The 219,195-nt window shown below is 42.2% G+C and overlaps 2 protein-coding genes and 1 long non-coding RNA gene across 13 annotated transcripts; 1 reads left to right on the top strand and 2 right to left on the bottom strand.

Annotated features, from left to right (window-relative positions):
• Positions 1-45,647: 45,647 nt before the first annotated feature.
• Positions 45,648-194,836, top strand: DNAH14 (dynein axonemal heavy chain 14). 11 transcript variants are annotated; one of them, XM_081186336.1, is made up of 87 exons: positions 45,648-45,722; positions 47,577-47,741; positions 50,412-50,518; positions 52,725-52,921; positions 53,405-53,539; positions 55,068-55,201; positions 56,098-56,262; positions 57,938-58,050; positions 59,091-59,153; positions 60,132-60,270; positions 61,255-61,386; positions 67,859-68,115; positions 68,542-68,707; positions 70,115-70,403; positions 72,686-72,734; positions 73,350-73,447; positions 73,977-74,140; positions 76,797-77,144; positions 78,932-79,273; positions 79,729-80,122; positions 81,459-81,649; positions 82,560-82,805; positions 86,045-86,166; positions 88,227-88,398; positions 92,504-92,608; positions 92,709-92,827; positions 93,838-93,912; positions 96,402-96,489; positions 97,323-97,573; positions 98,031-98,259; positions 99,501-99,554; positions 100,386-100,531; positions 101,826-101,894; positions 103,103-103,289; positions 104,518-104,597; positions 108,078-108,252; positions 108,803-108,892; positions 110,338-110,472; positions 112,646-112,858; positions 113,393-113,462; positions 115,763-115,980; positions 117,038-117,290; positions 117,790-117,898; positions 119,056-119,285; positions 123,012-123,128; positions 123,929-124,078; positions 125,067-125,199; positions 126,534-126,595; positions 129,848-130,026; positions 131,831-131,959; positions 133,064-133,204; positions 133,797-133,964; positions 134,813-134,983; positions 137,933-138,100; positions 139,458-139,547; positions 140,330-140,527; positions 142,276-142,437; positions 145,177-145,365; positions 146,006-146,184; positions 146,875-146,983; positions 149,763-149,888; positions 151,013-151,107; positions 151,664-151,823; positions 154,358-154,489; positions 155,565-155,660; positions 159,839-159,979; positions 160,597-160,812; positions 161,261-161,488; positions 163,603-163,724; positions 164,106-164,350; positions 165,096-165,535; positions 165,628-165,823; positions 167,450-167,659; positions 168,723-168,820; positions 170,550-170,709; positions 172,115-172,325; positions 174,001-174,103; positions 174,476-174,703; positions 183,279-183,476; positions 185,751-185,950; positions 186,361-186,536; positions 187,358-187,554; positions 188,703-188,815; positions 190,044-190,177; positions 191,630-191,787; positions 193,748-193,894; positions 194,514-194,836. In XM_081186336.1, exons 2-87 carry the CDS (start codon positions 47,598-47,600, stop codon positions 194,724-194,726), a joined length of 14,151 nt encoding a protein of 4,716 aa, XP_081042462.1. In that variant the 5' UTR covers positions 45,648-45,722; positions 47,577-47,597; the 3' UTR covers positions 194,727-194,836. The 11 variants fall into 11 exon arrangements, 9 of the variants coding, with proteins under 9 accessions (XP_081042462.1, XP_081042465.1, XP_081042466.1 ...); XM_081186339.1 differs by having other exon boundaries at positions 45,691-45,874; positions 47,577-47,726; XM_081186340.1 differs by having other exon boundaries at positions 45,691-45,874; positions 81,537-81,649.
• On the bottom strand, positions 98,008-101,249 carry LOC308582930. Its single transcript, XR_014005943.1, has 2 exons — positions 100,846-101,249; positions 98,008-98,218 (listed from the first exon to the last, which is right to left on the bottom strand). It is a non-coding gene; the product is annotated as an uncharacterized lncRNA (long non-coding RNA).
• A 725-nt stretch (positions 194,837-195,561) lies between the features above and the next one.
• Positions 195,562-218,539, bottom strand: LBR (lamin B receptor). Its single transcript, XM_081186426.1, has 14 exons — positions 216,587-218,539; positions 211,187-211,359; positions 209,253-209,450; positions 208,619-208,702; positions 207,946-208,126; positions 206,895-207,091; positions 204,807-204,861; positions 202,448-202,642; positions 201,813-201,916; positions 201,241-201,366; positions 199,990-200,158; positions 198,650-198,730; positions 198,415-198,537; positions 195,562-197,806 (listed from the first exon to the last, which is right to left on the bottom strand). The coding sequence occupies exons 2-14, from the start codon at positions 211,349-211,351 to the stop codon at positions 197,646-197,648; spliced, it is 1,839 nt and encodes a 612-aa protein (XP_081042552.1). The 5' UTR covers positions 211,352-211,359; positions 216,587-218,539; the 3' UTR covers positions 195,562-197,645.
• Between the last annotated feature and the right edge of the window lie 656 nt (positions 218,540-219,195).

The raw sequence follows: 219,195 nt of genomic DNA, 5'->3' as shown, positions 1-219,195 counted from the left end.
GAGTGTAGACTTCATGCTATTGTCTTTAAAGTTGTAATCCCTAACACTTTACTAGGGACTAAATCCCACTGAACTCAGTGGAACTTACTTCTAATATGGTTAAGGGTGCTCTGTATGGAATCGATTTTCATTTTGTACTTATATTAAAAAATATACAATTAAGGTGGGTCAGAAAAAAGGGGCACCTTCTTCAGTCTTCTGCCTTGCACTGTTGCTGTGGCCAGTATGCCAAGCTAAAAATCTCAACAGAATGCTGCTGCCTGCCCTGAAAGGAAGGAGAGACTGCAGTAAATAACCTGGTGGTGGAAGTCTCTCTTTTGCCATGATTTCAGTGAAGAGGAGATAGACTAACAGCACAGTCCTATACATGTTTATTCAGAAGTATGCCCTAATGAGTTCAGTTGGTCTTACTCAGGTAAGTGGGTATATGGTTGCAGCCTAAGGGTTTCAGTTGAGTGTTTATTGTGGGATCAATACTTCTCATGCATGCAGGTTTTATGCAGCATCCATAGTGTTAGTATCAAAAATCGCCCCCTGTCCTGTTTAATGTAGATTTCTGGGAGAAATTTGATTAAATGACCCATTTGTGGTATCTTAAAGGTCTGTTTGCAATATTAAGCCTCTACCTAGAACCACCATAAATCTGCAATACTGTGCACGCTTACTTGGGAGCGAATGTCACACCCCCAAAATAAACATGCATAGGATTATCCTGACAGCTAAATGTGAATGGTGAGCCAACTCAGGTAAAAATTGTAAAGCCGTCCCATTGACCTCAATGAGGTTGTAGCAATAGAAACTTAGCTCATTCAGAATATTTTGCTTTGGTTAAAGATAAAAAGCAATCGTTTGAATCCCAGTACATATTATTGGCTTGAAAATCTGGAACGTTGTGCAGCCACCATATGTCTCTCTCCCCCCCCCCCCTTTAGGTCCTTCCACATGGCAAGTCTGCTGTATGCAACCATCACCCAGTTGACTAAAATTTCATCTTTCTGTCGTAAATCATTGCAAAGTTGAGTTAACAGTATGGCAACAATTGCCTTGGTAAGGTAGCTGCTCGAATAAGTTTTTTAAACAAGGCAATAATCAGAATCTTCTTTTGGGGGCTGTTTGAAGTAAAATAATAACAACATTTTCTTAAAATACATTTTATTATTGTGAATGATACACATATTCTGAATGGGTAGCTCTTTCTGTGAATGGCTGGATCAATAGCTGAATCAATAGCTGAATAGTGCCTCACAAAATGCCACACACACTTACCTTCAAATAAACCCCACAGAATTGAACAGGACTTACTTCTGAGTAGATATGCATAAAATTGCACTGTTGGGCTGCAGTTCTGTACCCATGTCCCTGGAAGTAAACGCTGTTGAACTCAGTGGGCCTTACTTCTGAGCAGATGCATATAGGATTGCACTGTTAGTGTATCCATCTTGTTTGGAGGGAAGGTGGGGAACAGATTATGCCTGGCTGAAAATAAGGGTGGGACCCAGGTGTGATTTCTAGCCTGGGTCATGCACTTCCTATTTTTATGTTAATAAAAATGAATAAATGATTGTGAGCTGCTTCTAATCTGCATTCTCTTGCAAGTGCAAGTCCACTGAGGTGCTACACTGAGCAAATTTCCAAAGAGCTTGGATTAATGACCGTGTACTCACATTATGAGTGAAATAGCAAACCGCCTTGGCCTTGCATCAGCTTCCATACATTTCTTTAGTTGCAAGGCTGGAAGCAGCCCCTCCAATGGAATGCTGTTCCCCATTCTTCTAGCCTTACTCTGTACTTCATTTAGTCACAGTAATTGCACTGATCATGAATAAAATGTCATTGTTCTGACTGGTTTGATTCCCAATACATCAAATTGATGCAGGAAATAGAATCCTTTCCCTGCTAACAATTAGCTGCGTTTACTGTAAAACTTTTTGAGTGGCTTCCTGCTGCACAATGGGTAATAGACAAATGTGAAAAGTATGTCAGAAGGAGGCATTTCCTTAGCTCTCTGTAGTCTCTCTACTCACCTCTTGCATGCTGAGTAGAGAGAGGAGCTACAAAAAAATCAACAGCAATAGGTATGTGCATCTGCCCAGGCAAACACCTGACTAGCAGGATATGTTCGTACGTGTACTGAAATTTGCACAACGAACAGTATATAGAACCTGGACTGCCTCCACAATTTTCTTTTTCTGGATTTTGGGTTAAAAAGTGAGATTTTGGCTTGCCTCAGACCTTGCGTGTTTCCAGCAAACACTGTCATTTAAGAAGATGCATGTGTACACTGTCATTTGAGGCAATTGCAGATTCGTGGGTTTTGCTGTGCAAGTACACTTTATACAACAGATCTTGATATTATTGTGCTACAATTAATAGCTACAAAAAACTATTTTCCTCCATCCTATGCTGCGTGAACAGTTTCACCAAATCAATATTGTAGTCCCATTCTCTTCCTAAACACATCTGGGTCTGCTCTGTGAATTCTTGATCAGATAGATAGATAGATAGATAGATAGATAGATAGATAGATAGATAGAGACTTCACTAAGGCTGAAGTCATTTTGCCTGGGGTTGTTGAGTTGGCATCCATCTGTCTTGAGAAACAATGGAGTACACCTCCGGGATTGAAGTCCAACTGCTGGAGAATCACAGTGCCTGCTGTGGCTGCAAAGGCTCTTAACTGCTGCCTCCCTCATGGTTTTTACTGTATTAGCAGCACCAAAGTGACCTTTCTAGGGCACATTGCTGGGCAGTGCATATAGGGGTCCTGGGCTGGCCAGATGACAAGACTCCTCTCTCTTGGCCTCACCATCTGCCCCCTCATTTCCCTCTACAGCACATGCAGAAACCTCCTTCTTGACCCCTGTACCCACTATTAGCCTTGCTTGCTCAATCCACTGGTGTCTGACTCTGCATGCAGGTGAAGTCCCTAACTTGCCAAGGTTTGACACCCACTGGTTACCCTTGTCTGTTTTAGCCATCCAGTTGAAACCATTCCCCAGTGTGTGGCTGCTGCATGCTGAAAGCTTCCAAGAGCCACAGGTGAGAGCTAAGTGCAGGGTGGGGACCAAAGGTGAACAAACTACCCCTCTCCTAACATCCCATGCACCCCCATAGAATTCAATAGGACTTACAGTATATCTGAGTAGACATGGTTAGAATTGCAGGCTAAGATTGCAAGTCTCTGCAAATTCACCTGGGAGTAATCCCCATTGAAAACTGGGATTTACTTCAAAGCTGCTGCTGCTGTGCTGTCCAGAGCCAAGTCATGGTTTGATGTGGCATTTTGTTAATCCCTGGTCTCATGGTTTTTCTCCCCCAGATGAACCACAAGCCACAAAGCTTAGCCACAACTTGTAGTTTGTCAGGACCAAATTAATGTCACTGGATCTGGATTGTAACCACCACCACCCTTTTCTTTTTACAGGTCTTAAGTGTAAAACATGGATCCTGTTAAGTGCCAAGTTACAGGAATTCAAGTTGCATGACTTTTCTGAGTTCTTTCAGCTACTATCAGCATCCTTCTGAATCAGGCCTGTCTTTTATAGTTTCTTCAATATGAGAACAAGCCTTGGCAATTTCTTATGAAAGAAGGGTGTCTGTTTTTCAACAGCTAGCATAATTGATCACAATAGTGTGGGTTAATTGGAGAAAACTGAAAGCAAGTGTGAAGTCAATAAAAAACAATCTCAGATTATTTGAACTAGAAATCAACTTAAAATATTCATATAATAAAAATGTTTATAGGCCAACTGTAAACTGTGAATCAGGAGCGGCAGAGTTTTCCACAGAATCATGGGTGGTGATACCTCGCCGCAAGAGTGATGTCTGGGTGGGGCGCGTTTGTTGACCAAAGCCCCAAATCCCACTCGGCATGCCCAAATCCTTGGGCACAATTAAAGTTGCATTTTGGATTCTGCTCTGTCAACATAAATAGCAGGAAAATGGATTGTGTGACACCCTTCCTGCGCAAAAGAAAATAAAGATTTTCTCTCACCAAACTGTTAGTATTACACAATTTGCTTCAGTGTATAGGATTTATAGGACTGCTGCGATGATCAAATAGCTAACATCTTGTTTTCATAATGTTTTATTTCCAGAGTCAGTACAATTATCTTGCTAGCTAAACACATTTATTTGAGTAAGGACATAGTTATGGCTTCTTAGATGCCAAGGAACATCTTGTCGCATTTAATCTTGAGCAGATTAACACCAACTTTGTCATCTTCAGTCCTCGGCTCATTTAAGACGGAGGCTCTTCACCTCTTAAGTCCACGTAAGGATATTAAATATTTCTTGCTCATATCAATGCTCATAAAAAGGGCAACCTTCACCCGCCTATTAGTTTGGTTTTATTGTATTAATGCAGCAACAAGAAGTTTGATTTTGTTCATTCGGTAAGCAGTCACACTAAATTGTGTTTGGGAAGAATACCCTCAGCTGTTCAGGGTACAGTACACCTAAATGTGATGCAGGAAATCAAGGATTACGATCACTCATAATAACTCTTTTCAGTTATCTATAGCAACTCTGAATCAGATTGGGACTGTAGAAGCCATGGTGGGTGGGTGTTCACCCTTTCCCCAGAACCATTTGTTGGACTAATTGATTGGACTTATCTCTTGCCTTTCTGCCAAGGTGCTCAAAGCAGCTGATGATTGTAAAATACTAAAAAAGAAATGTGACAATATATAGAACAGCAAAGTTCTTCTGGGAGCTGAATACATAAGTGGCCTGGGTGTCATCAGCATTTTGCTGGCATTGTCCTACAAATCTCCTAATGCCCACTCCCTTTTCCAGATCTTATTGTATAGCGTTACATTTGCACCAGTGTTAATGCTAGCAGAGCATCGAAAGGCAAACCCCTCTCCTACCTAGCAGGGAGAGATCATCCTCTGCCCAAACCCTCAAAGCAACTGCCTGGTGGGCTGAGAGGAATGTGATTTCCATGGGGAGTAACATGCATAGGGATGGCTCCTCCATGCTCCCCCATTGCAACCAGACTCCTTTCAGTCTGCCAAATAGCTGTGGCTGACATGAGGAGGGCAAACAGGGCAGGGGCACATACTGCATGCACTCTCTCTCTCTCTCTCACCTCCCTTCTTGTGTTTGAATTTCTCCATCCCCCTTTCAGATCAAGTCAAGGCATAGCGATACATATGCACCGTTGTTAATGCTAACTTGGCCAACTTCAAACCCTGGTTGGTAACTGGTTTAAAGCTAACCAGTGTTACAGAACTATCCTGACCATGGCTACTCAGAAGTAAGTTATATTTAACTCAATGGGGCTTGCTCCCAGGTAAGCATGAATAGGACTGCACCCTTAGCGTTCCTGTTGGCTGAGATGTAATGCAGCACCATGGTTAATTCCAAAGGGGAAGGGAAGGGGATCTCTCAGCAGGAGATAGGGAAGGAAGGAAAGGAAAGGAGATTACAAGCCTGTGGTCTGCTCTTGATTATGCTCTTGATTATGGCGAGGAGACTGGGAATGTTACACCTACAGGAAGTCTTTGTTATGAAACTTAGCCCTTTCTGTAGTGTTTCTGGAATATGTAACAGCATATAGATTTCACTTTATACCTTGATCAAGTTACTTCAGCCTTGTGTGTCCCTGTGTTTCCCATTTGTAATAAGCTGAGATAATAACATTGCACCCACAGGTGTAAAAGCATTATGAAATTAACTTAAAGATGTCATAAAACTTAAGAGCTATGTTAATATTCCATTTCAAAAACGTTGTCTAGCTTCAGAATAATAGTGTGTGTTTTTTTAAGGTTAGTGTGTCGCATGTCACCATGAAAGTTTCCTTAGCAGCATAAGTCTTTAAAATTGTAATATAGAATTATCTAGGCTTTAAGGAGCTGGGAGTTCTTATTAGCGTGGAAGGCAGGCCTTCTTTCAGGTTCACTTCAGGTCTGCAGCATTTTGAATGAAAGAAAAGGTGTTTTATTAGCAATCAAAGCAATTCATAGTTCCAGAGCATCTGATGTGCACCGGTGTGCTGTGTAGGAGTATTTTAGTTCTGACTGTGTGGTAATTATCCAAAGTGAGCCTGAGCTGACAGGCAGCATTCAGAACTATCTAGTTTTATTGAAATTCATAATGTGAGAAGGGGGCAGAATCCAGTTAGGTAGGCAGACAGTGTGGCTTGCACTGAGGTTGATACAATGGCATCCTTTGCTTTGAAACTGGAGCAAAACTATCCTGCTATGCTGGCTATGAGAGGCAATTTCATTAGAAAAGTTCTGTCAAAATGTAGATGTGTAGGCATGTCTCTGTTTCTACAGTGGCTAAAATGCTTCTGGAATGCCCTATGACAGAGGCAGCCAACATGGAGCCCCAAAGATGCTTTGAACTACAACTCCCATCCTTCCTCACCATTCACCATGCTAGCTGGGGCTGATGGGAGCTGCAGTCTAACAATGTCTGGAGGGCACCACGTTGGCTGCCCCTGCCCTATAAACTTACTGTGCCAATCTCTACACTTAGTAATGCCATGACCCTAACTTTAAGCAGTGACCTAGCCTCTGACATGGGGGGAAGGGAAGCAGCTGTGTCAGGGTGCCAACTGTGGAGGTACTAGGCTAGGGCACTTTACGGTTTTTGGCTCTTCGGCAAGGGGTGGGTGAGGGTGGTAGTCAGAGCCAAGGAGTACATAAGTGGAGATTTGGCACAACTGAAAATAGTGTGCGCTTCCATTCAAGGAGTGAAGGGGATCTGCTCAACCTGGCATGTCTCCATGCCAAGGCAAAAGTGTAGCAGGTTGTTATCTGAGAAATGTTGTTTGCAGATGACACTTACTTGACATCGTTCAGCCCGGACACTGAGATCCAGCGCCGAGGGCCTTCTGGCGGTTCCCTCATTGCGAGAAGTGAGGTTACAGGGAACCAGACAGAGGGCCTTCTCGGTAGTGGCACCCGCCCTGTGGAACGCCCTCCCTTCAGATGTGAAGGAAATAAGCAGCTATCCTATTTTTAAAAGACATCTGAAGGCAGCCCTGTTTAGGGAAGTTTTTAATATTTAATGCTGTATTGCTTTTAACACTCGATTGGGAGCCGCCCAGAGTGGCTGGGGAAACTCAGCCTGATGGGCGGGGTATAAATAAATTATTATTATTATTATTATTATTATTATTATTATTATTATTATTATTATTATTACTACTACTACTACTACTACTACTACTACTACTACTACTACTTGACAGCACAATCTGAGGAAGCTCTACAGAGTATCATCAACCGTTTTGCCCAAGCCTGCAGGGACTTGTTTGGAGGTTCTAGCAGGGAGCACAGCTATGGTATAGTCTTGACCGAATAATGGTACACTCCTTCTATCTGGGATGGCCATCCTCTTCCACCAAGTGCGCAGCTTTGGGAGCAATGAGGGAGGGAGGGGACACCCGCCTAGCCAGCCAGATCAGCCAAGTCAACCCTGGCGATCAATGGGGTGACATGTCACAGCTAGATCCCCCTCACATTTTAATGAAATATTGGATCCTGAGTTAGATAGAAATACACCGATAAGGAAGAAAACATCTTTAGTCAGGCAAACGCTTAGACAATATATGCAATAATTTAATCTGATAGAACCATGGCCAACCAAAAGAGATTATATATTTCTGTCAGCCCTACACCATAATTTCTTTAGATTGGATTATTTCTTAACCTCATCCTCACTGTACCATCAAATTCAAGATGGTAGTATTGACATCAGTTATGTATCTGATCATAATGCAGTTATCCTGAAATGTGAATTTCATAAATTGACAAAAGTAGGGAAAAATTGGTACTTCAATGTCTCCCTACTTAATGATAAGGAATTTACACAACAAATGTGGGCAGAGGCTGTACAATACTTTGAACTGGATCCTGAGATAGCATCTGCACGTATATTTGAATGAGGAAGCATACAAACATATACAGATTTATTGGTACCAAAACTTCATCAGTTGTATGATGAGATACCTGATAAAGCCATCTTATCAACAATATTTAACCAAGCTTATATCACAGTTATTCCCAAATCAAATAAGGATCACACAAAATGTGTGAATATATCTTTGATGTTGATACAAAAAAATTACTAGCAAATAGAATCCAGCAGGTAATTGCGGCGGTAATCGAGAGGGATCAGACTGGCTTTATAAAAACAAGACAGGCTGCAGATAACATTAGATTAGGATTAGGATTAGACATTAGACATTAGATCAGTCCCGCTAGCGGGACGCGGGTGGCACTGTGGGTAAAACCTCGCGCCTAGGGCTTGCCGATCGCATGGTTGGCGGTTCGAATCCCCGCGGCGGGGTGAGCTCCCGTCTTTCGGTCCCAGCTCCTGCCCACCTAGCAGTTCGAAAGCACCCCTAAGTGCAAGTAGATAAATAGGGACCACTTTATAGCGGGAAGGTAAACGGCGTTTCCGTGTGCTGCGCTGGTGCTGGCTCGCCAGAGCAGCTTCGTCACGCTGGCCACGTGACCCGGAAGTGTCTCCGGACAGCGCTGGCCCCCAGCCTCTTAAGTGAGATGAGCGCACAACCCTAGAGTCAGACACGACTGGCCCGTACGGGCAGGGGTACCTTTACCTATTAGATTAGTAGTAGATTTGGTTGATTTAAATAAAAATAAAGATCAGTTTGTAGATCCTATATAGATCTCTACAGCCATAGCAGGTGCTGTAACTCTCCAGCTGTTTGACTTTACCCCCGATGCTGCAATCTTCCGTTGTCTCTTGAGACACATAGATGTGAACAAATGAATAAATAAATACTACACGCACTTCAAAACCAATAGTGCAGCTCTGCCATAGCAGCCCCCAAACAAGTTAAAAATGCTTTATTTAAAATATCTGTAAAAACCACCCAGTTCCCAAGCCATTATGCCACATCTGTTTCTGATGACTGATGCTGTAACCGTAGCAACAGCAGCAGCACCATCACTCCATGCTAGACATTGTGGAACTAGACATTGTAGTAAATGCATGGCTGTCACTGAGAATAGTGCTGCCTATTTCGTTCCCTTCACCCACTCTATACTGTCTAGTTCAGGGCTGCCAACATGGTACCCTCCAAGTTTTGTTGTCCCTGACCATTGACAATACTGACTGGGGCTGATGGGTGCTGTAGTCCATCAACATCCGGACTACAGTGCCCTGATGTCATGTGCATTTCTTCACTTCTGTCATTCACTGCCTCTGGCAGGGGGCATAGCGAATACACAGTATCATGATATCAGGTTCTAGGTGGTGAAATCAGCTGCTGTTTTTGGTAGCAGCCAACTGTGTATTATAATGTAAAGCCTAGTCTCATCACAAGCTGATTCCTGACTAGATCCCAACATGATAATTCATAACTGTACTGTCAAAGCAATTCCCCATCCTTGACAGCACAGGAGCTGATGGGAAGAAATTCTTAGTTTATGCAGAATGAGGGTAATTCTCTGATTTAAGCTGCGCCGGTTAATATGCTTGCAAATCTATTTCTGGATGAATCTTTGCATAGCTAATTTAGCACTTGAAAAGCAATATCATATCTGAAGTACCAAAAAAGCAATCTCTGCTTACAAAGTAACCAAGACAATTGAATTCAGACCAACGGAAGCAGCTTCCAACAGTGCACTCATTTCCATTTGAATGCTCATTCGAGAACTTTTACATTCCAGGTTCAATGGCAACGTTAATTGAAGCTAGCCAATCATATGGTCAGTGTTAGAAAGATTAGACTCTATACTAGTGATTTTAAAATGTTCTTGAGATGATGACAAATAGTGCTCATTATAGGTATCATTTATGTTGAAGGATTTCCCCCCTGATTTTCTAATCAGGGAGGCTGGCAAGATAATAGTACAGTACAAAATCTATAAAAGAAAACATCCAGGCATCCTAACCACACTTATCCCAAGAGGGCAGGGACTTCCAGGTAAGCCCATCTGCCAGCAGGATGTGTACGTCAACCCTGGTGCCCGGCAGGCCACATGGGCCCCAACAGCTGCCTGGGTATGCCAGGTGCTGACACTGGCCCTGGATAAAATCAAAAGGCTTGTTTGCAATCCACCCTCGGCGCTCACGACTCAGTGCCTAAACAAGAGGAAGAACAAGCTACTAGTAGGTTCTCTGAGTGGAGAAGACAGATAATACTATTGGATGACAAAACAAAGGTGGAACTGCACAAAACCTGCTTTGCCTCTGTCTTCACCCAAACGGAAAGTAGTACCTAACCTGCTGATAACAGAGGATGATGCAAGAGGAAGCTGCAGCTCAAGATAGGAAAACAGGTAGTAAGGGAACATCTAGCTACTTTAAATTACAGTGGTACCTCAGGTTTGTCGAATTGTTTCTTTAAATGTAAAGGTTCATCATTGTTCCACCCGATGTGTATGTCTTTAAGGGGCCAGAGCAAAATAACGAGACCCAGCTTTGCAGCTGTGAAACATAGCAGGTGCTGCTGAGTTGTGTTGATTAAGCTGTGTCAGCAATTGGGTGTAGTATATAAGGAGCAGCACCTAGCTCTCCCATTACCCTGGGGGATGGGTTGGTGGTTGGGTCTGGTTTGTTGTTGATGTATTTAGTGTATAAGGAGTTTTTGTTTTTGTTATTAAAACCTTGTTTAAGTTATTTTTTAGTCCCTTTTTAATGCATGGTCTCCCCAGCAAGCTCTCTGCAGCACTACTATACTGCAAATAGCTAACAAGGCTACATATGCTTCAGGTTACATACGCTTCAGGTTACAGACTCCGCTAACCCAGAAATAGTGCTTCAGGTTAAGAACTTTGCTTCAGGATGAGAACAAAAATCGGGCTCCCGCGGCACGGCAGCAGTGGGAGGCCCCATTAGCTAAAGTGGTGCTTCAGGTTAAGAACAGTTTCAGGTTAAGTACGGACCTCTGGAACGAATTAAGTACTTAACCTGAGATACCACTGTAATTCAAATCTCCAGGGCCTGATGAGCTGCACCCAATGATGCTGAAGGAGCTTGCAGATGTAACCTCAGAGCTTCTATCTATAATCTTTCAGAATTCTTGGAGAACAGGAAAGCAGACTGCAGACGGGCAAATGTTGTCCCCATCTTCAAAAAGGGAGAAAAAGACATCCCAGGTAACTACCAACCAGTGAGCTTTACATCAATACCAGGAAAGGTCCTGGAACAGATAATAAAATGGTTGGTCTGTGAGTACTTAGAAAAGGATGCTGTGATTACTAAGACTCAGCATGGGTTTCTAAAAACAAGTCAAGCTAGATGAATCTCATTTTTTAAAATAGAATTACAGGCTTGTTGGATCAGGGGAATGCTGTGGATGTAATTTATCTTGATTTCAGTAAGGCTTTTGACAAAGTCCCCCATGTTCTTCATGTGGTGTTAGGTGGATTTCTAGCTGGTTGACTGAACTCCAAGAGTGCTCACTATTGGTTCCTTATCATCCTGGGGAATAGTGACACGTGGTGTGCCACAAGGTTCTGTACTGGACCCGTTATTGTTCAGCATCTTTATAAACAACTTGGATAAAGGAATTGAGGAGCTTCTCATCAGATTTTCAGATGACACCAAACTGGGAAGGGTAGCTAATGCCACAGAAGACAGAACTGGGATTCAAGAGGACCATAACAGACTGAAGAACTGGGCCGAAACTAACAAAATTTATTTCAATGGGGACAAATGTAAGGTTCTACACTTAAGCACGGGGAAACAGTTGCACAAATGTAAGATACCACTCTATTCTGCCTTGATCAGACTTCTGTCTCCAGTTCTGAGAGACACATTTTAAGAAGGATATTGACAAGCTGGAATGTGTGCAGAGGAGGGCAACCAAGATGATCAACAATCTGGAAACCAAGTCTTATGAGGAATAGTTGAGGGAGTTGGGTATGTTTAGCCTGGATAGGAGATGGAAAGGAGATATGATGGTCATCTTCAAAAATATTAAGGGCTGTCAAAGGGAAGATGGAGCAAGCTTGTTTCCCCCTGTTCTGGAGGGTAGGATCCAAACCCATGGCTTCCAGTTACAAGAAAAGAGATTCTAAACCTCAGGAAGAACTTTCTGATAGTAAGAGCTGTTTCACAGTGGAACAGATTCCTTCAGAAGCTTGTGGACTCTCCTTCCTTATAGATTTTTAAACAGAGGTTGGATGGCCACCTGTCATGGATGCTTTAGTTGAGATTTTTGTATTGCAGGGGATTGGACTAGATGACCCTTGGGGTCTCTTCCAACTCTATGATTCTGTGATTCTATGAAATCTCTGTCTATACCCTTTCGATGGAAAGTTTATTCCAAAAGAGATAAACAGAACAGGATGTTTTCTAAACATGGAATCCTTCCAAATTATTTAGGAGGTACTTGATTTGTTAATCAGTCCAAACAGAAAACAAATAAATAAAGTATAATGGTGCCCTTTTCACTCATCCCTCATAGAGCAATTTTACAGATTTCTAGACCTATTGCCTACTGTTTCTAATGGAATTTTAATGGCTCTTACTTCCGAGAGATTTGTTTTTGAACAGTGGGAGAGTGTAAAGATTTGGACTCTCCAATCCATTTATGAGGTCAGGTATAATAACATCGCATTTGAAGCTCGGTGTGAAAGAAACCACAGGATATTCCTAAGCAGCACTAGAAGCAGCAGGGAAACAAAGCCATTCCCCCAATTGCATTGGTCTTCTCATCAATTAACTCATTACTGGAGTCAAGCTACCAACCAGATGCAGCAAAGAAACAGAAATCATGGAGCAGAAGTGAAGAAAATGTTTCGCAACCATTTTTGAAGTGCAGAAGATCATCTATATGATTAAATCCTGTTTCTTTTTACCGCACAGACGTTATGAAACAAATCTTTGGGAAATGTCACATTTAAGCACGTAAACATTAGATAGAAGTGTATCATGTTATGATAGCCTGGAGAGTCATAATGGTCGTGCACTGCATACTCACAACAGAAATAGATATATGTATGAAATGTCATTTTACATTCACCTCTTCTTGTACTAGATGATGAACGCTGCTTTTTGAATTAGCATTAGATCATACTATGGCAGTGCAGCCAGTTACAAGATTTGCTAAACTACCCAGCTGTTTATTCCTTTAATATTTATTCAGATGTGTTTATATAACAATTGAACAATCTATCTTATGATATTGTTTATATATTCAGATGCTCTATTTGCATTTGATAAAGCATTTAATGAGATTTTGCCTCTCTCCCCATCATGACACTCTGTATAGTTTTCTTTTATAAATGACACAATCACTTCACTTGTCTCTGGATGCCTCCTTTGTTATTGCCTCTGCTCTGAAAATATCTGCAGTCTTCTCTGCATTGTATTGAAGATGGCACCTTTTTATCTCAGTCATGGCTCTGCCTCTTCCCACTCATCTGAAGGACCTGCACTCCTTGTGGGAAGAACAGTCATATGCCTTCAATCTTGCACCCCTTCTGTTTCATTCCCTATCTCTGTTTCCTGTACTGAAACTGAGAGACAAACAGTGACAAGAATTATTTCATTGTCAACATCCTAAATGGTCCCCAAGTGCCTCAAATCCATGTGTGTGTGTGTGTAGATTAGATATGTGGTGTTTATGTTTGTGTACATGTGTGTGCATGGGGGGAGGAAGAGACAGAACTGGGGCCCCCTGGGTGCCTATAGGTGGCCTCAGTGGGCTCCTGGGGCAAAGCCTATGATCATGGTCTGCCTGTCCTTGTGGCCAGTCTCTGAAGACTGGCATGGGGCAAGAGTATGGCAGTGTGCTCAGTCCACAGGTTCCCTATCCATCCTCCCTTGACTGCAGCCATCCTTGCTGTGGACAGCACTTGGTTGACAGGCCTGGGAATTTTACTCACAGCCTTAACTGGCTCATAGGCTGTGAGATATATATTTTTTTGCCTTCCCCGTGGCAAGGCTGTTTATTGGCTTTCTCACCCTGTCACAACTTTTCCACTAGTGAACCTGGGTAGGATCCATTGCTTATGAGGGGATCCCCATAAGCAATGGGGGAAAGCTTCTGCCCCAGTGGAGGGGAGGGACATAAGTTGGCAACTATGCACCCATGCTGTTTGTGGGCCCACATGCCTGGCGGCCCTGGCCTGCACCAAAATGGAGCCTAGCGGCTTGCCGACTCCCTTGGTTATCCCAGCAGGCAAGCTGGGGAGTGACGCCAGCTAGCAGGCAAGCTGCCCAACAGACAGATCCCTGTCTTATGCTGCAACAAACTGGAGATGTGTTGTTTCCAATAAAGTTATATCCATATTTAACCCACATTCTTTTCTCTGGCTTGTTATTGCTTTCAGGCTATGCCCTCCACAGGCCTGGCGTACAGTAAGAAGTATTTCTGTTGTGTGTAGCCTCTGTGTTTAGCCACAACTAACAGTCAACCTAGACATTACAAAACACGCACACATCACAATAAGCATATGGCAGCTGAAAACAGCAGCAGCCACATGTTTATTATGCCATCTGCAACTCTAGAATTTCAGCTAAAGAACAGACTTCGAATACTCAGTACATAATTTTTTTAATGCTAACTGGCTTTTTGAAGTTAACTGCTGCAACAAAACAAAACAAAATCTGTAGACAAACCCTGAACAGTAAGGCAAAAGGTAAAGGACCCCTGGATGGTGAATGTCATGGGCCAAAAGTTGACTTCACCTGCTGAGCAGCAGCCTGAAGGAGGTGTTCAGCCTTCTTGCTCCTGATGAGAACCAGCTGGCTCCAACTTTCTTAAGCAGCAGTTCCAGCCTCAGTCAGTTGGTGGAAACAACACTCGTTGTTCCTGGCCAGACCTTGCTGCTTCTTGTTTCTTGTGATCTTGGACCCTCAGCTTTCCTGACCCCCGGATCGTCTGACTATGTGAACTGAGATACTCCTGACCTTAGGACTAGACTGAACATTGTATATGGACTCTGCCTTGGCTGGTTGGCTGGCTTCTCCCTTCTCTGAGCTCTGCTGTGGCTGGCAGCACAAGACTACAACAGTGAAGTCCAGTCAAAGGTGACTATGGGGTACTGCATTCATCATCTCACTTTTCAGGCTGAGGGAGATGGTATTTGTCCGCAAACAACTTATCTGGGTCATGTGGCCAGCATGACTGAACCGCTACTGGCACACGAGGACTGTGACGAGTGCCAGAGCGCATGGAAATGCCATTTACCTCCCCGCCGCAGCAGTACCTATTTATCTACTTGCACTGGCATGCTTTCGAACTGCTAGGTTGGCAGAAGCTGGGACAGAGCAACGGGAGCTCACCCCATTGCGTAGATTCAAACCAGCGACATTCCAATCAGTAAGCCCAAGAGGCTCAAGGCTCAATGGTTTAGACCACAGCACCACCCGCGTCTCTACCATGAACAGTATAAAAAGCAAAGTTAATAGCTTACCATAATACTTCACCACTTGATGAAGGGTGAGCTATATATGCATACATTAGGATAGTCCATTGCTGACTGAAAGAAGAAGGATGAGTTTGGTGGATAAATACAGTTCCTAATATGCAGAGCTGAAGTATGGAGAAATAATCTGGTCTACAGGTACATGCGTAAGCAAGCTAGCCCCCTGGCTGGCTGGGTTAAGTGTACCTACGCAGTGGTTTATTTCTGTCCCTAAAATGGAAGCTCACAGAGGATGTAAATCGTTGAAAGATAATTGAGGAGATTTAAAAAAACTAAAAAAAAACTATGAACCAATAGATAAAAAGGGCACCAAGCTAACCTTTTCCCACCCCGTATATATTTTGAATCATCACAAAATGTTGGTACCTAATCTGTTTCACCACGATTTCCTCTCCATTCTTCATAGCTGCTGAAAATACCAAAGTAGAGGATGTGCTTGGTTTAGAAGTCGATTAATAGTACACCCTCATCTGCAGCCAGGGAGAGAAAATTAGAGGCAGCTGCTGTACAACTGCCAAGCACAAGAAAAAGACAGACAATACGAAATCAAAAGTGCATTTGAGCTGACAGCTTTCCGCTTAACATTCATTTCATCACAGACCATCCCATTCTGTAACTTACCACAGAGCTCCAAAAGACAAAAATTAGGACTAAGTAAGCGATAGTGTGCCCCCCCCAAAAAATACCACTCACCTGGTTTTTCATGGTGTTCAACTAGGCTGCCAAATCATTTGTTCTTGCCTTACATTTACATTATTTTCTATCAAGAAGCAAAAAGCCATAATGGCTGCTTATTGGGAGGAAAAAAACACCTATTCTTCAATAGAGTGTCCCTTCATTTTGTACAGGTACAGCTACATTGCACTATTTCAATGGAATTGCTATGGAGTTTGTTTCCAGGAAGGTGTCTTTGAAAATGATTGCCATTAAGGAGGATGAAATGGTGATCAAGCTTATTGTCCGTTTAGCAATTTATTCACATGAAAAGCCATAACAAACACTGCAATTTCGTTTTTAACCTTGAAAGAGATTTGAACTAAAATGGTTACTCACATGGATCGTCCCAATACTGCTGGCATAGCACAGGTACCATAGATATGTTATCCGAAGATAATCCTAAAAATAAGGTAACCTAAAGAAGGACAAAGGGACGCGTGAGGTGCTGTGGGTTAAAGCCTCAGTGCCTAGGACTTGCTGATCGTCAGGTCGGCGGTTCGAATCCCCGCGGCGGGGTGCGCTCCCGTCGTTCAGTCCCAGCGCCTGCCAACCTAGCAGTTCGAAAGCACCCCCGGGTGCAAGTAGATAAATAGGGACCGCTTACTAGTGGGAAGGTAAACGGCGTTTCCGGGTGCTGCGCTGGCTCGCCAGATGCAGCTTCATCACGCTGGCCACATGACCCGGAAGTGTCTGCGGACAGCGCTGGCTCCCAGCCTCTTGAGCGAGATGAGCGCACAACCCTAGAGTCTGGCAAGACTGGCCTGTACGGGCAGGGGTACCTTTACCTTTACCTTAAAGAAGGACACAGGAAGAAATCCCCCCTCGTGCCCCCTCCCAGCAGAAGCCTACAGCCGCCAAAGCTTCTCTATATGAGAGGCTACCTGAGAAGTGGGAAATTGGCTCTCATCAGTTTCAGATTCAAAGATAAGAATCTTCATTGAAGAAGTTTTCCACCTCCTCCTTCCCCAGCAGCCCCACTCATCCCTCCATTGTTCTGAAGGACTCTCACCCCTCTTCTTCCCCCATGCAGCTGGCCTCTGCACGCCCGCTATGGAAGACCCACCGCTGCAAAGCTGCATCTCTATTCAGTACATTGAAGTGCATGACTTCTATGGGGTATAGAAATAGTACCAAATCTAATTTCTTCTTTAAAGGTAATTTTCCACCTATGTACTCTCTTTGCAACAATGCTCAATGTTCAATTTTCACTTCCTGAGTGCATCATTTCAGACATTTTTCTCAAATTACATTTAACTTCCCTTCCTTTTCAAATAATCTCTTCCTTGAGCTTTCTTTATTTGTATCTTGCTTTAACTTAACGTTGACTTTCTTCTCACAATGGCACAAAAATATCATACTACCTGCATTCAGCCTGCTTCGGAACTTCCTATAATAATCAGAAGGACCAAGCAGAAATTATCAGCCATCATAATGATTATCACTTGGGTTGCTTTTGACCAGGAAACTCACACACAATAAAAGGCTCCTATTGTTATTGTTAGGATACATTATGACTAATGGATAAAGTCTGTTCCATTTTGCACAGATCTCTTGGTAAACAATCCTTTCAAAAGAGGGACAGAACAACATCGTCTTTTGTTAAATTATCTGCAATGAGCTTTTATTTTCGAAACAAGTTTCTCTAGAACCACTTTTTGGGATAAAAAAAAGGTGCAATAGATCTAGGCTGGAACTATACACATAAAAGTGATTCAGTTAAACGTGTTGTAAACTTCATACAGGGAAATCCCATTGGCGAGAGATGGGACTCCACAGTGCCATCTGGTGTCACAGTGTTATAACACATGTAAAGTGCTATTTCTTTACGAACGTAGCTGAGTCCCTAGACCAGAGGCTTTCAACTTTTTTGAGTCCACTGTTCCCTTGACCAACTACATTCTTTCTGCGGCACCCTGTGGGGCTCAGGAGCCTAGTTATGTCACCCCTTGCCTGCAGAGCCGGCAGCCCCTCGCCCCTTTTCAAATAGCCTCCCTTGTGGAGTGTTCTCTCAGTTTCTTCTCTCTCCTTGGAAGTCCTCCAGGCAGCCACTGCTGCCGCCCTTGGTCTCTGAGCTGCCCCCCTCGCCCCAAAGAGAGGTGCCTCCTCACACTGCCCCACAGGGGCCTGGGAAGCACCCCCTGGCCAGCCCCAGAAGCACCATTCGCCTAGGGAGCCTGTAGCCAGGGCAGCTGCAAGAAACAGTCGTGCAAGCCTTTAGGAGGCAGAGACACGAGAGGGCATCAGAGGAGGGAGGGAAGGAAAGAGGGACAGAGGCCAGTGTTGCCTGCAACATCCCTGAACATCATTCAAGGCACCCCAGGGTGCCAAGGCACACTGGTTGAAAACCACTGCCCTAGACTGTCTGTGGACTACACAGGAAAAAGAACAGTAATCAATATCCATTGGTTCAAGAATAACATGTGGTATGAATGCAGCCTCAGACACTTGGCCCATCTTGTTCAGTATTGACTGGTTCTCTCCCAGCCCTTCCTGGAGATGCCAAGGATTGAACCCAAGACCTTCAGCATGCAGAAGTTGACGCTGCAATCCTCCCCCCCCCCCTATTTTTTGACTGCATTTGTTTATTATTACGGAAGGCAGCATACATGTGCTTCCCAGGCAGACATCCACCCAGGCACTGGAAAGACTCCGACCTTCAACAAGGTGATGGCATCATATGCCTTAAGATCATTCCTTGGGTTTTGTTTTCACTGCTGCATGTTGCAATACTTCAACTGGTTGAGAGTCAGCATAGCATAGCATAGCGTATGCTTGTCTAGAGTGCTGGGTGTTTTTGTTTTTAATAAGAGGATAAAGGTAAAGGACCCCTGACCATTAGGGGGTGACTGACTCTGGGGTTGCGGCGCTCATCTCTCTTTATTGGCCGAGGGAGCCAGCGTACAGCTTCTGGGTCATGTGGCCAGCATGACTAAGCTGCTTCTGGTGAACCAGAGCAGCGCACGGAAACGCCGTTTACCTTCCCACTGGAGCGGTACCTATTTATCTACTTACACTGGTGTGCTTTTGAACTGCTAGGTTGGCAGGAGCAGGGACTGAGCAACAGGAGCTCACCCCGTCACAGGGATTTGAACCGCCGACCTTCTGATCAGCAAGTCCTAGGCTCTGTGGTTTAACCCACCACCCGTGTCCCAGAATAAGAGGATATGTAAGCAGTAAAGGAACCTTGCCCCTGTCCATTCAGGTATCTCCAGTGGTGTCCAAACTTTTTTCAAAGAGGGCCAGATTTGATGAAGTGAAGGGCCGACCGAAGTTGTTAACCTTTTCTTAGGATTCAAGTTGTTGAGCTTTTTTATTATTTTGTTGAGGGTTTTTTTTAGGATTTTACCCCAGGAAATAAACTGCTGGATTAGGCCCCCAAAATTGACTTTGGACATGCCTGCTTTAGGCAGGAGAGAAACGTCAATTGATACCCTGTTATCAGAGACTTATAATAAAGATTCTGCACTTCAGAACTGCAATACAGTTAAGGAAATATGCATTCATTATAATTTACAGGGGAGGCACACACTTTTATTTGTTTGACATTCCTGCATTGCAGGGCGTCTGACCCTCAGGGCCCCTTCCAATTCTATGATTCTATGAATCCTACTCATTAGCACAATCAGGGCTGTAAAATAATTTACATGCTGTATGCCTATATTACACAGGGAATGGAAGACATAAATATATTCCAAATAAATCTTGATAGTTCCATTAATTTTGTAACGGCATTAGCCCGTCTCATCCTAGCAGAACTGAATACGATTTCAGCGAAATTATGCTGGAATCTCATCTGAATAAAATATATCAGGATTTATTGGTATTCTCTGTGTAACTACAAGTCAATTCACGCAGCAGTCTTGATACACTGGTGTTTTATTGGTGTTTGCCATGGTAAACATATTAAGAGCCTATTGTTTTACTTAGACTGTCAGAGACAGTATGGATCTGTAGACCATATGCTGGGAATTCCTAAGTGACAAGAGCACTATGGCATTCAGGTCCTGCTTTCATGCTTCCCAGTGGTATCCAGTTGGCTACTGTAAGAACAGAAGGCTGGACTACATGGGCCTTTGGCCTGATCCAGTTGGCCTCTTTTTATGTTCTTGCTGCTAAATATCCAATGGACAAGCACTAAGTCACCTTGGCCAATCACACTGCAATGGCAGACATCCACTAACTGCCCCTGGCTGCCTGCAGATTTGCATCTTTCCTTAAGATTTTACATTAATATTGCACCAAGCACGGGCGTACCTGGGTCGCCACAGAACATTGTAAAGTTTATTCCAACAAAGGGGGAAATTAACAATTTGTCAGAAGTGGCACCAAAAATGAAGCATTTGCTCTATGTCAGGAACTGGTGTATTTCAAAATAAATACAGGCAGAACACTTTGGGAGCAATCAGACTCCTAAGACAGAGGTGGGGGCAAAACAAACTAAGGTGGAGGCTAGCCAGGTTTAAAAACCTGAGAAGCAGACCAGAGTGGAACCCACATACCCAAGCAGCTTGCCTGCAATTGGCCAATTGGCAGGCAGCCCTTAATCTACTTCCCAGGCCAGAGTGGAGCCCAAACTAGGAACACAGCAGCCTGGGGAAATCCTCTGACTGAGAGTCCTTTGCCAGATCATGGTGGGAAGAAGCACTGTCACACAATGTCACCCAACCATTTAAGGTAAATTTTCTTCTCTTTGAGGCTCCCTAAGAACAGGACATTTTGGCTGTCTACACACCACACATTTAAACCACTCCCCACCCCCCAAAAGAGTTCTGGGAACTGTAGTTTTGTAAGACAGATGTGAATAGTAGCACTCTGAGGATTAAACTGCAGTTCCCATGATTCTGAGGGATATGGGTGCTTTAAATGTGCTCCAGATGTATGGTGTGTATGTAGGCTTCATCTTTAGCTAGCTTAACAGTTCACTGACTCCAACGTCCCTATGACCAATTTTAAACTATTGTCTTTCCGCCTGCCTCCTAAATTCTGACGTACTACATTCCAAAGGCAGGAGAGATTCTAAGCTATTAGGGACCATCGTACGCCTTCTCGTAAGCCCCTGATCATCCATCAGATTAGTCACTACTGTTACCATAGCAATAGGCCCCATCACAGTAATCAACACAAGTGAACTCATAACAATATCAATGTGCAGTGGCAAAACAACAGCAAATGATAGAAGGAAGACCTTGCAGATCACAAAAGACTTGTTTTTTGTGTTGTTGTTTTTTAAAAAAACATTTACAGGAGCTTCTAGTCACACCTCAATCAATCATCCTTTTAGGATCAGTGCTGGCCTACCACTAGGCAGTGTGAGATAATCACATCAGATGGTGAATGATGGGGGTGGGGGCATCCTTATACACAATTCTTCTTAGTCCCTGTGCCATTTCCCTTTGTCAGCACAATGTGGGCCACTGGCCTATCATACATCTCCCAGCCAACTGCCCTCAGGTGCACTGGGAGACACTGCCCAATTGCCAGTGTTGAACTGTTGCTCAGCTGGCAGTCCAGTCATCATCTGTACTTGGAATGGGTGTGTGTGTCAGTTTGCCCTTAGCCTCGGGGGGGGGGGGGATACCTTAGGATTAAAGAGGGACCTGCTTTGTATAATGTATTAGGTGTATTCCATTTGGTTTAAGAAATCCAAATTCCATTTCTCTTCCTATCTCCGCTCTGCACGTGTCTTAGCTCATACCCCAGGGATGTCCATTTTAGAAAGAAGAGCTTATTTCACAAACAAATATGAAGAACAATTCATAGGGTTGGAGACACTCCTTCAGGAATACAGGGTCAAAACAGTTTAGGGCTTTGAAGGTCAGCACCAACACTTTGAATTGTGCTCAGAAATGTACTGGGAGCCAATGTAGATTTTTTAGGACCAGTGCTATGTCTAACAGCCACATTCTGTATTAATTGTAGTTTCTGAGTCACCTTCAAAGTGCATTGCAGTAGTCCAAGCAGGAGATAACTGGAACATGTACCACCCTGGCAACACAGTGGGCAGACAGGCAGGGTCTCAGCTGGCATACCAGATGGAGTTGAGAGACAGCCACCCTAGACACAGAGTTGACCTGTGCCTTCATGGACAGCTGTGAGTCCAAAATCACTCTCAGGTTGCATACCTGGTCTTTTAGGGGCACAATTACCCCATTCCAGAGCAGGGAGTCCCCCACACCTGCCCTCTTCCTGTCCCCCAGAAACAGTACTTCTGCCTTCCTTGGCAGTAAAAACACAACAATAATAAATTTTAAAATGAATGTTTGGTGGTTAGTCTTTCATGACATTTTGAATTGGCTGCTGAATAGAGCTCCAGCACTACCGTGATCAATTATAATTGAGGTATAAGGCATTTCAAAACACACACACACACACACAATGCCATGTTTTATATACTTTAAACATTCAACATGACCCACCGAAGACAAAACATTTGACTGCATAATAAATTGATTGCATAATAACATTTGATCTTCCATTATGGAAATTATTTTTCAGATTCTACCACTGGTCAAATACTGCAATATTATCTACTTTCGAATTCATTGTCACTCTACAGTTATTAAACATGGTTGCCATGGCGTTATTTTATACAACACTGTAAAATGCTAAACCATAGACAATAGTGCAAAAGACATTGCACTTACTGAATACTAATACAGAGGATATAGTATTTCACATTCCTAGTGCAATTACTAAAATTTCAGTAGGAGGAATGGAAGGAACACATTCAGTCTGCATTCTATGCAACCTACACTTTCTTGGAAATATGTTCCAATGAAGCAAATGGGTGTTTCTTCTGAGAAGGCATACATAAAATTGGGCTGCAAACAACACCATGAGTTCAACAGTTTGATTACCATAATTAAATGAAAAATTAAGCCACATTCCAACCCCAAGCCCCCAGAAGAGGGCTTTCTTTTGTTTGTATAAATTAGGAAATGCTCAACTGAAATAACAGTGTTAGAAAGTATGGCCTTTGTTTTTCCAAATGCAGCTGTATGATTTTTCAGAAATGCAAAATATACAGAGAAAATAAGCCACGTTTCTGTAAATAGCTCCTGGCTCCAGCTGCTTTAAATTGATTCAATCTGTCTATGTTACATTTCTCATAAATGTGTGTCAACATTTTCCAGCCCTCCATGCAACAACAGTTTAGACCGTTGGTGTCTTATGATGAAATAAAACCCTAAATGACTTGGGTCCCAAATATTGGAAAGAACGCCTCATCGCATACCAGCCTGCTCATTTGTTAACAGTCTGCAAGAGAAAACCCTATTAGTGCCAAGTGGTGTTTGCCATGCAAAGACTTGGTTTAGGGTTTTCTCAGCAGTACTACCAAAAGCATTGGTCACTGTCCATAGGTATTTATGGATATATGATGGAGTGAGAAAACTGATGAGCTGCAGATATAAGCAAATTAAAACATTATGAAGCTTTATGATGTCCTTAAGGAGATTATAACCCACAATCCCATGGTTCTAGACTTATTATAAACTTGGATGAAACCACTGCCATGACAAACAGAGATGGGATAATTGTACTTAATACAATAAGGACTCGTTTGCTGTTTCATTGTTTGCTGCCCTGGGCTCCTTCAATAGGAAGAGGGGGACAGAAATTTATTAAATAATACAAATCCATGAGTGATGAAGCTATACAACAATCATCCCAGCAGGATGTAAATCACCTTATGGCTCCCAAACGTTCTGTAATTGAAACAGAAAGAAGTCATTAAATAAAATGAACGGAAAGGCAACGGATCCTAATAATACCATTCCAGCTGAAATCCATAAGGCTGAAGGCAAATATCTTGTTCACTGGCTTGGAAAACTTTCTCAGCACACATGGCATAAAAGGAAGATGCCCCAAGTGCATTAAAAATGCCTCTGTTGTTCATCTGTGCCAAAGGAAGGAAGCATTCTGGTCTGTGGTAATGACAGAAGGCTTTTGGGATTAGCTGCAGCTGGAATGATCCATCTTAGCATCATGCATAACCACTTCTTGACAAATTTTGCTAAGATGCTCTTACCTGGTAGTCGACATGGTTTAGAAAGAACTGCATCTTTGCAGCAAGTCCGCAAACACAGAAAACAATACAGTGGTGCCTCGCAAGACGAAATTAATTCGTTCCGCGAGTTTTTTCGCCTAGCGAATTTTTCGTCTTGCGAATCACGAATTCCCATAGGAATGCATTGAAAATCAATTAATGCGTTCCTATGGTCAAAAAAAGTCCAAACAAAGCCAAATTTGGTACAACAAGAGTTTATTAAGTGCTCTTTAAAGTCACAAATACTGTAAAGAGCATTTCAAAAATTGAAGGAACAATAATTTAAGTTTCTAAACATGACAGAAAAACATTTAAAAATCAACAAAGTGTACAGTACATTTTCTAAGACTCTGGGGGACAACTCGAAGAAGGTTCCTCTTCCACTCTTTGCTTCTTGCTGAAGAACCTGTGCATGGTCTGCTGCTTCATCCGCCTTTTCAGCACCTCCCTGAAAGGCGACATGACCCTCGTATCAAAAGTGTTCACAAGGTCATGTGCCACGTGCTTGTCAGGGTGGTGCCGCTGTGCAAAAGCCTGCACATCCTTCCACTTCTGGCAAATGTCCCTCAGTTCTTTGGAGGACAGCCGTTCCTCAGTTGCTTCCTCCTCTTCCAGCGAGGCCTGCTCCTGCGCAGCCTCTGCCTGCAGTTCGACCAGCTCCTGGGTGGTCAGCTCGTGGTCGTGCTCCTCCACCAGCTCGCTGATGTCCTCCTCTGTGACCTCCAGGCCCATGGTCCTCCCCAAGGCAACAATGTCCTGCACCACTGTTGACTCTGGTGCATCAGAGTCACTTGGTGCCACACAGTCCGGCCACAGGCTGCGCCAAGCGCAATTCAAATTTCTCTGGCTGATCCCGTTCCAGGCCGTGGTGATCATCTTCAAGCAGGTGACGATGTCGAAGTGGTCCTTCCAGAATTCCCGCAGGGTGATGGTGGTGCAATCAGCCACGTCGAAGCATCGCCTGAAAAGCTCCTTGGTGTAGAGTTTTTTGAAATTGGCGATGAGCTGCTGATCCATCGGCTGGAGCAGTGGCGTGGTGTTAGGCGGCAGGAACATGATGCTGATGAAGCTGAACTCCTCCAACAAGTCCTCCTCAAGGCCTTTAGGATGAGCAGGAGCATTGTCCATCAGAAGCAAAGCCTTCAGCGGCAGGTCGTTGTCCAGCAGGTACTGTTTGACAGCAGGGCCAAAAGCAAGATTGACCCAGTCCACAAACAGCACACGTGTGACCCAAGCCCTACTGTTGGATCGCCACATGACACTCAGCTGCTCCTTGTCGACCTTGTGTTTCTTGAAGGCCCGTGGGTTCTCCGAGTGGTACACCAGCAGGGGCTTGATCTTCAGGTCGCCGCTTGCGTTGGCACAGAAGAGCAGGGTCAGACGGTCCTTCATGGGCTTGTGGCCAGGCAACTTGGCCTCCTCCTGTGTGATGAAAGTCCTTTTGGGCATCCTCTTCCAAAACAGCCCGGTTTCGTCGCAGTTGAAGACCTGCTGTGGAACGTAGCCCCCCGTCTTCACAACCTCCAGGAACTCCGCTGCAAAGTCTTCAGCCGCAAAAACATCAGAACTGGCAGCCTCTCCATGCCAGAAAAAAACACACAAGCTTCCAGATTCTTGCAAACCCCTCCCCAACTGTTCCCCCAGCCACCCAGCACACAGAAATTAAAATCCAGAATTTTTTTAAAAAAACAGCAGAGTGGCCCAATGGTCACAGAAAATCATAAAAATGCAGAAAAAAACGCACAAGCTTCCAGATTCTTGCAAACTCCTCCCCAACTGTTACCCCAGCCACCCACCACACAGAAATTCAAATCCAGATTTTTTTAAAAAAAAAAACAGCAGAGTGCCCCAATGGTCACAAAAAATCATAATGCAGAAAAACACACACACAAGCTTCCAGATTCTTGCAAACCCCTCCCCAACACCAAGTCCTTGAATTCCAAACACCTCAACCCAAAATCCAAAACCCCCCAAAAAAGTTTTAAAAGCTTAACTTACCAAATGGCTGCAAAAGAAGTTTTGGAAAAGCTTCAAAAATCACCAAAGTCTTTAAAAATCTCAAAAAGGCTACTATGTACACTGCGTTCTATGAGTTGCTACTCGAAGTCAAGTCGCAACTGTATTAACAGTGTTAAGAAAAAGGAAACAAACTTGCAAGACGTTTTCGTCTTGCGAAGCAAGCCCATAGGGAAATTTGTCTTGCGAAGCAACTCAAAAACGGAAAACTCTTTCGTCTAGCGAGTTTTTTGTCTTGCGAGGCATTCGTCTTGCGGGGCACCACTGTACATTAATGGCCTAGTTCACACACAACACTAAATTATAGATTATAAATAGGATGCGGATGGCACTGTGGTCTAAACCACTGAGCCTCTTGGGCTTGCCGATCAGAAGGTTGGCGGTTCGAATCCCCATGATGGGGTGAGCTCCTGTTGCTCTGTCCCAGCTCCTGCCAACCTGGCAGTTCAAAATTACACCAGTGCAAGTAGATAAATAGGTACCGCTGGGGTGGGAATTTAAACAGTGTTTCCGTGCGCTCTGGTTTCCATCACAGTGTTCCGTTGCTCCAGAAGCAGTTTAGTCATGCTGGCCACATGACCCAGAAAGCTGTCTGTGGACAAACGCTGGCTCCCTCGGCCTGAAAGCGAGATGAGCGCCACAACCCCATAGTCACCTTTGACTGGACTTAACCGTCCAGGGGTCCATTACCTTTTTACCTTAAATTATAATTTATTAAAAAGTGGCTTAGTGTTATGCTGAACCCACCAAATAAATAAACATGAGGCTTGTGGGGGATAGTGATTCAAGAGAATGCCTTCTTCTACACCTAAAGGTGGGGTCAGATGGGGCAGCCACACCAATACACTGCTTCAAGCTTTGGGCAGAGGAAAGCTCACCTTTAACTGGGCTAGGGGAGGCAGATGAGGTTGCACAGTGACTCCTACCTTATCTAGCTCCCACACAGCTCATAATTTTCACTGCTGATCTTCTGATAATAATGTTAATACAGTAATAGCCTGATTTACCTCCATGTTTGTGACTCACCTCCTTATTCTGGGCAAGGGCACAGGAGACCATTTCAGGGAAGGCAAAAGCAGTTTCTATAAAGACACTTAAATGAACAAATAATCACAATTCATTTCATCTTCTTTATATATATTGCTGTAAGCTTTTTAAAATAATCCCATGATAAATCTTTTAACAGGAAGCTCAGCCTGAGGAACAAGCAATTATTCAATGCATGAATTCAAAACAACGTGTCAAATAGAAGCAGGCTCAGCTTTTCGCATTGTATCAGTTCCTAATCAGTGCTGTTCCATCACACAGAACAAAAGATTATAATAATGTAGGATTTAAGACGATGGCCTTTACTAATAGATTGCAGCGCTGAAATCAGCTTCTATACTACCCAGTGAATTTTTATGGCTCAGCAGAGATTTGAATTTGAATCTCCCAGGATCTAACATTCTGTCTGCTTGGCCTTACTGTGAATAATTTAATTGATATTACTGATTGGTTTCATGTCTTACATGAGATTTAAATTGATTTAATATCAACAAGTTGTACAGCTATAGTTTGCAATGTAGGGACTCAGCTGCTAATAAAACATTTAAAGTGTGTTTTAAGTGCAATATATGATGTAACACTAGGTGGTGATGGCGAGCCTTATGGAAAATTCAATGTATTTTTAAAAAAACGCTTTAAAAAATAAAATTTTCAGAGGATTTTTAATATGTGTGTAGACTCCACCTAGATTGGAAGGATAGCTTTAGGTGAAGGGAACATCAGACAATTGATACAGTTGAACCTAGAATCCCACAGATCATCAGATGTCAAAGAGATAAACAACTACCTGATGTTTAGAAGACATCTGAAGGCAGCCCTGTTTAGGGAAGTTTTAATGACTGATGTTTTAATGTATTTTTAATCTCTGTTGCAAGCCGCCCCAGAGTGGCTGGGGAAACCCAGCCAGATGGGCAGGGTACAAATAAAAAAATATTATTATTATTAGGTACTAGTTCACTGTTCACTGCTGGCTGGAAGGAACTGCGGGCAGTGTGGTGCGATTTTTCTCTCCCATTAACAATTTCTTCTTACTAATGAAGTCCAGTAAACAGATTATTTTTCTAATCTTAAATATTCAACTATCTGCATTTCTGCAGCAATCTGCAAAGTTTTTTTAAAATAAATCCTCATTAAAATTCATCGGCATTTCAGCGCAACTTTCTCCTAATATGTGCATTTTTGCATGCCGATTTGACCAATATCCATATTTTTGCATGCAATTTCGCAATATAATACAATTTGGTACGTTATTTTCACTAATAAATGCATGTTGTGCACATGGGTCGGTTGGAGAACTGCTTCGCAAAATCTGCAGAGGTCTGGCTTTGGAAGGGTAATTGTGTTTCAGTTTATGAATTGGTTTGAAACGTGCAAATTAGGTGGCTTCTCATCAAAATGCAAACAAAGTGAAATTTCTCCCCCATACCTGCCTGTTAATCAAACTCAACTTGTGAAGTCAGAGGAATGTTACGCAAGCTGCATCTTAAATATAAGCACCATTAATCTTTCTTCCTGATTAAGTTAAGGTCAGCTGTAGCTGCTTCTTTTCCTTTGCTACTGCTGTTCCCCATCAGTCCCACAGGAATGTTGAAATGGTCGATTCTGTAGAGCTGGCACACGTCAGTATTTGCTGCTATATCTTTAATGAAACTCCAAAGCTAAAATAATGCCTTGAGATGGCAAGGTCATCAGTAGCCCTGTCAGTTTATTTTAGAAGAGTTTTACTTCATTGGCTGGCACTTTGAGGCAAATGTCAAGTCTAATAAGGTAGAATATTTTAAACTCAGAAATATGTGGTGTTTATTTGAACCTTGCATCAGTTCACTATATGGCACAGCTGTTTCAAATGGCTGTCACTGTATTCAGTGTTTTCTTTACTGAATGTAAAAAACGTAAGCCCCTTTCCTGAGTTTTCAGCAAAATAAACAATATACAATTATTGTGATGCAGATGCTAGGAAAAAGTGGGATAGACAGTCAACGCTGCTGATTTCATCATTGTGAAAACATTAGCTTTTCATAGTACAGTGGTACCTCTGGTTATGAACTTAATTCATTTCGGAGGTCCGTTCTTAACCTGAAACCGTTCCTAACCTGAGGTACCATTTTAGCTAATGGGGCCTCCCGATTTCTGTTCTCATCCTGAGGTAAAGTTCTTAACCAGAGGTGCTACTTCCAGGTTAGTGGAATCTGCAACCTAAAGCATTTGTAACCTGAGGTGTTTGTAACCCGAGGTACCAGTGTATTTGTACATTATCATGGAACATGAGACAAAAGAGGCAATATATATTTTCTCAGCTAGCTGAACCTTCACAGGCATTTTACATATTGGAGAGGATTTGTATCTATATCCATAGTCCTTTTAGAGCAATCATAATTTTAATTTAATCACTATGAACCCTAGCTGTTCATTACTATTCTGAATTTGCTATGCTTTCTTTGGGCCTCTTTTAATCCTTTCTGTATTACTGATCAAATGAGGTGTTTTATTTCAGTTTCTAGTAAAACCCCTTCAGGAGAAAATTAACACGGACCATATATTGCTTTAAGATGAACCATATTTCAAGAGACTCAACACACTGATAAGTACCACATTAATGGTGTAATCCAGTGCATGTCTACTTGGAAGCAAATCCCACTGAGTTCCTTCCAGGTGTGTAGAGCCTGCACTCCTAGGCATACTTTCTGAAAGTAAGGCTTATTGAACACAAGAAAACTGAGCATATGTATACAGGATTGGACTGTGTGACTATGTCATATCATACTAGCTGTTTCTCCCATAAATGTTCCAGGACATATTGGAACCAGTTGATGCAATATGCAGTATGCTGTCCCTAACTGTAATTTCAGTTCTGGATGTTATCCTGGAATAGCAGCCTTTCTGAAAAGGAAAAAAAGAGCATTAATTCCCCATAATGTCCTTTGCAAATTTAGACACACACTTGGAGAAATATTAATACCCTTCAAGCTTGTCATTTGATAAAATGAACTACTTCCCCAGGAGTACATTCCAGCCTGACATTCAAACAAAACTAGAATGATTACTTTTGAGCAAATTTGCTTGGGGTAGATGCTGCAGCCTGCTGCTGCAAATGGATATTTACTTGTGAGCCTGTTTGCTGACTGAAATGACAGCCTGGAATAGATATTCACAAGTACATTGTCCCTCGTTGCTGCCATTTGCACATATGTACTGCAAATGAGTGAAGAGCAATGTAGAACAGAATAAGAAGCAAGAGACACACAAATACCCATCAAAACATTAAAAAAATTAACTGCCACAGAAGGGCTTTTGTGCAGGCGTGCCTTTGTAATGCAAAATCCATTTTGAAATGGGAAACCTAACTATTATTACTCCCATCCATCGGTATAAAAAAGAACCTTTATGCTGGCACTGGGCCTAGTTAGTGCCGACATTATACTGCAATCCAGCGAGCAGCACAGATGTTGCACAGTTGACAACCACTGATATTAATCTTACCTGAAAGTTGATATCTCCCAAATAGCTCTGTATTTTTATACCTGCAAGTCTTCCGCTCCCAGAATTCAAGACACACTGCAAATGAAAAATGAGTCACCTGACATCATGCTGACATCAGGAGATTGACATATTGGTGACCACCTGTGAAAATGACATGCTGAGGGAGCTCATTGTCTGACCCACTGGCCAGATCATAAGTTCCACCACGCCTGTTCTAAAAAAAACACTTGGGATTGGCCATGTTCGTGCAGTGCTGCAGAACATGACATCCAAGTGTTCTCAAGGAACAGTGACACTAGGGTGGACTTAAACCTTGACACAATCTCATCATGGAAATCAAACACCGACTGTAATGGGAGTGGCTAGGTCTAAGCCTATGTGAAAATAACAGCTTGTCTTCTCCCTGTACAAATGCAGCCATATACTTCCAGATGTTCAAGGGCTGATTGTAGCTGTTCATTTGAAAGAGACAAACACTTTTGCATACTGGTAGGCATTTACCTCTTTACTTATTGCAGCCCATATTCTACCAGAACTCTGGTACGTAAATCAGGTATTAAGGCCCTGCCCTCATGGGTTGCTATCTCATTTGCTTGTGGTATTGCACTGACAGTGATACAAGGATGCAATGGACAGATATGCTAGACTCCATCAGCTCCAGCACCCCAAATGATGTCTGGAAAAGCAATCAATTCTTCAGAATTTCCCATGTTATCTTCAAAAGAGGTTTCTAAAAGTATGCATGGAGTCCATTTATAGCCTGCCTTTTTTCCATTATTGAACTCAAGGTGGCATTCAAAGGGTCTCCATTCAAAACACTGACTAGACTCAGCACAAAGCTGATATATCAGGTACCTTCAGGCTAGACCTTGCCACACACACAGAGTGCATTTAAAGGACATGCCTTCCCCAAAGAATCTCCAGAGTCCTAATATGCAGAGCTGTAATTTCCAGCTGTTATGTACTGAGTTGAATAGGATCCAAAATGCAGCAGTCTGATTCGTCCTAGAACAATAGGATCCAAAATGCTGCAGTCTGATTGGTCCTAGAACAATAGGATTCAGAATACAGCAGTCTGGTTGGTCCTAGAACAATGCAGCAGTATGATTGGTCTGCAGGAGCCACCCAATCCAGCTCCAGATAGAAGTGAATCCACAACCTGATTGGCCTACAGGAGAATTCCAGAATTAGCCAATCACATGCAGCCCATTGTGTAAATAATGTATATAAAGCAGATACTTTGAGGGGACTTTCATTTCTCCTCACCACTATGAGCTGAATAAAGAGCATGAAATTCACTCTTGACTCTGAGTATATTTCACCAGCACCCTTAACAAACTAATTCCTGGGGTTCTTTGGGGGAAGTTGTGGGTTTTAAATGAAAGGTGTGTAGACAGCTAGTCAGTGACAGTGAATGTTTGTCATTTTCAGCAGAAGTGGGTTTAAATCACTAACGTATACAGACCACATTCATTTTCTTTAACAACATACACCTTTAATACATCTTAGTAAATAAATACTTCTCAACAAAGCTGTAATTACACATTCACCAGAAATGCAACTATATGCTGAAATTAGAAAATACTGAAAGCATGCTTCTGTTTTGCTTGTTTTTTAAACCAACAAAATATGTAAAATATCCTTAAAAAGTAATATCTGTGTCACTGTGACATTTGGTAGTTAAGAAATTTTTGGAGCATGGATTACTTCTGCAGCACCAGGGAAACGTAAGGCGTCTCTGCTGTGGTTGCTATACCAGTATTACCCTTCCTGGAAGTTTGTGCAACGCCACAACGTGAGCTTTTTCCACACGGGTAGCCATATTAGTAAGCAAAACTACGGTAACAAAGAGTCAGCCTAGCACATGGCTTTTCACATTGCCTTGGCAGAACAGGAAAAAGCAGGGGCAGGCAACCTAACGCCCGTGGGCCGGATGCGGCCTAATAACCCTCTTAATCTGGCCCACAGACGGTCCGGGAGTCAGCGTGTTTTTACATGAGTAGAATGTGTGCTTTTATTTAAAATACATCTCTGGGTTATTTGTGGGGCCTGCCTGGTGTTTTTACATGAGTAGAATGTGTGCTTTTATTTAAAATGTTTCTCTGGGTTATTTTTGGGGCATAGGAATTCGTTCATTCCCCCCCACCCCAATGTAGTCAGGCCCACCACAAGGTCTGAGGGACGGTGGTCCAGCCCACAGCTGAAAAAGGTTGCTGACCCCTGGGAAAGAGCAATGATACTAGTATAACACAAGGAGGACCAAGATCTGGTGGAACGCTCTGCCACAAGAGACTAGGGCCCTGAGGGACTGAACATCTTTCCGCAGGGCCTGCAAAACAGAGCTGTTCCACCAAGCCTTTGCCAGGGCACAGCCTGACTCCCTCCTTTGGTAATCTTCACAGATCTCTAGCCCAATGATTGCCATTAATTTGATCTGAATTAATTTTATAATTAAATGATTTTAGAGTGTTGTATTATTTAATTGTTGTTAGCCGCCCTGAGCCTGGCTTCGGCTGGGGAGGGCGGGATATAAATAATTCATTATTATTATTATTATTATTATTATTATTATTATTATTATTATTATTATTATATTCTTTCAGACCGAGACATACCTAGGCTCCCTTGTGCCCTTGGCAAAGAGCTGTATTGGCAAAGAGCTGTATTGGCAAAGAGCTGTATTGGCACTCCCAAGCCCCCATCGCTTGAAGAGCAGTGGGAGAGCCACCTAGAGAGTGCACAGATGGGCTCCTAGCCACTCCTAGCTAATAATAATAATAATAATAATAATAATAATAATAATAATAATAATAATTTTTATTTAAACCCCGCCCTCCCCAGCCAAGGCCGGGCTCAGGGCGGCCAACAACCAATAATAAAAACAAGTTGATTGAAATACAACTTAAAAAACAAGGGGGACTTCAATTACCCGGATATTTGTTGGACGTCAAACTCAGCCAAGAGCATAAGGTCAAACAGATTCCTCACTGGCCTTGCAGACAACTTCATTGTCCAGAAAGTGGGAGAAGCAACAAGAGGAACAGCCATTTTAGATCTGGTCCTAACCAATGTTGATGACCTGGTTAGTGGGGTAGAAGTGGAAGGATCATTAGGCGCGAGTGATCATGCTCTTCTGAAGTTTACTATACAGCGGAAAGGAGCAGCCAAGCATACTAGGACTCAATTTCTTGACTTTAAGAAAGCCGACTTCATAAAACTTAGGGAAGTGCTGGGTGAGATCCCATGGACAGCAATACTAAAAGGAAAGGGAGTTCATGATGGCTGGGAGTTTGTTAAGAGGGAGATAGTAAAAGCACAACGTCAGGCAATACCAATGAGACGGAAACATGGAAGGTGCCTAAAGAAGCCAGGGTGGCTATCTAAAGAACTTTTAACTGAATTAAGATTAAAAAAGGAGGTGTACAAAAAATGGAAAAGGGGGGAAACCACCAAAGAGGAATTCAAACAAATAGCCAGCACGTGTAGACACAAAGTCAGAAAAGCTAAAGCACAGAAAGAACTCAGGCTTGCTAGAGAGGTTAAAAGCAACAAAAAAGGCTTTTATGGGTATGTTCGTAGCAAAAGGAAGAACAAAGAAACAGTGGGGTCACTCAGAGGAGAAGATGGTGAAATGCAAACAGGGGACACAGAAAGGGCTGAACTCCTCAATGCCTTCTTTGCCTCAGTCTTCTCCGATAAAGAAAACAATGCCCGACCTGAAGAATTTGGAGCAAATGATTCAGCAAAGGAAACACAGCCCAGAATAACTAAGGAGACAGTACAAGAATATTTGGCTAGTTTAGATGTATTCAAGTCTCCAGGGCCAGATGAACTGCATCCAAGAGTATTAAAAGAACTGGCAGATGTGATCTCAGAACCACTGGCAGTCATCTTCGAGAAATCCTGGAGAACAGGCGAAGTCCCGGCAGACTGGAGGAGGGCAAATGTTGTCCCTATTTTCAAAAAGGGGGAAAGAGAGGACCCAAATAATTACCGCCCAGTCAGTCTGACATCAATAGCAGGGAAGATTCTGGAGCAGATCATTAAGCAAACAGTCTGTGAGCACCTAGAAAGGAATGCTGTGATCACCAATAGTCAGCATGGATTTCTGAAAAATAAGTCATGTCAGACTAACCTGATCTCATTTTTTGACAGAATTACAAGCCTGGTAGATGAAGGGAACTCAGTGGATATAGCCTACCTTGATTTCAGTAAGGCATTTGACAAGGTGCCCCATGATATTCTTGTAAAGAAGCTGGTAAAATGCGGTCTTGACTCTGCTACCACTCAGTGGATTTGTAACTGGCTGAATGACCGAACCCAAAGGGTGCTCATCAATGGTTCCTCTTCATCCTGGAGAAGAGTGACTAGTGGGGTGCCACAGGGTTCTGTCTTGGGCCCGGTCTTATTTAACATCTTTATCAACGACTTGGATGATGGACTCAAGGGCATCCTGATCAAATTTGCAGATGACACCAAACTGGGAGGGGTGGCTAACACCCCAGAGGACAGGATCACACTTCAAAACGACCTTGACAGATTAGAGAACTGGGCAAAAACAAACAAAATGAATTTTAACAGGGAGAAATGTAAAGTATTGCACTTGGGCAAAAAAAATGAGAGGCACAAATACAAGATGGGTGACACCTGGCTTGAGAGCAGTACATGTGAAAAGGATCTAGGAGTCTTGGTTGACCACAAACTTGACATGAGCCAACAGTGTGACGCGGCAGCTAAAAAAGCCAATGCAATTCTGGGCTGCATCAATAGGAGTATAGCATCTAGATCAAGGGAAGTAATAGTGCCACTGTATTCTGCTCTGGTCAGACCACACCTGGAGTACTGTGTCCAGTTCTGGGCACCACAATTCAAGAAGGACACTGACAAACTGGAACGTGTCCAGAGGAGGGCAACCAAAATGGTCAAAGGCCTGGAAACGATGCCTTATGAGGAACGGCTAAGGGAGCTGGGCATGTTTAGCCTGGAGAAGAGGAGGTTAAGGGGTGATATGATAGCCATGTTCAAATATATAAAAGGATGTCACATAGAGGAGGGAGAAAGGTTGTTTTCTGCTGCTCCAGAGAAGCGAACACGGAGCAATGGATCCAAACTACAAGAAAGAAGATTCCACCTAAACATTAGGAAGAACTTCCTGACAGTAAGAGCTGTTCGACAGTGGAATTTGCTGCCAAGGACTGTGGTGGAGTCTCCTACTTTGGAGGTCTTTAAGCAGAGGCTTGACAACCATATGTCAGGAGTGCTCTGATGGTGTTTCCTGCTTGGCAGGGGGTTGGACTCGATGGCCCTTGTGGTCTCTTCCAACTCTATGATTCTATGATTCTATTCTATGATTCTATAAAAAAAAAAAAGATTAAAATACAACATTAAAACAATTAAAACATTAAAATGCATCCTCATCACAGGAGGAGAAAGGAAAAAATAAAGAGGGGGAGGGAATCAAATTGATTCTAAGCCAAAGGCCAGGCAGAACAACTCTGTTTTACGGGCCCTGCGGAAAGAAATCAGATCCCACAGGGCCCTGGTCTCATGAGACAGAGCGTTCCACCAGGCCGGAGCCAGTGCTGAAAAGGCCCTGGCTCTGGTTGAGGCTAATCTAACTTCCTTAGGGCCAGGGACATCTAGGGTGTTGCTATTTATGGACCTTAAGGTCCTCCCTGGGGCATACCGGGGTAGGCGGTCCTGTAGGTATGAGGGTCCTAGGCCGTGAAGGGCTTTAAAGGTCAAAACCAGCTAGACTGAAGAGGCACCATTTTTGTGTCCTCCCCCCAACTTGGGCTTACGCCCTTGGCAGGAGCCAACCTGGCCAACAACTGCTTCCAAGGGGGTGGAAACGGAACATAAATGAAAGTGTTTGAAATTTCTCAAGAGAGGGAGGCACAATTGGTTCTATGTGCCTTATGTTGTGCAAGCTCAGCTGATGTGACACCGAGAAAAGGGAGGGTGGGAATCTTGGTTTGAATCACATTATTCTAGCTTGTAGTAAAGCTGGCTCCAAACAGCCTACTTTTCACTCGTTCCATTATAAATGCATGGCTGGGGCTTCATTTCTGATAATAATAATATAAAGGTCCCCAACTTGTATTTGAATGGGACTGTTCTAACCCAAGACACCTTTGATTCAAGCAATGCAGGCTTGGAAAAAAGTTTTCTATTCAGCAATCTATTGTAACATGAGTGGAAAAACCAGCCGGCAGAGGAGGGAGCATCTACATTTAGCAAGTGGTTTGCACACATGCTCCTGGCTGGTGGGGAGAGAGGTGGTGAAGTCTTGCTGAAAGAGTTTTAATGCAGTTCAGAAAGCCACGGATATAACAAAACTTTTGACAGCCGCTATTTTATGAGAAACTGCACCTGCCAAAGTGTCTTTTTGTGATTATTTTCCAGAAGAAGTAAACATCAGCTCCCAAAATGTTATAGTCGCTGCGTCCTCCTTTAAATCTCTGCATCCATGCCTTTTTAATCTTAATTGCATGAAGTTTGACAATTTGTTTATTTCTAATCAGGCAGTTAACAAGCCTTGTGGTCAGGTCTACATTTGTAAAGAACAACTTACTGTGCTCTAAGAGTTCAACTGTAAAATCCAGAGCTTTAAATTATGTACGTTTGACATTCTTGCTTCTTAGGTATTCATTATCTTGTCCGTTTCTCTCCAGCCCTTTTTAATTTTGAAAGTAGACACCATTGAGACATTTTTTGTCATTGCAGTTTCCTAGCAACACTAAGCTACCTGTTGTCATCTTGAAAGCAGGGAGGGGGTGTCTGCTGTACTGAAACGCTTTCATGTATCATTTCCCTTCAAATGGATACATTTGTGGCTAATTATGTACTTTTGTTTGATTCCTGTAGTTTATGTAACAAGAAACTGGAGAAATAGTTTCATTTAATTGAGTATAAGGAACACAGCTTCTTTATTTGTCGTTATTATTTAACACAGCACTTTTAAATTAAATGAAGACCTGTTAATGAGTGACTGGGGATATTTTATCCATGTTGGCATCTTCATCTGACATGACAGTGACTATTTCCTCTCCTGTCCAGTCCGTTACTGACACAAGACCTCGAGGAGCACATCCATTGCCACATTTGCATAAAAGGGGAAGACAGGGGCTGTTGAAAGTGACCATTCACTGCCCAATATGGCTGAAACACGTTTACTCAGAAGTAAGTTGGATTGCATGATTGGAGACAGTATATCGGGCACAGAGTCAACTGTTGTATTCCAATCCTGCCTTGCAGATTCAAGTTTCCCCTCTTGGGGGGCACCTTCGACTATGACCCTAAACCAGGTAAGTCAGGAGTTAATCCAGGAAGTTCAACAGGCTTTGCTTCTCACCTTTGGAGACTAGGATGCTATGCACGCTTCTGTGGGAGGAAGGAAGCCCCTGCGGCCACGCCTTCAATAAACCCCTTTGGGCTACCAAAAAGACACACCTGGGTGCAACGCCTGCAGGGAGGCGTCAAGGCCCTCTTTCATTGACTATATGCACAACATCCCCTCAAAGTGCCGCCCGCCCCAGTCCTGGCACTCAGAGCTCTTGCAGGGGTCACCTGCCACTTTATTGACGTCCCCTGAAAAACTTAGGCGTCCCCTTTCTGTCTGCTGCGGGAGGGAGCTTCTCTCAGGACACCCAGGCATCCAATTTGGGTTAACCCGGTTCAGATGGACCTAATTGGGGCCAATCCGGTTCAGCCCTTTGTATTCTTCAGGGAGGATAGCTACAGACTCAACCGGTCCTCGGTTTGAGAAGGGGCTGCTGCTGGGGCTTCTAGGTTGCTGAGTCCACCGCGAGGATCCACAGTAAGTGTTGATTTTTTCTCCCTGTGCTCTGCAATGGAAATGTTATAGCTCTGTTTGCTGAACAGTTTCACATTTTATTCTTGAAAATTGTGAGTTCCTCTAATCTCCATCCCTGTCAAACTATGGGGGGTGCTAATGAATGTGGCTTGGATCTGAAATTGGAGTCCATCTGAGTTAGCTGTTTATCTAACCTCTTCCGCAGGTGAAGAGGTTTGCTGGGTGTGGAGTGAGTTTTCATGCTCTGGTTTACAGCCCGTTACCTTTGAATTCAGACTTACTTTCCCCCATGGGCTCTGTGGGGGTGCCCAGGGGGGAGGGGAGAAACGGGGAGCTGCCACTGAGACTGGGGTGTTCTGGTTCATGAAGGCGGTTGTTTGTGAATAAGGGAGTGGGGGTGTCTTAGGGAAAGTGGGGCAGGATGGCTAGGTGGCGTGGTCCATTGTGGTCTAGTTGACCCCATCACTCCCCCTGGTGTGAGTGACAAGGAGGGCAGTGCGTGAATGTGGGTACAGGAGGAGAGGCTGAGGCACTGGAGCTGTGAGGGGGATCCAGGTTTTACCCCCATGAGAAAAGAGATGTGGCTTGGGGGAAAGATAGGGGCCCTATATTGGCCTGATGACCCCCGGATTGAGGATCTGTTTGTGGAGAGGGCTCCCGGAAGGGGTCCCAAGAATGAAAGAGGGCAGAGGAAATGGATGAAAGTGCCAGAACAACTTGAGGCGATACAGAAACGCTTAGACTAGCTCAAACTCACAAAAAAATGTGCTAGTTAAAAAAAAGGGAAGCTCCACAGAGAAACACACACATTGGGAACCTCACATGGTATAATTTAGTTCAGATGCCTCGGACACTACCATTTAAGCAGTCTGCAAATTGTCTAATTAAATGATACCATGTGTTGATTATAGATCCCAGAGAATATGGGAAGTAAGGGTTTGTCCATCTGTTTTCATAGAAGCTATAGATAGCTGTGAGGCTCCCAATATGCCTGTTTGTCCGTGGATCTTCCCATTTTTCATTAAACTAGCTCAAACTTAGTGCACAAATTTTCAAAAACTTTAAATGTTGAGGTGACCTGAATACACCTTTGGTCACTCTTTCCTGTTCTTTGTCGTCCTTTGCAGCACTGCCATTCTGTGGCCCGCAGGAAGCAGCAGAGGGTCTTGCACCACTTTCCACCTGCACACCTTCACTTGACGGATCAAACATGGTGTAGTGGCAGAATCGTAGCCCTCAGCTGACTCTCCGTTATCGCGAACGCAAAAAACCCCTCCGAAACTTGAACAAGAGGCAGCCTGCACGCTTCCTTCACGCGTCTGGATGCGACCCTCTTGCAGATTCAGGTGTTTTGCTAGGGTCACCCACTTCTCATAGGTGGGATGCAACAAAAGTTGTGATGATTGCTATGAGGTAGGCAAAAGCCAAATGGCCAGTGCCAGTTTGCCAGATGGAAAAAATCCTACCAGGCCCCTCAACAGTGATCAACCGAGGTCCATAGCAAGGCCAATGCTGAAACCTGAAAAGAGGGAGGGAGGGCGGGAGATCCAGAAAGGCAAGCCAGAGGAAGCTCCTTGGCTCGCTCCAGAGTTTAAATAGCTCCAGCCCCGCCCCCCAGCCAGCCGGATTGGCCGGCCGGGCCAATGACGTGGCTGGGACCTCCTGATGACACAGGACGTTCCCCACGTCCCAACACCAGCGGGAGGCCATGGAGTCCGACCGCAACCCTGCCCCACGTGGATTTGGGGTGAAAGCTCCATTGAACTCAGTAGGACTTCCCTTTAATTATGCAAAGGATTGGGCTCCATGACTAAAAATTCAGATTACTTTACTAGCTAGTGAGCCTATTGAATAAACTGATCAGAAATATGCTATTACTGTCAGATCCACTCTGTTATATATTGCTTTGGGTTCTATGCTGAGTACGTGACAGCAGAAAGTGAGAATCTGGCCAGAGAAATCTTATTACGAATAATCCTTTGAAGAGAAGACTGTGCTGTGCTATTTTTATGGTATTAATATGTTAATGACTTCAAGGCTTTGCTTGTATATTAAGAGGGAAAATCTGAATACATATTTGTAATGCAGTGCCGTAAGCTAGTGGCAGAATAATAATGTACAGATATAGCATTACAGTTAAATACTGATATCTTAATGTTCATTATTTTTCATTTTAAAAGTAGCCAATTTATCTTTTGTTTTGCATATAAAAATGTTTTTTCATAATAGAATTGTGGGTTTCACATACCTTTGTATGTTGGTGAGGCATTTTTTATACGCTCTCCCAATGAAAATGATTTACCAGTATTCTAGGCCTTCAGTTTAAGACCTTGTTGAATACATACCCAGCTAATGAGATACATGAGTGTAAGCAAGGCTTTGGGCATATACCATTGGCAGAATAAGGAACCACAGATGTAAATCAGTTGCTCATTCCAATGCACATCTAAATATATGGATTCTGTTGGGTCACAATGCACCATATTTCAATATTATGTGTATTCAAATGTGCATCCTGATTCACATTCTGTCTTTTTAAAAGTCCAACAATATCTAGATCAAGGCATGCCATTTAATCATATCTGTAGTCTTAATGGTGAACTTTTAACCTTGCATGTAGCAATTCTGTTTGAGCTATAAATTAGTAAGACATCCTATTTGGACTGATTTTCAGTGGCCATGGGCCAATTTTAGCTCAAAAGATGTGAAAAGGAATTCACATTTTGTACTATTAAAATTTGTCACTTCAGCCAATTTGAAAACTAGCAGTGCAACTCCAGCTTTTTATTCCCTTTTTAGTCATAATAATTGGACCCCTGATAATTCAGGACTTTAACCTTGTATTGGGCCATTCTGAGTTAAACTGTTTATATCTTCAGTGGAATACTATATTCATCCATGGGAGAACCTGACTCACAGCTTTGTACATTAAATATGACCTTTCTCTTGCTACTGGTGGCTAAAGAAGCCACCTTTGTGAATAAAATGTCTTAAAGCTTCCATTTATGAGGAAAATGTTCGCATTTATTCAGCTGAAGTTACTGTTCTCCAGTCCTCAAGAGGATTAACTAAATTGGTAACAATACACTAACTCCTTCCTCTTCTTTCTGGTTTGATGAAGTTATCACATATCACCTGGGTCTGAATGTGCAGCACATGATTTCTCTGTGGGATTTTAGCTGATTGAGTGTGATGATATGTATCTGTACATTCCAGTTTCTTGTCTTTCTGCTGATAACCCGATAACCTGCTTAGCAGATACTGTTCTAGATTATTATTAAAAGTTAGAATGTCACACTGCCATTCTGAATTAGTTTCTTTTTATAAAGCATAATAATGTGCACTTCTGTTATACTTTCCATGTATTCCACAAGTACATTCTATTGAAAAGATGTTTACAACATGATCCAGCAGACACTAAGGACATTTAAGTCTTATTGAGTTCATTGAGAAGGGATGTGCATATAACTTTCACATTAAAATACATGTAAATTAAAAATACTTAGCTTTGACTAGATTATGCCCATAATCTTTTTAAAAAGCAGCTGACAGATATAATCTGTAGAAAGGTTTATCCTTTTTAAATTACATTAACTTAAAGCAGTCCTTTATATGAAAGTTATTTGTAACAAACTTTTGCCTCAACGCCTTGAGATGATCGCAGATTAAAAACTGAATAGGCAGACTGATAATTGCAGTTTTTGCTGCAAAAGACTAACATGACTACTCCACTGGAATTAACTCTGTCTGTATTTTAAGGGAGATATTAAAAAGCGTTCACTCTCTTGACCGTATAAAGATGGCTCCTATTTGCTTTAACGGCAGTTTTGTAAATAAATCTGTGCAACAGTGAGAAGCAGATGAGCCCATCAGTATGTAGTTTAGGTTTTTGTCATGGTATATTAAATATGTGAGCATAGTTCCTTAGTGTGACATTTGTTCCTGATTCATCCAGTCAGGCTTGATTAAAATAAATGCCTCTGCAAATTTCATATTTGGACTTAAGCATTTCAGATTAACAAATCAAAGATTTGTCACTATTTAAATCTTTGGGATGCCCACATGAGGATAAACCAAGCATGGATTAACCAGATCTGAGCTGACTTTTTACATACTGTTTCAGATTTTCAACAGTCTGGGAGTTTAGATAAGATGACCTTAAAATATACAATATTAGGTTACTTTAATTATGGACACATTTTACAGTTTATAAGTCACTAGTATGTAAGTACTATCTATATATTAAGGAGTTAAGAGAAAATTCACACATGGTTAGTCATTTAAGGCACACAATCCTTCCTTGCTCATGTCTGTAGCATCCCTTTGTAGAGGTCTGGATTGTTTCCCATCTTCCAATCTACCACCTTCTTTGTATACTGCAAGCCACAAAGATCTAGAGAGAGATCTGGAGAGAGAAACGAGAAGTGTGAACATTTCCTGGAACTGTCCTTTGCCTGCTTCCATTCACACCAATAAAGTTGTGGTCTTTCAACCCGTGAATGAGTCAACTGAACTTATTTTCATTGCTGTGAGGGGATGCGGAGAACACATTCTGCAATTGCTACACAATTAATATTGTGTTTATTATATTGGCATGGGTGAAATAGGATGTTTGGTTTTTTCCCCACCTCTTCAGTCAGTCATGGGATAAATAATAATAATCTATTCTATTCCTGATCTTTAGGAGAGAGTTCCCATGCTGACATAGTCAAAACAGCAGCCCCCATATGCAAGAAGGTCTTGGCAGATTTGGGGAATCTCAAGGAATCTCAGGGAATCTCAAGGTAGTGAGAGCTGGACCATAAAGAAGGCTGATGGCCAAAGAATTTATGCTTTTGAATTATGGTGCTGGAGGAGACTTTTGAGAATCCCATGGACTGCAAGAAGATCAAACCTATACATTCTTATGGAAATTAGCCCTGAGTGCTCACTGGAAGGACAGATCCTGAAGCTGAGGCTCCAATACTTTGGCCCCATCATGAGAAGGCTCCCTGGAAAAGACCCTGATGCTGGGAAAGACTGAGGGCACAAGGAGAAGGGGACGGCAGAGGACGAGACGGTTGGACAGTGTTCTCGAAGCTACCAACATGAGTCTAACCAAACTGCGGGAGGCAGTGGAAGACAGGAGTGCCTGGCGTGCTCTGATCCATGGGGTCATGAAGAGTCGGACACGACTAAACGACTAAACAACAGCAAGGTTTGCAGCAGTACAGAATATATTTAGAAAGGGGGAGGGAAATCGTAAAGAAAGGAGAAACCTGACAAACAGCATGGATATTGAGAGTGCACAGTGGAAGCAGAATGTTGACTGAACTTTGGGTGGTATTGGGTACCAGTGATTCCAGACACATGTACCCAGGCGAACCCAAAAGTTTCTAGCAGAGTTCCTGCTTTTTCTCAGTTATTTTAAAAATGTTTTAAATTCTGTAAGGACTCTTAAATTCCAAAGTAAGTACACTTCATTGTCCATATTGCAAGGTTCACATATTGCAGGTATTTCACATGAAGTACTTCAGGTCAGGTGCTAAGTGGTTTATAACCCTCCAACGTTGTTCAGCAGTGTTAGACTCCAACTGAACATTTGGCTGAAGCTGATACCAGACTGTACAACAACCCTGCAATGTTGTCCGTTGCTTTAACACCCACATTGCAGGCTGGGCTGAGTGCAGCACACTACAACTCTGCAATGTGGCACACTGTTAATATTGCAGGTCAGAGATAAGGCTGAAGCTGGTTTGGATTTCCAGTCAAAAATACCCCAAACCTCTCAGATACCAACAAAGGTTAATTTACTTAAATCTCCCATTCAGACCTCCTCAGCAGGCCAAAAAAAACCCTAGCTGCACGGAGAAGTCTCATGTTCCAAAGCCATGCATGAAGACTGGCTGCACTTTTAAATGCTCAAAAAGTGAATTCAAACCATATAATCAGAAAGCCCTTATACAAAGTATGGGCAAATTATCGATGGCTACTGGAACCAAAGATACCCTGGTGTGTGTCTCCACTAGAGGTATTAGTGGTAAAAAGAATAAATATGGAAAAGAAATGGCCAACATACCAACCATTATGAACAAAAGAGCAGGGAGTTGTAAAACTAAAACCATACGAAGAGATTAAGGACTATTGCAATAGTTGGTTACAATATTATCAAATAGTGCACCTGTTTAACCAAGATAAAAAAACAGGTTTTGAACAGAAAACTTCTAAACTGCAAAGTGAACTACTGCAGTCAAATAAAAAAATTATATTGAAAATGCACCACCTACTCCTTGAATGGGAAAAGTAATAAAAGAAACAACGATAAAGTGGTCACAAGATCTGGGCAAGCCAATACATTTGGATAGGTGGGGGAAATTATGGAGTGTTGAATAATGTATATGGTTTGATAATTTGTTATGTAGAAATTGAGCAATAAAAATATATTTTTTTAAAAAAAATAAAATTTTAGTGGGACAGTCCAAAAAAGAAAAGAATGTGATATAAATGTAAATTGGCTGATGATTGTGCTTGTAACTTGAAATATTTTGAATGATTGTGGTTGTAAATTTAAGTATTTTTTTTTAAAAAAAAGTGAATTCAGAGCTGTAATATTTTGATATTTTAATGTAAAAATGTGAAGCAACAATGCAGTTAGATTCAAAGACCGAAGTCCCTGTTCCAACACTTGTTTTCAGTCTGGTCTGCCAGTCATAGGTTACCAGGGCTGGTTCACCCATGAGGCAAGGTGAGGCACCTGCCTTAGCCGGCGGGATGCATAAGGGCAGCAGATCCCAATGTCGATCTTTATTCCTGATCAAAATAAAAAAATTCCTTCCAGTAGCACCTTAAAGACCAACTAAGTTAGTTCTTGGTATGAGCTTTCGTGTGCATGCACACTTCTTCAGATACACAATGTGTATCTGAAGAAGTGTGCATGCACACGAAAGCTCATACCAAGAACTAACTTAGTTGGTCTTTAAGGTGCTACTGGAAGGAATTTTTTTATTTTGACTATGGCAGACCAACACGGCTATCTATCTACTACTTTATTCCTGATGTTGATCTTCACTCTCCCCTCCTTCCCTGGCTCTTGGAACTGACGTCCAGGAGCCGCAGTGGATTCCACTCGCGCCCTTGTAGGGCGGCCAATCACAGGCGGAGAAGGGGGCGGGGCCTATTTCACCGTTGGAATAACGGTCACTTCCTTCAGCCTCGGTGGGGCGGGTTTTGCCATCTGGTCCCTCTGAGAGCAGGGGTGAGCCTTTCTGTCCACTGGCCTGGTCACTAGAAAGAGACTCAATATTAACGCAGCCATTCTTAAGGAAGGAGCAGCCGCGAAGAGCATCTGTTGTTTCCATACCGGAGAAACACACGACCCCTTCCTTCTCTCCCCACCATCCTTCGTAGGTCGGTGAGAGGAGAGGGACTGGGAGACTTTCCTCAGGTTATGTGGGGTGAGAGAAGGGCGAAGCATTAAGGAAAATATTTACAGGCTTCTCCCCTTCTCCTTTAAGGGAGGCATGTGATCCTTGATAAAGTTAATTTTTTGAAGAATATATCGGGGCAGGACAGCCCCCTAACTCCACATCTACTTCCTGCCTTCGCCACAGTAGCAAGGCTATTGCCCTTCTGCTCTGGGCGCAGCAAAAAAACCAAAACCATCTTGGAAGGGATTTTTTCCTTAGTTTTTCCTTTTTGCCTGTTTGTTCTTGGTTCCTTCTTCCCGCTCCCTTCCTTTATCTCCGCCAGGTTTTCACTTTCTCCTGGTTCCGTAGACCTCTTTATTCCTCCCGCCCTGCCGCTTCATTTCTATGCCTATTTTTCCAGGACTACAAGCTTTTTGGAGGCCTTTGGTCTTCTCTAGCCTCGGGAAGGGCTCAAACATACAGTACCAACATTTGCTTCTGCAGTTCAAAAGCCAAGGTTAAAAGCTGTAAGGGGGAGCTTTTTAATACAGCAGGGAGATGGGAGGTATTTGAAAACAGATTATCCTTCTTTGAATTTCTGCCTGTTTTGCAGGTCTTTTAAATTCAAAAACAAATGGGAAACCTGACAGGAAAGAGGTTGCCTGCCTAATGTGACTCAATGAGAAAACCAAATGTTGTAAAGTTTTGGATGTGTTTTATGTATTTTTAAATAGATTTGCATGTAGGTTCGCTTGCACCATGGGTTGAAGTCCCCCCCCCCCCAATAATTTTGTACAGGTATTGTATAGAGATAGGTCAATTAGGTTAGAGGTGTATGGAGCGTTAGCCTTTTAAAGGCAGGCTGAGATGTAAATAGCCTGAGTCAAAACAATAGCTTTTATCATATGTCATAGATACTCTGCAAGCTCAGTGTAAGTTTTCAGTTATGGCCATTTGAAAAATATTTTTGTTTTAAGGTATCTCATAGTTTCACAGCTGTGTAAATTACCAGCATAAATGACTTGTAAGAACATAAGTGCCAACTCCGAGGGGCCAAGGTCCCTTAGGACCCCCCCCCACAAGTTGTTAGGCATTGCTGTGGGCATAGCCAAGGGTTGGGGTAGAGAGGTGCCCCCAACTCAAGTAAATAAATAAAAGTACTTAACTAACTGAGAAGAGAAGACTCCCTGGAAAAGACAGTAATGTTGGGAAAGATGGAGGGCACAAGGAGAAGGGGACGACAGAGGACGAGATGGTTGGACAGTGTTCTCGAAGCTACCAGCATGAGTTTGACCAAACTGCGGGAGGCAGTGGAAGACAGGAGTGCCTGGCGTGCTGTGGTCCATGGGGTCATGAAGAGTCGGACACGACTAAACAACAACAACACTTAACTGACACCCACCCCCCAATAAATCGTGGGTATGCCCATGGGCATTGCCATTCAAATGGTGTGCATGCACTGCGTTTTATGATTGATTATGCAGAACCCCCCCCCCCAATTTTATTCAAGCTGGCACCCTTGGTCATTGTCATTCTTATATAAGATACATATTTTAATAAAAATTATGACAAGCAAAACCTCAGGGTTTTTTTTTAAAGTTGCCACTATAAATGGGGAGTATAATTTCTTCTGGCAATAAAGAAAAATATTGAAAACAGGTTTCCACATTTCAAAAATAATATGATAACTCTCTTGGCAATAGGACCAAAGATACCAATCCAAGATGGATAAAAAGAAAAGAGGACGTCAAAAATCACTGGTATCTCGTCTCCAGCTTACACCAGAGAATACTAAAGTACCACATATGGTTGAAGGAAAGTTTATTAAGCCCAAACAAGCTTCTATGGAAGATGTGAGACCGCTGGCAGTGAGATTCTATCATTTTTTAATTTGTACACTGAGTAGCAGTTGCTTGTTAATTTCTAGTGTTTTGTAGTATGTTCTTTTAGTGGCTTATCTGGAAACAAGCAGTAGCAATGCATTTAAAATTAAGGTGTTTTAATTGTAAGTAAAGCAAAGCTAGTTCCCTTGCCAAATGTAAGATGTTAAGTTACTGATGAGACATAAACTGGAGTTTACCCTACACAAGCTGAAATGGATTCATGTGTTTGGACTATCTAGTGGAATGGTATCTAATGACTTGTGATGAATTGTATTATTCATATTCCAGCTATAGTCTTTCCTGGAGAAGATGAGCTGCAATGTCTTCTATATGGACTGCACTCAGAGATGGTCTGGAAGATTAAATTGGTCTAAAATATGGCAGACTGACTTTTGTCTGGTGCTCACAGGTTGGAGCATATAACTCCAATCTCACTGAGGCTTCACTAGCTTTCTTTTTGTTTTCCAACACAATTCATAGTGCCGGTTCTAGCTTTTCCCATATAGCCATAAGTACGGTAGTTAAGGAGCAGGTAACCTTCAGGACCTAAGATCAAACTCAGAGGCCTTTGTCTCATTGCCTTTTCATGATACGGTATTCAGATCATGAGCATGAGAGTCAGATGTTTCTGTGGAGGTTCTATGGTTCTGGAATATTCTTCCAGCTGAAAACTATCAGAATCTCTCTGTTTCATCAAAAATCATGTTTCAATGTACCTTTAATATGAAAACATTTTGTTCAGCTCTGCTTCACTTGCTGTTATACCGTATTTACGCAAATCTAATGCACCATCGAATCTACTGCGCGCCTCAAATTTCAAAACCTTGAAACCAAAAAGGTATTTGCTAGTGAATGTAAATATGCCATCAAATCTAATTCACACCCTAATTTTCATGACGTAATTTGGCCAAAATAGGTGTGCATTACATCCAAGTAAATAGAGTAAGACTTGGGGTGAGCATAGTATTCCTGTGTTCTTACCTGTCCTCCTCAAAAAATTATCTGTGCAGTACGTCTGAGAGACTTGATTTCAGCACTGATATAAAGATGCGTGCTTTCCCTTTATACTATCTTGAGCAGGGATGTAGTTTGTTTTTTTTTAAAATGTGCTCTTGAATGAGAATGAGTATCCTAGTGCAGGTGGCATAACTGTAGTGAATGGTTGACTATACAGTGGTACCTCGGGTTACATAAGCTTCAGGTTACATACGCTTCAGGTTACAGACTCCGCTGACCCAGAAATAGTACCTCGGGTTAAGAACTTTGCTTCAGGATGAGAACAGAAATCGTGCTCCGGCAGCAGCGGGAGGCCCCATTAGCTAAAGTGGTGCTTCAGGTTAAGAAGAGTTTCAGGTTAAGAACAGACTTCTGGAACGAATTAAGTACTTAACCCGAGGTACCACTGTAATGCCAAAGTGCATAATCAGTGGCGCCATCTATAGGGGCTACAGCACCTACAATATTTTGTGCTGTGAAAAAAAACTGGGCCCTGAGGAAGTGCCGTCCCAGCTTTTCTTACGGTGCACATGCATGCATGCTGCGTTGCGAAGTTATGGCATACAGTGCAGCACGTTGTGCACCCACAGTCAGGGATCTAAGTTGGCGCCCTTGTGCTTAATGTTGGCTACATTGCCTTTCATTCCAGTTCTGACACAGTAATGTTGTCACTGGTTTTTCTTATCCAGTTGTTTCCAGCTGGGATCCCTCATTCTTTTTAAAAATATTTTTTATTAAATGTTTAACAACAAGCATCACTTTTCCAAAATAAGAGCTATAAAACAGCAACTTAAATTTCCATAATAGTAACCACACAATAACTGATTTGGTGTGATGTCAATAAAATATACAAGATCATAAAAGATTGCGACAAACTAAGCAAAAGACAATATATATTAAATCATGATACATATAAAAAATGAAACACACCCAAGATAATAGTGCAAAATCTTAAAATATATACTGCTTTGAGATGGATTGAAGTGATATAAATAAACTTTTATTCAAAATATTCATATGGAGACAGCACCACCTAGTGATATAAGAGATGTTATAAAAAATAGATTATATGTATATATATATATTTTTTAAAAATCCCCTTTTCCCACAGGGGAGCCTAGTTCACTAAAGAAGGTGGGGGGAGGGTAGGAAAGTTATGTCAACCATACAGTACAAACAGCTGTTGCCAGAAGATTGCCATATTCGGTTGTACTCATAAAATCTATACGGTCTACCCAAGTTGCAGTAAAATGGTCTTCTTAAATTTGTCCTTGTGCAAGTCTATGGTTGCCATACATCTGGGAAATCCCGGACATGTCCTGTAGGGGGGGGCAACATGCCCATCTGGGGAGATTTTTACATTTCAATGAAAATGTCCGGGTTTTAGGGGGTGGGGTTAAATTTATTTATTGCCTCAGGTGGCTCTGCATGCCGTGGCTGCTGCCAGCCTGAGCCGGGGAAAGAGGTGCACGGGTTTGGCAGCTCTGTGCACCTGCACACCTCTTTCCCTGGCTCAGGCTGGCAGCAGCTCAGGCTGTCCTCTTTTTTGCTCTTCAAGAAATGGCAACACTATGCAAGTCTCAATCTATTCACCATTTTTTCCAGTAATGCAATCTGCCATACCTCTTTATACCAGTTTGTAACATTCACTCCTTCCAGGTTTCATCTGCGATTCCATCTGAGCTTCGCACAGCTGTTTACAGAGCAGAGGGCTCAAAAAAACACAAAGTCAAAGCAGAAGAAGGCAAAATGGGTTTTGCATATGTGTACGTATACTTTCTATTGTCTACGTTCTGCTTAGGATTTAGCTTGTTGTTCTTTTCCTCTTTTTAACTGTTCCTCCTCTTTTTTTATTTGATAGTGTGTCTCTGTAAAGCACAAGCAGGGGCTTATCTACACAGAAGGAATTTAGTAGTAAGCTGGCCATCCATCACCTTGTAGTGTCTCTTAGTCTCTTAGATTTATATCAGATACCATTACAGTATCTGGATTCAAGAGTCTTTCAGACTCTTAGCTCTGGTCAGCACTGTTTCTTAAAACATAGATGTAGCAGACTATTCATTTATTTCAGTGATCAATGAAAATATTACTTAAGGGAAACAGATCTGTTTATCTAAATAATATATGCATTCATATAAGCTTCAAAAGACACAAACACTGGATGGAGCTATCTTGGGAAATGCATGTTTCCAAACCTGCATTTTTCGTGATAACAGGAATGTGAGGATGATGGCATTACTTACAGGAGAAAATTGTTGGGAGGATTGGAGGCTGAACTGCTTCCTGGGCTTGCTATTCCCTCAAAATGCTTCTCCATCCAGCTATTCTCCCCCCCCCCCCCCAGCTGAGATGGTTTTGGAGTGTGGCTGGGAGAAAAATAATTAAAAATGGATGGGGAAGAGACATTGGCAAGGGAGATTAGAAGGGAGGGGGGAGATTAAGCACACTTTCAGTTTCCACTGTAAGTGTCTTCTTGTTCCCCACATAAGCGTTATGAGAAAACATGAGATTGGCAGCATTCAGTTTCTTCATACAGTGGTACTTCGCAAGACGAATGCCTCGCAAGACGGAAAACCCGCAAGACGAAAGGGTTTTCTGTTTTGGAGGCGCTTCGCAAGACAAATTTCCCTATGGGCTTGCTTCGCAAGACGAAAGCCCATAGGGAAATCTCCGGGGACCTCTTTTAAATGCTGGTGGTGGGGAGCAAAGCCTTTCCCCCCCTCCGGCCTTCAGAAGAGGTCCAGGAAGGCCGGCGGGGGCCGAAAGGCTTTGCTCCCCACCGCCAGCATTTTAAAAGCAGTCCGGGATAGCAGGGAAGCGCTTCCCGCTATCGCGGACGGCTTTTGAAGGCAGGCGGGGGGGAGCAAAGACTTTCGCCCTCCGCCCGCCTTCAGAAGAGGTCCAGGACCTCTTCTGAAGGCGGACGGGGGGCGAAAGTCTTTGCTCCCCCCTGCCTGCCTTCCCGGGAGAGCGGAGAAAGGCAGCGCGTTTCTCCGCTGTCTCGGACGGCTTTGGAAGGCAGGCGGTGGGGAGCAAAGACTTTTGCCCCCCGCCCGCCTTCAGAAGAGGTCCAGGACCTCTTCTGAAGGCGGGCGGGGGGCAAAAGTCTTTGTCCCCCCTGCCTGCCTTCCCAGGGGCTTTTACATCGCCCCGGACAGCGGAGAAGTCCTCCGCTGTCCCGGGCGATTTTAAAATGCCGCCCGCCAGCATTTTAAGATCGCCCCGGACAGCGGAGAAGTCCTCCGCTGTCCTGGGGTTTTTTAAAATGCTGGGGGTGGGAAGAAAAGCCCTTGTCCCCCCCCCCCAGCCTTCAGAAGAGGTCGGGGGACAGACTGTCCCCGGACCTGGTCTGAAGGCGGTTTCCGTAGGAACGCATTAATTGATTTTCAATGCATTCCTATGGGAAACCGTGCATCGCAAGACGAAAAACTCGCAAGAAGAAAAAACTTGCGGAACGAATTAATTTCGTCTTGCGAGGCACCACTGTAGTTCATAGTTCTTCATAGTTCATCATAATAAATTGCTTCACCCCTCCACTGCTGCTGGAACATAAGCCATGGTTTGCCTGAGTGGTTATCCAGACTTGTGGTTTGTCTCTCTCCAAACGAACCCAAGAGCTGTAACCAAGATTTATTCTTCCCACTTGTGATTTGTTTGTGGGAACCAAACCACAAGTTTAGGTTTGACTGTAATGCTAAGTCAATTCTAGGTAGTACAGCAGCAGGAGGAGGTGAGGAATGAAGTAGCTGCGATTCTCACTTAGTGTACCAGGATGTCGTTCATTTGCAAAGTGACATGAGAAACAGGCCAATGTTTCAGCTGAAAATTCATTTTATTTAAAAGCAGCTCCTTAATTAATGTGATGTTTTAATACACTGCTTCCACACAAGCACTGCATATTCTGGGGCATGTAAAAGTTGTTTCCATGTATCATGTAGAATAGTTTTCAGATTTTTCTTTTTGTGTTTTTAGTTTCTCAAAAATACATGAGGAAAAGATAAAACCAATTGTTGGTCAATGTACTGAACTGACTGAAAGGGATCAGCATCAGAGCATGGAATACTCTGAACTGGGAGATATGAATGATGAGAGACTTTCTTTAGTTCCTCTTCAGGAAGAATCCAGCTGTACTAGTGATGTATCAACTGATGTTTTCATTGAAAGTAAAGGTATAATGGAGAAACTAAGACTGTTATTAAATAGCTAAGCTAGTAAAAGAATTCTGAAATGGTTAAGAATTGCAATTTCCCCCTTCTCCAATTTCTTATGCACATCTTGCAAGTGTGCAGAGATTATATAAGGAAAATCAGATTTTTCACTTGAAAATGTATGTTATTGTGTGACATGTTATGTATACACACACACACATACATGCACACACAAATTGCAACTGAGATGTAATTTGAGACACATTTGGGGAAGGAAGGACTAAATTTGGGGAAGGAAGGACTAAATTCAGCTCGTTTTACTGCAGTTACCAAGTTATTTTCTCTTGACAGAGATGGATGCCATTCACTCATGAGCAACAGAGAATATTATGAAGAACAAAGAATATTAAGCAGAAACTGGCAATAAGTTTCAGTAATCATATATCCTGGGCTTCTAATTAATACAGTGGTTATGTAATTAATTATATTGGTTATCTGTTCCAGGTGAAAATGAAAAGTCTGAAATTCTTCCTGTTTCTACCCGTTTAAGTTGCCATAAAAGAACATGCATGAAATTTCAAGCTGGTTACGATCACAAAACTATAAGAGAGAAAAAACCTCCCTGTTACGATAAAACTGGTGTGTATATTGAAAGCCAAATGCTGTTGCCACATGCACTCTTGAAGTCAGTACTTCTGCATTTGTTTTATCCATGGGTGATTTTTGTCTGTGACGTAGCCAATGAAAAAAAAATTACCCCAGACAAAATAATGCATTTAAGCAAAGTAATTTATGTATAATACAGTATAATTCACTGAAAAGACATCTAAATGTGACACATGCACTTTTAATCTCTCATAGTGACCCACTTTAGAATGAATAAAGCACATCTAAAATCATCATAATTGAAAGTGTAATAAAACAGTTAATGCTGCAGTGGAGAATAATCCTAAACTCAGAACAGTTTTGTAAGGCATCTAAACAAAACCTTCAAAAGCTTGGAAGAGAGAGGAAAAAAATCACCAAAGAAGATGTCTCATCAGCATTTTGGTCATCTGTGTCTCCAGGGGGAGGGAATTCCTGCTTCAACCACTGTTTGGCAGGGAAGAAATGCAGGGGATTTTGAGAGGGTTGGCAAGAAGATTTGGGTCTGAGGAAAGATGTCAAGGAAGGAAGAGTTACTTTTCTGAGCCCTGGAGTGGTTCAGAAAAATCTGGGTTCTTCTGTTTCCTCCCCAGAAGAACTCAGATAATTTTCAAGCTAATTGAATGCAAATTAGGGTGAGTTCACCTGTCTATAAATATAATGATTTCTGCTTTGATTTAAGCCAGCATCCACATTAAAAAGGACTAGCATGTTTCAAACTCGGAATGTCTGTTTTGCAGAAGCGACTTGCCTCAAACCAGAAATTACTGTTTATGTAATAGAAGCACCCCATGACACCCCATGCCAAACAAGACACACCTCTTAATGGACTTAAATTAGTCATACACATTGATTTCAGTAGGTCTACAGTGTGATTAAGTTAGATCAGGGGTTGTCAACCTGGTCCCTACCCCCACTAGTGGGCGTTTCAGGATTCTAGGTGGGCGGTGGTAGGGGGTTCTACGGCACAAGCTGAATCCTCCTTCCATCAAGCACTGGTGGGAGGTAAGGAAATTTTACCATCAAGAAAGATCCATTAGTGGGTGGTAGGTAAAAAAGATTGACTACCCCTGAGTTAGATGTATCCTTTGTGTGCATACTGTAAATAACTTACACAGACTGCCAAAGTTTAATACGTAGTCATAGTTCTATCTCTTTATAATGTCATAATTTTAGAATGGCATGTGGATTTTTACACATACAAAGACTTAATCTTTGTATTTTTAATCTTTTGTTGGAAGCCGCCCAGAGTGGCTGGGGAAACCTGGCCAGATGTGCAGGGTTATATGATGATGATGATGATGTTATTACTGCTTTAACCAAAATTACAGGGTTTTTTGGAACATTTATAATGTTTATACACAAAATAATACTCACTACATTCTTTTCTCTTCCAGAACCAATTATTGACAATGTAGTATCTCATATTTTGAGATTGCTTTAACCAAAATTACAGGGTTTTTTGGAACATTTATAATGTTTATACACAAAATAATACTCACTACATTCTTTTCTCTTCCAGAACCAATTATTGACGATGTAGTATCTCATATTTTGAGACTGAGAGATAGACTTGGGTGGGAGACATCATTACCACGACGTGGATTTGTAGCTAAACCGGCAAATTTAGCTAATTTTCAGAAGATCACGTTGCCGGTATTTACCTTTTCAGTTCAAGTCGGTTTGTTTAATTTATGTATTTAGGATTCAGTTTGGAACCTGTTGAAGGTAATGAAAATTTGTCTTTGATTTTGATGGTTCTGTATTGTGGTTGTGCGACAAAATCCTAGCAAAAAAAACAGAGAAGTGATCCCTTGGGTTCTGGTTTTCATTAGATAGGCCGGCATGGAAGAAAGGTAACTCTAGCTAGTATTTGGTAGATGGATAACTTTTACATATTATGTCTTTCGCTTTCTATTGCACCGTAACTTAAGGACTTGGGTGGTATAATTAAATATTTTAAATCTTCCTTCTGCATTTACTTCTTAAATGTTCTGCAGTATTGACTACAGTATTGACTTATGATTATAGATAGATAGATAGACAGACAGACAGATAGATAGATGAATAGATAAATCCATATGCTATCTTATTAAATAAAAGATTTCCTGTTTAGAACTACGATTTTTGTTCTTGCACAACACCAGCTCTACTTCCTAGGCTATTGTTTCTGGCAGTCTGATTTGGACTAACAGCACTCAAAATGAGAACTATCCACCTTAATGTTTGTATTGTGAATTGCTGGTGCTTCATAATTAATAATTATTAAGATTCTTAAGAGTTTTCTGTTTATTTCCAAAGCCCAAAGTTTGTGAATTCACACATTGTCCAGCTACATTGATTTTAATAAGACTTATGTGTCTTTACAATCTCAGCTTAATCAGTGTTTCTCAAATTTGGGTCCTAACTGCTGTTAGATTCCCATCAGCTCTAACTAGCTGGGCCCAGTGGTCTGGGATGATAGGAGTTGCAGTCCAACAACAGCTGGGGAGCCAAGTTTCAGAAACACTTGTTAAGTTCTTCATTAATTCATTCTGATTTTCTGTTATCAGAAAGGTGCATTACAGAAAGATGATGGAGAGTTTGTATATTGTCTCATAAGAAGTAGAAATGACCCTAAAGCAGACTATGATCCATATGACCTCCAAGTAGTCTCTCCAAGTATGGCCAAACAAAGTAAAGAATATTGGACTGTTACAGCTTCATATGTATCCAAGGTAAGCAACAGGGAAAAGCCTGCATAAAAATGGCTTTTCAGTTCTCTGCCTTGTTTACTGGGCTCTAAGAAATGCTGTCACAGACTTCACAGGCCTTGTGAGATCTCCCAAGATCTCTGACAGTTCTGCAAGATCTTGTGCCAGTTCTGAAAGGTAAGGTTGCTCATGCAGAGGCAGTTCCAGGAGGTTGTTTTGACATTGTGTGACTTACGGGCTATTCTCCCCATACCGAACATAACCCCGCACAAGAAGCGATCCCACTGTATATCAATGAGAAATCCTCTCCACTTCCCAGTGGGGAGGAGTTGCTGTTGGCCACGTGGCCACCCACTCCCCACCGGGGACAGGGGACTTTGTCCCCCGTTGCCTGGGGGATCCCGGCCACATCAGAGCCCGGCCAGCCAATCTGCTGGCCGGGGGGGGCGTGGCCAGAGCCGTTTAAACGAAGGAGCGAGCCAGAGGACTTCTTCTTTGGCTCGCTTCCTCAATCACCTTCCCTCCCTCCCTATTTTGCAGGTTAGGCAATGGCCTTGCTATGGACTTTGGTTGGTCGCCTTGGTTGTCCGAGGGGCTTGGTAGGAATTTTTCCACTTGGCAAATTGGCACTGGCCACTTGGTTTTCACCTACCTCGTAGCAATCGTCACAACTTTGTTAGGGTTGCGGTTAGGCATTGTTTGACCTTGTGTTGGGGGAGGGAGGTGTGGCCATCACCTGCCCCTCCATGCTTAAGGGTATTCTGTTAAAGGAATTCGGGGGTGTAGATCTAGTCTGAAGCCCGGCTGGGGGCTAGGGCCTTGGCACGACCCCGACGGGAACACCAGGGGGAGCTTGAGTTGGTTCGCATCGACAGGGCTCCCCCTACCGGTGGCTTACCCTTACTGGACTTCCTGCACAATGGGCAGGAGTCAGATAAGTCAGGTCCAATCAAGGCCTAAGCCAATACCGCTCACATTCTGTTATTTCAATAAAGTTGTGGCCAGAATTTTGCCCAATAACATAAATCTAATATCTGTGTCCTTGTGTGAGTTATTTCCAACGAGGGGGTGGCTGCGGGGTCTCAACACACAATTCCTGATTCCCTGTTTTCTAACAATAGCAACGATTAAAAGGCATCCTCTCACTATCCTAAATTAGGTTTCTGACACAAAGAAAGCTTGGGAGGAAACCTGGAGTAGACTTTTCTCCTGAGTTGAGTATGTTTTCAGAGGCACCTTGTCCTTAATTCTTGGTGTATGTTGGCTCACCTGGGCCACAGTAAAAAAAAAAAAGGAAATTCCATAAATTTAAAATCAGACAATCTGCTGTTCTACACAAAGTGTGCCTTCCAAAGCAAAGGGTCTAACTGGAATTGCTTGTGTACTGGTGGCTGGATCTCCAAACTGAGTCGAGTGACATAATTGTGAGATTATCTAAAATCAAAGGTTTCTGAATTCTAGAATCAATGGTCAGGTTTTCAGGCAAAATGATAGAATTCCTCTGTGTGACATTCTTATTTTTTTCATTAAGTAGATGTAAAAAAACATAAATAGTGGTAAGTAATGTGTTTATAGGGTGCTGGTTAATTATAAAAGAACACATCTATAGAGGTAAGAAGGGAGAAACTTCACAGTTTAAAATAAGCGGAAACAGTTAAATCTTTGAACTCCTGAAAGTAGTTTTGCTTCATTTTTCTAGTTTACTTCAGTGTGTGGAAAAGAAGAAATGGAAATAATACCAGTAATCGAGTGGTTGTGTGAAAGACAAATTTATTATGCATTACGAAGTATCGATATATGTTTTAATTTCAGGTAAGAGAGACTGTATTATATTTTCAGTACATTATAGGCTGAATCCTGGAGTGCTGTTCCTCTTACAGAAGGGCTTTTTCTGTTACAACACAATATCTTTGCATGAGAAGGGAGAATAGGAATTGAATGTTGTTCTTCAGTTTGCACAAATCTCTTGCACAAGGTTACAGTCTTTTCCACAAGTTCTCAAGATGTGTGCCTGCAAAAGGTGTTGACTACGCACATTGCACATCAGAGGAATCCTTGGGCCTGGGCAGACATTGCCAAGGTTACAGGGAGGGGGCAGGCTGTGCACAGAGGGAATATACACAATCTTCCATGCGGACATTTCCCTATGCCAATTTACAAGGTCCATTCACAGTAAGTAACCAATGTTAGTACAGTATTTGCTCATATTCATTCTTCCCATTGTTTCTACTATTCCTCTCTAGCAGGGACGCGGACTTATAAAAAATATTGGGGGGGGGGCCCGGGAAAGCTCATGAATAATAAATAAGCTCATGAATATGCAAATAAAGTGGTGCCGCCTCCTCGTGAGCGAATAGGGGAGAGCGTGCTGCGCCTATTAATCAGCTCCAAAGGAAATTGGGTGGAGCTTTTGCTCGGGAGGGAGGGCAGGAGGCATGCAGCCCGACCCTGTGCATTTTGGGCTGGGGGAGGGGCGGCGATGGCGCTCTGCTGGAGGGGCGCCAGAGATTATTGGGGGGAGGAGCACCCCCAAACGAATTTTTGAGGGGGCTCGGGCCCCCTCAAGCCCCATGGAGTCGGCGCCTATGCTCTCTAGTATCTACTGTCTCTCTCACTGCAGAATTTGCAAGTTCCTTGGGAGAGATACCAGGGTTGTTTTTGGGGGGGGGTTCTTTTGCGTATGCTATTAAGTTCACAATGCTTCTGCTACTGGAGTTGAGACCTTTGAGTAGGGTCTGATATTAAATATTTACATATTTCCTTTTTGTGACAAAATTGAAGTAAACATGTGGCTCTATTATCTTTTTGTTGTGCAATCTTCCAGATCTCTTTCTCTACTTTTTTCTTTCTAGAAAGAGGAAATACTTTATCACCTGGAAAAGCAATGCTAAGAGATCAAAAATAGAGAACAGCAAGTAAGTGTGAACAAAATATATTAGTGTAGACAGTTTGTGAAACTAAGGCAGCCCTGTTTAGGGAAGTTTTTAATGTTTGATGTTTTATCGCTTATTATTATTATTATTATTATTATTATTATTATTATTAATTGATATTCTCTTGGGAGCTGCCCAGAGTGGCTGGGGAAACTCAGCCAAATAGGCGGAGTAGAAATAAATTATTATTATTATTATTATTATTATTATTATTATTATTATTATTATTATTACCTATCATTTCTGAAATATAGTTAGCAAATAAGCTGTGCAGTGATTTTCATTTTCTATTACTATATTAGGTAAGTCAGAAGTTCGGATTTTTACAAAGTGTGTAGTGGCCCATTATGGTTTACAGTGGTGGGATAGGAACAGACAAGTGTACATTACACCCCTGATGGATGTAGTTAGATGGATTTTCTTAGTGTGCCCTTGGAATAATGGGTTGTGAATCACAAACAGATGCATCTGATTGTGGCTGTGGCCACTGAAGCAGAGTCAGATTAAACTGTATGGCCCTGAATTCTATCCCCAGTAGGGCCGTGGCTGCCAATGACTGCAGCCATTTTTCGGAGTTCCTCAGAACCTTCTTTATGTGATTTTAAATACAGAAACTTTTTATTAACTGGTGTCATTCCCCAGCCATAAAGAAATAATGAAGAAATGGAGGAAAATAGGTAAAGGATTAAAAGTAACATTGAGAAAATGAACAGGGTCTACCTTCATAGGATGACATATATAGTCAGAGCTATAAATTCCAAATTGGAGGGGAAAGGGGGACACTATAAAGGTTATTTTAGTGTGTGTGTGTGTGTGTGTACACACACATTCATTCATCCACTGCACACACACAATTTTGGAGAATTTCCATGGCATCCCTGTTATGTCACTTAACATTTATTACTGTGAACTGAGAATCTGTATGGGTTTTATACTTAGAACTGGTTTTCTTTTTGGCAGAATGCTGTTGTATAAACGTTTGTTTCTGGCTGATGAGATATTACAAAAATGCTTGCTTTATATTCAAGCATTGTGTGAGGACGTGAGTAACACTGAGAAGCACAAATTGTCAGAAGATAAAACTATCAGTTTCATAAAGGTGAGAAGAAAAATATTTTCAGTGGATAGAAAAAGTGTAGGAAAAATATTTCCACAACTTTAAATATAATTACTTATACAGAAATATTTACTGTTGGAAGCCAGTGAAAATCTGGAAGCCAATTAAAATGTAATATAATAAAATGAATGCATTAATGTATGGTTTCCATTTCTCAAGATTTCATCTGATAAATGATGAGGGCATTATGACCTATCAGTGTGAGAAACAAGAGAATCAGATCAAATGTATTAGTTTGGTTCTGGTTTATGTTCAGTTTTAACTAAAGTTCTGGTTTAGGTCTGGTTCAGGTTCAAGGTCATTAAGTCTGGGATTTGGCTTGTAACAATTGAATCAATTGCATCAGATCAGTTTCACAGTATGTTGCATATATGATAAAGTGATTAATATCATGCTGATCTATGTAATTCCTAATACATTATTTTAAAATATAATATTTATCTATTTATTGAAAGATTTAAATGTGTTTTCTTTTTACGATAAAGACTCCATACTTGCTTCCCTGCTTCCCAGTGATAGTTTGGTGATTCACAGACATGTAATATTAAGCCAATTTTGCAGACAGCAGCTTTCGTTAATCACCACTTAATTACATCTGTTGACAGCGCCTCGACAGATGCAAATAACCAGCCACGACACTCCCCTGGAAGTCTGATAATTGATTCAATTCTCATACCCTGTATATTTATTGCTATGTTTTGTGGTCCATTATTGTGGGAAGTTAAGCAGAGAACTGCTGGTTTAAAAGAAGGAATGCTATCAAAGTTGATTGCTGTGTTTACATAAAGATGAACAGAATTTCACAGATTTTTAACTTTTCTCTTTTTGCATTTTAGTGCTGATGCTATGTCATTTCTTGCTTTTGCCCTTAAGGATTAATGAGGTGGTTCAATGGACACAGGATCTTGCATTAGATTTAGGGCATTTTTGGGTTATTCTATATATATTCCCCCCTTTTATTCTTAGATAGACATATCCCACACATACACTTTGGATGAATTTTGTGAGGAACAATACAAACAAAGTCAACAGGCACTCACTCAGCTACAAGATTTTAAAGATAAAGTAATCAAAGTAATCCGGACCTCTTTCTTAAAGGCAAGTTCTCTTTTTTGTACTTTAATTCTGAATATTTTAATTCTTGTATATCACTTCAACTATATTTATTTTTCCCCCTCTAATAGCAAGAAAGAGGGCATGCTTTTGGAGTTTCTTTGTATTTTTCAAGTCTTAATGTGTGTTTTATTCATTTTTTTAAGTGAAATGGAATTCTTAGATGGAGAAAGGCTGTAGTTTAGTGGCAAAGTACATGATGTGATTTTAAAAGGTCCCCAGATTCAATACCAGGCATCGCTAGATAGAGAGCTGCTGCCAGCCAGTGTAGATAATACTGAGTAAATGTATCAATGGTAAGGTATTAAACTCCTCTTTATGGAAGGGAGTCGCCTCAGACTCCTTAAAAGAAATAGAAGCATGACTACTGAAAAAAATCATTCTTAATCCAGAAGACTTGAACAATTAAAGGCTAGTGGGAAATGGGCAAGGTGCTCAAGTTATCATCGGCATTCTTGGAGAATGCTGATTTTCTTATTTCAGTTGGTGCTGAGCTCTGATCTTTTAATCTTTTTAAACATGTTAATATTATTTGACTATCTGTTCATTTTAGTCCCCGTTTCATTCTGTTGTTGAATACTTTAGCTTGCATGGTGAGTTTTTGAAATTCGTGAGTGAGCTAAATGGTTCTTAAAGCAGTGTTATGTACTGAAGTTCTCACCCTGGGCCAGCAGGGGGATACTGTAGATAGTTATGCAAATGAAGGATCGAAAAGTGACGTTCAGTGATTGGATAGTTTTGTATGCAAATGAAGGATCAAAAAGTGACGTTCAGTGATTGGATAGTTTTAGAAAATAGCAACAGTTACAATTGTTCTGTAGCTCTATATAAGCAGGCTGACTGAGCTCCTCAGTTAGTTCTGTTCCAGCTTACAAAATAAAGAGCTGCTTTGGAGAACTCGCTGTGTCGTCTGCTATGTCAACCCACAACTTAACACTGGCGACGAGGATGGGATCGATGGACATCAGAGCACAGTCAGATGCGGCCATCCTCTGAACTGAGCTGAATCACTGAGCTGAATCACAGAGCGAAATCACTGAGCGAAATCACTGGACAGAACCAATTCAGAGCTGACTGTTCTGGCTAGAGCACTGTGTTCCATCCATCGCCCTTCACGCTGTGATCAGAATCATGGCTTCACTTGTGCCTCTACCGCCGTTTGCGCCAGCCTCTGAATCATGGGACTCCTACCTCGCTCGGTTTGACTGCTACCAACGAGCTGACAGCAGTATCAAAGGAACGGAAGCGGGGCCTATTCCTCAGCCTCTGTGGGCCTGAGGTGTTTGAGACGGCCCGAGCATTGGTTGCGCCTGAAGCAGTCCAGGCAACACCATGGGACACGATCCAAGAGAAGCTCCGCAACCACTACGCACCAAAGCCGTCCAAGATTGCTGCCCACCATGCGTCTTACCACCGGAACCAGGCAGAGGGGGAGTCAATCAACAACTACACCACTGCCCTCAGACAGGCTGCAATGCACTGCGAGTTCCAAGACTTAGACGATGCCCTGATGGATCGAATCGTCTGCGGGGTCTGGGACATCCATCTGCAATGGCGTCTCCTCGCCAAGCCAGACCTTACGCTACAGAAAGCCATTGAGGAGGCTGTGGCCTCAGAAGCTGCTGAACGCTCCGCCCAGGAGATCCGCAAGTCCAGCAGTCCACATCTTGCTAGGAAGCCAGTTCCAGTGCATCACGAATAGGCCAGCAGTGAGGAGGCATCCTCCAGTGAAGACGATGACGTGCACCAGACAAAGCGGGAGCGCAGGAAGTTCCAATAGAAGTCCAAGGGCCAACCGGAATGTGCCGGCTGCGGAGGCAACCATTCCCGTGCCAAGTGTCGATTCAGAGACGCCATCTGTCGGAAGTGTTCCAGAAGGGGCCACATCGCTAAGGTCTGCCGATCGGCTCCGTCTGACACCCCCCCTTCACCGACTCGCAAGTCCAAGTCTTCACTCCAGTCTGCCAAGGAAAGCTGTTTCGCTCTCACCAACTGCCGCTGCCCGTCTGGAACCACGATTGGCCAAACCGACTCGCCTACGCGACGCAAGCTGAACGTCACGGTGCTCATTGAAGGAGCTCCATGTGACATGGAGATCGACACCGGGTCTGCCCCGTCCATCGTGTCTTGGAGCACTATCAAAAGACTGGTACCCAGAGTGTCCGAAAGGCAATTTGACTCTCACCGCGTACACCTGAGAGACTACCAGGGAAACGACATTCCTGTGGTAGGCGTTGGCCGGTTCCGGATCGCCTTCAAGGATTTTTCGGTCCTGCTTTGGCTGGTGGTGGTCAAAGGTTAGCGGCAAGCCTCCTAGGGCTAGACTGGTTTGATGCCCTCGGCCTGGAAGTCACCAGCATCAACTGCATTTCTAACGCAGAGACTGAGGGTCTGGTCAAAGACTTTGCTGAGGTTTTTGACGGCACTTTGGGGCAATATACAGGTACGCCCCTCCTTTAGCCTTGATCCACAAGTCGCCCCCATCAAGCTAAAGCCACGCCGGGTTCCCTTTGCTCTCAAGGCTAAGGTAGATGAACAACTGGACAAGCTGATCGCCCAAGGAGTTTTGGAGCCGGTTGACCACGGCAAGTGGGAAACCCCCATAGTCATGCCTGTCAAGCCAGACGGGTCGGTGAGAATCTGTGCTGACTACAAGTGCACGATCAACAAGGCGCTTATCCGGTTCTTGTTGTCCAACACCTGCTGCATTCCCTGGGTGACGGTAAGGTCTTCGCTAAGCTGGACCTTGCCCAAGCCTATCAACAACTGCTTGTCGATGATGCCACTGCTGAAGCCCAGACGATCGTCGCCCACCGAGGGGCATTCCGTTGCCGCCGGTTGCAGTTCGGGGTGAGTGTGGCTCCTGGCATCTTCCAAAGCCTTATGGAGCGGCTCCTGCAAGGGCTTCCGGGTGTGGTACCATGTTTTGATGACGTCTTGGTGTCTGCAGACTCACACCAGCAGCTGTTCGAGCGCCTCCGCGCCGTGCTGACCAGATTCCAAGAGGCTGGGCTCAAGGTAAAGAGGGAGAAGTGCCAGATCGCCGTTCCACAGGTAGAGTTCCTGGGCTATCTTATCGACGCCTCCGGCCTTCACCTGACCACATCCAAGATCCGCGCTATCCAGCAGGCCCCCATCCCAAAGAACAAGACGGAGTTGCAGGCGTTCCTGGGGCTGCTGAACTTTTATAACATGTTCCTGCCCCACAAAGCCACGGTGGCTGAGCCTCTTCACCGACTCCTCAGCACAAAGACGCCTTGGTCCTGAGGTCATCGGGAGACGGTGTTCTTCAACGTGGTCAAGGCTCTCCTTTCATTGGACTGTGTGTTGATACAGTACAGTGAATCCAGGCCACTGTTCCTTGCCTGCGACGCCTCACCTTTTGGCATCGGTGCTGTCCTTAGTCACCGTTTTCCAGACGGAAGAGAAGCACCGCTCGCCTACTTTTCCAGGACGCTATCTCTGATGGAACGGAATTACAGCCAGCTCGACAAGGAGGCACTGGCACTTGTGGCTGGAGTGAAGAGGTTCCATGAATACCTCTATGGCAGGACTTTTGACCTCATCACTGACCACAAGCCGCTCCTGGGCCTCCTCGCCGGTGATTGTCCAACTCCACCGGTCCTCTTGCCGCACATGCTGCGATAGACTGTTTTCCTGGCTGCCTACCACTACCGGCTCGTCCATCGCCCGGGGAAATCGATGGGCCATCCCGACGCCCTCAGCCGTTGCCCTCTTCCAGCGTTTGTGGAAGACCCGGCTCCAGCTTCATCGCTCCTCCAAGATTGAGGATCTTCCGGCAGTGCCTGTATCGGCTGCCACTGTGGCCTCTGCATCTGCCCAGGATCGCACCATCAGCCGTGTGCTCAACTGGGTGTGGAGGGGGGGTGGCCACAAGGGCCTTTTGCATCGGAGTTCCAGCCCTTCGCAACCAGACAACATGAACTCTCGGCTCATCACGGCTGTCTGCTGTGGGGAGACCGCGTTGTGATTCCCCAAAGACTCCGTCAACGCGTCCTGAAGGCTCTGCACGTTGGCCACCCGGGAATTGTCAAAATGAAGGCGTTGGCTCGGTGTTACGTCTGGTGGCCTAACATGGACGATGCCATCACTGCCTGGGTGTCCGCCTGTCAAGCGTGCCAAGAATCGAGGCCTGCACCACCGGCAGCTAAGGGACACACCTGGGAGACGCCAAAGACACCCTGGTCGAGGGTGCACATCTATCTGGCCGACCCCTTTCACGGCCAGACCTTTATAGTAGTGGTGGACGCCTATTCCAAATGGCTGGAGGTGGCCCTGATGCCCTCCACCACTACTGAGGCCATCATCCGGGTGCTGCGAGGCCTGTTTGCGACACATGGGTGTCCTGATGTCCTTGTCTCCGACAACGGACCGCAGTTCACGTCAGGCACTTTTGAGTGGTATCTTTTGGGACTGGGCATCCGCCATGCCCTAACAGCACCCTTTCATCCATCCAGCAACGGGCAAGCGGAGAAAATGGTGCGCTCGGCAAAAGAGGCACTGGTGTGCCTGGACCGGGGAGACTGGCATGAGCGGGTCGCCGAATACTTGTTTGTGCAACACATTACCCCTCATGCGGCCACAGGGCGGAGTCCTGCTGAACTGCTTATGGGCCGCCGCCTTAGGTCACCGCTCGATCGGCTGCACCCGGACTTTGACGTGGCCGAACCCCCAGGCTGTGCCAACACGCCACGGTCATTTGTTCCAGGAAACCAGGTCTTTGCCCGGAACTATGTGGGGGACATTCCTTGGGTACCAGCCACAGTAGTGGGAGTCACTGGACCTCGCTCGTACCAGGTGGCACTCGAAGACGGATGCTTGTGGCACCGGCACATAGACCAGCTTAGGCGCAGGGTTGGGGACTTGGACACTATCGTGGTGCCCCCAACTGCGCTCGTGGCTCCAGAAGAGACACTTACAGATGGCGAGGCTCCACCTACACCTCCCTCGCAAACTGCCAGCGTGGAGCCGAACCAAGCCGCTTCAGAGGGTCTGCCAGACTTACCACAGGCTCAGACCACTCCACTTGCGGAGGCTCCACCCACAGCAGCGGATCCAGGGGATGTGGTTTCAACACCACCTAGGGTCGCACCACAGCCTCAGCAAGAATTGTGTGGCCCCCCGGACATGGCTACCAGTCCCCGGCGGTCTGGCAGAGTTTCCAAGCGCCCAACCTATTTAAAGGACTATGTTGTTGGACATGTATCACTGTTGGTCTAAGTATGGGAAATGTAACCGATATGCTTTTGTGCCTAATTGAACCATTACGTGTAGTGCTGTATATAAGGAAACCATTACGATTTTAACTAACGCCTTATCTCGGTGGGGAGGGGTGTTATGTACTGAAGTTCTCACCCTGGGCCAGCAGGGGGATACTGTAGATAGTTATGCAAATGAAGGATCGAAAAGTGACGTTCAGTGATTGGATAGTTTTGTATGCAAATGAAGGATCAAAAAGTGACGTTCAGTGATTGGATAGTTTTAGAAAATGGCAACAGTTACAATTGTTCTGTAGCTCTATATAAGCAGGCTGACTGAGCTCCTCAGTTAGTTCTGTTCCAGCTTACAAAATAAAGAGCTGCTTTGGAGAACTCGCTGTGTCGTCTGCTATGTCAACCCACAACTTAACAAGCAGCATCTTATTTTATTATGAACTCTGTGTATTTTGATTGTAAACTGATGTTTTAATTGGTTTTGTTTTAATTTATGCCACATAGAAGCTTCTGTATGAAGCGACCAATCTAACAATTGCACATAATGAGAAGACCAGAAGTTCACCAGATAAAAACTGTTTTTTGTTACTAGAGAAAATTCTTTCATTGGAAGCAATCCTAAATTACTAGTAGCTTAGAACAGTGTTTCCCAACCACTGTTCCGCGGCACACTAGTGTGCCGCGAGATGTTGCCTGGTGTGCCGCGAGATGTTGTCTGGAGGGAGGCGGGCGAGTCGGGCGGCGAGAGGCGGGGCGTCGGCGGCGAGGAGAGGCCGCCCAGCGCGGGGCTCTCGCCGTCTGCCTGCCTGGCTGCCTGCGAGCTCGGCGGGCAGCGCCTCCGTCCGCAGCGCCCGCCTCGCGGCTCTCATTCCCTGCCCCTGCCAAAGCTCACCCAGCCAAGCCGCGCTCTCCTTCCTGCCTCGCTTTGCTGCCTCCTCCCCCCCCCACCCCCAAAGCTTGGAGGTTCCCCGGCAAGGGGGAGGGAAAAAAATTGAAACTTACACTTTCGTGCGTCCCTCCCGGCGTGACGCTGCGCGCTGACGTCACGGGGCTGTAATGGTGGTGTGCCTCGAGATTTTTTTCATCAAACAAGTGTGCCTTTGCCCAAAAAAGGTTGGGAAACACTGGCTTAGAACAAGTATTGCAAATATTTTATCTTATAAAAAGGTTATTCAGTATATAGTAATTATTTTTTCCAAATTATTTTTTCCAAAATGTTATAGATAGCTGAAATGAAGGGAGCAGAAAAGCTTTTTCTGCATTTGCCAGATGATGCCAGAAAAAAGCCAAAACACTTTGAGATAGCTGGATGGCGGCACATAATGGAAGACTTTTCTAGGTTTCTTCAGCTTGTTGACCGAATGTTTCAAGAACTGCTTCGAAAATTGGTTCACAATGCTTTAAACCTTCTTTTGGAGATATTTGAAGGCTCTCATAATAAGACAGTTTCAAAACTGAAGACAAATGGGGACCTTATATGGTATTTTCACCTGTTTATGATGAAAACACTTGTCCAAAATGTTTTGCTTTATTGTATTGTTCATAAGATTCCTTTGTCATTTTCTTTTATTATTAAGCATAGGTACCTGTTTTGAAAGATTATGAAAAAGAATTTCTTGGAGCAAATGCTTGTTGTTGAATATGAGTAAAGAGCCAAGTATAATATTAATTCTCATAATTGTTATAATTAACACCAATTATATAGTTAACAAATAGTTAAATAATCTTTCTGATATATTTAATATGTAGTTTAATGTTTTAAGGTAGTTACCAGTATCATTCTGTATCTACTACCCTGAGCTCTTTGGGAAAAGGCAGGATAAAAGTGTGTGCAATTACTTAGTAGAAATAGTTTGTCCTATATCTGTTCAAAAATAATTTAGGTTTTTTCCCCCCATATACACAGGGCATATAAAAAAACAATTGAGAGAGCAAATAGCTTATCGAATACTGAGAATAGACATCAACAGATGTTTCAAGCCAATTATTTTGAGATATCACAGGCATCATCACGCCATTCAGAAAAGCCTGAGCCACAAGTAGAAATCATTACTGTTAATGATATAGGCAAGGTAAATTGTTTTCAATGAAAATCTCTTAATCTAACCCTTATGAAGGACTGAATGTAGCTACAAGATAATGCATGATTGCATTCTGCTAGATTTTTTATTCATTTATATCTCACTTTGTTTGATTGTTAATTCATTCATGCCCCACTTTTCAAAATAAAATCATCCTAATATAGCTTATTTCAATAGAAATTAAAGCAAACTTAATACATGAGTTTTAGGTTCACGTTTCTCATAGTCTCTCCATGCCTCATGACACGCTATTTGGAAGCTATAGGCAGTTTCTTCCTCGGGTTTTTTTAATGCTTAAGGTATAATAAAATTAAGATTTTTTTTCATGTTATATTTCATTAATTTCTAATCACAAGGGTCTCTTTTGAAACAGAATCACAGTGGTAAGAAATTAAGAAGCTTGTCCTAAATCTCCATGCTTCTTGAGGGACAATGTGCAAAAATAGGTTTCATTTAGACTTATTCCTTTTCATTTAATTTCAGAATGTTAATAACAACAAGAACAATAATAATAATATAGAATGGATTTTTGTTGTTGTTATTAAGTTATGAATCACCTTTTACATGTCTCAAAGTGATTTACAAACATATCATGAAAACTTTATAAAACAGTATGAAAACAACTGGTTAGGTTAAAGAACAATATCAAATGAGCAAATGAGCAGAGATCCTTTCATCCAGCTGAAAAAACCATGTCAAAATAAAAAATGTTTTCCATTGTTTCTGGGAAATACATATCTTGGGTACCCGTCATAATGAAACATAGATGCCACACTGAAAACTCCGTTACGGATTGTTAATGTGGAGCAGGCTGGTGATATTTTTGGGACTTTAGGAAGAAGCTCCTGCAGAATGCAGCGACCTATTGGATAAGGTGGTCTCTCAAGTAACTGGGTCTTTCGGTATATAGGGCTTTAGAAATTGGTCCCCAAAAGTATTTTCTGTGAACCCCTGAGACCTCCAGGTATTGTGTAAATTCAAATAATAATAATAATAATAATAATAATAATAATAATAATAATAATAATAATAATTTGAAGTTGGCCTGAGAGAAGATCCTACAAAGTGTTGTGTCCTAGTAGTAGTTTGACCCCACGAGCAACCTAGCTGCCAGGTTCTGCACTAACTCTAGTCTCTGGACCTACCTCAACAGTAACCCCTCATATTCAAGCAAGAATAAACAGATTTATAATATATTAATGCTGTGGATTATTCAGTTTTGTTCCTTATTAATATATTATTTTTCTGAATATTATTATTTCTATCTTATAATTAAATACTTTTTAAATAATATTTTTCACATAATTTTTCATACTGTGCAGATTTCCCATTTGCATTTAAATGATTAAAAACTTAATAAAAATGTAAGCCATTTTTGTTTTTCTTATACAAATTTAGATACTGGAAGATGTGAAAAGGCAACTGAGAGGAGAGGAAGAATATGTGCCAATATTTAAAATAAATATAGAGCTTAGAATTCCTTATGAAAAGGAACTTTGTCGAAAATACATCCAGGAGGATGATGATGATTATCTCTCAGAAACCTCATTAGTACCTTTCAATGAAACATTGGAAGATGAAGATTTGAAACAATTATCTCCAAGTGACAGACAAAGCAAACATGAGGGATCGGAAAATTCTGTGCTACTACAGTCAAATGCATCCAGCGATGAAAAAACCATTTTGAGTAAGAGTAACCTGAGTTCTTTGAGATTACAGTTTTGAGTCTTTGATTCTGCATGAGCACAGATGCGCAACTCAGAGTCACATTAGATATACCATCTCTCCAAGATCTAACTGTTGGGCCAGTGGACTTAGCCATGCTTCCTCTTGTCCCACTGCTTTCCCCATGGGGAAAAGCACTCTTTAGTGCTTTTTGAGTTTTATCCAGATTGACGTTTGCTCCAATTTAGTACCGAAGAGAAATGATCAGGGCAAGGAAAACAACTGCTTGGACCTGTGCTCTCTAGACATGGGACAAGCAGAAATGTGGACGGGCCCAGTGACAAGTGACATTAGCTCTGCAGCTATCACACCATGTTTATGTAGGAGATGGATAGAGGATTAAATCTGTAGATTACAATTTAAACCTCCTATCCCACATGTGTGAGAAATACAGGTTGTAAGGCTATGAAGTCTTTAGCAGAGTAAAACAAATAGGCCTGTTATGTTGCAATCCTCTGCAGCTTTCTAGGAAGAGGCACATGGAGAAATTTCCAGGTACGTTTCTGCGGGGAGAGGCAGGTATTGCAGTCCTGAGCTGCATAAAACTTTATGGGTCAAAAGCAGCACTTTGAATTGAGCCCAGAAATTAATTGGAAGCCACTGCAGTTGTGCCAGAATTGACATTATTATCTGCTCAGATTGTCTTGCCCCAATCAGAAATCTGATTATTGGATTCTGCGCTAGCTGCAGTTTCTCAACCATCTTCAAATTTGTACCTGCCACATTCCGTAAGGTATGGTTGTGTTAACATTTTCCTTTATGTTGGTATCAGCAACTTTTGGATTCTCCACACTTTAGTGGCTATATGAACTTCACTATTATTATTTAGATCTGAACAATGACTTCAGGTTGGGTAAAAGGCATGGGAGGGTGGGATATTTAGTTTGTATTTTTTCTTTTTTTTTAGATGTAACACAAAGTACTTTTTCATATAAAACTCAATAACTAAATAAAAAAATAAAGAAAGCAGTGCATAGCACATTGCACTATTCTAACCCAGGTGTTATGAGAACGTTGACAACAGAAGTTAGGCTACCCCTGTCCAGATAGGGTTGCAGTTGGGTCACCAGCCAAAGTGGATGCAAGGCGCACTGTACCGCTGAGGCCACTTATGCCTCAAGAAAAAGTAACAAACCCAGAAGTACCTCCAAGCTGTGCACTTGCTCCTTCAGGACAGACTGAATCCTGCCTGTCCAATGTAGGAAGCTACCCACTAACAGCTGCTCATTATCTGGATTATGTTTCAGTTTATTGGCTTTCACCTGATCCATTACAGGAGCCAGGCACTGGCACAGCATATCCACTGCTACTCTTGCCATTGTAAAGGAGAAATAGAGCTGTGGATCACCCCAGTCAGCAGTTTCATGCAGATCTTAAATAGCATAGGGGATATAAATAACCTCAGTGGCTATCCATGGGGCCAAACATCCCCCTAGCACCTTCTGCTGGAAATAGCCATCCAAGTATTATAAATTATTATGAAGTAGTACTGGAACCATCTCAAAGTGGAACTGCTCACCCCCAACGTGGACAGCTATCCCAGAAACAAGGATGCCAAGTTGAATAAAATATTGGGGGACGGGCAGAGGTAAGTCCCACACTGCATAATCAATCACATGATGTGGCACGCACACACCGTTGGAATGGCAATGCCTATCAACTTTGGGGAGGTCTGGTCCCCTCAAATATATTAATAGGATGGGGCCGAAGGGACCTCGGCTCCTAGGAGTTGACTCCTATGCCCAGAAATATACAAAAGCGTTCAAAAGAACCAAGAGGGCTATTGCTATTTGGGTGGGATTCTGTTTCATACTGGCAAAATATGGTTGACCAGACTTTTTGCAATAAGAAAGGTGATGGGGAAATGTACTGGAAATTGTTGGACAGTGCTTGTTTTGACATGTCTCACTTCCCTGAAAACCAAATAAATGTTCATTAGATAGCTAACACCATCTAATTTCCCTGCAAACAAATCAAGATCAGTGCTCAATGAGCAGGTCACCTGGAAGCACCTGTGGGCACACTCCCCCATCTCTCCTAACAAAGGAGGATGGACCAAGCCGGTTTTTATTGCAAAGCTGTTATTAAACTCCAATTTAAATGGATCCAAATAACATGTTTTGAAATTATTGTTTTAAGAATTCAGTAGAAAACGTTTCCTTTTAGGAAAGTGATGCCATTCAAAGATTGATATTTTCAATGGCTTAATTTTTTTTAAAGTGTTTGCTTTTCTTTTTGGATTAGGTAGAACACATTCTTCTAAATCCAATGTGGAATCACTGAAATATAAAAGGTATGTCTAATCATAGGAGCCTTGTTTTACAGATCATATACTGTGCTGACTCTGCAGAAGGGATACATATTTATTTCAGTAGTTTTACAATTTGAGATGGTTGCTGGTGACCTGAATGGGTTGGGGTAATGTCTCTCATCACATGATGGATGCAGGAGAGCAAAGAACTCTGGGAGGCAGGCATAGTCCCCTCAGTTTTTTCTCTCGTATTGTTTTTGTCCTGGCTCTCCCTAACCTCTTATTTCAGTTAAGTTTTCCTATTTTCAGGTATTCTTTGCTTACTTATTTTTCTGATGCTTGAATGCTATTAACCCACCTGATCAGAACTCCATAAAATCCTTTCGGAATATTGGAGAAGGGCTCTTCTTGAACAATATGGGATGGGGTACGGGGAATGCTGTGAGGAAAGGAGAAAACAGAGAGCTTTTTTCTTTGTGAACTTCCTTAATGTTATTTGTATTAGAATCCAATACTAATATTAGGTGAGTCTTTCTCTTGCACACACACACCCTGATAGCCCTACACTTTAGATTTGAAGCTCTTTGCTGTTCTATATTTTATATTTAACATTTTCTGAAGACCTTTTGCCAATAAATTCATTGTTTTCTTATCTAGCTCTCCAGCATTCGCTACAGATTTTTATCTAGCTCCTAATAGAAGAGAGTTTTCAATGCAGTTCCAAGGAATTGTGGATGCACTAGAAAACATTATTGGTAAGTAATCTCACTCAAACAATGTGCAGTGCTAGGTGTAATTTTTAATATTTAATTAACATATAGTTTGAACTGATGAAGCAGAGAAAAGGAATAAATTGCCAGTTCTCACAGTGAAGGAATGTAGGAAGTGGGGTCCCCCAAATATCTCTATTGGGACCGGTGCTTTTTTTAGCTTGTTCATAAGTTACTGGAGATAAGAGTGAGTAGTGAGGTTTAGTTTCCTGATGACACCACATTGTTGAGGATGGTAAAGACAAAAAGCAATTGCAAGAAGCCGCAAAAGGATGTCTTCAAACTTGGTGAAATTAAAATTTTATTTTTTATTTAAAATAGTTATATAGTTATTGAAATAATCTGAATTGATATTTCTGTTACTGTTGCAAAGTGTTTCTGTCGCTTGCCCAAGTTTCAAATATAGGTTAATCCATGGGGGTGGGGTTGTTGATTTATATTTATTAAGAATTCATACTCCATGCCCAGGGCTAGTTTCTGAGTTTATAAATACTATTGTATTATCTCTTATTAGATCAAGTTCTGCCATTTTCTCAAGATGCCCAGCTGTCGATCTTCACAACTCAATCTTTACATAAAATAATGCAACCTTCTATGGATCCTGAACCAGGACAGCATTTATCAACATGGCCAAACTGTGATCTCATTCTAGGAACAGATCCAGATTATCAAAGCAAAGTACGTTTTTACGTTCCAGGGGATAGTGTGTAAAGACAAAATCACATATAATCAGAACAAACCTGGAACTACCCCTGTGTGACCATCCCTGCTTTTCAGAAGCTGGTGTGCCAAGCAGGGCTTGCTCCCCATGGAAGGCAGAGAGCATTTAAGCTCTCAGCTTTGCTTACCGGGCTCTGGGAAGGTTGCATAGGATCCTCCCAGAGCCTGTGTGAAGCCTTCCTAGAGCCTGGTAAAGAAAGTGGAGCACTTAAAAGCTCTTTGGAGACCCTCCCCCGACCCCAGGAGCCGCCTGGGTGAAATGAATGATGCATGAAAACTTGTTGTGGGGTTAAAATTGGTGTTTATCCCTCCCATTCCCCAGCCGGGGATCTGAGGCACATCAAGGTTAACAGATCTGTCTGGGGAGTGGGCTGGCTCTCGAAGACGTATGTTTAAGCAGAGAGCCTGCCCCTATTTCGCTCTAACATGGGAGTGCACTGACAACCTTTCAGCATATGGCCAGTGACTCCCTTCAACACAGTCCCTTTAACAGGGAAGCCTGGGATTGCCGCCGCAGGGGGGCATGTGTCACCATCCCCATTTAGGGAAGATAACAGGGGTCAGCAAACTTTTTCAGCAGGGGGCCGGTCCACTGTCCCTCAGACCTTGTGGGGGGCCGGACTATATATTTTTTTTGGGGGGGAATGAACTAATTCCTATGCCCCACAAATAACCTAGAGATGCATTTTAAATAAAAGCACACATTCTACTCATGTAAAAACACCAGGCAGGCCCTACAAATAACCCAGAGATGCATTTTAAATAAAAGGACACATTCTACTCATGTAAAAACATGCTGATTCCCGTACCGTCCGCAGGCCGGATTTAGAATGTGATTGGGCCGGATTCAGCCCCCGGGCCTTAGTTTGCCTACCCATGGGCTAAAGGATTCCGCCCAAGGCATAAAACTGTAGGCTCCGCCCCCTTAGATATGCAAAGAGCAGACCGGAGTGAAGACTACCCCTTCTTGGTCCGTTCTCCTGGCTCCTCCGCCCGTTCATTCTGAACTGAAGTTCGGCTGGCACCTCAAGGGCTGTAATGTGGGGAGATGAACCAGGAGCATTCTGCCAGGAGGATTGGAGGTGCTGTGCGCGGCCATGCAGAGGGCATGCTACGGTTGGTGGGGAGACCAGTCATTTTGTACGAGGCAAACTAGTTGCGGGCGCAGTAAACCGGAGGCCATTCTTGCTGTGTAAACAGCAAGAATGACATGAGAACATCTTGGGATTGAAATGTCCACAACTTTATTGATCACAGATGTGTTTAGAGTAGCAAGTTTTTGTTATACAGTGGTACCTTGGGTTAAGTACTTAATTCGTTCCGGAGGTCTGTTCTTAACCTGAAACTGTTCTTAACCTGAAGCACCACTTTAGCTAATGGGGCCTCCTGCTGCTGCTGCACCGCCGGAGCACGATTTCTGTTCTCATCCTGAAGCACAGTTCTTAACCTGAAGCAGTATTTCTGGGTTAGCGGAGTCTGTAACCTGAAGCGTATGTAACCCAAGGTACTACTGTAGCATATAAGAAAAATGAAAAGAGCAGGTTTTGACATGGAGAAATTTTCTCCAGCTTTGTTAAAGGACTAATGTCCAAACACCAGAGTGCTTTATTAAATAGTGGGGTGAGAAAGAGGTTGCTGGAGACAATGAGAAAAGGGATAATGTGTAATTTCTTTAGTTGTTCTTGAAACTGATTTATGTAACATGCAGAGGGTGCTTTTTAATCTCATAGTGCATATTCCTGCAACCTTAATCCTGCCTCCTGGATACTGCAAGCAGTTAGGAGCTCAAGAAGGGCAAATGTGTCCTATTCTTACCCTTCTCCTACAAACTCATACTCATACTCAGTTGCTATTATTAACTCAGTTACCTTATGTAACTCATGGAGGTCAGATCTGTTTAACCTGTTTGGGGCATTGCTTTCTTTTTCTCTTAATCTAAAAATGAATATTTTCCTGTACACCTGGCAGAATTCCCCCAGTACCCAGAAACTACATCGTATTGCTAGCTCCATTTTCCTGCTTCAATTATAGACATGATATGGCATTAGAAGAATTAATATGATATTGCCACAAATCCAGCCCACATATGTCTTATTCTGACAGCTGACAAATATATTGGTATTTGGTGAATATAAAGCCAATTTGCAACTAGTAATGCAAATAAATACGCACAAAAATTCAAATGGGGGTTGATTTTCTACTCGTCACTCAGAGGACCTGGTTTCCAAAATGTTCCAGTAGCAATAGATGATCCATTTTATTGGATTATGTGTGCACTAGCTAAAATACAGTTAAATACAGATTTGCAACCATGCTGTTTCAGTTATGTATTACTAGCTGGCTGTGTTTAAATGATTTAGCACTGAGTATGAGCAGTGAGCCCAAGGAAGGCATTGGGCTCACATACTCTCTCTTTTCCTCAAACAGCAAGGAGGAGGACTTGACCAGAGTTTAGCTTGTTTTAAGGAATCTCAAAATAGCATTACATTTGAATTAGCTACCTGGGCTTTCTTGATCATTACAGTATTGTTTCTGCATCACTAAAACATTTTGGCTTAGAATAATGTGCCTTTGACTTCTAAGTTTATCATCTGTTTCCTGTTTTACTCTGCAGATTCTGACCCTTCTGTCTCTTCAAAGTTGTTCACTGGGCCGAGTAGAATCTTACAGCAGAAACTTTTTAAATTACTGCAATATGGTTGATAAAGCAAAAAATACAACTGACACTATATTTTCACTAAATAGAGAAATGTCTACAGCAGAGTTCAGAAACATTCTGGAAAACTATACTGTTGATATAAAGGAGATTGTATGTATGGTTACTGAAAAGAACATCTGTATGTTTAAGGTCCAGAGTTTCAACTTTCAAAAGGATTGCCTCCCATTTTTTGAAGCTCTCATTAGTATAATTCTTAGCTGCTTTTATGAAGTAATGGATGCAAAGAATGTACATCTTGTAGAAGTAAGTATTTCAGTTTTTCATTCAATAAACTTTTAGGATAAAGGCCTTATATGAAAAAAAAATCCACTGCCACCAGTGCAAAACAAAATTTTGCAAAATAGCTATGCCAGTCATAGAAAAGACTGAAAAATATTTGGAAAGGTAGGATATAAGTGTGTGTGTGTGTGTATAGAAGAGATGCCCAGCCAGAATGTCTTCTGTATAGCCTCCTTCTGCCCCAGTACCATCACAGATGCAAGCAAATCTCACGGGGAACCACTACCTTCTCACCTTGGGAGAGCTACCTGGCTTCAGTCTCTTTGCTAGTGCAGGTGTTGGGGGAGATTGGATTGGAGATGAAGCTACTCTAATATTACCTAGTTAGAAGATACTATTCATTATTTGTTATTGCCCCTTATACGCTAACCCAAGGAATCACTTTCTAAAACCCTTGTATGTTCAAGGAAGCAGTCTTTCCCCGATAGAGCGGGTTTAGTGGTTACTGAATGACTCCAATGCATTCTTTTAGAAAGTACCCCTTTCTGCACTGGCAGCAGGCAATATGAGGAAGATGGAATTGGACAAAATAGCCATGAACTGTAAGGGGAATTCAGAGGTCTAAATCTGAAGTACACTTTGTGTAGTAGTGGAGGCTCCCTGGTGGTAGTCTCACCAGAAATTGAGGATTCTGATTGTTTTAGTAGATGCCTTGATTTATATTTAGTATTTGAAATTGCTTGTGTTTCTGTGCTTTTGTCATGGCCTTCAGCTAGCACAATAAACTTACTGAACTCAGTATTACCTAGCAGGTTGGTGAGATTCAGCAACTTGTTGCAGCAGGCTAAAGTGGAAAGGTGAGCATAAAAAGGAAAGTATTGAACAGCTAGTCAGAAGTCTAGTAACAATATAGAGCTAGTGCACAAAGTACTACTGCTCAGTATGCTGAGAAGACAATTATGTCATAGTCAGATCCATTACTTTTGAGAGCTCAATTCCCTGTCCTTTATGCCCCAATTGAGACTGTCAACTTCTTAGATAGATCTATACTTAAACACTCATATGAATGAATGAATGAATATTCTGCAGCCTATTGGCTTCCAGAACCATTTGAGACAGAACACCTTAATGATTAGTTGTATTTTAACATTTTAATTTAATTTATTTAATGTTGCTTATGTTCTAGCAGTGTACATTGCCTTGATTTTTCATGATATAATGAAAAATGCTTCAATAGATAAATATAAATGCTTCAATAGATAAATATACTGTCTACTACCAGGAAAGTATCTTTGGATTTGCTTGTTGCAAATCTCTTTCCTTTCTTGAAGCACTCACCCCCTACTCACAAACCCCTGGGTCCTGCCCCATAGTGAGAACCACTGTTCTGGAGAATATTTTTTTATATTGGTGGGGGGTATATATATTGTTACATGCCACGCCAATCTCTGTCAAGTGGTAGCAATATTCAAGGGGGTACAGACACTCACCCAGGGTCATTTTTCTGTTGTGAATTCAGGGCATGGAGAAGGCTGTAGCGTTTTAAGATATAGGGCTTATTTTACACCTATATACACCTGGATCTACATGGAGAGGAAGAGAGTCCACACCATTACATCTCCAGAGTGTCTCTCCTTGTTTCTCTCATACCTTCAGCCAGCTTGAGTGCAGAGTAGCCAGCCATGCTTCCCAATCTCTGGGTTGCAGCTTCTCCAGTCAGCAGCCAAGATGGTTTTGCCCACTTCCTCCTTTTTCTTCCCAGCAGTCTAACAATATATTCAAATGTTTTATTAATATGTCATTGCATTTAGGTCATCAGGACAGCAGTTGCAAAGCTGAGCAAAGAACTACTGACGGTGGATGGATTCATTGAACATTTGCTATATCTCCAACAAATTTCTGAAGAACTACCAAAAATAAAGGTTCAGTATAACAGTCTTTCTGAGCTCTACTTCATTGCAAAAGACTATGATATCTTTCTTCCACTTCAGCAACTTGCTCTCTATCAGACTGTTGTGCGAACACTCCAGAATCTTCAGTCAACTATCCTTATTTGTGAAAAAATGAAGGATGATTATGTTATAAAGTTCAATGAAGGATTGGCAGAATATATTGACAATCTTCAGGCTGAACTGAGGGAATACAAAAACAAAGTAAGTTACTAGTGAAATATCATTTTTACCTTGTTTATAGTTGCAGAGGAATGAGACCAAAGCATAGGAGCACTTAATTTCCCTGTTAGCTTTGACTGCATTTTTGTTTTTGGAGGTAAAATGAGAAACTAATTAAATTAGGTCGTGCCCGATGTAAAATATATTAAGTTAAACAGAGACGTGATGGAGAAGAATCTTTGGAAGTGGACCTGCCTCTAGCAAATAGTAATATGGAAGCTGTGTGATGGACAGCTGCTTTAATTATACCTCAAAATTTTCAAAGTTCTCCCAAACCAGACTTAGAAACAAGCTTCAGCAGCTCATTAGAATCCAACTCAAAACCAAGGTGAACCCCCAATTTGGCTAAGATTTTTATCCAAGATGTATGAAAATTCCTGGCTGCCCCCTCTCCACTGCATTCTTGGGATTGCTTTATCATTTATTTTGTGTTTTAGGTACGAAATCCTGTCCTTCTCCTCAGTGAAACCTTGCCTAAGATGGCTAATGAGATTATTGAAAGCCTAATAGAAGAAGCAGCTGATATTAGTGAGAAAATAATGAACTATGCAAATTACCAGACTGTTTTTGACAGTTCAGTTAGTGAGATGAAATCTACATCCTTGGAAAAGATGTCACATGGAGCTCAGTCTGGAGACTGTCAGAGGGCAACTGTTGAGCTCTCTGAAATTGAAAGTGATCTAGTATTGCGTAAATTGTTGTGGGATTCAAGGCAGGAATGGGCTAGGCTTTTTTTTAACTGGAAACATACAATTTTTTGGAACCTTGACGTGGATTTAATTCAAAGAGATGTTAACAGATTCATGCAGATTGTACAGATTCTGGAAAAAGGTAAGAAAAAAAATATAATTGCAGTAGTTATGAATTAATTGAAATAAAAATGGTTTCTTTAGATATTAAAAACTGGGTTTTGAAATGGAATAATGACAACTTTGGCTTTAGTTCCACTATGGAGGTTTATCAACAAAAGGCTAAATTGCCCAGTGTTTTCACTGTGTTAGATTATTTTAACACAAGAGATAGATAATTATGGCATAGCAGTGTTCTGAACAAAGAGAACAAATCATATTGTGCTTGCTCAAATGTCTCCCTTGGTCAGTTCATTGTGCCAAACTTTGAGCTTTCTAAAAGAACGATTATTTGTGAGAGAGAAAAACTGTATGTACTTCTTGATTGTCGTGACTATGTCAAATATTAGTAATATGATGATGATAATAATAATAATAATAATAATACCTTTATTGTCATTGTACAACCTGTGTACAATGAAATTAAATGAGCCTCCCCCCCCCAACACTCAGTCTCATTACACTCTGCTTGCTAATCGAACAACACACCACCTTGCAAGTCAATGGCGCTATGTTATTTTCCGTTCAACAGCCTAACAGCCTACAAAGAGAAGCTATTTTTTAGCCTGTTGGTACGGCTGATTATACTTCTATATCTCCTGCCCAAGGGTAGAAGATTAAAGAGGTGATGGCCGGGGTGTGAGTCATCCCTGAGAATTTTTCTCACTCTCCTAAGGCAATTCAGAATATGGATGCCACCAGGGGCACCCACTTGCCCCCCACATTGAGAGTTCATGGTCATGTGATGTGTCATGTGATGCGCCATGTGACACCACCCAGTGTGTGCCATTTCTGTGCTTGCTCGTCCCAGACCCCACCTGGCTCCTGGGCTGCAGCTGGAACGAGCGAAGCAAAGATTGCCTGCACTCATCCCAGCCGCCACCTGGTTCCTGGGATCCCAGGTTGCCAGGCTGCAAATGGGACGAGTGGAGCAGAAATCTCCTGTGCTCGTCCCAGCTGCTGCCTCGCTCCTGGGCTGCTGGATGGAAGTTGGGGCTGATGCTGGGGTGCGTGGAGGGTGCCTTGGGTGGTGGGGGATAGCAGCCCCCTCAATATTGGGGGGGGGTGCCACCCCCTGCTGAAAAATATTGGGGGAGCTGAAGCCCCCTCTGCCCCCTAAACCCAGCACTGCTGGATGCCACATTCCTTGTAAATAGAAAATAATTCAGAATGTTATTTGGGAAAATAAAATAGCTTTAATATGAAGGCACCCATGAAAAAAGACCAGAAAAAGCTCACAAAAGAAATGAATATTTTTTGAAATAAACTTCTTTATGAAAAGTGTTTTGATGTGTCCATAATATTTTCATATTTTGAAGGCTTGCCAGAAAATACTATTTTACCAGCTATGAAGAAATCATTGTATGAGTTCAAGGAATTTTTGCCTATCATTATAGCTTTACGGAATCCCTGTCTTCAGCTGCGGCATTGGGAAACAATACAGAATATTGTTAAGCAGACAATTAATGGGGATAAAAGACTGACCCTGGATAAGATTCTGGAATTCAATGTAATTGCGTGATTTATAAGTACCATTTATTATGCTGTAGAATACCCCCCCCCCATCCTCTAGGTTTTGTAGTCTCTTGGGCATTTTTTCAAGTTTTACAGTTAATAGATTTATCTATTTCATTTTAAAGTAGCTAGAGAACTAGCATATTTGTCTTGCCCATATTTGTTGGGATCAGTTCAGTTGGTCTCTTCTTAGATATATGGTTCAGGTCACTGGATATATGAAATGGAGCCAAAAAGCTTTGAGAAACTGCATGTTCCTGAGGCTTCTAATTAAGCCTCTTTACGTGGTGATTGCATGCCCAGCCGCAGAGTCCCCGCCCCCCAGGGATCCTGGCTAACAAGGGGGTGTGAATAAATGGACACCACAACTGTCTGGAATTAAAAAAGCCACAACTTGGTTGATTTCAGAAGTAGCCATTGTCATAATTAGATACAAGATGAGGCCATGCTGGATTTTCAGCCTTTGGTCAGGTGCCAGACTTTTCTGTGCAAAAGTCAGAATTTTGTGTTGGTTGTACATTTTGAATAATTTCTCTTTTTACTTTGCGCACGTAGCAAGTGTGATTCCATCATTTGAATGATAGTAGCATGGCAGGGGGCATAACTGTGAAGCCACAGGAATCAAACTACCATTACATTCTATCTAGAGCCCAGGAATTCCTGTTCTCCTTCTTTTGGTGAACTGTGTATAATGTACCATAGGGGTATACGAATAAATTTTATCAGGAGAAATCATGGAGGTGGCAATAATAAGGATATTGCATTAGCCTCAAGTCAAACAGGGAATCTTGAAAATTACTTTCTTTGTGAATACATTTTCTGAATATAACAGCTATTCATTTAACAATATTTATCTCTTTCTGTCTACCAGCAGACAAAAATGTTTCTAATTTTTAAACTTTTAGATGTTTCAGTATAGAAAAGAAATAAATGAGGTATCTGTAACAGCGTCCAATGAAGCAACTCTTGAAGCGATGCTGAAAAGGATAATTGACATTTGGTACAAAACTGAATTTCATTTATCTCAATATCACACTGAAACATCAACTACTTTGATTATTTCATCAGCTGAAGATATAATTGCTTTGTTAGAAGATTCTCAAGTGACAATTTCAACAATTAAAGGTTCTTGTTTCATTGGACCAATTAAGGTAAATCTTACTCGAGATGTTTGAATAGAGTTTGTATTCAGTTATTCAGTCATACGTAGTTACTTTCCATTTTGGAAATCCAACATCTCCCAAAATGATTATTTAAAACAGTAATGTTTGAACTTCCCAGATGGCTCTAACACTAGACCTATTTCACATTTTTAAATTATGTATTTTTTTTTATCTATATAAAATTTGTTCAACTATATTTTTCTCCTCCTTTATCATTTACATTTCTTTTGCATTCTGTCTCCAAAAAATGGTCATGACACTGCATGTGTGGCCCGCTTTACATATAATTAAAAAAATTCCTTCCAGTAGCACCTTAAAGACTAACTAAGTTAGTTCTTGGTATGAGCTTTTGTGTGCATGCACACTTCTTCAGATACACTGAAACAGAAGTTGCCAGATCCTTCTATATAGTGAGAAGGTGGGGAGGGGTATTACTCAGAAGGGTGGTGGGAATGGGAGATTGGCAGATAGCTGAGATGAGCCTGTTGACGACTCTTAACGACTGTAATAGGTCTTACAGGAAAGGGCAAGGGGTGAGAAGGTGAGAAATGGCTTAGTCATGTATAATGGGATAAGAATCCAATGTCTTTGTTCAAACCAGGTCTCTCCATGGTTTTAAGTTTGGTAATGAGTTGCAATTCAGCAGCTTCTCTTTCCAGTCTATTTCTGAAATTCCTTTGTAGTAAAACAGCTACTTTGAGATCTTGTATAGAATGTCCTGGGAAATTGAAGTGTTCTACTGGTTTCTCTGTTTTGTGATTCTTGATGTCAGATTTATGTCCGTTTATTCTTTGGCGTAAGGTTTGGCCTGTTTGTCCAATATATAGAACTGAAGGACACTGTTGGCATTTGATGGCATACACAATGTTAGACGATGAGCAATTGAATAGTCCCGAGATGGTATGTGTGATGTTGTTGGGGCCAGTAATGGTGTTGTCCGGGTGTATGTGGCAGCAAAGTTGGCAACTGGGTTTATTGCAGGCTCTGGTGCCAGTGTCCGTGTTAAGTCTGGTTATAGTATTATTGTGGGTTAGGAGTTGTTTAAGATTGGGTGGCTGTCTGTAGGCAATGAAAGGTCTTCCTCCCAGAGCTTGAGAAAGAGAACTGTCATTGTCCAACACGGCTACCTATCTGTATCTGTTACATATAATTGTTACTCACCTGTGAGTTGCAGTACACCAGTTGAAGACCAATGCTTTAAATAATTACAATTCTTAATTAATTAATTAAAAAAATTATACTGCTTGTCATGTAAGCATCTTCCGGAGGTGTACAAGAGTAAAAAATACAAAACAAATACAAAATATACAATAATATTAAACTCAGAAGGCAATCTGTAGTCAGATCAATTTAAAACCACAAAGGTAGGCATCATGAACCAGCAAAATCCAGAAATAAAAGAAACTTTCAACATGTGTTGGAACTGTAACAGTGTTGACTAATGCCTTATTTCTGAGTGGAAGGCTTTTCTGGATTTTACGTACTACTGCATAAAAGGCTGTCTTCCTCATTTTTGACAGACCTGCAGCTTGTGGCACAGCCAGGAGGGTCTCTGAAAACCATAGCAATGTGTACTCAGGTCTATATGGAAGAAGGCATGGTTTCAGGTAACCTGGTCCTGAGCTGTTTAGGCAGAGCTTTTTTTCAGGGGGAACTCCCCAGAACTCAGTTCTGGCACCTTTCTAGTGTATTCTGGAACCTCTTAGGTGGGTGCCATTGCCATTCTAAGAGAAAGAGGGAGGCATTCATGTTGAGTTCTGGCACCTCTTTTTCTAGAAAAACAGCACTGTGTTTAAGGACTTGTACATTAATATCTCACTTGCTGGATCATCACCTTGTCATGGTGAGTGGGCTTGCACATTCCTATAACCCTTGTGAGCGAAGCCATCTGGAATCTCGTACTCCCAGCAGGGTCACCCAAGGTGTTAGGTCAAAGGGAAGGAGCTAGACAAAGACAAAGACTTCTCCTACCTAGGCAGTTATCTTTCCACAAGGGTCAACATTGATGCTGAAATCTAGCATCGCCTGAGCTCTGCGAGTGGCTTTCTCCCGATTGATGTGCAGAGTGTTTGAGGACTGGGACATTTGCGGGGAAACCAAAATGCTTGTTTACAAAGCTATTGTACTACCAACCTTACTGTATGCTTGTGAAACATGGACCACTTACAAACGCCATCTCCAACTTCTCGAAAGATTCCATCAACGACGTCTCCGAAAAATCTTACACATCACTTGGGAAGACAGATGAACTAATATCAGTGTACTGGATGAAGCAAAGATCACCAGTGCTGAACCAATGATTCTTCAACATCAACTTCGTTGGACTGGTCATGTTGTGCGGATGCCTGATTATCATCTTCCAAAGCAACTACTCTATTCTGAACTTAAAAATGGAAAGCGTAATGCTGGTGGTCAACAAAAGAGGTTTAAAGACTTGTCTAAAGGCAAATCTAAAAAAATGGGAACTGGGACAACTGGGAAACACTTGCCTGTGAGCGCTCCCCTTGGAGAACAGCTTTTGCCAAAGGTGTCATGGACTTTGAAGACACTCAAACACAGAACTCAAGGGAGAAACATGCTAAGAGGAAGGCACACTTGGCAAATCCACACCGTGATCAACTCCCACCTGGGAACCAATGTCCCCACTGTGGAAGGATGTGTGGGTCCAGAATTAGCCTCCACAGTCATGGACTCATTGTTAAAAGCATGTTTATAGAAGACAATCTTACTCGGCTACGAGTGATCGCCAAAGAAGAATACATTAATATGAAAACATTAAACCTGACCTATTAACTAATTGGAAGCTAGTGAAGTTCTTTTTACAAGAAGTTACATGTCCATGGCTAGCCACACCACTTGGCAACCTTGCTGCTGCCGTACATGGAACTCACAGTTTGCATGCATTTGGTACGCTTGTGGTCGCTGACACACACTTTGATTTTGGTCCCGGAAGGGGGTAAGGTAGGGCACAGCAGGCATATGAGCTTTCCATCAATGCGTTCAGTGCATCACAATTCAACCCCTGCATAAACGGGGACTTGCCTGTATTGCAGTTTCCACACCATGCATAAGGGTAGTCTTATGGAGGGCATTGCAGTAATCAAGATATGAGGTTACCAACTTGTGATGTTGTGAATCTGACTGTGAGTTTGATTTGCTAAGCCATGTTTATAAAAGAGGATTATATGATATTGCTTCAGTTTATGATTATTCTGTTTTTATGGTAGAGTCTTGTGGATGCTTGGGATCGTAAACTAAACCTATTTTCTTGTACTCTGGAGGAATGGTTGAATTGTCAAAGGAATTGGATTTATCTTGAGCCAATCTTTTGTGCTCCAGAAATAAAAAGGTAAGGTTTGGTCCAGCAGTACTGTCTAACCCAGGGGTCTGCAACCTTTAAGAAAAAAGAGCCACTTGGACCCGTTTCCGAAGAAAAAACAACTGGGAGCCGCAAAATCATTGTGACATTTAAAACAAATATAACACTGCATATATTGTTTCTTACCTTAATGTCTGATCTGACAGCGGGCGGGAAGGTGACGTCGGGACGGTGCGTGACTAACGCACCGCCCCCATGCGACGTCACAGCCAGTACAGCGCCCACCACAGTGGGGAGTGTCGGGGCGCACAATGTGCCTCCTCCCCTCGCTAGTATCCGCCCCGGAGCCGCAGCAAAGGTGTAAAAGAGCCACATGCGGCTCCGGAGCCGTGGGTTGCAGACCCCTGGTCTAACCTATACTGAATAATTAAGATTTCATATCTAAGCTAAAATAAAACATGAATTTGTTCATCATAATTTTTTTTCCTAATTCCTGTTCTGAAATGTATTTGGTACTCTTTTGGTTTGGTGGGAACTACAGTGGGGCCTAATACACCTGTAATATTAAACAAAACCATGGCTGAAGATGAATGAGCAAGCATGTAGCAGTCAGAGATGGGGAATCTTTTTCAACCTGAGGACTAGATCAGAAATGCCCACCTGTCCACCTGTCAATTGCCTTATGACATCAGGTGACAACTTCAAAGGGGCTTGCTGTTAATGCTTACACAGACAGCAAACTCCTTTGGAACCACCAAACCACTTTGTCCATTTGCAGATTCAGTTGGGCTTCAAATCGTGCCCACAAATAGCCATTTTTCCTTTGCAGACTTGAGAGCCAGTGTGGTGTAGTGATTAAGAGTGGTAGATTTGTAATCTGGGGAACCGGGTTCGTGTCTCCGCTCCTCCACATGCAGCTGCTGGGTGACCTTGGGCCAGTCACGCTTCTCTGAAGTCTCTCAGCCCCACTCACCTCACAGAGTGTTTGTTGTGGGGGAGGAAGGGAAAGGAGAATGTTAGCTGCTTTAAGACTCCTTCGGGTAGTGATAAAGTGGGATATCAAATCCAAACTCTTCTAAAGCTGCCCATGAAGGGAAAATGTCCATTTGCAGGTATGGTTTGGATCCAAACCACACCTGCAAATGAGCAGCTTCAAATGAGCTTATTGTCACCAAGCCCCACTTGCTGAGGAACAATGAACAATTGGGAGCATACTTTAAGCATTTGATTGTTTCTTTACTCCACACCTGACATCATATATAACTTCAAGTATGTGACAGGTGGACCTGGTTAGGACCAAAATTGGATCTGTGCTGGGCCCAATTAGTCCCACGTGTCAGAGGTACCCCACCACTGGTGTAGGTACTGAGAGCAAAAATGGTTGCTACTTGGGTTCTCCCCTGATCTTGCTGCTGCTGCTGTGCTACCCAGAGTTAAGACATGATTTGGCTTACAGTATTATTAGCTTTGAACTCAGGCTCACTCCCAAACAAACCATGATTTACTATGGGCGGAAGGTTATCACATGGGTAATATCACCATCTAGTGTCCAAGTTAGAAAATGTTGAGAGTTGAGTGTGTATGTACTTCCCATCCTCACTCAGTTCATTTCATTCCTTCGTATGAGGTGAATCTGACAGCTTAGCTTATAGTTGGCTTCTACTTCTTGTCTGTCTGTGGACTTGGGTTTCCTTTTCTTTGTGAGTTTTGTTTGTCTCTGTATGTTTAATGTGAGAGTACCTTTCCTAGTGTTTATTAATTCCTAAAAAGCCCCCAAAGAACCCACCTTTTATTCTGCAGTTCTCCCCCAATGCTCCCATCTTCCTTTATTCATCTACCTTGTTGCATCATCCTGGCTTCCCTTTTTTCTGAGTTCCCTGGCCTCTTCCTCTCTGCCCAGGTGCTTGTCTTTGCCCCATCCAGCCCTTGCTCCAAAAGTCCTCCTTTGTCCTGTGGGACACACTGTTAATTCAGTGTTACTGTAAATGTGTGCTTTAAATACAGACTATAGGAATAGTGTAACTGTTCCATGAAGACAAATTCATTGTTCTACATTTTATGCTTTAAGAATATTTGTTTTTTAAAAACAGACAGCTTCCAGAAGAATCAAATCTTTTCTCTCAAGTTGATAGCAAATGGAAAGATCTCATGAAACGTACAGAAGATAATCCAAATGCTCTTAGGGCAACTACAACAGCAGGAGTTTTTGAAACTCTGCAAACCAACAATGCACACTTAGAGAAAATACAGAAGGCTCTCGAGGTAAACAATACTAAGTTTTTTAATTGCAGTGGATGCAACCCCCAAAAGACCTGTTTGAAGTGAGGTATGGGCTGTTGTTATTTCGGCCACCAGAATGTTTGCACTAATATCAGAAGTTTGAAGGACAGTCCTTCAAATGTTGTCAGTGAAGAGATTAACTGCATCTGATTCCTCCCCTCTCAAAAACAAAAGGGGTGAGATGTCTGTTGAAGTAAAGAGTTCCAGGACTTCTGCTGTGGGGAAGTTAGATTTATTTCCCTTCAGGAACAGATAGGGGAGATGAGCTATGTAGTTAAAGACAAAGGGAAGCGGTTGCGTAATAGCACATTGTAGCCAGCAGGATTGAACAAGAATGCCATCCTGCTGGGTGATGCTTCATGTTCCTGTGGGGAACCATAACCCTAGGGCTGTTAGGATTGAACCCTCCACTCACCAGCCAGTGACACGTTTATGCTGAATTGTGAAATTAAGATTGGGAGATAATGCAGGTAATGCTTTGCTGGCAGCTGCCATAGTCTCAGTTGTGTGAGTAGGCTCTCAATGAACCTCACAAAATTGCCAGAGCATGCATATAGTTGCATGAATAAACCTCTGATTTCTAATTATTATTATTATTATTATTATTATTATTATTATTATTATTATTTATTATTTGTACCCCACCCATCTGGCTGGGTTTCCCCAGCCACTCTGGGCGGCTTCCAGGCTTCCAACTGAATATTAAAAACAGTACAGCATCAAACATTAAAAACTTCCCTAAAGAGGGCTGCCTTCAGTTGTCTTTTAAAAGTAAAATAGTTGTTTATTGCTTTGACATCTGCTGGGAGGGCGTTCCACAGGGCAGGCGCCACTACCGAGAAGGCCCTCTGCCTGGTTCCCTGTAACCTTACTTCTCGCAATGAGGGAACCACCAGAAGGCCCTCAGCACTGGATCTCAGTGTCCGGGCTGAACGACGGGGGTGGAGACGCTCCTTCAGGTATACAGGACCGAGGCCGTTTAGGGCTTTAAAGGTCAGCAACAACACTTTGAATTGTGTTCGGAAACGTACTGGGAGCCAATGCAGATCTCTCAGAACTGGTGTTATGTGGTCCCGGTGGCCACTCCCAGTCACCAGTCTAGCTGCCGCATTCTGGATTAATTGCAGTTTCCGGGTCACCTTCAAAGGTAGCCCCACATAGTGCACGTTGCAGTAGTCCAAGCGGGAGATAACTAGAGCATGCACCACTCTGGCAAGACAGTCCGCGGGCAGGTAGGGTCTTAGCCTGCGTACCAGGTAGAGCTGGTAGACAGCTGCCCTGGACACAGAATTAACCTGTGCCTGCATGGACAGCTGTGAGTCCAAAATGACTCCCAGGCTGCGCACCTGGTCCTTCAGGGGCACAGTTACCCCTTTCAGGACCAGGGAATCCCCCACACCCGCCCGCCCCCGGTCCCCTAAAAACAGTACTTCTGTCTTGTCAGGATTCAACCTCAATCTGTTAGCCGCCATCCATCCTCCAACAGCCTCCAGGCACTCACACAGGACCTTCACTGCCTTCACTGGTTCTGATTTAAAGGAGAGGTAGAGCTGGGTGTCATCTGCATACTGATGAACACCCAGCCCAAACCCCCTGATGATCTCCCCCAGCGGCTTCATATAGATATTAAAAAGCATGGGGGAGAGGACGGAACCCTGAGGCACCCCACAAGTGAGAGCCCAGGGGTCTGAACACTCATCACCCACCACCACTTTCTGGACACGGCCCAGGAGAAAGGAGCGGAACCACCATATAACAGTGCCCCCAGCTCCCAGCCCCTCTAGACGGTCCAGAAAGATGTTATGGTCAATGGTGTCAAAGGCCGCTGAGAGATCCAGCAGAACTAGGAAACAGCTCTCACCTTTGTCCCTAGCCCGCCGGAGATCATCAACCAGCGCGACCAAGGCAGTTTCAGTCCCATGGTGAGGCCTGAATCCCGATTGGAAGGGATCCAAATGTTCCGCATCCTCCAGGCGTGCTTGGAGTTGTTTGGCAACCACCCACTCAATCACCTTGCCCAAGAATGGTAAATTTGAGACTGGGCGATAGTTGGCCAAATTGGCTGGATCTAAAGATTTTTTTTAAGAAGTGGTTTAATGACCGCCTCTTTCAGCGGGTCTGGGAAGGCTCCCTCACAGAGGGAAGCATTCACCACCCCGCAGAGCCCATCGCCCAGCCCTTCCCGGCTCGCTTTTATCAGCCATGATGGGCAAGGATCAAGGAGACAGGTGGTCGGTTTCACTCGTCCAAGCAGCCTGCTCACATCCTCGGAGGTAACAGATTGGAATTGATCCCACGCAATTTGACTAGACAGGACTCTAGCACTCTCCCGCCCCGGCCCTGCTCCCACGGTGGAGTCTACCTCCTTCTGAATCTGAGCGACTTTATCTGCAAAAAACTTTGCAAAAGCATTGCAGGAGATCTTGGGGTCCCTACCCGGCCCCGGTGGTGCAGGTGGTTCCGATAGATTGCGAACCACCTGAAAAAGTCTCCTGCTGCTGTTTTCTGCAGATGCAATGGAGGCGGTGAAGAAGGCCCTCTTCGCCGTCGCCATTGCCACTTGGTAGGCTCGACGTTGAGCTCTAGCCCGTGTCCGGTCTGATTCAGAATGAGTTTTCCGCCACCGGCGCTCTAGCCGTCTCAACGATTGTTTCATCACCCTCAGCTCCGGGGAAAACCACGGGGCTGTCCGGGCTCCATGCAATCGGAGAGGGCGCTGCGGAGCCAGACAGTCAATAGCCCTGGTTAACTCCGCATTCCAGTGGGCCACCAGGGAATCAGCTGAAAGGCCATCAACTTGGGATAAAACATCCCCTACCACTCTCTGGAAGCCAATTGGATCCATTAAGCGGCGGGGGCGGACCATCCAAATTGGTCCCACCTCCCTGCACAGGGGAAGGGTTGCGGAGAAGTCCAGTTGCACAAGGAAGTGATCTGAGCATGGCACTTCTTTTGTTTCACTTTTAGTTAATGTCAGATCATCAACATCCGTAGAGGTAAACACCAAGTCTAAGGCATGTCCGCAGCTATGAGTTGGGCCAAACTTATTCAGGGACAGCCCCATGGAGGCCATGCTTTCCACGAAGTCCCGAGCGGCCCCTTGTAAGGTTGTGTCGGCATGGATGTTAAAATCCCCCAGGACAACCAAGCTAGGTGTCTCCAGGAGCATATCCGCCACGACCTGAAGCAGCTCGGGCAGGGAATCCTTGGTGCAGCGGGGAGGTCGGTACACCAAAAGGAATCCTGTACTGCCCCTATTGCCCAACTTCCAGAACATGCACTCAGAGAACTGGGTCTTCCCAATAGGACACCTGGTGCAGACTAATGACTTCCTAAAAATCACTGCAACCCCCCCTCCCCACCCACATGACCTGGGTTGCTGTGCGTAAGAGAAACCTGGTGGGCAAGCAGCGGCAAGGACAGACCCATCTGCCTCATCCAACCAGGTCTCTGTCACACATGCCAGGTCAAATCCTCTTAATGGGGTAGACTAAGGCTAGTTCTTCATTCAGTCCCACAGCCTCAGACTGGCACCAGCTCTGTTTGGGGAGCTGACCTAGCAGGGAGCAGAGTTAGCAGCGGTCCTGCATCCGTGTGAGATGAGGGATAAATCAAGTCCAAAGACAGTTCGGTTCTTATCTCTAGAAGCGTTTATTTACAAAGCAGTAAATCCATCAGAACATTCCGGCATCGCTGTGCTCTCCAAAAGCACACACGCAGCTTCTGTGCCAAGCTGCTTCTCTCAGTCTCACTCAGTCAGAAGTGAAAGCAAGTCTGAAAGCAGACACACACTGTGACGCACTTCTCTGCGTCAAGCTCCTCCCAGATACAGGACACCACGGAGTTTTAACCCTGTCAGTTCCAAACTCCACAGTACTGTATGATATTGACATTCTTTTCACATCTGTTTCAACAAAATCCGAAAGAACATATGGCAAAGAACAAATTAGAGGGAGGGAATGAGGAAACTGACATAAATGAGGAACACGTTCCTAGACGATGAAAAGTGTAGGATGCTGTTTTATAGTTTCATTTTCACTTTATAATTTTAAGTCAAATTTTGTCTCATTTTTAATTTTGGGGACAGGACTATCTTGAAGTTAAACGTATGGTTTTTCCAAGATTTTATTTTCTCAGCAATGCTGAACTTATTGAAATATTAGCTGACAGCAAAAACCATGATGTTGTGCAGGTAATATTTAATATCACATAGATCATACTTTTAAATGTTTTTACACATGGTTATAGGCTTAGTATTTATTATTGTATTTTGCTTAACATATTTGCTGCAGCCTCATCTTGTGAAATGTTTTGCAAATATAAGGAAGTTATATATACGCCCACAAGAACAGAGGCCTCCAGTGGTTTTAATGATCGGATCTGCTGAAGGGGAAATTCTTCTAGTACCAAAGTACGGTATACAGTTATTTTTAATTTTAAGGTATCAGCCATAACTCTATAATCCATATAACTTGTTCCATCCCTGCAAAGATTTCCACTTACACACCAGAACTCCCTGCCACGTGCCTCCTAAATCAGTTCTGAGTGTTCCCCCAACCTGCTGGCACAGATGTTGGGAGGGCACAGGGCACACGTGGGGCAAGGAGAGCAGGAAACGATCCACTGCATAATTGGAAATCCTTGCACTTACAAGACAAGTTAGTTGGATACCACTCATACAATTTCAGGCAATTTGTTGTAGTAGGCTTTTTTGAGATTGTTTATTCATAAGTACAGTGGTGCCTCGCAAGACGAAATTAATTCGTTCCGCGAGTCTTTTCGTCTTGCGATGTTTTTCGTCTTGCGAAGCACGGTCTGTCGCAACTGCGCCTCTTCAAGCGGCTTTAAGAAAAAAGCGAACAAACTCGCAAGACGTTTTCGTCTTGCGAAGCAAGCCCATAGGGAAAATCGTCTAGCGAAGCAACGCAAAAACCGAAAAACCCTTTCGTCTAGCGAGTTTTTCGTCTTGCGAGGCATTCATCTTGCGGGGCACCACTGTATATGACTAGTTAGATGATCTGAGTGATCTGTTATAAATGTCTAGCTGGTGCAGAGTGCAGATTGGCCAGCAAACAGAAGGTGGACAGAAATGAGTCTCTCTTGGTTCAAACAGAAGAATGTAAGGGGGTGGAGGTGCGGGGGCAGAGTGTGACTGAGATTTTGGGGTTTTATATTTTTGCTTGCACATCTCCTTTGCAGGGCTGTGTCCTAATAAATCTAATGCACCAGCCTGCACTGTAAGCACCAATGATGCAGGTGTTTGGAAGGAGGCTCTATCCTGACTGCTACTGGCTCCCTTTTAAACAAAAGGTTGAGTTTAAAAAATCAAAACCCTTAAGGACAGAGTGGGAAAAGAGTTGAAAAAAAGACATTAACCATTTGTTTTTATTAAGTGCTGAAATTTCAAACACTGTCTCATAGGAATGTTCGTATTAGAGGTCCTGCTGAACTGTGGCTAGGAAATGTTGAAAATACCATGTATGATATGGTAAGAAGGTAAGTATCTGTGTTAGAGAAGTTACATAATTTTGTAAAATTATTTATTACAATAAAAGGCAAGTAACTTCATCCTTTTTCTTATTGTACATTTAGGTTTTTAATTAGGTTTGAAAGTTGCTGCTGTCATGGCCTGCTTAGTTCTAACACAATTCTTTTCAATATACTGGCAGTAGGGTGTTGGCAGAGCAGCAGTATTTCCTAGCCCTTCTAAACACATTCCCTTTGTAGTAAATGATGGAGGCTATTACGTGGTAAACCCAAAAGGTCACATGTGTAATTCTATCCATGAGTGAAAGCAAAATTGTTAGTTCTTATGGTGGCAGATTGATGTTTGTCTATTTTGGACAGAAACCTGGTACAGATTCCAGTTCCTAACCATATTGATTACTTCTTACTGATCAAGTGTTTCATCTCAGGCTCGGGGAACAGAGAGACTGATTCTTAGCTTTTGTTTCCTTTGAAGCAAACCAGTGGTGTCTGGTAAGGTCTGGGAATCTCCTGCAGGGGTTTCCCAAACTTGGGTCTCCAGCAGTTTTTGGACTACAACTCCCATCATCTCTAACCACTGGTCCTGCTAGCTAGGTATGATGGGAGTTGTAGTCCAAAAAAACTGCCGGAGACCCAAGTTTGGGAAACCCTGATTTATACCCTGATCATTAGACTGCTGCGCAGCGGTAAATTAATCAAGCAGAGTCTTCCTTATAAACAGAATAAAACATTTACTTGAGAAAATAAAGTTGTTCATAAACAGCATAGTCAAAGAGCACACACAGAGTGCTCATAGCAGCTATCTAACTCTTCACAGAGGCATAGTCCTAGTTACTGATAAACTGGAGTCCTGGAGCCACTCTGTCTGCCTTAACTTTACATTCACAGCACCACATTACAACAACAGCACAGACACTACACTGGGCCTGCCTGCGAACAGGATACAAATTTATAGAGAGAATGAGTCACAATGATTCAGCAGTTTGTGTTAACAGTTAGCAGGCTTAGTTTTGAATGGTTATGTAGGTCTTGTAGGCCTTGCCTTCTTCTGCTCTCAAGAACCTTTGTCTCATGACATGGAAACCATCTGAACCAACAAGAGTTGTGCCCCAGCATTTGGGGACGAGTTTTTGACAGGACTGTGATCACTTTGGATGCCAGCCTGACAGGCTGGGCAAGGGCCAAGTGGTACAAGGTGTTGGTTCCACCACCGAGACACATAAGCTGATCAATCATCTATGAGCTAATCTGTTGGTGATTCAACAGTTTGCAGAGATTATGCCTCTTTGGTTTATGGTGTTAAAACAGACAGTGGAATAGCCAAGGTGCATACATTCATCATGGCAAAACAAGGTCCATGACTTCCCAGCAGGAAGCCACTGTACTTATGCAGAAACATCAGGAGTCAGTGAAAGGAACAACAATGCCCAGGCAGACTGGGTTAAGCAAAAAGTCATTACAGCACAGAGAGTGGAAGCTGAATCCAAGTCTTCAAGTAGTCCACAAACAAACAAATCAAAATGTTGTAGTTAGTGAAATACTGCCAGTATATGAGATAAATGTTACCATAACTTTAAGTGATTGCTGCTACAGAATCAAGCTATTATAGAAACTTCTGAAGGCAAAGCCCTGACACCCCCATCCCCAGCTTTGTGGCAAACTAGAAGCGTTCAGTTGTAACATGAAGAAACCTAAAACATTCTGTCAGCATACCAAAACTGAAGACAGCTATGGCAGTTTTAGGACGATCTTGAGAGAGTACCCTATTTAGATATTTACTGGTTTATGGCCATAGGGTCCAAATAAATTATCCTTTATTCGCAATTCTGGAATGACTGGTTTCTCTTTTGATTTTGAGCCATGTTTTATATAGGCACAAGTGTAATGATATAAAACAAAGCTTGAACTCATGATTACTATTCTTTGCAATTTTGTAAAGTTACGATGTTTTTAAATGAAGATGTAACTAGACACTACAAGAGACAACAAATTGTCATGCCTTCATGGCTCTTTTCCTCACCTCCTTATAATTTGTAGTTTAACACAATGATGCCATTGCATTGTACATTGCTGCACACCCTTCTCACACTATTTTCTGTTGCTTGGCAGGCTTAGGGCATCACACAGTACTACATGTTGTATCAATCTATATTTATTTATTTATGAGTTTTCATATCCCACCTACTAACTGAAGTTCTTGAGGTGGCTTTCAGTATATTTGTCATTCCCTCCCACCCCCGATTGGCGCTGATCAAGGTGGGGAAGGGTTCCTTGCCAACTCCCTTCCCTAACCCAGAAAGACAGGAAACAATGTCACGCCTCCCCCACATCCTAAGGAGAGGTTACATAATAAGGCAGAGTGGAGAAATGGCAGCTTTATGTCTCTTGCAAAGTCTAGTTCCATTCTCACTTACATTCCTGTATAATATGCTAGAAAACAGCCTAGTGAATTTACTACAGATCTATTAATTTATTGTAACTATATAATGTACTTTAAGATTTATAGCAGTTGGAATCGCAGAATGGAATCAAATGGAATTTAAAGAATGGTTTTTCACTCACCCAGGGCAGGTGATACTACTTGTGGTAAGCACACTACAAGACGCATTCAAAACTTTACCATGTCACTTAACATATTTGGAAGATTCTGTATTTAAAATGTTCTGTAGTAGCACACACAAGTTTATTTATGTGTATACATGATAAACCTATCTTGCTTTTGAGTTTCTGTAGGTGATAGAGCAAATCACAAGGTTTACTGTTATTTCTGATGAGATGGATTTTGGTGCTAAGGGATGTGGCTTTACATAGTTTAGTGCTTACATTCTTTATTCTGTATCAGTAGGACTGGAATCAAAAGAAAGCATATTTTCCCTATAAATGGGAAATGTATAAATTTGGCAATAATTAGTAGAATATAGCAGGCTAAATGGTATTGTACGGTGTCTTTCCTTATAGTGACAACTAGGGGGAGAAATCCTAATAACATTTTATGAACCATTGAAAAATGTATGTTTCTAATTTGGGATAGATGATTTATACAGAATGTTCAGGGTGTCCCTGAAAAACAACACAATATTTTGTGTTTAGCTGATAATAAATATCTCTATCATTATTGAAATGGTTGCAAGGTTTTGTTCTAATTTTGGATTATCTGGTTTAGTTTTTGGATCATGATTTTGGATTGTGGTTTAGTTTTGGGTTCTCTCAAAGCCTGCTCATTAAGAATTCCCAAATCTCCCTGATGCTGTGAGAAATAGGAGAGAAGGGGGAGAGAGCAAAGTTTTTCAATGATAATAATAATGATAAAAAATAAAAATAACATTAAAAAATGTAAGTTAAAATGTTGTGCAATATTTAATTTTAATGCAAGTAAGCAAATCATAATTTTTGCTGCTAATAAATATTTTCATTTCTAGAGTCAAATAATGTTTTCTCGTGCGTGTGAAATGAGCTTGTCGAGTTCACATGCAAAAATGGAGTTGAAAGAAGGCCGCGATGATCTTATCAGCCTTATAGAGCAGCTAGCAGAGATAGCATCAGATATACTTCCCTACCACAAGCAAAGCACATTGGAGGCACTGGTTACTTTGTTCATTCACTGTAGGGATGTAATGACTGTACTGATAGATAATGATATTTGTAGCGCTGAAGATTTTGCATGGACAAGGTATATCAATATAACCATTCTGGGCTCTATTTTTGGATTTTGGGATAAGATGAAAGGATATTGCAATACTCAAAATAGATAACACGTTAGTTATATATTATCTGGTTTTAAAAAACACTATACTATAAATAAAAAAGTGCAATCTCAGATTTGTAGTGTTAGGTCCTGCACATATATTTCTCCCTGTCTTGAGGTGCTGAATAGGCCTCACTTCAGAGTGTTCTCATGCCTGAGCAGATTCACTTTTATGTTCCTAAATAAAATCCTTGCTTGTAGATGTCCCATTTTCTTAACCTTATGACAGAACTGTGCTCTTAATGGAATTTTGACCACTGAATGTTATTAACATTGAAAAATCTATACATACTAACTATGTTACCAATTTATATGCATATATAATTTTGATAAAAAGAACTACGTTGTTGACAAAACTGTTACACAAATTATTTTATTTCAGGCAGTTGCGTTATGAATGGCATGATGTCAACCCCTGTAAGGTTATCCAAGGTTATGCCTCTTTTGAATATGGTTTTGAATATCTGGGCTGCTCTCCGAGATTGGTTATTACTCCTCTCACAGATCGATGTTGGCTAACCATTACTGGAGCTCTTCAGTTGAATTTAGGAGGCTGTCTTTCTGGTCCAGCTGGTACAGGAAAAACAGAGACTGTCAAAGATCTTTCAAAAGTAAGCGCTATCCATTTGATATCAATAGGTACTGTCTTTTATACACATAGTATTTTCCAGATATGTCATAATAGATTTATGTTTCTGCAGTTGCATCTGGGAAGACAGAGTTGTAGTTTCAGGTACAATGTGATCTTACCAATCCCCATCAACTTCTGCTCACACACTTTTTCTAATAAAAGTAGCCAGTCTGATAATTAGCAAAACATTTTATAGCTGTATAGTCACAAGCTCTTCTCCTCAAGGAGTTTTGGTAATGTTGGCTGGGTTAGATAGCTTTATAATTTTCAGTGTCCTTTTGGATTCCCAAATGTTAGAACCTTTTTATTCCTATTTGCTAATGGGTTTTCATGCTATGCTGCTATTTTGATTATTATTTTTAAAAATACATATTACTCAATTTGGTGTGCTTATTTGGGTAACACCTTGGTTCTAAAAACCAGTGTCTGGGATCTATTTGGTCACATTGGTTGATATTTAATTTGGCTTATTTTGCCTGAGGCGTCAAGAATTTTACCTCTTGTTCCTTGGAATCTTAGGGACATGTGGTGTATAACCTGATAATCTCTTGTTCAGAAACAGCCGTGATGGCATCCTTTGAGGGGTGATAGGATCCTAGGATTCACAGTAACTTCTGAATTCAACAAGAACTGCATTTTGGGTTGTGCTGGGCTTCTTGACAGTGGCAAAGGTCCAATTTATTATGGTGGATGATGAAGTCTTCAGATTGGGTACTTCCTCTTGCATGAAATTCAGACAGGAGCAAAGAATTGTGGGAGGTAGGCTGATTCTCTTCCTGCCTTGATGGAGCGGCTTGATTTCCCCCGGCTCTCACTGTTTTTTTTGACTCAGCTAAGTTCCTGTTTCTTTTTCTACTCTTCCTTTACTGTTTTTCTTTGGTTCCCTTTCGTACCTTTTCAGTCTCTTCATCTCTTTTCCTCTGTTGGGGTACATAAAAAAGAAAAAGTTCGCCCACTCCCTTGTGTCTTCTATTGCTTCTGATTTCTGTGATTTTCCTCTTATGACAGAGTTTAACTTCTCCAAAATTGCGCTTGACTTTTAAATTCAGAAACACAGCTTTTTCCACAGTATTTGTAAAGTGTAAAATATCAAAATATAAATGGCAAAACTAAACTGAAGGTATTTGAGATTTTTGTATATTTAACAGTTGTTAAATTACTCATTTATCTGAGTAAACAAATATAATTGCTTCTGCTCTGAAAACTGCTTTTTTTCATTAGGCCTTGGGAAAACTGTGTCTTGTCTTTAACTGTTCTGAAGGTTTGGATGATAAGGTACAGTAGACAATTTTATTTAATATAGAATTTAGAACACTAAATTTCTTCTTTAAAAAAGTTTGCTAACAATATCAATAGTGCCTTTTGATCATGTTGGGAAACCCAATCTTATGGGTGTTCTTTTCCTTGTAGTATTGCAATAATTGACTTATGCTGGTGCAACTAAAGCAACAATTTTTCACTGTTTTGCTGGGGACCCTGCATCCCTGAGATTTTGGTAGTGTTCAGCAGCTTTCCTCCGACCTTAGAAAACCTTTACCTAATAAATTATTATGTCGCACTGCAGTCTGAAATCTTATCTCCCCTGCTAAAAAGTAACATGAAACATCTGTGTAAGTTGTTCTTGGAATTTTAAATGATGAATATTTGTAATGTAGATGCTTAAAACTGAATGTCAATTCAATCTGAGATTAATTTTGTGTTTTGAAATTTAGTTACATAAACAATTATATATCTATATATATCTATATATATAACCAGTGAGATTTTCCTGTTGATAAATGAACTGCATCACCTGAGAAAACATCTTTCTTCTGCCTAGTATTTTTGAATAAATTTAGTTCATTTGCTTGACTTTCATAAGTAGCATTCCTCTTCATGTGGAACAGCATTCCTGTTAAGATACAACAGGTGCTCACTATCTGCTCTTTCCAGAAACTCTTGAAGTCATTTTTGTTCCATATAGCAACTGTTTTTTGTGTTTTCTAGCTGTTTTTATTGTAAATCGCTTTGAGACATTTGTACAGAAGGCATTCAATAACTGAAGGGTAAATAAGTCATCATCTTGGTAACTTAGCACCTAATGAAAATCTCTCCATTTTTTTAAAGGTTATGGGGAAATTATTATGTGGATTAGTTCAGTCTGGAGCATGGTGTTGCTTTGATGAATTCAACAGGATTGATGTAGAAGTCCTTTCAGCAATTGCATCACAGATTCAGGCAATCAAGGCAGCTAAAGATAGTTGCGCTGTCAGGTATATCTTTTGCAAGTAGTAATACTTTACGTCCAAACTACTAACTACATGCAAATGCATGTAACTTTGCCCCAATTTTAATATTTTTGGTAATGAAAACAAGCCATGGAAGTAGAAGAAGCCTTTATAAATCCTGTCTCCAAATGTGGATGAGTTTCCTAGTACAGAATGTCCTCCAGTTACCCCATTCAGGACCAGGGAGCCCTCCACACCTGCCCATCCCCTGTCCCCGCAAAGCAGTACTTCTGTCTTATCAGGATTCAACCTCAATCTGTTAGCCGCTATCCATCCTCCAACTGCCTCCAGACACTCACACAGGACCTTCACTACCATCACTGGTTCCAATTTGAAGGAGAAGTAGAGCTGCATATCATCTGCATACTGGTGAACACCCAACCCAACCCCCCTGATGATCTCTCCCAGCGGCTTCATATAGATGTTGAAAAGCATTGGGGAGAGGACAGAGCCCTGAGGCACCCTACAAATGAGAGCCCCGGGGTCTGAACATTCATCCCCCAACACCACTTTCTGAACATGGCCCAGGAGAAAGCAGAACCGCTGCACAACAATGCCCCCAGCTCCCAACTCCTCTAGACAGCCCAGAAGGATGCCATAGTCAATGGTGTCATAGTCAATCTAGCCACACCAGGAAACAGCTCTCACCTCTCTCCCTAGCCTGCCAGAGATCATCAACCAGCGCAACCAAGGCAGTTTCAGTCCCATGATGAGGCCTGAATCCCGACTGGAAGGGATCCAAATGGTCCACATTCTCCAGGTGTGCCTGGAGTTGTTCAGCAACTACCCACTCAATCACTTTGCCCAAGAATGGAAGATTTGAGACTGGGCCATAGTGGACCATATTGCCTTGGTCCAAAGATGGCTTTCTAAGAAGCAGTTTAATAGCCGCTTCTTTAAGCAGGTCGGGGAAGATTCCCTCACAGAGGGAGGCATTCACCATTCCGCAGAGCCCATCGCCCAGCCCTTCCCGGCTCGCTTTTATGACCAGGCCCCAATGGCAAAGGTGGTTCCATTATATTGCAAACATGAAAGAGACTCCTGCTGCTGTTTTCTGCAGATACAACAGAGGCGGTGAAGAAGGTCCTCTTCGCCATTGCTATTGCCAGTTGGTAGGCTCAACCCTGAGCTCTTAACATATGCTCGGTCCAACTCAGAATGAGTTTTCCTCTGCCGGCACTCTAGCTGTCATCTGTGATAGTAACTTTATTAATCATCCTATCAATTTTCTGACTTCAGTAATACATTTTTTAAAAAACCAATCTAATATTTGTCATAGATTTCTATTGGAAGGAAAAGAGGTTCGACTGAAACCATTCTGTGCAATTTTTATTACCATGAATCCTGGGTAAGTGATTATAACACTTGTTCTTCAAGAAATACTAAAAGAGGTAGCAATCCCATTTTGAAATGAGCATATAAAACTGTCTTACCCCAATTCAGACAAAAGGTTCATCATCTCAGCACTGTCAGTGCTGACTGTCATCAGCTTTCCATGATTTCAAATTGGAGTATTTTGCAGGCTTACCTAGAGATACCAAAGAATGAATCCAAGATCTTCTACATCAGCTGTGGAGAGTCTCTGACCTATATGCCTAATTAAGACTAGCGGGTCCTCATTTGGCCTGCAAGGCTGTTTCACCTCAACCCATGCCCACCTGCCCCACACCTGTCATACACCTGTTCTATATGGAAAGCATGTGCTCCACTAGACATCGGGGGATTGGATTCAGTTCACAGTTAAGGCAAACCTGCATAATTTGCAGGCCTGAAACAATGTGCAAACTGAAACACAGCCACCATTTGAAATTCAAGTATCTCTGGTTTTTGCAATGCTGTTCTCCAGCCAAGTAATGGATACAAAATTTCATATACGGTGGACCCTAGGTTGTCAAACGTAATCCGTTCTGGAAGACGGTTCGACTTCCAAAACATTTGACAACTGAGGCGCAATGGGCAGTCGGCAAAATCCATTGAAAAAATGGAGAAACGCGCCTCAGAAGCCATTCGACTTCCGAGGTGCGTTCAAAAACAGAAGCATTCACTTCCGGGTTGTCAGCGTTCGGAAGCCAAAACGTTCAACTTCCAAAGCATTCAATAAGCAAGGTTCCACTGTACTAGGATAAAGTGTGCATAGAAATGCATTTATTGGGGAAAATAATAATATATGAAATTATACTGCAGGAAATTGCTTTGCAAAAATGTGTATACTATATTAGGAGAATTTCACCCTAAAATGCTGATGAATTTTCATGATTACATTTTTCCAAAATAAATCACAAGCTTTTTCTGTATCTAAATAGTTGCTTTTAAAAAGTCAGACTGTTAACATTTTTTAAGGAAAAATATTCTTTACAATAGGTTTCCTATAATAGTAGTGGTCCACATCATTATCTTTCAGAGCTTTATTGTAGAGCTGCTATACTTTCTTTATATGCAGTATTGTCAATGTGTTGTAAGTTGTTTATTTGTTGTAAGTATTAAAACTAATACTTTTGAGTGTTCACGGTTTATAATTGCAAAAATAGACCTGGTGACTTTTGTTTTTCTTTTAAGATACAAAGGTCGTGTAGAACTCCCAGACAACTTAAAATCATTATTTCGCCCCGTCTCAATGATGGTACCAGATTATCAACTCATTGCTGAAATAATGCTGTGTTCAGAAGGTTTCAGGACTGCAAAATCACTCTCAGAGAAGATAGTAAATCTTTATCATCTTTCTAGCAAGCAGCTTTCACGCCAGGTATAATATAATGAGAGAGAAAGAGAGACAGCCTTTGAACCCTTGAACCTTTTCATGGGACCTATTAGTGGGAGTCTCATTGACAGTTTTACATGTGACGTTACCCCCGTTGCACTACAAAGAGAATAACTATAATAAGCCTATACAAGAACTTTCTGTATAGTTTTGTATCTTAAGTTTAGATTTTGGGATTATGAATTTTTATTTTTTAATTATTTTCTGTGTTCCTTTCAATAGTCTTTGCCTGTCTCCATTTCATCCAATTCCCCCTACTTTAAAACTGTGGTGGCAGTTTCCTCCGTCTCTGAATTTCCTCATTTTTTTCAGCATGGCTCCTTCAGCCTGGTGCACTTTTTAAACCTGTAATTCATTTTCTCTCTCTCTCTCTCTCTCTGACACACACACACACAGCTGCTTGCCAACCCCCTTCATTCCCCTCTTTAACCCCTTAGAGCTTCCCTTTCATACCCCATGCAAAAGCTCATTTTTTATCTTTCCAACCCCATTTCTGAAGCCACTTCTCTCTTACGTTCTGTAGTGCTGCTTTGCACCCGTTTCCACCTTCACCCCATGTCTGTGCCTCTCCCTCTCCTTTTGTACAACTCCCTTGTACACAAACCACCTCCATGGTAACTTCCTGCATCTTCCTTCTCCCACACATTATAATTACAGTGGTACCTCGGGTTAAGTACTTAATTTGTTCCAGAGGTCCGTTCTTAACCTGAAACTGTTCTTAACCTGAAGCACCACTTTAGCTAATGGGACCTCCTGCTACCACCGCGCTGCCGGAACACGATTTCCGTTCTCATCCTGAAGCAAAGTTCTTAACCCGATGTACTATTTCTGGGTTAGCGGAGTCTGTAACCTGAAGCGTATGTAACCTGAAGTGTATGTAACCCAAGGTACCACTGTATTAAGAGCTTTTTTCACCTTCCACCAGGTGATGAAGCCACCATCCCCTATTATTCAGACACTTTCATGTCCCCTATTATTCAGACAGCTTTCATCTTAAACCCTATTCCCCTTCTTACTACTCCCTCCTTTGCAACATGGTTTGCACCCCTATTTCCCCGTTTACTCTCCCTTTTCCCTCCATCTTCGCTTCCTTTTTTCAAAAATAAACCAGATCTGGAGATAAAAGGAAAAAAGAGTTCATTTCTAAGCTTTCCAAAATTTTGACAATCTGTTACCTCCTGGTTTGCAGAATGCTCCATTTTATATTTTCTAGGATCATTATGATTTTGGTATGAGAGCCATAAAAACTGTGTTAATAAGGGCTGGTCAGAAAAGGCAAGAGTTAAAAACACAGTAAGTAAGATTTTTTAATTGCCTAATGCATAGCTGTAACATTATTGCACTATAGGCTGTGATGTCCTATGCATAGAATTTTGGAAGAGGAGATATCGACACTCAGTAGAGCTGTGCAGCAGAATCCCATATTTATTCGGGAGTACCGTATTTTTCGCACCATAGGACGCACTTTTTCCCTCCTAAAAAGCAAGGGAAAATGTGTGTGCGTCCTATGGAGCGAATGCAGGGGGGAGGCAGACGGGAAAAGCCCTCAAGAGCCGCACACAAGCTTCGTGCGCTCTTGCGGGCTTTTCTCTAGGAGGGAGACGGGACTGACTGGCTGCAGCAGTCCCTTCTCCCTCCTGGGGGAAAAGCCCCCAAGAGCGGCACCCTCTTTAAAGGCTGCGCGGCTCCTGCGGGCTTTTCTACGAGGTGGGGGAATCCCCCCACCTCCCAGAAAAGCCAGGAGAAGCCGCACAGCCCCTTTAAAGAGCGTGCGGCTTCCGCGGGAGTTGGGGGAAGCTGCAGCAGATTCCCTCCTCCCGGGCTCCCTTTGAAGCGGCAATGTGGGAGGGGAGCAGCTTACACTCGTGTAAGCAGCTCCTCTCCCACTTTCCTGCTTCAAAGCAACCACGGAGGAGGGAAAGAGGGGACCCATGGATCCTCTTCGCTGCTCGAGGCTGCAGCAGATTCCCTCCTCCCGGGCTCCCTTTGAAGCAGCAAAGTGGGAGGGGAGCAGCTTACACTCGTGTAAGCAGCTCCTCTCCCACTTTCCTCCTTCAAAGCAACTACGGAGGAGGGAAGGAAGGGGACCATGGATCCTCCGCTGCTGGAGGCTGCAGCGGATTCCTTCCAGCAGCAGCGGATTCCTCCTCCGTAATTGCTTTGAAGCAGGAAAGTGGGAGGGGAGCAGCTTACACTCGTGTAAGCAGCTCCTCTCCCACTTTCCTGCTTCAAAGCAACCACGGAGGAGGGAAAGAGGGGACCCATGGATCCTCTTCGCTGCTCGAGGCTGCAGCAGATTTCCTCCTCCCGGGCTCCCTTTGAAGCAGCAAAGTGGGAGGGGAGCAGCTTACACTCGTGTAAGCAGCTCCTCTCCCACTTTCCTCCTTCAAAGTAACTACGGAGGAGGGAAGGAAGGGGACCATGGATCCTCCGCTGCTGGAGGCTTCAGCGGATTCCTCCTCCGTAATTGCTTTGAAGCAGGAAAGTGGGAGGGGGGCAGTTTACACTCGTGTAAGCAGCTCCTCTCCCACTTTCCTGCTTCAAAGCAACCACGGAGGAGGGAAAGAGGGGACCCATGGATCCTCTTCGCTGCTTGAGGCTGCAGCAGATTCCCTCCTCCCGGGCTCCCTTTGAAGCAGCAAAGTGGGAGGGGAGCAGCTTACACTCGTGTAAGCAGCTCCTCTCCCACTTTCCTCCTTCAAAGCAACCACGGAGGAGGGAAGGAAGGGGACCATGGATCTTCCGCTGCTGGAGGCTTCAGCGGATTCCCTCCTCCGTGATTGCTTTGAAGCAGCAAAGTGGGAGGGGAGCAGCTTACACTCGTGTAAGCAGCTCCTCTCCCACTTTCCTGCTTCAAAGCAACTACGGAGGAGAGAAGGAAGGGGACCATGGATCCTCCGCTGCTGGAGGCTGCAGCGGATTCCTCCTCCTTGATTGCTGGGAGATTCTCTGGGCAGGAATTCCCTCAGCTTAAGTGGGGTGGGGGAAGTGTGGCAGGTAGGGGGGGTACTGAGAGACACATGTCTCTCAGATGAAAATTGGGGGTGGGCATTGTGTGAAGTGGCTGTGGATCTCCTGCCACAGAACTGTAGGACTGTATAGAGTTGGGAGGGCCACCCAAGGGTCATCTAGCCCAGCCCCCTCACAATGTAGGAATCACAGCTAAAGAACGCCAGGCAGATGGTCCCCCAACCGCTGCTTAAAAGCCTCCAGTGGTGGAGACCCCAAACACCTTCCGAGGTCATAGAATTGCAGGGTTGGAAGGGAACCCCAGGAGTCATCTAGTCCAGCCCCGGTGGACAGCGGGCGCAATCCATCCCGTTGCGCAAGACTAAAGATGCTGTGCAAGGCTAAAGAAGAAGCCAAGGCAGTGAGCGGGATGGATCACGCTTGCTGCCTTGTCTTCTTTAGCTGCACTGGAGAGGTTTAGCTCCTGGCTGGAGAGGTTGCGCGGCTATGGATCCCGCGCACTGTCTTGGCTTCTTTGCTCTTTGGGGCTGGGGGGGGGGACCCGGGCTTCCCCCGCAGCCCCGAGAAGCTCTGGGAGAAGTGGACAGGCTGCATGTAGCCTGTCCATTGCTCTTTGGGGCTGGGGGGGGGATAATATTTTTTTCCTTGATTTCCACCTCTAAAAACTAGGTGCGTCCTGTGGTCCGGTGCGTCCAATAGAGCGAAAAATACGGTAAATTAAACTGAGATCAATGAGATTTACTCTCTAATAAATGTGACTTAGGCTGTAATCCTATTCATGCTAACACCCACATTCCCTCCCTATTTTTCTCCCACTCTGCTGGCAGAATGTGTCATGCTAGTGGCACAGTGTCATTAGGAATTGTGCCAGTTCCTATAGCCCAGGCCTGTCAACCTTTTTGGACATTTAAAGGCAACTTCATGTTTTGCCCCAAAACCTCTTTCTAAGAGGGATGGGTACTTACTTAAAAGAATAAAAAAATGAAAGCTTAGAGTCTGGGGCACCTTACCAGAAGCACCAGTGAAAGGCATAGTGGGCACCATGGCACCAGTGGGTGTTGAGTTGGCAACCCCTGCATAGTCCCTTAGCTGGTGGCCGTAAAGTACAGGATTGCAGTCTAAATCAAGTCCACATGCCCTTGTTTTCCCTCTGGCTAAGGGCATATGGGCACTATACATTGCTCTGAACTTCAAAAATACCCAGGAAATCAAGCCGTGCAACCTATTCATCTTGTCTAGTGTGATCCTTCATGTAAGCGCATTTAGGAAGCAATGTTGGACATTTGATATTTGACGGCCAGACCCAAGCAAATATGAACTATTTTAAGTAACATGTTTTTGATTGTACAGAACTTTAGGGTAGAGAGCAATAAGCTCAAATAAATATATTTAAGAATATTTGCATAAGATATGCAGCAGCATGTGTGGATAAAAATTCAATAGTGATAGCCCCCTTTTTTTAAGGAAATAAACATCAGGAAGGACTTTCTGACAGTAAGATCTGTTTGACAGTGGAGTGGTCTCCCTTGGGAGATGGTGGACTCTCCTTCCTTAGAGGTTTTTAAGCAGAGGTTGAATGGCCATCTGTCATTGGGATAACTCAGTTGGTAGAGCATGGGACTCTTATTCTCATGGCCATGGGTTCAAGACCTGCCTCGGGGAAAAGATTCCTGCATTGCAGGGAGTTGGACTAGAAGACCCTTGGGGTCATTCCAACTCTACAATTCTATGATTCTGTGAAAGAGCATGTAAATCTGTACAGTAACTTATCTAATGATTACTATTATTGGATTTATTTTATAGAAATAGTAAAAAGAAAAAGTTTTCTACCTCAGAAGAAACTCTCATCATAACTACTGTCCTGAAAGAAGTTAATTTACCAAAGTTTCTTGCTGAGGATGTCCCACTGTTTGAGGACATTCTGACAGATCTTTTCCCAGGGATGAAAGTTCAAAAAGTAAAGCATAGACGACTGCAGGTAATGAAACATGCAAGCAAATGTTTTATTTACAAGGGGAAATTATTAAGCATTGGGCCTCAGATGAAGGCCTCTATTTATAGAAATCCTTCTATAAATGGGCAAAAGATTCCTGCTCTGCAGGAGGTTGGACTAGATGTCCCTCGTGGTTCCTTCTAACTCTGCAATTCTATGATTTATAGAAATACTTCTGTAAATAAAAATAATATGACCAACATTGGAATCTTGACCACTTTTTCACTGGAATGGTTTCAGTTACCATCAGGTTGATGGGTCATGATTATCTTTAGCTATAGCTGCCGGGGTGGAGTAGAAGTAGAGACGGACCAAGTCCCTACTTAGTGGTTCAGTATCTATTCTGTTTACTTATGAATGTGCCAGGCACAGTATTTTTCCAGGGCATTGTGTGTGCTGAGGTAAGGGAGGTTGGTGACAGCAACAAAAAATTGTGACTTTTTCTACAATGGTAGAATATCAGCTATTATGCTAATATTTACAATCTTGAAGTATCATTGTAATTCTAATTAATTATATACATATTTGATTTTAGAGTGCAATATCTGTTGCAATACAGCATTTATGTTTGCAGAAATGGGAAAATCAGATACAGAAAGTTATACAATTTTACAACCAAATTATGGTAAGTTCTGCAAATCATCACTTTACATGTTTTAATATGATACAGTAGTACAGAGTATGTTACACTGCACAAAGTTTTTCAAAGTAAACTTAGATTGCACCAGGAGTGGGGGAGCTGTGGTGCTACAGATGTTTCAGGACTCCGCTCCCAGCACCCTCAGCCCACGTGGCCAAGGATCAAAGATTATGGAAGATGGAGGCTATTGTTGTTGGCATCAGTCTGTCTCAAGAAACAATGGAGTACGCCTCTGAGAGTGAATCCAACCCACTGGAGAATCACAGCACCTGCTGTGGCAGCAGAGACCAGTAACTCACAACTGCTGCCTCCCACATTGTTTTTGCTGTGCTTGCAGCACTGAAGTGGCATCTCTGGGACACAAAGCTGGGCAGTGTATATGGAAATCCTGGGCTGCCCAGACAACAAGACCCCCTCTCAGCCTCACTGATGTGGTCCAAAGGAATGCAGAGCAATACATTTGGCACCAGCTTGGCTGCAGGAGTTTCTGGAAGGAGGTGTACAAGACACTATCCAACTGTCTCAGGGATTCCACTCCAGATTTGTTTACTCGTTAGCATTTTCTCGTTCTCAAGATGTCCTGCAAGGACGGATTTTTCCTCAGAGTTTACTCCCGAAGTCTTTCTCATGAATCTGTATAGCCACAAGGCAGCAGAGGTTTATGATCAGAGTTTTCCTTCTCCTTTATGGGCTACCTTCCCAGGTTGACGAGCCCCATCTGCCCCTCATTTCTCTCTACATCATGTGCAGTGACTACCTTATTGACCATTGGACCACTATTGGCCTAATCCACACAATGCACTGGAGATTGTCTTCACATGCAGGGGAAGTCCCTAACTCACCATGAGCTTAGGACCCATCGGCTACCTTCATCTCTCTGGTGAATTAGGCAGAGTCACTGTCAGTCTTCTACCTCCTCACCAGGAAGAGGAACCATCTCTCCATCCCAGCTGTGCCTAAGAATTTTCTTAGAATTCTGTCAGAATAGTTGGTCTTTCTGTCTTGTTTGTGTGAGTGCTTTGTGGTTCATTCCCCTCCTATCTTGACAGAGAGGAAATGGTTATGATAGAGATATAAATTTATTTATGTTATTAGTGTAGTTGTTTTTATGAATTTTCTGTTTTTATATTCTTTTCTGTATAGTTCTATTGTTATTTTATTTTGTTGTTTCCTGCTTTGGGTTTAAAATATAAAATGAAGAGTGGGTTATAAATACTACTACTACTACTACTACTACTAAAAATACATATCTGGAGGGCCACAGATAATGTAGCTATTTCAGCAAAAATACTGAGGAGGAAAGCAGATTGATACTCCTAGTATGAAAAATATACACATTGTAAGAGCTTTTTATATTTCTCTGTCTGGTAATCTAAACATTTTAGGGAACCTTAATGTTACAGAGCTGATATTTAAAACTGTATTTTCAGGCTTCTGTTGGTGTAATGCTAGTAGGCCCTACAGGCGGCGGGAAAACTACCATCAGAACAATTTTAGAAAAAGCCCTGGTAATCTTGCCATTGGTAGATACAGAAAGCAATTCAAAACTTGAGGCTGTGTTTCAGGTAAGGTATTTTATTTTAGTCTCTTCTTTATTTTCTGAACCTGTTTCTTTAGTATGTTATTCACGTGCTATTATGCCTAATTCCTAATATGCATTAATGTTGGATCTGAAATATTGGCAAACTAAGAAAACAATCCCAAAACTAGAGTTGGGCATGCATGGTCCTTGGCCTGATTTAAGAGGGCACCAGGTCGGCAGCCACCATGCAAAACTGGGCAGGAAACTGGGCAGGAAGTGTGAAGTGCACTCACATCTATCCCTGCTCTCCGTTTAGCATATTGGATTAAAAGGTGGTGACTAAATATGATCTGAGGCTAAAAAAGTAAGCACATTTCAGTTTATAAAAGATTTAAGTATAATGATATGAAAGAGAGCAACAGCACATTATACCTAAATTAATCTTGGAGATGGAAGAAATATAAGGATCAGTATATGCAAGTATTTGTTATATGGAAAGCAACATAAGGTGTAAAATAATATCAGTAAAGCAGTGATTGTATGCAATGATTAAAATATACCATCTTATAGAATCATAGAATTGTAAAGTTGGAAGGGGTCCCAAGGGTCATCTAGTCCAGTGTTTTTCAACCTTTTTTGGGCAAAGGCACACTTGTTTAATGAAAAAAATCACGAGGCACACCACCACAGTGTGCGGAGAGGGAGATGTCAGAGCCCCACTGCTCTCTATGGGGAATCGGATGAGAGCGGACTGCCTGTCCGCTCTCATCCGATCCCATCCGATCTGATCCCCACCCAGGACGGATGGAAAATAGGGTGGACACAGTCCGGCGCCCGCCTAGTGGGCGAAAATTTGACATTTAAAAAAAAAAAAAATCTTTCGAATTTTTCAGTTTTTCCCACGGCACACCAGGCAACATCTCGTGGCACACTAGTGTGCCGCGGAACAGTGGTTGAAAAACACTGATCTAGTCCAACCTCCTGCAATGCAGGAAACTCCACTAAAGCATCCATGACAGATGGCCATCCAACTTCTGCTTAAAAACATCCAAGTAAGAAGAGTCCACCGCTTCCCGAGGGAGACTATTCCATGGTCAAACAGCTCTTACTATGAGAAAGTTCTTCCTAATGTCTAGTCAGAATCTCCTTTCTTGTAACTTGAATCCATTGATTCTAGTCCTACCCTCTAGGGCAGGAGAAAGCAAGGTTCTGTTCCCAGCCCATGCTTGTGTCAGTGGAGCACATATAAGGGTGCCCCGTTCCATCCTGTTACATGCCGCCCTGTGATGGCTTGTGAATGCTCTCCGCAAGAAATGCCTCTGCTCACTCAGAGATACATATATACATCCTTTATTTTACATATGTACAAGTAGCACACATAATCATGCGTCCGAACCCTGTGAGTCAGATTCTCGGAGTGACTTACGTCCGCCCCTTTTCCAGCAGAAGAGGCGAGGCATTCTCATTTGATGTCTCTGCCCCCTCTGCTTTAACCCTCTCCTTTCCTGAGCAGATGGAACCAGCACTGCATCGCTGTCCGTGCCAGAGCTTCCTGTGCGGAGTTGAGGCTCTGCTACAACATCTGAGAGCCTTCCCTCCTCCTGACTTTCCCTCCTTTCCTCCACTGACACTTCCTGCCCCCCTTCCTCTGCTTGTCTCTCCTCCTCCCCTGTGTTCTCCGTTAATATAATGACACGCCCTGCCCCCATTCTGCCCTCTTTCAGGTCCAAAAGGACCTGTATGTCGGAGATTGCACATCAGTTGGACGCGCCTAAAATAGTCACCACCTGTATTGTAAAATGAAATAAAAACATTTTACAAACGTCCTGTTGCAAACATCCTGTCTTTGCATAATTCACCATAAGAGCGTTCAAGGTATCAGGAATGAAAGGAAAATACATTGTCACACTTCCATATGAGAGAAATGTAATACATAATAATAAAGAAAACAAATTTATTGAGTGGTGCCCACCTCTAACTTTGCTTTGACAAGTGATTGTCAGCAAAAACTGTCCATTTATGCTGGTTGGCTGTTCAATAGTTATCTATATTCTGGAGGAAGTTTCTGCTCATTCCAGTTTAGTCCAACAGAAGAATCAAATAGCAAGCCAGCCCTGTCTCCTCCTGGTGGGGAAGAGTAACTCTAAAGAGTTTTTGAATGTCATCCCCAAAACAGGATATTTATGGTAAGGAAATGTCTGCTTTTCTTTCCTTAGAATTCTCCAAAGAAAGGCAAGGTAGACACCTTTGTTATAAACCCAAAGTGTGTTAGTCTTGGTGAACTTTTTGGGCAGACAAATCCTAATACAATGGAGTGGTCAGATGGTCTGTTATCATCAGCAGTTCGAGCGTTTGCCAAACTTTCAACAAAAAAACCTAAAAAGAAAGACATAAGTACTACAAGATCAGAAATGCAGGACTTGTACACTGTGAGTTTAGCATTTTAGTAACTCTAATGATGTCACTGTTTTATTGCTTTACTTGAACTTTTGTTTCAGGTAGGTAGCCGTGTTGGTCTGACGCAGTCGAAATATATAAAAAATAAAAAAATTGTCCAGTAGCACCTTAGAGACCAACTAAGTTTGTTCTTGGTATAAGCTTTCGTGTGCATGCATACTTCTTCACACTTTTGCACTTTCCCCCTGTAACCCCTATCATAATCTCCACCATCATCCAAGAGAACATTTGAAAACTCATGGAAACTCTGGAGTCAACTTTCTATGTTTAATTGTGATTTGGCTGAGGTTTAAGAGACTGAATGTATATCTCAGGTTGAAACTGCCTTTGGTAGTCATGGATCCTCCCAGAAACATGGCACCGAAGGCTTTTTGTTTTTGTAATTAAAAAAGTTTCTTGCTACCCCAATTCTCTAGGAAGAAAGCTTTCTAATCCTGTATTTAACTTGCCTAACTTCCTTTATCAACTGATCTGCAGTGTAATTAGTTTCATTTCTATTTTTCTAGCTGAATACAGTGAATCTTGCTGATGCATCCCTAAAAAATGAAGCACTGCTGTCAAGAGAAAACATTCACTGTCAGTATAAGTACTGTAATGATAAGTATGACAGACAGTTCTTCTCTCTTTCCACAGTGATGGGTCCAAATTATGCAGCATCTTGATATTTGAGTAATTATTATTTCCACAGTCCTACTGAAAACTGCCCTGAGCCATGTTTGAATCTTTTGTTCATAATATTATTCATAAGTCTATTGATTTCAAAATATTTATTTCTTGTTGCTTCATTACTGTATTGTATACAAGCATCTAGCGTGCAGTATGAAATCTCTGGCATGTAAAACTAGACGGCCAACAGTTTATCACTCCATCTGCTCTGCTGTGACAGGCCAGCCCCGCCTCCTCTCCCTCAGCTGTCATCTGGGGGCAGCTATTCCATCAGACTGCCTCACTGGGGGGAGATAGGAAGCAGGGCAGGCACCTCCTGCACCTGAATTGTTTCAGCTGGCTATTATAGAAACAACTGTTTTGTATTTTTTGCTGTAAACTGCCCTGAGATCTTTGGATGAAGGGTGGTATACAAATTCAATAAATAAAAATAATAGCAAAGGTAAAGGTAACAGGACCCCTGACCATTAGGTCCAGTCGTGACTGACTCTGGGGTTGCGGCGCTCATCTCACTTTACTGGCCGAGGGAGCTGGCGTACAGCTTCTGGGTCATGTGGCCAGCATGACTAAGCCGCTTCTGGCGAACCAGAGCAGTGCACGGAAACGCCGTTTACCTTCCCACCGGAGCGGTACCTATTTATCTACTTGCACTGGCATGCTTTCAAACTGCTAGGTTGGCAGGAGCAGGGACTGCGCAACAGGAGCTCACCCCGTCATGGGGATTCGCACCGCTGACCTTCTGATTGGCAAGTCCTAGGCTCTGTGGTTTAACCCACAGCACCACCTGCGTCCCTTTAAAAGAAAAAAGAAAAAGTAGAAGATAATAATTATAGTGTGTGTGCAATTAAGAAAGGGAACATAGAGTCACCGCTAATAAAGAGGGGAGGAGAAAACTATCAAACAAGCTCCCCATGGACTGCCTGCCCCAATGAATCACTGGGAAAGAAAAATAGTGTTCCTGCCAAACAGCAACCTCTCCTCGGTCCCTGGACAAGAACCACCAAAAGAAGAGACTCCTGTAGGCACAACTGAGGCCTAGCTTCCCTCCCAGCTTGTTTTAATTGGGGGGGGTTCATTGTGTTGCTCTAAAGGGTACTGTGCTCTAAAGGGTACTATGACACCTGTCATCAGCAGCAAATGACATTCACCCACACACCTCACAGGGTATAACATACCCTCCAACATTTCTGCGATGAAAATAGGGACGGCTTGGGAAAAGCAAGACATTCTGGGATCAAAGCAGAAACTGGGACAGCTTCTGTAAATTCGAGACTGTCCCTGGAAAATAGGGACAGTTTGAGAGTCTGGTATAATAGAAGCCAGTCTCACTTGATCTGGTTTGTGTGACGTTGCTGCCTCCAGAGAATGTGGAGGACCTAAGAAAAAATGGCTGGCCGCTGTACAATGTCCACCCATCCTTCTCTTATCTCTACCCCCTCCAGGGACCAAAATAAAAAGGGGGAAAGCACGGGAACAATTGCTTTCCTTGAATTCCCTCACATGTCCTCATCCTGAAGAAAATTTAAGCAGGGGAAACGACAGGGCACACAGAAAACGTTGACACCTGGGGGGGACACCCCATTTTAAGAGAAAGAGGTATACTAGGAAACTAACAAATAAAAACCAGCAACACTCACCGTCTCATTAACATAGCTGTCAACGTTTTCCTTTTTTAAAGGGAAATTCCCTTATTCCAAATAGGGTTCCTCGCAAGAAAAGGGAAAAGTTGACAGCTATGCTCATTAACCATTATCAAACTCACAGTCTCATTAACCACATTGCTAAGATTTTTTCACCGGAGATGAAAAAAGACCCGACCTATCCCGACTGAGGCAGGGGAGATCTGGAGGGTAGGATGACCACTTCCTCTGGAGAAAGAGGCAAAGCTTCAAGACCCTGCCTGTCACATCCAGAGGAAGGACATCATCCTATATGCAAAATGTCCTCTAAGGCAATCAGGTTAATAAGCATTTGGGTGAAATAAAGAGAAAGTAAAACAGTATATGATAAAATAATAAAAACTGGTATATAAGATTTTTTTCTCCTCCAGTTTGATATTCAGCACAAAGAAAAATTGTCAATAGGTTTAAGATATATTTTCCTAAAATAACATGATCATTTTCAAAGATTTTAGCTTTATTTTTTAATTCTTGTTGCTTATAAATGTTACTAGCAAATTCTGACGTTCTTATTTGTTTATTCTTTTGTAGGTGAAAGTATTAATGACTGGCAATGGATTATCTTGGATGGGCCAGTAGACCCAGTTTGGATAGAAAATTTAAATTCTGTGCTAGATGACTCCAGAGTGCTATGCCTTCCTAATAGTGAAAGAATCTACTTATCACCAGCAATCAGAATGATATTTGAAGTGGACAGCCTCTCTCAGGCCAGCCCTGCTACTGTTAGTAGATGTGCTATGGTTTACGTGGTAGGTTTCTTAAATAACGTTTTTACTCATATGATATTTCATACTTTCTTTTAACGTTCTCAGCAAAGATGGAAAGTGAAATAAGTGAAGTTGTCCTGAAGGCAATTAGCAGAGACAGGAGGGATAGTCGCTGCTCATGGCACCATTTGCAGACTCGAAGTGCACGAATTATTCTAGGCTACCATCATTTAGAGTATCGAAAAATTTTACCTCTTTGTCATGACTGTAACACATATGTAGCCAATCTATGGGTGGGTAGTTGAATTCCCCTATTATTATAACATGTATTTTGGATACTTCCTTGATTTCATTCTTCATCTCAATATTTCCCTGAGCATTTTGATCAGGGGGACGATAACACAATAGACCTGCTATTTCTTTTAATGCCCTGGTTAAATAATTGCCTTGATTTCTCTCAAGATCATAGATTCCCCACTTGGAATACCCATTGGGTATAATATGCTTCTTTTAAATCTATGGGGGGCACCCAGGGAGAGGAAGTTTAATTGTGCAGACAAAAATTATTCAGCTAATGGAACTACTTTGTCTGATGCAGCCCTGAGTAGCAAATTGCTGGAACAATGTATGTTCTGTATTAAACACTTTATGTTTTGTTCATTTAGTATTTTCTTGTATTTTTCTCTTTTTTGCCTGTTTTTCAATATTTTATTGAAAACTTTTGAATTATAAAGAAATAAAGTGATGTAAAGAAAAAGAAAAGGTACAAAAATGTTAGCATTTTCTTCTTGTACAAGTTGAAAAACTTAAAGAGTAAGCATTTTTAAAACTAGCATCCTTTGCCAATGCCAACCAAAGATATCCTTAATGGAAGCCGTTTCAAACATTGCAACTTTCTACATGGACATCTCTTCCCATGTAGAAAATCTGTATAGCACATTTTCCCCAAGACATAGAACAGATAGCTGATCTGTATCATAGTAGGAAAACGTATGTGCATGTTTCATATTTCACAAGCAGAATCTAGATATAAAGAACGTAAATATGCAGAAGCAATGTAGAAGCAATTCTGAAAATCTGTTCATTTGTTTTATTGTAGGATCCAGTTGATCTGGGATGGGAACCATATGTCAGTACATGGCTAGAAGGCTTTTCTGAACTATTGGCACAAAATGATATTGAGTACTTATCAAGTTTGTTTCACTCAAGTGTAAAAAAGGGGATGAACTTTCTGAATGAACATAAGAAAATGCAACCATTCCCTATACATCAGATGGGGATTGTAATGAATATCTGCAGAATTCTTGATTCATTTCTTCAAATAATGATGCAAAAGGATACATTACAACTACGTAAGTGAATGCATTACAAGTCTAATTTTTAGTGATAAAATAAATGTGTAAGAAGTGTAATAGAAAGTGTTCTGGGTGTCTTTCTGTAATTCTTGCTTTTCAGCATGTGGTCTGTGGGACCACTGATATCTCTTTGTCCTTAATATCAAAGACATTTGGAGAAACCTCGTTCCTCCAACACAGAATATTGAGGCATTGATGGGTCAAATAATTTTAGAGACACGTCCAACTTGCACACCACAGAAAACAATTAGTACTTGGTGAATATTTGTAGCTCAGCAATGGTTTAGGATGAGCTGGTTTAGGCTCCAAGTGGAAAATATTCTTGTAATTAAAGTGTAAAATCAATTGTATAGGAAATTATGATTTTTTTGGAAGGCAGCTATTCTAACCACTATACCACCAACGCAAGGAAATTAAGATTTTTTTGAAGCTATAGTTTTATATTGGACTTCTTTCTGAATGGGCCAAATGCATAATGTGATTTGTCATATTAAAGCCGAAAGAAGAATACGAAGCTCAATTACTTTGACACCAACAATGATGAAAGCATCTCGTAGGATATCAGATGTAGGCAGCGAAATAGTCCCATCTGTGTTGAAGAAAAGGTGAGTGAGTCTTGTGTGTACTTGCTAGATTATCAAAATGCGATGAAATCCTTATATTTAAAACTATATCCTCAAAAGACAGATAGGAAACACTGGATCTAACTACTGAATTTATTTTTATGCATGATGCATCATGTAATGGTTCTAGGGGTTGCTCGTGCGTAAGCCGGTGCAAACACCTGGCTGGGTTGCCTGAGTGAACCTTTTGTGTTCGGACAGCCAGTCTCCCGTAGCTGTCTCAGTCGCTGGCAGAATCCGTCAGTAGGCGTTTCTTAAACTTCTTCCAGCAAAGAAGCTATTTGACGCCTAGTCTCCTCCTACTCTCTCTGCGCGAAAGCCTTCTGCGCAAGGAGGGCGTAGGCAGCGGAGGACCTCTACTCTCCCCGCTGGTCCCCGGCAAGGAGTCATGGGACCGCCTCGCCGCTTCCCCCATCTGCCCCCCTTCTCCACTGGTGCTACGCTGATTCTCTTCCCCAGAAGATGGGCTTCCTCTCCCACTCCCGGGAAGCTCTCTGGAATCCCTCTGGATTTTGCTCTCTCCCTCCAGCACTGATGGCAGTTCCCTGACACATCATACAGTATTTTTTGCTCTATAAGTCTCACCTTTTCCCTCCTAAAAAGTAAGGGGAAATGTGTGTGCATCTTATGGAGCAAATGCAGGTTGCACAGCTATCACAGAAGCCAGAACAGCAAGAGGGATTGCTGCTTTCACTGCGCAGCGATCCCTCTTGCTGTTCTGGCTTCTGAGATTCATTTTTTTTTCTTGTTTTCCTCCTCCAAAAATTAGGTGCGTCTTGTGGTCTGGTGCGTCTTATAGAGTGAAAAATACAGCAACTGTTTAGTGTGGCAGGACCTACACTTTGGAATGCCTTGCCTATTGCTATCAAGCAGGCACCTTCACTGTATTCTTTTTGGTGACTGCTAAAAACATTCTTGTTTAGACAAGCCTACCCAGATGTTTATAAAGTTGATGTTGTTTATAAAGTTAATTTGTTTTCTTCTATTGTTGTTTTAACTATACTACTTTTGTATCCTGACCTTCCTCAAAGGAGCACAAAGCATTGCTAGTTACTAAATCAAATATTGTGATGATGATGATGATGATGATGATGATGATGATGATGATGATTAGGGTTTTTCCCCCTCATTACTTTCAGGCCAGAGCAGATATGGTTTTGGGAGAAGCAACCTAATAATATGATGCTAATGTTGGGAAAACTTTATATATTTGCATTTACCTGGGCTGTTGGAGGAATTTTAAAAAGAGAGGAAGAACATGAGGGTGAGACTCTAATTGGTATATACACCAGCCACGATGATCTTGTGACTGTAACCCAGGACTTCAATTACCTTGTTCGTGAGATATTTGAAAGACAACCACCAGCTAGTAAGCTTTTCCGTTTTTACAATATACTAATCAGATAGAATACATTCTAAATTTATTCAATTCAGCTTTAAAGACTAATGGAATAGTGGAATTGGAAATGGCCCAAGACCACTGTGGTGAAGCTGCAGTTATAACCCCGCTTACATTTAAGTACTTGGTTGGGATTACAGCCTAAGATTCACATTTGAACAACTATCATCATCACCTGCTACTGCATCTTTACAGTTACTGTGCATTACTGCTCTTTGATTCGGTATAAATGGATCATCTATACACTGTGACGCGGGTGGCGCTGTGGGTTAAACCACAGAGCCTAGGACTTGCCAATCAGAAGGTTGGCGGTTCGAATCCCCGCGACGGGGTGAGCTCCCGTTGTTCGGTCCCAGTTCCTGCCAACCTAGCAGTTTGAAAGCACAAAATGCAAGTAGATAAATAGGTATCGCTCCAGCGGGAAGGTAAACGACATTTCTGTGTGCTGCGCTGGTTCACCAGAAGCAACTTAGTTATGCTGCCCACGTGACCCGGAAGCTGTCTGCGGACAAACGCCAGCTCCCTCGGCCAATAAAGCGAAATGAGCGCCGCAACCCCGGAGTCGGGTCACGACTGGATCTAATGGTCAGGGGTCCCATTACCTTTTTATGTTGTTGTTGTTGTTTAGTCGTTTAGTCGTGTCCAACTCTTCGTGACCCCATGGACCAGAGCACGCCAGGCACTTCTGTCTTCCACTGCCTCCCGCAGTTTGGTCAAACTCATGCTGGTAGCTTCAAGAACGCTATCCAACCATCTCGTCCTCTGTCGTCCCCTTCTCCTTGTGCCCTCCATCTTTCCCAACATCAGGGTCTTTTCCAGGGAGTCTTCTCTTCTCATGAGGTGGCCAAAGTACTGGAGCCTCAGCTTCAAAATCTGTCCTTCCAGGGAGCACTCAGGGCTGATTTCCTTAAGAATGGATGGGTTTGATATTCTTGCAGTCCATGGGACTCTCAAGAGTCTCCTCCAGCACCATAATTCAAAAGCATCAATTCTTTGGCGCTCAGCCTTCTTTATGATCCAGCTCTCACTTCCATACATCACTACCGAGAAAACCATAGCTTTTACTATACGGACCTTTGTTGGCAAGGTGATGTCTCTACTTTTTAAGATGCTGTCTAGGTTTGTCATTGCTTTTCTCCCAAGAAGCAGGTGTCTTTTAATTTCGAGGCTGCTGTCACCATCTGCAGTGATCATGGAGCCTGAGAAAGTAAAATCTCTCACTGCCTCCATTTCTTCCCCTTCTGTTTGCCAGGAGGTGATGGGCCCAGTGGCCATGATCTTCGTTTTTTTGATGTTGAGCTTCAGACCATATTTTGCACTCTCCTCCTTCACCCTCAATAAAAGGTTCTTTAATTCCTCCTCACTTCCTGCCATCAAGGTTGTGTCATCTGCATATCTGAGGTTGTTGATATTTATTCCGGCAATCTTAATTCCGGCTTGGGATTCATCCAGCCCAGCCTTTTGCATGATGAATTCTGCATATAAGTTAAATAAGCAGGTACATGGAATTGGCAGAAATGACTGGCAGAATCCGAGACCAGGGAGAAGAGTCGGTGAACAAAGACTGGAAGAAATTCAAAGACTATTTACAGAAACATTGTAAAATTAATGAATGTTAGAAGGATGTTGGATAGAAACTAAGCGGTTTCCAGCTGTAATGCTTTAAGAGATATGAAAAAAAGAGGTTTCACAAATGGGTAAAAGTTTAATGGTAAGGATTTGCTGAACTAACAAATCGAACTGGAATACAAAGAAGGGAGGTATGAGGAGGTCCGAGGAAATAAGTGTATGGAAGTTATGTTATTGAAAATTAATGTGTGTTTTTAACTTTTTTATTTTGTATGTTTATTTTTCTTTTTTCTTGTTATATCTTAAAAACTTTTAATAAATATCTTTTTTTAAAAAAAAGTTAAATAAGCAGGGAGACAATATACAGCCTTGTCATACTCCTTTCCCAATTTTGAACCAATCAGTTATTCCATATCCAGTTCTAACTGTAGCTTCTTGTCCCACATAGAGATTTCTCAGGAGACAGATGAGGTGATCAGGCACTCCCATTTCTTTAAGAACTTGCCATAGTCTGCTGTGGTCGACACAGTCAAAGGCTTTTGCATAGTCAATGAAGCAGAAGTAGATGTCTTTCTGGAACTCTCTAGCTTTCGCCATAATCCAGCGAATGTTTGCAGTTTGGTCTCTGGTTCCTCTGCCTCTTCTAAATCCAGCTTGCACTTCTGGGAGTTCTTGGTCCACATACTGCTTGAGCCTTCCTTGTAGAATTTTAAGCATAACCTTGCTAGTGTGTGAAATGAGTGCAATTGTGCGGTAGTTAGAGCATTCTTTGGCACTGCCCTTCTTTGGAATTAGGATGTAGACTGATCTTCTCCAATCCTCTGGCCACTGCTGAGTTTTCCAAACTTGCTGGCATATTGAGTGTAGGACCTTAACAGCATCATCTTTTAAAATTTTAAATAGTTCAGCTGGAATACCATCACTTCCACTGGCCTTGTTATTTGCAGTGCTTTCTAAGGCCCATTTGACTTCACTCTCCAGGATGTCTGGCTCAAGGTCAGTAACCACACTACCAGGGGTGTACGAGCCATCCATATCTTTCTGGTATAATTCCTCTGTGTATTCTTGCCACCTCTTCTTGATGTCTTCTGCTTCTGTTAGGTCCTTACCACTTTTGTCCTTTATTATGGTAATCTTTGTACGAAATGTTCCTTTCATATCCCCAATTTTCTTGAACAGATCTCTGGTTCTTCCCATTCTGTTGTTTTCCTCTATTTCTTTGCATTGCTCGTTTAAGAAAGCCTTCTTGTCTCTCCTTGCTATTTTTTGGAAATCTGCATTCAATTTCTGTATCTTTCACTATCTCCCTCTCATTTTGCTTGCCTTCTCTCCCCTGCTATTTGTAAGGCCTCGTTGGACAGCCACTTTGCTTTCTTGCATTTCCTTTTCATTGGGATGGTTTTCGCTGCTGCCTCCTGTATAGTGTTGCGAGCCTCCATCCATAGTTCTTCAGGCACTCTGTCCAGCAAATCTAAATCCTTAATATACCTTTCTAAATCTAAATCCTTAATATACCTCTTTATACACTGTGCTAAAGGTGTCTTTGCCACCATAGCAGAGAACACTGTCTGACATGTGGAGGTAGACTATTAGTAATGCAGTTAACATCTAGACTACCTGGACAATGCTGGAATACTTCTAGCATTAATGCCATGTGGTTGAACACAAGAAACAGCTGTATCCCAAGTCAGCCTATTGTTCCATTTAGCTCAATATTGTCAACACTGAGTGGCAACAGCTTTTTCCTTGCCCTTCTACAGGAGAACCTTTGGCAGGCACCCAGGGCTTCTCTGGGAAGAAGGGTGAGGTAGAAATTTAATTTTTTTAGTAAAAAAATGAACAATAATCAATAAATTTATTAAAGAACTAAATTAGCTGGAGATGTTGGGAACTGCTCCTGGGAACATCTACATGCAAAACTCTGCAGATTAACTAGTTTAAACATGACTGAATAACTGTGTTTGAAACCTAAATGCATCTTACCTGTTAATGCTCATAGAACTGTTTATCCAACTAACATTTCATTTTGTGGCAATTCTATGACACAACTATATCAGCTATACGTTTCATAGCAGATACAACACTTAAATTTGTTTGTAACATACTGCTCTCCTCCCTGACTTTCAGATATTCAGTTTCCATCTGACAACAAAACTGTTTTTGATTATTTTGTGGATTTACGAACGGGAGAATTTGAACCATGGGCAAATTTAGTTCCTAGCACACAGTTTCTTATTCAGAAGGGTAAGAATGTTGTTGTTGTTGTTGTATTTTGGCATAATGTTCCTGAAATAATAATTTTGTTTCTTAAAATTTAAGGCTCAGAAATACACTAAAATTGTGAAGTATTTTTTCACTGTAAGACACATTGTACATACAGGGAAGCAGTATATATACGTTTAAATCAAATAAACAGCTGAGTATATTACACATAGAATATTTATTGAAAAATTGGTTACCTCAATACATTTTTCTAATGGTAAAATTATCTCCATGAATCAAGAGTTTACTATAAACTCTTGCTATAAAGTTCTTAATGGTCCTATTCATAGGTGCCAACTTGAACAAAATATTGGGGGGACCCGCCTGCCCCCCTTACTCCTCTCTCTCCCCACACGTCTGTAAAGCACACCTTCTTCTTCTGACATGCACAACTGGGTGCAGGCCTCCCTTCTCACCTCTCGCCACCCTCCACCTGCACGCAATGCCTGCTAGGGGGGAGGTAGTTGCCTGAAGGAGGGAGATGCCAACTTGCAGAAAATATTGCGGAGGGGGCCTAAATATTTTGGGGGGTGGAAGGGACCAGGGCACCTATGGTCCTGTTACAAAATGTTCCATATACTTTTGCCCAATTCATACGTAACACTACATATATGAACAGAGGGCTCCAAGTGGATTGTGCTGTGTGCTCTGCAGCCCGGATCCCAATCTACCTTTCGATCACTGCTGATTTAGACAATCATATTCATATTTCTTAAATTTAAGATAACAAGACAATATTTCAGATAATTGAAAGAAATGTTTTTGTTTTATTTTAAAATTAGAAACTGCAAGTAGGTCAAATCCTGATAAAGCAGAAAAAGACGAAGAAAAGAAATGTGAGCTTTCTACATTTATTCCCAACATTGATACAATTCGGCACCATTTCCTAATGAGCCTTCTTTTACTGAATAAACATCCAGTATTAATAATAGGTAAGATTCTTAAGTACTGTAAAACAGAATAGGTATTGTTGAATGCCACCCCAATCTCTAAGCAGTGCAAGATTCCATTGGTCCCAGGGTTCTTGTTTGCTTTTGGAAATGAGGCATAGCCTGATGTGTTAGACCAATGACAATTTGATACAGCTCCACGCTTGTCATGGAGGCCATGAAGTCCTGACCTGATTTGAATTGTTATGTATTTTCAGATAATCATGAAATGCTAAGATTCTTATAGAATATTCATATTTAACATACTTTCTAAAACATTTTATTTTTTTAATTCACAGGTCCTCACATGTTCATAAAGGGTGTTAGATTACTGTTGTTTCAGCCTGTCAGCAGTAGACCAATTACCAATTACCGGTGGCAGATTTGGGGCTCTCAAATTTCAACGGCGTCTTGTGTAACACTAAAATTCTGTGTGTGTCCCTCCTCTCGCACTTTGTTCTCCAGCATGTTGTGACGCCCCCTGTGGCGCAGCACCCAGTGCTGCTTAACCAGTTGTGCTCCTCCAAAACCTCCTCTGCAGTTAATTTCTGGGCTAATCAAGTCTTTTAATTTTAAACCTTAAACTGGCATGGATTTCCATATCTCTTGGAGTGAATCTGCTTCTCCATACCCTTCACTTACTGAGGCCCTTGGTTTACTCCACCCTGCCTTCCTCCAAAAGTTCAGGGCAGTGTAGGGTTCTCTCTCCCCACAGTCAATTTGAAATGAATTTTATGGCTGAGTAGAGTTTTCAACCTAGGTCTCCCTGCTTGTAGTCATTCCTCAGGTGGCAATAGGATCACCTTTTTGTTTTTGCAGGCAGTTCCTGAATGCTGTTTATTGTGAGTGATCGGTATCCTCTGCTGTTTCCGTGATTTTGTTGCTGATTATGTAAATGTTTAATAGTGGTTTTTATCTTTTTGTTGCCTTGAGCATGTCCATGGAAAAAGCTATGGACAAATAAATAAAATAACCTATTTGTTATATTTAGGAGACCCTGGTAGTGGAAAGACTACCATGATTGAGAGCATGCTTCAAAAACTTCAGAGACAAGGTGGATTAAGTATAAGAATGGGAACTCTTTTAGGAGATGTCTTTTATTACAGAGAAACAACAAGAACCAGGTAACATCTAAAGTTTAAAATGGCTATCAGGTGTCCTTGTTCGGACAGGACAAGCCTCTTTTGAACTGTCAATATCCTTACTTGCCCTCTAAAATACTGATATTCTGAACGCAATGTGCTGCATACATTTTGTGTATATTTTAAAGTTCTATTAAGCTGCTGGAGCCCCAAGAGCAGGCTGGCTGGCTTTGTTACTGGTAGTGGCAGCAGCAACTCAGCATTTTGTCAGGGCCGGGGGAGGAGGAAGAATGCAAGAGGTGGAGTGGGCCACCAGCTTTCAGCACATGTGGGCACAGCTATTTTCTTTTTCTTTAGATTGTATTCTGGAGGGATAGATAGGTGGTAGGCACATAAACACCTGCTCCACACATGACCTTTCATGTGAGAAACTTGCTAAAACTTTTATTTTTCCCATAACCACTTATTTCTCAAATACACAGGGCAAGAAATCAGGATTTTAAAGGTGCCACAGAGAACCTCAGTAAAGGAGGGAGGGAGTTTAATGCTGGGGTTGTCTCTCTCCTGCACTCTGATAGCATACATTTTTAATCTGGCGAGAAGAAAAGGGCGCAAACAAGAGAAAATGTTTGTTCAGTCATGCTAACTTGGTAATACCTTTAGGATCAGATTGGATAGCGCAAGATGAAAAAAGTGGGGTGGGATTTTTTGTGTAGTAGGGGAATGAGCTGTGTTCTGGTTATGCCATTTGCTCTGGAAACGTCCCCTCCCTTTCTAATTGTAAGGTTGTGGCGCCAGCCAGACTGATACAGTTGTGCCATCTGTGGTGAGAGAATTATATTCCCCACAACATGAAGACACTTTCTTTTACAGTGGTACCTCGGGTTACATACGCTTCAGGTTACAGACTCCTCTAACCCAGAAATAGTACCTCGGGTTAAGAACTTTGCTTCAGGATGAGAACAGAAACTGTGCTCCGGTGGTACGGCGGCAGCAGGAGGCCCCATTAGCTAAAGTGGTGCTTCAGGTTAAGAACAGTTTCAGGTTAAGAACAGACCTCCGGAACGAATTAAGTACTTAACTCGAGGTACCACTGTATTAGCACCTTACTTTAGGACTTCACTTACCTTTTCTTCACTCTGCAGCTCCTGTGCCTCTCCCCACCACCATAGAAGTCTGCTCTGGAGCAGATTTGAGAGCAAAGGAGCTATAGGGAGGAAAAGAGGAAGGCAAAGTTCCATCTTCTCAATTTGTGTGGCATATCTTTCCCATTAGAAATAACCGGTTAAGTTTTGTTTTGTAGTACTGTGCCAGTACTGATTAGAATTTACACCTTGCATTTTTTCATTTGTGTGGGTGTGTGTTCTTTTACCTAGCTTGATGAGATCTGGACTTCGTTCTTCTGGGAGAACACCACACGCTTCAGCTAGAGAGATATGTATGATGACATTGATTGTTATATAAATTAAGAAAAATATTCAGGTTCAGATTTTTTGTTGGTTTTAAAGATATCATGCTGCACCTTCAATAACATTTGGAGCAAATGGCACAATTTAATAAGGCAATGAAATTGCTTGTGGTGCAGAAGTAAAATAGGTTGTATTGATGACATTCCCTTAGTGATTGGTTGCCATACTGCTCCTAAAATAGGAACAGATTTAAGGCTCGTTCACACTTCTACCTGTTCTATCCTTTCTAGGCACAGGTCTGAGCAGTTTTGCCTTTTCCCTGCCACTTTCCCCCAGAAAAATCACACTTTAGCAATAATTGGAACAAATGACAATGCTGAAACCCCAATTGCCATTTGTTTCGATTCAGCCTTAAAGACTGGGCTCCCAGGGGAAAGTGGTGGAGCAAACAGAGATCTGGATAAGCTCTAGAAAGACCAAGGGACCTCCAAGCAGATAACGCTTGCAAGAGTGTTTCAATCCCCTGCTAGCTTAGTTTATGTAATACAGCAAGGAAAGCTGCTTGGTTTCTGCTCAGACCAGGTAATGGAATTGATGGAGAGTTGGAGAGAACTGAAGGCATTTGTTGTTTATCTGCAAGATACTTTTATTGAGTACATTTTAGTTCCTGGGGCGTCATATCCAATGGAATGAGTGTTCACCTTGTCGTGAGACGCTAGACAGCAGCAAAGACTTGTGGAAAGTAGGCTGGACTCCCTCAGTTTTTCCTCCTGTCTAGACACAGACAGTACGTTCCTCCCAACTCTCCTGACTCAACTAGGTTTTTTACTAGTTTCTGAACCTCCGATTTCCCTTATTGTCATTTTAGTTTTACAGTTGTTTGTTTGTCTGTGCATTGTAGTTTTTTCACAAAAAAACCCTTTCTGTTGCTCTTTGTTTTGTCCTTCCACTTATTTGCTCCCCCGGCCCTTCCAAAAAAGCATCTTACTTCCATAATTTTACCTCAGTCCCAGACTCAGTCCCAGCAGGCCTCAGCTCCTAAAAGTGCTTCCTTCCAATCAGTCGAATGGTAAGATTATACCGTTACCTGCTAGTGAGGCCCAGGTTGACACTTTATCAGAATCTGAGCCAGAATTTATAGGTTTTACTGAGGAACAGGGACAAGACCATCATGATCCTTCTCCAGCCACTCAAGGTGCTATACCCGCCATTTCTCAAACCTTTCCAGCCTCATTGATTGAGCAGTTGAAGTAAGCCCTTATTGTTTCATTGTCCTCTGAACTGCATTTAAACTTACCTCCAAAGAAGCAGCCTAGGTCAAAGGAAGCAACTCATTCTGCCACTCAGGGGAGACAGCTGGATCTTAGGGACTCTTCCTCTAGCCCCTTTAACTCTATGGGAGAAGAGGCTAAGATTTCCTTTTCCTTCCTCTCCATCCTCTTTGCTAGAAGCAGAAGTTGATGATAACTGGAGTGATGGTTCTGTTCAAGACGAATCATTTGCACCAGCTTGTATCACACAGAGAAGCTTCCAGAACCTTCTTGAATCAATTAGCATAGAAAATATTTCTACACTTTAAACCAATACTTTCTGTACCAAAAAATGCAAAACTGACACTCCCATCCCATTGAGAGCCCAGCATTATTTGGGTCAGAGCCCTAAGAATAATCTTAGCTCTAATTTCTTTTAATTTCTCATCCAATAATTGCTGTAAGATGCCAACAGTCAATGGAATGTTTTTTGCCATATCGAATGTTCTTAGTCTTATTAGCAATTCAATCTGTACCTTAAAATATTCAATCCCCCATCTCCACTTTAAGATCTTCACAGCATAATCTCTTATCAAAGCACATTCCTTTCCCACGAAGTCAGTATGAAGTAGTAAAATTACTTTCAGTTCCAGTGCAACATTTCCATTAGGAAAACAGAGAATTAAAAATAAAGCATTCAGAGAATGGCCCTTAACCATTTTAAACTTTCTTGGTTCAAAGAATTAGAGTGTATTTTTAGTTCAGCCTTTTATGATCGGCTCTCCAGGACTCAGAAAGTAGCTCACTCACCAGAAGTAAATTTTCACAGGCAGACAGAGAAACCTTCAAATTTGTGAATTACAGTGGTACCTCGGGTTACAGACACTTCAGGTTACAGACTCTGCTAACCCAGAAATAGTACCTCGGGTTAATAACTTTGCTTCAGGATAAGAACAGAAATCACGTGGTGGCAGCAGGAGGCCCCATTAGCTAAAGTGGTGTCTAGGTTAAGAACAGTTTCAGGTTAAGAACGGACCTCCAGAACGAATTAAGTTATTAACCCGAGGTACCACTGTATATCTGTCTCAGGTATAGTTGAAGATATTTAGAGAAAGGGAGGTTCTGTCCATTAGAACTCTTACGTGGCTTTTGGACACAATATTGGTTTCTCTGTTCTTAGTCACTCACCTTTGCCAGTGTTCTGAGGTGCTGATAGCTTCTTAGTCTCCCAACGTAGGCAACAGCTTTTGCAGAGCATCAGAGGTTAAATATCCTGTTCACTATTATCATATCCAAGTTCACTCAATTCAGTAGCCAAGATTTATGGCCTGGCTATCATCAATCACCACATAATCATCTGTGTTGGCAAGCTGCTGATGGAAGATGATCAGTCCACCATTTTCCTCCATCAGAAGTCCAGAGAAGTAAAACTTTCAGTTTACATATTGATTTGGAAAGTGCAGATTCGGCAGGTTCAAATTAAAATATGAGCTGAACAAATCCTTACCACATCCCTAGCTGTAAAGATCTTTAAAGAGCAAAGGTTGCATTTATATTTTGACTAAAAATTAATTGGAGGAAGGTTTGCAGGGGCAGATATTATGGTAGGAGGACTTACCATTCAACAAGGTAGTTTGAGATTTTCTCTTATTCTTAAAATAAAGCTAAGATATTGTGCAGAAATATGTATTAAAACATTCTGTATATATTGTGCTCACTTTCAGCTCCAATGTAAAATATTCGGATTAATTATTGCTAGTACCTCTTCAGTCAGATGAATTGATGTTTAGTAGTAGGAAAATTATTTTATTGTTGAAGTCATCCAATCTTGTTGCTTTATAGATAAAAATGGTAAAACCCTCAATTAAGAATTAAGTTGAAAATATCCTTATAGTCAGAAAATTAACAAGTAATGTATTTGACCTGTTAATGCTTTTCACTGGCAAATAGAATAAAAATAGCATACTGTGATAGGTTAGAAAGGTGCTGTTTATTAATCCTGTAGGGTTCTAACTGTTAATTTTGTATTAGTGTCAACCCTGAGCTCGCCAAGAGAAGAGCCTGATCTGGAAGAAACATGTACAAGTGGTACTATTATTTCTACGCTGCAGTTGAGTGCTCATACCAGTGCTGCCCAAACAAAGGCTTTGATTCTTCAGAAATTAATACTAAAAAGTAAAGATATCCTGGGTGCTCCACAATTTAAACAGGTAAGAAGTAGGTGAAGATCTTTTGGGGAAGTTTATTAAAAATATACTATGAATAATTCATTATATTATATGTTATATGACAACTAGGTCTGGATGATATATTGATATATTGTCCAAAACCAGTTTGAAGTCCGTATTGTGATAACGGTTTCATCATTTTTAACCTGGCAATATATTGTGAATCATGGTGTGTGTGTGTATGCTATGCAAAAATAATGATGCGAGAAATACCATACAGCCAAGCCAGTGCCTCTACGTATATCACAATGTTTAGCTGGTGATATATTGTGACGTTGAAGACCAAGTATCACTCGGGCCTAATGACAAGTAGAAATTGACAACAAAAAAATCTGTACATCCGCTCTCCCTAACAGGCATAGAACAGGCATATTGTACCACTCTTTGAAGTGTGAGAGCCTTTAGTTTGAGGTTACGTGTATTTTCCTCCGTTTTTCTTTCTCACGTTGTTTCCTCCTCTTCTTGTTCTAGCATGTACATATTTGGGATTGTCTGGGTGGTTGTTTAATTTCTCAAATTCCCCAAACCATCCTCTTACTATATAATGCTAAAGACTTGGTTTTCAGGCTAGCTCCCAGCACCAAAGCTGAGTACTTGCCTTGCACAAGGGCAGAGAACTGGCACAGTAAAAGAGAAAGGGGTTCTTTGTCCTCCCTCTTTCTTGACTTTGAATCGGTTTATGGTTTACTGCAGTGGTTCCCAATTAGCTAATTACTGAGGACCCTCAATGTTTTTCAAAAGCTAAGCCACAGACTTTTTTGGGGGGGGATAACTCTATGGTAGTTACTTCTGCAAAGCAATTTTTTTGAACAAAATGGGTAGCCCCTAATAAACAGATAATTTCAGGTATACTAAAAAAAACAGACCATAAAATATGTGATATTACCATGCAAAAATGACCAAAAAACAAAAAACGGTGGGGAGGCAAGGGAAGGGGCCCTAATTGGGAACCACTGGTTTACTGCAAATTCAGGATGGAGTCAACGAGGCTCTGCCGATCGATGAACAACTACCTTGTGTCTAATACCGCCTTCTAAGAGCCATCCTTTTTTGATATCACAAAGAATATGGCATACTGGAGAAGGAGTGCTCTGGAGAAATTGGCTCAATTGCTGCTATCTGTAGTAAATGCCAAATCTCCTCCCACACTACTGCTTGTTTCACTGGAGAGTTGGATATTGTCAAAAGGATAAGCTAATTCCCGGAAGACTTCAGTTCCATCTGTAATTTATGTTGAATCGAATTCAGTAAACTTGATTCTGAGGGTGAAATTCTTTTGAAATAAATTTCTTTGTAGTCACACCTCAACTTCTCTTCTGATGCACATAACAAAAAGAAAGAAAGCTTTACTTCTGTTTATCACTCTGATACAGCAATATGCTTCTGTACCCATAGGCTGGATGAGAATTCTGTGTGTAAAAATGTCCATATACGCAATTCCCAAGGATGACTCTCTCCATTTACTCACAGTAACATCCCCAACTTATATTGACATCTATTAGGTGAACTGCACAGTTAAAATACCACGCTAACAGTGCTCACCCCATTATGGATGTGCCACTAGTAAGATTACATAAACATGCAGTCCACTCTGTCTCATGGGCAAAGGTTACAAATACTATTGGAAGTAGCAAAGGAGCAAGCACACACTCCAGGCAACATATTAAGCAGGCAAGGCTTTGTCAATCACTTACGGTATTTGGCAAGCTGTGGAGTGCACATTCAATAACTTTTGTTAATCTCTTGTGATAATGTGTCTCATCTATAATAATAATTTTATTCTAAGGTTTTACTGTTTATTGATGATCTGAATGCACCTATAGCAGAGGAGTATGGGTCCCAGCCACCACTTGAGCTAATTAGACAGTTTCTTGATCTAGGAGGATTTTATGACACGGAGCAGCTTACATGGAAGGTACTGTGTAAATATGAAATTCTTTATGGAATTTTCATTATTTCTATTTCTTGTTAAAAGTTATTAAATTTAGTAAATGTACAGAATGATTTATATAATACACAGTAAAAATAATCTAATATCCTATAGTATCCCATAATAATTTTATGTGTGTAATTGAATTATAGTTAACTTATAATTAAATATTACAACCATTTCAAATAATGTAACATCATTTCAGCAGTAAGAAAGCATCAAATACTTCAATTTTTAAACCTTTGTTTCATAAATGTTGTAAAAAGGGATGATGATTTTTACTCCTCAAACAGTGCATACAGATAATTCCAATTCTCTGTTTTTGGAATAAATTAAGAACAAAAGAACACTAATGGATCAGGCCAAAAGCTCATCTAGTATATTATCCTGTTCTCACAGTGGCTAACCAGATACCTATGGGAAGCCTACAAACAAACTTGAGTATCACTGCATTCTTCATACTCCTGTTCCCCAGAAACAGATTTGCAAAGGCATAGTGACTGAAATACTGACTAGGTGTCATCAATAGCTTTATCCTCCATAATAGTGTTTAACCCCCTTTTAAAGTCATGCATGTTGCTGACCTCACTACAGTTTGTTGTAGTAGAGAATTTCACAGTTTAACTATGTATTCTGTGAAGAAGTATCATCTGAAATACACCTTAACACGTTCAGGGAATATGCCCTTCCAGAGCAGCAAAAGGAGATTTTGCTCTTGTGGTAGGAAAACTTTTTTCCACAGGAAACAGGATGTTGTTGATCTGGTACAGCTTGCCTAAAAAAAATTTGTTTTTAAACCAGAATAGACATGGGCACAGTGAGAGTAGCTTAAATGTTAGCTAGGTGGTAGAGTACCCCCATAAGGTACTCAGGAGGGAGCAACAAATATGAGCTGGGATCTTTTTCAGAAAAGGAGTAGTATTTAGAAACTAAAATAAAATGCAACTTGACTTATTGAAGACTGTTCCACAGAAAGGAGTAATTGTAGGGGGAATGAGGAGTGAGATGCCGGCAAGCCACAAGAGATTGCGTTGGCCTTGTTTAAAATATTTTTATTCAGTCTTTTACTTTCTTGCCTTCCCCTCACAGAATGTCCAGGATGTTGCTATGGTTGCCACTTGTACACCGCCAAGTGAAGGAAGTAATGAGATTAGTGCTCGTCTTCTGTCATGTTTCTGCACATTAGTTTTGCCTGTAACTTCTTTACAATCCTTACAACGTATTTTCCAGGTAATATGGTAATGCAGGAATCATTTAACAACTCTTAAAAAAATCAACCAAAACTGTCAAAAATATATATGAAATATAAATGTTTTCCTCTACAATCTACCTCATAAATAGGGATGTTGTAAAGTGCCGTAATCCATTCAAATATTCATCCTTTCATCTGGTATTTTCTGTTCCACTACAATTTATTTTGCAGCAGTCCTCCATTTTGTCATCTGCTGATGACAAAACTTTCTGACAGTAAGAGCTGTTCAACAGTGGAACAGTCTCCTTCGGGAGGTTATGGATTCTCCTTCCTTGGAGGTGTTTAAGCAGAGGTTGGATGGCCATCTATCATGTATGACCTAGTTGATATTTATGCATTGCAGGGGGTTGGACTAGAAGACCCTTGGGGTCCCTTCCAACTCTACAATTCTGTGATTCCATGTTGCAGAAATATACATATTTCCCCTCAATATCATAGCACACAATAGTCACGCATGCTGTATCTCAGTCATAAACAAATATGTACTTCATAATTTAACATGTTTATTATTTATTTCAAGTGAGCATTTTGTGGGAAATGTTTAAAAGTTACATATTTTGTTTCTTGTAGGTGCGACTAGGAGCATACTTACATATCAAGAGATTCATGGCTGAAGTTCAGAAATGCAAGGATAATTTAACATGCGCCTCTATTGCTGTGTACTATAGAATGCTTCATAAAGTGCGTCCAACTCCAGTTAAATGCCATTATACGTTTAATCTACGGGATCTTTTTAAGGTGTGTTAAGATGACAGATTGTTTAGAGTTACCATAAACATACTTTACAATTTGTTGGCCTGGACTTTTGCAAATGTAGCTCAGGGATCGTCTATAAAGTATCCTACACATCCAGGGATGTGTGAGGAAAAGTTGTAACAAAAAGAGGGATGTAATATTGGTTAGAATTAGGCAAAATGTGACAACAGGATGGGAAATGTAGAAAAAGTGTGATACATTTTATTGTAATTCAACCAGTAAGTAGGTCTGGTGGGATCGGGGGACCATGTACTGTATATATGTATATTGTTTTGCTGTTTATTTTTGCAGCTACAAAAATAAAAAGTATAGATAAAACAATGAAGTAGCATAAGGTAAGGTAAAGGTACCCCTGCCCGTATGGGCCAGTCTTGCCAGACTCTAGGGTTGTGCGCTCATCTCACTCTATAGGCCGGGAGCCAGCACTGTCCGCAGACACTTCCGGGTCACGTGGCCAGCGTGACAAGCTGCATCTGGCAATCCAGCGCAGCACACGGAATGCCGTTTACCTTCCCGCTGGTAAGCGGTCCCTATTTATCTACTTGCACCCGAAGGTGCTTTCGAACTGCTAGGTTGGCAGGCGCTGGGACCGAACGACGGGAGCGCACCCCGCCGCGTGGATTCGAACTGCCGACCTTTCGATCGGCAAGTCCTAGGCATTGAGGCTTTAGCCCACAGCGCCACCCGCGTCCCGAGATGAAGTAGCATAGAATAGTATAAAACTGAAATCAATACAAATGGACAGGAACTTACAAGAAATTAAAAAAATTATTGTGAATCAAGCTGTGGTCCCCCCCCAAAAAATAAGTTTCTTTTAAAATTGTTAACAGGTACTTGAAGGATTGCTCCAAGCTCACAAGTCTGTCATTGTCTCCAAAGAATCAATAGTGTTGCTATTTGTACATGAATGCACCCGAGTTTTCCATGATCGTCTGATTGATTCTCCGGAACGGGAAGCTTTCTTTCAAATTCTATCAAATGAGGTCAATAACTATTTCAAGGTAAGTGTGTATCTCTGTGTGTGTCACATTGCTTATTGGGTGCTTTACAACAAATACTTTTATAGATTTTAAAATTTTTGTTTGCTTATTTATTATGTATTAAAATGTATATCTAACCTTTATCTAAATAAAAAAAATCCTTCCTGTAGCACCTTAAAGACCAACTAAGTTAGTTCTTGGTATAAGCTTTCGTGTGCATGCACACGAAAGCTTATACCAAGAACTAACTTAGTTGGTCTTTAAGGTGCTACAGGAAGGAATTTTTTTATTTTGACTATGGCAGACCAACACGGCTACCTATCTGTAACTGTAACCTTTATCTGATAGAGCAGTGTTTCCCAACCGGTGTTCCCCGGCACACGAGTGTGCCGTGAGACACCGGCTGGTGTGCCGCGAGATGCCTGGAGGGAGGCGGGCGAGTCGGGCGGCGAGAGGCGGGGCGGGGGCGGCGAGGAGAGGCCGCGCCTCCTGCTGCTGCCTGGCGCTCCTCCTCGCAGCCGGCAGCGCTGCCTGGGCGCCTCCGCGCGACTCTGTCTCGCTGGGTTTGGTCTCCCAGCAGAGACGGGTCACACGCGCCCCTCCCTCCCTCCCTCAGCCTGCGCGGAGGCGGATTGAGCGCAGCTGAGAGGAGCTGCTGAGGGAAAAAACGTTCACTTTTGTGCGTCCCTCCCGGCGTGACGCTGCGCGCTGACGTCACGGGGCGGGGCTTTAATGGTGGTGTGCCGCGAGATTTTTTTTTAGTACACAGGTGTGCCGTTGCCCAAAAACGTTTGGGAAACACTGTGATAGAGTAGATGACTTTCCTGTTAGAAATGACATCCTAGTTGGAGACAAGCAGGGTCTTCATAGTTTTTTTACAACCTCTCCAGGGGGAGGAGTTATCTCATTTCCCCAAATCTACCATGCCCACAATTGGAATGGTGGGATCTCTCTTTTTCTCTTCAATTTTTTGTCCCTTCCCTATTGTCCTGATTACAGCTGGGAAGAAGTAGGGGTTGTTTCTGTGAGCCTAGCTGGGCTGTGGGGTTCTGGAGATGATTCCTTAAGTGTGATTGGGTCAGGAACTTGGCACTTCCCACTTCTCTCCCACAATGCAGGAATGCCATTTTAGTCATTTTCTGATAGGTTTCCCCCCCTGGCTCCAACAACTCCTAGGAATCATGTTTCTGCACCACTATGGTCCCAGCGGGATTGCAATCTCCTTGGTCCTTCCCCATCTTTACTTGGTCTGGCTGTGTTTTCCGTACTTGCGCTGCTGGATGCTGGCAGCAAGTTGGAGCAGTGGCTGCACTTTACCTCAGTCGTGCTTGCAGTTTTTCTGCTCATTAGACAGCTGCTGTGCAGTGCAATGGCCTCTCCTCTTCTGGGGGATCTCACCCCTGACACAGGTACAGAGGAAGAGGTATATGGGAATCAGTTGTGTTGGGAAATAACTGGGGAAGACCAAGTTAGTCCTGAAATTGCATGTGTGTGGGGAACTGCAAAAGAACAAATGGCTGACAGCCTGAATTCAGAAGCACAGGGCTTGACTCATTTTCTAGTCAGAAGAGGCCCTAGCAGGGTTTAAAACTAAAAAAGCGTTGTGTTTGCAAAGCGTAGGAAATAGAGGTTGTTATCCCTTTAAATGTCCCACTATTAAGCACTCACTATTGTGCTCCCCTGCCTCTACTCTCAGAGTGAATTGACCACAACCTTAAGCAAGTTTAATGCTTTACTTAAAGTAATCAAAGGTCTCACTCATGCATTGTTCAGTGCTATGGCTGAAACAACACAGGCAATGTATCCTTGGTTACAAAATACAGAAGTTAGTCTCAAACAAGTGGTCTGAGTCTGGAGTCCCAGCCTTAGATGTCATGTTACATGGTTACATGGTTACATGGTTCAAAGAGGAAAGAGTGAGAGAAAAGAACAGGAAACAACCGTTGCTTCCTCTTTCCCTGAAGGTGAGGAGATGTGACCTTGTTGAGCTCTAGAAATTTACAGCTCTGTGGTTCTTAACTCCTTCATTTACTAACTAGTGTAGATAGGCATTGTTAGGTTTGAGTGCAAAATCTCCCACAATCTGTTCCTTCTAAAGGGTCCAGGCATATTGTTGCTTCTGGTTTCTTTTCTGAAAAGGTAGGGGTGAGTATTGATTTTCCACCTGATTTTGCATACTTTAGCCAAGTTATGACATTGTGAACTCTACTAAAATATGTTTTATGGCTATATCACATGTATACACTGACACACAAGGTTATCTTCTCCCAAACACAGTATGTATTCATTGTATTTCCATGGTATGAATCAAGTTGGCAGCATCTATTAGCATCCTCAACGCATATGGAGTTTGATAACATAGTTGGCAGCATCTATTAGCATCCTCAACGCATATGGAGTTTGATAACATAGTTGGCAGCATCTATTAGCATCCTCAACGCATAATCAAGTTGGCAGCATCTATTAGCATCCTCAACGCATATGGAGTTTGATAACATAACATATTATAATATCAAAGATCAATGATTAGGATTACCTGCCTGCAGCTTGCCTTAACTTAAGAAGCACCCCCATTCGTCCCTCTGTGTATATATCTGTGTCTTGCATTGTCAGATATGGCTTGCCTCACTGCTTTTGCAACTAGACTCATTTCTGTACATGAATTTCTAGTTCCTCCTTCCTACTGGCACATATGCAATTGCTTAGTATTGTGTCTGGATTCTGTTGATATACCATTGTCTGAAAAGCTTTATTGGTAAACTCAAACCCTTACCTCACCTTTCATGAACAGAAAGGTCCTAATTTCCATTAGTGAAATACTGGCCTGTATAAAATCTTTGACAGGTGTAATGCCCAGGTTACTAAATGACTGGGCTATCAAAGAAGGGATCATACAGAATCCACAAGCCATGCTGTAAAAAGCACAATTGCTGCCTATTATTGTGTAAACTAATTAGGCTATTTTTATAGATTCCCTGGACAAAAGATCAGTTGATAGAAGAACCGCCCCTATTTGTGGATTTTCTGGATTCAAACCAGCCTGTACACAAGAGAGTCTATAGAAACGTCACCAACAAGACACATCTACTTTGGGTTCTAGAAGAACAGTGCATTAAAATGCAGGGAGTAAGCCCTCAGGTAAATCCGAAGACCTACAAGTGGTTACAATGAGGTGGATCATGGGTGGCCCCATTCTGGCAACAAGGAGCAATTCCATTGCTGCTGCTGCTTGTACATTTATCCATTTCTCTGTTTCAGGTATTATTCCTACTCCTGATGCAGATAAGTAACAAGGAATGGGGCTTGTACTCATATATTCCCAGTCTTCCTCCATGAGTAGACCTCCAATGGATCTGCATGAGTACAGATGTAGCCAGAGAATAGGGGGGTATAAGAAGGCGTTTTTACTTCCACTCTGTATTCATCACATGCAGCACTGTTTCTGCTTTGCTTCAGTTGGCCTTTTGCCAAAAATGACATTTGTCTCCCCGTCTGCCATGATGAAATTATGTAACTTAATGAATTTACATAAGGATAGAAATTATGTACATTTTACTGTATTGTGATTACATTATTCTACACCATTTATTTTGATGCAAATGAAACACAGTGAAAATGGTGGAAAATATAATCATAATCAGACAGAGGGCCTTCTCGGTAGTGGCGCCTGCCCTGTGGAACACCCTCCCATCAGATGTCAAGGAAACAAACAACCATCTGACTTTTAGAAGACATCTGACGGCAACCCTGTATTGGGAAATTTTTAATGTCTAATATTTTACAAATTTTTATGTGTTGTACGCCTCCCAGCGTGGGAAAACCCAGCCAGATGGGCGGAGAATAATAACAACAACAACATTGATAATTGATAATTAATATTATTATGGTAATAATGTATGTGCTGAAAGCAGCACTGGTGAATATTGCTTACTGGATTGATTATTATTGATTTCCGTGGGATGAATAAAAGAAATGGGCAATATCTACTCCCAATTCCATTTTTGTCATAATTCTCCAGTACCCCTACCAGAGAGCAAAGGTACAGATTAGAAATAGGAATAATTCATTTCACAAAGGTAACATTTGCACAGGCATTTTCATGAAATGGCTGTTCACTGCACACTTGATTTATATTTTAAATCCCCATCTGGAAAACTTATGTTTATCTCCACTCCATTTGCATAGACTATTCTGGGACCATTGCATGTGCAAGGCTTGCACATTACCTTGTTTAGATGTGCAGGCAAATTTGCAAGTTATATGTGTAATCATGGAAGTGTACACTTTTTTTTGTTGGGGGTTCTTTTGTTTGGAGATTGCTGCATGCCACAGTGACAGCAAGGAAGAGAAGGAGCAGAGCCAGGAGCTTTGTGGGTGTCCAATAAGCCTATGCCTAATGCTTAATAATTATGAATAGAATAAGATTCTTATAAGTATATCCTTATAAGTATGACTATAACAACATGTTTAAAATTTATGCTCCTTGTTTTCTTAGGGCATTTCCATGGTATTTTTTAAAGAAGCAATACAACATATAACAAGGGCAGCAAGAATTTTTCGACAAGATGGTAGTCACATGACATTGGTAAGAAAAAATGCTTATAGTTTCATTTTTAATTATAATATGTAAAATTCCAGTGACACTTATTTCAATTCATAATTAGTATGGCAAATCAAAATAAGCATTTTCTTTAAACTTATACTAGTTCATTTTTATTCATTTTTCTCTTAAATCATTGCTTGTATGAGCAGAACTATTATATTTCCTCTAGTATCTGAGATGCAGCAATATACCTTTGAATACCAGTTGCAAGGAATTACAAACAGGAGTGCTATTTTGCTCATATCTTTCCTCACACATATGGTTGGCCACTGTGTGATTAAAACTCTGGATTTGATAGACTTTGGTTGGATCATATAGATAGTATAGAAAACTTTGCATTGCTGAGGGATTCATTACATAGCCTAAGCTTAAGGCTTCATTTCTATGCACAAACATAGAATTAAATCACTTTTAATCTAGTGAGGCTTCTGAATTATTTTGTTTTATTTATTTATTTTGTTACATTTATACCCCACATTTATTCCGTCAAGGTAATCAAGATCACATGCATCAGATTCCCAGGATGTCTTAATTCAGCCACTGATGAGCTCCAGAGCTACTTAGTTTCATCAAGGTGCCTGTGGCAAATGCTGTGACAAAATATTTGCTGGCTTTTTATTTACTTTTGTTTCCATTTATTTTTGTTTTCTCTAAATTCACCATGCACATCCTAAAAGCCTACTCAAATCCTATGATTTTCACAAGTTTGATTTAACGGAGCCAACTTTTCTGGTTTCAAGTTAGACTGTTTTCCCCCCCTGTAGGTTGGTCATGGTGGAACTGGGAAGGTAACCTGTGCATCCTTAGCCTGTTACTTATCTGCATGCAGCCTCTACAGGTTATCTATTTCCCGTAATTACACCTATGGAAATTTTAGAGAAGATCTGAAAGAAGTTTGTAAGCAGGCAGGTGTGGAAGGCAGGAGGACTGTTTTTCTCATCACAGAATCTGATATTATTCAAGTAAGCCTTTCTAATATATGTGTTGGACTTGGAATAGATGCATAAAATTTATTGCACACTTGTTATGTTTGTCCATTTTTTAATCATAGTATATTTAGGTGGTTTCCATATTGCTTTACCTGAATATTTGGCTCACATCACAATTTTTTCCATTAGATAGTGTTGTCATGTTGTGCTGGACGAGTTTTGGTTGTTGATACAAAAGGATTTGGACCAAGTGCTTGGCATGCTTTGCTCTGCTCTGTGGCCACTTGACCCATGTCTGCCTTTGTTACGAATAATAGGAGGCCTTTTTCTAATCTCCCATTCCTAACTAAGAGGGTTGAGTAGGTAATGATATGTGAGGGACTCCCTCCAGAGCAGATTTTGGTATGTGTGTGCAGGGAGGTGCAGCGAGAGTGCAAGGACGGGGAAGTCCTGTTGCACCAGTGGAAGTACGCTTGTGCAATGTCAAATATCACATTATCTAAATCCATTTCATATACCACTGTTCATGGAACCCTTCTAGAGCACTTGTTAGGATTGGGTGTGTGGGCATTGCTTTGCAGTGGTTATACTCTTTCCTTGTAGGAAGTTTTCAAAAGGTGGACCTGGGAGAGAACCATTATTTCCTATGAGAGTTGTTTTCTTTAAGGACTCCTTATTTTCCATGCATTTTAACATCTGCATGAAACAGCTAGTTTTGGACATTCAGGAATATGAGGCTTGGAAGTATCAGTATAGCAAAGATGACATCCATCTATTTTTCTCCTTTCATTTTAATTCAGGTGTGACTTTTCCCAGTAACTGACAAGATAAGGGGAAATGAGGCTCAATCTAGTCAAAATTAGGGCTGGAGGACAAATACAATTTGGTTCAAATTTAAAGGTGAACCTATCTAATTAATTTACACTTTCCAAAACAATACACAAATGGAAAGACACAGCCATCCTTTAAAATTTGCATTTCTCCAAATTTTGCAATGCAATTCTCCAACCATTTAAGGTGTACAAAAATGCATATACTGGGGTAAAGTGTGTGTAGAAATGCATATATGAGAAATATAGTGAAATAACAAACACATCCAATACATTGGGGGAAATTGCTTTGCGAAAATCTCTGATAAAACAAATCGAATACAAATATGTGTATATTAGGAATCTATACTAAAACGCTGAATCTCCCCCCCCCCTCAAAAATCACAAAATGATGTGGAAATGTAGAAAACAATGTAAGGGGGGGGACTAAAGAGAAACCAAAATTTTCAGATTGGTGCTTTAATAATAGGTACACCTGTTAACATTGATTGAAATGAGAATTTTTGGCTGAAGGAGTGGGTGCACAGCTTGAGCGTACTTCTGGATACATTGCTGTCATTTGAGACCCAGGTGACCTCAGTGGCTTGAACCCATCAGCTCCAGCTGGTGACCCAGCTGCGCTCCTATCTGGGCAGGGATAGCCTAACTTCTGCCGTCTATCCTCTGGTCACAAGATTACATATAATGCAGGGAATTATATATGGGGCTGACTCTGAAGATGGTTTGGAAACTTCAGCATGACCATAGTTCAACCTTCACCAAGCTCATGCCCTCTGGATGTTTTGGACTACAATTCCCATCTGCTGCAGCCACATGGCTCTGCTAGGTAGAGATGATGGGAGTTGTAGCCCAAAACACCTGGAGGGCATGTTGTTGGTGAAGACTGTCTTAGTTATTTGGCAAACTAACTAGCCCTGAGCAGATTGCTAATTAATACCATTTTTTTTATAGGAGGCATTTTTAGAAGACCTGAGCTGTATCCTGAAATCAGGACACGTGCCCAATTTATTTGAGAAGGATGAGCTGGATAACATTATGGTACCACTTGTATCTGTTGCTGAAAAGGCTAAGTACTCTAACACAATCGATGATATCTACTCATTTTTCTTACAGGTAATATTTTAAATATATCAGTACAAATATACTGGAGAGAATGTGTTTTAACACATTTACCTCAGCTCCATGTATGCAAACCTTTCGGAGCACTATTTTCATATTTAATTTAGTGGAAACAATGCCAGACCCTAATGGTTTTGCATTTAAAATTCAATTTATGTTGCATGTATCATTTTGAAGTCCTATATGCAACTCATTCTCTGAGTGTGGATCTTTTTGTAGCTAAAACAACACCATCCACAAGTGACTGAGGTATCACTAAGCTTATTGGACACGTACTTCCCCACAAAAAAGTGAGTGGGGGAAGGAATGAAGCCCATTTCTTTCTAAGTGAGGGGAAGGAATTTGAAAACAACTCAGTGAAAATTCTCAGTGGGCACAAAATGCTGAATGAATGTTGGAGTGGTGGAACAAAACAAAAACAAAACAAAAAAGATGGAAGGGAAATGCAATAGCCATTCTGAAAAAAATAGATCCAATTGGTTTCCAGATGCCTGCAATGGATTTCCGTGCTATCTCATTCAGAGGTTCTGTCAAAGATCTGAAAAGCCACTCTCTTGCCTTTTAATTCAATTCTGGCCTCATTGCTCTTACCGCTTTCCTTCTTTTCAAAAAAACAAAACAAAACAAAAAACTGCCTTTCATTTTCTTCTGCTGTTTGGCTTCATTTTTGTTCCTGCTACTTTCCCAACCTCTTTATTTCATATTTACCATATTTGTTACTTGCTGTCCCTGTTCTTTATTTGGGGGTTTCAACCACTGTCATTAATGGCAGCTTCAGGAAGAAGATTATGAGATTAAAGAACAGAAACTGGGCAGTCTACTGTTGGGACCCTAGTCCGGGCGGCTTGTTCTACTTCATCCTGTGCATGAACATGCATGGTCTGGTTGGAGGATTTAGTAAAGAACCCTTCACAAGATCCTGTCCGACAGCATCAAACATTGAACAAATTATTGAACGCACAATCATTCTGTGGGCCCTCTCCCATTGGCCAGAGCTCAAACATCCTGTAAGACTGACGGAGTCTTGCTTAATACACTTTAGAGCCTACTCTGTGGCAAAACAACTTGCTCTTCCACTGCATTGACTCAGTGGCAGCCAGTAGAGCTGTTTTAAGTGGTGAAGGGATCATTAGTTCTCCCTTAAAAAATAGTACACCAGAAGGATAGATACTGCCATATAATATCCATAGGCAGGAAATGCAGGCTTCAGGAAGTACATAGATCCCAGTCCATTTCCCGAACTTCACAACTGAATCTGAAGGATGGCCTGCTGTGACTGATTTGTTAAATACTTTGCTGATAAAATCACTTATATTTGACACATTTAATGCAAGGTCTAGGACAGTGTTTCCCAACCACTGTTCCGCGGCACACTAGTGTGCCGCGAGATGTTGCCTGGTGTGCCGCGAGATGTTGCCTGGAGGGAGGCGGGCGAGTCGGGCGGTGAGAGGCGGGGCGGCGGCGGCGAGGAGAGGCCGCCCAGCGCGGGGCTCTCGCCGTCTGCCTGCCTGGCTGCCTGCGAGCTCGGCGGGCAGCGCCTCCGTCCACAGCGCCCGCCTCGCGGCTCTCATTCCCTGTCAAAGCTCACCCAGCCAAGCCGCGCTCTCCTTCCTGCCTCGCTTTGCTGCCTCCTCCCCCCCACTCCCAAAGCTTGGAGGTTCCCCGGCAAGGGGGAGGGGAAAAAATTGAAACTTACACTTTCGTGCGTCCCTCCCGGCGTGACGCTGCGCGCTGACGTCACGGGGCTGTAATGGTGGTGTGCCTCGAGATTTTTTTCATCAAACAAGTGTGCCTTTGCCCAAAAAAGGTTGGGAAACACTGGTCTAGGACATGGGTGTAGCCAGGATTTGTGTTAAGAGGAGCAGGCTTTATGTTGGGGGGGGGGGGCAGAACCAAGTTATCTGTGAAGCAAATGGTCAGTTACTTAAGTTTTCTTATTTATTTACTTGATTGGGGGGCAACTGTCCGCTCAGTCAGTCCCCACGTGCTGAGGTAAACCCGGCATGGCTTCTTGAGCAGAGCTGCTGCTGCTTGAGTCTCCTCCTCAACAGCTTCGCGACCGGTTCTGCAATGGCCAGGCAGGCAGGATTTAGGACCCTGGTGGGCCAGATCCAGCCTGCGGACCGTAGTTTGAGGACCCCTGAGCAAGAGGCTTAAATAAGTAATGGTGTCTCAACTTTCTTGGTTGATGCTGATTGCTTGGATCCCTTACAATCTGGGTTCAGGCCTGAAATGGCCTTGATCACCTTAGTAGATCTATGTCAGTAACTAGGCAAGGATTACTGTTGCTTTTGCTGGTCCATTGACCGTGGCATTCTTCTGTACCATCTACAATAAATGGGACTTGAGGGCTCCATTTAGTTTTAGCTGACAAGTAGGCCCCAGAAAGGCAATGCTGGGGGACTGCTTCTCAACCTCATGTTTTTGGGAGCTCCATGGGGTCCTACCTTGTTCTTCATGCTGTTTAACATTAAGTTGCTGAGGGAGGGAAGGTATAACTTTATATGACAGACTTTTTAGCTATAAATAATAAATAGGAGGTAATAGTATACTATTAATGTAAATTAAGAGGAATATATATGTGAATCTCTCTTGATAAAAAGGGGGGGAGGAAATTGGCATGTGTGCATTTGATTGACCACTAATATGACAATCTAAACATTCCTGCATGCCTAATTTTGAAAAATGATATATATGGGTGAAGTTTTCCACAAATTATTAAATCTTTTTCAGAAAGTACGTAGCAATCTTCATATTGTTTTGACAACAAGTTATGCAGGACTGACCTTCCGTCAGCATTGTCGGACATATCCTGCCACTATTAATTGCTGTACAGTTGACTGGTATGACACTTGGCCTGAAGAAGCCCTTTGCCATGTTGCACAAAGTTACTTTAAACAGGACAACACATTTCAGAATCAGGTAGCATATTTGTACATTTTAACATGTGGTAAACTGTAATTTCATATTTTGTTATAGTTCTCACTAGTGAGGTCATGTTGATCTTCAGTAAGTATATGGTACAAATTCAAACTTTGCATATATTTATTCTATTATTCTATTCCATTTTTGTAAATTCAGGACAAGGTTTTAAAGCAGGAGTAGTCAATGTGGAGCCCTCCAGATGTTTTACACCACAATCATCATCAGTCCCAGAGCATGACCAATGGTTAGGGATGATGGGAGTTATAGTCTAAAACATATGGAGGGCATCTTTAACTCTATAATTTGAGGTGAGTTAAAATGGTAAGTAAAATGCCCCTTCTCTTGTTGTCTAAATCACGATGTTGTCTTGAAGAATACTGGCTTCATCTCTGATGTTTGCTTGAATAGGATTAACTGGGGGAGGGGCAGGAATGCCTGTAATCAGAGTGCTGCAATATTCAAAGTTATGTTATGTGCACATCCCATTAGTTTGGTTACCTAAAGAGGCAAGTACAGAACAGCAGTCACGTAAGGAATACATGTTTTATCATTTATCATAATATACTACAAACAAAATGTCCTTAAACAGAAATGTGATATAAATGTATATTCTTTTCCTTTTTGTGTTTCTTTCCAGAACTTAAGTGTGCTTGTTCAGATATGTGTTAATATTCATAAAAATGTATCTATCATAACTGAAAAGTACTTGAAGGAAACTAAAAGGCATTACTACATCACACCCAATAGTTATCTACAGTTCATAAACACCTTTTCAACCATACTGAAGTCAATGAAAGAGAAAATTATGAGTGACAGGTATGAAACAATACAACAATACAAAGCAACATTGTATAGAAAATGTATATATTTGGAGAATTATGCACTAAAATGCTGATGAATTTTCATGAGGACTTTTAAATAAAAATTTCCAAAGTGATATAGAAATGTGGATAACTGAAGACTGGAAAAATAAGAAACAGAAAGAAACAGAAATTGTCAGATTCAGCATAACCCTATGCATACATAACTGCTTTAATAGTTCAGAGGCTTATAACTGTCAGTTAGCTCAGGAGATCCAGATTAATTTACAATTATCTGGTTTGCACAACACAGTAAGCCCAAATGTGGCATGGCAAAACCATATGAATGTGCTGGCTCCCAGAGAGGAGCTCATAGCCTCTTTGTTCCTCCATGATCCTTTTTACTGCAAATTCTGTGCTTAGTCAAAGTTTGACTTAGCATGTCATCCTAACTGGGACTTGTAGTTGAGCCCTCTTCTCACTAACCATGACCTATAACTGTGAACAAACCTTGTTCCTATTTCAGTGCAGCAGCAAAATGAACCAAGGAGGAGCAAAACAGCTACAACAGTCTCTCTAGGAGCCCACAGATTTACAGTCTTGCAAAATGCTAGTGTCATGCAAGCCAACTTAATATATGACTACTTCAATATATGTAACAGAAAAGGCCAGACAGTGATTGGATTTTAACTATTTTTAATTTTAGAACTTGCTATCATTCTGGTCTGACCAAAATACTAGAAGCAACCTCACAGATTACAGTTATGCAAAATGAGTTACTTGTCCTTGGTCCTCAAATAGAGAAAAAATCAAAGGTAAAATTTCATTCAAATCTGCTTTGTTGTTCTTTCAAAACATTTAGTGATCTATCTGGATTCATGTCAAAATTTAGAGCATATAGGCTATATTTTATATGGGGTCTGGTTAAACAGTACAATATTAATAGCAAATGATCATCTGAAAACAATAATTAAAAATAGATAGAGAGGCAGAGCTTTTGGCAGTGGTTACTCTGTCATAGATAGACGTTAGATTAAGGTTAGCTAACTTTGTTGGACTCCATCTCCCATCAACTCCAGTCAGCCTGGTCAGTAGTTGGGGATGATGGGTGTTGTAGTTCAACAACATTTGGACAGCACCACATGGACTACCCTGTCTTACATGCTCGTTTTGGAAACTATGTCCCAATGTTCTTTGCATCTATCTATCTATCTATCTATCTATCTATCTATCTATCTATGAAGCTATTTTTATTCAAGCTAGAAAAACAAACAAAGAAAAAACAATGTACAGAAGTTAACATCAAATACCAAGCAATACCAACTACCTTTGGACCCACCTTTTAACAGAGATAATCATCCCAGGGCCCACAGAGATCTTAACTGGCGCCCATGACTCCAGGTTGGCAACCCTTGTTAGTGACAGCATGCCATTTAATATCCTGCTTGAATAAGGATAATTTTTTCATATATATCATTTATTTTTGCATTCTTATTTAGGTAGATAGGCTCAGTGAGCAGACTGGTTTTGTGTTTTTTTAATGATACGTTAAGTCAACTGAAATATAAAATAGTACAGCCACAAAATAGCACCGATGATGCTCACACCAAAGACACAGCTCCCAAGCATTCCACCTTTCATTTAGAAGCTAGTTAATACACATTCTTTCCCCAACCTCACTCCCTGGCTGCTCCAATCTTACTCCTAGGATGAGCAAGCCCATCTATAGCTACCTAGAGGAGTGCCTTTACCCTCATCACCCCCTGAAGCTGTGGCAGAGTTTTTCCTCTTCCTCTGCACAGATAAGGTTAGTTGGTCAAACTTTTTGGCTCCCCCACAAGCTGCTGTTCCCTGTGTTTTTTTAATATAAAAAAGGAGACCTCTGTTCTGAAAAGTTGGGCAGTAACATGGGAATAGTATAGATTTAATTAAGTCTTCCCATTAAAAAAGTAACTTAGGCCTGTATATTGTATTATTTTTTCCTATAGGACTTTTCAGTGACTGAGCATGGGTTTTAAATTGATATGCTTTCACTCTAATCCTTTGTTTCTTGGGCTCTCTGTCACAGTCTCTAGGAAGGATGGGATACAAAAGTTAAATAATGAGAATTTGACATGGGCAGTATCTCTGGTGGGCGACATGTTGTTCTTTGACTGGTTTGCTAAACCTGGTGAAGGGTAGTCAATCAGTCTTAAAGCCTCAGTGAGTTTGGGACTTGTCTATCTCCTACATGCGAAGGTAGGCTCTGGCAGATTGAATGGACAAGGGCAATAGCAGGTCCAACGGTCAAGATGGCAGTTTCTGTGTGTGCTCTAAACTTGGAGCTTGCTTAGACCAGTGTTTCCCAACCTTTTTTGGGCAAAGGCACACTTGCTTGATGAAAAAAATCTCGCGGCACACCACCATTACAGCCCCGTGACGTCAGCGCGCAGCGTCACGCCGGGAGGGACGCACGAAAGTGAAAGTTTTCAATTTTTTCCCCTCCCCCTTGCCGGGGAACCTTCAAGCTTTGGGGGTGGGGGGGGGAGGAGGCAGCAAAGCGAGGGACTGAGGGACGGCGGCAGCTGAGGCGGCGGCGGCTGTTGTGGTGGTGGCGGCGATAGCGGGCGGAGGAGGGGGCGGCGGCGGGGCCGAGGTGGCCGGCGGCGGCGGGGGAGGCAGCGGCGGGTGGAGCAGGAGGGCGGACGAGGCCGGTGAGGGAGTAGGGTTGCCCGGGGCTTGAGGAGCCGTCGCCGGGAGTTGCTGCTGCTGTTGTTGCTGCTGCTGCCCGGACATGCCGGCCTCCTCCTCGTCCGCTGTCTCGCGCTCCTCCCTTTTGCACGCGCTGCCCCGCCGCCGCCCCATTGGCTGGGTCCTGTCAGCTGATCCTGTGTGTGTGTGAGGGGAGAATGGAGAGAGAAACCTCGGCACCACCACCGCGGAGCCGCCCCCGGCTCGACGCGGATCCTCGCCGCCGCCGCCTCTCACCGCCCGACTCGCCCGCCTCCCTCCCATGGCACACCAGCCAACGTCTCACGGCACACTTGTGTGCCGCGGAACACCGGTTGGGAAACACTGGCTTAGACACATCTTCCTTGGTCAGAAGGAGAGGGACAGGAAGAGGTTCCACTTCCTCTCTCATCAGAGAAAAGGGTGTGTGACCTACCTGAGTCTAGGAACACAGCTCTGTTGTCTTAACCCCTTCATACATGTAACATGTATAGTTAGGCTTGACTGCAGCTTCCCACATAGCACAGCTTTGTATGTTGTGCCTTCAGCTTTCACCTGCATCTCTGAATGTGGTCCTGCTGAAAGGTGGTGTTCCTTTGATTACCAGGTGGTAGCACAAGCTACAGGAGATAGCTATCAATATCACACCATGCCTACAAGTTTTTCAGGAGCGTGTGACTTGACACTACTGCTGGAACAGAACAGAAGAGCGTTTTGCCCTGATCCAGCAGCACAGTCCTTATGTACTTACTGTGCATGTCATCTTTGCCATCACATTAAGGACTTGATGAGTAGTTCATAAAACAGCCAAAATACTAGATTAATTATTGATTAAGATATTCTGCAATAAATTTAATTGACTGAGAAATGGATCTCTCCTACCAGGAAATAGAGGAACTTGTGGAAAAGCTTCACAAAGATGCATTAGTTGTGGAGCAAGTTCGAGCTATTGTTAAACAGGATGAAGAAATTATGGCTGCAGAAACACAGACTGTGGAAGAATATGCCCAGGTATATCATATTACAATTGTTTTTCATTTTTATTGTGCCATGCTGGGTATTTGCAGCTTGTGACAAGATGGCAGAATAAAGAGACAGACACACGGGCTGGAGTTGAACTAAGGCTACTTTATTTTAAGGTTAAACATAAGAAAAACTCTTGAAGACTGCAAACTAACAGCCCTTGCCTGCAGGAAGGGGGAAATGGCTGTTCCGCCTACCACCTTTCCCAGCTCATACCATATAGAAGAGCAGGGAATCCTTACTGCATCACCATCACCCTGCAGCCTGATTCTAGGTAGATGAGGCAGGTTGGCCTCAGGGGTGGCCCTTATCTTTCCCCAGTGCCCAGAGAGTAAGCCTCAGGACCAGACCAGCCCCTTGAAAGGTTCCTAAAAAGCATCACCAGGCTGAAACATAACTGTCCTCTGCTCGTACCTAACCACCCGTCAAATGTGACTCACCTGAAAGCCAGATCAACCTATGGAACAACATGGCAGGCTATCAAGTGTCCCCAACCAGCTATTCAGTGTAGAGTAGGCAAAAAGGCCTGACCTACGAAGTGAAGCTTAGATAGGCCCCAAAGTTCCTAGCTGGTCCTGAAGCAACCAAATAAATCACACTGAGAGACCGAAGAGGGCAGGTGCTACCGTGGAGAGAAGAGGGCAGGGGAGCAGGTGTTTGGCTCTTAAGTAGGGCACTGACATCTGCCTACACCGGGTACGAAATGTGTGTGATGACGTAGGGTATGACATGGTCCCTGTACCTCTTTCAGCCTGCAGGCTGCAAATTTGCCCCGCTATCAGTAATGAGCAGAACAGGCAGTGGAATGGGCTTCTTGACAAAATGACAGACACACTGAGCTTTCCAATAAAATGGCAATGTTCCTGGGGGAGGAACAAAAATCTGTTATATAACATGGTTGATGTTGACTATGGGAGCCAGTACAATTTCTGATTCCATCCCAAATTTTGCAGGTTCTAGGATATGTAGATCCCATCTTCAGCTGTAGATTGCTTGAAACAAATATTATAAATATGAGCACGTAGCCAGAGAATAGAAAAAAACCAGAATTTGTACAACTATATACTGTCAAAGAAAACATCAAAGTCTATCTTTTCTTTTTATATATATAGCAAGCAACAGATGAGCTCAATGCTGTAATGCCAACTTTGGAAAAAGCTGTCGCTGCTCTTGATGCACTTGACAAAAACCACATTGCAGAAGTTAAGTAAGTGTGTTGCTCATGTTTGTTGTTTGATTATGATTTTGGTTAAAAATCAGTACAGTTTTCAGATCATGCTGGATAAGTAGCAACAAATCTAGTGGCCCCATATTTGCTGCATTTCAAAGCATTTTTCTGTTCATCTTCATTATGTTTTAGGTAAGCATTGCTACTATTGTGGTAGTTTAAAGTAGGTATGGTTTAAATATCTTTTAAGGGGGGAAAAGTGAAGAATGCTGTCAACAAACTTTAGAATGTTTTACTTATGTAAATAAATGTGCAAATTATCTCTAGTTTCTTCATTTTTGTTACTACGTCACAATAGTCATGATAGTTCCCTTTCTGACATGAAATTCTAAATATTTTGAGCACTATCCAAAGTATTTTCCAGTGTTAAGATTTTTCATGTAAAATGTTGCTGTATGTTAATCACGCTATATTAATGAGCTAGGATAAGCCACTGTCCAGTAGTATGGCTCTAACTAAAGTTGTTGGGGGCTTTTTTGACAAAAAAGGTATTTAGTGCATTTTGTTCAGTTGGCTTTTCTTCTGTATCGCACAGAGTGTATGCTCGCCCTCCTCCACTTGTACTTACTGTTATGAATGCAGTTTGTGTTCTTCTTCAAAAGAAACCTAACTGGACAACAGCAAAATTACTGCTTGCAGATCCTGGGTTCCTAAAGAGATTGGTTAATCTTGACAAAGATAATCTACCAGAAAAGGTAAAAGAAGGATGCAGTGTATATTATTTTTGTTTCTTCTATTGTATACCTAAGAATTTTCAGATAGATTACCTTAAACAATAAGCTACGTCATTTTAATGCACATTTCAAACTGATACTGCAATTTTCTTTTTCTCCTGGTCTGTTTACTTAGTTACCATTTCAGAAATAGGAAATGAGAAGGCTAAAAGTATAGGGTCACCTGTGAATGCATCTTAAGCTACAAAGAAAGAGAAACAATCAGGAAAGGGGAAGTTCTCTTGCAAAGTACTGGCTGTTTTGGTTTTGTGAAAGCTAAAAAGAATGACGTTAGGAAAATACAGGAATTTGAAACTATCTAGAGTTAATATCCCAAGTTTGCCCTGTCTGATAGTAAGATTAAAATGGGGAGGCAAAAAGTTGGATGTTCACTAACATGGTGGAAGATTCACAAATGGGCAGAAGTCTATATCCAAGAGCCAGGTGCAATTACTTATGGGTTGTTGTCAGAGACTGGGGTTCAATGCCCCTAAATGAATGGGGACAATAAGGTGTCATCTCTTGTAACAATGAGATCCCCGTTACTTCTGAAAAGTTGAGGTGCTTCTCCTCCTTTAAGTTTTTCTCTTTTCTCTTTTAATTTGGGTTCCATTGAACCCATTTAGCCTGGTTTAAGAATAGAAAAACCTTCCCCTTTTAGAAAGACAATGGCCTCTCAGTAGAGAACTCATTAATCCTGAGGAAAATAACAAGCATGGTTCAGAGGCAAAGGGTAAGGGTGGTGGTGGCAGAAAAGCATGAAAGCAATCAAGTTAAAGTCTTTAACTTCCAACAGAATGAGAAATCATCTCCCATGGTTATTCAGTTGGATAACATATCTAAAATAATGTGGAGCAGCCTTCATGGTTTCAAAAAGCTGAAAAAAAATGGAATTAATAAATGCTACTAGTTACAGGGGGAAATGACAGGCAAACCTCAGCATGAAACTAAAAAGGCTTTTCACAAAATGTTTGGACTGGATATGAATGCCATTATATAACAAAAGGCACACGTCATAAATTTCCTGGGCTAGCCTGAGTCATACTAACATAGTTCTCTGAAAAGTAAAAAAAACTTAAGTTTTAGTTTCGTAAAGTGCTCTTGCTCTACAGGTTGAAAAGGGATGAATGTGAACCTCTTTAAAAAATGTAAAATGGACACTTGATTTGCTAAAGGATTACTCACAGAGGATTAGTTTTAGCTGAATTATAGGTGCTCTGAGAGATCAATTAGTGGTTACAGCCTCCTGTGTGTGACACACTTGCTTGGATTAGCACTGGTTTGCACCACTGTGGCCATCCCTGATTACTGCATTGACGCTGTCATTCTCTGAGCAAAGCCAAATCACACACACAAGGCATGCCTAGAATTCCAGTTGGACGAAGACAGCTGGAAAAGTCTGCTTTTGTTTTTAAAAATTGGCCTGAAGAAATGGTTTTGTATTCCAAAAAATACTCCCCCGTTCTGTGCTACAAATTATGGCATCCTACTACTCTGTGTCTTATATGGCATACTCACTCTTCTTTGTATATTTATAAAGGCACAAAGGGGCAAATTTCACACTGTTTCCAATGTGTGGAATGATGTGGGGTAATGACCGTTCCCCGCATTAAACGGGGGGCGCCCTTTGCGTGGATGTGCGCAGCCCCTGGACCCAGTGCGGCTCCATCAGCATAGGCTTGGCTTCGCCTTCCCCCCAAGTGGGATACCTGGAGGTCTGCGCCTACCTCAGTCAGTTGTCCAATCCCGCCTGGGGGAAGCGTTGCCAAGGAGACCAGGCCAGGTAGGGGAGGGACTACCTGCCCACACAATAGAGGGAGGATCTTACCTGGGAATCCTCAGTCGGCTTCAGAGCTTCAGAGTAATAGGATGTATTAGCTCTCCAGTCCTGAGTTCATGTAGTCTTATGTATTCACCTGATTTTGGTAAGCATAAGTAACTTAGTATTTGTTGACATATCAGCTGTCAAAGTCATTAAGTTATCTGGTCTTGGATGTAATGATTCCCCCCCTCACTCCCCATATATGAGTTTTATCTGGTACTATGTTCATTACATGATTTGTCCATTGTTTAGGTTTTAATATTTTATTGTATGCTACCTTGTAAGGGCTTGCCCTGGAAGGCAGGGTAGAAATACATTAAATAATTACATGTTGTAGTCACTCAGTTGGGTAAAATATGAAAGCAGGACTGACACAAAACTGGTCAGCAAATAATGTCCTGGCAATTGTTTTGGAAATTGTTTCTTTTTAAAGCTCCTCCAGAGCTGTTAGACAATTTCTCCTCCATCCTATAATATTTGATGGCATCACTGCCCCTATTTGCTACGCACTGCTTTTTTAAAAGCATTTTTAATACTACATGAAATTTTCCATAAGGCTCAGCATCGCCACCTAGTGTCACATTGTATATTGCACTTAAAAGACACTTAAAACGTTTTATTTGCAGCTGTATAGCTGAGTCTCTATTATTGTTTTAATTCATTGGTTTTAACAACTGATCTGTGTTCATTTTAGGTGCTTCTGCAGTTGAAAAAATATGTAAGGATGCCTGATTTCAACCCCTTAAAAGTAGGACTTGTGTCTGTTGCCTGCTGCTCCATGTGTCAATGGGTTTTAGCTTTAGATCACTATCACCTTGTAAAAAAGGTATCTTTACAGCTACTGTTTCTGAATCATCATAAAAAGTTGTTAAAATAATGTCCTCATAAGAAAAACTTTAAAAAAATACGTTTTGTTTATGTTGGGAGATATTCTAAATAGAATAAAACAGGAATTTGTACTCAGTTTTGCAAATGTATTTCAGCCAAAATTATTTGAGGAATTAAAAAACAAAACCACTGTATCCTTTTGAACGTTAACTTTCTGATTATACAGGCCACAATCTGCCTTCTCTCCTGCGTGTATAAATATGCATATTCTACAATGTATACAAATCAGTGCATACAGAAGAGGGGAAATTAGACTATGAGTGCAGGATAAAAGAATAAAGTCTAGTATGGAAATGCCTTTGCATGCATGCACATACCCGCCAACATTTCTCTGATGAAAACAGGGATGTTCTGCTATGTGGGCTACTAGTATCTTCTTCTTTTTTTAAATAACTGGGAACATTGCTATAGCTCCTCACCATGTGATGAGAAACAGACACCATGTTCTGAGCTCTGGGGATAGATTATTTTATATCCTCCACAGCCATTCTCATAAATAAGTACACCAAAAGCCACATTTTCTCCAGAGTCCTACTTACGGTTATTCCAGCCAGCTATGTGTAAGGAAGTGTGTGTTGGTGCATTCTATTACAACTTTGCTTATAAGCACATGTGAGATAATAACACAGTTTATGCTGAACGTGGGATGGCCACAGACAAAAAACATCTTTATGTTGAGTCTCCATCCCCTAGCCCATATCCCCAAGTCTTCACTGCAACTATTAGGTAAATTTCCCCAAGTTAGGAAGTCATTGTGTTATGCACTTTGACAGTTCTACAATGTATCATGGGCTGGTGGGGACAGATGAGCATGAAATGTAATGATAGCACATTATCAGTAAGTGTGCCAAAACATAAGAAAGTGGGGAAAGAACTTGACACAGAGGTGCTGTTTTCAATGAAATCATATGAAGCGGAATGTGTAATTTGCATATGTGTATTGTACATAAATATTTTTTCTGTTTGTCCATTCCTTCCTTCAAGCTGAATTATAAATATATCTTCTTATATAGTTTGTAGAGCCAAAACAATTGAAGGTAGCTGAAGCAGAGGAGCTACTAAAACTTGCACATGAAAAATTGACTGAAAAGCAAAGAAGTTTAGTGCTGGTAAAATAATTCTACTTGTTATATACTATAGAATTTATATTGCTTGTTAAATAACATAAAGTTTGTGTCTGTCTCAGTTTGGGATATATTGTTTTAGTTTAAAAAATCTTATGAAGGCAAAAAACTGTCTACTTATTTGTTTAAAAGTATTTCAGCAGGAACAGAGTGAGAGGGTAACAAGGGATAGAGTTTTCCAGAGATACATCTAGCCTAGGAATGAGCATCTAGAATGATCTGCTGTTAAAGTTCAATCTTCTCTAAAGGGTGTGAAATAAGTGAAGACAAAGGCCACCTGGGGACTGGAGTGTGGGTATGAATAATGATTGTATGAAGAGATCATGTGCCCTTGAATTATCAGTGCTTAGTTTGACCCATCTACCTCTTCCCATCCATGCATTTCACTGACTTTGAGAAGGAACTGCAGTGAGGAAAAATGACACCATTCTCTTTCTCTGTGCCAGGTGTTGCATTTGACCTGCTCTTACTCTGGTGCTTCCTTTATAGCTGCTGCAGTGATTTGTTAGGAACTAATAGTGGGGTGGGAGAGCTGAAAATAATGCCAAAGTATTTCACATCTGGCAACCAATGTGCCACTTTGGTTTCAGATAGTACATAGGTAAAAAGGTAAAGGACGCCTGACAGTTGTCCAGTCCCAAACGACTCTGGGGTTGCAGCGCTCATCTCGCTTTACTGGCCGAGGGAGCTGATGTTTGTCCGCAGACAGTTTTTCCAGGTCATGTGGCCAGCATAACTAAGCCGCTTCTGGCAAAACCAGAGCAGCGCCCGGAAACGCCGTTTACCTTCCCGCCAGAGTGATATCTATTTATCTACTTGTACTTTGACATGCTTTTGAACTGCTAGGTTGGCAGGAGCTGGGACCGAGCAATGGGAGCTCATCCTGTCGCGGGGATTCAAACTGCCAACCTTCCGATCGGCAAGCCTTAGGCTCAGTGGTTTAGACCACAGCGCCACCCGCGTCCCTAGTACATAGATGAGTCTTAAAAGCCTGGGACACAAATTACTTCAGGTAAATGAGCCACTATAGCTGCAAGAGGGCTGTGAAAATTTGTGTCCTGGGCTTTTTATAATTATCTACCTATGGACTACAGTGGTGCCTCGCAAGACGAAATTAATTCGTTCCGCAAGTTTTTTCTTCTTGCGAGTTTTTCGTCTTGCGAAGCACGGTTTCCCATAGGAATGCATTGAAAATCAATTAATGCGTTCCTATGGAAACCGCTTGCCAGGCTGGCGGTGCGGAGAAGGGCTTTTCTCCCCACCGCAAGCCTTCAGGACAGGTACGGGAACAGAGGGGAAGGGGCGCAGCGCTTCTCCTCTGTTCCCGGGGCTTGCGGTGGGAGGAGGGTTTTTCCTCCCCACCGCCAACATTCAGAACAGCATTCTGAATGTTGGCGGTGGGAAGGAAAACCCTCCTCCCACCGCAAGCCTTCAGGACAGGTACGGGAACAGAGGGGAAGGGGCGCAGCGCTTCTCCTCTGTTCCCGGGGCTTGCGGTGGGAGGAGGGTTTTTCCTCCCCACCGCCAACATTCAGAACAGCATTCTGAATGTTGGCGGTGGGAAGGAAAACCCTCCTCCCACCGCAAGTCTTCAGGACAGCCATCCGAAGGCTGGCGTGGGGAGAAGGGCTTTCCGCCCCACCGCCAGCCTTCGGAGCAGCCTTCCGAAGGCTGGCGCGGGGAGAAGGGCTTTCCTCCCCACCGCCAGCCTTCGGAGGAGCCTTCCGAAGGCTGGCGCGGGGAGAAGGGCTTTCCTCCCCACCGCCAGCCTTCGGAGGAGCCTTCCGAAGGCTGGCGCGGGGAGAAGGGCTTTCCGCCCCACCGCCAGCCTTCGGAAGGCTCCTCCGAAGGCCGGCGCAGGGAGAAGGGCTTTCCGCCCCACCGCCAGCCTTCGGAGGAGCCTTCCGAAGGCTGGCGCGGGGAGAAGGGCTTTCCGCCCCACCGCCAGCCTTCGGAGGAGCTCCAAGGACAGTGGGGAAGAAGCGCTGCGCTTCCCCGCTGTCCCGGAGATTTCCCTATGGGCTTTCGTTTTGCGAAGGAAGCCCATAGGGAAATTCGTTTTGCGAAGCGCCTCCAAAACGGAAAACCCTTTCGTCTAGCGGGTTTTCCGTCTTGCGAGGCGTTCGTCTTGCGGGGCACCACTGTATCTGAAACCAAAGTGGTGCATTGGTTGCCAGATGTGAATTTTTTTTCCAGCTCTCACACCCCACTATAAGCAGAAAGACTGGAGCTATGCTCCTTTGTTCATGCTTACAGGGGGTTGGGAATGGGCTTCTTGCCCAAACTATTTCACCTAGCTTTAGAAAGCTCCCAGCATTGCTCTGCACAGAACCCACAACTATGATTGCACAATGTCTGTTACAACAATTACAGATAAGCAACCTGTCTTAATGTATGGACCCAATTATAGCAGAATTGAAGGCAAGTAGTTGCTGTCTTGTCTAGTACCTTGTTAGGAACCCACTGAGAACCTCATGTAAGTTTTGAAAGAAAGAGCTAGAAATAGGGCTTCGTGGGGTGGTGAATGCTTCCCTCCGTGAGGGAGCCTTCCCAGACCCACTGAAAGAGGCGGTTATTAAACCACTTCTTAAAAAACCATCTTTAGATGCGGCCACGATGGCCAACTATCGCCCAGTCTCAAATCTTCCATTCTTGGGCAAGGTGATTGAGCGAGTGGTTGCTGAACATCTCCAGGCACGCCTGGAAGAAGCGGACCATTTGGATCCCTTCCAGTCGGGATTCAGGCCTCATCATGGGACTGAAACTGCCTTGGTCGCACTGGTTAATGATCTCCGGCGGGCTAGGGACAAAGGTGAGAGCTGTTTCCTAGTTCTGCTGGATCTCTCAGCGGCGTTTGATACCATCAACCATAACATCCTTCTGGACCGTCTTGAGGGGCTGGGAGCTGGGGGCACTGTCATACAGTGGTTCCGCTCCTTCCTCCTGGGTCGTGTTCAGAAAGTGGGGGGGATGAGTGTTCAGACCCCTGGGCTCTCAATTGTGGGATGCCTCAGGGTTCTGTCCTCTCCCCCATGCTTTTCAACATTTACATGCAGCCGCTGGGAGAGATCATCAGGAGGTTTGGGCTGGGTGTTCATCAGTATGCAGATGATACCCAGCTCTACCTCTCTTTTAAATCAGAACCAGTGAAGGCGGTGAAGGTCCTGTGTGAGTGCCTGGAGGCGGTTGGAGGATGGATGGCGGCTAACAGATTGATGTTGAATCCTGACAAGACAGAAGTACTGTTTTGGGGGGACAGGAGGCGGGCAGGTGTGGAGGATTCCCTGGTCCTGAATGGGGTAACTGTGCCCCTGAAGGACCAGGTGCGCAGCCTGGGAGTCATTTTGGACTCACAGCTGTCCATGGAGGCACAGGTCAAATCTGTGTCCAGGGCAGCTGTTTACCAGCTCCATCTGGTACGTAGGCTGAGACCCTATCTGCCTGCGGACTGTCTCACCAGAGTGGTGCATGCTCTGGTTATCTCCCGCTTGGACTACTGCAATGCGCTCTACGTGGGGCTACCTTTGAAGGTGACTCGGAAACTACAACTAATCCAGAATGCGGCAGCTAGACTGGTGACTGGGGGCGGCCGCCGAGACCATATAACACCGGTCTTGAAAGACCTACATTGGCTCCCAGTACGTTTCCGAGCACAATTCAAAGTGTTGGTGCTGACCTTTAAAGCCCTAAACGGCCTCGGTCCAGTATACCTGAAGGAGCGTCTCCACCCCCATCGTTCTGCCCGGACACTGAGGTCCAGCGCCGAGGGCCTTCTGGCGGTTCCCTCATTCTGAGAAGCAAAGCTACAGAGAACCAGGCAGAGGGCCTTCTCGGTAGTGGCGCCCGCCCTGTGGAACGCCCTCCCACGAGATGTCAAAGCGATAAACAACTACCTGACATTCAGAAGACATCTTAAGGCAGCCCTGTTCAGGGAAGTTTTTAACGTGTGATATTTTAGTGTATTTTTGGTTTCTATGGAAGCCGCCCAGAGTGGCTGGGGAGGCCCAGCCAGATGGGTGCGGTATAAATAATAAATTATTATTATTATTATTATTATTATTATTATTAATAATAATAATAATAATAATAATAATAGAAAGTATGATCTATAGCAGCAATATATGCCACTATAGTATGTTTTCCTTTAATTTCTAACTCCTCAGATTGAACAACATCAGCAAAATTTAGAAAGAATGTTTGGAGAAAGTATTGCTGAGCAAGAAATGCTAGCAGCTAGAAAAGATCAAACAACACGCCGTTTACACTGTGCATCTGTGTTAAGCACAGCTCTGAAGGATGAAATGGTATTACTTCTTTCTGCTCTAATGTTTGACTCTAATTAAAATTAGGCTTCATTGTTTACTTGTCTTAGACTGTCTTTTCTGTTGGTCCTTTTCCATATCATATAACCTCCCGTATTCTTGTGGAGAAGTATACTCTGTGTTTGCCATCAGAGGCTAGCTGTTTCCACCAGCATTACCACACACCACAGCCCTAGGATAAAGGGGGAAGAGTAATGAAGTTGTTAGGCATTTAACCATCTACTGTAGGGTTGTTTTCAGGTGTCAAGGTACTGTATATTGTTCGCTGAGCTATTGATAAATTTCAGAAAAAGAAAAATCATTGCTATTCCAAAATCAAAGCAGAGAAGAATGGCTAAAAAAAAAATACTGCTTATTTATGTACCTTCAAATGTAGGATGAGAGCATTTTTCACAAATACCACAGCACTAAACTATTTCTTATACTCCCAACATAAATATCTACACAAGTGTAAATATTGTTACGAAATCACTTATAGTATGTGCTGCGTACTGACAAGTCATAGGTTTATTATGTTGCAAATACTATACTTTCTAAACAAACTAGTTTGTCCAGTACTCAGTGATATTTGGCCCTAAACATTGTTTTTTATATCCTAGGCACGCTGGAAAGAATCTGTTAATAATTTCGATCAAAGGTTGCAGGGAATCGTGGGTGATGCCTTTGTTTCAGCAGCGTGTATTGCCTATAGTGGAGTATTATCAGCATCATATCGTCAGCAACTAGTGAATGACTGTCTGAAACTCTGCAAAGAAAGCAATATTCTAGTATCTCCAAATTATTCGCTAGTAAATTGCATGACAGAAAAAAATGAGGTAATAATGCATGGGCAGAGGGAATGACATTTCCAAGGTTTTCTTTGAAATTTAAATTAAATTAGGAGAGTGGGGATGTTTTTAGAGAGAGAGTCTAATTTTGCTGGCTGAGGCACTACCTATTTAACTAGGTAAAGGCCCCATTTGCAGAGGTAGATTTAGGGCAGTGCTACTAGCCCCCCTCCCATTGGATGCCAAGCTGATCTTCACAACTATAACATAGTGCATACACAGAATTGTATGTAGAGATGGGGGGCGTCAAATTTTGGTATTGTGTGACCTTGAAATTTGAAATGCCAAAGTATGCCTCTACCATTTATATCATCTTTTGGGATTTATTCAAGCTATCATACTTCTTTTGTTATTATTCAGAATCACTCAAATCATTTGTGGAACAAATATTATTGTTGATAATAGTCTTTAAGTATTAAAAATTGATGTTTTACAGGTCCGCAAGTGGCAAAATGCAGGCTTGCCACTTGACCAGTACTCTACAGAAAATGCTATACATATTATGTATGGACAACGTTATCCTTTGCTAATTGATCCAGAAAGACAAGCGTACAAATGGATAAGTCAAATGAGTGGTAAACTACGCCAAATTCGTGTTACGGATGCTCATTATTTTAGAACACTTGAAAACTCTATGCGTCTTGGTGAATCAGTCCTACTACAGGTAGTTCAGCTTCCACTGAGTCTGATCACTCAACTGTTATATAAACTGGCCGGGGGGGGGGGGTCTTAGAATTCCTGAGCAATGCTAGATACAAGCTTATACTTACTATGCCAATCAACAAGGAGGCATTCAAAGGCACTGATGGTGGAAACTGACAAACTGTTGACATGGGCTCAGCTTGAAAATGGGGCATCTGGCAGAGGTTAACAACCACTGGTTGAGCCACATAGCCATCAGTGAGGCAGAATGGAATTAAGTTTTTCGGCAGCCAGTTCGGCAGCCGGGTCAGCCAGTTGTGGATCTGTTTGCCTCCAAGTACAGTGCTTGGTTAGACACCTTTGTGTCTCAGTTTCCATCTCTGGGAGCAGGGGGTGGATTGCCTGGGGGTGGATTGGCCTCAGGGTTTGCTCTATGCCTTTCCTTGCTTTGGTCTTCTTGATCAAACCATCCAGAAAATCCGCTGCTTCTAGGCCAAGGTAATTTTGGTGGCCCTTCATTGGTGGTCCTTCATTGGCTCCTGGACCTTGTCAATCTGATGGTGTTGTCCCCTTGGTGACTCCTTGGTGATTCAGGGGCTGGTGATCTATCCTACCCCAGAACTTTTCTGTTTGACTGCCTGAAGGCTAAAAGGTTCTGGTTTACATAGGTGGTTGTAGGTTTGTCAATCTGGAATATTTCTTTCTGGTTGTCATAAATGTCTGTTCTACAGTCCTTTTAGTTTACCTGTTAGGGTTAGTGTTCCGTCTTCCCATTGATTAGCACAGTGGTTCTCAACCTTGGGTCCCCAGATGTTTTGGCCTGCAATTCCCATGATTCCTAGCTCACAGGACCAGTGGTCAAGGATGATGGGAGTTGTAGTCCCAAAACATCTGGGGACCCAAGGTTGAGAAAGGCTGGTTAGTAGTTGAGAAATTGTTTGCTCTGTCAGTCAATCTGCCTACAGTGATGACCCCTCCACTTGGAGAAGAGGCAAAAGGATAGAGAAGATTCTGCCTCATTTCTCCAGTAGGAAGTGTCATACCTAAACAAGAATGACCACTCCCCGCTTAAAACGGGGGGCGCCCTTTGCGTGGACGCGTGCAGCCCCTAGATCTGGAGCGGTTCCATCAGCATAGGCTTGGCTTGCCTTCCCTCAGGTGGGATACCTGGAGGTCTCCGCCTACCTCAGTCAGTTGTCCAATCCCACCTGGGGGAAGCGTTGCCAAGGAGACCAGGCCAGGTAGGGGAGGGATTACCTGCCCACACAATAGAGGGAGGATCTTACCTGGGAATCCTCACTTGGCTCCAGAGCTTCTCCCACCCTACCCACCCTCAGTTAATGTCTTATTTTGCAGGTTAACTTTTCTTCACAGGTGTGCGGGCGCTGCTACGTTAAGGTCGCTGTTAAAGGGCCGGAAAGGAATTTCCCTGCATTGGCAGGTTTCGCCTTTCCCATAGCAAAACGTCACAACTTTGGCGGTATCAGGCCTTGGGCGGAATCCTTTAGTCCATCTTCCTCTTTGCGGCGGCAATACCAGGGTTCCCCGTTAAAGGGGTTTCTGAAGGGAGGCTTTGACCGTACGCCGAAAGGTCGTCATTGCTCTCCCCTGCGGCGGCGGCGTAACGGAGGCGGCTATCTCTGCTTGAACATATGTTCTCCAGAGCCGGCCCATCCCCCCCCCCCCACACACACACCCTGATGCTCCCTAGGTCCCTGGGGACTGGGGAGGGAGAATGCCCAGTGCCTGAGCCAAGGTCTACCCACATTTGAAATTTAATAAAGTTGTGGCCAATTTAATCCCATAGCATGTTGTCTTGACTCGTTATTCCACATGACGGGGGGGACCGCTCGGGATCTGGGGACTCCGCTTGTCCACGCAATGTCTTCTGCCTAAATCTGCAAACTGCAGGTTGTTCTGCAGCTGCTACACCTCCCTGTTCACATTTTTCATCTTGTTCTCTTATTCTCACTGCCTGCTGTGGGGCAAAAGTAGCCTGCCCTGTCCCCTCATCCTAAGAAGGTGAAAAAGATGGGTGGGCAAGGGTTTTCTGATCGAGGGGATAAATCCAGTTATGATGTCAACACCCTCACATACTGCATTTCAGGCTTAAGCACCTGGTTTTGTGCTTTGTAGGATTTCAGTGAAACACTGGATTCAAATATGAAGCCAATATTAAAAAAGGAAATCTACAACAAATCAGGGCAAGACTTCATTAGAATAGGAGATTCTGAAATTGAGTGCAACCAAAACTTCAGGTAACTGTTCTTTTCTGTGATACAGTGGTACCTCTGTTTACGAACTTAATCCGTTCCGGAAGTCTGTTCTTAAACCAAAACCATTCTTAAACCAAGGCACGCTTTCCCTAATGAGGCCTCCCGCCGCCAGTGCCCTTCCACTGTTTGGATTCCGTTCTTAGACCGAGGTAAAGTTCTCAAACTGGGACACTCCTTCTGGTTTTGCGGAGTTCATAAACCGAATCATTCGTATTAAGGACTGTTCTTAAACCGAGGTACCACTATATAATTTTTTACTTATGTAAATTGAAACTAACTATATTTTAAATTAGCTATATTTGTTTGACTCAGCTATGTCTTTACTTGCCTCACACCTGATGTTATTGTTAATTATTGTTTCAGATTATACTTGACAACACAAAAACCCAACCCCCATTTTCTGCCAGCAATATGCAGTATTGTGACAATGATAAATTTCACTGTAACATTTGAAGGTTTGCAAGATCAGCTTTTATCTGCTGTTCTAATTAAGGAGAAACCAGAGGTTGAACACCGGCGTTGTGAGTTGCTAGAAAGCATATCTGCTGACCTAATAACACTTCGTGAACTGGAACAGAAGTCACTTAGGCTTCTCCAAAAAACAGATGGTAATGAAAAATGTACAGAAATCCTTGAAATGTCATCCATATGTTTTGAACAAATTATAGGCACCTGTAACTAAATAAGTTACAAATTAAATGAATTGTTTTTTATATGAAATGACATGGATAAGGTAATCTGCAACGATTTCCATGTGTCAGGCAGAGGTTAGAATGTTAGTTTGGATGTTCTGGTTCAGATCCCCACTCATCTATGAAGCTCTCAACCTAATCTATCTCATGGGTCTAAAACAGTGCTCTGTTTAGTTACTTGTATAAATTGCTGTGCAAGTTAAATTGTAAACCATTCTAATTGTAATTAAAGGACCACCTCTCACACAAACCTGGCCAAATACTGAAATCAACCCAGAGGCCCTCTTCCAACCCCTCCTGCCTCTAGATATTAGGGCAGTAGTAACTAGCAACAAATTTGGACCTTTTGTTCTTGCCCAGTCCTTGTCATCTGTGTTCAATTTAATCTGATAGTTGTATTGTTCTGATTTGCTAAATTTAATTTAATTGATGTTCTTGTTCATCCTACTTATTATTGTTATGGATATTACTTTAGCCATACTGGGAGATACTGCAACTAAAGGGCAGCATAAAAGTTCCTTGTTTCTTTTACTAGATTTATCCACAATTACAGTCCAGTTTATTAAAAAATTTTTTTACAGAAGAGTGGATATTTAATCAATAATGCATTATTTGATTTATTTCTACACCACAAATGAAGTAAACTTCCTTTAAATTGTAGGACATATTCTAGATGATGGAGACCTTATTGACAATTTGCAAAGATCTAAAATTACCTCAACAGAAATTTTTGAGCGTGTTGAAGCATCTGCAGCAACAGAAGTTAAAATAGAGGCACTGCGTGAAAGCTATCTTCCTATTGCAACTCATGGCGCCATCCTCTACTTTGTAGTATCAGATCTTTCTCATATCAACTATATGTATCAGTTTCCCCTGGAGTGGTTTCATAAGATCTTTGAAGACTCTGTAGAGTACATACTCAAAGTAAAAATTGGGGTTTCGTTGAGTGCCCCAGGAATTTTTAAGCCTCGGTCAGTTTTTAGGACTAAATCAGAGAGACTTCCCGCCAGAGAAGATGAGAACGAAATAGAGAGTATCGCAGTCAATTTCCAAGGACATATTAATGCTATAATAGAGAAATTAACAAAAAATGTTTATAAGGTGTGTACCTGAATTTATTACACAAATGATTTTTGGCTAATACTAGTATCTGCAAAATATAATGTGTTTTTATTAAATATCTTATTCAACAGAGAGTTTCTTCAGCTCTGTTCAGTGAGAATCAGCTATGCTTTGCTTTTCTGATGTGTACAGCAATTATGAAAAATAAGTATGATGGAAATCTATTTACTAACAAGCTTGGATTTATACCAGAGAATCAATGGAAATTCTTCCTTCAGTCTAGCATAATGGCAAATATTATGGACACGCAGGACTCTGAGACTACTGGTAAAGAAGGCCACATTCAGTAAATGTATAGGTCAAATTGTACTCTCAGGCACCTCTCAGAAATAGACTTGCCATTTCTAAAACGGCTCCTTTTACTTGCAGAAAAGACACATCAGTGGAAACTCCCAATAGGAGATAATTGATATATGCTGTTTCCCCTGCAGCCCCCAGCACCGCCCCCATTATGTTTGGATTGTCCTCTAATCCTTCAGAGTACCTTTTCAGGGAGCACAAAACAGCAAATCGCCACTTATACCCCTTCTTCAAATAGAACTTCCCACAGGCAGCTTCTGCCTACGGGTAGCCTGAGTCCAGTGCAATATCTTTAAAATTTCCATTGTTCCCTCACATTAGAGATTCTTTAGATCTGTTATACTACAAACACAGATTTTTTTTTCCTGTCTCTACAAGTGAGAATGAAATTTGGCAATGATGGAAACTGAAAAATCTAAGGAAAAAAATCTGGTTTTCATTTTTTAAAGATGTACTAATTAGGCATGCCCTTTTCTAATTTCTAAACTCAAGTAAAGGCACTTCAATGGGTAGAACTGTAGAGATGGAAGGTCCCAAAGGGTCACTTGGTCCAACCTCCTGCAATGCAGAAATCATGGACTTGTGGGGATGGAAGAAACACTTGGGCCCCAGGTTATGGGTGCCCAGCACACACTGTGATGTGACGTCATGATGTCATGTACCCCATGGCCTCAGAACCTGAGTTCCGGTTCGAGGTCTTGTAAGGCCTCGGACAGCATACCTGAGGTTTCACAATGCCTCAGATGTGACTTCTGGTGCTTTGCGAGGCACCAGAAGTTGTGTCAGGGGCCCTGCAGTGTGGGTGCTGAGCACCCAGAACAAACTTTTTGAGGATGCTTGAGCCCCCAGGACCCCCTATACTTGGCACTCCTGCCATTCATGAACTAAAAAACAACAATTAGAGGACCATAGGACAAGCTACCAAAAAAGTAGTTGTGGACCTCCTCCAATATATTGAGCTATCGTTAATTCCTTGCACAGATCTCACAGACAGATTAGATTATATCTGGTATTTATTAAGCATTCATTCTGATGTGCTTGTGGATGTTTCCCCACCCCATTGATCTTTCATTGATCCTAACACCAAAAAGTCTGCTTCTTTTTAAAGAAATTGTCGTACTAGGCTGATAGAGTGATTTAATCCACTTTAATTGTGAAAACCTAAATTTCCAGGTATGAATCCTTCCTTCAAAATACAGACAGTCTGGAGACACATGTAGACAGACACCTCCATTTATAGTGATTATAATTATTTTAAGAACAGTTATAAAGATTTGGGGTGAATTACTAAGGAACTATTGCACTTAAATTCTGAATTTAACAAGTGTTAGAATCTTCCCTATTGTGATGTAGTTTTTGACAAAAGTTCAAACAAAGTGGAAGTAATATCAATGGAATACTGTTATATTGTGTACGGCCAATTTCTGAGTAGAAACAACTTCCTCTAGAGCTGCAATCCTATACCCATTTATCTGAGAGCAGGCCTGATTGAAATCCATTGAACTTAAATCTAAGGCATTCCAGGACTGCAAATCTCAAAAGTAGATATGTACACTAATTAAATGTATAATATAATTATTATTCCTCAATTAGGTTCACGTGCATTCAAGAAAACTCCTCCACTCCATTGGATTACTGACATGATGTGGAAAGAATGCAGGTACATGAGCACTCACATGCCAGCATTCAGCCTGTTGTGTGATTCCCTTTCAACAAATCCTCAGCAATGGAGAGCTTTTCTAAATAGTCAGAATGTATATTATTTGATCAGTACAAGCTATAGACCAGTGTCACCAAGGCAAGGTAAGTGTTGATGTAAAACTATGTGTTGATTTTCAGCATGCCTTTCTAACCTAGTGTTGAAAACACTCCCTGTGTCCCCAAACCATGAAAAATTGAAGAAGCAATGCTCCTGGGGTTAGTTTCCTTTGGATGAGAGAGCATTGGAAATTTGCACCTGACAACTTAGAATCACAATCCGTGCATCTGATGTAGTGAGACTCCAGTCCACAAAAGGCTTTTGTAATGTTGCATGCCACCCCAATCTCTTGAGTGGTGTGAGATTCCAGGGGTTTCTGGCGTTTACCTGGGGTTCATGTTTCCTTTGGAATAGGGTTACATCAGAGATTGTGATGTCTTTATTTACACATATATACAACCTGAGCCTCCAGTGGAGGAGTCAACAGTATTAGGGTCTTGCTTGCCTTGGATTCAGACAGAAATCAAGCATCGCTCTGACCCTCTGGCTTCCCAGCCAGTTGTTTCTACTCCTCTCTTCAAGAACAATAGCTATTCTACAGTTCTATTGTTGTGAACAGAGATTTACAACTCTGACAAATATGAAAGATCAGAGAAGAGAAAGGCTTATTCGTGTAGATGATTTGAGAGTTTGTCTCAAATTAGACCTAATATAAATGAGATTACCCAGATAAAGCAAGCTCACACCTCTCACTGAGTTTGTATACATAAGGTACATACGTAAGAGGCTCGTTTATAATTATATTTGGAGAATGGTTCATGTTTTTCTGTAGCTGCATTGTTTGATACTTTCTGGATGTCCCATGGTCATATTATAAGGTAGTTGTACTCTGTGTTATAAATCAAGTACTGCTAAGAGTTGTCTCTTTTTGTTTTCCAGTGTATTTCTTACCAATTTAAAAATTGGTGTGGTATGAGCAAATTTTTATTCTGAAAGTGTAGCTCAGGGAAACGTTTGAGAACTACCACACTTCACTTTTATCCTGGCAGTTATGTTATTCAATTATATTGCTGTATAAAAGTTACAAATTTGTTGCAACATTTTTATATGGTTTCAACTGTTTCAAAGTTTCAGTAATGTTGTAAATTACTGTTTAATCTCTTACAGACCCAAAATTAGAAGTACTGAGAAAAAGTGATGAGCAGGAGAGTGGACCTTTAATTTTCCCTTGGGAGAAACTTTCTGCATTCGAAAGACTTATTTTGGTAAGTAAAATCAAGTGGGAAGTATTCAACTAAATTCTTGCTAGCACAATGGGATTTTATTCCACCACCACCCACCCACTATTCCCAAATCTCCTCTGAAACACCCCAGAACAGATTTGGTAGGAGGAATGAGGGAGAAGAGGTGGAGAACGTTTTATTACACAAGAAGAAATCTATGTGCTGACAGATCATTCACTTTAGTGATACATTGAATACAACTTGGTATCTTTTGGGAGGATTTCAATATTGTGCTATAGAAAATGCTCCATCAGTGCAAGGATTTCTCCTTGCTCAACAGAATGTTTCCCCCCCTCCTTCCACATGCTGTTCTGGGGGTTCACATGTCTCCCTCAGAGCCATTTGGGAGGTGCACAAGGAAGAAGGGGAGGCAAGTTCAATTACACTAGGAGATGTCTTTGCACAGGTTTCATCTTTAAAAGATTGCAGTGTTAGAGAAAAGTCAAGTAAGATGTGACATGATATAAGTTTATAAAACTATGCATGCCATGGAGAAAGTGGATAGGAAAAAGTGTAACATTAGAACTTGTGAACATCCAATGAAGCTAAATGTTGGAAGTTTCAAGACAGATAAAATAAAGTACTTGTTCACACAGTGTACAGTGGTACCTCGGGTTACATATGCTTCAGGTTACATACGCTTCAGGTTACAGACTCCACTAACCCAGAAATAGTACCTCGGGTTAAGAACTTTGCTTCAGGATGAGAACAGAAATTGTGCTCTGGCGGCCCGGCGACAGCAGGAGGCCCCATTAGCTAAAGTGGTGCTTCAGGTTAAGAACAGTTTCAGGTTAAGAACGGACCTCCGGAACGAATTAAGTACTTAACCCGAGGTACCACTGTATAGTTAAACTATGGAACTTGCTCCCATGGGAGGCAATGATGGCCTCCAGCTTGGATGGCTTTAGAAGAAGATTCAACAAATTCACGCGGGAGAGGCCTATTGATGCCTATTAGCCAAGATGGCTATGCTCTACCTCAACAGTTAGAGGCCAGACTTGTGATGCTTCTGAATATAGTGGAACCTCGGTTGTCGAAAACTTCATCAGCCAAACAATGCAGAACCCAAACAACAATAACCCGGAAGTGAATGCTTTTGTTTTCAAACACGCCTCGAAAGTCGAACAGCTTCTGAGGTGCGTTTCTCCATTTTTTTAAAAGGGATTTGCCGACTGGCAATTGCGCCTCAGCTGTCGAACGTTTCAGAAGTCAAACCGTCTTCCGGAACGGATTACATTCGACAACCGAGGTTCCACTGTACCAGTTGCTGAAAACCACAGGAGGGGAGAATGTTATTGTGTTCAGATCTTCTTGCTGGTTTCCCATAGGCATCTGGTCACCGCTGTGAGAGCAGGATACCAGACTAGATGGCCCAATGGCCTGATCCCGCAGGTTGCGCCTATGTTTATATGTTGCAGTACTTGTTAGTGGAATCTAGTCAATAGGGATCACTTTATGTATAGCTTCTGTTTGCAAATATTTTTAGCTTTTGAGGGCACAAAGTCCCTCACAGCAATTAAGGAAGTGATAGTTTTAAGGAATTCAGATGCAATCCAGTAACAGTTAAGCACATTTAAGTTGCATGTATTTCAACGGGAGAGAGAGATACATGTGCTGTGCTTTCACAATGAACTCAATGGAATTTAAAGGTGCTTCACTTTGCTGAATCATATCTTTCATGAATTCAGTGATATCATATTTTTTTTAATAGATAAAAGTTCTTCGGTTAGAAAGCTTAACTAGTGCAGTACATACATTTGTAGCTGAGAAATTGGGGCATTACTATCTTCAGATTGGAGGAATTAATTTGAAAGCAGTATATGAAGAAGAATCTAATGCCATAACTCCAATAATTCTCATTCATACTCAAGGTGAGCATTTATAAAGGATGAGTATGCAAAACCTGCTTTATGAATTAGGGTACAATCCAAATGCCCCCCCCCCATGTGGCTTTGCAGAGTAGCAGGGTTGCCAATACATTCACAGGCTTGCCACACACGAAGATGGCAGTGGAAGAAGGGGAGGACAATCTGGCCAAATCTGGACCCAAACACTTTGCCAGCTTCAGTCTGACACAGTACTCAGACCTGATGCCTTCATATTATGGCAGTAAGATACACTTGAGATCCAGCAGATCCTGGGGCAGTTTAGCCCTACTCTCAGAACACTGCACCCACTTGCAAATTTAGTGGCCAGTGGGAGCCCAGCTAAACTGGGACAGTTGGGCAGAGGGTCACTTCTACTTAATCCAACCCCCTCTCCAGTCCTGTAAAAGGGGGTGGGTTTGATTGCTTTGCCCTTCACTATATTTATATGAGTATACCATACGCTGCTGACCCTGCTTGCTCCACTTGGCAACCCTGCCAACCCCTTTGCCAACCACCTTACTTGACACCTGGCCAATCCCTGCTCCCTTTATACCTGAGCAAACTCTTCTCTCTTTACACCTCACCCAACCCCCCCCAGCTCCCTCCAAGCACCCCCCCCACAGTTCACCCCAGACCCCAGCCCATTTAAAGGAGGGAGAGGTGCTTCAGATAGTGGTTTGCCAAAGTGCCTCCCCGCTCCATTAAATAGCTCACATTGGCCACCTGCTGCCCACACTGCTTGCTTGCTCTCTCCGTTGCCTGCCTACTATTCTGTTGTCAAGCTGGAGCTTGTGTGGCTGCCTGCTGATGGCCATGCAAACTGCAGCGTGACAACTGCCTTACATTTTTATGTATATAGGAATAAAACATAGGAAGAAAATATATGGCCCAATCTAATTGGTGCTAGTTGTTAATAGTCAATTGAAAGTAATAAAATTTAATACAGTCACTTAGCTGCTTTGGGTATGTTAGTGTAAAGTGTATAACAATGGCATAAATTGTATTGAAAAGTTTATTTGTTTTATAGATGGCCCATGCCTCTGCGTTATCCTACTTAGTTTCTACAGCAGAATCATGTTCATGTTTACACAGATATTTCCCACTGAGGTCTATTATTTCCAAGTAAGTGTGCACCGTAAATTTGTGCACAACAGCCTGAAAATGACAGCAGGCAAACACAAAAAAGAGATGCCAAATTATTTCCCCCCTTTAAAACCATCTAGTCATTTCATTCCTGTGGCATCGTGTTAATGATGCAATATAGAATACTATGTTAGGTCTGCTCATTCTTCTGTAGAGCAGCATACATTTTACGTAAAGTATTACCGTATATGCACACCTTTTCATTGACCCAATATAATAGGTTTCTGGATGTGGAAATAAAACAGTTATTATGTATACTACACAGGTGTAGATATTGCAGCTCTCTTTCTACGCCTTGCCCAGGAAATAAAAGGAAGTACACAACATGTGAAAATGATATCTCTGGGACGTGGTCAAGGGAGCAAAGCTGAAGATTTGATATATAAATCAAGCATACTGCAGGGACAGTGGGTATTTCTCCAGAACTGTCATCTTGCAGCTTCATTTATGCCCAGACTCTGCAAAATTGTTGAATCGTAAGTGTTTTTCCCTAGCATTTATTTGTATATGCAGTTTTGTTCAGATGAGTGAGGACCAGAGTAGGCTGGCAATACTGCACTATTTGCCTTGTAGGAATCAAGTATAGTTTTTTATTTATTATTATTACCTTTGATTTATTAATTGCCTTCTCATTCTCAACCACTCCCTGCTTTCCTGACCATTGGGTATGCTGGCTGAAGCTGATAGGAGTCCAAGTCTTAACAACATCTGGACAGCCATAGGTTGCTCATTCCTGTTCTACAGCTATTCACCAGTTCTTTTGAGCTGGCCCGAAGCTGAATTAAATTACTGCTAGGGAATTATGCTGACTATCACTCAGTTAATAGGGAGTAGTCTATATTGAACAATTTTCTCCACTTAGCTCAAGGATCTAAGATGGGTGGCTTTAAAAAGAGATCGCACAAATTCATGGAAGAAAATGCTATCAATTAGCTATATATTACCTCCCTTATCAGAAGTAGTAGGTCTCTGAATACCAGTTCCTGGGAATATGAGTGGGAGGTGCTATAGCACTCATGTATTGCTTGTTGACTTCCTATCTGGTTGGTTTGTGTGAGAACAGAATTCAAAACAAGATAAACTTTTGGTCTGATTGAGAAGTGTTACTCTTACACAGGGATGGAAGGATCTGTCAATTTTTGTTTTCTCATTTTCTCATTTTTCCACTTTTAAATTCAGTTCTCCACATTTCTGAAGCAATTTACAATTTAAAAAAGCACACTTCATGAACATTTACTAGCATTTTAATTCTGCATTTAATTCTCTTCATAAACACATTTCTATGGATTCTGACTTTAGAGTAACATGATAGAGAGAAATAGCACCAGTGGTTAACAGTTATTAAGAAGTTTCATATTTGGAATGCAGTTCCCTATAGGGAAGACTATATTCTGTCAGTGTTTATCTTATTACAATGTTCTCTATCCCTCATTACTATTAAATTTTACACTGTCACAGTTGCTTGGAAAATCACACAAAAATACTGTTGCTGTCCCCATGTTAAGCAAGCAGTTTAACTTCAAACCTAAGCCTTCCTAAACAGTTTCCTACCTCAGAATGTGATGGTATGAAGAGAATCAATGCTGCTAGTTTTTGTGACCTGGCCCTCGGAGTCGAAGGTTGGAGTACTAGATGCTTCACTAGGTGGAGAGATTCAGCTACACTGTATTCGAGATGTTTTTTCACTGGTGGAGTAGCAACAGTTTTGTGTAATGGTCTCCCTGCTGAAATGCAAGAGACCCCATCAATATTGACATTGTGCCAGCTCTTGAAGACAACCTGTTTAGACAAGCATTCTCCTGATCCCTTGACCTGATCCTCCTGTTGTAACCCTTTTAATGCTGTTTTAACTGTTACACTCTTTTAATGGGATGTATTTTTATAATAGGTTTTACATTTGTAAACCACTCCGAAGCCATTTTGGCAAATAAGCAATATATAAATTTATTATAATAAAAATAAGTAGTAGTAATTATATATATGTAAGGGGATTATGAGATACAGCTGCTTTTGTAGGTATGTGTACAGTTGTTGTTATACCACTTCTTGTAAAGATGAATTCTTGGTTAAATAATACTGAACGCCGTGCAGTACAACTTCATAGTCTGTTTTTAGACAGTGGTGGTGTTACAAAATTTGTTCTATCTACAGATTTACTCGATCACAGACAAATATAGACCCTCAGTTTAGACTCTGGTTAAGTTCAACGCCAGATCCATCTTTCCCTATACCCATCTTGCGCAAGGGCCTTAAGGTAAGATTTGAAGTAATCCCTTCAATTAGAGGGGATGGTTCAGATGCCTTGAGGTGAATAATTCAAACAACCAGTTGGCCTGCACACCTGAATGGCTGTGTTACATAAGCTGCCTTGTGGTTATGGGAAGGTAGAGTACTTTAAAAGCAAATTAACCAATATCTTGGTAGAAGATTTATACTCTGTTGATTTCACTGGGACTTGAATATACCTCTCTCAGAATTACATCCAGCTAAAGGAAAGTCCAGCTGCTTTCAGAGGACTTCCATGTAATGAAATGTATTTACAATCATCTTTCAGTGATTCACTAGAAGGTAATATATTTTGCTGAAGTCTGTTTTTTTCATAAACCGTCCTGCATATTTTCTAAAGATTGTAATAGAACCTCCACACGGACTAAAGGGAACACTGCTTCAAACATTTGGAGCAAGTGGTACTGAAATAGTAACGGAAGCTGTATTCAACACCACCACCTGTGGGCCGTCATGGAAAAGGTTGCTGTTCAGTCTGTGCTTCTTCAGTGCTGTAGTTCATGAAAGAAAGAAATATGGAGCTTTGGGCTGGAACATTCCATATGAATTTAATTCTTCAGATTTAGAGGTAAGAGGAAGTCTTGCAGATCTAAATAAAAGCATGGTTGTAAATACAGTAGTATCATCTTGAAATTATACCAATTATAACCATAAATTCCAAACTGCGTCTAGTAGTGCTTCCACTCCTCCATGAATCTAGCAGATACAGAAGCAAGGAACTGCCAAGGCATACCCACTATTCACAAAGAAATGAAAATTTAATTAATTTTTTTTTATAATCATATTTATTAGCATTTCCAATAATAACAGAATAAGAAAAATAAAGAAGATAAAGAAAAGAAAGAAAAAGAAAGACAAATTTACATTCTTGCTTTCATAACCTTCTTTCCAGGACTCCCTCCTTCCCCTCCCGACCGTATTCCCCTTTCCCTAGGTTGGTTCCACAAGCTCTCATTCCCAATTAAAACCTAATATGTTTAACCCTTTAGCCAATTTAAATTTATACAATCTTACCATCACTCCTCATCTTTAACAGAAATAGAAAAAAGATTTTCCCCCCAAGATCTGCCCCAATTTCCTTCCACGAATTCCCCCCTTTTTTAAAGAAAACATGTTAAATCAAGATACCTGTGATGGGATGATTAGCTGCTTGTGCGTAAAATCGTGCTCCCTCAGAGTTTGTGCCACTCCACAAACCTCTGTGTGTGACAGAGCTCCACAAACATGTCTGCCCTAGTCACTCGTAGATTCCGACAGTGGTTGTTTTCGGAATCGTCTCCAACATAAGAGCTCCTTAACGGAAACCCGCCTTCTGGACTCACGGCGTGACAGTTTCCGGCGAGGCGTGGGTCTCCCTATGGGAGCTTCAGATACCTCCCCACTGTTCTCGCTGGAAGCGTCTCTGAGCCCTCCCTCCTGCTCGCATTCCCTCAGAGATCCACTCCTCCCCCTGCTGGTTCCTGCTTCAGCTGTTGAGTCTCTTCCTTCCTCCCTGAGCCCCTCCACCACCTGTTCCTCCGATGGCAGTTCCCTGACATCCACCTCCCCTCCAGGGCCCCCCTCACCCCCTCCCATTTCCTCTCCTCTGGGAGGTGAAGAGGTAAAACCCCGAAAAGAATCTCCTTCATCTTCAGACGTCTCGAACACTTCCCTCCATCGATCGCCGTCCTGGCTCGCTGAATCCTCCTCCTCCTCGGAATCTGTGAACCCCTCCAACTCCTCTTCTTCGTCGGTGGTGGCAAAGTATTCCCTCCGGAACCTCGCTACAGGCTGAGGTTTACGTGGGAACCTCTGATGAAAAGTTTCTATTAAAACTTCGTCCTTGACATCCTCTGCCCTAACCCAGGTGTTTTCCGACTCCGGTTCCCCTTCCCACATTACCAAATACTCTACTTGATCTCCCTTCCACCTGGAATCGAGGATCTCTGCTACATTGTAGCTTTGTTCCCTTTCCTCCATTGCTGGTCCCCGAGTGACCCTCCCTTCTCTGTCCCCTTTATACAGTGACAGCAATGACCTGTGGAAAACTGGGTGCAGCTTCATGTGGTTCGGCAACCGGAGTCTGAAAGCCACTGGATTGACCTGTTGTGTGATTTCAAATGGGCCCAGTCTTTTGGGTCTTAACTTCTTACAACCCCCTTTGAAGGGTAACCCTTGGGTTGACAGCCACACTTGGTCCCCCACCCTAATGGTTTCACCTTCTCTCCTGTGTTTGTCTGCCTGCCTCTTATATTCCTCCTTGGCCCTGTCTAAGTTAAGTTGGAGCTGGCGATGGATAGCTTCCATTTCTTCTACGAACTGTTCGGCAGCTGGAACGCTCCATCTCTCCCCTTCCCCCCCTGGGAAAGCCCTGGGATGGCACCCGTAATTTGCCAAAAAGGGGCTCATCCCCGTGGACACGTTCTCCGCATTGTTGTAGGCAAATTCCGCCAATGCCAACTTCTCCACCCAATCATTCTCTCTGTCATTGACGTAACACCTCAAATATTGTTGGAGGATGCCATTGGCTCTTTCCGCCTGCCCATTGGTTTCAGGATGCCGGGCAGTCGAGAAATTTACCTCTACATGCAGTAAGCTCATGAGCTTCCTCCAGAACCTGGAAGTAAATTGTTTCCCCCGGTCTGAAATCACCCTCAAGGGGGCGCCATGCAACCTAAACACATTTTCTACAAACAATTTAGCGGTTTCTTCTGCCGTGACCGCATGCGAGCAGGCTATAAAGTGTGCCATTTTGGTTAACAGGTCTACCACAACCATGATGGCTGTTTTCCCTCTGGACCTTGGCAGATCAGTCATGAAATCTATAGCCACTGCTTCCCATGGTCTTTCTGGTGTGGGTAGCGGTTCTAATAACCCTGCCGGCGCCCGCCTTTCCCCTTTGGCTCGCTGGCATTGGTCACAACTCCTCACATACTCCCGCACGTCTTCCCTGACCTTAGGCCACCAAAATTCCCTGGTCACCAGCCACATGGTTCTGTGTTGCCCAAAATGCCCCGCTGTGGGGCTATCGTGCAGCTGCTTGAGTACCTTCCCCCTCAACTCTCCTTCAGGTATATATAACGCTCCCTTGTAGTACAACGCCCCGTTTCTCTCCTCAGAACCTCCGGGTTTATCTTCCTCCCTCCTGAGTCCCCTGAGTTTGTCCTGTGCGTATTCATCGTTCTCCGTTCCCTCTACCAGTTCTCTTTGCCCCACCAATGCCGCCCCACACACCCAGCGGTCCTCTGGAATGACATGTCTCTCTTCGGGTGCTCCCTCCCCCTCCAAATATTCAGGTTTACGTGAGAGAGCGTCCGCCCTAACGTTCTCTGGGCCTGGCACATAACAAATCTCAAAGTTAAATCTGGAGAACTCCTGGGCCCATCTCAACTGCCGTTGGTTGAGCACTCGTGCCGTTCTCCAATACTCTAGGTTCTTGTGGTCAGTGCACACTTGCACCTTATGTTGTGCGCCAATTAGCAGGTGCCTCCATCTCCGAAAAGCCTCATGGATAGCAAGAAGTTCTCGATCGTACACCGTGTAGTTCCTCTCGGATTTGTTCAGTTTTCGCGAAAAAAAAGCACACGGTCTCCACTCTGACTCCTCCCCCCCTGGCTGCAGGAGAAGCACCGCCCCAATGGCTCTGTCTGATGCGTCTGTTTCGACTCTCATCTTTTTTTGTAAATCCACATGCAGAAGTTGTTCTTCAGAGGCGAAGGCCCTTTTTAGCTCCTCAAAAGCTCGCTCCGCCTCCTCAGTCCAAACAAATTTCTTCTTACTGCTGAGACAGTCCGTTATGGGCGCCGTCAGGTGGGCAAAGTTTCGGATGAACTTACGGTAAAAGTTCCCAAACCCTAGGAACCTCTGCACATCCTTCTTTGTTTTGGGAGTTTTCCATTCCAGCACTGCCTGGACCTTGCCGGGATCCATAGCCAATCCCTTGTCTGACAGGCGGTACCCCAGGAACTCCACCTCCTTGGTATGAAACTGACACTTCTCCAGTTTCACCCACAGCCGGTTGTCTAGCAGCCTGCGCAACACTTCTCTGACGTCTCTCACATGCTGCTCCTCATTCTCAGAATACACCAACACGTCATCCAGGAAGGCCACACAATTCTTGTAAAGCAAAGGCCCTAGTACGTGGTTCATCAGCGATTGAAAGCACGCTGAGCCTGCTTGTAATCCAAATGGCATAATGAGATATTCAAATGCCCCCAAAGGGGTGAACATGGTGGTTTTCCATTCATCCCCTTTCCTTATACGTATCAGATTGTACGCCCCCCTTAGGTCCAGCTTGGTAAAAATCTTTCCCTTCCGCACCCTGTTCAAAATGTCATCTATTCTAGGCATGGGAAAGGCCAATGGTTCTGACACTGCGTTTAAGGCCCTAAAATCACACACAAGTCTCGGCTTGTCCGTGTTTTTTTTATCCACAAAAAACACTGGACTCCCTCCCACTGCCCTTGACTCTCTGATGAAACCCCGCTTCAGGTTCTTGTCAATGAATTCTCGTAACTCCTGCATTTCTCTGTCTGACATGGCATACAACTTGCCTACAGGGAGCTGTGCCCCAGGGAGTAAATTGATTTGACAATCAAAGGGTCTATGCGGGGGTAGTTGGTCAGCTTCCCTTTCGCTGAACACGTCGCTGAGATCTGCGTATTGTTGTGGTACCTTCACTTTCTCCGTTACTTCCGTCCCTGCTAGGGTAGCTTGGGCTCCTGCTGAACCCTTTCCCTCCCTGCAGTGTTCTAAACAATGTGCGGAACCAAAGGAAACCACTCTCTGATGCCAGCCCACCAGTGGATCATGTAACGCCAGCCAGCTCATCCCCAAAATAATGGGAGCCCCTCCCAAGGTAGCCACATTAAACGCTATCAGTTCCGTGTGCCTTGCCACCTTCATTGTCATTGGGACGGTCTGCAAGCTGACTTCCCCTCCCAACAGCTCCCTGCCATCGATCGTGGTCACCTGTAGGGGGTTGCTTAAAGGGATCGTCTGTATCTGGTGTTCAGCTGCAAACTCCTTGCTCATGAAATTGCAGGAGCTGCCTGAGTCCAACAGCGCCTTAATCTTCAGAGGGTATCCGTTTTGCAACTCTAGTGACACCTCTATCACTAGGGCAGGTTTGGGGGGTTCTGGCGTGGGCACTTTCACTGCTCTTTGGCCTGGCTGCTGTGCCCCGACGGTGGCAGCCAGGCGTTGGCTTTTACTTGCTCCGATATCTCTTCCACTCCTCCCTCAACAGCTCCCACCATTCCTTGCCATTCCTTCCTCTGGGGGCAGACTCTGGCAAAGTGACCTGGCTGTTGGCAGAGATAGCATTTCCGGGCGCCTTTTCCCTCCTTCCTACCCCCTTCGCTGGGCTTTGAAACTGCGCGCGCGCGCGCTGTTCCGATTTCCATCGGCTCTGCCGGCGGGAAAGCTGGCTCAGGAATGTCTGGAATGCGGAACTCCTTCCAACGTTCCCCTTTACCTTCCCGCCTCTCCAAGGCTCTCGCCTCCTGGCGCGCTCCTATGGTCAGCGCAGATTTGGTCAGCTGATCCATAGACACCGCCCTGGGGCTCCGGGACAGTTCGTCTTTCACAGCCGAAGAAAGACCTTCTTCAAATAGCATCTGAATGGGTGCCGCCGATAAATCCCACCCCAATCTGTGAACCAGCATGGTAAACTCAGTCCAGTACTCACGGACAGATCTGCTCCCCTGCTTGCAAGCCATTAGCTGTCTGCGCACCACTCCCTCCTCAATATCGCTGGAAAACATGATATCCATTGCACGAAAGAACTTCATGGTGTCCTTTAGGACGTCATTGTGCGTTGCCATCAGGGGTCTAACCCAGTCCCTCGCCCCCCGCTCAAGATGCCCAATCACGAAAGCAACTCGCGATTCCTCATCAGGGAATTCATCAAACTGCACATTAAGGGCATATTGCATCTCTGTCCTAAAGGCATGGTAGTCCTTGGGGTCCCCCCCAAACTTCTGCACCAATCCTGGTACCTTTCTGGTGAACTGGGTGGCTCTCCCCTTCTTGTCTGCATCCTGAGCCCTTCTCTCCTCAAGCCTCGCCGTCTGCAGCGCAAGTTGGATTTCCAACGCTCGGTACCTTTCTTCCAAGCTTGGACCAGCTCCAACCCCTGCTCCTTCGGTTCCGGCTGGGTCGCTCATGATGCCTTCTCCTGCACAAACAGCTTACAAAGACTGTCGGAATGCTGTGATGGGATGATTAGCTGCTTGTGCGTAAAATCGTGCTCCCTCAGAGTTTGTGCCACTCCACAAACCTCTGTGTGTGACAGAGCTCCACAAACATGTCTGCCCTAGTCACTCGTAGATTCCGACAGTGGTTGTTTTCGGAATCGTCTCCAACATAAGAGCTCCTTAACGGAAACCCGCCTTCTGGACTCACGGCGTGACAGTTTCCGGCGAGGCGTGGGTCTCCCTATGGGAGCTTCAGATACCTCCCCACTGTTCTCGCTGGAAGCGTCTCTGAGCCCTCCCTCCTGCTCGCATTCCCTCAGAGATCCACTCCTCCCCCTGCTGGTTCCTGCTTCAGCTGTTGAGTCTCTTCCTTCCTCCCTGAGCCCCTCCACCACCTGTTCCTCCGATGGCAGTTCCCTGACAATACCAAAGTTATATAAAGAAATAGAAGATAAAAGATATAAGAAGATTCAAAAAGTTGGTTACATAGCCTTCGGATTCCAAGATTCCCCCTCCCTTCCCCGGTTTGAATTCCCCATGTCCATCAGTCTGTGTGTTATCGGCCTGGAGGTCTCAAGTCCACAGCCAAATTTTTCTCATTCCACCTTGCCGGTTTTCTTTAAATTTATTTGTTTTATTGATGTTTAACTTCAAAAATCCAGTCTAATAGAGGCCTTTAGTTTCCTTGGTCTTTGTTGCTCCTCCCATTGTTCTTTCCGTGTCGTAGTTGGTCCTTTGTTCTTTTTATTCCTTACTTTCTCAAGTTTCTTGTCTTGTTCAGCTGCTAAAACGTTCTTATTCCAAAATCTAGTATCTCTACAGAGGTTTGTTATTCAGGAACAAAAACTTACGTCCAGTCCCTTCCTTTCTTCAATAGAAAATTCTATTGTCTCCTTTTAATATAAACACCTCTGTAGACAAAATAGTATTTCAGTTTTGCAGCTTTCCCAGAAGATAAAACCTGTGCACATCCCAGAGTAGTTTCCCACATACGACCGCTTGTAATGTCCCGAAACCCCTCTAGGGGGATTGCAGTAACTTTGTATCCTCTAATCCAAAAGTCAAATTGTTGTTTCTTTTTTCCCCCAACAGTTTGTATCCATATTATATCAAATTGTAACAGAATTAACCAGCAAAATACTTGTAACAAAGTCCTCTTTATATTCTCAAGATTTGACAGCTACTTTGACAGCTGTCAAATTCTCCGTCTCTCTTCGCCAGGTTCTACGAATTGCCCCGGTTCCCGGGGGGGTTGCCTTTTCCTCTCACCCTCCACTTTTCTCCTTCAGCACAATTCTTGTAATTTCGCATCGTGGAATTAATAATTTTTATCAGCAATAAACTTCTGGATCGATCTTGGTTGCCCAGTCCTTGTTTTAGCATGTTTACAATCAGGGGGGGACTGACTTCCTTTTTAGATCGCCCCCGCTCGTGCCGAATCCGAAAAAAATTCTTTTTTTCTCCTTTTATACCCGGTTATCCAATTACTCACGGGTTGTTGTTAAAAGTCCGAATTTCCAATGGAAGAAGCCAGCGCTCTCCGTCGAATGGCATGCGGCTGCGCTCGGCAGGGGAAGCGGAGGACTCACAGCACCACGCCGCTCCCCGGCACCCGATCCGAAGCCTTTAAAAAGGCTCCTTCACGAGTCGGGAGGGCGCTATCGGTGCCAGCCGAGTCACCATGTCCACGGGCTCCGTGCCCGTGGTTTTTAAGGGTCCCCGCGTCGCCGGCGCGGTAGGACCCAGCCCCTGCCGAGCAGACTCCCTCTGGAGCTCGGAGGGAGTCCGCCATTCGGCGATGGCGCCAACCCGGAAGTCCGAAAATTTAATTAATTTTTTAAAATTAATACTAATGTGTACTTAATAAGTACCAGCTTAAACAATGGAAACAAAATACCAAATTTCTGCTGTAGTGATAACCAAATGTACAGATACAGTCATTTCTGTTTATTTTTATCTTGAACCAGATGCACTAACCAAAATTGACAAAAACAGATTAAAGTTTCTTCATCTTCCTGTCCTAGAGAATTAGATGTCGCTCACCTAGTATTATGGGCTTAAACTCCTCAGTCACTGTAATTATCCTTCTCCTCCTTGCTTGCACATTACAAAAGCATCCCGTCACCCCCATGGATCTCTCTCCATAGAAGGTGGTGAGCGGAGCTCAGGTGGAGACAGAGCTATAAGAGAAAGGCACAGGCAAAAGAAAAAGGCCAATATTGGTCTACAGTTTTTGCCTGCATCTGTCTCTGAAAATGGTGGTGAGATGATTTGCCCCTCCTCCTCCCCACTTGCCGCTGCTGTTGGAGCCAGTCACTCCATCACCACAATCCAGAGACAGACACAGGCAGAAGTTGAAAATCCATTCTAGGTCCTTTCCAAACCTTTAAATCTTCATCTGTGTGCTTCTTGCCTCCTCCCTCTTCCTCCCCCAACCCCAGTTGCCTGTAAGTTGTACTCTTTACACTCCTCATTGCCAATATCCCCAGTTTTTTTAAAAAGACTTTAGGGAATGCCTGGGCACACCCCTTGGACACCCCTATGACAAGACCCAGCCACAAAGGACACTAAATACATGTCTTGTTTACCATACCAGCAAAAGGACTAGTGAATGAAGCATTTACACCTAGAAGTGCTTCATGTAGTCTGATACGTCAGAAAATTATAATAGTTTGGGCATGCCTTGTGTGGCTTTTATATATTTTTTCCTTTAAGCAATACACCCTCATTCTATGTCTTTAATTATTCTTTAAATTCATCTCTGTTTCAAAAAATAGTTCATCATATGGTACAGATAGTTACACCTCAGGACACGCAAGTCCAAAGCTCTCCTGGGGGGCAGAACTAGTCGCATCATTCTTTGGATCATAGTGCTTGTCTCTGTAAAAAAGGAAATGTAATGACAAGACATAACCACAGCAATAATGCTACAATAGAAAATACCTTTTTTCAAATTTTCTTCCCAAGATTTCGATCCAGGTGCTGGAGATTCTTCTTGGGAATCAAAAGAAGATTCCATGGGAAGCACTGCGTTATATGACTGGCGAAGTAACATATGGAGGCCGTGTAACTGACAATTGGGATCGTCGGTGCATTCTTAACATTTTGGATAATTTCTATAACCCTTCTGTATTGCAGGAGGACTTTGCTTACACTACTGATTGGGTAGGGGAAGCCATTTATTTTTTCATTATTTTACAGCACTTTAACAACCTGTACATTGTTATATAAAGGGTTGGTTCAGCCCTAACAGGAAATCATGGTTTCCTACTACTGTATGTGCATGCACCATAGCAAGACTTAGGATCACATTTTACCCTCCCTTCTCACCTGTGTCCCTCTTTTGCATGCAAAAGGAGGAGATTAAAAACTTTCTATTGTGATTTTAAACTAACCACAGTTCTCTGTTATAAAACTGTAGTCAAAAAGGGTCTAAGTGCCAGATGTGATACTCTTATTTTGGCTGTTTTGTACATTTCGGTCCAAAAGACTTGTTTTGCATGGACAGCTCTGCACTGCAGAGACATCGCTCACCTACGAGCATCTTAATGCTTCTGTCTCTCTCTAGACTGGAACCCAATATACACTGCCAAGAGGAGAAAAAGGCAGAACCAGCCATGGAAAAACTGTTATCTGGACTCAGGGAACTCTGTGTCAGGAGCTTGTCCTACTCTCAAGTAGGACCCTGGCAGAGACACATGCCCGACTGACATGTTCCCTTCCTCATGGTCGATCATTCGGGAGCTTCAAAAGCTTTCTTCTGCCCAAACATCACAGCAACTGATGCCAACAGACATTGACACAATCAGGGATCCACAGAGTCTTCGCAGCTTTTGTAACAGACCTCAGCAACTCAGTGTTTTGGCTTATCTACTTTATTTACAAATAAACACACACGGAGCACTGCAACATGGCTCCCTCTCTCTCTAGCATCAGACAGCAAAGAAAAAAAAACAAAGGACAATAGTCCCACTTCACGGAACACAGTAACACAAACATCCTGTTTCTGTCACTTCCCACTCTGTGGAGTCAAAACATACACCGACAAAAATCCCATGACTGCAATCATGGAGCAGGAATTCTAACACTGGCTGGCTAGAGCATATGAGAGTTTAAATGACCAGTCAGGCTCAAACCATGGCTTCAGAACCTTGTTTCTTCTCTTAGAGTGAATTCCCTGAGTTCAGACATATTTGATAACCAGGGACAGCCCAGGACGTCTTTCCACTAGAGACAAAACCCCCAGTGTTGTCCCCCACCTCCTGCCCCCCCCCACCTGGCGACTGGCACTTGCTTGCCACCTACTGCTCCTCAACCCCAGAGGTGTGCTCATGGATGGTGGTTGAATGCTCCTCTACTCATCCCTGGGCTGCCCTGAAGAGGGTGACCAGAAGGAAGGTGGTGGCCCAAGGGCAAGTAGAAGAGTGTGCCACTGCAGCCATCAGGGCCAAGGAGCACCTAGCAGCAGTAAACGCCTGGCAGTGGCAAGTACGGAGTGCCAGGTTCCTGGTGGCAAGAGGCAGGAAGTGGCAGTGGGGGGGGTGCCTGTTCCAGTTGTGAGAGGGGGTGCATGATGGTGTGGGGAGTGGTGGCACTATTGCTGGCAGTGAAGCGGCTGGAGGTGCAGCAGCAGCACCCCCCCAATGAAACACTGGTTTGTCTTGCCACTTTGGGTGGCAGCTCCTACCTCGCCATCTCCCAAAGCACATACATCCTGCCTGTGCAACGTGCTGCCATCTGCCTTATTGCAGGGCAGATTCGAGGGGAAACCATACGTGGAATGAGTCTGCCCCTACGGCTTGATGGAGGTAGAAACTGTATCTCATGCCTTGTTACGCTCCCGTATTTATCACTCCTGTTATACAAAAATCTGCAAATGGGTTCGAACTTCAATGTCCAAAACTCCTGGTAGAAGACAAGGATCTAGAGATTATGCTAAGGGTGGCCAAATTCTGTGCGACTGTCATAAAACTTAGGGAACAAGCTGTACTACCAAAATGATTAGGGTTTTAAATGATAATTTTAGGTTATATTTTAGTGATCAAGATTTAATATATTTTTAAACTGCCGCTATATCTGAATTGTCTCTGTTATACCCAATTGCAATTCAATGTATTCCTGTTGTATTTTATGATTTTCCTGATATTGTAAGTGACCTGGATCTGGTCTGTGACCGTAATAATAAAATTCTATTCTATCCTGCCTGTGAAAGTTCATAGGCCTATACTAGGAAATAAATATCATTCAGAATATACTTGACATTCCTACCGATGCAATGTTCCCTAGCTTTGTGAGCAAACTTATTTTGTGTGGATCTATTCTTGAAGGTGAATTCTGATCTACCTTGAACAATGGCTCTATTTGGTTTCTAGTGTTCTCCTGTGAGGATGTGGGCTGAAGACATTAGTAGATGAAAAGCATTTTTCATTGGTTTTGCAGGTATATCAACCCATATCTGAAAAAGATACTTTGAAAGATTGCAGAGCCTATCTACGATCTCTTCCAGAGAGCGATTCTCCAGAACTCTTTGGAATGCATCATTGTGCAGAAAGAGCATACCTAAAGTCTCAAGCACAGTTATTTATTGAGTCAGTTGCCAGGACTCAACCAGCAATGACTACAGACACTCTCATCATCAGGTCACTCTTTGTAGATTTCTTCTTCTGTTTCTGGAATATGACCACAAACTAACAGAGTTAAGCATGCTTAAGTCCCCTAACCTTACACAGAACAGAGAAGAGAAAAGATCCCATTACTGACTCCGCTCGTTGCAGCTTCTCACCTCTTCTAATTTCCTTTTGTTGTTCATTTTCCCAACACCTTCTCGGAGTTACATGTGGGATTGACAACATAAACATGAGAATATTAGCATTAACCAATTTTTGCATATGTAATATGCAAAATCAGGTGCACTACCCCACAAAGAATGCCTAGGATTATTTATTTGACAATGAACAATGAGCAACATGCAGTGAAACAAGGGGGGCATTAACTTGATTGATAATGATTGATAACTCTAAGACATTGGGTGTTTATCTGTTTGTTCTAGTGGCAGAAAGACTCCAGATGAAATAGTATTGGAAATAGCATCTGACATTCAAATTAGGCTACCACTGACTGTAGAAGTTATGGGACAGACACCTGAAACTGAACCCAAAGAAAAAGTTACATTTGAAAGCTTCAAGTCAGGCTCAGTTTGGGCTGCACTTGCAAAGGTTGCAAAAGGTCAGAACTTTGATTCACATAATATAAAATTAAATTTAGCTTTATCTTTATCTTGCAAGAAGGAATATATGTATATATAGTTCTGGTCTGTTTATTATTGTTGAGAATACATAATGAGGAATAAAATCAATAAATAATAATAAAATATATAGCACTCCAACATCTAAGATTAGGTGATTTCTCCTAGTTAGCAATTTGATGCTGAGTGTTGGCAGTGAGTATTCTTACATGGAAGCAGGAGGAATTTATGGCATTGTGTCACAGCTGGAATATCTTGGAACTAAATGCATAAGAATTAGTCCAGAATTTGATCAGGGGTGTGTATCTGTAGGCAAACACCTTCTCTCTTAGTTAAACCTTTTAACAACTATGTTTCTAGCTACTTTTAATTGATGTGCTTTATTGAATATGCTGTTAATTTATTGCTTTATTACTGTGGTTAATGACACTTATTTTATGTTGACTGTTTGATATTTTTCAGTGTTTTTGCTTGTCTTTAAGTTTTTGTAATTTTAAAACTTTAATAATAATTTTGCGATTCTTTAGCTTTGTGTTTCTTGTTGTATGCTGCTTTTAGAGGACTTGTCTGGAAAGGTCCCCTAAAAATGTTTTAAATAAGTAAATACTGTAAGTTGGTACTGACCAGTATGCCGGAAGCAGAAGATCCAAATAGTGTCCCCTCTCTAAGAAAAAATATAATGATATTTGTATATTATTGACAGTTTTCTGCCTTTTAGTAGTGCCCCAAATATTCAGCTTGATGCAGCTAACTTGCTCTACTTATCAGTGAGATAACCAGTGGGTCTTATTTTCTATTGTAGGTCCTAGTTCTTTTATGAGTTCAACTTTGCTAATTGTTTTGCATCAGGAGATTAAAAGGTATAATCATTTATTATCCATAATAATGCAGTCATTACATGGACTTCAACAAGGTATCAAAGGCGAGATTATCTTTACCACAGCACTAGAAGAGCTTTATAATTCAGTATTGAAAAACAAAGTTCCTGAACTGTGGCAGGTAGGTGAACAGTTTCTCTGTGAATCAAAAAATAAACTTTTAGGATGAGATTATGGACTTAGCTACATTGGCCCCCAAAAAGCACTTTATATATGTTGTATGTGCATTATAGCACTACAACACAAGATGGCGCTGTGGAGTTTCGTTTTTGCCAACCTGATTTCTCATACAAAATTTACAATGCGTTTAACTGAAACACTGCTTTGATGTGTCTACTTCCAGCCCCAGTTGTAGCTGTCCACCTGCAGAACAGACTTTTGCTCACCAAATGTGATTTCCCCTTCTTTGCTTCCCCATTGCAGTCTCTGCATGTCCACCAAAGAAAACCAGAAAGGAGATACTATATCTCAACCCTAGATTGTGATTTGTTTCACTGTAACTAACTACACTCACTAGCTAGCCTCAAATCATGGTTTGTTGTAGTATTAGTTATCATGGTTTATTCAAGTGAAACAAACCAGTTTGCCTGTCTGCAGGGATCTCACCTGTTACCCAAGAATTCTCCAAGATTATAGATAGAGGCTCTGAGATCACATCCTTAAGCTTTTTGAATCAGCCTTATTTTTTTAGTAACTTACAGAGTCTCTGTTTTCAAGTCATAGAACCGCCTTAAAGTCCAGAATGCATGTCTAACTACACTCAGCTTTACCTTGCCTCTGTATAATGAAACCCGAGGACATGATTACTTCATCACAAGGTTCCCAGTATTTCTACTTTGTTAATCAGTTCCTCTCTGTTGGTGAGGATCAGGTCCAAGACAGCTGATCCCCCTTAGTCCTGATACGACGATTCCCTAGCAGTTCACAAAACCAGAATGGAATCCTGGCAGTAATTCTTAACATCTTCAGAATCTCAGCAGTCTATTTTTATTTTTCTCTTTAAAAGTGGGTTTCTAGCCTCCATAGTAAAAAAACTGCTTGAGTGGACAATGCCTTTTAAATCACATAAAGTTGTTTCTTTCCATACTATTTCCAGCTGCCAGGGGTTGAGTAGGGTTTCCATGTCCTGTATAGTGTGGGGGGGGGGTTGCATGCATCTGCTCAGAGATTACACAACTCTTTTACCTGAGTGGGAAGAATGAATGATCAATTTTATTTTTGTAAATTTTAAAAACATGATATTGTGCTTTTTCTCCTATTACGTAACAGCAACATTCCTATAAATCACTTAAACCTCTGGGATCCTGGATTGATGACCTTGTTTTACGAGTGACTTTCTTTTCCATGTGGGCTAAACAAGTTATCACCTTTATGGAATCAAGGTAAAATGCAAAATATTAGAACAGTAAAGATTCTGGTGAAGTATATAAAGAAATGGCTTTGGCAAGAGTAGAGTTAAAATGCCACGGTTAACATACATTGGAATTGCAAATTTTCTGATACCTACTATAGAAATCCAGAAACAAATTATGAACATGACATATCCAGTGCAGGCAAATTCCTATTTTGAACCTGATACGTATGTGGGATCTGCAGCAAAGTGTTGGATTTGGACTGCTCCTGTTCAAGTTCTCAGCCACTCCCTTCCATTCCCTTTCCCTTCCATATTTTCTATTTTTCCTGTAAAAGTCAGCTGGCATTCTATGTCCATAGTTCTTGGATCAGTAGTGGGGTGCAGGAGGCCCCTCTTTGGGTCTTTCTCTCTAAAGTTTTTTTTCTTTTGTATCTCTGTAAATCTTGGGCACTACTGCTGCTTCACAAATAACTGCGTCCATTCAGAGCTGTGCTGTAACTTCTGAATCTTCCCCAGACCTGCCTTTTTCTTTAATAATCAATTCATCCTTCTGGATGATGGGCACATGTGGAAAGGGAGAAAGAACCACCTCTACTGTTATGTATACTTGTTGTTCTCATTCCATTTTTCATTCCTCGGAAAGGCCGTTGTTTGGATAATGGATGGCATTCTTCACAGGTTAATGCCTTCATCTGGAAGGAATTGGTGGGATCTACTGAAGCCTTGCGGCTCGTCTCACCAGACTGAACCAGCTTGCAGTTTACAGTATTTGTTTATTTACTGAATTTGTATACCGCCCATCTGAAGATCCCAGGGTGATTGATTCACAGAATAAAATCACAAAGTACATAATAAAAACAACAAACCAAGCCAATAACCCCCCTGCCCAGAAACACATTTACAAGAATATAGTCTGTTAATCAGCCAAATTAATGTGACCTGTCCCATTATTTTAAACTACCCCCCCATGTTCCTCCCTATGCTCCTATGCCATAGGCACTGCTGTTGTGCAGTTTGCCTTCCCTTTTGCTCTTAGCCCTGACTTCATGAAAATCTAGGATTGTGATGTGGTACTAGAAATCCTCCAATAGGGGCTGCATGATGACACTCTTATATTTACTCTTACATGTGTATGGATTGTACTTTTATAGTGGTTAAGCCTTTGGCTAGTGCAGATTGTCATTATTTATTGTATTGTATAATTGACCATTTAAAACCATAATTAATATATACTTCTAAACTTATCATTCTTAAAGGCATCAGTATTTAGTGGTACTTCAGAAGCTAACCAAAACAACTATGCAACCTGGTGAGGAACTTGACCCCTTTGATGGCAGCTCTCAGGCACACCCCAGCTGCTTTTGGCTTCCAGCTTTCTTCTTTCCACAAGGTACATAATTTCATGGACAGTTACTATTTTCAGCAGTGTATAGATAAGGAGTGGGGAACTGTGGCTGCCTACCAGGTCATTGTTAGGGGTTGGCATAGCAGGGGCTGAGTCTTTCGTCTCTTGTGCCAGGCCCCAGATTTCATGTCCCTCCCCTTTTTCCAAAACTTTTTTTTTTAATAAGGAAGTCCTCATAGGGTGGCTTGGTGCACTGCAAAGTGCAGTGCCGGTGAGGCCCCAGACACTTGCCCCCTTAATTTGCTTTCCAGCTGAGGCACAGATTTTATTGATCTGTGGTGCTGGGTAGCATATGTGGATCATTTTGGCTGGTGACAGGAAGCCATCAAGACAAAGATTCTCTGCTGGGTGCAGAGGGGTGGAGCCCCACCCTGGGCAGTTAGCAAAAGACAAGAGAGCTGGGAGGGAGGAGTTTCAGAATTGCAGTGGGCTCATGTAAGCAAGAGGAAAAATAGTTTTGTTTCGGGGAATTAGTTTGCAAGTTGGAGAAAAGGGAGTCACAGCACAATGTGGATTGACAGTTTGAACCCAACATAGCAGCCATGAGAGAAACAGGACCCTTCTAGAATGTAAACTGGAAGTCCCCACACCCAATCCTAAACTCAGGTTGTATATATGTGTAAATAAACCATATACAGGCAACCCCCGTTTTAGGCATGACCAATATGCACAGTGCCAAACCCAGAACCAGGGGTGCCAACTTGAATAAAATATTGTGGGAGCCCAGGTAAGCTCTGCCCTAAATAATCGGCCACATGACGTAGTGCACACACACCATTTGAATGGGAACGTCTATCAATTTTTGTGGGGACCCTGCCCCCTCAACTATGGGGGCCGAAGCCCCCATGGCCCCTAGGAGATGGCTCCTATGCCCAGAACTGACCCGGAAATGTAATAAAAGACTTCACTAAAAGGGTGGGGCAGGGTGAGGCGAAGGCAGAATGGGGTGTTTCAGTTACACAATTTCACGCAAGCATGCTGTGACCCGGAACACAAGCCCTGCACAAATCGGGGCTTGCCTATACCATAAAGACCCCATAGTCTACTCTGTGCCTTGTTGTCCAACAGGCACAGACCCTGGTAAGTAGGCTTGGTACCCCTGGAGTCTCGCGCCACTCAGATTGGGGTGGCGTGCAACAATATGTTTAAACGTTTGTACAAAACATATTGCAATGCTGAAAAGGGTTCAGAAAAGGGCGACCAAGATGATCAAAGGTTTGGAGCAACTTCCCTATGAAGAAAGATTACATTTGGGGCTTTTTAGTTTAAGAAAAAGAGTAAGAGGACATGATAGGTGTGCATAAGGTGTGCATAGTGTGAAGGAAAAGTGGATAAAGATTTTTCCTTTTTAGTCAACTAAAGCTGACTAAAGCCTAGTCTCACACCTCTTGCTCCAACATGTACTCACAAACTCATACATGTATTTTATTCCTGCAGGATTTCTTACTGCAGTTCTTCAGAATTACGCTCGGCAGAAAGAATTGCCAGTGGATTCTCTTAATTTTATCCACAAAGTTCTTCCATTCGTTCAGGATGAAGATCAGAGTCTTAGATTTTTCAGCGCAAAAGAAGCTATAATAAACAAAGCATTTAAGGTAAGAAAATAAGAGCACATGTAACATAATGGTTAATGAGCTTTGAGCTGGATGATTAATCTAAGTCATTGTTATGGCCTTATACAATGTCTTTTTAAAAAAAATACTGAGAAAATGTATGTGATATGTTCTCATCATATTGGGAAGATACTATTGAAGAGTGTCTGGAACACATTTCTGAAACAACATAGAGAAGAAAATCCTATGGGGGAAAGTTGCAGGGGCAGGTTAGGGTGTGAATACCCTTCTAATTCTGCAGTGCCGAAGTATTTTCCTTCTGAAGCACAGTTACTTCATTTTCAAAGGAAAAGGAACCACTTTCTGCAACTCTCAAATGAATTCCTGCCAGGACTCAATAATTCTACACACACACACAAAAATTTGAGCATCAAGAGACACTTTAAAGTAAAGGGTAAAGGGACCCCTGACCATTAGGTCCAGTCAAGACACTCTGGGGTTGCAGCGCTCATCTCGCTTTATTGGCCGAGGGAGCCGGCATACAGCTTCCGGGTCATGTGGCCAGCATGACTAAGCCGCTTCTGGTGAACCAGAGCAGCGCACGGAAATGCCGTTTACCTTCCCGCCAGAGCGGTACCTATTTATCTACTTGCACTTTGACGTGCTTTCGAACTGCTAGGTGGGCAGGAGCAGAAACCGAGCAACGGGAGCTCATCCCGTCACGGGGATTCAAACCACTGACCTTCTGATCGGCAAGTCCTAGGCTCAGTGGTTTAATCCACAGCACCACCCACGTTCCAAGAGACACTTTACTTAAGTTCAAATTCAGTTGGGCCAGCCTCCTTTTGCCCGTTTAAAAAGTACTAGAACACCTTATGCAGGTGAGGGGGAGGGAGGTGGTAGCCAACAGTGTGCTATCCTGATATTGCTGGTGAGAATTGTAGTCCTGCAGCACTTTGAGAGCATCACACTGACTACTCCTGAGCTTCAGCCATGCTTAACATCATATAGGAAGACCAACATACTGTGTTGCCTATCAGTTAAAATGTAATTTACAGGTTACCACTGAATGTAGATGTGAAGGATGGTGTCATGGAGGCTGAACAGCGGTCATTCTACCTCTGTAAAGGATTGCTTCACTAATTGCTGAATGCATGAAAAATTGATACATAACAATGCCTTTTCCATTGGGTTGATAGTGATTTTGTTTGACCAACATAGTACAGTCATACCTTGGATCCCGAATGCCTTGCTATTCGAACGTTTTGGCTCCCAATTGCTGCAAACCCAGAAGTGAGTGTTCCGGTATGCGAACAGTCTTTGGAACCCAAACGTCCAATTGGCTGTAGCCAATCAGAAGCCGCACTTCGGTTTCCAAACGTTTGGGAAATAGAAAGGACTTCCAGAACAGATTCTGTTCAACTTCCGAGGTAGGACTGTAGTACTGACCCACCTGCCAATGCTACCTGTAGGTCAGGTGCCTCTCAGGATAACACCATGACAGCCAGGTCAACTTCCCTATCTTAAAACATTTATATCATCATGTTGTTGTCGTTTAGTCGTATCCGACTCTTCGTGACCCCATGGACCAGAGCACGCCAGGCACTCCTGTCTTCCACTGCCTCCCGCAGTTTGGTCAAACTCATGCTGGTAGCTTCGAGAACACTGTCCAACCATCTCGTCCTCTGTCGTCCCCTTCTCCTTGTGCCCTCCATCTTTCCCAACATCAGGGTCTTTCCCAGGGAGTCTTCTCTTCTCATGAGGTGGCCAAAGTATTGGAGCCTAAGCTTCAGGATCTGTCCTTCCAGTGAGCACTCAGGGCTGATTTCCTTAAGAATGGAGAGGTTTGATCTTCTTGCAGTCCGTGGGACTCTCAAGAGTCTCCTCCAGCACCATAATAGCTGGTCATAAATTTTGAAGGTTTTATGGAGTCTGGTGGACTAAAAACAAACAAGAAAACCCTATCATATGACATTCATCTATCATTTTTGTTGACTTTCAGGAATCTTCTCGGTGTGAAACTGGAGTTATAGTTTGTGGCTTATACATAGATGGTGCTTGCTGGAATCCCACTACAAAGGCATTGGAAGAGCCTGAGCTTCACCAGAGATTTTATCCACTACCAGACATAAATTTTTTACCAAAAAAGGTGATTTAAATAAAATTTACATTCTGTGTTATAAAAGCTCAGGGTGGCAACAGGTAACACTAATGATACAAATTTTGCAAGTTGGGAGCAGCTATATAATCTTATATTTATACCTGAAATGAGAAACATTTGATTTCGTTGTATCATTTTACTACATCATGCACTCCTTTTCTCACCCACTCCCTTATTCTGACTCCAAGTTTCAACCTGTAAAGTGTTTTTGTCCATGTTGCATGTGCCTGGTGTTTATGGCAGTTGTGGTGCATCTGGCTGGCTGTTCTGAATCTATGACGAATTAACAGTGTGCTGTGCTTGTGCAAACAATTGTCAGGCTACTTGTGTAGAAAAAAAGCCCACCCACCGCTCCATCACCAGATGGGTGCTGAAGGTAGAGGCTCATACTAACATCTAGAATCCCTTCCCCCTTAAAAGAGGAGACAGATACGCAAAGTTTGCCTGTTGTGCTGTGATTCCTGCTTCACATATGGGTTTCATGCACATACTGTATACTGTATGTTTTGCGTGCTACTCTTTCATATTCCTCTCATATACAGTCTATTTAAAAGATCGGTGTTATGCTAATATGTATTATTAATTCATCAACACTTCTCTTTTGAAGATGGCCTCCCATGCAAGACCCCATTGTCTAGAGGAGGAAGAAGTCTGGCTACTTTATGAATGTCCACTATACAGGACACCTGAAAGATCAGGAACACTGTCCTCTACAGGTATATCAACTAATTTTATAACAGTAGTTAACCTACCAAGTCTTATAGCACCCAGCCACTGGATAACAAGAGGTGTTGCACTGTTATGCCAACTAGATGACTGAGAAAATTTAAAAAATAATTACCCCTTAAACTTTGATACTCTTCAGACTGTTGGACCAGTTTTGGTAAACTGATGCTTAAGAATAAACAGTATTTATTGTGGTTTTCATAATGATTTATCTTCTCTTTATTTATATAAGCATGGCAGCAGGTTAATTAAACTTATTTGTGTTCAGTCAGATGTGTGTCAAACTAGCCATGTGGTAAAGTTGGACTTCCTCAGCTCCAGCAAGAAACTTCTAGTGCTTGCTTACTGCAGTATTGTTTCTAAAAGTGACCAGCTCAATGCTGCTGGAGCCTTACAATGAGGGCATTAAAGTGATTGCTACTGTCTTGAATCAGAATTGTACAATTGGAAGGGACCCTCAGGATCATCTAATCCAGCCCCCTGCAATGCAGGAATATGCAGCTGTCCCATACGGGGATCAAACTTGTAACTTTGGCATTAACAGCACCATGCTCTAACCAACTGAGCCATCCAAATCTGTAGCATGCCTACTGAACAAAAAGTATGAGTCATTTCTATTGCTCTGCACTTTTTACCTCTGACTCCATTTACCATCATGCAACCATGGAGGTTTGCCAACATGACAAAGCAGCCCTGAGTTTTCCACCTCTGTAGTATGAGAAGGGCTCAAATGAATATGGGAGATCCTATGTTTATTTATTTCCTGAGTAGGAGTGTGAGCTTTTCAACCTCTTTCTGGGTAGATTGCATGAAGAACTTAAACTATCCCAGGACACAAATACATCTTCAATCGGAGCTACTTATATATTCAAAGGGCAAACAAAAATGTTAGAAGTCTCTTCCAAGTAAATAATTACATCTGCACAAAATCATTTCTAGATTAAATTTTAATTATGCAAGTTACTTTTTATGAAGTTCAATCTATGGAGTACATTTTAGATGTAAAAAGGTGTAACAAACATGACACGTTGCAGTTTATATTAGTCAGGAACCACACTCCTGGGAGAACAGGCTCATATAAAAAGATTACTCATTTTCCTTTAGAAGATATTTTAGAATTATTCGAAAATAGTGGTATTTCTACAATTTTCTTTGCATAACAAATTACAATAGATATTTTGATGCACTCAATGTTTATAAGGATTTTTTCTGCTCTAAACAGGCTAAAGAAAGTTGTCATGATCATTTCTGCCACACAACACACAGTCAATTTACAATCTTGTACAGCAGTAACTAAAATGGCTCATACAAATATACAGAGTACAATATGGATCCCCATAGGGCATAAGAGTGCTGTTATCCCCATCACTCAAGGCTATTCATGTTCCAAAGGGGACTGGTTAGACGGGGATATGGGCATTCGTTAAGTAAGCCCTACAGTGATCCACAATCATGCATTTTAACTATGTTAAACGGAAAACAATTGTTATCAAGAACTATGCTACAAATTCATAAATGCAAAATATAGTCAAATTAAAAATGGGTACTTTGCTATTATTAAATGGATATTTTTTATCAACTGTAAAAATTTCAACAGACCTGCTTTCTAATTTAATATATTAAAATGGCAATTATTCCTTCCATTTAGGTAAATAATTCCACCTTATAGCCAATTCAGTAAAAAACTATTCAATAAAATTTTATAGATGTTCTGCTACAAACAGCATAAAACCACATAGCATGAGTTGCTATGAAAACTCAAATATACAAAAATACATTTGTTAAAAAGTTCAATTAAAGTGGTTGACTTTAATCATGTTAAAAAGCTGCTTTAAATAGCAATTTGAAAAATTAGCATTTTTCCTACTTTCAACAGTATAAAAAGGCAAAATAACCTACATTTGAGGTAGCAATGCCAATTCACAAAACTTTGAATAAATTTCATATACTTCCATAACACATTTGTCATTGCAATATTTAAATGAGCACTTCAATTGTTCAACTCAATTTCATAGCAATACTTTATAAAACGTTTCAAAAATACTGGAAATGGTTTTAGTAAAAAAAAGATTTGCATCTTATACTCAAAACACTGTACAACAAAGTCTTTCAATGTTACAATATAAAGAAAAGCTATAGTACAAAGCAATGGTTTATAATAGCTGAAAAAAACTGCCTATTTTTTCACAGTCTGTACAACATGCCACACCCTGTATCATTGTTTTTTGTCACTTGCACTTCTTGAGGTCTGACACTCTCAAAGAATGAGCTGGAAGGGATTTTAAAATATTCTCTTAAATCAATGTACTTTTTAGAGCACATATTATAAGGAATACTATTATGTAAAAACTTCAAGAGGCATATGACAACCATCGCTCAGACTTAAAATGGGATTTTGTTCTCCAGAGTGAAGGGGTAGAGAAGCAACTCCTGTCCATTTGCTTCCCCAGAAGCAATTCCTGCTTCTGCAACAGCCACTAGGGATTCAGCCTGAGAGAACCAGTTATAAGAGACAGACCTGAGTGAGAACTACTATGATTAGAAAGCTGTAGCATCGGAAGTCACTCTTCATTGGACTCTAACGTTTACTATTTTCTGGTGCATTTTGGCCAAGGGCTCTGAAGGTAGCCCAAAGAATGAAAAATACAAAAGTTACACAAAACAAGCAAATCTTCAGCATTAAACCCTAAAATGGTCTTTCCTATGTCCAGAACAGATAATTAACATTATCCAGCATATACATTGCAAGACAGGCTTTTAATGTGCTATACAACTAATTTATTGCTTAACTGAAGTGTGTAATTTGAAATGGGGAGATGGCTAAAAATATATGGAAAAGAGTATTTTTAGTAGTTTATTGGTAAAGGTATCTGCAGCTTTACTATCTGATCACAATTTTTAAGAAAATCTAGCAAAATTAACGTATACCAAGTGCAGTGGTATGAGGTATGTGGTTTATTGCAATGAAGATTTGACTGCAGAAGCGGTGCATTATCCACCAGTTTGAAGATACTCAGTAGATATATGGAAATATGCGATATGGTACACGTTGACAGTATTTTTCCCATGCTAAGCCATATTTTTTCTTACATTGACGTTCATCACGGGCTTCTCGATGAATAAGCAAACCAGTAAAGTATATGACATAGAAATATGGTAAGATGTGGTTGATCCCTGTAAGAACACATAAACAGTTATTTTTTCCACTCTTCACCTGAAAAGGTAAATAGGGGGGTTTTTTGTTCATCACTTTAACATTAATAATTTATGACTGGGTTTTAATATTGACTTTTGGTTTCTTGATTAGATTTCAAGCTTGAACATCATATTTGTGAGTGCAAGTCATAATTTATTTTCTCTGTTTTTTATGCTGATAAAGAAAAAAAGAACTTACTGTCAAAAAGACAAACAGAACAATATACTTATGGTGTATTATCCCACCTAGCCGTCATCTTACGACAATTTTCAATTAGATCAGGGGTGGTTATCTCAGTTAATAACAACCACTGGTAGGAATTTGAAAAACAGAGGTCAGAGGTAAAAACACAAGTTAAACAATGGGATTGCACACACTCTCACACAGACAAATTCACAAGGCCAGTGTCCAAGCTGAATAGTTCCACCCTGAATGAATGGTTTAAGTGCAGGCAGGAAGCAGCCTTGAAGTCAACTCTTAATTGTTTTCTGCCTTGGACAATAGGTGGTGAAGTATCACCCACATGATGGCCTGCCACCCATGCAAAACATGAAAGATTTCACTAAAAGACACTTTACTATCTTACCACACGGTAAGGACCAAGCCAGAGCCATGATGATATCTCCAAGGTAGTTTGGATGGCGCACCAAGCCCCACCAGCCAGAGACCAGGAGGTTTTTTCCAGTTGCAGTGGGAATAACTTTCAAGTCTGTATAATGATATACAAATAAATATACGCTGCAGACGAGAACACACTGTGTAATATTAATATATAGTTAATATTAGAAAATAGAAAACCAAGTTGCCTAAGCAGTACTTACGAGCAACTTTTGGATCCTTTGGATTTCTTCGAAATATGTTTTTCTGTGAATTCGCACCACGAAAAATGTAATAGCCAAGAACTTCAGAAAAGAAAGAAGCAACTATTATTTCCTTGCAGAACTTGCCAACAGCACACAGTCCATTGTCTTTCCAATTTTACATTAATAACAATGACAAGAGCAATGTTCTTAGGCATCTATTTATTGTCCAGTTTTCTAATCGTGAGTATAATTGATGTGGATATTACAAATTTACTTGCTTACTCTGAGGCTGCCTCAGCTCTGGAGAACACCTGGCCAGCCCCAGAGGCACCATTTGACTGCAAGAAACAGCCGCACAAGGCTTTGGGAGGCAGAGACACAAGAGGGAAGGAAAGAAGGTTGCCCACAGTACCCCTGACCATCATTCAAGGTACCCCACGGTGTCACAGCACACGTTGAAAGCCACTGCTATACAATATGAAATAGAGATGGGGAATTATTTGTAGTTTTTATAGCTACTCTACATTGAGGAAATGCTATTAAACAATGAAACTCAAAGAGACTGATGACAAACACCCTCTCTAAAAATTACTTGATTTACTAACTGAATTGTTGACATCAGTTTGGGTCAGGAAAGGGCTTTCTCAACTGACTCAACCATGAAATATTATTCCTTCACAAGACCTGAAGGTTAATTGTGCTGGCTGATGAGAGGCCAGTAAATCTACCTGTGTGTAGGAGCCTAGGAGCCTTGTGAACCTTGAGACCCACAAGAGAAAAACCAGCTGTAACTTGCTGCACCTCCTTTTCTTTTTTGTTACTTCTCTGGGACAAGGGGTGGGAGGTTTTTGATGTGGATGCTTGTGAGCAACAATTCATACCACTCAGGGTGAGAGTCTGAATGGGTTGGAGTGGGGGTGAAAGGTGTTAACTTAGTCAAAAGCTACAGGGTGAGAGTCCGTTGGCACAGAGTGGGACCCTCTTTGTGTGAGTAATGGGGAGTGAGTGGGCGACTTAAGTGAAAAACAATGTGGGAACCATTGCTAAGATCACTGGTTGTTTAACCTGTATGAATGATTTGTGTTTGGTTTTTACTTAGGTATTTGATTAAATTGGATATTTTAATTTGTCACTGTAGTTTTGCTTGTTTACAAAAAATATGACAAATTGTTAACTTGTTGCTTATTGAGCCTGCTTATATGATTTTGTAATTTTTGTATTTTTTCTGCTTATTTTTCTTACTCTATGATTGAAAATATTTGAATAAATCCTGAAAATAAATCAGTCTATTAAGCATTCCCATAAAGCATCCAGAATGCTTTTAAGTAAAGCAGTATTTCATTTAAATTGCCACTTACTATTCAAGGCTACAATTGCAGAAGCTGATAACCAAGAAAGTTCATTCGGATGTTTCACTAAATAGAAGGCTTGCAAGCTGTAGAGAAAAGGAACCCACACCAAGTCTCCAAATGCTAGCATGAACCCAAAACCATCATGGATGATGTCCATTGTTGTCAGAATAGCTTCCTGAAAAGTTAAAAAAATTAAATGAGTACTGATCTGAATTTTTGTTAATGGCCAAAATATTTTCACTATACTGTATTGTTAGGGTTGTGTACATGTGGAATATGCAGCAAAGCACACATAGACTGAATTTACACTTTTCTAAAAATCAGCAAATGTTTTTCAGCAATGAGCTCTCAATGCCTTTTACAATTCAGCTATCTACATAGGCAGACAAGAGCTAAAACAGGAGAAACTAGTACTAGTTTCTCACTCTGCTTCCCCTTCTCTCACACATAAACATCACACCCATTCACACAAAAACTCTTACCCCATTCATCCATCCATTATCTCATTCATACTCACACACCCAAAACAACCTGCTCCAATGCACAGCTACCTATTTTGTGCTTCACCCCTTTGGCTAAGAAAGTTAGCCAATCTTGTAGATTGCCACCACAGAATGTACAAGATGCCCCCTGTTCCAAAACTGAAATCACTTTGCGGGCTGTATCCTTGATGCCCTTATCCTGTCAGAGAAAGAAGAGCCAGCAGGCAGACATGGTGCCTGGTTCATTCTGTGGTCAACCCTTAGAGCAAGACTGCTAAAGCTAGATCTGGCATCTCTTCTGAGACGGCAGACCAGGTAGCACACAAGATATAGCCAAATGCCTTCCCCAATGCCCACAGCAGTCTTCCCTGCCACTGAAGGTTGCTCCAGGTGTTGGGAAAGGTGTCTGGTTTTTGGCATCCATAGGGAAGACCCCAGAAGCCCACCTATGTGCAGTCTACAGAAAGATGCAACCCCTTTCACTTGACAGAGGGGAACAAGTTATACAACAATTTCCTCATACGTTTCATGAACAGCCTAGCCCATAATGTTTTTCAGCCAATCGTTGTGATGATGAGCCAATCATATGCTTGTTATCATATAAAAATAAGAGATGGTTTTCTCCACAACCAAAATGGGGATACTGAGAAACATAAGGGAGGCACTAGCAGAATTAGAGGAACCACAAGGTTTGCAGAAGTACAACACATTTTTAAAAAAAAAACTTCAAAAGGAGGCAAAAAAATATATCCTACCAAATATCCATAAACATTACCTCATTCCAAAGTGCATCCACCACATAAAGGAGCTGGAAACTATTAACCAGTATCATGGACAAAGATGGCATATTCAGATGTTGCACTTTCATCTCAGTCAACAGCATTGCCAAGTTAATAACAACCTTAAAAAAAATTAAGTTGCACATTAAAATCAACTTTTATCTTACAACTCTGGTGAAACAGTAACACAAGTTTCAATGTTAATTTCATTTCAAAGCATTTTTCTCCTGCTCACAAGAAGTATTTTACTCATGTATAAGCAGAGTTTGACCTAGTGTGTGCTCTTTTCCCTTTAACCTTTCTATTTATCTTCCCATATTTGTATTTTAACTCTTATAAATTAAACAATAGCTGTGTAAAATGAGAGATACTTGCAGCTGTGAACATTGTACAACTAATGCTGCAGTGACGATGCGGCTGTTGTAGTATATAATATAGTGTCATCATAATGTTGATATTTCCAATATTTTGCAATCTTTTCCTGCAGTACATTTTTCATTTTAAGAACTTAGTTGTCTTATTTGTAAAATCAAATTTGATGCAAAAATAGATTTAAACACTTACTCACCCAGCCAATTAGCCCTGGTCGTAACTCACAGAAGTATTTCAGGTCAAAATTTCTGATGCGAGGATTTAATTCACGTCCCATAAAAAAGTCATAAAATATATTGCCTACAAATAAAAATAAATTAGACCACAGTATAATATTGGCTACTGTACTGTTACTGGTTTTATCCAAGTCACAGTTAAAGTAGTCCCACTGAAATTAATGAACTTAAGATAAGTCAGACAGGATTTCTGTCTAGAACTTCTTACAAGACATAGTTATGCCAAACTTGTCCCATATTCTTAAAATACACTGAAAAGAAAAGTGGGTATACATTATTCTATAAGTTCAATTTATTACAACTTTACAGGAGCACACAACCCAATAAGAATGCTTTTTATCAAGGTACATGCAAATTAAATTAGTAATTATGTAAATAGCATGAGTGGATTAAATCAGACAAAAAATGCATTAGAAGTTAAATGCATGATTCCCCTTAGTGTTTCACTGAAAGCCCCAAGACAGAGACTATGGAGCAGAGGAACGGGGTTAATGTAGTTTGTAATGACAGTACTTTCGACACACAGAAATGCATAAGAACAAAAAATAAAATAAAATAAATCAAGCATGGTATGTTTCCACAACTGAATACTTACCAGAATTCCCCCCAGGTGACAATTCTTGTTCAGGTGCTCTTAATGAACGGGCATAGAGATAAATGCTTAACACCACAGAAAAAACTGTAGCACAGACAGCAAATTGTAGGAAATGGTCATATATATAGGAAAACTCCATTTCAAAATACAGAGAAATTCCTACAGCTGCAGCTGTTAGGATAAAAGCATAGAATCCTTGAAGGAGAGAAAAAAACCACAGGAGATATGTGAGACACAAGTAAAAAAAAACCACTATTCTAAAAACACACTTAAGAAAGTTAATGCGTAGAAACACTGTAAATCATTTTCCTAATTAAATCATCTTAATAAAGTGGGCTCTGATACAAAATTTTATGCCAGAAATCTTTGGTATTTAAGGTTTCCAATTTGGCAATATTTATACACGATGTGAAACCCTAAGTCTGCAATTCTGTATTCATTTACCTTGGAATTAACTACCCAAAGGGACTTATTTATATAAAAATTAATCCATTTACTATAATAAAAAACTTTAAGCTGCTTACAACAAAAATAACAATGCAACATTCAATAAAATTTCTTCCAACACTTAGCCCCCCCCCCAACCCTGCCCTCCCTCGTTAAAAATAAACAGAAAGTTCTTGGGCAAGCTTGGCTAAACACATACATCAGAGCTTTCCAAACTTTTCATGTTGTTGACACACTTTTTTTTACATGCATCATTTCGTGACACAGTAATTCAGTTCCACTAGCACACCGGAGGTGAAACTAACCCCTTATAAGAGTGTTTGCTCAACACACCTGCACACTGCAGCCAACACATTAATATGTTGCAACACAGTTTGGAAAGCTCTGACATACATTTTAATTACTGTATTTGTCTCACAAATTACAGGGGGGGGGGCGCTTTCCAGAAGGTGGGTAATATCATCTAGCTGGTTTCCTTTCACCATATGGCCATGTGCTGGTTGTGCCATGACCAGGAGGGTATCTTTGGAAGATCTTAAGAGATTGGCTAGGTCTGTACTGGGGATTGGCTAGGTCTGTACTGTATTTGAAGAAGTGTGCATGCACACGAAAGCTTATACCAAGAACTAACTTAGTTGGTCTTTAAGGTGCTACAGGAAGGAATTTTTTTTATTGTACTGGGGAAGACAGTCTGCTATGTATTCCAGTTCCGATGTGTTTTGAGCTTTAAATGTCAAAAGCAAAGCCTTGAGCTTGACTTGGTAGCTAATAGGCAGCCAGTGCTTTCAAAACTGAGTGTCATACTAAACATTCTAGCAGCCCAACATATAGCATAATATATGAGACTGATTGTAAGGTTACTCATGTTACACCTTGGCAATGCTATCTGTGTCAAGGCACCGTTTTAGTTGGCACACCAACCCAAGCTGGTGTGGATGACCTGAGCCACTGAGGTCAGCTAGGTCTCTAGTGATGGATCTAGCAAGCACCCCCAAACTCTGTACAGTCATACCTTAGAAGTTGAACGGAATCCGTTCCAGAAGTTCATTCGACTTCTAAAACGTTTGGAAACCAAAGTGCAGCTTCTGATTGGCTGCAGGAAGCTCCTGCAGCCAATTGGAAGCCACAGAAGCGCTGTCAGATGATCAGCTTCCAAAAATAGTTCGCAAACTGGAACAGTCACTTCCGGATTTGTGGCATTCATGCATTCAAGAACTAAGCTGTTTGAAAACCAAGGTATGACTGTACTTGCTCCTTCAGAGGGAGCACAACCCCATCCAGAGCCAATACAAAGCCAAATTTGCACATCTGGGAATCACCCATCCACATGGACTCTGTCTTTTCAGGATTCAGTTACAGCCCACATCTAGTCCATGATAGCATCCCAGCATGGTTTATGACATGCATGGCCTTTCCCGATTCCGTTATTACCGAATGAAATAGAGTTGGATGTCATCAGCAAAGCAGTGACACTTTGCTCCAAATCTAATGATCAATGGTATCAAGAACCACTGAGAATTCCAGGAGAATCAACATGGTCACATTTCCCTGTCCCTCTCCTGAAGGAGATCATTCATCAGCAACTCAGACTAAGTATGTTAAGGACAAGAATTCAAATTGTATTATGACTACAACAATATATGTGTCATAAAAATTTAGCCCATTTAGACACCTATTACACTAGAAGTATAAAACAAACTATGGTTATGGCCATTGCCCATTACTGAAGGCTACCACACCTACAGACAAGTACTAAGCAAGTGGAAAATTAAAAGCAGACAGCTGTAACCATATAGCTGAAAACCCAAAGCATCATTTGGCATGATAACTGAACCATATATGCTCATGTTTGCAATCTCAATAATTATAGGTTACCAGTTCAAAAGTAATGCTGAATTTAAAACCTAATTACCATTTATCCTGTATTCCAGTCTCATTCCATTCAAAAGTGGGGTCCCTTCTACAATCTTAAAAGAAAAAGAAAAAAGTCTTTTCCACCTAGATTCAGGAGTAGTAAAGCAAATTATAGGGAAACAATCATTTTTTAAAGAACCTGTTGCCTTTCTACATTTTGTAGAATAACAGAGCCACTTAGCCAAGAAAAAGGGGAAATTCTAAACCTTGCAATTACATGATAATCCCCATGATATAAAACTGATTGCATAATAATCTGAGGTTTAAAAACTATAAAAAACAGATTAACCATGGCTCTTTCCATGCAATCAAAAATCCCAAAGTTGGCATAGAAGAATACAACACTCATACAACTACAAAAATAAGATATCTAGAAGAAATATTTGTATTAATTCTAATAATTTATATACCACCTTTGATTTAAAAAAGAAATACTATGGGGATTAACAGATCAATAAAACAATGTATCACAAGAAAACCAGGTCAGAAAAAAACAAATTAAAATATTGATCACAGTAACCAGAAGCCAGTATTAACTGTCAGGAAAATGCCCAGGTAAGCAGACAGATTTCCATTTGTCAACATAAACATTCTATGATCAATCTGCTTGATCATCACAGGCAGATCAATGTACAAGGCAGAAACCACTATGTAAAAAAGCCCTTTTCAGCATCACTGTAAGATCATAGAATCATAGAGTTGGAAGAGACCACAAGGGCCATCGAGTCCAACCCCCTGCCAAGCAGGAAACACCATCAGAGCACTCCTGACATATGGTTGTCAAGCCTCTGCTTAAAGACCTCCAAAGTAGGAGACTCCACCACACTCCTTGGCAGCAAATTCCACTGTCGAACAGCTCTTACTGTCAGGAAGTTCTTCCTAATGTTTAGGTGGAATCTTCTTTCTTGTAGTTTGGATCCATTGCTCCGTGTCCGCTTCTCTGAAGCAGCAGAAAACAACCTTTCTCCCTCCTCTATGTGACATCCTTTTATATATTTGAACATGGCTATCATATCACCCCTTAACCTCCTCTTCTCCAGGCTAAACATGCCCAGCTCCCTTAGCCGTTCCTCATAAGGCATCGTTTCCAGGCCTTTGACCATTTTGGTTGCCCTCCTCTGGACACGTTCCAGTTTGTCAGTGTCCTTCTTGAATTGTGGTGCCCAGAACTGGACACAGTACTCTAGGTGAGGTCTGACCAGAGCAGAATACAGTGGCACTATTACTTCCCTTGATCTAGATGCTATACTCCTATTGATGCAGCCCAGAATTGCATTGGCTTTTTTAGCTGCTGCGTCACACTGTTGGCTCATGTCAAGTTTATGGTCAACCAAGACTCCTAGATCCTTTTCACATGTACTGCTCTCAAGCCAGGTGTCCCCCATCTTGTATTTGTGCCTCTCATTTTTTTTGCCCAAGTGCAATACTTTACATTTCTCCCTGTTAAAATTCATCTTGTTTGTTTTGGCCCAGTTCTCTAATCTGTCAAAGTCGTTTTGAAGGGTGATCCTGTCCTCTGGGGTGTTAGCCACCCCTCCCAGTTTGGTGTCATCTGCAAATTTGATCAGGATGCCCTTGAGTCCATCATCCAAGTCGTTGATAAAGATGTTGAATAAGACCGGGCCCAAGACAGAACCCTGTGGCACCCCACTAGTCACTCTTCTTAGATGTACATCTACAGTCCATGGCATGGTTCCTAAGGCTGCCTCTGCAGACCACAAGTGATTGAGATTGTCACAATCCAGCTCACCACTCCATCAAGACATGTGTCTAGAGCATGCCTGGGTAACTCCTAAGTCAAACGTAACAGAGAAACAGGGCTGAGTGCCCCAGATCTCCTGAAGGCCATTGCAATGGTTTCATATAGAATCTATCATGTAAAATATAATTGTGTACATTCCTGTTTGGAACACTGAACACTGAAAATTGCAATGATCATTCTCCTCATCAAATATGGTCCCTCAAATCATCATTTTCATTGGTTTTGCTTTATGACAGCCATAATATTTTTTTAAAATTGTGACACACACAAAATGAAAATGCATTTTTGTAAACGCAGTATACAAATTTATAGTTAAAGTTTTACCTTTCCTATTGGGAGTAAGTAAAACAGAGCTTGGAGAAAGAACCAAAGAAGAAAGACACCAAACACTCTTGTCTCCCATAAACTTTCCAAAGCTGGGAGGGAGGGAGGAAAATTCAGGACACTGGGGTCTTTCTGAGTACACATCAACAACAAGTAAAATACAGTTCCAGGAAGGAGAAAAATCATTAAAAAGGCACCTGCAAAACAAACACACAGAATCAGAAGTTAAACAGGAAACAAAATGAAGCATTACTACAACAGAAAAACGGTTGTCAAACTACTCAGTTGTTACAATATTGCAACTCAAAGATCACCCCCTCCCCACATACATACCAGGACTGTTACCTATTTTAAGATATAATGCTTTCATTGCCTAATGGAGAACAATTTGAAATGGGTGACATAATTAAAGACTGCATGTATACTTCTAGCAATTGCACAGAAATGATCTTGTCTAAACTTTAAGGTACGAAAGGCTCTTGGCCGGCAGCAGGTTGCCACAGAGATGCAAGAGGAAGGAACTACAGTGGAACCTCAGTTGTCGAACATAATATGTTCTGGAAAACACCATTCGAATTCCGAAACGTTCGACAACCAAGGCGCATTGGGCAGTCAGCAAAATCCATTGGAAAAAATGGAGAAACACGCCTCGGAAGCCATTCAATTTCTGAGGTGTTTGAAAACGGAAGCATTCACTTCTGGGTTGTCAGCGATCAAAAGCCGAAACTTTCCACTCTAGTCCCAATTCTAGTCACTTGCCCAGATATTGATGACATGTAAGCATAGTAGCTGATGTCACACAGAAAGCATGATTACTAGGAAAAGATTATGCAATAAAATTCATGAAAACTACTGTCATTATGTAACTATTTATTGAGTATGCTGGGATTCGAGAAACCACTACCAGGAGAGGTCTCAAACTGACTTCTAATGGAAATGCCAGCTCTGTATATACAATGATGTGCATACAGAGCTGCTTCCCTCCACTAAAGTGAATTTGGGAATTTGCAAAAAACTATATGAATGCTGCAGTACGCCAAGACTATCATACCAATTTTTCCTCCAAACTCTAGTTCCTTTGTCTTCATGCATACTTTTACAACAGGTTTGGGTTTCTCAAAAATTCTCTCTTCTGAATACATTTCTTCTGTTCTCTTCTCCTCCTTCCTTGAATGCAAATTGTAGCGTTCGAGGATGCGCTCTCTGGCACGCTCAGATTCAATTCTTTGGCGCTAAATACCATAGTGAAGGGAGAGGAAGTCATTTGCAATCATATTGCACCACCTGCTGGATATATCCCTCCATTCAAGTAATACTGCCTGAAAACCCCTCATTTCTATGATCCCAACTCTGCTAATCTACACTGCCATACACTCCCTTCTCATACTTCTTCCTCGAAAAAACCCCCCACAATTCCTTTTCATCAAAACATTTACAACACAATGCAGTCATTCTTAGCAGGATAAGAGCAACCTATTCCTTTGTCAATGCTCATTATAACATATTCAAGATCCTTTCTCTACATTCTATCCATTTTATCATGTCAAAGTTCTTTATAAAATATTCAAGATCCTTTTTCTACATTCTATCCATTTTATCAACCAATACATTTAATGCAGATATTGTAATCTCAAGGATTGAAGAGCAGCTAACTTTCAACATCTAACCAGAAGGTTTCCAGAAACAATGGAGATTTGAGTATGTTGAACACTATTATTTCATACCTCTAGAGTGTTGTGAGATGAGTAATTCACTTCTGTGATATCTGGCTCCCCATTATACTGGTTGGTATTGTTTTCATTCAGTTTCTGGATTAAAAAAAAAAAAAAGAATTGAGTGTTTCCATTGTAGTAAATATTTTTCAGAAAACCTTCCATTCCACAACCAATCATAGATTGCCTTTATAAATTTCTGATGTGTAGCACAGACACACAAGAGAACCAGGTTTTATGGAACCCTTGAATGAAATTCTAAAACAAATAACTTTGGGAAGTACCTGGTTTAGTTTTAACGGTCTCCAAATCTAAGTAGAAGAGGAATTTGTGAAACAGTGGAGAAGTGGAAAATAAGTATATGGAACCTGTGATGTGCTCCGTGTACTTGACTTTTTAATGTCTGTGCCAACTTTCTTTTGACAGTACTCAATTCCTTCTACTTTCTTTGGAAAGGAGGAAGAAATTGAGTAGTGCATGAAATCTAGTTTGTTCAAGGTACAGTTGCTATGGCTTTTTGTGATTCCAAACTACAAAAAGTGCAGCTACTGTCAAACTATATTGCACAAAAAAATTCTATATTTCGGTTTATCTGTATGTGAACATAGCTTGACAAAGGGACTAGACATAAAAATAAATCAAATACCAAAGGAATCAAATTAGGTTCCCCAATCATATTCTTTTCATTTTTTGGTTCTCTGCTTTGAGAGGAAGAACGACGTCTGTGTTTTGCTGGCCGACCAGGTGAACGAGATCTGGAGCCTGATCTAGATCTGCTACCACTGCGTCTTGAAGGGGAACCGGAGGAGGAACTACTTTTTCTAAATCGAAAAGATGACATAGACTGAAAAATAATAAAAAAACAGTTACATCATTAGCTTTACAAACTAGTAGTTAGTTATGAATATCTCTAAATCTTCTATTTAAAAATATTCATTGTTTACATTACATTTCCAAGCACAAGTCAAAGTGTTGGTGCTGACCTTTAAAGCCCTAAATGGCCTCGGTCCTGTATACCTGAAGGAGCATCTCCAACACCATCATTCTTCCCAGACACTGAGGTCCAGCGCAGAGGGCCTTCTGGCGGTTCCCTCGCTGCGAGAAGCCAAGTTACAGGGAACCAGGCAGAGGGCCTTCTCGGTAGTGGGACCCGCCCTGTGGAATGCCCTCCCACCAGATGTCAAAGAGAAAAACAACTACCAGACTTTTAGAAGACATCTGAAGGCAGCCCTGTTTAGGGAAGTTTTTTATGTTTGATGTTTTATTGCATTTTTAATATTCTGTTGGGAGCCACCCAGAGTGGCGGGGTATAAATAAATTATTATTATTATTATTATTATTATTATTATTATTATTATTATTATTATTATTATTTTACATTAATTCAGTTTTTTGGCAACATTGCTTGAGGGTGGATCAAGAAATTGAAAAGAGGTGAAATGAAGAAATAGTATTGCACCTTACTATTCAAGCTTCAGATTTAGGATTTGGATTTGTAAAGCACAACTGCCTCCTCAGTCTAAAACCAAGCTAGCAGTAAAACCATAACAAATGTGCTCAACCTTGAAAGCTGATGTGTGTCCACTCTTACTTAGGGGGAAATCTAGATGTCTGGTGATTTATGTAGGTGATAACACTACATAAATAAATATGAAATTGCATAATCCCAAACATTAGCAACAATATTGAAAATAAAGCACAGCTTATTTCAACATACATTCAACATATATTTAAAATACAGTTGTTTGGAAAATAAATATGATTTTTATTTGAGTTGCTATAACACACCCTAAAATACCAAAGTAGTTCATTTTGGACTTTAAAATATTCAGCACACATGCTGATTAGATGTGGGAGATATATGCATTTTTAAGAAATTCAGCAACCCCAAACATTGTGTGTCAGATGTGAACTGATACAACCAGAGCAGTTATTACTGAATCTACTTGAAAATAAAGAATACAAATTTATTCAGTTTCCTAAATGCCTGATATACTACAAATTTTCAAAGCTGAGCCCCCAGCAATTTTTTAAAAATGTGGCTGTACATGCATTACAATTTGTTTAATGACTTTACAAGTGTTCAACAAACTCCATGGCCATGGTACAACACCTGCATGTGGAAAATTCTGTTGATACTGCACAGAATGCCCATCAAAGCGTTTTAAAATGGGCTAATCTTAAAACATACAAAATCAATAAGGAAAAGCACAATGGCTTGATATATAGTGCAACTTCACAAACCATGGGTAGTATTCAATGCTCTCATTCCATCAGTGCAAGCACTTTTGGCTGCACACTGGAACTTCCACTTCGCCTCCCAACATGCTCTGAGGGTTCCACCAACATTCTGGAGTAGTTTTGGGGATGGCACAGCATGAACCTTCTGTTATACAAATGGAAATCCTTGTGCTAATGGAGCAAGTGCATTGGATGCCACCCCATAGTTTTATCCTCATACTGCAGGAATATACACAGAAGCAAATATTTAGGACTAATGACTGAAGTGTAGCCCAAAGGCTTCATTAGTAAACAAATGAGCCCTTCTTGTTATGATTATTTACTCTAAAGACTAATTACCCTCATATCGCTTTCTTTTAGCTGAAGCTCAGTTCCATCTTTGTATTTTACTGTGTAAAGATGAGTTCGGTCATCATAGCTGGTTACTTGTACTTCATAATACAGAACACTTCCAGGCCACCGGCCCATTACCACTTCTTCATCAGCAAACTTTCTCCTGGGCATGTTTCAATCTCGGGGGGGAAAGTGGAGGAAATTGAAGTTGTTAGCATAGATGTTGCAAAAGTCAAGTCATGCTTTGAGTCTAATGAAGTTAAACAAAATCACCCATGTGCTGAATGAGCTAAACGGAAGAAATGTATGAGCACTTAACAAGAGTTACTGTATTTCAACGCATAATGGTCACCACCGTGCAACAGTCGAACCCCCTCTTTTTCGGACCCTAAAATTGGTCCCCAGAGCAATCCCTGCATTGCAGGGGTGAAAATGCCTTGCCAATGTGACATTTTGTTTTGCTCAACAGCATTTTCCTCCTTTTGTAAATGAAATGGCTCTTGGCGCAGCTGTTTCCCAGCCTCTTCCTGTTTCCCTGCGGGCCCAGGGCTGCCTGTGGGACTCGCCTGTTGGCCAAGTCAGCCCTCAGCCCACAGAGGATGAGGCAGCCCTGCACAGGGAGTGAGGGCAGCGGCAGCTGAGGTCTGGTCTGAGAGCCAGTGACAGAGGAGAAATGTGATGGCAAGGTCTTGCCCAGAGGTGAGCGGTTGGGGCCCATGGGTGTGCCCAGTGCCTGGTAACTAGCGACAGAAGAGCATGCATCTGAGAAAATTGGCTTCCAGGTGGAAAAATCAAAATTAGAAACAGAACTGTTAGAACCTAAAACTAAGATTTTGTCAAAGATGTATAACTTGCTGTTGAAATGGAATACTCAGGATGAAACGGTCAAATCTGCTATGATTAAATGGGCACAAGATGTTGGACATAACATTATGTTTGCTGACTGGGAACAGTTGTGGACCACAGGTATGAAATTTACGGCATATAATGCCCTAAGAGAGAATATTATGAAAATGATATACAGGTGGTACATGACACCAGTCAAGCTTGCAAAAATCTATCATTTGCCTGATAATAAATGTTGGAAATATCAAGAAACTGAAGGTACATTCTTTCACCTTTGGTGGACGTGCCCAAGGATTAAGGCTTTCTGGGAGATGATCTATAATGAAATGAAAAAGGTATTTAAATATACCTTCCTGAAGAAACCAGAGGCCTTTCTCCTGGGCATTGTCAGCCAATTGGTGCCAAAGAAGGATAGAACTTTCTTTATGTATGCCACAACAGCAGCAAGAATACTCATCGCAAAGTATTGGAAGACACAAGATCTACCCACCTTGGAAGAATGGCAGATGAAGGTGATGGACTATATGGAACTGGCAGAAATGACTGGCAGAATCCGAGACCAGGGAGAAGAGTCGGTGGAAGAAGATTGGAAAAAGTTTAAAGATTATTTACAGAAACACTGTAAAATTAATGAATGTTAGAATGATGTTGGATAGAAACTAAGTGGTCTTTAGCTGTAATGCTATAAGAGAATATGAGAAAATGGTTATTAATAGGTAAAAATTTAATGTTATAATATTTTAAAATTGAAGATTAAGATGAATGAAGAGGGGAGGGATTTGCTGAATTAACAATTTGAACTGGAATACAGAAAAGGGAGGCGTGAGGAGGTCCGGGAAATAAGCAAATGAAAAATATGTGACGGAAAGACTGAATTGTTTTTAACTATTTTTATTTTGTATTTTTCTTTTTTCTTTTTATTTTGTAATTTCTTGAAAATCTCAATAAATATCTTATAAAAAAAGAAGAAGAGCATGCATCTGAGATAGGACTTGTGCAGCAAGCCTCCTGGTTCTCCATGTGGGGTTTGTGGGGCAGGGTCAGAGACCTAGGTTATGTATTTACCATATTTCACAGTGTAATTGTCACCACTGCATAAGAGTCACACCCCTTTTTAAAAAGAAAAATTGGCATTAAAAAAGCAACCATTATACAGTACTAGTACAGTGGTACCTCGGGTTAAGTACTTAATACGTTCCGGAGGTCCGTTCTTAACTTGAAACTGTCCTTAACTTGAAGCACCACTTTAGCTAATGGGGCCTTCTGCTGCCGCCACACCGCCAGAGCATGATTTCTGTTCTCATCCTGAAGCAAAGTTCTTAACCTGAGGTACTACTTCTGAGTTAGCAGAGTCTGTAACCTGAAGCGTATGTACAGTGGTGCCCCGCAAGACGAATGCCTCACAAGACGGAAAACTCACTAGACGAAAGAGTTTTCCGTTTTGGAGGTGCTTCGCAAAACGAATTTCCTATGGGCTTGCTTCGCAAGACGACAATGTCTTGCGAGTTCCTGCTGTTTTTTCCCTCCCCCCTTTTTCTAAGCCGCTAAGCCGCTTATCAGCTGATCTGATCAGCAGATAAGCCGCTAAAAGCGCTAATCCTTCAATGGGCTTGCTTCGCAAGACGAAAAAACCGCTAGACGAAGAGAATCACAGAACGGATTCTTTTCATCTTGCGAGGCACCACTGTACCCTGAAGCATATGTAACCCAAGGTACCACTGTATTTTACTCAAGTTCTAAGCTGCACAGGTGCAAAAAAAGTATAGGATTTTCCCATCTGTTCAAATATATTAGTTCAACACACACATAGGAAAAATATGAAAGTGCACAAACACAATGGGAAAACAGGTACAAGAGATTCACACTATGTGCTACAGAGGTTACAATCTATGCTTTGCCTATTGCAGTCAATAGTCTTAAGGCTGCTTAACCTAGCGCTGGACTGTAGCTGGACTCCAGTTCAGTGAACTGATGTCAATGAAACGCCCCCATTTCAAAAGGTTATGACAGGTCCAAAATATTTTTGGGTCCAGGGTGACATCTGAAAATCCATTAAATCCATTAACTTGCTTTCTTGTCAGAAGTTAGCTCAGAAACAAGAGTTGGAATAAGGATCCATTCCTTTAATCAACACACAACTGTTAAATCTGCACTGCTATTCGTACTTACATGTAAGCCCATTGAAATTAGTGGGGCTTAAAGGTAAAGGTACCCTTGCCCGTACGGGCCAGTCTTGCCAGACTCTAGGGTTGTGCGCTCATCTCACTCTAGAGGCCGGGAGCCAGCGCTGTCCGCAGACACTTCCGGGTCACGTGGCCAGCGTGACGAAGCTGCTCTGGCGAGCCAGAGCAGCACACGGAAACGCCGTTTACCTTCCCGCTACTAAGCGGTCCCTATTTATCTACTTGCACCCGGGGGTGCTTTCGAACTGCTAGGTTGGCAGGCGCTGGGACCGAGCAGCGGGAGCGCACCCCGCCGCGGGGATTCGAACCGCCGACCATGCGATCGGCAAGTCCTAGGCGCTGAGGTTTTACCCACAGCGCCACCCGCGTCCCTAGTGGGGCTTACTTCCTGGTAAAAATACACAGAACAAGCTGCATTTCAGGTGCAGAGGGGAGAGGCCTCTCTGTTTAAGCATATACCACCTCAGTGGCTTTATACAGTGAAGAGGTTTATAAAATAAATAAACGTGGAGCAAGAAATGGAATTTTTACTTCTAGAAAAACACAGTGCAAGTCAAATAGTATCTGTACTGAATTAAATAACAGTTGCAATGATACCAAATTTCTCAAGTGTGTGCTTGTTATTTGGTGTAGCAATTTACAACACAAATGAAACAAAATTAGACCTTAAATTGCAGGTGTGCTTGCGAAGATTGATGCAACAGGCACAAGTCTCCCACATAACACATTTAGCCCTGTAAGCATAAAATACTAAGCACATCCATGTTATACTGGATTTTTGTGCAACAGTACTCCTTGTTGACTACGGTATGTCAGGTGCACTTGTCTGACGTCTCCACTAAATTAATCTATGCATTTCAAAATAAAGAGCAAAAATCCTGTTGATGTCTGCAGGCTAGTATTTATTGGGACTTTGGGATGTACCATCAGCCCCCTGAGGAGTCGTAAGACATCTTCAAGGAGTGCATATCAATCCCATGGAATGATAGGCTCCTGAGTGCTTTCCTTCACTACAGCTAAGACTTGGGTAGATTCAGAGTGTGCCCCGGCAGCAGACCCTCACTGGATGTATAACTGGATCTTTACATCACTCCAAAGTGATTTGAAAAGCAGCAAGCTTAGAGATAGCTGCTGTATGCTTCCTTCTGCAAGGCTTTGGGGGGCAACTAGAAAGTATCATTTTAAAAAAATATTTCTAATATTAGTACTGTATGTTATTACTACTACAGCTTGCAAATCCTCATATACACAGCGCATACACATGGCTGAATGAAAAGCTTTCACACATTTGTCTGCGGAACAGGTTTTTGTAGAAGACTAATTAGAAGTAGAATCATAGAACTGTAGTCTTGGAAGGGACCCCAAAGATCATCTAGTATTGCCAGTTTTAAATTTGGGTGGTGCCACTTAATTAGCTTCAACAGCAGTGCAATTAATGATCTTAGTGCTGCAGCCTTAGGATTCCTTCCAGCAGCATTTGCAGTTTTACAACCATTTAACATGAAATTCACACATTTGCAGTGGTTTCAAAGGGGACCTAAAAATCAAAAGCCCGAGTGAGTCGTCCTAGGAAACTGCAGACGGAAATGCAAATTCCCAAATAACCATATGGCTCACTGGGTGACCTTAGGCTACTGTGTCTCAGCCTCCCAGGGTTGAAAATAAAATGGGGCGCGCAACATTCACGCACAAGATTTTGAGCTTCTTGGGGGAAAAGTGGAATATAAATGAAATAAGTAAGTGTCCTCTATTCACTTCTCCCCAGAAACGACCAACGAGAAGAGTGCATACGTCAGAGCCGGAGATAAACATTATTATTTTAAAAGGGTTAACTTCCATCCTAACGGGAATATTATTCTAAAACAAGTTCCACCAAGTTCCGTGGAGCTGACCCCCTAGTAAAGATGCTTAGCATCGCAGCCCTCAAGAGCTGATGCCATCCCTTCCAGACCCCTCCTGCGTGTCGCGAGGTGCCTGCGATGCTCTCCGACCTTTTCGCTTCGCGGCTCTCAGGGGCGGGATCCGCTTTCCGCAAAGAGGGGAGGACAACTCGCTCGCGCAGCCTCTGCGGCGCCCCAAACGGCCCACGAGAGAAACTTAGCGGCCCCTCGCGGGTGGGACTGAGGGGGGAGTAAAGAGAGGCGACTCGCGGCTCTCGAAACAAAAGAGCCTGGCGAAAGGCCATGGGGGGACGCGGAGCGATGGCTGTGGGAGGCAGAGGCTGCAGCCTGACGGCACCCAGGCCTCAGAAAATGGAGGCGGAGGGAGAGAAGGAAGGAGGGAGGGTGGGAGCAGGAGGCGGCGACCGCCCGGTACCCTCCCTCGCAGGACAGGCGCCGAAGGGGTGTGTCCCGGCCCGCAAACAACGCGTCCTCACCTGGTCGCTGCGCCCCCGCCGCGTCGTCTGGTACGGAGGTCTCGGCCGAGCAACGTGAAGCCTGGGCAAGCGGGCGAAGGAAGGGGGCGAACTCAACGGCAGCAAGAGCCAACCGCCTCAAGCGACGGTTACGGGAGCGATAGCGGGCGACGTTCCAAATCCCTCCCCCGGGTCCCGCTGGGAGGCGCGAAAGGCGAGGCGCCAACCGCAGCCATTGGCCAAGCCGCGGCGTTTGAATCCGTCTCGGCGGCCTCCCATTGGCTGAGAGTCGGTGGCGCGTTCCTCCCTCTCGCGCTCCGACGCTCAACCTCCCGAGTTCCGGTCCAAGTTGTGCCTCCGCTTCAGCCAGTTGACATAGTTCACTCTGGGGAGCTGAGAGTCCTGTAGCGGAGCGCCAAAAGGACCCGCCTCCTCTCAAAGCTCGCTGCTGCTCGTCCGGCTCTCTCCGAGTGATGGAGAGGGGAGCGGGCTTTTCCCCTCTCCTTCCAGTTTGCACATCTGAACAGATGCAAACGTGTCGATAAGCGGGTTCCCAGATGAAATCAAGGATAGTGGGGACGCCGCCCAGAAGTTCCCGCTCCCACTGTGGATGGCGAAGCATAGTTTTAACGCGCACGCGGGGAGTTTGGGTGGGTGTGCAAAGCAATCCGCTCACGTTTCTGTCAGCGCAGATCAGACAACACCCGCCCACCCAGTCCCTGTGCACTGAACCGCTTTATGCCAAGAAAAACAAAAGATGCAGGAAGTCCAAAGCGGTGCAAGCCGCACGCCCTGAAATTTGAAGAGCTTCGCATATACAGAACCATTTGCGACTGGTGCCTTACTGTTACTGAACTGCATGCGTCCGAAATTTTAAACACCTCTTCTATTTCCAGCGGCCGATGGTCTTTTTAACCTGCAGTGCTGTCTTCTGCCCCATGGCTTTGAGTGTAGAGAGAACGAGCGTGACCCTCATTTCCAAACAAGACCGTGCTAGACGTTTATTTTCTTGAATGCCTTTCATCAAAATGTTCCAAGGCGGTGATCAAAAGTCTGACGAACGAATGCAATACAAAACCAACCCATAAACATAGCAATAGGGAACAAGAGAAGAGACAGACTAAAAATAGGCTGGCTCTGTAAGGATTGCGTGAGGCACATAAGGGGGTTCAAACCTCCGTTTGGGAGCGTGTAAGGTTTGCTGCTGGCTGTGCCAGTGAGTCTGGAAGTGCTGTGGTGTCACCTGGTGTTGCAGGGTGGCAAGACACCTGCCATTTTTGCATGTTCAGGTTGTGTGTGTTTTCCCTCCCCTGTTGAAAATGCATTGGTAATAGTGGCTATTCAGCTAGCATAGTAACTATGTGCCTTAAGTCCCAGCATATTGGCATATTGAACCAGCTGTAATCCTATGCATATGCCAACCAACCCCCCCCCCCAAAAAGAGCTTTTGTGTCCGGATTTTCACCTTTTGAAATATGGCAATAGCCTAATTTCACCCCTGGCATATGCTTACCTAAGACCAGAATTCAGTCAGAACAGCAACCGTGTACGAATGGTTCCATATGGGAGTTTATTGTGAAATATGTGCTGCTTATGCATGCAAGCTCCCCCACACTGCCAGTTCCCATGCTATTGTCACAATCAAGTCCAAAATGTAAGAACAACATGTTATAGCTGCAGCCACTGCTGCTGTGGAAGCTTGTTAGCGCATATGGGGGTGGGTGCGTAACAGGTTTATCACATGTGATGTTTCAGTGAGTGGCTTCTAAGGCTACCACAGCCTACTTCCATTTGCTTGTCACCTGAGTACAACCAAGCCATTTGGTTTCTGGCGGCCCATCAGGAAACATTCTGGGCACTCATAGGTTTACAATGTAAGTCCTGACTAACCTTAGTTAGCTCAGAGCCTAAATACGTTATTGAACTGCCCATTGGTGTGTTAAGGCAGATAAAAATGTATAATCTAACTATTTTGAAAAATAAAATTTAATGTTATGCATAGCTTTCAACTTTCAGATTTGAAAATAAGGGATCAGCAGCCTCACCTGTCCCAGGGACAGTCTAAGGGGTATCTAACAATCCGGGATAGCAGCGGGAAGCAGCAGGAAACGGCGCTGGAATAAGGAAATTTCCCGCAAAAAAAGGGAAGGTTGACAACTATGGTTATGGTTTAGGATTGTTTTTATTTTGAATTACATAGTGGTGGCACCATAATCTTTTTCAGTGCTTAGTGCCTCTAAAGGCCTTCATCCAGCCTCTGTAACAAGCAAACATTCTAAGACCATCAAACAATACGCATGTCACGAAAACAAAAGGCATGTAACTCTTTAAAAAAAATATTTAGCAATGATATATTGTTGGGCCTAAACCTTGGGACAAAAATCCCACCTACTGTATTTGAAAGATGTAACTAACATGACTCTCTTGGATGAGCCTTTAAATACACTTGCCTTCTTGGAAACGTTCCCAAATTGTTAAAAGCTGCTTATGTAGATAACAAACACACACTTGGTGGCTGGAGCTGCAAACAGCTTGTGCAAGAAAACTTTTTTTTTGTGCCAACTTGTGCCTTAGAATTTGTAATTTGAATTTGAGATTCTGTAAACAAGCTGCAAAAAAAAAATCAAAAA

The sequence above is a fragment of the Podarcis bocagei genome (assembly GCF_964188305.1).
Source record: "Podarcis bocagei genome assembly, chromosome: 3".
Lineage (NCBI taxonomy): Eukaryota > Metazoa > Chordata > Lepidosauria > Squamata > Lacertidae > Podarcis > Podarcis bocagei.
The sequence above is the reverse complement of the archived record's forward strand: the minus strand, read 5'-3'. Positions and strand labels throughout refer to the sequence as shown.

What these genes read in the sequence shown, in the direction of transcription:
- DNAH14 (XM_081186336.1), top strand. Translation starts at nt 47,598, where the DNA reads ATGGATAAAAAGAAAAGAGGACGTCAAAAATCACTGGTATCTCGTCTC. An exon ending in TCAAAAATAGAGAACAGCAA is followed by an intron (nt 59,154 to 60,131) that starts GTAAGTGTGAAC and finishes TCTTTTTGGCAG; the next exon opens with AATGCTGTTGTATAAACGTT. An exon ending in ACAGTTTCTTATTCAGAAGG is followed by an intron (nt 123,129 to 123,928) that starts GTAAGAATGTTG and finishes TTTTAAAATTAG; the next exon opens with AAACTGCAAGTAGGTCAAAT.
- LBR (XM_081186426.1), bottom strand. Translation starts at nt 211,351, where the DNA reads ATGCCCAGGAGAAAGTTTGCTGATGAAGAAGTGGTAATGGGCCGGTGG. An exon ending in ACTTACTCCCAATAGGAAAG is followed by an intron (nt 204,862 to 206,894) that starts GTAAAACTTTAA and finishes TTTTCTTTTAAG; the next exon opens with ATTGTAGAAGGGACCCCACT. An exon ending in ACTGGAATACAGGATAAATG is followed by an intron (nt 202,643 to 204,806) that starts GTAATTAGGTTT and finishes CTCTCCTTCAAG; the next exon opens with GATTCTATGCTTTTATCCTA.